At 44.8% G+C, this 247,131-nt stretch overlaps 2 protein-coding genes across 16 annotated transcripts; one reads left to right on the forward strand and one right to left on the reverse strand.

The window, feature by feature from the left end:
• Window positions 1–2,620: 2,620 nt before the first annotated feature.
• CTBP1 (C-terminal binding protein 1) lies at window positions 2,621–200,984 on the reverse strand. 10 transcript variants are annotated; one of them, XM_064151524.1, is made up of 10 exons: window positions 200,896–200,984; window positions 160,980–161,141; window positions 32,951–33,105; window positions 25,949–26,093; window positions 21,968–22,174; window positions 16,091–16,305; window positions 12,228–12,358; window positions 9,861–9,988; window positions 7,430–7,547; window positions 2,621–4,286 (listed from the first exon to the last, which is right to left on the reverse strand). In XM_064151524.1, the coding sequence occupies exons 2-10, from the start codon at window positions 161,035–161,037 to the stop codon at window positions 4,100–4,102; spliced, it is 1,344 nt and encodes a 447-aa protein (XP_064007594.1). In that variant the 5' UTR covers window positions 161,038–161,141; window positions 200,896–200,984; the 3' UTR covers window positions 2,621–4,099. The 10 variants fall into 10 exon arrangements, with proteins under 10 accessions (XP_064007594.1, XP_064007598.1, XP_064007599.1 ...); XM_064151528.1 differs by having other exon boundaries at window positions 2,621–4,283; window positions 200,668–200,970; XM_064151529.1 differs by having other exon boundaries at window positions 9,861–9,982; window positions 200,668–200,969.
• A 521-nt stretch (window positions 200,985–201,505) lies between these two features.
• Window positions 201,506–242,705, forward strand: MAEA (macrophage erythroblast attacher, E3 ubiquitin ligase). 6 transcript variants are annotated; one of them, XM_064151539.1, is made up of 10 exons: window positions 201,560–201,647; window positions 209,250–209,332; window positions 214,135–214,317; window positions 218,131–218,334; window positions 229,772–229,894; window positions 232,668–232,744; window positions 237,857–237,965; window positions 239,185–239,318; window positions 240,496–240,691; window positions 241,474–242,705. In XM_064151539.1, exons 3-10 carry the CDS (start codon window positions 214,210–214,212, stop codon window positions 241,567–241,569), a joined length of 1,047 nt encoding a protein of 348 aa, XP_064007609.1. In that variant the 5' UTR covers window positions 201,560–201,647; window positions 209,250–209,332; window positions 214,135–214,209; the 3' UTR covers window positions 241,570–242,705. The 6 variants fall into 6 exon arrangements, with proteins under 6 accessions (XP_064007604.1, XP_064007609.1, XP_064007610.1 ...); XM_064151538.1 differs by lacking the exon at window positions 201,560–201,647 and adding an exon at window positions 201,691–201,779; XM_064151534.1 differs by lacking the exon at window positions 209,250–209,332 and having other exon boundaries at window positions 201,506–201,647.
• The last annotated feature ends 4,426 nt before the right edge of the window (window positions 242,706–247,131 follow it).

Genomic DNA, 247,131 nt, shown 5'->3' on the forward strand with positions numbered 1-247,131 from the left:
GGAAACTGGAAACTTCCCTGTGAGGGCCCCAAAAGCTACTGAGAAAACAAAATAGGAGGTTGTGATGGAGATCTATAACTTAAGACACATCCAGTAGGCAAAAGAACAAGGATGTAGCTCACAGAGGACAAAATCTCCCAGTCAAGACACCAGCTTCAGAGAACACTCAGGCTCTGCTCCCTCGCTGTTTTTTAACAGCTTCTACACGTGTGCCTGTGAAATGTTTGGAGCAAGAACCGTTTTCAAGCAGTCCTGCATTGTTTATAGACACAGCACTACAAAACCTCTGTCCTGAGCAGCTCCCCGTGCTTTCAGGCGTCTGTAAGAGAATACAGGCACTAGGCCCTGACCTGCCATGAAGAGGTGAGGCACACACACAGCGGTATCCACAGCCTGCCGAGTTCCGCCACATCTGCTCCTCTCCGCTCGGGACAGAATGGAAACTCTGCTGCTGAGCTGCTCTGGGCAGGCTGCGAGCCACTGGGGCACAGGCCCGGCAGCGCCGGCAGCCAGGGCAGCCTCTCCGTGCCCGGTACCGGAGCAGCAGAGCAGAGCTCCGCCGGGCACAGCCCCTGAGGGCAGCCCAGCGCGCGGGGCGGGCGGGAAGCTCCGAGCGGCTGCTTCGCCACCTAGCGGCAGCTGCGCTTCTGTCAGCCCCGCGCCCACCGGCGCCCGCGTCCCGCGGCCGAGCGGCGACAGGACAGCAGAGAGCACAGAACACGGCCGAAGCAACCACTGCCTCCAGCCCCGCTGCACCTCTGTCACTCAGCACAGCCACCCTGTGCTGCTCCAGGGCCTGACACAGGCCTGGCTGGAGGCCAAGACCAGGGGCTTGAGACAAAGCATGAGCATACAGCAAGATGGACACGAACTAGGCAAAGGAAAGAAGGTGGAGAGCTGTGGGAGATGGGACAGAGTCTAGTTGGAGGCCTCTGTCTAGTGAAGTCCCTCAGGGGTGGTAGTGGGACCAGTACTACTGAATATATTCAATGACCTGGCTGAGGGCACAGAGTGAGCTGTCACCAGGTTTGCTGACGACACCAGAGGGGAGTATCTGACACCCCCTCAGGCTGCGCTGCCATTCACCCAGATCTGGGCTTGCTGGAGAGTTGGTCAGGGAACAGTGGAATGAAATCCAACAAGGACAAGAGTAGAGTCTTGCATCTGAGAAAGAACACCACCATGGTTTCCACAGACCAGTATAGGTCGGGGACTGACCTGTTGGAGAGCAGCACAGGGGAAAGGGACCTGGGGGTCCTGGTGGACAGAAGGGTGACCATGAGCCAGCAACTTGCCCTTGTAGCCAAGGACAATGGCATCGTGGCACAGACTAGAAGGGCCGTGGCTATTAGATCAAGAGAGGTTCTCCTGCCCCCCTACTCTGCCCTGGTGAGGTCACATCTGGTATTGTGTCCACTTCTGGGCCCCTCAATTAAGGACCTCAAGGAACTGCTTTAAAGGGGTCAGTACAGAGCCACAAAGACACTGAAGGGAGAAGAACACCTCCTTGCTGAGGGAGCTGAGGGGCTCTTCAGCATGGAAAAGACTGAGAGGTGCCCTCATTCACGTTTATGAAGATGTGAAGGGCAGTATCTGGAGGATTCTGACAGAGCCAGGCTCTGCTCAGTGATGTCCAATGACAGGACAAGGGGCAATGGCAGCAAGCTGGAGCACAGGAGGTTTCACATAAATATAAGGAAAAAATACCTAGGGGCAACAGAGCCCTGGAGAAAGCCACCCAGAGAGGCTGTGGAGTCTCCTTCTCTGGAGACATTCAAAACCCACCTGGATGTGTTCCTGTGTGACCTGGTCTAGGTGATCCTGCTCTGGCAGGAGGGCTGGACTCAATCTCTAGAAGTCCCTTCCAACCCCTAACATCCTGTGGTTCTGTGATCTTCAGCCTGATAAAAAACAAACAAACAAGGCATCTTAAAACATAAATTACCAATTAAGCATGAAATCCTCCTCCACTGCAGCAGGCTGCTGCTGGGGTTTTCCAAGCCTTTGGCCACAAAAGCTGTTACAAGTGTATCTGCTGGAACAACCTGCAGCTTCCACGGATAAAAGAGGAACGCTCTTGCCATCAAGTCAATTGCAATAGATGACATTCCTGGCACAGAAAAACCCTTCGCTCTCTCATAGAGACAAAATTTCACCATACACAGTGCTTCCTGGGCACAGACCCACGTATTTCAGAATTCCTCTATTTGCAGCCTCCCAGCACTTTGCCAAGAGGAATGGAGGCTGTTCTGCAGACCTGTGGGAAGGGAGGACAGGAGCTCTTGGATCTCACAAGAGCAGCTCACTAACCTCACATGCACAGTGATCAATTTGCAGGACCTGACTAGAGACCATAGAAGTTTCTGTCCAGGTTCACATTTGCACATCCTGGATTTTGTTCTTGCAGCAGTTAAAATTTTGCCCTTTTCAGAACCGTGTTGAGACAACGAACAGCTTACCAGGAGGCACGGTGAAGGCCAGCCCAGCTCTAGCCTGCCCTGACAACACTTCTGCTGTGCTGGAAGAAACAAACTCCTTCAGCAGAGCCAAGACAATCAACCACATCCTGCCGCACGCTTTCACCACCACAAAGCAAAGAAAACAATGGAGACTTCTAGTGTTGGACTTCGGCAAAGACATTTATTATGCTCATTGCTGGATTGCTGTGGTACCTCCTCTGCTCTGCCCACAGTGGTGGCACAAGTGCTGTTACCATTTTGCAGCTGACGATGCCGGTGTACAAATCAAAACCCATCTTAAATCTCAAACTCCATTAGAAACACAGGAGAGAAAAAAAAAAAAAAAAAAAAAAGTAAAAAGGATCAACATTTACGAAATGGAAAGGGAAAAATGGGATGGAAGGAATTATTACCTTCGTTCTCTTTATTTCTCAAGCTTCCAAGACAGGATTACAAACAACAGAGAGCAAATTAAAGCTAGAAATGAAAATACCTGACAGCATCTGTTTAAAAATTACAGCTAAAAAGAAACCTAATAAAAAAAACCAAAACCAACCTGAATAAACAGTTATACTAGAAATAAAAATTTTTTACACGTGGGATATTTGTCTGGGATTTTTATTTCTTTAAAATAATTCATACAAATGGTTACAGTCACAAACATGTTTTTAAACCCAAAAAAAAAAAAAAAAAAAAAAAAGAAAAGAAAAAAAAAGAAAGAAAAAAAAATATATTGCTAGCCTACCACATTACCAGGAAGGAATCAATGTAGGCAATGAAATGCTGCTACTTTTCAGTAGTCTAGTGCCTTTTCTGCATACCACCAATAATATATACTTTAACTGGTGACAAAAAGCACAACGCTCGTTTATACAAAACCCTTTTAATTCCTCTAAATCTCTTTGCAAGGTCTTTTTTTTTTTTTTGAAATAAGGGAATTCATGCCAAAATTAGGGGGGGGGGGGGAAGAAACAAAACAAAAACAAAACAAAACTGTTTTTGCCTTTTTTTTTTTTAATTTTATTTTTGTTTACTAAATTATTCTAAAAAATAAGACAAGCAGGTAGAAAAAACAATGCACTGTGTGGCGTAGAAAGAAAAATGGGAAAAATTCATTGTCCTGAGAAGTTTGCCAACTGCCTCGTTCTGGGGCATGGTTTTAAAATATAAAAGAAAGGATTTTTTTTTTTTAAATCTCAAAATCGGTTTGTTGAATGCCTTCCCCTTACTTTTTTTTTTTTTCCTCGTTGACAGCTAAGCAAACAAACCCTTTTTTTTTTTTAATGTTCTAAAAACTGTACACAGACAAGTACATTCATGATATAATTAACTACTAACTTCTCTTGCTTAACAAAGAACCCATAGGACACAGAAACAGTGATCAGTCCACGGGACAGGGACAAACTACAATTGATACGGAGGAAAAAAATGCTTCCAAATCTTCTTTTTTTTTTTTTTTTTTTTTTGTCTCCCACCTTTTCCTTTCACACTGTTAATTGGACCAGTTTCTAGAACAAGAATCGTCTCCTCCTGTAAGTTCATGGTTTTGCCTTGACTCAAAATCCAGGGTTTAGTTTTGTTGGTTTGTTTCCAGGCGCAGAAGCCGGAGTCTCCAGAGCTGGGAATGCTGTTCTCCTAGGCTACAATTGGTCGCTGGGGTGGTCTCTATCAGCTTCTGGTTTGACAGTTTGGCCAGGGGAAGGAGCGTGGGGCGGGTGGGCTACAGCGGGGAGGCCGTGTGATAAAGACATAGGGTTGGGGACTATTCCTTCTACCGCCGCAGGTATGCCGGTGGAGGCCACGCTTACAACGCCCGGGGGGTACCTGCTGAGAAACCAGAACATAGATGAGGACCAAGGCAAGGGTGACCAGACAGCCCTCCTGCCACTTCCTACAGCTACAGAGGTGCTGCTTTTATCTTCAGAGCTGCAAGAAGGCCACTTGGTTAAGCTCCAGAAGAGATACTACATGCAAAAGATGTATTCTACCCAAATGAGAAATGAGATTTGTTGGATTGCTCTCCAGCTTTAACAGCATGAGCGACAGCACAGCCAAGGAAACAACCTGGAAGCACTGCTCCTCTCAGTAAGAAGCAACTGAAGCTCAGCCCATACAATAGCTACCTGTTTCCCATGACTCTTCTTCAGGTTGACCTTTGGGAAGTTCTAAAATATTGTTGTTGTTAAAAATATTTAGTTTTGCAAAGCTTCCTGAGAGCTCCTCAAAGGCAGCAGTCATAGCTACATACTCAAGATGACAAATTCAAGCCTGTTGTGCCTGAGTAACTCTTTCAGTATCACACCAGCCAGAGCACTTGTCTGAAGAATGAGCACAGGTGCTATGGGCAGACTGCAGGAAAGAGATTAAACAAAACACTGCAGGGGGCTTTAAAGATTTGTTACTCCTAGATGAACACCAAAGCCTAAATATTTCACAAATTCCAAGTCACCCTCTGGATCAGTTTGGTTTCATGATGGCTCTGATGTAATCAGGCTAGCAAATCTCCAGTTTCCATCCTGGAGCTCAGCAGCAGCTGATGAGCACAGGCCCGCCAGTGCTGTGTGTACCCAGTAGCCACACATTAACATCTCTAATAAAAACTCCTCAACTATCTGCAAGCTGCCTTCCCCTTGCCACTGAACACTGGCCCTTTGCCTCTCCTCTCCATCATACACCCACCCACTCTTCCCTTGTCCTCCGTGGTTCTGCCCAAGCACGCACTGAGAAGCCTGAACACCCAAACCATCGCTTCCTGTGCCATTCAATACCTTCATCTTCACTCAAGGAACAACCCACATTTGTGTGACCTTTAGCATTGGTAAGCATCTTGCATTTCACACAGTAAATGGTTTTGTTTCCCACAGAAGAGGATGATTTTTCAGACCTAGATTATATTCTGCTGCTGAACGCTCTAAGTTCTATGCACATCATAGTATCTGATCATTTAATAGTTCTGTCCTACACCAAAACACAAGTCAATGTTGTACCCAGAATAAAACAGCCTCGATGGTTTTAGTTCACCCAAAGACCTATTTGCATTATTTAACATATAAATTACCCCAGGTCTTATCTTCTAATGCAATTACATGACTGTGATACAGTTATTAGCACATCTGAAACATTACACTGCCTGTGAAAGACTCCAGAACTCAGCTAGTTGAACATAATCTTGGAGTGGAAAGAAAAGGCAGAAAAAAGATTTGTTTGGAATAATCATTTCAAATTCTGTACTCAATCCAGGTGGGAATTAAGCATCAGCAAATTCTACTACTGAAACCAATTTCTTGAAGCCTGAGCTTCAAGTTCTGCATATTTTATACTGCACACAATAATCACTGCCTTCAGCCACACTCAAACACTGTTTTATCACTCCTCCAAAATGAAGCTTTTAATATTTGTTGTATGACTCTTGAGGTCTCCTGCAAAATTCCTCAAATGAGTTTCATTTTGATTTGAAAACAACTGAAGTCAGGATTTATTTATGATTATTTTTCTTTGTTCAAAAAAAACAGACTGAAAGGTCTAAACCAGACATTCAGCTTCGAGCCGATCCTGTTTAAATTCAATACATATGGTCTTGACCTTGTAAATCATTAACTCCCCAAACATTCCCAAGTTAAAACCCATTTCTAGCTGTGAGACCTGCTTCTGTTGGACTTGGGACCCCCACAAATGAGAACAAACAACTGTATTTTAGTTGGGCACACAATCCTGCTCCTAAGCCGTACCAGGGCTGGAGTCCTCCCCCCCCAGTACAACAGCACTGCCCCAAGTGCTCCAAGGTAAGCTCTGTGGATCCACAACATGCTGTGCGAGGAGAGCAAGTGCTGCTGCAGGCACCGCAGGTACTTCAGCCAACAACAAGCATAAGACATTGACAAACTGAAGTTACCCTTCTGCTTTGGTGCACACAGGACTACTGCTAAGAAGATTCTGGCAGAGAGTGGTGATGCTCCCCCCATTATCTGCCCATCACTCTGAGAAGACTGTTAGTAGTCACTGGGACAGAGCCTTGCCTCAGTCCTCAGCACTGCACAGCCAGGTTCCCACATGGGGTAACACAAAAAAGTCCTGCATGTGTGGAAAGCATTGGGGCAGCCCTCCTGAAGAAGGACAAAGAAAGAAGAGATTTATGAAGACGGACAGCAGAAAAATTAGGACAAAGAGTTTTAAAAGAGTAGTGGAAGGACTGCACTGTCACCTCCCTCAAAGCACTGGAGGAAGCAGTACTTCATAGCTTTCTCAGCCACTTCCACCCTACTTAGGAGTAAATTCCATCATAGATGATATAAAATTGCAGACACTTCATAAATAAAAATTGTGTGAAGCTGGCTGCCAGGGAAAATCTGCTGCTGGAAGAGCTGCCAGGGCTAAAGGGACAGAGAGACTCTCAAACGAAGTAGTTACAGACTGGACACACCAGGTGTAAAACAACTGCCCCTTTCTATCAATTATTAAAAGCTTTTCTCACAGTTGGCTGAGAACACATAGATCAAGTCCCTCAAATGCTTTTGCTTAAAAATTAAACAAATAACTTAGAAAATACTACTTGAAACATGTTCATAATGGCCCCAGGCTATTCCACTCCCTTCACCGCTGAGTTACTTGCTCTGTCTGCAGGCGATAGAACCACATAACAATGGTTTATGATAGGAATTTCGTCAGTAACCTCTTGCTGCATCATTACCTTCAGCAAAAGGAATCAACTGCCATGCCCTCACTGGAGATGGCCAGAGTGTCTTACTGGGATATACAGGAAACTCTGTTGTTCAGGTGCCACTAACCACACAAAAAAAGGTAAAGAAAGAAAGGCTACTCACACAGACTGCCAACTGGCAAAGCAAAATTACCCTCTTGAAGGCAACAATCATGAAAGCAAAATAGTTAGGCCCAATGCCACCAACGAGAAGCTCTGTTATTGCTTCTGGAACACCTGCCCTGAACTGGGGAGGCACTCCCTGCACACTTACCTGTATGCAGCACCATTAAGCTCTGGATGAACAACTCCAGGATCCATGCTGGCCCAATGTGTAGCTGCAGTCAAGTGATCTTTGTTAACACAGTTTTTCAGACTGTCTGGAATACGACCTGGGGTGAAGCAAGGGAGAGGAAAGAAGAACCCATTAAAACAGTAAGGTCTTATGCTCTTAATGCATCATGTTACAAGTAACTGCAAATACTTACATATTTAAATCAGTACATAAAACCACAATAAGCTTATGTTTGATTATCACTGCTCCTCATCTGTCTGGGACTTGGCTAACAATGATTAAATCACACTGCATCATTTGTATATCTCTGTCTTTGTCCTTTGTACACAGAGTCTCAATAAAGCCACCAACAACTGTCCTGAAAAGCTAAAATCTGAATACAGAGCATGGCTGCCACTCCTAGAATCAAACAATGGTAGGAGGTGGAAGGGACCGCTGAACAAAGCCTCCCACTCTGTCTTTAACTTCATTTTCCTTCTTTTCCCTCCACAGGTAACAGCAATGAAAATACTTCTTGAACAATGTAGGCTTCTGGGTGTTTTGCTATAAACGTTTATAGTCAAAATTTCCTGTCCTAATCTTCCTCTATCTCAATTTCTCTTCAGATTTACTTACTCTAACATATTCCTTCTCCGCCATCTCTGCCATTGCTGTTTTCAGTGGTCCTCCTTATTTAATACTTTAAATGTTTTGATGTTCAAAAACAGATTTAAGGATATTTCATTTCTGCTTATTATTTTCTACATCAGAATGTTATCAGACTTTTGGTGACAGCAGAAGCATTTAACATCTTTGTCAGCTGACAGTCATACCTTGCATTCTTCCCATGTACACCTCTTGCAAGTGAGTTTCTCTTCTCACATCCTCCGTGTTCTCACATATCCAGGTTATCTAACCTTGCCTGTATCTTCCCTACATTTGTTTCACTGAAAGCCAGTGTCATTCCCACCTCCCTAATGCTGCCCTTACTACAAAGCATGAGCAAACACTGGGTGCTGCCAGTATCCACATCAGGGATTTCAGTGGCTGAGGGAACGATCACTTGAAGGAGACACAGGTCTGTCTTCCCAGGCACATATCCGGCTACTACACAACATTTATCACAGAACTAGCTCCATACAGCTGACTTCCTCCGCTTTCAGACCTTAGCCTCTTCATGCTTATGCGCATTGATCATCAGCCCCCACACAGCAGGTGTGGGATGCGGGTTTGTGCAGTCTCCCTAGAGCTATTTGAGAGCAGGCAACAGGATACAGCAACGTAATGACTGCGCTGTTAAGAGCTCTTCTCACTCAAGGACTGACTCCAACAAAGGGATGGTCAGACTCTTCAGGTTTCCTCTAAAATAGAGAGAAAGAGTCCTGCAAAGACCATCAGAGCAGGAGTTCAGGAGGTGCCTTTAGTCACCATCCAAAGGAGACCCCTCTCTCCACAGAGGCTGAGTTGACACTCAGCTGTCAGCCTCTCTAGGCACACTGTCTGCTTTCTGTGGAGCAGAGCAGTGTGCTGGCACCGAGCTGCTCTCAAGGTGACACAGATGGCCCCTGTGTCTGCAGAGCATTCAGCCTAGATTGCCAAGGGGGAAAACAGCAAAGTCCTACTAAAGAGAGAACATTAGTGTTTAATGAATCATTTTCCAGTATGAAAATCCTTCCTTTTATTTTAAGCTACAAGGGATTCAAACCAATGCCAAATGGCTCACTCTTCTCATTTTATTTATTAGCAGTGCATGCTCAAGACTGAAGTGTTTTCTCTTATGTGCATAGCTCACAATTACATGGTAGTTATGTAACAAATGACTTTGCTCTTTAAAATGCCAGACTGCTTTAGCAACGCTTCAAAGAGAGGAGCATCTAACCCAGAATGTCCTCCCAACAGCACACTGACAACCTTGTGCTGACAGAGCTGTCGAGAGATGAGCATCACTAGAACAGCATGAAGCTCTATATGCTCTATCTCTGAACACTGCAGCTTGAAAGACACTGAAATTCCAGGCAGTCTCCTAAAACCAACCGGGATGAACCAAGGAAATTACAAAGGAGCCAAAGAGAAAAGGACACAGCACTGCTCCTGACAAGCATAAGGGAGCATCCTGTAAAATCTCTGAAAGATGTCATAAGCACCTGAAAGACCTACAGTCAAACCTATCAAATGTATAAATATTTATAAGCAGCAACACCACAAAAAGCAGGTTTGGCACATTTCTATTCCATGGCCAAAGTGCTGCTTTTGCAGTGTCTGCCTTCCTTGAGGTAATTTTGAGAACAGACTGAGTGTCTATTTACTCATTTCTATGTTCCAAATAAGTGGTAAACAAAACCTAAAGCTGGTTCTTTTCAGCATCTTTCAAGTCTGAAGACCCAAAAAGGCTGTTCTGAGCCATAAGGCAGGGAATGTGCTGGGTGCCTACCTGTGATCGCCCTCCGGATCTCTCGTGCAGCTTCCTCCCGCATCTCGATAGAGGCTTGTTCACTGTACCAGGCTGCATGCGGGGTACAGATCAGGTTTGGGGCATCCTTCAAGGGGCCCTGACTAAAGCTAAATGAAGATTTAAAACAAGATCAAATGACAAAAAACAACTGAGTGGGGGAAAATGAGAGGGAAGGAAGGGGGTGGAATCCAGATGGATTTGTGCATACACAGAATAATTTCAACAGTACAAGAACTGCATTTCTATTCCTTGTTGAGTTTGATTTTAATTCTATCAGTTAATTTAACACACTATTCAAGGCATACATAAGTCACAATCACCCTCTTACAAGCTAAAAGGGTAGAACCTAAGCATAGCGGCAACATTAGTTTCTGTCAAGTGCACTGACTGATAACTACAGCCACTGCTGCCCCAGCTGTGGGGCAGAAATGCATGAAGCAAGGCCCAGATCAGTTTAGGATGCCATTCCCTGGCTCCATTTTATCACTTTGCATTAACCAATAAACCCCTGATCTCTCAAGAGTCACTATGGGACATTAAATCATTTAAAGAAAAAAAAACCCTTGCAATTATTTCCAAATAAAATGTGTGTCCACGAGCAGCCTCAAGCCTCCTTTTTTTAATAACTCAGTTATTTTTATCTGTTATTTTTAATCACTTTTTATTTCTTTCTTCTTCCTTCATAGAAACTTCACAGAAATAAGGAAATTCACAGGTTTATTTTTGGGGAAAACAACAGATCTGTATCAAAGTGCTATTACAGATACAGGGGAAAGAAATTTGCTCCTATTTATTTCCAGATTTAAATGTCTTACAATCAATTATAAGAGCAGGGGAACAAATATTTTAGGACAAAAGTGTGCTGTAAGTGTTGGTCATAATTGATGAACTGATAGACTTCATCTGTAGTTCAGTTAATGTCAGAGTATCTGGCAAAACTCTTGAGTAAAGAGTTGCCCACTGCCATCAGACAAGCAGCATGGAGCCAAGGGAAATGGAGGCTGCAGGTGTGCCACTGAATCTCTGCAGACTGCATCTCCAGGCAGCACCTGGGGCTCCCCTGGCCTGCTAGGGCAGAGGTGAGACCTAAACTGGGGAAAACAGATGTAGCTGGAAATCCCTTTAGCTGTTACATTCTGGCTTTGCATGGCACTGCAATGACTGCATTTAGAAGTCAAGGACTGCAGGGTGGGCACAAATAACATTACATATTTGTGAGGTGGCTAGACCATGGCACCAAGTGCCCCATCCCTGGGGCAGTTCAAGGCAAGGTTGGACATGGCACTTGGTGCCATGGTCTAGCCTTGAGCTCTATGATAAAGGGTTGGACTTGATGATCTGTGAGGTCTCTTCCAACCCTGATGATACTGTGATACTGTGTTGCAGCAGCTATAACAACTAGACCTAAAAGGATGCTATTCTAGTTTTAAAAAGCTTCTATTTCCACTCCCCAAGCTGACAGTGGCAAACTGTCCCCTCTCCAGTCTTCACAGGCTGCCCCTGGAGTCCTGGATCTGCTCCTCTTCAAAAACTCATATGGATTTTTCCAGTTGCCATGAACATTTCTCCCTGTCCAGACTGAGGATGGCTTTGTGACACACAAGCACTAAGCCACGGCAGCCTCTTCTCCTAACTCCAGAGGTCAGGCTGTGGACTTAAAGGCATTTCAAACAGGCTCATTTGACTAGGGGTGCCACACAGGGCAGTGGTTCATTTCCGCCTAGCCTGGGCTGCTCAGTGTCACTCTAAAACACCAGGCTTGTGCTAGACTGATCACAGCAGAGTAACTACTGCCCTGATAAAGGGTTAATCAAAACCAAATCTACTTTCTCATCATCTTCACCTCTTTTTGGCCCTGCTGCATTTCTGAAAGCTTCTCCTGCAGAGGCCACCCAGACAGAAGTCTGTCTTTTTTCTCCAGGAAGGTGTCAAGAGGTAATTATTTTGGACACCAAATCTCAACCTCTTTGCCTTCTGAGAGTTTGTTCAGTCAATGTTAGTTGCCTCCAAAGCTGCAGAGACAAAAGGAGCACTCCCCTCAGAGCCATGACACAAAGCCATGCCCAGGACCTGAACGCAAGTCCTTGCTAGGTCTGCTAAATAAACTCAGTGGATTTCAGTTGGGGGTTTTATAAATTGGCTATAATGTCTTTTCCCTTCTGACCACATTCCCCAGCTCCACCTACATTTGCTTTAGTCCAGTGCTGCACGGATTCATGCCGCTTTACTAAAGGAGCATTTAGCTGAGGCAAAACTCAGTTTACTTGTTGCTGTCGATTGTATCATGCACTAAGACTTAAAAATAAGAAAGTGAACAAAATAAAAAGAAAAGAAAAGGAAAAGCACCTGAATGGTTCTGACTCATGTACATCTAAGGCTGCCCCTCGTATCCTTCCTTCCTTCAGGGCCTGTGCAAGTGCTTTTTCGTCTACTAACCCACCTCGAGCTGTGTTGACCAGGAAAGCCCCTTGTCTCATCTAGGGAAAGTTGAAAAACAAGAATGATGAAATAAAAATAAATTAAATAAAATCTTTGTGGCATTTTTTTTTTTTTACTCAAAAGAAGCATCCATCACACACAAAGGCTTTTCAGCTGGTTAACCTGTAACAGTTGTCACCCCTCACCATTGCAAAGCACCACCAAATGCGATGCTTCCAGCAGAAAATGCTATTTCACAGCACTTAGGAACCTTTTGTTTCTCATAAGCAGTGTCTTTTAACAGAAGCCTTGCTTCAGATACTGTGCAGGAACACGATCAAAAGATACAACTGTGCATAGGAAAGCGACAGATCATTTTATGCCTTTTGATTTCACTGTGAAATTGCATGCGACAAACTCCAGCACATCCTTAAACAAATTCATACTTTGTGGTTTGCGACTTTCACACAAATAAAAAGCCTGCACCAATTCTGCAGAAAAACCAACGCTTTTGGATTTTCAAACACTCTTCCCTTTAGTTGTCAAAACACAGTAGGATCTGTTTTATTTATTTTTGTTACTTCAAGCTTCCTGCTCCCCGTGAGACTTCCCGAAGAGAGGCCTACAGAATTCCTATATTATTCAATTAAAAGGCATGAAAACAAACGTGGTTGAGGACGCCGCGTGCCCAGGAGAGAAGCTGTGCTGTGTGCTGGGCAGATTAGCATTGCAGATGACACTGTGTGGGGAGAACCACATGGGTTTCCACCATCATGCAACCACAGCGTCAAAACAAACTGATGGTTTCAACAGGAGATGGTACAGAAAAAATTAAAAATCAATCATTCAATCCTGCTGCCAGCCACCCTAACACTTCAGTTATTACCAGGTGCCTCAAACAGCTTCTGAAGGTGAGCATACAAGGGAATTGTGGCAATGAAAATATCATTTTGTACTGACTCCATCTCTCACAGTGTGAACAAGAAACCTCCAATGTTTTAACCCCTGAGTTAACTACTTGAAGCCTACACATCAAACTAAAGCTTCTGTAATGGATCCCTGTGCTGAAAGATTGACTGGAAATGTCAAATTCAACAACAAGGAGATTTAGATGAAAGTCAGCTGAAGAATTTTTAACTGAGATCATTGGCAATATTAATCAATTAACAGCTATATGCTTGCAGTTAGCTTTTGAGAAAAAACAAACCATATTTTCCTGGCCAACTCACTGGGTTTAACATGGTCCTGCCTTTCCATCTGGAGACTCCTGGGCTTGCAAGAGAACCATCTATTGGTGTCTACAGGAAAACCAAAGTCCTCTTAGAGGAGCAGAATGAAGAGATGGTTTTAAGTTTTACATAACTTGGGAACTGAAACAGTGAAGAAACGATATAGCTTGTCTAGTAACAAGATGACATTCCTGAAGGGAACCATCACTGCAGCTCCACTACTGACATCAGTTGAAAGAAACAGACCAACTCAAGTGACACCCACATCTGCTGTGCAGACATGCCCTGTAGGCTTGAGGAGCTTATGTACCTTGACTGTTTCTGGGTTCTCGCAAGTAACTGGCTTGACTTTCAATCTAGCACTGAGTTTTAAGTGTGCTCATGCCCTCTGAAGGGTTGACCATTTTCATCAAAGCAAATCCTGCTAAAAATCCTCTGTTCAAGGTTAAGAACCTTATTTTCCAAGCTCTAAAGCTAACACTAAGACAAGTCCAAGGCAAACAGAACGTGGCTGTATAACTGCCTCCCAGGGGGAGTGATTGAGGTGACTCATGATAAACTGTGAGGGTGGATGCAGTTCGAGATGATGCTGAACAATGGGAGGAAACTTCAAAGAGCTTCACAGCTAGAACTGCTGATGCTGTTAAACTCCCGGCATCAAACCTGCAGAGCTGCTTTACAAACACACTGCATTTAAAGTGAAGTGCCTGCTTCTCAGATTGGTCAAACTAAGATGACCTCAGCTTCTCTTAAGAGCACTTGAATAAAACACATTCAATAGGCACAAGCTTGAGACAGTTCTTACAGCTAACTCTGGGACTACAGGGCCAAGCACCATGGCTAGACAAAATGCTGACTAATTAAAGGGGGAAAGCTAATGAAGGAGAAGACTGACACCAACTTTTAAAAGACATTTTGAAGTTATGTCACTGCAGATTTGAAACAAAATTCAGGATGTGACCTAGTGAAAAGAGATGCACTACATGTCTCTGTACTTGGTGTAGGAACTGGTTATTCCATGAGCATGCAATACTGGACAGAAGTGTCATGTCACACTACACATTTCAGGCTAACTAATATCTGTCAGCCTGGGGGAAAAAAAGGCTATTCTGCCTCTTTCTGATACATATTCAGAAGATATGACTGCTTAGTTTGCATTAAACAGAGGTGTTAAGTTTCACGGTTTTCACATCAGCTGTTATGATACAGACTGTTTCATCCGAAGCATCCATCTTCTAACACCTTGATCCTTGCTTTAATCAGGAAGGGTAACAACTGGCAAGATGAATGCTTACTATATCCTTTCCAGTACAGACTGTCATTTCAGGTGGTACCAGTTCTAATGATTTGTTTGTTTCTCTCATTATTGAACTAAGCCCTCCCTAGAGCTCACTGCATGTATCCCACTTCCATTCAAAAACTTCCTATGAAACACTGAGCCAGGTTTCCCAGCCCACTGCATGAGCAGTGACCACTGCTCAGCCTCCAACAGCTGCCCTTTGGGTCGGGTCTGGATGTCTGCTTGTAAAGCCACCTAACTGTCAGAATCACAAGATGTACGTGAGCGCACAGAGGGGAGCCCTCAGGGCAGTGATAGAGCTCTCTTCTCTTACAGATCTGGGCTTCAAACATCTTCATTTCTTCAAAGTTTTAAATCCAAAGCCCTGTTTTTATCTTAAGATGGATCTTCAAAACGCCTGAACTCTCAATCCAAGAACTGTGTTAGTGTAACAGATCCTGCATGATGCAGAACACTTTCAGCAATTACTTCAGTTCTCTTGAAGTTCAAGAGCAGTAGGTACAAATCACTGCTCAGAAGCCAAGCAATAATTTTACTGCAAATGAGTGATAGTGTTACTAGCACAAACATCACACATATAAAACCCAGGAAAACCAAGTGAAATATTCCAGAGTTTCTTTCCTGTAGACTATCAAAGTTCTTGTATCTCAGCTGTTGCCTACACTGAGGCTGCATTAAGAAGCCAGACCTGGTGGAGAAGCTTACTAACAAATTAGTCCAGAATAGACCAGTTCTAGAATCATCTAGATTCTGAAATTATTTTAATATTACCTAAAACTTTAGGGAGAGATTAGTACTGACTCTAAAGAGCAGTATTTTTCCAGGTAATGCAATGCTGCAGATGCAATCCATCCAGGAACAGCTCTGCAGGCGTCAGCAGCGAGCACAGGAGGGAGCCATTTAGTCACAATCCTGAAATCCCATCTAAAGAACCCCAACTGAGGAACCAGAGTGCAAGCAGAACTGCTACCTGAAAACATACCGGTGAGAAGTGGCTGCAGGAGCCAGAGAAAAGGTGCTTTTACAGAGACACAGCTTCATTCAATCTCAGCAACATTCAGAAGAGCAAATGATTTTCACGAAGTTACTGAAGAAAAAAGCCAATAAAAGCAAGAACAGGCAAGCCACAAACTATTTGCTACTCAGTTATAAGGCTGCTTGATCTCAAAGCAGCTAGAGGGAAAGAGCTCCTCTCAGATGAGAACCTGCAAACCCTAGAGCATGTCAGCCAGCAGCAGCAGGGTGCCCACAGAGCTCATTACCTGCTTGATGGTGAAGTCATTAATAAGATGATGATTGTGTTCATTCAAGTTGCAGTGCAGGGTAACACAGTCACTGTGGAACAGCAGGTCCTGCAAGGTGCTGACCCGTTGCAGTCCCAGAGCTCGCTCCATGCCATCTGAGAGGTATGGGTCATAGAAGATCACACTGAAGCCAAAGGCTTTGGCACGTAGTGCTACTGCTTGCCCAACACGCCCTGCAACAAGAAAGAGGCAATTAGGACAGAAATGGAGCAGCTGGTGCAAGGCATTCTCTTCCTGTTGCAAATGCTCCCACCAAATCATACCCTTTTGTAACAGCACCTAGAGAAGGATGCAAGAGAGCTCCCATCCCACTGGAAATCATCCCCCAGACCAGAAATGTGACCTCTGGGTTGTCACAGTGTCCAAAAGCAAGCAGGAGCTTTGCACCTTTTGCAGCCCCAGATCTGAAATGCCAGAAGATGCCACGTCATCTGCAGTGAGCTGTGTAACACCGGAGTTTGCCTGCTGGGCCTGCTGATGGCAAAACACCACAGCTTGTGAACAGATCCTGCCAAGGGCTTACTCTTACCCATGTCAGACCAGCTGGCTTTAATAAAAAGCTATAAAATTAATCCTCAGAAATGGATGCAATAAAGGTAATTTGCTTAATCTGAAACTCAACCATTCTCAATGCTTAAGACCTCTTTTCTAAACCACTATTTTCTTCTGTACTGAAAAGCATCCATTTGGCATTAAAATGCCTAAAAAATGCCCTGACACCAGAGGCTTTAAAAAAATGTATCCATCTACCTAGATGACAAATAAATGAGTCACTCACATGGCCACTGGGTAAAATGAGTGCAATGCCTTTTGGTATGCCCCCACCGATATTAGCTTTTCTCTGTTCCTCTTCCCTTACTGGCATATCTCAGAGCTGTGCCTGAAATTGCTGACAGGCACAGGCCCACGCCACAAGTCTCAAGAAGTGTTCCCCTCTGACACACCACCACTAAAACCCAGTGAAAACAGACAGTAAGCACTTCTAATAAGTAAGAGTATTCTGAAGAATAAGAACTAACAGCTTCTGGGGTTCTCAGCTGCTCACTGGATTACTCAGAGTAGTACAAAGGTTAAAGAGCTTTCCAAAGCAGCACTGGACACACCAGAACAAGCATGGCTTGTTTTGAAAACAAGTTAATAAGTTTCCTTTCCTAACAGCTGAGTTTGTTCAAAAAAGCATCACAGGGAAATCCCATCTCTTGCCAACTGTGCTTGAAGGGATTTCCCCCTGCTTTTCAGTTCCTCTTTGAATAAAACTTAAGAGGCTTCTTCACAGAAGAAAGGGTTTTTGTTGAGCACGTTAACCTGAACGTAGCAATTCTGCAGTGCTCAGTGACAGCTGTGCTTGGAATATTAAGCAATTGCAATGTGACAGGGGCTGACTGCTTTTCTCTCGGGACACCAACTTCAATCAGTCTTCAAACCCCTTCCTTCTCATACTTGCATACATCTTACTTGTTTGCTTCTCAAGATGTTTTTCTAGCAGAAAATTATCAGCAGAAACACTGCATTATTCCCAAGTTTTGGCATGTTGCCTGCTCAACCATCAGCCACAAAATTTGGTGTTTTCAAGCAAGGAGCATCACTTTTGCTCCAGCTCCACATATGCACGCTCTGTACTGCACCAGTACCTGAGGGTATTCACAAGATTGAAATCTCTTACAGCACTCTCCAGTTAAAGCTACACTTCCCATTCCCTCCAGCCAGATAACAAATCAAAGCCTCTGCAATAAGCACAGCTTCCTTTTGAGACACCTGAGATCAGCTGTGGACTTCTAGACAGAGCTGTCCTAGCACAATTCCTTCACGAGACAAAACTCCCACAACTGAGAACTCACACTTAGCCTCAGTCATTGCACAATCACCCAGGCAGGCACACGGAATCTGCCAATCCCTTTTTAAACTGCAGCCAAGAAACACAGCACAACCACAAACCTGCCAGAGCTTTTCCCTCTTCCTAAAAGCTTTTATTATTTAAAGACTCTCCTGCCCATGAGAAGCGGGCTCAAAACCTACCTCAGCCCATCAAGAACAGAACAGCACACAAAGCATCCCACCTTTAGGACAACTTTTACTTCAAGACATAACACAACTGATATGAATAGTCATAGAATCATAGAATGTTAGGGACTGGATCAAAAGATCACCTAGTCCAGACCCCCTGCCAGAGCAGGATCACCTATACATGGCTGCCTGGAAGAGAGGCAAACTCTTAAGTTCAAAATATTAGGTTACTCTTAAGTTCAAAACATTAGATAAACTTCTTGGTGAGCAGTGTAGGAAGAACACAGGGAAGGTATGTTGTATAGGACTGCAAGGCAATGGAGAAAGTGACCAAGGCCTGTTTTAGAATTCACATTTACAGACTGCTCTGGCAAAGCCCATGTATCATTTCACTGACACCAGCAGTATGGAGAGACACCCAAAGATGTCCAGACCTCCTGTTAGAGTTTGACCCATCCACTCCTTGTAAGTCTCCCAGTTTGTAGGTATCTCTGACCCTGACCTTGTCAGTGACCCAGTTTGAGTAGACAGCTGCAGTTGTCAATGCTCTTTGCCCAGCTCCTGGGCAAAGAATGTGCATCCTGTGCTGACATGACAAAGTCTGACCCTATGCCCTTGGCAGCGTGGCAGTGTCGGTGACCTGCCTGCAGACGTCCCTGAAAGGAAAAGTGCTTTCACTTCACAGCCCTTTCCTGTCCCTGCAGTAGTCACAGAGAATGTGGGTAATTTTTTCTCCCTCTCAGAGAGCTCTACAACGTGGAAAGTGCCATTTTGACATATTTCCTGCTGAGCACGTTAGGAGAGCTAGCAGGAGTACTGAGGTACATCACTCATTGCATGGTAGTGCCACCCAACTGCCAAGCCTCAGTGCTGTCTGGTAACAGATTAGTACTCGGCCAACATCTACTCACAACTATGGGACTGCGGAGAGAATGCAAGCAGGTGAGGAAAGAAAGTGAGTGATGACCTGCATCATGATGTAAAGACAAATTTATCTTGAGAAATTTCACCTCTAGAGTGAGGAAATGCATTAGCTGTTAGTCATCAGCATCTGTGACCACAGAGGAAAGGGAAGGGAGGGTGACTTCACTGCTGTAAAATTGTCATTGCAGCAGAACCAGGCCCAGCTATCTCTTCAGCCAAGAACTTACACGCTGCTGCTTGTAAACACTCTCCTTTTTAAATGCCCCTAAATGTTTAGATATAAGGTGAAAAGGTAGCTTTTTTTATATAAGGCTTCCTACTCACGCTCAAATCACTTGAAATATAGGACACTGGATAGTAATAAAGATAAGAAGTGACAAAGACAGCTGTTTAATGATGTGGTATTATTTATGTATGGCTCAAAGAAGCACACACTTCATAAAGACAGCAAGCAGCCCAGGCTCTGCCCTCAGGAGCTCAGAGGCTAACCAAACAGCAAAACAATGATGGATGGCATCCAATAGGCACACGAAGGAGACTTTACACTGTTCAGTCTCTGCTTATCTTCAAGCTCAGTACAAGCAGAGGATGAGACATGAGGTTAACTTTAGAGGGACAGCACAGAATAATAGGATTAAGCAGGACAGACCAAGTGTCAAAGCAGGAATATGTATGAGAGAAGGCAAAGAAAAGAGTGGGTGATGTAAAAAAAAAAGGCAAGTGAGTCATGAAACTTGGCTAGACCAGTGGATAAGGAAGAGAGCTGCTGAAACTTTGGAATGATGTAGTCATTCCCTAGCACAGAGATAGGCAAGAGCTAGGGTGTTTCTCTTTGGCAAAACAAGAGAAAAAGCCCAGGAACGGAAGCAAAGAATGTCTGGACTGAGTTGCTGCAGTAGGAGCAAAGCAACAAATTTAAGCAAGTCACTGCTGCAGAGACCATGAATTTAAGACAAGAACAGAGAAACATGGCTGTGGTCGAGACACAAGATGGTCCCAGACACACATTAAGGAGAAAGGACAGTAATACTACACAGGACTAGAGAAAAGGACTTGGTAACAGATGATGAGAACTGTTTGTTTTGTGTGCAGTGCACTCACTCATAGCCTATTAATGGCCCATCACATCTGACACTGACATCTCCAAACAATAATGAATTAAGGCAAAACTACAGACACAGAAGAGGCCACTAGTAGAGAAACATAACCTAAGGGCAGCAGCCTTTTGAAAGTGGTTGTAAATACACATTTCAGTCTGAAACTAGAGAAGCAAAGGCTCGTATCAGTCTAAGTGCCTGAAGGGCTCAAATGTAAAGCCTCTTTCAAGACTACATTCTTAATCCTCATTAATACATAGCTACACAGAGGTTTGTTTCACAGGTAGGAATCAAAGTGCTGTTCCTGTTTACATGCAAGCACAAAAACAAATAGTGTAAGTTTTCAAAACTGCATTTTCCTGCAAGCTGTGAATATTCTGTTGTAGAAAAAGAAATGAGAACGATAAAAGGTTAGAGAAAATGACTCATTAATGACTGTGACAGATGTTTACCTTTAAAATCATATTTTACCAGCCATTTAATCCACCACAAAAAGGCTTGCATTTTGAAACAAAAGCCAAGCCCTAGCATTCTGCATGGCTTTACACACACTGCCAATCTGACCAGCCATTTGGTTTTCTATACTATTCAGCCATGCACAACAAAAATCAGCACACACGAAAATTCACTTTAGGCATTATAAAATACTGCTTTGTTTGGGTTGGGTTTTTTTTTTGTTGGTTAGTTGATTTTTCATCTGTTCAGTGCAAAACAAAAATGCACTGCCAGATGACAGACACCTCCAGCAGGCACACAGCATGCGTGCCAAGGCCAAAGTCTCAAAAAACTAGGTAGGCATTTCCACTTCTAACCACTGCAGGTGATGGTCTCTAATTTATGCATTGGTGCTGGGCATTAAGCGCAACAAGCATGGTGGGTTTAAACGTAGTGCATAATTACACGTGCAGAGATTTGAGAAGGCAACTTCATGACTAAGTTCTTGGAAGCCATATTTTGAAGGCAGCTCTATGACAGTGAGGATTTTTGATGTCTTGCATACTCATTTAAATGAGTACTATGTAACACCAGGCTATTTTCAGCTTCTAAAAGAGTTCGTGGCTTGAGTTATTTGACAGCAATGTGTAACTGGAAGAGTCATTTAAGTATGATGTCTTGTTGTCAAAATCGTATTAATAATTCCTGTGGATGAATACCACAGCAATTACATCCACCATCTATCAGATCTTTGGTAAGACAAGCATATGACTGAATAATTTTTATATAGAAACTGACTTGCTTGTTTTTCCTCTGTAACAGACAGTAATTAATTCGTCTCAAGCAAGCCTGTCCATCTGTTGGACGCTGAAACACATTTAGGGCCAATTCAGAGAGGTAAGTAGGTGATTTTATTAGGGCTGGAAGAATTTCAAGTTTTCTTGCATATATTTTTCTTCTGATTTGAGTTGAAATACAATTTCAGATGTAGCTTGACTAAATGTATGAAATAATTGCTCTGTAGACTGATCCCACAGCAAATAATTTTCAGACACCTTCAAGAATGGTGAAACAAAACAGAGAAAGCACAAACTGAACCATCTATGACAACAGCTGAGAAATACAACAAACATCTGACACCAAGCTGAAGCAGCAGGATCCTTGTCCTGGAAAAGGAAAGTGACTGTAATCTCCTTTTTAACCAGACACATTCCTCTAGGAATGATATAGTATTGTGGGGGCAAGAGGGGAAAGGCAGAACTGAGCCTTCAGCTTTTATAGCTCAAATCTCCATGAGTTTTTACACAACTGAAAGGCTGAGGTGCACCAAAACATCCCCCTAAGGTGCACCAAAGCATTCCTCAAGCCAACATACCTAATCCAATAATGCCCAAGGTCTCCCCTCGGATCCTGGCAGCGCCAGAAGCCACCTCCCGGATCTGCTCCACACTCTGTACTCTTGTGCCTTCTCGTAGAGCCTGGTGCAGCCAGGTGGTTCTCCTGTAGAGGTTCAGAATGTGGCACATGGTAGAGTCTGCTGTTTCTTCTACTGAGGCAGCTGGCACATTACACACTGCGATCCCTGAAAGGAGTAGGGAGAGGACATTGGTTGCAAACAGTTGTGACTTCCTCCTCCTTTAGCAGCAATTCAGGAGGACAATCTCTACATTTACAGATATTGCAACATCTGTTTTATATAAACACCAAGGCTGTAATGGCAGACAAAACACTTAACAAACACCTGTAAATGTTTTTTCCCCCCCTGATTTATGACTATAAAGTGTATCTGCAAATTAAGACAGATAGTAAACAGCAGCAAAACCACGAAAGGAAAGCAGCGAAGATGTCAGGTAGCTGTGAACACAAGTTGGGGTCTTTGTGAGCATTTCCCATGCATGCCAAGCTGGGTGCTTGAACAGCAAAGAGAAACCCGCCTTGCTCTCGTGCACTGTGGTTAGTAGTAGCTGCTTAGATCTAACTACTTGACTGAGCTCTCCAGCACTGAGCAGACACCCCCCAAAAAAACACCTGTGCAGGTTACAAAAAATAGAAAATAATTTATAATGACAGCAAGCCTCACAAGGCAACTCTCTCTGTTCCAGGGATGAGTAATCACAACACAGGGAGGAACAACTCGCTTCATGCAAAGAGGTTTGTAGAGCTACAACAGAGTGCCCAAGCCCTTTCCTAGCCCCTCAAATTCAAGAGAGAGTTCCCACCAACCAGGAAATCAAGTCTGCCTTTGCCTGGCATATCAAAGTAACGCAAACCCCAGTCCATATTCCCAAGATGGAAAGTTACCAGTTGAAAAGGGCGTAACATCAAGCAGCTACATGACCTCCCAGACTTCCACAGACAGCTGTGGAAAGTGGATGAATTCGAGACTCAGAATTTTACTACAAAGGCAGATCAGGCAACAATTGACTGCAATTCCCCTGCGAGTTATCCCTTTCTGCTCTATACCTTCCAGTACAGTCCACAGTAGTTAATCAAGATGTTTACTCCACAAAGTTTGTGTGTTTTGACTTCTCTCTTTTCATTCCTTCTATTTATTACATGTTTTGTTTCTAATCATCAGCTCCCACAAATGTTTGTGTCTCAGTTCTGCCAACTGAGATCACAGCATACAGTGTAATTTCATGGTGGAGGGAAAAAAAACCACCAAGTGTTTTGTATCCTAAAAACCACCCTAATTCTGCCTTCACTGTCTAGTTGTTCAGGTTTTTACATGCATAAATATTCAGTGAGTCCTCAGCTAACACCAGTGTATTGTATGAAGGAAGAAAACCCATTCTCTTCAGTAACAGTAATAATAATCTTCAAGAGCTCATACCAGAGTTATCTATGTTTTACACTCTAGTGCCTTCACTCTGCTGCCAACACATTTTACATCTTAGACCACTAAAAACCAGCATAAGGAACCTGCAGTATTATTTTTCTTCCCTCTGCTGTGAAGATTCAATGTCTGCTGAGTCACTGCTCTTAAAAACAGACAAACAGCATCATTTGCTGCAATATTCATCCTGCCTCCTTGCTACCACCACCAGTAGGGTGAAGCTCCTTGTGTTGTTTTCTTTTACACAGAGGGAAAAGGTACGAGTAGGGGAAAGTGGAAAACTGAAAAATAACATTCCCTTAAGTGCACTGCATTGAACAGCTGCAGTTGTTTACACAAAAAGTCTTCTTCATGGAGCAAAAATGCAGGTTTCAGATGGCACAACAAGTTTAACAAGTATGTCTCCTGAGAGCTGGCATCAACAGAATAATGCTTTAAAGGGAACTTCAAAAGTTGTATCACATGTTTGGGGAGGGAAATGCAAAAATGACTCACCTTATACTTTCCTCTCTAATAGGTTTCCTTAGGAAACTTGGAGAACAAAAGTCAGAGGAGAGAAACGTCTTTTTTCCCTATTTCCCCCAACTTTAAAATCAGCTAATTGCTGAAAGGCAGACATGGTCAACCACAAAAAAAGAAGCCAGAAAGAGGCAAAGATATGAGATGAGGCATTTTACACAGAAGACAGCACACTCTAAGCTCATATCCATCCCTTGTATGCTCTCTTCCCTTTCCCACCATTTTTAGTTATATTGTACTCGGGTTCAGTGCTGAATATCACAGGAGTGAGGGGGCATCATTAACCCCCACTTCACTCACAGCTAGCCAATAATTAATAAAATGGCAAAAAAGACCATATCTTCCAAGCTTTTACGTAAGAAACAGGTCTTCATGCGTTTTTAAGAAGAGCAGAAGTGCTAATGAAAATATCAAGGGGCAAAGCCAGCAACAGCCCCTCCAGCCAGCTCTATGAAACCTAGCTCCAAAAGCTACCATGGAAGTACAGGCTATGTCACTTTACAGTCTCACTCTACATTGCACTGCAAGAGCAAATCAAAGCTTTATCCAAGGAGCTATTAATTCTTATGTTACCTCCCTGAAATGTGTATTATTTGCACCAGTTGAACAGATGGAAGGTGTAGTGGTCAGTACTGGAATCCAACCATTTCACTCTAAACTACTGAAATCAGAGATGTTACAACATTATACCTTCCAGCATTTATTGGCTTTTGACAAGTGGAGAACTGTATTTCCTGACTGCTGGAATGTCAAGTGGGACAGATTCTAACTGTGCAACAGTCTAATCCCAAACCAGGAACTGAATGGTGGAATGTGGCCATTTCATGTTTCATACCAATGACAACTTCCAACATTTGCTGGATTGCTGCTTGAAGAATTACACAGCTGCATTTAAATTAGTAATCTGGGTTACAATCCAGCACAGAGACTGACAGAAACAGCCAGCAAAACTCCAAAGCTTCTCCTCTCACCAGGGACTCTCTGCACAAAATGGACTCCTGGCTGGTCAGGGCCTTTGATCTGTATAGGCTTTGGTTTCTGATGAAGGACGTGAGCCCAGGCCAATCTCAACCAACACACACATTTTCTGGGGCTCACAGTGCACATGCCTGTGACATGAGTTCCAACACCCAGAACACTGCCTAGCACCCAGACTGAGCTGCTCCTCACAGAAACCCCCAAAGTAAGTCTCCATTTGCTGCCCAAATTACACTGCCATTGGAACAGGGGAGTATTTCACTACACTGATAAAGAGCCCATATTACAGCTCCTCACCGCACCAATGAGGTTGGTACTAGGACTAAACACTGTCAGGCTGAAATACACTTTTCCAAGCCCTTCCCAGGGCTTCATCTTAGGAAAGGAAGAAAATGTAGGGGTTTATTCTGAGTGGCAGCTTGACTTGCAGGTTATAGACAAGAGCTGGCTTACCCCAAGGAAAGGGGAGCACAAACCAGACTGCTGCCTTCTAACAGCAAAATACTGAGCACCATCTCTTCCCAGCTTCAGAGTGGGAATCTATTCTGAAGCACCAACAACTGATTCGCCTAGAAAATGGGCATTACTTTTATGGAGTGCTTTAGTGCTAAATCTCATGCATCATAAATAAGTCTCAGACAGCTGATAATGATCTCATTTTTTATTCAAACAGAAGTAGTATGCCATGCTGATGGAATTATACTTTGTGATTGGATTACAGCAGTAGTAAAATACACAATTGGCATTAAAAAAAAAAAAGAGAGATGAAAAATTAAGGCCTTACTACTTGGGTTTATATTGAACAGCCAGATTGTCACCCTGTCACAAAGATGTTAATATTATCATTTAATTAACTAATGCTACTATCTCCATAATGATTTTTAAACACTTTGATGAGGAAATTATACAGCTTACATACTATGTTAGTATAAATTATACAGAAAACATTAAGGCAAAGACTCAGATGCTATCAGATTTCTGGAGGCAAGCAGAAGATGTAACAAATGTCTTTAATGGTCATACCTAAATCTCCAGCAGATTTGATGTCAATATTATCAAAACCACTGCCAATTCGGACAATTATTCGAAGTGCTTTAAATTTCTCCAGGTCTTCTCGTGTTAAAGTGATAGTGTGATACATCAGTGCCCCCACTGCTTCATTTAGTACCTATAAATAAAAGGGAAGAAAAAAATACTTCAGTTTATTCTCTCACAGGTTCTCTACTTAAAAATGTATACATATATTCAGGCAATGAGACTGCAACAGCATTAAATCCAAGTCTTGCTTCTTCAAACGCGTTCCAGCCTCTTGTTAGTCTTCGCTGTACCCATTCTAACGTGGTGAGATGAGCTTCAGGAAAACTAAGTGACCTGTGTTTGTGTTCTTAGGCAGAGGGGAAACCCTTCTCAACCCACATAAGGTGCTCTGCACTACAGAACTCCAAGTGCAAGTATCTCTGGCCTGCAGATGAAACCGTGGGAGCAGCACCCACTCCAAACAATGAGCACTTTTGCACTTGGCAGCTCAGTTGTGAATGGAGCGACAGAGCAGCTTCTCTTCTCCACACACACAGTGGTACCGCCACTCACTGCACTACTAAACCACTTGATACCCAAACAGAAAACATTCAGGGATCATCACAACCCCCTGAGAGGGCAGAGACTGAAATCTGCCAATCCATACATGAAAACCAAGTGTTTGTTCCTCAGTTTACTGCAATCGAGCTCTTGCTGACAAAACTGGATACCATATAAATTGGTACAAATAAGATGCCAAAATAGATAGTACTGGGGAGGAACACCACACAAAGTAAAACCAGAAATGATGTGGGAGGGGGAACCAGGAAAAACTAAACCAAAATCAACAAACCATCCCCCCCCAAAAAAAACAACAAACTACCAGAAATAAGTATACCAAAGCAAAAGTGTTGCAGCAGTAATTAAAAAACACCGTGAGAGAGCTAAAGAAAAGTAAAAACAAACTGACAAAATGTGAAGTAGCTTTCAAATATGCCTGAGCCTTCCCAAGGAATTGAAGAACGGCTGAGAGGAGGAGAGCACAGCACTCCATGCCTCTAGCAATTCTGAATTCTACTACCAAACAGTGACTGCAGCCCACAGCTAATGGAACTTTATTGTTTGGAAAAAGAGAAAATGTTTCTCTCTTCCTAGGCAAACTGATCATTTCACTTTTTCCTGCACTCCTCTGTGCCCCCCTCTCCCATGCACTACCCAGCACTCTCATTGCTGCAGGGGGAAGAGCAAAATCCACAAATGCTTCTCCAGCCCAGCTAGCTCCAGTGGCTCCAACAGGTTCCCAGGACACACCTCACATCAGAGTTCTGCAGACGCTGCACATTTCTTATTCAATAGACTTCTGGGTCTGGTACACAGACAGGTTCTGTTACAGATTACTACTGCTCACACAAGCATTTCCTAGGGTACTGTAAGATCAGTAACAATAATCAACACCAATAGAAAGCATTTCAAAAACCTTTCTGCAGCAAAGCAGTCTGGCACACAGAGGATTACAGCTGCTGGAACCCAAGCTCTGCAGCAGTAAGCAGGAAAATTAAAACACACAAGTGAAAATGCTGAAGGGAAACAAAATCAAACCCTGTGAAAATGAAAGACCACCACTTCAGACTGGGTAGTTCATGAAATTATCTCTGCCCTTCCACAGGTGTTGCTGGATTTGTAACCCCAGTTCTAAGCCTGATAAAGACCAGAAACCTTTGAGCAGGATTTGGATTTATTTGTAAGAGTAAACAAAAGGGAATTAGAAGTGATACACCCTTAAAAAACACAGCTACAAGGTAATTCAAAGAACAGCTGTAGGCTCTGATCTTACAAATGATTATACACACAGAAAACTCCTTGATTGCCACGGTACAAACAAGTCCTTTAGAGATTGCATCTAACAGTCATCAATCAGGCAGGCTGCACTCATCAGAATGTGCTTCCTTGAGCTGAAACCAACAGAAGAGTTTCCTACTTTTACAGAAACATTACAGCTGGCACAGACCAAGCCAGAGCCCATGCCTGGGGCATTCTACACAAGAAATAATCCCTCCTAGAACCAGACTGCCTATCAAAAACACCCTTAAGGTTTTCTGTGTCCCATTCATTCCTAGAAGAAAACAGTTTCAAAATCTCACAGCTCCAACGATATGGAAATTCCTCCTAATTTCCAGCCTCAATTTATTCACAGCCCAGCTCCTCTCCCTTCATTCTGGCGCCAGCCTGGCCTATTAAGCTGAGCTTGCTCTCCTTGATGTTTGCAATCCAAATGTATTTATAGACAACCATCAGATCCCTCTCAGCATTTGTCTGGATGGACTTTACCCAGCCTAGTCCTTCCAGTTTTGCCTAGGATGATGCCCTTCTACCCCCTACCGCACTGTACTCGCACAAGTCTAACCTCACTTCTGGGTGACAAACGCACCAGGAGTGCTGCTGAGGTCTGTCTCTCTCCCAACACTTTACACCAACACCAGCACCTGTACGGGAAATCCCTTCCAGAGACATTTCTGCATAGCCCCTGCCACACTGCCATCTGACCTTCCTCCCTGGCTTTCTTACTCCCAAGTTCATAGTACAACTTCTTTATCCAGGTCACAGTACTTGGTACTTCAAGCCCCAAGATCCTCAAGTTCTCTACGGTAACTTGTCTGTCTCCCACCAGCTGTGTTCTCCATTCTAGGTTTTATTACACACTTGTCCACCCGCCTCTCCAGCATTGCTCTAGATGGCAGTGACACAGGAGAAGACATCCTGTGGGTAGTTATCAGAAGATCAAGACCCACCTAAGGCTTAAGTGACAGCCAGACCCTCCTCTCAGGCCATGAAGTGGCCACTGGTGTTTGTGCGAGAGCTGCCACCACTGAGGTTTGCATTAAACTGAGGCTAAGAGACAGCTTAAGTGGCTCAGACATTTGTGTTATAACATGAAGCCACTTTTTACTCCCTAATCATGCATATTTGATTAACTTGGCCAGTCAGGGCTTTAATTTGGACCCATTACACTACATTTTTGGGGCCATCTAGGATATGGTTTGGCACTAGGAGACAGAAAAGTATGGGAAAGTTTGAGAACGTGTTCAACGGAAGGAAAAGTATTCCCCATCTCTGGTTTAATGCTAACCAGCCATCTCCATGGGCAGTTATTCACCCATCCAATGGGATACAGAACAGATCACAGGATCACAGGATATTAGGGGTTGGAAGGCACCCAAGAAGATCATCAAGTCCAACCCCCTGCCAGAGCAGGACAATACTATCTAAAACAGATCACAGAGGAACACATCCAGACAGGCCTTGAAAGTCTCCAGACAAGGAGACTTCACAACATCTCTGAGGAGCCTGTTCCAGTGCTCTGTGATCCTTACAGTCAAGAAGTTCCCCCTTGTGTTGAGGCAGAACCTCTTTTGCTGCAACCCATTGCTTCTTGTCCTATCCCAGGAAGCAAGTGAGCAGAGCCTGTCCCCCGCCTTCCTGGCCAGCCTTCAGATACTTATTTATCAAATCCCCTCTCAGTCTTCTCTTCTCCAGACTAAAAATGTACGAATGAAAAATCTTTTTGAATTTCGTTCTTCAAGGACTGTGGGTCAGTTAGCACAGAAAGGCATTGCCAAAACCATAATCTTTTGTGACTGAATATTTAAGACTAATTTGTTACTATGTTATTTTACTTTTTTGCAGCTGCCTATGCGATTGAAAATTCCCCCAAAAGGCAGAAAATAACAACAGAAAGTCTGAAGTTAGAAACATGCTGCATTAAGAATTGTCAATGCTGCCACTGATGGATTAAAACAAATTAGTAGTGGAGATTTCTGTGTTTTGGAATTCTTTGACTAAGTTCTATTCTCAGTCAATACAAACACTAAATGCACACAAGGAAGTCTGACAAGCTTGTCAATGAGTAAAAACAAGACTTGAGCTAAATTCAAGTATAACACAAAACTGAATCCATCAGAAAAGTGAACAGTTCTGGAACATGAAATCATCTTCAGAGAAAAAAAGCTGTGCACAGGAGTTACTTACTGCTTCAGCAGCATACCCAGGGGTGGAGGCAGGAGCAACCAGGGAGTGGATCTGTGTTTTCATCCTGATCCATGACAGACTTGATTGATACAACATTCACCCAGTTTAATTACAAAGACATCAACTCAAGTCGGTCTGAGTGAGCTCTTCAACAGACAAGCCAGACGTTCCAGGTGAACATAAGTGTGTAACAGTCTGACAAGCAAGTGTGGCAAGGGAAGGCAACACGATGAAGAGAAGAAGCAGAAGTAGCTGCCTACCTTCAGCAGCCACTCCTGCCTTCATCACATCTGTGTTGACTATGTCATGGGTTGAGTTGGATCTGCTGCTGCTATTCAATGCCACGCTGCCATCATATCAGCATCAAACTCACAGTGCTGGCTGGAGCAAAGTATCATGAGGCTTGACGTTCAGACATAGCATCAGTGGCTTCCTGTTCCAGTTGCTGTTTCTGGTTTTGGGATGTCAGGTTCTGCCACTGGGCTGGCTGCTGTGTACTTAGGAGGGGGGAACCATTTTATCCTTGGCTTCTGTATTTTGCTGCAAACAGGCTAAGGTCATTGTGCATTGGATTATCTCTTTTGCAATAAAATTCTTGATCTCAACTATTTATCTCAACACAGGTTTCTTTTTGTGCTACTTTCCCTCCCATTTGTGTCGGGGGAGAGGGGCTTGTGAGAGCAGGCTGTTCTAACTCAGCATAGACTTGCAAAAGCTGCAGCAGGCTTGTGGCTGCTCACTGCAACACTACAAAGGATCCATGTGAAACCAGTACCATTAAAACTAGAAGCCAATCTGCTCAAATGGCATTTAGGAGATCTCCAAAACTGCCAATTCTCTTGCTTTTTTCCAAGTCCTTGCTTTCTTTTTTTAAGAGATTATCAGCTCAGTGCCAGGTTCCTGTGACACAGGGCACTGTCAGTAACACACACATTTCACAAAATGCAACCTAAATACTGATACTTAAGTTTGTACTGTATATAAACACAAATATTTCACACAAACAAATGAAACTGACTTCCAGGCTCCTGAAAATACTCTAAAACCCCACACTATAGGTGTGCACACGCAAGTGACAGGGATGGTCTTTTGCAGACTAGAAATACACTTCTGAGGAACATACACACAAAATTCACACACAGCTATAGAACCAACATGCACAGCCTATAGCAAACCTCTTTTTAAGAGCTCTTTTGAAGCTGGTCTTTCAAACTCATGTTTTCCTGACAGTAATACGCAGTTTGAGGACAGAAGTCAATTTGAGAACTCACTGAAAATACTTTCACTAAAAGGTTTTAATAAAAGATATCTTCACTGAGAGTTCTGTGTATTACCTTGTACGTTCCATTAGTAAGGCTGAAGTGTGTTCCACTTCAGCCCAAGCCTATCAGATACTGTGATGGATTAAGTATCTACATGAAAAGATCATTATGTCATAAGAGTCACTGATGACAACCCATCAATCCACACAGCTCCGTCTCAGAAATCCTATTAATAATCACCAGCAGTTTTCAAGCCCCCGTGATCCATAGTGAAACCTGGTACTGGAAAAAGAAATGAACAGCTAGCTGATATCAACTGCATGAGGCTCTGATCTGTCTGAAAGACTGATACATGCTAATGGCTGGGCACAGCAGTGTTTCCATCCTGCTTTCTAAAGGGTGTCAGACATTGGCAGTCTGCCCCTTCACCTGTAACACTGCCACTGGAAAATCTGGGAGATGTTGGCAGAGGGTCACTGAATACAAGCAGCAATTCTGTGCATAGCCTTACTGCAATAAACTGTACCTTAGCCACTTCATTGTACACGGAGGTGTAACAAAAGTTTTAGGTTGCTCTTTTGTTAACCTTTTCCAAGTCTTTCATAAGAAATTTGATGTAAGGCTCTGAGTTTCAGTAAATTTACCAGTTTGGATCCGCTCTAAGGTGATTATTTATTCCTAAGGATACATTAATGCTCAAAACAAGGTACCTTCCTCTATCTGTATTCTCTGAGAATTTCACTGTGGTGGGAAACCAAAATGCAGAAACTGTATCATTAATATAAAGAAGAACCTGAAGCTGGAAAGATTGCCTTAACCACTGACATAAGAGGAACAAATCTAAGACTCACCTAACAGCAGCACCATTCTTGATTTGTTTGTGTCAGTTTCAAAAGATCTGTTGCATTATGAGAGCTCTCCAGCTCTTCTTTGAAACAGTCTTAGATGGATGTGAAAAGGTTCCTTTGCTGTCTAGAGAGCAGCAAGGACTTGGGGTAGACATGAGGCCTTCAAGCTTAAAAGTCTCTGAAGAGAAAATGCAGGTGTATGACTGGCTGGCTCCCTGGGCCATCATCACCAAAAGTGGGTATCCCTCTAAGGAAATGAAAAAACCTCTGACAACACTCAGAACTGCTAGCTGTTTACAGCTCCCAAACCACCAGGAAGGATGTCAACTTCTAGAAGAACAGACAGACACATTCTTTAATTAATCTTCTAAACTATTTTGGGTTAGCATTTATTTGGAAACTGTTCTGCAGTGTCAGTTCTCAGTGTGCAAGGCCTCCTAATCCAGTCTGCACAACTCCTTGGCTAAACAGTGAAGTCTGAAAGCTCCTCACATGACCAATCCACTCCCGAGATCTGGCCGTGCAGCTGGAGGCTGAGCCACACTGTTTACAAGCAGCATTTCATTTAACATAACAATACTTCCCCAGAGGTAAGTCTCTCAATGGATCCAATTCAGTAGGTGAGCATATGGACAACATCTGGCCAAAACACTGCACGGAAGCATGCTTCAGCAGAGTCATTTCCAGCTTCGCTTCATCCTCATGTTTCATTGCTTACTGGGAATGCCAAATAACTGCCTCACTGGGGTGCCCAGCCACTGACTATCATGTCACAGCTGGACACATCCCCAGAGCTAAGGGCATGCTCCAGCTGCTCATCATCACAAAACTACTTGTTTCCAAACCAGTTGACTTATACCTCTTAATGTTACCTTTTCATGAATCTCTTGTGTAGACTGAGCATCACAAAATGCCACTGTGGCTACATCCTTCAGAATGGGCATTTCTACTGTACAGTCCCTGCCATCCAGCAGCGCGACCAAGGGGCGTGGGTGCATGGGCCCGTTCATGATTGGAGGTCGAATGCCTGGGAAGAAACAGAGAAGCTCTGTTAGTTAAGTCATGAAAATGGGATAGAAAAAAATTGGTTATAGCTACTGTGTTTATTCTGACGGTAGAAAAAAAGATTTCAAGGACAGAAGCTAGTAAAAGAGTAATGAGGTTACAGTCAGCAACCAACCAAAGCCAGAGGAAAAACCCTGTGGAGCTTGAGGAGGCTAAGCAATGGGAGAGGGACAAAACCACCAGGTGGATAAAAACACCACAGTGTGTCTCTTAAAAAGACATCCTCACTGCACTGTTAAGAGGTGCCTGTGTGATCTTCTCCAGGATTTACAATATGACTGGATTCCACACCTTTGTGAGCTCTAGACAGTGAGAAATACCTTGTCCAGGCTTGCAGAGAGCAGCTTATGGAGTATCATAGCAACTTAGAAAGGATTTGAGGATTCATTTTACATAGATGATGATGACCTGCTGACTAAAATGTAACTGAAAAAGCCTGCAACAGCAAAACTTAATTCACTAAAGATCCAACGCACCAGTGTAGAGGCTAACTGCTGATCTAGGTAGGTCTTAGACTTTCAAGTTTTACAAAGCAATTCTGTGCAGCTTTGTCAAACTCCATCATATTGACTCTGCCACTTACAGAATGTGAACAAAATGTCCCCCTCTAAGTCAACATCATGCTTGAAATATCAGAGAGTGACAGAGAAACACACATTAGATATCCGGGGGAATTAAAAATCAGTTGGAAGTGTAGACTTCATTTATATTCTCTTTATGGAGTCTTAAAATGAAAAGTAATCCTTATAACACAACATTTAGAGAGCATCTTTTTAACAGTATAGATGCTACAAATACACAAAGGTACTCCAGGGAATAATATCAAACCATTGCATTTAGACAAAAGCAGTTAAGCGTGGGTGGAAAAAAAAACAAACCACAAGAAAGAAAAAGGACTTCCTGAAGAGATAAGGAGAAGCAAAAAAACAAGACTGAAGTACATATTTTTTTCCTCCTAAACAGTTTTAAACACTGCCAAGTGAAGCAAGCTAGATTATTTCTTGTATGCAAATTTCAGCAACATTTTTGTCACAGGGCAAATTTAAAAGCACTGCTCATTGCTTGGTGATACAAGTTAGTCCAACGTGAAATGCTAAACACAGAGTGAAGTTCCCCAGTTAATTTCTACAAGCAAACCCTGCATCTCAAATTCCAGCCTGTGTCAGAAAGCAGGCCCTGAATGACTGTCATCTGCATCTTCAGCACACAGAAAAATCAGCAGAATCCCAGCTGTACAAGAAGATATCTAGTGAAGAAAAACAGCTGCTGGGAAAGGAGGCTTTCAGAAATCAACAGAAGCAGCACACTACTTCCCAGAGGGACCAAGCTCAGGTCTGGGGCTGAGGGAGTAAGCTAAGGAGACTGTGATCCTCAATTGCAGCTGTCCAGCTTGTGCAGATTCCATGCCCGCTCCTTACCACGGCAGGAAGACAGCCCAGCCCTACTGTAACCTGGCATTTAAGCTCTTCACCTATTCAGTTTCTGCACTTGAAGAGGACAGAACAAGAGCTGTTACACTTGGTTCTCTTCTGTTCAAGCACCAGCACCTCTCAACAGCTGCTGATGCCCACACACTGACTCTGCAGTGCTCTCACCAGCACAGACCGGCAGCCAGATGTGAAAAGTATTCACCAGCTAAGTTTTCCATGGGTATAACATCCATGAAAACTATTCTCTGGTGTAAACCTACCAATTCCTAACCTCCACTGCAATAGGCATGCTTGGAAATAGTCCTGTTAGACAGATTCCTTCAGCAATACCCAGCCACCAAAATTAACTGGAAGTCTTTTTAGCACCATTTCAAAAACTGTGCATCTTCCTAACTTAGTACTGCTACCTGAACCAGAAATGGCCACACAACAGACATACAATCACTCTTAGTCAATAAACTACACTATTAAGACTGCAATGCAGGTCACAAACACTACACAAAGTAAAGCTACATAATTATCTTGAAAATAATTCCTATCCTTAATGGGAACTTAGTTATTAAACTCCATACTAAAAACTACTTTAAAACACACCAAAATAAAGCACATTTTAGCCTTTTTCCCCCAAAAATAGTGTAGCTCATAGCATTAGTGAAGTGCAATTAAGTCTTGAAACAATATAAAAATGCCATGGCAAGTCCTGTTCATATTGCACAGAATAAATGTGCTCATTTTATGTTATAATCATTGCCTTAATTGTCAGGCCAGCAAAGCTGGGATTTTAATGACATCTGAATGCCAGATAAATCAAACCAAACCAAGACAACAGAACTTGGGACACTGATGTTACTGAAGAGGAATGAGGAAAAGTGACACAGGTGATTCTCTTAGACCTATTACTAAAAAGAGGACATAGCCTAAACAGGTAAGAGAAAATGACATGAAAAACTGTTGTTTAAGAACACAAAACACATCCCCTTCCAATAATGATTTCTTCTAACATACATAGAAGTGTGGTCTGGCTTTCCCCTCACACCAGGGGACCTATTGATTTCTCAACCCAGTAACTTATGTCCCACGCCAGTGCCAAGTGTGACATGCCAGACCGAGCCCCAGAGCATGGAAACCAAAGCCAGAAAAACAACTAGAAGGAAAAACACTCCCTGTGCAAATCTCAAGACTGTTAAAAATCCCCAGAACTCAAACATATCCAGTGACCTTGACCATGAAAACCCTGCAAACCTTTGCTTGCCAAAACCTTTTCTAAACTTGAGCAGAGACTTCCTGTTGCACAATCCTGCTGCCTGGGCTCCATATCGCTGCATCGCAGACAATAACTCAACACTTGAGTAAACTCACAGCAATTCCAGCACAGGGGCAGTCACCATTCAAAGTTTACATTTGAAAAGACATAGTCCCACTAAGAATCAGAAGCCTTTGAACAAAAAACGACTTCTTCCACCATTTAGATATATTCTGCCTGCTTCTTATCTAGAAACGTCATGCTGCACTGTGTGTTTAGCTCTGCAGCAACCCTTTGGAGAGGCAGGACAAAGCAATCTGTATTTAAGAGCAGTATTTTCCATGCCTGCATTAACAGTAAATCATGCAGCTTGGTGCCAGAGAGGATAACAGTAAACCAGGCAAAAGTGACATTCAACACCACAAACGTGAAACTGATTTAAAGAAATAGTTTCCCTTAGCTGGTTTACCCAAGTACATGGCATAGCATTGCACATAACACAGATAAGCACCGCACCATCCACCCCCCAGCCTAGACACTTTGTTATGAGAGAGCAATCTCCATTCATCCTAACTTGAGACTTTCAGGAACCCCTACCAACCTGACATCTCTTAATCTGAGCTTGATTTCCAGGGTCATGAATTCGATTTCTCAATGCTTTACAATCTTCAGCATTCTGAGGCAAAATAGCAGCCTGTCATTCCATCCTCATTTTCATGTCTTTAATTTTTCTTGCAGCCTCCTGTAATCTTGAACCAAAGCTTTTAAACTTCTTATCCACTGCAACCTCTGTAGCCTGGACGGCGTTCAAATTTTTACTAAAAATTAAACACAAACAATACATTAAAACAACATTAAGGGTCTGACTGATGCTCACAGAAGCCAGGAAACTCAAATGTAAAGCTTCTCACTGCATCTGTACCCTTCCCCTGTCGCTACTGGCTTCCCACCACACCTGCCGGGATGTCTCCAGCCAGTACCAGACCAGGAACTCTGGTGGACTGTGAAGACACAGACAAGACACCTTGGCCAGGACAGCACCCTGCAGGGATCTAACTGAGCAGTGAGCACCACACAGGCAGCACATGCTTTGCTAGGTGAGCAGGGATTTGAGGACAGTGTGTGACTCTCAACACCACCCAAGTGATCCAGACAGTACCAGCACCAGATGTGCTGCAGCGCCGAATGCTGCATGGAGTACCAGAGATGGAGTGAGAAGCCTTAACTAGGAAGTTGGTGGGTTTGCTGGGTATAAGTCAGGTCCTTAAGATCATCTGAATGTATTTAAAGTGGAAAGAAAAAAAATGAAATTTCCCACAACAGCTCTATCCCAGCCACTAGTTCATTGGGGTTTATTTCCTTTCTCCAACACAGATACGCTCTGGTGGTGAAGCCCTTGCCCCAGTAGCAGCTCCCATGCTATGCATGCTGGAGTGCCTGAGGCAGCAGCAGATGTGGGTGCCCAAAGATTGGAGAACTGTGCCCAGGCAGCATCTGCCCACCACACAGCTGCCTGCTCTGGGGCTGCAGTTTGGACTGGCTGCTCTTAGGAGGAGGATCTAAACCTTGTTCTAGTCCAGCTTTTACAGAAAACTTATTGGGGATTGAAAAAGTAGCTTCAGGGCACAACAGGTGGCCAGCCCCAGGCACAAGCACTTCATCAGACTGTGGGTCTAACATGTAAGAGACCAATGGAGCTCTCAACAAAGAGGAAAGGAAGGACCACAAATTATTACCCCCATACCCCTGGCAGGGACAAACAAACTACAAGACCAACCTTAGCACAGGAGGTACTGGTTTAAGACTGATAAGACTCAGAGCTACTTAAGCGTCCTGATCTGCTCCCTGATCCAAGCCCTACCTGCATGTCCTGCTTCTACAGAAACAAAGGTGACTGATTCTGTGTGCACCAAGGGCCAGGGCAGCTGTGGCCAGCAGCACTCACATTCACAGCTGCAAGACAAGAAACCTCCCCTTGATATGCTGTAGGCCCTTACAATTCATTTCAAGCCTTTTCTAAAACAACCTTTTATGTTAAATTGACAGTGACTGAAGTGTTCCCACTGCACAAAGTAACAGATCTCAAAGTAGCCCTTGGCTGACACTAGAAGACACACGAAAAATGCAACTAGCTAAGCGATTGCTGATGATTAATCACATCTTCTGAACCTCTCTCTGCCACTAATTCAATGTCACTAAGAATCTCTCACACAGACTACACATGCAAGAGAAAGACACTGGCAGATTTGTAGGCCCCAGGTTTGAGTTACCTTTCACATCCTTAAAGCTGTTTGCAAAGCTCATGTAAACTCTTTTCCCCTAAAAACCAAACAAAACACACTTCCATTTTTTTCCCCCTGAAAAATCCATCAATGCCAAAAAAGCACAACAATTCCCAGTGACCCTGCAATGACAAGCCAGTACGGAATGGAGGACAGCAGCCTGGCAAAGCACAGTTTCTATTCTCAACTTTATGGGAATTTACATGAGCAAAGATTAAATAAGCAGGAAAAACTCCCTCAACAACGTTCCTTTGAAAGGATTTGTCCTACAAAACTTCCTCTATGCACTGTCAAAGTGATTTAAGTTTTTAACAGAACACAAACCCATGACAACTCTAATCAATATTTACAAAAACAAGACTCCAAAACGACAGGTTGAACGTTCACCTAATTTACAGTCTCAAACACGTTACATGTGACTGATCCCATGTGGCATTTACCTTTACTTTTCATTCTCACCTAGGCTGTAAATCCGGTGAAAGCTGTCACTTATTTACGATAATTCACATGTTTCAACAATAAATGCTAATATTAATTCAAGTAAAGAACGAGCTGTCATAACAAACAAAAAATATCCTGCTCCTAAAGCGAGTGCAGAAGCTGTTATCAATTAGACTTGCCAAGAAACACTATTAAAATTCCTAGAAACACCCTGCTTCAAAAACATATTTTAAGGTTCCTGACGTATCATGCATTTTTACACTTGGGACTCTGCCTTAGCACTCACATCATTTTCCACACTGTGAGCACAAGCAGCATTTAGATTCAAGGGAGAGCAAAAGTCTAAAGCAAGCAAGTAGAAATAACCTTTAAAATGCACTGAAGGTACACGGAGCAATAAAATGGATTCCAGACAAAAGAAAAATATTGCCCAGCCCTCAATACTTAGATGCTCAGTATGTTTAGATGCTGAATATGCAGAGCAAAAGGTCTCCTGATTCTACCAAAAGTAGAGCAAATACCTTTTGCTACCATCTTTGATATGAGCAGGATGTTTGGGAGGCAATCATCTTCCACAGCTAGGGATGGGAGGTTGAGGGGAGGCAGAGGGTAAAATAAAGAACACCGAGAGGGAGTCACAAAATGGTGACAGATACCCTCAGGAGCCTGAATTAACTAACAGATTAATTTTATTCTTTGCTCATTTAATGTTTCTAGCTATGCTTCTGCAGATCTTAGGAATCTGCTGCAAGTCTTATTGACATTAACAGGAGCAATCCCAAACTGATTTTCAACCAAACAAATGTCTGGACTTCACAATGCACATCCAGGAAAAAACTAAGCCCAAGCTTCAGTTAAAGCACACAAGCAGTCCCCGACAAAGGCTCCAGAGCTCAGAGGTTAATGCCAAGCACAACAAACCTTCACTGGGAGAGTACAGTTAATGAATATGCTTTTTATTTACCCAAACGCAGTAGAAAGAAGTCATCTTCCTTCTTTTCTTTGTGATTTGCATGGAACCAAGAAAAAAACAGAAGTTGTTTCAGTTGGTGTTGACCTAGTGATGCACAGAGCAATCACACTCACTTGTATCCCTTTGCTAACTGCAAGGGCCAAAATACAACCAGCCCCTCTGCAAGGCACTCACTGCTGGTTCCTTAAAGTGTGTCACCAGAACCACTGCTACATAACCACCACCCTGGCCCACAGATTTTCATGGCACTTAGGTTTATGGATGCATCACATCACCACTCTGCTGAGAAACGTGCCTGGGTATCCATGCATTTGCTGCAGTGTGCAACACAAAGGGCTCAACACAGTGTTTTGATATGACTGTCTTACTTGATTTCCTTTTGGTACTACAGAAAAAAAATCCACTGACTTCTATTAGAAAATCTCACATTTCTCTGCTTGTCCTGGAACCTGCATGTCATGGTTTCTCATTACTGTTCCACACTTACACAGCCAGTGGACTTGTCAGTCCCAGATAGCAGCCTGGTAACTGTGAGGAGATGGGTTCTGCTGTGTTTTTAAAGTGGTCCCTAACCAGTCTTTTTTAAACATCTAGCAATTTTGCTGCTATTTGTCTAGCATCTGTCAGCATGCACACAAACTCCTAAATGCTTGTCAGGGTACAAAAAACAAAGGTCCCACAAGGCACATCTTGAAAGTCTATGATCAGAAATGAAGGTCTGTTAAGGGGAAACAAAATCATCTGGTAACATTTCCTGTTGTTACACAGGTACTTCAAAGATCCATGTGGAAACTGGATTGCACATCTGTCAAAAAACACTCCATGTGCATATTTGGAGCATGCTCTAACAATATGCCTCATCTTAACTAGTACTCCAAAACACAACTGAAAACAGAATGAATCCCACCTGTTTAATATCCAATGAACCAGCAGTAACAGCATCACGCTACTGTAAAATGCTTTCATTGTCTATCATCATTCCAAAGCAAACCAAATGACAACACTCAGTTACAGCTCCACAGAGCACCGATTATAGAAGGTATCAGCAGTAAACTACACAAAGACCACTGCAGATGTGCTGCTTTCAAGTGATAGGTATGTGGAAGCTTCAGAGAAAGGCAAAACATCTTAAAGGACTGAGTTTTGTGGCTGACACAAAAACTCTTCAGTGCCTCTCCACAACAAACACTATTGCAAGCGGGTTTTGAGCTTGACTGAGGGTAGGATGTCACTGAGTGCTGGTGGAGCTGCCCCATCTGAGCACACTCCCATCCATCTACCTACAGCTCTAAAGTCAACAGCTTTCACTACTCACCCTACCAGGCTGACAGTGTCCTGTGGGGAAGGGCACAGGCTACCCAACAACCTAGAGCTTTGAGTCATTGCAGTGAAGCTCAGGACAGGAGCCACCAACTCAGTCAGAACTTGAGCAATTGGGACACTTGAGGGACTACCCACATTTGGCCACATCTGTGGGCTGAGAATCTCTCAGTTCCCACTGGGGCACTCTCTTCTAAAGCACAGAACTGAATGCATCAATCAGTCTGCATGGAACACCTTCCCACCACGCAGCACAGGCAGGGTATCAATCAGGGCACACACTCGCTTTCATCTTCCCCAAGGACTGTGACTGGAGTGGGGGGGGGATAAAAATCCACCTTAACACACTCAAACTCGAGTTGAAAATACAACTGAGCTTGTATTCCAGCCCATAAACTTTATGGGCTGGTGGGTGTGACTTCAAAAAATCCCAGAAAGCTCCTGCTGACAGGAACTGGAGAAACAATCTGCTGCAACACTTATAATGGGAGCAGATGATTAACTGCCCCAGCCATTCCAGTAACAACAGCCGTCCTGCCAAGACCTTCCACAACACTTTCCATGGAAGAAGTGCTCCTGGAGGTTCTGAGGACAATACCTGGGATATGGAACACAAGTTTAGAAGCAGTGGGCCAAGCAGGACTGTGCTGCCACAAGAAGGGCCTCTTTACCCATGCACTCAATAGAAAGCAGCATGCAAGCAGTGCCTTTTCGGGTTAAAATCTTGTTATCAGAACTAGCATCTTGGCTGTGACTTCGATAAAAGGTGAACAGCCACATAACATTAATTCAAAACCTAACACACTCAAGAATGACTCCTGATTTGCTTGTAAAACATTATGTGAACTATGAAGAGGCAAAAAAAAAGAGGAAAGGAAATGGTCACCTTTGTGTCTCCTTCAAAAGTGCTTCTCCTACAGCAAGTCAGTTTATTCCAGCAGGTTTAGTGCTGGATGTTTGGCTTGTTTTGTTTCAAACCACTGCCTTTGTCTTGCAAATAAGTACTGCTTCTTCACCCTGTCACTACAACCCGTCTCAGAGTATTAACTGCACCTTGTATTTTGAAGATACTGCTAAAGATTTAGTAAAGAGTAGAAGCCATGGTGGCAGCCTGCCCCAATGGCTACCCTCTGTGCTTTTTCTCATGCTTTCGGTGTTGCACACTGCCTCAGAGAAACTCAGTAAGCCCAGCAGAGCCGACATCAAAGGCTTCCTTTATTCTGATCTCAAACACCACCAGCAATTCCTCCAGCAGCACGCCTGTACTTTGCCCAAGAACGTTAAACTGTTGCTCAGGGCACTCCTTATTCTCCTTATCAAAAAGTCTGAAGATAAGCAAGTGTGAGGCCTCAGATAATCAAATTTAGTTTCACAATGTTTCCTTCTGAAGTCAGCAGAACACACTCAAATGACACTAAAAATAACAGCACAGAAGTATTTTACATGCCCAGGGAGGTGGTGGAGTCATCATCTTTGGAGATGTTCAAGAAAAGCCAGGATGAGGCACTTAATGCCATGGTCTAGTTGACTGGATAGGGCTGGGTGCTAGGTCAGACTGGATGATCGTTGGAAGTCTCTTCTAACCTGGTTGATTCTATTGAACACTGACCTCTCCATATTCCTTGTAAACTTCTTAATGTTTTTGTTTTGGGAAAGCACCTAAGGTCATTCACCATCCTCTCAGATGTGCCAGACTTATCAGCAATCCTTATAGTGGAAAAATAAATCACTATGGCTCTTATTTAGGAATGGGAAGAGGGAGGAGAACTAAAAACTTCCTCTGAGAAACATGATTCGAACACTTTTTAAAGACCAAATAAACATATATGTGGCCCAAACTTTTAAGCCCAGAGTAATTAAAAAGTACCAGTTCAACACAGTACTAAGGTTTCTGGTAAAGCAGGATAATAAACCCTGACTTGAGTTACACCCTATTACATTGTTCTGAAATCCTAACCAATTCTGACAAACACTGCAACACCGAGCAAAGTGCTCCTTAAAAGTTCTTTTTTTCCTCTCTCCCTTTTTTTTGTTCCTCTCACAGTCACGGACCCCTGCTACTCTCTGTCAAGATTAAGAAAATGGTTGTTGATGATTACAAACTAGAGAACAGTTGTGTTGGAAAAACGAGAATGTCTGCAGCATACAGCAAAGTCCTGCACTCCCAACCTAGGTTCCTCTGCAGCCAAACCAAGCTTGAATAAACAGGATTTTCTGAAAAGATGTTAGTTTTGAAGGTAAGCAAACAGGAAGCACAAAAACGACAAGCTGACTGAGAGCGGGCCAGTAACAACAGCCAGCGTGCCAAACAAAACAAGCATCCCAAGGCAAAAGCTAGATTTATGTTATCATGTTACATTTAATCATAATATAATGAAAGTGCATGATGTCAGAGAGCTGTTCTACTGAGCTCTGCTTCAAGGAGACTTCTGAGTTTCAATTACAAAGGCTTTGGTCCCAATATTACAGTCAGAGCTGTACTGAAAAACACAGCTAAGACGAGAAGCTATTTCCATGACTTGATGGGAGAAGCAAAATATTTCTTCCCACACATACCACATACTAAAGAGATTTAGAGAAGGCTTTTGAACACTTTAAGTTTCCACTGAACTGGTAAAAAGTCCCAAGTGTTTAAAAGTGACCTGTATTTGCATTCTTTTCACTAGGCTTTATTATGTTTCTTATAGTCTCTGTAGTCTAACAGTTTTTAACTCGAAAAGGGCCTATTCAAGTGCATAAAAATGCTTTGTCTGAGGGCATAAGCTACGTTCTATCTCTGCAAACAAACATCTACTGCTGCTAAAACCACCAGTTGCAAGGAAGAATTCACAAAAGAGACTGCTGACTCCACTATGAGGAGCTGCAACTCAGGGCAAAAGGCTGCTCCAGTTTCTCCACCCAGGTGACATATCCAGGAGGCTCTCCCCAGCTGTGCACCCTTCAGCTAGATCCTGCACCGCACCTGGAAGGCTGCAGGCATGGACATCGCCAGTGAGCCCGCAGCACCAGAATGCCATCTCCCTCTCACAGTGGCAGTCTTCAATTTCTGCCACAACAGATCCCTGAAACCTGCGTTTCCAATAAATACAGACTGACAACAGGCTAAGAACAACCGGAAGGGAAACCAGAGCAAGGTACTCGATGCAGCAAATAATCTCCAAAAATCAGAAACCTCACTTTTTCCTCCCTACATTTTCAGAATCCCGAGCTGTCGGCAGCAGGACAAACAACAGTGAGCTGAAAGGCATGCAGAAGCATAACATTTCTAAACACATTCACAGGAAACTGATCTGAAGATCATCAAACTATCACCAGCTTCATATAAGCAAACTTAAATCACCTCTCCAAACTCATTCTGTGGCGCAGCAAACAGACACAGCACAGAGCAAAAAGCAAACTTAACTGCTGGTTGTGACAACTGAAGAGATGGGAGAGAAGGACAGCCTAGGACCTGCCCAGTGCCAGACAACAGTTACTGCTGGATCCCAGAAATCCAGAAGGCTCTGTGACTACCTTCCAGGGTGTTAGGGCAGAGCATGAAGCTCATTCCTGCCCTCCCGATGAAGACACAGCATCAGAGCAACAGCTCTTCCTAACCCATTATTGCCCCTAGTTTCTGGATGCAATGTGAATCAAATTAATGCAGGTAAACCACTGCAAAAGAAGCACAAGTCTTCACTTCTGGCCCCTAACTTTGGCTACTATCACTCTTTTTGCTTACTAGGTACATTGCCTACAGAACTATTATTTCAGAGGAATTTGCAGCTCTTAGGATACTTTCTGCAGACCAAACTTTTCACTTTTCCTGTCCCTTCTGGGTCAGGACTGTCATCCCAGTCACAAAAGGAAAAGAAATGAGTACTGAGAACAGGAGATGAACTCTGGAAAACAACACTCTGTAGTGAAAATTCTACATCCACAAGCAGCCAAGGTCATTTGCTGTGCAAACCAGACTAGGGTACAGTGAATAAACTGTGCTGCTTGAAGATCTGTTCTAGGAGGCAACTCCACCTTCCTGTTCCCATGGGGTTTGAAAAATTAATAATTAGCACTACTACTTATAAACTTCGCAGCACCACAATGCCTTGTGAGATGTGACCCTCGGGGGCTTTTTTGAGCTGTTACTCAAAGTTAAGAACACTGAGAGCATGCAGCTTCCCACTAGTATTTTCACCAGAAATCTGCTCTCCAAGTTTCAAGTGTGACTAAAAAAATTCCTTTCTGCCAAGTCGCAGCACATCAGCTTCTTCACAGAATATCATCAAGACACTTCTAACCACATCATTACCTTGCAGACAACTAACTTTGCTGTTTTCTAGCTTCATATCATGCCTACCACAACCTCACAGCAGCCAAGTGGCTTGCAAAATGACTGGAGTTACTGAAAACTGCACAGCTAACAGTTTTTGTCATTTTCTTCCTTTAAGGACACAGAATGAGTCCTCTGGAGATAATCTAGTCCAACCCACCTGCTAGAGCAGGTTCACCCAGGGCAGACCACACAAGAATATGTCCTGTTAGGTCTGGATTCTCTTCAGAGAAGGAGACTCCATGACCTCTCTGGGCAGCCTCTTCCACAGCTCCAGCGCCCTCACAGCAAAGACTTTTTTCCTGGTGTTGAGGTGGAACTCGCGCTGTTCCTGTTTGTGCCTGTTACCTCTCATACAGTACATCACTGCAAAGAGCCTGCCCCCCTCTTCTTGACACCCCTATGATACTGATAAACACTCACAAGATTCTCTCTGTTCTTCTCCAGGCTAGACACAAAAGAAGAGACCAGTCTAAGCTAGAAGAGTTCCAGTCTAGTATTTGGATTAACTAAATTACCAGTGGGGTTTTTTTTCCCCAGCACGGCTCTGGCTACTGCCCTTCCCAGAGCAGTGGTGCTATCAGGCACCTCAGGAGTAGGAGGAGAAAAATGTAGTTTATAACAGCAACAGAAGTGTCTCTTGTCTCCAGTCTCTCTGACAAGTACACACATATGATAGAAGGGTCGAATCCACTTATTTTTCTCCTCTTCTCAGTTAACAGATCCATTTGGTTATGAATGGAGGGTGGAGGGGCAGAGAGGAGCAATGGTTTTGTTCTGTGCCTGATGAGATCCTATCACACAGGAAGCTGCACGCCCAGCTCCTTTCCAGAGCTGCAACATGGTTAGCAAAAAGCAAAACCCTGATCTGCAAACTGCTTAAAGTGAGATACAGAGCCCTCATCTTCTGTACCAAGTTCCTTAACCCCCAAGAAAACCACTTGTAACTACACAAAGACTCCAAACAGTCAGTAGAAAGGCTCAGTACCATGTAAGCTATTTTTTTCCACTGAAGTTTCTTAAAGACAACATTAGAAGTGAAACTGTGGAGTTTTCAGCTATAGAGTCTGGTTTGCTTTTAAACTGTTTTTCCAACTGCCCTAAGGAAAGCAGCCACATGGCTGCTGAGCAATACCATGACATGCATAGTACAGGGCCAGCAGCACAAACAATGCATCTATTCCTCTACAGCCTATCTGGAGTTCTTCCAGGAACATGTGTCAAATCCTGTACACACTGAGGGGTTTGAAATTCAACTGCATGGGCTTTAGCTCAGGGAACAGAGAAACAGCAGCGAAGCAACACCCGTAAACAGGACAGATGAACTGTAAAGATGTAAATCAGAGTTAAGAGCAGCACCAACTTGAATTAATTTGTTTTCCCTATGAAACAGTCAGCAGCCAATGTGGTCAAAGCCTGGAATGAGATGGAGAAATGCAAGCCAAAAGAAAATTAATCCAAATCTTAATTGTTATTCTGCATATTCAATATGTATAAAGTTCTTCCAACAGTCTGCAGACGTTAGGAATTAGAACAAGATTAAATCACATCTTAGAGAATTTGAAAGGAACTATACTAAAAGCAGACAGCCTGCAAGTGCTTTTAACTTAATGTATAATTGAAGGCCTTTCTATATATACTTAAAGCAGTTGTCATTTTGATAGAGCTTTGAACCTCTACACTAGCCTTAACTATTCCTCATGGTGTGTGCCAGTGCTGCTTGGTTTTCCTCCAAGCAGCAGCGGCTACAGCATATCACATCATCATGAACTACTGCAAGCATCACCAAAGCCTACAAATTTAGCTGCATTTGGGAAACTGCAAACTCCACTGAAGTCAAAGTACCAATGAAAGAATTTCCTCACTTCCATCAGACCAAGTCTCCAGCTTTTTGCAAGCCAAATCCAGCAAATCTCTACAGGAAAACAGGGCACTCCCCAAATAAAAGTAACCACAATAAATCATTTCTTAAAAAAATTAAGTGGTGTAAAGTTGCAGTATTAAAAAGCATTACCTATCTTCTGGGCTTAAACTAAGATTTGCTCATTTAGCCTTTGGTTATTCTTTCTTTCACTCATTCTGTCAGTTTTTAATGCATCAAAATTACTTTGTTATACGAAGTCCTGCCTTCGAATCATAAACCAGGTTGTAGAGAGTCACATGGACCACCTGTGCCATACTGCAGAATGTTTTGGAGAACAGTTATATTTGAGCTTAGAATCACAGAATCAACCAGGTTGGAAGAGATCTCCAAGATCATCCAGTCCAACCTAGCACCCAGCCCTAGCCAATCAACTAGACCATGGCACTAAGTGCCTTATCCAGGCTTTTCTTGAACACCTCCAGGGACGGTGACTCCACCTCACTGGGCAGCCCATTCCAATGCCAATCACTCTCTCTGGCAAGAGCTTCCTCCTAACATCCAGCCTAGACCTCCGCCACAACTTGAGTCTGTGTCCCTTTGTTCTGTTGCTGGTTGCCTGGCAGAAGAGATCAACCCTGGCTACAGCCTTCCTTCAGGCAGTTGTAGACAGCAATGAGCTCTGCCCTGAGCCTTCTCTTCTGCAGGCTGCACACTCCCAGCTCCCTCACCCTCTCCTCATAGGGCTGCGTTCTAGGCCTCTCACCAGCTTCATCGCCCTGCTCTGGACATGTTCCAGTATTTCAACCTCTTTCTCGAATTGAGGAGCCCAGATTGTACCTGACAAATACATTATACCTGACACAGCAGAGTATTTTTCACCCATCTCTTAAAAAAAAAAACCACAGCACATTTTTCCCTCTAAGACAGAAGGAAAGGTAATTCACACTGCATCAGAAAGCACACAAGTATTAATGATGGGGGATGAGGAAGAACATAAATGGTTTCCATTTTCACATTCAAAAACACCTACCTGCAAATTAATGCTAAAAGCAAGTGGCCTATAAAGGAGTCATGTTTCCATGCCAACTGATCACAGAAGTACATGGAATTCAACCAAAAATGAGTAACCTAGAAAACAAGAAAATAAAAAGAAACCAGAAGTGCTGGAAATTTAGATCCTAGCTATGTCACACTAGCAAAGGATGGGGTTGCAGCTGTGGATAACAGGCTAGTGGCACTTCATGGTGACAGTGTTCTGAAAGCTGTCACTCTCTGGACAACAAAGGCAGGACACTGCACACCTCTAAAAGGTAACCCTGGTACAAAAACAGCAGTTCCACAGCTGGCAGACACAAAGGCAGAAGTCACTATGCAATGTACATCCTTCACCAGGATTCTGGGGTTTGTTACCACCCAAGAAGGCATTGCCTTGCTCCTGCCTGGCAGGGAGCTGCTCTGGACTGTGCAGCCAGCAGCTAAGTTGCTGCAGAGCAAGGCAGACAGGCTGCTGAGTGGCAGCTGCAGCACCAGTGTGGACAGGCATCTACACCCTAGGGGGGTCTCAGAGCCCTGTGCACACAGCTACCTGAGCGAGTTACTATGCTGGATGTCTATGGACAGCTTCAGCTTCTGGGCTGAGAAAAAGATGTTGCCACTTTCTGTCCTATAGCAGAAAAACATGACAAGTTCATAGCAAAAAAAATATTGTATGGTTCACATGAGCCTCTGTATGTAAAAGCAGCAACATATATTGAGCAAAGAAGCTTATAAATACTGAACAGAAAATAATGCCAGAGATTTACACGGAGCCAGTTCCCAGATACTGACATTGACAGGCAGTGGAAGCAGCAGTTCAACTACTTGCTCTCTAAAACCTACAGAAAGAAATAACTTCCAGCTGAAAGGCCCATAAAACCTGTGCTCTAAATGAATACAAACTGAAGACAGGACAGTAAATTTCTGACTCTTAAGATACCTTTATTTTTACTCTTCCTACTTACTCCTTGAAAACATTAAAAGCCACTAGAGATTTGAAACATGGGAAAATGTTGTCAGAGGACTCGAAGTTGGGAATTCCCCCACTGACACATTTCAGTGTCACTGGTTTGTTGCACTCTGCAGGAACAGAGAAAAGAAAATGGCAACCCATCAAGCACATGAACTGCTCAGCAACTCTGAAAGTCAAAAGCTATGAATTCTGACAGGAAGAAAAGAAGTGCTTTAACACATTCCTAACACTCTTTACTACCATAAAAACTACCCCTACTCAACAACAGCAGCAGCAACTGAAAGCTGCTAGGCAGGCAGAGAGCAGCAGACCTCACACATCCCTGACAATTTATCCCTGCTATGTTTTGGAAGGATCAGGGGTGGCAAAGCTGAGCGAGATGAAAGGTCAGCTCAGCTTCAGACCTTTGCCTCTTTTCATCTATTGTCAAAGACTCTACTGTTCTACCAACATCCTTCTACTTTTGGAAGCTTCTGAAGACTGGTTTTGTACTGGCTGTATCGTTTCACTGCCCACGTACGAGATCAGCCATTGAATGCATTGATTTTTCACACGGCAGTGCCTTGGGCAGAAGCCTGAATGGTAACAGTGCAGAAGAGCCACATTATTTCAATATATAACAGGAGAACAATCATGACATGAAAATCATTGTCAGCAGAGCCACAATGTCATGTTCAGCAACCCTTCTCTCTTAGCCCAGCCAGCACAGTGTTTATACAAATAGAAGCAAGAGCACTGCTCATTCTCCCCAGCAAAGGTCTTATGAGAATGTTCACTTTCACCTGGCTGCCTTCCAGAGGCCAGCAGGAAAAACACCCTCATCATATCTCAGCTAGCCGAAGAATACTCCACATTTCTGACATTTTCCTATTATTCCAAGTTACGTGTAAATCAAGGCAGGCTCTGAACTACATCCACATCAAATGGATGTGTTAAGGAAATGCAATACAAAGAGTCAAGAGTCCAAAGCAAACAGCCACCACCACACTGCACAAACCACCAGCTTAGGGAAAGCCAGCACACTTCCTGGACAGCAACAGTGCCTGCAGCGTCCAGAGAGCCTTGCTGGTTAAGGAAATCAGGAGCTGAGGGCAGCGCTGATGACAGCAGGGAGCTGGCACCACCTGACAAAGCTGCTGTTAGTGCCTGCACTCTGACACACAACCAAGAAGAGGTGAGTGCATCAGACTGGGCACCCAACACCTGCACGGCACCTAGGACAGGAACTGCCAGCATGGCATCATGACAGAACAGAGCTATGGAATCCTGAGGTGGGAAAAAGGCTTTAAACCATTCTGCCCAAGCATTAAGCTAACACTGCCAACCATCCCTAGGTGACACATATCTGCATCTTTTAAACACCTCCAGGGATGGGATCTCCACCACCATCCTGGGCAGCCCATTCCAGACCTTGACAGTGCTTCTGAGGAAGAAATAATACCTCATGTCCAACCTAAACCTCCTCTGGAGCAACTTGAGACCCTTTCCTCTTGTCCTATCAGTTGTTCTTTGGGAGAAGAGTCTACACTGATTCCACACACAACTGAAGGCCACTGCCTCCCAAACCAATTCCCTGTGATGTGACACAAACAAGATTTACCAAGCACCTCCTCAAGAGCATCACTAGGAAGAGAATCCCACTCTGCTACCAATTCCAGCAGCTCCCTGAGTGCCCTCATCATTACTATCTGCCCTGATCATATGCATGGTGGCACTGGAGACAGAAAAATGGATGTAAATACTCCCAGGTCACTTGCAAGTGTGAGAAAATCAAGTGTGAGTTGACCACTCCACTGTCGCTTAGGACAATTGCTAGTAGTGCAGTCTCTGCTGTCCTCTCTTGAAATTCTTTTGTCAGTATCTAGATTTGCCCTGAAAGTCTGCTGCTCTACACATCAGCACTTGCCTATGATTTGTACCAATGAGAAACTCCTTCTGTAACAAAGAAAAGGACTTGAAGAAGGTGAATCAGTTCAGCTGCGTAGGATGGAATTTCCTAACAGAGGTGCTTCGGTGCAGTACCTTTCCTAGGGGCATGAAGCCCACACAAAGAGGTTGGATTTTCACTTAAGCGTACTCAGGAACCAGACCACAAACACCCAGTATCAAATTATTGCAAAGTACCACATTTTCATTGGGTTTTGCCAATTCCTGTAGATCTTAAAACAAATGTGAAGTAAGTCCAAGAGTTCAGATAGACCTTCATGAGCCTAACTGACTCGAGTTGAAACTGCACTTCAATGTGAACATTCTACCAGGTACCATATGGCTGCTGCTTCTGTATCATGGACTGCTACTCCCACTCTGCACTGCAGTGATCAAAGAAATCTCTGATATAACACAAAAGGTTATTTACTATGTATACAAATAATCACTGCTGAATGATGGTTTTGGAATTTAGTCTTTTTAAATGGAAAATAACTTTTTACTAATTCTCTTTGAAAATGTGAGAGAGAATTAGATTATTTTTGAGATCCTTTTTATCTTGCAACAACAACAACAAAACATCCCCCTCCTGCCAATAAATCCTTAGGGTATTTCAAGAGCTACTAGAATTGTGCATTCCACACTCTGAAAAATTCAGCATTTCTGTAAGAGCATATCCTCAAAGAGGTCAAAACCCCAAAACTTCATTTTCAGTTTGGGGTTTGGTTGTTTGCTTGTTTTTTTTTACTCCTGCTTTGAGTCTTTGTGGGCATAAGAAAATATCTTCTATTAAGTATTTGTTAACCAATTTTTCGAATGTATTAAAAAAAAAACAAACCAAAACACAAAGCCATAAAGCCCAGAAAACTAATTTACACAATTTAACAGGCCTACAAATTACTCCAGAGGGAAGATGCTAACGAAGTCATGAAAACAATACCCACAGCACATCAGGTTCCACATCGCCAGCCCAATCCAATACACTGGTTTGCACTTTGTTTATTCAGGGAACTAAGAAAGAGTGATGATTTTGGAGTGACCTCATAACCCTGTTTCTCCCAACTCAATGACAGTACTTGTTTCTCACCTGCAGGCACCGAGTCAAACCAATCTTTGAACAAAAGAGTTGTCCTGTAATCACCTGGGCTTAGGATGTCAGATGCAGACAGGATCCGAGGGGATTGGCAAACCCGCTTCAGTTCCCCTTGTTATCGACTGGAAGCTGAGGAGCTCAACATCCTGCAGGATCAAAATCTGCCAGGAAAAGTTGTGCCTTACAGCTTACTGTTCTCCGAATTTCTACTTAAAATCCTGTTTTATTGCTTGCTCTGAGGGGATAGTTCTCATTGCTGAATACATAATGCTGGATTTAAATTTTAGATGGCTCCAGGGTGGTCATGAGATAAACAAGAAGAGTATTTGTATGCCTCTGTATTTAACAGTAAGAAGAAAAGTCATGGGGATTCAAGGATGCAAAACATGAAACCTTTTGAACAAAGACATGGTAAGAAAAAGCCTTGAAGAGAGAACTGCCAGATACAAACAGCATGCACAACCAAACCCGAAAGGCAATGCATTGTGAAACCCTTTCAAAAACCATACAATACTATGGGAATTAAGTAAACTTGAACCTCCCCTGCAATAGCCTCGTCATAGCTAATTTGTGATTTCCTGTATGCTCAGTGCTAACAGCACAATGGAGCCTCTATTGTGAGCCTCCTCCCACAAGCCTTCAAAAAAATGCAAGACACTCATTTTATCTACACTGGCGTGGCTAAAACATCTAGCTCTACACTGATAAAAGGTTATTTTCTCAGATGTTGCCTTTGCTTGTAAAAATAATATATATATATACACATAAAGCTGCTGTCTGATTGTGCCAAGTTCAAAGTTCACAAAGGAGTAGTGCTTTGGTGCCTCAACTGCAGACCATGAACCCTAAGCAGAGCAGATGCAGGAAGCTGCTTTAGGTTTAGAATAACAAGGAGTGGTTCCACATTAAGAAGTATCTGCAAATCCAACACAACTCAGGCTTGGGCAGCCTCGGAGGAGCTGAAAGATCAACTACAATTTGACAGAACCAAAGAATAAAGGCACTGCAGCACTAGCCACAGATCCTGACTGAGGAGGAAGGTCAGGAATCACTTCAGAGGCATTGAAAATTGATACTGCAGTTTTTTTCATCTGAAAGGAACCTCAAGTTAACTGCAAACAAACCAAAATGAACAAAACTTCCTGCACAAAAAGCTGGTAGCTGAAACAAAGGCCAGTAACGCTGGCAAAATGCAGCCTAGGAAAGGAGCACAGTAAGTAGAGGCAGACCTGCAGCATGCACAGAGAGTTTGATGAGGATGGAAAACAAACCCCAAAATGCTGCAGTGGCTCTGGTCAGTAGCTCAATGGCCTCTTTTAAACAAGAAACAGCGTATCAAGGTAGAGAAAGACACAGCATGGGAAGGAACACACGCAGCACTGGGTAACGGGAGACCACCCCTCAGTTACACTCATTACATGGATGGGAAAAGCAGCACTGGGAGAAGGGCTGTGATACATGTTCACACTGCTCAGTGAAGCTCCAGACAGGCACTAAGGTTGTTGGTAGACAACAAATGTGAAGATGCTCATTATCTGTTTGAAAATAAACAGTTTAACACATCTGGTTCAACAGATTAAAGAGAGAAAAAAGTCTAAGAGTTTGGAGACTGGCTTGTGGTTATCTCTGCTGAACAATTTTGTCCTGAATGACTCTGCAAAGACTGAAGCTACATACTCAGCAAGAGACAAAGTCGCTGAAACCACCTGATCAAATTTGACTCATCTGGGCACTGATGAAGTGCTCCACACCACTGTTTCTGCTAAGCCACACATTTTCTTTATGGCATTGAGTCTCACGATGCAAGTATGCAAACAGACAAGGATAATTTAGGGAAGTCTGGCTTGAAACAGAGGGCTAATTCTGAAAATCCATATTCAGGTAAAAATCCTGCAGAAGCAAACAGAAATTCTGCAATTATGAATTACTGATACTCGATCTGCACCAGTGGCAAAGCAATTACTGTCTGTCAGCCCCCAGCAGCACCTCCCTGACTGCAGGCATGACTAAGAGCTGCCTGGGGCAGCACTGCCTGTACATCCTGCTGCAGATCAGCCCTGTCTGACTGGAGAACACGCATCTTAGCACAGCTCCTTTCTGGATCCTTCTCCCAACTTCTGAGTCACCCAAGGGCTAAGACGACTTTCTGCAGTGATAAAATGTTTGTGTAGTAAAGGATGATGAAAATCCCCCGCAGTGCTGCTTCTCTCTTGGCTCTGCTCAGAGCCTCAACTCGCCTGTGCACTGCCCAGGCACAGGGTGTAGGCTCCTGCTGCGGAAAGGACCTCGGCTGGGTGAAATCCAGCAGGAAGAGCCTGAAGAGTCAGATGTGCTGATCCATCTGTCATCAGATGACAGCCATGGGAAATTTCTATTGATCATCCTTGGAGGGTGGGCAAGTGGAACCACCCAAAACAGCAGCAGCAATAGTAACCAGCCTGGTTTTCAGAGAACCACTCTCTCATGCTGTGCCTAGACCCCAGTTCTCCTAAACCACTGCCTGCTTTATCTGTGGATGCATCCTGCTCTGACTGTCCGGCACAGATGAGGGTCTCCACCCCTTCTGTACAAAGTTATACATGTTTAGGAAATGGTGCACAACACCAGGCTGCCTGTTGTGATTTCCCCAGCTACCAACATGTCTTGCTTCTGAAGGTTATGTTCAGCTGCCTGCAGAAGGCTTTAACAGGCAGCAAAACAAGCTCTTGTCACATTCTGCACAGCAGACTAGGACTAACTGCAACGTTTCCAGCATGCCCTGCTAAGGCAGACCTCCCACCACTCTTAGCACAGAGTGTGTCCACATATGACAGCAGAAGATGGAACCTATCAGAGCATGTCAGGGCTCTTCAGGAGGACCCTTTTAGTGCACATCCAACAGTAGGAAATCTGGACTGCACACAGGAATTGGGAATTGTAACTGAAGTCAGGTAAGAGAGGGTTTCTGCTTTCTTCCTCTGCTTGTGAGCTGGCACCAGAGCTGCCTTAACAAGGCTAGGAGAGGAGGGTGACGTGGTGGGTCCTGGCACACACAGTCAGAAAGCGTGAGCAACTTCACTGCAGACTTATATAACTTTGCTGCTGGTGACAACTCGCCGAGTGTGATTTGGGCATGAATAGGGGACATCCACAGCCTGTAAACAGAACTAATCAAATGTCCCTAAAAATACCTAACAGACAAAATTACACAATCACATTAGCTTGTGTTTTAATGCTAGAGCTACCAAGCCTTCATATGAAACAGATCTAAAAGCTTTCTGTCAAAATCTTAGCCTTACAATTACTCTGGAGAGCCATCCTCAGCCTCCAGTCAGCTTTTCCTGCCTCTGCAAAGAACCCCTCCCTGGGTACACTGCAAGGAAGGTCCTCCAAGGCAGGTATAATAAAGGTGAAAATGCAGAGATGAGCACCAGCCACCCTAACTAAACACCACTATGACACAGGCTATAGCATTAGCCGCTTCTAGTGCAAAAGACCAAAACAACAAAATGCATCAATTTTCAGGTACACTGATAAGAAACAAACTGCATAATTAGTAAACAGAATAATAATACAGGAAGCAACATTTGAGGTGGAATAACATAAGTATTTCATAAAAGAGACAACCTAATTTATAGTTTTCTTTCTCAAAGATTAAATCCTTGCCCTGCTACAGCAAACAAACACTTATGCTCTGCATATCCAAAAATAATTAACCTGTTCATCTGGCAGACATTTGGGAGACTTTCTTCCTCTGGGATTTGTGAGCTGTTTTTCAGTTACTCTCTGAAGCCCTGGGTGCTGTCAGCTCCTGCCTGGGCCTTGCTGCTGGCAGCAGGGCCCGAGGGTGCTGCTGTGGCACGAAGTGCTCCAGATGCGGCCACAGATAGCACCAGCGCAGCGCAAATGAGGCTGGCCAGGGTCTGTCTCACCCTCTTCGAGGAACTAGCTAAGCCTCTGGTCATGTTCAAAAGCAATCTCAAGTTTGTACTCCTTTCAAGCATAAAAACAAAGTGGAACATCAAAGGACAGGCTCCACAAGCACCTCAAGAAGCCTGCTGCAGGACCCACAGCACCCTGTGCACATCATAGCCCACCCCAAACACTTGTTTCCTCTGGCACTACCGCATCAGGTGTACATCAGCAACGCTGTGATCCCGCACATCCCCCAAACTCTGCTGAGCATGTTTATCACCATGCAGAGGGGCTGAGGATTACTGTGCCTCGGAAAAAATCCTGCCAGCATCACAGCTCAGAGAGCCCAAAACGCCCACCTTGGCTGGAAGCGCGGCTGCACTTCTCCAGTTCTCCCAGAGGAATACTGGTGAGGCAGCAGAGGGTTGTATCTCAGCAGGAAATGTTAGTTTAAGGTTTATCTGTAATGCACGTTTGCTATCTTTTCCCGATCAATACACAGATTAGAATGAATCACCATCTTTGCTCTCAGGGACCCAGAAACACAGCAGGAACCTCTGACTTCCCACCCTGCAAATCCACTGCTGCACTGTCTGCAGCCAGAGAGCACGTGTGGAGAGCAGCCAGGGCTAAAGGGCTCTGTACCACAACTCTTATCCTCACCTTAGATTTTAAGACATGTATTAAAAGTGTAACCTCATCTCCACTCTCCCACTAAATAAATAATTACAGGGCCAGAAGGTTAGGGAGCCTCAGACAAGGCTGTTGTGCTGCTGCACTGCCAACCGCTATGGGATTTGAAAGCTTGACACATGCTGGGGAGTATCACCTCATCAGTGGTCTCAGCTGGCCTGGGAGTTGAAAGCCTCAATATGACTCTGGAAGCCAGGTCTCTGGTAGGGCAGCAGCCAGATTCTCCAGATCAGCCCCAAGGAGCACAGCTATGACAGATGCAGGGCAGGCAGCACAGGACAGCAGTAAGCAGCTCTACCCCAAAACACGTGCATGGCTCTGAGCACTGTATTTCATATGAGTCAATTAAAGATCACATCTTTACTTAAGAGACAACTAAATCTCTGCTTTTCTGTACATCTACCACGGTTCAAACTATTTTCTTGCAAAATAAGCTGTTTTTTTGTCATTCCCGTGGTAGTAATGGAAAGAGGTGCTTTGAGACAACGGGCGGTTTTCTCCCCAGAAGGGCCTACCCAGTCCAGTCACCCCTCTGCAGTAGATGTCCTTACTTGCTAAGAAGGGATTGCCTTCCCATCTCAAAATGCTGGCAAGTGCAGCACTGCATCTGTAGGGTAACACTTCCCAGCATCCAGCCCCATCCTCACGCTCCCAGCTGAGCCCTGCGACCGCTCTGTTTGCGCTGTCAACAGCACACTAACTCTGGAGAGAGAGATTAGCAAAGCCCAGCAGAGTGCATTTCTAACAAAGGGCAGATGCCATTTATCTTTATGATACAGCAGGACGAGTGGAGAGCTAACCAAACTGACAACACAAGGGCCCTCGCTATTTGTTCTGTCACGCCACCGGCGGCTCGGCAGCGATGCTGAGCTCTTGACACAAAGCATGTCCTCTGCTCCTCAACTACACACGGCAACACTGCACCCAAAAACGCAAAGGGAACTCCAGTAGTTTCACTTCAAAACAGTGGCTTCGCTGATTAAGCTTTTCTGTTGAGCCTGACTGCAGCACCTCTCAGGGTTACAACTGCTTTATTTGCCAATTCGCCAGTGAAATTACACACTCCTTACTAGAGGGATATTGAACCTACGCCATGGTGGGGAGGGGGAAGAGGTGCCTGCAAAAGGACAGAGGACGCACCACTAACTGCACCAATTTACACTCCTGATGCCATCACACAAACACAGGGAAACTCCATTTATGTCCCAAGCATTGTTTTAGGCTAAGAATGACCAGAAGGAGGGAACAATTCGGCTCCCTCCATTTCCCTCCTCTGATTAGGAGCTGCAGCCACCTCACAAACATCTACTTCCAGTTCAGGCTGGAAAGCTGTGGGAATTTGGAGCTGTTTGGTTCATTTTGCTTTGAAACACACCAGCACATTTCAAGTGGACGCAATGTTTTGTCACTGGCACTCAGACTGACTGTCATAATAACAAATCAGAGAGGATTTTGTTTGCCAAACATTAAAGAACCCCAACACTGAAATCTTGTTGCCTTTGAAGGGTCAATAAACAGCAACATTATAAAATAAACCAAAGTTAGTAGTTTAGGCTGCTAATCTTACATGGCTGCCTCACCAAGGCACAGCTGAAAATAGATAAAACAGGATCAGAACACAAAACAAAGAGATGCACTGGACAATTATGCACAGTTTTACTTCACAGAGAGCTTTTGAGCCCTTGTTATTGATAAAAGGCAGAGATTTGTATAGCAGTACTCAACAGATTTCAATCCACAACCCAGATTATTTAAATAATTGTATTTCCCTCAGTATTTTCTTGTTCCCTTCCTAGTGGGACACAATAATGAGATTGAAAATCTTTTAGTGAGGGCATTGGGCTATCTGCCAAGGGGCTGGAATGCTAAATAAGAATATTTCCATCTTCTAAGAGCAGGGAGAGGAATCAGCGTGATGCACTTGAAGTACATCGCCACACGACAAATCTGACACTCAAGTGGAATGCCCTGGGAAATAAGAACACCTTCACTTGGCTTTATTGGGCTTCATTATTTTCAACGAGGCTAAGGGGATGATTATCTTTAGCTGCCCCCATCATGGCCTAACGGCAAACATTCTTCCTGATAAGGACAACAGTCACCAAAATGTAAGGCAACGTGAAATTGCTGAAGTTAAGGCAGGTGAAATATCGAGAACTGCCACGGATAACAATGTTTTTTACCTAATTTTTTACCCTTACTCTGTTCAGCCCAGTCCTAGGATGGAAATCTTGCCTTTTGAATTTCATTTTTTAGAGGAAAACAAAGCAGCGTAGCAGGTTGGCTCATATCTACACAGTAAACAGGCTTATTTTCTGCTTTGCAGCCTTCTTTTATTATCATTTGCTGACAAAATGATAATGTTTATAAACAGAATAGACATTCTGTCTCCTCATATGCGAGGGAAGAAGAGAAAGAATCACCCTCAGATTAACATGATAATTTATGCCAAGCGACTCTGTAACACCAGCCCATGCATGTTATTCACGTTACCCTAAAACCCAGCAACAATCCATAAATGCACTCGCTAATGCATGCTTAAGGAGATAAAATAAAAGAGGAAAAGAAGCAAAACCAATTCCCATTCCAGGAGCCTCACCTCTCAGCCACAACCCGCCTGCAGACAGCACGACCATAGCTGCGGCCAGGCCCCGAGCACTTTTCTACCCGGAGAAAAGGCAGCTTTTAAACTTCCTGTTTACGGCAACAGCAGCGCAGCACAGCCTCGCTCCGCGCTGCCACGGCTCCTCACCGGCCCTTCCCCGCCGCCAGCAGCCGGGCGCCGCGGCAAGCGGGGCCGGGGCAGGACCCCCTGAAGCACCATTCTGGAAGCAGCTCCGGCGCCGTCTCACGGGTTTATTTATGGCTGAATTACAGCCGCATCCCCCTCCCAGCCCCCGCTGCACCTCCCCCCGCACTCAGCTCCTATTTCGATTTTGTATTCTTTCTTCCCCCAAGCCCAGCCACCGCCAACAGCCACCGCGCGAAGTTGTGCTGGGAAAGCGGCCGCTGGGGGCTCTCGGTTCCCGCGGGGGGTTGCGCGGTAGGGCCGGCGGCGCCGCGGCCAGGCACACAAAGCGCGGTGGCGGCGGGGGCCGACCGTTACCCACACGCACACACACACACACACACACACAACCTCCCCCCACGCTCCCCACCGCCGCCAGCAGGCCGGCGCGGCCGCGAGGAGACACAAGCTGCTTACCTAGAGGCAAGCCCTTGTTTAGCAAGTGGGAACTTCCCATTGAAGCGCTGCGTCCGCGCCCGCCGCGGTCAAGAGGCCGGCCGGGGGGGCACCGCCGCTCGGCGACGGCGAGGCTAGCCCGGCGCGCAGCAGCCCCGGCATATGGCGGCCGCTCCGTGGGCGCCCCTGAGCCAGCCGCCGAGGCGCGCCCCCGCCGCGCGCACGCGCGCCGCCCTCCGGAGGGCTGAGGGGGAGCAGCCGCCGCGGGCGGAGCTTCCGCGCCCCGGCTCGATCTCCTGGTTCTGAGCACGTACCGCAGACGGAAAGACAGCTGGGCGGGTGAAATAGGGCCTATAGCCGCGCTCTGTTGGTTGCCGGTTTAGGCTGCAGTGTGGTTTAGGGCGCAGCGAACTCGCACTTGATGCACCCCTTTATTCTTTTCCGTTTAAACTTCAACAAAGTTAACGCTCACTGCATTCAACACCCTTCCATGCATCCCAAATCATCGGTATTTCTATTCAACACTCTTCCCGGCATCTCAAACCACTGCTGTTCCTAGGGACCCACGGTTCTTCGTGCACCGTCCGAGACCTTTCCCCCTCCTATTAACGGGGATAAGAACCCCACCCCAGGCACCGGCTTTGCTCCCGGTGAGTGCCAGCGATGCTCGGTGCTCCTCGTGTCACTGAGCGTTCTCACGGCCACGAAGTGCACACCATCCCGGGTCCCAGCCAAGGAAGCGGCAGGTCCGGGTGGGCACTGCCGCGGCTGGGGCTGCCGTTGGAGGAAAGGGAGAAAATGGGCGAGATACCTACATTCGTTCTCCATGCACAGCAAGCCCAAAGCGCTGGGTGATCGGCGCCAGGCCCCTTTCGGTCCTAGCCCTCAGCCCCTCAATGGGGAAGCTCCACGTTAATACCAAACTGTCTCCAGCCTGTCTCATTTTCCCCCTCATTGCCCCGCGGCTCCGCTGCAGCCGACCTCGGCTGTGCTGCCCCGCAGTTCCCACATCTGCTCCCGCACCGGACCCCAGCGGGAGTGTGGGACCCGCTCCTCGGGCAGCCCCACACCCCGGGCCCGTTTGGCGGCACCAGATCGGCCACGGTTTGTACCATGTGCTCCTGCGTAAGGCCGCGAACAAATAACGAAACGTGGCCCGGGGCACGGTCAGTGCTCAGCAGAGACTGTGGGGCCAACGGGCGCTTCGGGGACAAGAAGGCCGGGTCTGCATGCACCGAGGGCCGGCAGCCGTGCTAGAGCCTTGGGCCAGGATCCCCCCCGGTTATGGGCGTCGGTGTGCCCCGGCCCGCACACCCCTCCCGCTCTCCTGCCACCACTCGGGGCTGGGGGGTTAACCCCTGCTTTCACTAACACAGAAAATCATCACTTTGTCCCCACGCTGGAACCACGTCTGAGCACACTCCCAGGTGCTCTGCTCAGTGCCCAGGCACCCGCCTCCTCTGTCCCCCCTCCATGTACCCCACATTGGGGGTGCCCCCGAAGCCCCCCATTCGTAACCCTGCTCAGACAGCGCTGACAGCGGCGGCGGCCGACGCCAACCTAAGTGTAAAAGGCGCCCCCGCAGCCGACTGGGTAAGCTGACAGCGGCCCCGCCCGGCTGAAGGCAGGGTGGGCCTCGCCGCGCCGCCATCGCCCTGCCGCCGCCTCCCGCCAGGCCTCTGCCCGCCGCCGGCAGCTCCGGCCCAGCCCCTAAAGAAACTTCTGCACCTCTCTACAGCCACCACCCCCACCCCACCATCGGCCGACAGCCCACAGGGTGCTCGCTCGTTCCGCCTTCTCCCAGGCCCCATCTTTGGCTTTCCCCAGAAATAAAATGCTGGGTTCCTAGCAGCGGCTCCAGCCCTGACAAGATCGCGGTTCTTGCGCTATTCTCTGAGCTCCGAGCTGGGATCCATACAGAAAGATGATAAAGCTCTTACAGGCCTGGAGACGCGGGCAGGCGGCCCCCAGGCCGGGCCGAGGTGTGGGGTGTGTGCCGCAAGGCGCTCGGGGAGCGCTCGCTGCGGGGAGCGAGCTCGGCCTACATCTGCTCCGCCGCCGCCCCAGGCTGTGGCCGGTTCCTGCCCTAGTGTTGGTGCTGCACAGCCTCCCCACGCCTCCAGCGGGACGGTATCGGCCAGCCCGTGCTAACGGCAGCCCAAACTGCGGGCCCCTGGGCGAGTTTAGAAAGCAGCCTACAGGAAGGGAGAGCTGAACACGGAGATCGTGGAGCTTTTGGGGTTCGTTAGGATTGGTCTGCAGTGCCTGGGGTAGCCAGGGTCTCCTAGGCATCGTTCACTAGAAACTCCCTTTGCTCAGTACTAGAAACAGACCATCTTTTCTCTGATCGATGTTCACAGGCTATAGAGTTTCTTCGGCTTTTTGAGTTTGGTGTGGTTGGTTTGCTTTTGTCTGAGAAGGGAATACTTGAACCTAAAGGTTCTAAAGGGTGGTTCTAGCCTCCAAATTGTGTGGAGTTCAGAAATCCGTCCAAGGCACAAGCAAAGGATTTTAATTCCCAGGCAGCCTTTAACAACTTCGCTCCAGGTCCCTAATAACTTGCTTTTGCCCATCATGCTCCAGCTAGTGTCCATTTCATAGGGTTATCCAGCAGGATTGGGAGGTAACTCCCAGGGCAAGTTTGTGCAGCCTCTGACTTTGTTCATTTTCCCTCAATATTCCTGGGAAAGCCGTCTGTGGCTCCACACAGATGTCTCAGACATCCCTCAAACAACACAGTTTCTCACTGTGCATCGCAAGGGCAGCATCTCGCCAAGCACCTCGTGGGGGTTGTATAAATAAACAAATTTGGGTTTAATCACTTTAAAGTGGTTAACCACTTTATTACCATTTATAGATGTGAGCAAATAGAAAAAAAAATATATATACATATCAAAGCTGTAAGGAGAAAATTATTTCAGTTTTGAGCTACTTCAGCTGCCGTGTGGCAAAGCATCATCAGGAACGTGTGCTAGGGGTGGAACACACTGAAATGGCAAGTGAAGTATATGTGAATGCTAATATGGATAGGAAAGGATCTCTGGGAAAAAATACCAGTGGAAAATGAAGATTCAGAAATGAAATAGCAGTTCAGTTCTATTTTTTTACAGGGAAACATAAACAGAGGGAGGCAATGAGGCCATTTCTTCAGAGGGGGTTACATGACTGGGCAAGCATTTAGCTCCAAACTGGAACTGCTGCTTCGAGGAGGGAGGGGAGTGTGGTACAAAATATTATGACAAGGGGAGTGCTCTGAGTGAGGATAAGTTGGCATGATGAACAGATGGAGTATTCAATAACAGGAGGTTATTAATACTGCAGCTTGGTATTCTCTATGCTACTTCATGAAGGGATTCATATGCTTGCTCTTTTCCCTTTCTGACTGTACACAGACTTAGCAAACGCAGACACTGGAGGTGATGCTGGACTTGCTCCCCTCCCAGCACACACATCACAATGCCACATTTCCTGGGAAAACCTCAAAGGCTGGATCCTCAGCTGATTGTAACTACACCAACTGTGTTCTTTTCAAAGAGCAGAAAGCTGATTTGCTCCTGCTGATGGAGGGAGGCTATCTGACCCTGCTTCCCCCCAGTCAAAAGGTCTCTCCACCCTGCTCTTGACAGCTGCCACAAAGCACTGACTCTAAACTATGTGAAGATGCTCAGGAGAGAAAAGAAAGTGAAATAACGTAAGAGTCCTCCTTCAGAACACACTGCAGTGCTCCTTTTGCTGCAGAAAATCAAGCTCTCTCCCATCCCAGCGTTCAGTCCTCCTCCCCTGCATGTCTTTCCTTGGCCTAGTTCTAGGCTGGACATGAGAAAAGGCAGGGGCAGAACAGCTGACTCCAGTCAAACCTCCCACTGCCCCCATCTGTTTTACTCCCTATGTTCTCCAGCTTGCCTCTGGGTCATCAAACTTTCAGTCATCCTCACATCTCTCTGTCTATGACTTGTGCAGCAACAACAGAACTAACCCTTCCACCAAATGTGAACAATCCCCATCCTCTTCTCACATTTAGGCACTGCTGCTGTCTCTTGACTGTTTTTTTTAACAGTAACGTTACACAGCTGAGTGTCTTCTGTGTTCTGCACTAAGAATTATGGCACTTTGCAGAGCCCCCCAAACTGTTTCTTGGCTCCTTAATAGTCAGCTGGAGGAGCACATGTGCTGAAGAGTAAATACATTGATTTAAGTGTATCTGTTAACAGCCATATGTATAATTTAAGTACTAGTTTTATTCCCCTCAGAACGTCTGCTCAGAGGGGCACGACCTTGGGCTTTCACAAATTAGATACATTGGGGTAGGATATCTTTAGCAGATGTGACTTTGAAGATGCTGAAAGAGGGAGTTTTACAGTTGTACGGCCCGAGCAAGGAGCCAAGATGCATGTTGAATGCTCTCTAAAGTGAGTAATGAGGTCTGACTATATCCTCACAGCTCGATACTGTGATTGTGGACTTGCAGGTTTTCTTTGGTTTGTCAGAGCTGTGTCTGCTGCCTCTTCCACACGTGGTTTTGCCTCATTTCCAAAAACCCCTTGTGCATCACAAGAGTTTTTAAAGCCATCATTTCAAAAGCTTTGTGCATTTTTACATCAAACTGTGCAGTTACATTTCAAGGGAATATCTGAACTTTTGTGAAGGGTGAATCTTGCAGATGTGATTAGGAGATCCTAGAAAGGATTGCTGTCAGAAGAAAAGAGTGGTTGGATAAAGCAGCCCCAATGTTGAAACTTTCTTCTAAAACCAGATCTTTAAAATGTGTAATCAAAGCACATCAATGCAATTGATTTAGATTTTGGGAAGAAGACTTTGGAATGAAATATTTCCTTAATTCTTTTTGCTCAGACATGATAATAATTCGTTTGTAAAACACACACCCAGGGATCAGCCTACTTGTGTTTTGCAGTTGCATTATTTTAATTAGAGATGTATTTTAATGTACAGCTTCCTCTGTGTGAAAGTTCTCTCTGGTTGTGACAGACAAAGACTATTCTGGAGAAACATTTTCAGCAAGCTATGAGGGAAAAATCAGAAAAACAATAACTGACAAAAAGGAAATGCTTAATCTTTAAGAAATGCATGAAATAAAATAGAGGAGCTTCATCTGCTGTTAGAAACCATGTTAAGTTCCACTTAATGAACATGAAGTTCAGCTGTGTCAACCATTTAGACAGTCATTTTTTAAATGCCCAAGTGCACAGATCTTTTCTCAGAAGGGAATGGCTACACCAGCTCTGTTCTGGAAACACCAGCCCAGCAAAAGTGAAAAGGCTTGCAGTATGCTGAGTGAATGCAGGAAGAAATTCCCTTCAAACCAGTGGACACAAAACCCCTCCCTCCTCCGATGTTATCAGTAGTAAGTGACTAAGGGATTTTCTTCCTGAGTTCACCCTCTTCATACAAGTGCTAAACCCACAGGAACCAGGGTGGAACCAAACTCTCAGAGCTTTCTGGTTATTGTGAAATGAGAAATATCATTTTCTATCTAGCCAAGAGGGGTTCAGAGACCATTTCCAGGAAGCTCTGTGTTCTGCCTGAAGAGAAAAATAAGCTAGAGATAAACAGCAGAAGAAACCTATCGAGAACCATTAGTGGATGTTGGCCATTGTCCATCTGTTCATTGTGGAATAAATCCAGACCTGAAGGAACAACTGCAACCTGCCCCATATGGCTGGCCCCCTTCTGTGCTGGCAGGTCTGCTTTGGGGATTTGACATTGGATGAGCTAAAGGAGAAAAGCAGCACAAGCTGTGTTCCCAGGAACCAACAGTCAATTAGCATGAAAGAACAAAAAGTGGGTTAGTAACCCAGGGGAAGATTTTTTCCTTCTCACCTGTCTGGGATCTTGGAGCTCACTTCAGGCTGTACACACTGCAGTGATACTACGCTGAGGCTCCTACTGCTAATGATGTCCTGAAAAATTCAACTTTAGCTACTAATAAAATTATCTGGGCAGTAGACAGCCCCTCAGTCAGCCAGTGATGCAGCTGTCTCCCAAGGTGTTCAAAAAAGGCATTTGAAAAGAATCTATTACACTGAAAACTTCATTAAAAATTATAATGCACTATGCTTTCAACATAATGAAGCAGCATAACAACATTCTGCATTTACTTTTAGAGAACTGGATTGTAGCAAATTACTATTGAGCAGTAATTTGCTTCAAGTTTTAAATCAGTCTGGGCCTGGTCATGATGCAAAGTATTATTTTCTAGATGATTAAGGGCAGCAGGCTCAGACTCTGGGAGAATACTTATGACATCTGATTGTCTCTTTAAATTACAATGAAAAAGTGATACTCTTTGTGCTGCTGAATTCTGCATGCAGAGAGACAGACACAGACATTAAACCCAACTGAAGGGATCAAACCCTGCAAGCATGCAGCTGATTCAAGAACTCGTCTGGTGGCAATAATTTCACAGGTAATACAGAGAATAGCCAACCACCCTAGAGAGCACCAGTGGGTGTCCTGGGTGAACCTGCTCTGGTGGACATGTCCTCAGCCTTGGGGCAGGCAGTGGTCTCTGTGCTGCCATGTCATTTGTCCCCATCATAAGAAGGACACAGAGCTGCTGGAGTGAGTCTACAGGAGGCTACAAAGGTGATCCAAGGGTTGGAACACCTCTGCTATGAGAACAGGCTGAGGGAGCTGGGGTTGTTTAGCCTAGAGAGCAGAAGACTTCAGTGGGACCTTAAAGCTGCCTTCCCATACCTGAAGGAATACTTTGGGAAGGCTGTAGGGGGACTTCCCACAAGGGTATCTAGCAATGGGACAAGGGGGAATGGGTTGAAGCTGAGGGAGAATAGGTTTAGACTCGATTTTAGGGAGAAGTTCTTATGTACAAGGGTGGTGAGACTCTGGAACAAGCTGCCCAAGACCAAGTTGGATGAGGCCTTGAGCAGCTGAGCCTAGTTGAGAGGTGTCCCCGCCCATGGTGGGGAGGTTACAGTAGATGGCCTCTAAGGTCCCTTCCAACCTAAGCTATTCTATGATTTGCAGTCTATGATCCTGTACCTCCTCTCCAGTTCCCTTATAAAACACTTGGCAACTTATTCTTGTCCAAGTTGCACAAGTAGCCAGTAAAAACAGACGCAGTGGTATCAGAGAGGCTGCTCAAGTTCCTAGACCATTACACTGGCATTCAACAACACCACTCACCCACCAGCTGGCATAGACAGCATCAGACTGCTTTGTTGGAAATGTACACTTCAGCACTGAGGACCCCTCAGGAAAAATCAGGAGAGGTATGAAATCCAAGCAACATCTCTCTATCATTTATCTGGAGGTTTTCTCCTGAGCTAATCCGAGGTTTACCGCTCCGAAAAACTAGCACAAGATGTGAAAGCAAACCCATATCTGTCACAGGAACATGTCCACTTGCTCTTGTGGGCCTTGAGCACAGACACACCAGAGGGCTCATCTACATTCCTCAGCTCCATCCTCTTCCAAGTGAATCCTGCTTTGTACCCTAGTGAAACACTGCACCACCAGTGTCCGCTGCCACGCAACGTGGAGAGGAGAGAGTAGTGACCTCTCTGCACCACCACAGCAGCTTCCCAGACACACAGCATCTCCCTGGCAGTGCCCTTCCCTGACTGACCACACAGTTAAAATCCATCCATGCCACTCCAGAACACCATGGGCCAGGCCCAGCAGACACCCTCAGTGTCCGCACAGCAGCTCCACAAACACAAAACGTGTGCACATCACAAAACCTGCCTGCATCTGGCTGAACGTAATGAGATCTGCCTGCAGGTAACTACTAGAGAATGTAATGGCCTGCAGTAGAAAATTAAAGTTCTAACTAGATCTTTTAAAACTTCATTTAAAAAGAGGTATATCCAGAAATTTGTAAACAGAAGAAGGAAAACATCCTGATAAACATGTAAAACCAAACATAATCCCCATTGACAGAATTTGTGCCCTGAGAAACAGAAAAATCAAGAGTGGAGAAAACCAGCAGCAAGGGGACAAGCACTGAAAATCAATTGCCTAGTTACAACACATGAACAAGAGAGGCTGGGGAATCCATACAGCAAATGGTTGACAGGCTGACAGCAGCAGAGGCAAGGTTCATGCTTAAACACACACCCCACTGGCTACAGAGACACATTTGGTGTTCTGTGCCTCCATGTACCCATCAACACACAAATATTTGTACACCCAACAGGTATGAATTTCTTTTAACAATCTTTGTGTGCAGTCATTAGGTGGCACAGCTTTTCTTTTCTATTACAAACCCATAATAAATCCTCTGGTGCAACTTCTTTTGCTTGCCATTCTCAAGACTTAATAGCTGCAAAGCAACCTGCAAGCAATCCTCATTCCTGTGCCAGTCTGTTAGGGTACGTCTCAATCCTGAAGGACATCCACCTACATGCCAGTGCCCACAGCAAGATGGCAACCTTCTGCAGCTAGGAGAAGGCCCCTTTCTGTGGTTGTACCATGCAAAGAGAGGACAGTTACCCTAGCACAACTGTCTGGTCACTCTGCTTGTATCCATAACACACAATTTCCCTGCAGAAGAACATTGAGTCCAATGGATGATCATCATCATCATCAACACCACATTTACTGCTCCCTGAGTTCCCATTTACTGTCAAATACCCCAATGCACAGACCAAGGCAGCGCTGTGCATCACTTTAGGATGGTTTCTTCAGAGGTTTCTGCATACACTTTTGAAGGGCCTTACCATAATGGCAGGAGGAAAATGCTGCAGAGACAGCACATCTCACAAAGGTGTTTGCTAAACCCTCGTCTTTGGAACGGTTCAGCTCCTCTGTGCAGGAGAACACCATCTGACACAGAGGTTGTGTTGAATTTGTATCACAGCACAGCACAACTGTGGTCCTGCAAGTGTCTTTCGGGAAGCTCTCCACAGCAGTGTTCAGAGAGCTGGCACCTCTGCAATGTCTGTGGCTCAGGAGGACATGGTGGAGAGCCCACTGAGTTCATGATGAGCTACAGACAAAGGGCACTAAAATAAAAGGACTTCCATGACAGTGCAAAGAGGCAAATTTCCTCAAGCAGGCTACTGAATACAATCTGGGATATTAATCAGCTTCTGCAACTGGATGCAGTTAATGCACCACATTGCTTATCTTCCCCTTGTCAGGTTTTCTCCCTTTATTTTATCAGAACTATCCAGGCTCTAACACATGCTGCCTTTTTTATGCAGCAGGGTATCTAGTGCTGCTTTTGTGCCATGAACTAAGATTTTTCACTACCCTGATGTGCCATTTGAGCTACGGGGTTACAACAAACACAGCAACTAAAAATCTGCAACACTGATGCAATCAAAAAATCTTCACGTTTTCATATTTATCACCTAATTCTAGGAAACACGTCTAGGTATAGAGCTGCTGGGTTTTTTTTTTCCCCTTGCTTCAACTTCTCACTTTTTATTTGGACCCCATTTATCTCTATGGCCAACAGCAGAGTCAGTGATATTAGAATCGGCTTGTACTAATTTGTGTTACTTTCTGTGCCTGCAAGAATGACCAGAGCACAGGCCTGTCCATCAGCTCAGGAGGAGCAGAGTTCAGCAGGCACAACCAAGGAAGAAATGCTGCCCTGCACAGCGATTGGGTTTGTAATTACAGTGATTCCACAGCCTCCTGAGCAGCACCAGCTCCACCACCGACCTTAGGTAAAAACGCACTTCACATTAACTAGTGGAGGCTAAAGACAACTGAGCTGTAATAACAGGTAAATGCATAGAACTGATGTATAAATCATTAATTAGCTCTTCCTGAAAGACCCAGAAACAAATGAGAATACTTTGTGTATCCTTCTCCTGTGCTAAGCTTTTAAGTCAAGTGGCTTCTGAGACCCATGACCCAGAAAGGTTAAAGTTTGTGTCTTTCCCAAGGCTGCATGTACCTACATGATTAACATCACAGAGAAACCCACATCAGGAAGAACTATCACAAGAGAGGAATGAACAATAATTCATGTAGATAATAAGTAGTTGAAGAGGGGGAAAAAAAATCACCCTACCTTGGTTCAATTTGAGTAACTTGGATATGTTTTCCTTTGAGGCACCACAGCTGTAACTTCTACTAAATACTAAGTGCTGAGAGGAAAGGGATGATTCTTTGTTTCTGGAGGTTTGACAATCACAAGCAGAGTTAAGTGTTCTCCTCAGTCTATTTCTGGGTCTCTCCTGACAAGATATTTCCAACTGTGCTAAATTCAATGGATATTCTGAGATGGAAACAGATGTCTGCAAGGCTGTAGGCTAAGGTCATCAGACTCGTCTCATTTGTGACCTAAGCCTGGTCTTTTTGGTTCCCTTAGAAAGAGGAAAAACAAGGGAAAAAAGAGAAAGAAAAAAGAGGGGGGGGGGAAGAGAGAGGGGGGAAAAGAGAGGGGAGGAGGAAAAGGGGGGGGGGGGGAAGAGAGGGGGGGGAAAAAAAGAGAGGGGGAAAAAAAGAGAGGGGGGAAAAAAAGAGAGGGGGGAAAAAAAGAGAGGGGGGGAAAAAAGAGAGGGGGGAAAAAAAGAGAGGGGGGAAAAAAAGAGAGGGGGGAAAAAAAGAGAGGGGGGGGGAAAAGAGAGGGGGGAAAAAAAGAGAGGGGGAAAAAAAGAGAGGGGGGAAAAAAAGAGAGGGGGGAAAAAAAGGGAGGGGGGAAAAAAGAGAGGGGGGGAAAAAAAAGACGGGGTAAAAAAAGAGAGGGGGAAAAAAAGAGAGGGGGGAAAAAAAGAGAGGGGGGAAAAAAAGAGAGGGGGGAAAAAAAGAGAGGGGGGAAAAAAAGAGAGGGGGGAAAAAAAGAGAGGGGGGAAAAAAAGAGAGGGGGGAAAAAAAGAGAGGGGGGGAAAAAAGAGAGGGGGGAAAAAAAGAGAGGGGGGAAAAAAAGAGAGGGGGGAAAAAAAGAGAGGGGGGGGGGAAAAGAGAGGGGGGAAAAAAAGAGAGGGGGGAAAAAAAGAGAGGGGGGAAAAAAAGAGAGGGGGGAAAAAAAGAGAGGGGGGAAAAAAAGAGAGGGGGGAAAAAAAGAGAGGGGGGAAAAAAAGAGAGGGGGGAAAAAAAGAGAGGGGGGAAAAAAAGAGAGGGGGGAAAAAAAGAGAGGGGGGAAAAAAAGAGAGGGGGGAAAAAAAGAGAGGGGGGAAAAAAAGAGAGGGGGGAAAAAAAGAGAGGGGGGAAAAAAAGAGAGGGGGGAAAAAAAGAGAGGGGGGAAAAAAAGAGAGGGGGGAAAAAAAGAGAGGGGGGAAAAAAAGAGAGGGGGGAAAAAAGAGAGGGGGGAAAAAAAGAGAGGGGGGAAAAAAAGAGAGGGGGGAAAAAAAGAGAGGGGGGAAAAAAAGAGAGGGGGGAAAAAAAGAGAGGGGGGGGGGAAAAGAGAGGGGGGAAAAAAAAGAGAGGGGGGAAAAAAAGAGAGGGGGGGGAAGAAAGGAGAGGGGGGGAAAAAAGAGAGGGGGGAAAAAAAGAGAGGGGGGAAAAAAAGAGAGGGGGGAAAAAAAGAGAGGGGGGAAAAAAAGAGAGGGGGGAAAAAAAGAGAGGGGGGAAAAAAAGAGAGGGGGGAAAAAAAGAGAGGGGGGAAAAAAAGAGAGGGGGGAAAAAAAGAGAGGGGGGAAAAAAAGAGAGGGGGGAAAAAAAGAGAGGGGGGAAAAAAAGAGAGGGGGGAAAAAAGAGAGGGGGGAAAAAAAGAGAGGGGGGAAAAAAGAGAGGGGGGAAAAAAGAGAGGGGGGAAAAAAGAGAGGGGGGAAAAAAGAGAGGGGGGAAAAAAAGAGAGGGGGGAAAAAAAGAGAGGGGGGAAAAAAAGAGAGGGGGGAAAAAAAGAGAGGGGGGAAAAAAAGAGAGGGGGGAAAAAGAGAGAGGGGGGAAAAAGAGAGAGGGGGGAAAAGAGAGAGAGAGAGGGGGGAAAAGAGAGAGAGAGGGGGGAAAAGAGAGAGAGAAAGGGGGGGAAAAGAGAGAGGGGGGGAAAAGAGAGAGGGGGGGAAAAGAGAGAGGGGGGGAAAAGAGAGAGGGGGGGAAAAGAGAGAGGGGGGGAAAAGAGAGAGGGGGGGAAAAGAGAGAGGGGGGGGGAAAGAGAGAGGGGGGGAAAAGAGAGAGGGGGGGGGGAAAAGAGAGGGGGGAAAAAAAGAGAGGGGGAAAAAAAGGGAGGGGGGGAAAGAGAGAGGGGGGGAAAGAGAGAGGGGGGGAAAAGAGAGAGGGGGGGAAAAGAGAGAGGGGGGGAAAAGAGAGAGGGGGGGAAAAGAGAGAGGGGGGGAAAAGAGAGAGGGGGGGAAAAGAGAGAGGGGGGGAAAAGAGAGAGGGGGGGAAAAGAGAGAGGGGGGGAAAAGAGAGAGGGGGGGAAAAGAGAGAGGGGGGGAAAAGAGAGAGGGGGGGAAAAGAGAGAGGGGGGGAAAAGAGAGAGGGGGGGAAAAGAGAGAGGGGGGGAAAAGAGAGAGGGGGGGAAAAGAGAGAGGGGGGGAAAAGAGAGAGGGGGGGAAAAGAGAGAGGGGGGGAAAAGAGAGAGGGGGGGAAAAGAGAGAGGGGGGGAAAAGAGAGAGGGGGGGAAAAGAGAGAGGGGGGGATAAGAGAGAGGGGGGGAAAAGAGAGAGGGGGGAAAAGAGAGAGGGGGGAAAAGAGAGAGGGGGGAAAAGAGAGAGGGGGGAAAAAAGAGAGGGGGGAAAAAAAGAGAGGGGGGAAAAAAAGAGAGGGGGGGAAAGAGAGAGGGGGGGAAAAGAGAGAGGGGGGGAAAAGTGTGAGGGGGAGGAAAAAAGAGAGAGGGGAGAAAAAAAAGAGAGAGGGGGAGTTAAAAAGAGAGGGGGGAGTTAAAAAGAGAGGGGGGAGTTAAAAAGAGAGGGGGGAGTTAAAAAGAGAGGGGGGGAAAAGAGGGAGGGGGGAAAAGAGGGAGGGGGAAAAGAGAGGGGGGAGGAAAAAAGAGAGGGGGAGTTAAAAAGAGAGAGGGGAGTTAAAAAGAGAGAGGGGAGTTAAAAAGAGAGAGGGGAGGAAAAAAGAAAGAGGGGAGGAAAAAAGAGGGGAAAGGAAGGGGGTGGGGGAAAGAAGGGTATAGGAGAAGAGAGATGGAAAGGATACCAAAGAAATGGTTTACTCATTTTCCTAAAACTTCTTTCTAGGTAATTTTCAGTGCAAGAGCACTTGCATGTTCTGGTACCACAGAGCCAACATGATGCACATCGAGGAGATGGGTGTTGGTCCGCTATCATTATTACTCCTCACAATCTCATTATTGTTTCTGGCATTATTAGCAGGCAACTGCCTGTTTTTTCCTGATCATCTAACCAACCAACCAACCTTTGCTTGTTTAAATCTCATTTCATAGGCAGTTTTACTGCACTAAGTGGCTGAAATTGCTCCAGTTTATACATATTCTACATATAATTTTTATTTATCAGTGAAGGGTTCCATTTCTCAGCTTTTGAAGCATCCACAGAAAAAAAGTGTTACGCTGATGCTGACATCATTCTGCTGCTTAGGGGAGGATAAAATTGGGTCTCTCAGAGCTGCAGGCAAAATACTACAATGGCTCCCACACATTGCCTGTGTAGGCACGACCAGAGCGGCTGTGTGCGCTGGACGCTGCTGCACAGCACGGGCACAGGATGCATTCAGAAGATCTTTTTGTTAGAATCAGTTCATGTGTGCAGGCAGCGCTCAAACAGCTCATTCTGCAATCACTGCTACCTGCTCCCTGACCCCCAGAGATGCCTTCTTCCTTAAGACAACCATCAAAGCTCCAAAAGACTGCAGGACCCCACGGTGTAAATAAATAAATACATGAATGGCACAGGGGGTTCTGTTTAAAAAAACAACCCAAAGACACTGACAGTAAATTTTCTGGATCTTTTTTCCCTTTGATGCTGCAGGGCAGTCTGAATTTCTACATCAACACTGTTTCCATTCTGCTCTTAGGGAAAATAAAAAAAGGAGAAAAAGGTTTTGTACAGGAGCATTAATAGTTCCACTTGCCCTGTGGCTAATGGGGAAAATATGTCAATGTGAATTATTGTGCTGTCTCCATGGATCAAGATTTCTCTTAGTGCTTTCAAAATTCCACTAACAGAAACAATTGCTAAGAGCATTTGCTACTTAGCCTGCTACGCTGGAATCAAACAAGACCCTAGGATCAACTAATGCTAAAATATTATCTTTTATATTGATTTTCTCCCCCTGCATTAACCGAGGGAAGAAACAGCCAAATAATTTTAGCCGGAAAGAGCGGCGTATCGTTCCTGCAAGGACGTTCAGAGAATTTAAATAATCAAGATAATTGCAAGATAGAATTCTGAGCAGCTCATGCTTCCAGAAATCTAAGTGTAGCAGAGTGCAGTTTTACTTCATTCTGACCCAAACAAGTTGTACTGCCTGTTCTACTGACTGCACAGAGGTTACGCTGCGGGGGATGTAACATCTCTACTCTGTGGAAACAGAGGACACCCCCACAAACACAGCAGGAAATCATTCTGATGGTGTGGTTCTGCATATCCGAAGGAGAGAGCCAAATAGTAGTAAAGAGATTCCATTTTCTCTACTCAGAGGCTATTTTAAGAGTATTTATTAAATTCCTTTTTTATATCCCTTCCCTAGCACTAGATTAGAGTCTCAATTAATTAATAAAGTGCAGTCGTAAGGGCCACTGGGCAGACCTGGTATGAAAAATGTTCTGATCTGTCCAACAAGAATGCAGCAGAACAAGAAGGAACAACTTATGGGAGTCACACTGTGCCCTTGCACATCACTGATTATTTCCACCAACTAGCAAACTATTTTCACTAGAAAACAATCATCTTGATTCTTTGACTACATTCACCACCAGGAGTCACAAACATCTAACAAATCCATCTAAGCCAAGCACGAAGATGCAATAAATAAGCACTTTGCAGTTAGCTCCCTGATGTCCTGCTTACTAAAGGTTTGTGCTACACAAAACTGATCCAAACAAACAGATATGAAACAGATTATGAAACATTTAGCTTAAGAGACAGCTGTCAACGAACAGCTCTCAACAGAGACGTTTCTAGTGGGTGTCTGTCATCATCTTAACCAATGATGTGGACGTGGATAAAAAACCTTTGCCAAAATGCCTGTGAACATCACCAAAACACCACCAACTGTCTGCAAGAAATAACAGCACAGCACAAGCACAGAGCCATTTTGGATCCCAGACAAATGAAAAGCACAGAAGCAAAACCAAGATGGAAAGCTCTGCCATAAGGAAAGGCTGCTGCCTCGGTGGGGCAGGGGATGTGCTCCAAAACCCACACCCTGACACCAGGAGATAACATTTTCCTTGGAGAGATACCTAAACTGAAGTATGGAAGAAATTTTTGCCATGTGATAGGATGACTGAGATTGTAATCAGTTAACTATTGCTGCCAGCTCTGTCATCTCTGCTTTGGGTATCTAAAAGGGTACAAGAAAAGCTCAATGCTGGAAAAAAATGCCTTGAAGAACACAGTGTATTCAGATTGCCAACAGAAAAATGAGAGATAACACAATTAGGTTTTGTAGGGAGAAACATCAGCCACTGAGAGACTGCCTGATCTCAGAGGAAGACATAATAAGAACGAGCAGCTTAGAAGCTCATTCAACATCTGCAGCTTCCTGCTTTTTTTCAAGTGGCTGTGTACTGTCAAGGGTTATGGTGATGTCTTTATCTCCTGAAACTCCAAATGCTTTTCTGAAAGATGAGTCTAATAAAAATTTGGGGCTGAACTGATATATGTGACACAAAGAGGATCAGAGTAACCTGGAAATTCCCTTCTGATCCTACACATTGGGGAGTTAGAGCTAGAGAACCTCGAGATGACCAATTGCTGGTAACTGCTCTGCTGCCTGCAGGAACAAACAGAACAAATGACCTCTCACTGAGCCAAGACTGAAGTTTCAAGTTACAAATTTAACTATCTGCTACACAAAATAACAATTAACACCAGCTAATTTCTGCTTCCCTGAGTTCCAAAATGCCTGTGAACACGAAACAAAGATCACTGCTACTCAGAGAGTGTTTTCAGGTGGTTCAACTGAAAGGCTAGAGGGACTTCATGAAACATTTAACAGCTGCAGAGGCCAGCGGAGCTCAGTGAGCCAAGATGAACTCCTGCTCACAGCTGGATTTAACAATTGAAAGGTTTTCAATAATCTAAATCCATATTTTATTAACATGCTTGCTACAGCTGAAGGAATAACATATGCCACCATAAAATAAATGTTGGAACTGGTACCGTACACTGCCCTGGATACTGTCTGCCTTAAAATCAACTTCTCCCTACCTCACTCTGATTTTTAGTAAACTCCAGTTCAGAGAGCAATCTCTAACCACACAGCGGTCTCTTGGCTAAACCCTCTCCTGGTACAGATGAAGAATGGGCAGGGTGATAGGAAAAGCACACACCAGCTACAACCAGGTACTTTACAGAACCATGGAACCATTTGGGTTGGGAAAAGACCTTTCAGACTATCCAGTCCAACCATTCTCTAGCTTTACCAAGGCTGGTGCTGAACCATGGCCCTCAGCACCATATCTCTGCCTCACTGAAACAGCTTTGGGATTGGGGATTCAGTCACCATCCTGAGGAGCCTGTTCCAATGGTTGATATTTGCAGGAAAAGAAGTTGGCATCATTTTTGCTGCCATCAGGCAAAGCAATACACATGTCTCCGAAAGCAGAAGAGGATGGGTGTTGTGATGGAATTATCCTTTCCAGGAAAGGTCTCAGCTCCAGAGCTTGTTGTTCCTATAAACAACCTGCTGCCAGGACTCCCCCTGCACCCATGCTCAGGTGAGGGCATTGAAGCTGTGTGCACTCATGCCACCTTTTTGCAAAGGCTGAGCAGAGCCTGACACCTTGCTCACACCTCATGCTGATGATAGGTTAACGGTAGCTGGCAAATTCCCCGAGCATCAACACAGCTTCCCAGAGAAGGATGTTAGTGAGTTCCCTAGGGGGAATAAAATCTTCACTGGCTTTGTCCTACACTTTGACTTTCCTTCAGCAGAATCAATGCTAATCTCTTTTAAGTGCAGACCTATCACAGAACTAAAGGAGCAAGACTTCAGAAGTACACAGAGGTTCTGAGATCTAAAGATACTGGTTACAATCAACAGCTCCAATTGAACTCTGACATCCTTGGGTGCATCTGTTACTGTGAAACCAGCAGGGGCCTCTAACATGACAGGTGCCTGCAATGGCTGCTGCTGACTGCAAGCAAAGGAGACCCATCTCTATGAGATAGTGTAAAAGGGAAAGCAACAATCATCCCACAGAAGGTAGCATGTCCATGTCCTGCCTGGGGCACAAGAGATCTGATGATGGTACCAGGCTGGCTTCATTTGTACTGACCTTCTGTAGAAGATCAGGACAGATGTAGATCTCCATACTGATAGACAAGTCTGAACATTCTTTGGGCAGTTGCTCAAAGCACAGACAGATTTTTGCTTTTCACTTACTCTGCAATTTAATTTCTTTTTTCCAAAGTGTCAATTTATGTAACAAATTCGTGAGTCCCAGCCACAGACGTGGCGGCAGCTCTGGAAAACCCACACACGTCTCCTTGGTCTCAGCACAGGAGTGAAGACAACCACGCTCCTCTCACAAAAACACCCCTCCAGCTTTGAAGTGTACCCTAAGGATAACCAAATCCAGGCTCTGATCAGAAAGGAGTATGTTTCATTGTCCAGGACCATGTCCTCCTGCTAGCTCTTTTCTCTTCTATCCTCGGGCAGCTGCAGGTGTCACTGGGAGCTGCTTACACCAGTGTGCAGCAAACCACTGCTGATGCATTTCAAACTGAACCTCATCCGGAGAACTCAGCTTCAAATTCTTCTCTCCTCCCACCTCCTGCTTTTTAAATGCAGCCTTCACTCTGCATCATTACTCTGAGAAAATGAGGCAGAAAGGGCTTTCAGCATGGAAAAGCCCTCCCTGCACAACTGCCTGGCCCATGGGCTTTCAGGACTCTAAACCCACTCCTGGTGCCTCTCACCCCACCAGGTAATTCTGAGACTGATGCAGGGGCATCACCCAGGGCAGCAGGACATCTCCATCAACCCAGTGGAGGACAAACACATCACAGAGGGGTTACTTTCATGCTTTCCTACAGAAACCACACAGCAAGGCAAGCCCATGAGCATTGTACTCTGAGTTCTGTGGCACCAAAATGTCCCAGCAATGCACGGAGAAGCTGAAGCTCCCAGCAACCTGCTGCCTTTGGGGTTTGCACAATTTAAGCCCAAGTAACTGAAATTGATTCATCTCCTGGAAGACAGAACCATACATTTCCATTCTCCTATTTACAACATGTGCTTGGCAACACGATCTTCATCATTTCTGCTTTCACTTAGCACAAATATTTTGACACCAAAGGCTGCAAAGAAGTTGAACAGATTTCATGTCAACACAGACCAGTATGAAAACAACACAGCCCGAGGTCATCAGATTGTCTCGACTTTTCTGTCTGGCCCTGAACAAGGGGATCTCTCCCTGTGAGTGACCATTCCACGTTCAAACCAAAGGCAAGGGCAATACAGCTGTGCCACTTGGCTAAAGCAATCTGCAGGAAGTAGTTGCTCTCTGCTGAAGAACTGGCACATCTGGAGCTTACAAGGGATTTAGAGATCTGCCTAGAAGATACAACCAAGCATGTAACCATCATTTCTAGAGTGACTTATTCTTTTTTTTTGCACAAAATATAGCACTCCCTTTAAAAAATGACCAAGAAACCATTGTGCTGAGTGTTGTGGAAGGCCTATGGGGAAAGAGAGGACCTCTAAAAGCTTTGTCATTTAAGTATGAGGCAAAATAAAATGTGTTCCTCGTGCTTCAGACTTTAAGTAAACATGGAACAGCAATGGCCTAGTGATGCCTCAAACGTTCATCTGGGGAAGCAGCTTCACTTGCTGAAAATGCAATCTTGGATGATTGCACTGCAGGTGATGAGATGCTAGAGGTGCCATCCAGTGTCTAACTCCCTAGGGCAGAGCAAAGCATACTCAGAGCACGTCTGTCTGTGCACTTTTCTGTGCGGGACACAGGGTGTTTATCAGGCAGAAGCACTGCGTTTACCTGCCAGCCATGTAAGAAGATGCTTCTAATAACTGAAAGCACAGAGGTGATGATTAAAACAGAGCCAATCTCACTCAGCTGTCCTCTGGTCAAATACAGGGAAGCAATTCCTTCCCTAAATTATTTACTGCAGACATTTGCAGGAGGCGAGGCGCCTGAGCAATCACTGCTTCAATCTTTGTTTCCTTGCTTAACTTAACCAAGAGGAAACCAAGCAGCTAAACTGACAAGGTATACAAAAGGGAGAGAGCAGGGTTTGCAAAACAAATACCACACTTCTCCCTTCTGGAGTCTGACTGCATCTTAGTGCTGTCATTGGGAAAACGTGGAGAGAAGAGCTGTGGTGCATCACTCCTTGTGCCGGTGCTCTACAGAACGTAGGTGGAAAATACAAATGTAATTAAGCTGTCAAGAAATGTGATGAAATGTTTTAACACCTAAAACATTCAAACCCTGAACCAACCCAGTGAAGAATGCTGCAATCTCAACATACAAACATCGAAAAGCCCAAACTTGCAAACCCCAAAACACTGATCTGAATGTGTTGAGGGGAAAGAGAAGAAAGGAAATAAAGGTTCTGCCACAGTGAGAACACTGCAGTGAAAATGGAGGGGGAAAAGGATCAGTGGTGAAGGCTTCTCTTCATTTTCATGACCACAAGTGAGTGTTCAAGGTCAGGCTGGATGGAGTTTTGAGCAACCTGCTCAGGTGAGAGATGTCCCTGCCTATGGTGGGAGGTTGGAGTGGATGATCTTCAAGTGTCCCTTTCAGTCCAAACCTTTCTGTGACTTTAAGAACAGCCCCAAGAAAGACTTCTGATCACTGTGAGTGAAAGGTCACCCTGCCCAAGGCTGGGACACCATAATGAAGCATGACCTATAAATAATCAAAGACCATCACCGTTACAAACCTATTCTGGATGCTCTCTGCAAACAGCACAGTGTGTCCTCAGTGCTGGTGGAACATCCGCCTCCCTCCAGAGCCATTTCTCTTGACCTTGATGCCCTGTTTCCACACTGCCAACAGCCAGCATGACTCTGAACACAACCTTTACAATAAACACTGGGCAAGAAGACAGGATTTTCAACCAGTCATTTAGAGGAAAGTGCATTTCTTCAGGTGCTGTGCCACAAATGGGGTTACTACACTTCTGCACCACGTCACAAGCAGGTTTGGGGAGCAGTGGGGGGGTTCCCTTTCTAAACACTCTCTTCTGAAACTGACTTTTTTAGAAAACAATGTCAGAGCAGCTGGAATTGCTCTGATTTATTCTGAAAATAAAATTCAGTTAAAAAAAAACACAAAGCAAATGAAAACAGAATGAAAATTGGCACTTTAGGTAGCGTCTGATGCAAGTTAAGTGCAGGTTATTTTATTGAGTTAGCAGCTGCAAGAAAACAGATGACCTCTGGGTCAACCCCCAGTATGGACTATAACCTAATGAGCTTGCACAGGTTCTGGTTTAATTCCTGCTGTCTCTTCACCATCTCCCTGTAAAAAGAAATGTTTTCTCTGCCTAGGTGTGCAGCTCACATAAGGCAGCAGTCAGGCTTGCTTTTTGAGGGGGGTGATGACCAACAGCTTGGACATCCTGACAAAGGATGTCAGTGTCCTGGCTCTCACAGCTCATGGGGTTAATAAAGCAAATTACAGTGAAAAGTCAATACTGCTGCCATCCCATCTTTCTCCTCTTTTAGTTTAGCCTTCCTGGTAAGAAGAACACCCCCTAAAAGCAGAGGCTATTTTGGTTTACTTATTTAATATGAAAGGTAGAAACTGTGTGGGGGGCAACTGCTGTAAGGGTGCACAAATAGTTATTGCCTTTGCAGATGCAATGGGGCCATGAAGATGATAGAGGGCTGGAGCACCTATGGATACAGACTGAGACAGTTAGGGCTGCTCAGTCTAGAGAAGACTCTGAGGAGTCCTTATTGTGGCCCTCCAGTATCTGAAGGGAACCTACAGGAAAGCTGCTGAGGGACTTTTTAGGATGTGAGGTACAGATTGGACTGGGGAGAATGGAGCAAAACAACAGGTAAATTCAGATTGGATATTAGGAAGGAGTTCTTCACCATGAGGGTGGTTAGACACTGGAACAGGTTGCCCAGGGCCGTGGTGGAAGGCCTATCCCTGTAGGTCTTTAAGGCCAGGCTGGATGTGGCTCTCTCTGAGCAACGTGATCTAGTGTGAGGTGTCCCTGCCCATGGCAGAGGGGTTGGAACTGAATGATCCTTGAAGTCCCTTCCAGCCCTGACAATTCTATGACTTGATTAGTAACATGATTTCTGGGTCCCAGTGTTGGTCCATTATGTTTACAGTAATACAATATTAGCAAGTGCTTAATCCCAAGCTAGTGATGTGTTATTTTTACATGTTTTTATGCTAGTTAAATGCAATTTTCACATGATTCTTTTACAGCAAGCTGTTCAAGATTTACAGCTGTACAGCTATGAATCAGGGCTTGCACTCTGACAATACTGTCTTTAAAGAATTAAGGAAGGGAAAAAAAGTCTATAAAATAATTAAATATGTTTTAGAAGTTACCAGAGTGAGTTCTCATTTCAGGCCAGTATGAAGGTACAACTAAAACTTCATTGCATTTCATTTTGAGTGTAAAATGCCCAACACCACTAAAACCAGCTTTCCTTTTTGTTAAATCTTTGGAATAGTACTGAAGAGAGCAAGTTCTGTATTTATTTAGCAATGCTAAAGCTCAACAGCTTCTAGAACTCCTCCCAGTGAATGCATGCAAGACTCCACCTCTACCTTGCAAGGAGAGAAAAAAAAGAGTAGGTGTAAACTCCAGACTTCTCCACTGAAGAGACAGCAAAGGTGAACAGGCTCCAAATGAGGTCTCCTCCACAGGACATGTCACAAGCACACTGATGCATGGCATGGTTCCATTTCTGAGCCCAAGCTCATCCAATACCATTGTGCAGCTGCAGCCTTTTGGAAGGTATCTATATGTGTACAGAGCCTATATTTAAGAGAACTGAAGCTTCTGCATGTAGTGGAAGGCACTTATACTGCAATGGAACCAAAATTAACTTGGAAACCTGCATTTATTGCTGGAAAAATCAACCAGCAGAGAAATAGGGTATCTGAAACATTTCCCAGACAACCTGGTATTATCCCTATTCCATCAACATCTGAAGGTGCCAGATGAAATCACAGGCCCGCAGCAGGAAGGCAGAATGAGCAAATGTCTCTCGTTAGAGATGGACCAGATAAGACAAAGGAGGGGGAAAAAAACCCAGGCAATTGAAATGACTTGGTTGTCATCAACAAATCCATCCCTGGCCAAGCCAATAATATCCAGCCAGTCAGCTTCTGCACCAGCACGGTTAAGAATCTGCTCCCTCAAACTGGTGCTTACAGGCTGTCCTCTCTAGGCATTCCACTTGTGCACAGACCATTCTCCACACCTTCCCCCACCCCAGACCTGTGGGCAGTTGAGCAAAATCCAGGGAACAAAACTCCGCATTTGTGGGGTTGGGGCACCAGTGACAAGACTATTTCGTATGGTTTTCTCCAGGCCTTTCCCCACTCATCTGAAAATAAGAAGCACTTCTGTAACAACAAGTGGCAATAGCATTTCATCTGCTTTTCTTATCCTTAACCCTTCGGTCACCCATGCCACCATTCAGACCACCAACAGAGGCAACAGTGCTGCCAAGAGAAAAAGGCAGTGATGAGAAACTGAAAATTCTTCTAGCACAGATAATTTTAGTTTGCTTATTTCTGGCTGGGCAGTGAGCACTGGGCAGCCCCCTTATGAAACACAGCAATTCCCTTCAGCCAGGTCACATGCAGAGCCCAGAGCCCCAAAGATGCTGGGTTCCAGCAGAGCAGACTTGGACCTCCCCAAGGCATTTCAAAAGGCTCAGGAGAGGAAACAGTGCTGGTTACGGCACTGCTGCTCTAAACACCAGCTTGAGAAGGGGAGGACTGGAAGAGCATTGGCACAAGGAGGCAGTTCAGTTGGCTTCCAAGTGATCTTGCTGCAACATCAATGCATAGTTGAAAACCACACCAGAAATTCAGCCCCCTTCTTCCAGCTTAGTAAAATGAAAGCACTGCATGCTGTGGTTGGGCTCCAGAATCCTAAAGGTCTTTTCCAGCCTAAATGATTCCATGGTTCTATGCCTCTCTCTCAGCTAAGGTCCTAGACCTGGGTGTATATGTACAGGGGTAAAGCACAAAACCAAGTTGCTAAAATGTAATTTAAATCAACAACAACAAAAATCACTGTGAAATTAACAAACAAACCCAACAAAAAGTCCCCCAAACAACAACAACAAAACCCAAACCAAACAAAAATACCCAAAAGAAACCAAAAACCAAGAAAACAAAACCATCCCCTCTTTCATTAAGCACAAATTTACCCATAGCCTGCCCAAAGCAAATCAAAAAGGACGGCAGCAGACAAAGATGCACATTAAAGGGTTGGGAATTGTCTTGTGTACAAAACCCATGGATATCAGCCTGAAGCATGGCAGGGCTGCTGCCCACCAAGCAGAGCAATGGGACAGGAAAATGGGGCTGCTGTCAGATACCTCCATCTCCTGTTCCACCTTCTGTAACCTGGGAAGGCAAACCTCAGCTGGTGGGAATGGATAATGCCTCTGGAGAGCAGCATCAGCAAGGTCCAAAGAAGTAAGCCTGTGCACAGCTGCCGAGGAAACCGGAACATGTCGTGCTTCCAGCTCCAAAGAGAGACATCTCTGACTTTGAGAATGATAAACATATGACCATACCCTGTCACTTTTTTCATTGCCTTCAATTAATTCTCCTCTCTGTCACATCCAGATACAGGCTGACAATTTTCACTCCTCAAGCCTGTAAGCTGTTTCTCATTTCTGTTATTACAATGTCTATATAATACGTGAGAAAAAAACATGATTTAAGAGTAGTGCAATACTTGAAAAATGCATTAACATATAATAACTTCTCCTATTTAATCCAAGACTTTCTTAAAAATTAAAAATACAGCAAATAAAACTCTTACGAGACTCTTGCCCCAAATGACTCAAACCACACAATAAATCCATCACAAAACTATCTTCTGTGTGTGATGGAGTCATGTAATTGTACTTTTCAGCCTTTTGAAGAACAGTAAAGTATGCTGAAAATTAACTTGGTACATAATTTTTGAGACTGAGGTTATATAACTCTAGATAGTAAATGCAGCAAAATAATTGCACATAAAGACATTAAAATTAAGCATCAGGCCATTGAATGCAGAAACTAAAGCCATGAAGGCATTTAAAGGGAAGATAAATTATTTGTTAAAAACTCAGCAGCATTGAAGTAGACTCCAAAATATTTTCTAGTTGTGCTCCTTGACATGCATTTGAACACTTTGCTGCTTTCTTCTCTGGTTCCTTCCACTCCCCTTTCCCTAGAGCTGCCTGGCTTTGGCTAAAATTCAACAAAGTTCTGTCCCAGGTCAGACCAGAGCCTCATCCCAGCTTAGGCCATGGTCAAGATGAATGCCTTGGAAACCCAGGACTGCTTTCCCAAACGTGCAGGAACTTGGGACCTCCAAAGGAAGAGCTGATGGCTGTGGGTTTATCAATACCCAACAGATTTCACTTTTAATTGCCAGAATACTCAAGAGCCCCTTGTCACCACCAAGATGCAACCTCATCTACCTTAAGCCCTGCCACAGATCTTTGGTAACAATCTACACTCTGCTCTTTGAAGCAAAAGGAGGAGGAACTGGAGCTCTCCTAGCCCTCAACAAAAGCACAAGGGAAAAATGCAACACCAATTAGCTTCATTTAAAGCCAAAAAAAGTAACCTGGGTTCTCCAAGCAGAGCACTTCTTAAGCAAGTGCAACAGCTTAGTAAGGAGAAATTATCTTGGCTAGTAAGAAGTGATTAGTGCTGGAAATATGTCTGGTTAGGCCAGAAATAAGAAGTTTAAACATTATCTGGGAATCAAGAGGACAGACTGGGAGGTGCTTTAATTGCACAGATGGAGCACATTTGGGCCAGGAAATCAAGTCACAACTGATTTTTAAAAGCTGAATTATTCACCTCCTACAGGCCTCTCACTACAGTCTGCATTTCTTTTCACTATTGCACATGTGAACAAGAGGTTAAATAATGGTGAAATTAATTGAGCTGAAAACAATTTTCAGGAGCAGGGCTGTACACAGATAAAAATCACACAGCCTGAAAGGCCAACTTTAATCATTCTCTACTCTTGGGCTGAAAAGAACCACAGCATAAGACAACAAGCTCTTCACCTGGCAGTAACATGCATATAAAAACAGATGAAGACAACTCTCTTCCAAAATTTTCTGGCTAGACTACAGTAAATATCCAAAGAGAAAGAAGGTCTGCTTAGGGATGGCTGTGCAGATTGGGTAGCTGCTTATTTGCTTTTGAAAGTATTCAAAGAGATTTAACACTTCACAATGTTTAGACCCAACCATGGTTGAGAGATTATTTTTTTAACCCTGACAGAGGTCTTTGATCATTTACACCTCGAACCCTGAGTCCATTCTTCACGTAAGGCTTTGTCACCTCACCCTGCATCACGTAGCTAAGAGGACTTCATAGAAAGGCTGTTGTCCTCCTCCAGGAAACACAATGCTGGTGTCATTGGGTGTTTTACACCCAGTGCAGGGTGTAAAAATCCTACAGACCCAGTGCTAATGTCAGAGGTTCTTCAACTCTTAATGTCAAAGATGTTTAAAAGAAAGCGTGTTTCAGATTGAAGCACTGAGATGTTTTGATGAAGTGGAGAACTCCAGCACTAGCACCTCAGGCTGTGTATCTGGTGTGTGTGTGTTTGAAAGCTGACATTGGTGCTATCAGATGTTGTAAAACCTGCATACAGCAGGCTGGGACACCTTCACTTGTGCATGTACAGAAGGACTAGATTGCTGGGAGCACTGGGAATTAGGTGCATGCTCAGAAGAGGAGGGTTGGACTCGATCTATGGAGGTCACATTCTGTGACCCTGTGAAGACAGCTCACTACTCAGTGCCCTGACTCAGCACCATCCAGAGCTGCTGCACTCGGTTTCTGCTGGTCTCCCATTAGGTTGGTTAAATCTCCCCCTGCTCCTGGTGTGGAAGGATCTGCTGGAGCAGCAGCTCTGCTCAGCCACATGTTTTCTCAGACCTGTAACAAGCCTCTGTGAAATAGGAGTTCTGAGTTCTGCCCTGCCAGCTTAGAAGGCTTTTAAGAGGGACTGCTGCACACATGGACTCACAAAGCCCCACACCCCAAATGACTGCAGCTTCCTTGCCTCAAGCAAGAAGTCTCCACCCCTGAAGAATCCCACAGCAGTTTTTCCAAGCAGAGCTGCAGGCTTGCACATGACACTGGGAAGCAGCCACGATCCAAATCACACCACATCATTTCCTAGCCCAGGGAGGGAAGGATGTGTGTGGATGGCTCTCCCCAGTGTCTGTCCCCTGGTACACTGCTGGAAATGCTCCTTTGTGTGGCCAGCAGGAGAAGGGAGGTTATCCTTCCCTTGTACTCAGCACTGGGCAGGCCACACCTTGAGTACTGTGTCCAGTTCTGGGCTCCTCAATTCAAGAAAGATGTTGAGGTGCTGGAACGTGTCCAGAGGGGTCTGGAGCACAGCCCTGTGAGGGGAGACTGAGGGAGCTGGGGGCGTGCAGCCTGCAGAAGAGGAGGCTCAGGGCAGACCTCATTGCTGTCTACCACTACCTGAAGGAAGGCTGTAGCCAGGTGGGGTTGGTCTCTTCTGCCAGGCAACCAGCAACAGAACAAGGGGACACAGTCTGAAGCTGTGCCAGGGGAGGTCTAAGCTGGATGTTAGGAGGAAGTTGTTGGCAGAGAGAGAGTGATTGGCATTGGAATGGGCTGCCCAGGGAGGTGGTGGAGTCACCATCCCTGGAGGTGTTGAAGCAAAGCCTGGCTGAGGCACTTAGTGCCATGGTCTAGTTGATTGGTTAGGGCTGGGTGCTAGGTTGGACTGGATGATCTTGGAGGTCTCTTCCAACCTGGTTGATTCTATGATTCTATGAGACAGCTTAGGTATCTCCATCCCCATGAGTGATGGCTAACCATGGACTTACACATGACTTTAACCAGAGTATGACACAGTTTGCTAATTTTCAAGCTGGAATATTTTACATGGGGGCCTTTCACCACATGAGAACACAATGAAAGCCAGACAGCTGACTACCTAAGAGGTAAGAAAGCTTTTAAACTACACACAGATGTCGAGCTGCACTAAAAGGACACTTATTTGCCAAAACTACTGCCAAATCAAAGTTCCTATTTGGAAACTTTCAGGCACTTGTGTTAGGTGCAGCTGCAGCTGTTTAATTGCACATAAATTCTGCTTTCCCCTTTCCCATTGTTATTCAAATGACACTACAGAGCAATTATGGCAGGACAACAGTAACTAGTCCACTAAAAGTTCAAACTGTAGAAGATCTGTTTTAATTTAAATTCAATGAAGTATTAGAACAGTGAGATTAATGGATCTCTGAGTGCTCATAAAGGTTCCTTCCTGTGTGTCCGTGTTCAAGGTACACATCCAGCCCATGGGCACTGGGATGCCTTCAGCCCTCGGTGCCTGCAAGCCTTTGAGGGGGAGCGCTGCTCACCTGCAGATGAGCTCACCCTGAGGGAAGCTCTTTATTTGATCAGTGACTCCCAAATCAAGTGAGATGTCAGTGGCTGTGGTGTCCCCCACAGCCTACCTGAGCGCTCTGTGTGCCTCTATTAGATGGATATGCTGCAGGCACCTATAGGCACCCAGGTTGCTGCCACATGGTTTGGGAGCGTGGTTGTGCCAGAGGTATGGAGCTGGCACAACATCTTTTCCAATCTAAAATTCTATGATATCCTTTGAGTTTCTGGGAAATTTAAACTAGAACCGAGGCACCAGGACAAAAGGAAGAGGAGGGACAACATGCCATGAGCCAGCAGAGCCAGCAGCACTGTGTAGCTCAGCAGCTCTGACAAATGTGCTGCTTCTCCTCTGCTCTTCACACAAGCAAGGTTAAAAGAAAATAACAAAGCAGCATACCCAAATGTTGAGCTTCTTCAGACCAGGCAAAACAGATATTTTTAGCAATGTTGCCTAAAAGAGGACATCTCTTCCCTCAGCAAAACCAGCGCATTCCCATCTTACCTGTGAACCCCTCCCCTGGAGATCAGCCCTACGCAAACACTGGTACACTGATCACTAGCACAGCTGGACTGCTCACATCTGGCAGGGTGGCCACTGCACATCTGGCTATGCCAAACCAGGTGCCTCAGTCTCCAATCTCCACCACTGTTGAGCCCTTCATGAGATACTCACTATTTCATCTTGCTTAAAGGCAAGACAAGGAGAGCTCATAGCTGTGCTGCCAGGGCATCAGCCTGATACCCTGGCAGCACAGTTATGAGCTCTCCTTGTCTGCAGTGTGCTCCATTATACTTCCCCAGCTCACATTCAGATGAATTAGCATTTTTTAAACTGAAATGCTTTAAGAACAAATTTTTTTTTTCTTTTTTTTTTTTTTAATGTGCCTAAGTTGGGTAATATTCCAGTCCCTGAGAAACCCTCTTGAGGCCTGCAGAGAGCAATTCAGTACAATTTTGAAGCCTCAGTAAAAATGGAATGGGAAGATCTATCAGCTGAAAATTGGTCAATCCAGTCCACATCCTGGCTCTGGAAGTTGTCCAAGCACCTGATGTTTGACAAGCAAATTTTCTGCAAGTAAGGAAAAAGTACATTTATTTCTGACTCACGTTGTCAGTCCTTCTCCTACCATCACATTGGAGGGTTTTATCACTCCTAACATTTCCATCTGCATACACTGTTTAATTATTCAATTATTTAATTACAAGTTCTAGTCTGTTCTATCCTAAATGGGCACCATGCAGTAGTTGCAGTTTAAGTGCATTCCCTTCCAAGACTTGGCATCAGTGTTTGCAGCAATGCCCGTAACTACCCAGCTCAAAACCTTCTAGCCCTTAGTAATCACACACTCTCACCAAACAAATTCTGGTTCATTCTCATCCACTGCAGGATGTCTCCATCAGAGCTGCCAACTCTGTTGGGTACTGTGCTATGGACAGACAAATGTCACACATCTGCACCTGAAGGAGGAACTGCCCTTCAGGAGCTGCTCCCTACAAGCTGCTCTATAGAAGCAGGTATTCAGAAAACCAAGAATCACCTGCAAGTCCTGGGCTTCATACAAAAAGCCCTGTCTTCTAATGCCAGTTCATCTTGAGTGGATCTTAAAGGTATTAACTACCAACTGCTCTTTCCCAGGACAGCCCATAAAGGATTTAAAACCCTTCAGAAGCACTCCTTGGCCATTTCTGAAGAAAAAAAAAAAAAAAAAAGGTATTTGTTTATTTTTTTTTTTTTTTTTTTTTTTTTTTTTTTTTTTTGAGAGAGAGAGAGAGAGTACAAAAGGCAGAATGCAAAGAATTGGGGAAAGAGAAGAATATCTCAAGTCTATCAGATCCAGGAATCCTGCCTGCAGCCTTGAAAAGATGTGAGAAGAAGAGTCAAAGCAAGGAATACATTCTCTTGAGCAAACCTGCCTTTCTGGGCATTCCCTAAGCAAAGCACTGGCTCAAGATTAAAGTCTGAACATCTTTCTCTTCAGAGATTTCAGAAATGTGAGTGATACACCAAAAAGCTTTTAAGAGTCTCAGCCCAGAACAAGTCCCATCTTTCAGGATCAGCACATCCCTCCAAGAACAAAGCAAGCTCAGCTCTTTTTAATGGATTATGAAATATTATAACCTAGAAGTACCACCATAAACAGAGATCTTCCTTTGCTATTTGCTGCTGTTCCAGAGCTTGAAGGGGCACACACATCATCTCCTTTCCCTCCCACACCAGAGATGCCAATTTACCATCTCCACACAGCAAACCCAGCCAGACATTTAGCAGCATTGTTCCAGCAAAAAAAGAAGCCGATTTTACTAATGAAGTGTGGTCATTAACAACTGCAGTTTGTGAGCTAGCTTCAAGGAATGGCTGAGGACACAAGCAGAGAAGAGACTGTGTAATATGTCAAAGGCTGTGATGGGAAATCCTTGAGATTTTCCACCAAGAACTCCAGCAGCTCTCAAAAACACACCTGGTCAGAGACAGGAAGGACAGTTACATATCCATCTTGGTGCCACCAGCTAAAACAAGCATAGGTTTATGTTTCGAAGTATAATCTCCTGTAATAAGGGTGAAGAGTTTTCTTTATTAGGAAGGAGAAGAAATGATGATGTTTTACAACCATTACTGGATCTGAAAAGCAAGGACATCTCTCTCTCTTCCAGAACTCATTTACTACTCCCTTCCTTGGCTTCTCCCTCTCTACCAGAACTCACTTACTACTCCCTTCCATGGCTTCTCCAGGGTTATCATAGAGATGACTTCCGAATAGCAACGTGCCTTACATAATGCCTAGCTAAATATCTGCTACAGCCATGGCCAGCAAAGGTACCACCTAAAGAGGAGTTGCCATCTAAAGCCAGTAAGGAGGAAAGCATCACAGAGGGAATGTGGAAAATAAAATGAAGCCAGAAATTATAAGAATAAAAAACCCAATTTGATGAATGCCCCACTATCTCTCTGAGGTTACTTACAGGATTTACATATGAAAAGAGGATTGCATACAGTTTCAGAAGTTCATGTACTAAGCTCTGATGTTCACTTCATCTCCCTTAAGAGCTAATTGAGGGATGGATGCACTTGCCCTGAGGGACTGGGTGAGAGATGAAAGGAAGAGTCAAAATATGGATGGGGCCACCATGGTTGTGGGCAGCGAAAGCAACGCCAAAGTCCAGCAGACAAGGCCATCCGATATGAAGGCTCAGCTACACAGGGCAGCAATCAGTGCCAGGGCATGAAGGTACCATACCCAAGGAAGAGAAAGCTCATTTTATCAAGAGCATTTATTTTATAAATTAAATAACTGGGGTTGGGAGAGTGCTGGGAAGCAAACAGAATGGCCATTCAACCACCCTGCCATCAATGAACCATTCTTCAGAGGGCTGTGACTTTAAAATGAGAAACTTTGCTGAAATGGAACCCAGGCTAACTAAGACAGCTCTGGATAACTGATGGTTTGGACCTCCAGCATTTCTTCAGAAAATCCCACACGACCACCAGAAACCCACAACTGATTCTTTGTGTGCCTCCTGACATAAAAAAACACACTTTCTGCTAAGAAGGCTTAGCTACCACTAGCATTTGTTTCCACTCCGTCCTCTCGAGTTCTCTGCCACACTGTTCAGAGCAGAATGACACACAGCACTTTTCACAGGCTGCCACAGGCTTGCAGATCAGTGGGTTAATGTATCAGCCTTTCACCTCTGGAAACCACAGCTCAGCAGCCTGAGTTACTCCAGTAATAAATGTAGTATTGTCTCAGTTCAATACAGACTTGTGTTTGAAGAACTGCAACACAATATTTTTATAACCTCATGGAAAAGATAAGAGGTTGGCAATTCCCTTTTATGCCACAGATTTCCTCTGTAATCTCAAGAAAGCTAATTAAATCCAGCCTTTGAAAATAATTAGGTATCTGACACTCTGATTTTACCAAGTCTGGTTTAAATCAAACTATTTTTCTTTGATAAACTAAGCTATGATATGAACTAACTGCAAATTATTTCCATAAATAGGTTCACAGCAGGTAAAACAGATTATAGGTCAATAAAAACCAAATGTACACCTAGCTCAGGTAAGGAGGAAGAAAATGGGTTTATTCTAGGAGCAGAGAGAAAAGAACATAGTTAAAAACCAGATTTTCATCTTGGAACCAGTTTCCACATTTCAATAACAAAGCTGTAAAAGCCCAGAGCTTGTTAAGAAAAGCACAACAGAGCCACACTGGGACCCCTTACAGTTGGAGAAGTGAGTTAACAACCCCACACAGCTCTAGCTAGTTCCACTTGCTCACAGAGAGGTACCACAACAGACTGGCACTCCAGGCTGGCCCATGAGTGCATACACCACAAAGCACAGTGGCCAAGGCAACCTTCATAACCAGTATGTTTAAGGGATTTATAGTATCATAACAGTCAACCTTTCCCAAAAGTGGATGGATTTTTAACTTAATATTGATGTTTTCAGAGCCCTGGGCAGGACAGATTGTTGCATAAGGAAGCCAAAGCCTTCTAAAACCAAACACACAACCAGATAATTTCCTGCTTTCATACAACTAAGGACCATGGTAATTCTTTTACTGTAATAGGGATTATAGAAAACTTTATTCTATTGATTTTAATGGTGCTGTGACTGCACAGCAGAACACTACTTGTGCAGCATCGCTTTGCATTACTGCTCCCAGCCCTGATGGCAGCTGAGAAGTGCTGAATCCTAGCCAAGAGCTGAATGCGCCATTATCTCCCCTTGCACAGCTGCACGGGCATCCTCCTGCAGAGGGGTGCCCTCCACCATTTTGTTTAGAGCTTAAAAACAAAATAAACCTAAAATAATAAACTAGATCCCAGACCCTAAAGGCAATGACAACCTGAGACTCTGCTCAGGGAAGCAGGAGAGCACAGCTCCTCTGCACGGTGTCTGTAACAGCACATTGCCATGCGTGGAGTTAGCAACGGGCTGCTGAACTCCGAGACCTTGGTGGGTTTTCCCTCTGTTTGCTCCAGCCAGTTCAGCAAATTCCAGCATCAATCAAAGCATAAAGGTTGATATTAACTCCAGCTGGTTTATAATGCCATTCAATACCGCAGGGAACTGAGGCACGTAAGCCTGAAAGGGACCTTCAGAGTCACCCTCCGACTCCACTTTCCAGCCACTGCTCACAATTGGTTCATGTAAATCTTTTTGGGAAGCAGATCAGGCTCCACATGAAGGCCAGCACAGTGTCCAGCCCTGCTATGTCTGTCAGAGAGACCACTCATGGTCAGAATCCTTCCAAGCCTCCAGCCCAGAAGCAGCAACTGTCAGTTTCCATTAATTCCTTCCTACGCTAATGGCACTCAGCTGAAGTAACTCCTCACGCTCCTGCTGCTTTCATTTTTGGCTATTCCTGCAGACAGCAAACAGCCATGCTCAGCCCACGTTCCACTGTGCTGCCAGCCGCTCCACTGCCCTTCTCAGGACTCTTATGTCCACGGCCTCCTCCATCACACTAACAGCTCTTCCCCGCCCTATCCCAGGATGAATTCCTTGTTTGTGAACGTGATGACAAGAGTAACACATGGGGTTGAGAGGAGACAGAGCCTTATTCAGTGGCATTACAATTTCCCTCTCTTTGGTGGAAGTTTCTTACACAGTGCATGGTACTTGATCTCTCTCATGGCTACATATCATCAGTGGCTTGTAGTTCACTTGCAGCCATCTCCCATGGCCAGTACTTTCTCTGCCTTTGTCATTTCAAACAACGAAACACCATGAACTGGGAAGAGCATTATTCCAAATACATACTAGCAGTCTTTCAGTGCACAGGCTTGCACATCATGGTGTGAAATGTGCTAGACACCATTTGTATTTTACCCATCCTCACCATCTTCCTCCCAGATACTCAGTTCATTTACTACAGCGGTCAATGTATAATGAAGAGGTCAATTCTGTCCTCCTGTGTATTGCATGTGGCAAATTTCCCTGTAAGATAACTCAGGAAAATACTAAACAAAACCCACACCATGGCCAGTTCACGTATCACCAACAATCCCCCTTCTGCCTTATTCTTCTTTACATCAAGCCCTCTATATCACTCTCCCCATCCCTGAAGTCATTCTGTCTCCAGTTTCACTGACAGTCTCCTAAAGTGATGCACATTAAGCACTTACTGAAGCCCAGCCTCAGCAGAAGTGTCCATTACTTCTTTTCAGTAAACTCAGACTATACTTTCTGCCATTTCAGTAGCCAGTAATTTCCTCAAAACACATCCCAAAGGATGTCAGGGAGGTGGGAGCCCTTCTAACAAGCTTCTCTTCTCCTCTCACACTTTTGGTTCTATAGAAATTATTACTCAGTAATTTCTTTCTGTGTTGTGTGACAAGAGAAGAAGACGAAGTTCCCAGCCAGAGGAGCAGGTCCAGTGCTTGTCAGGACATACCCATGGAACTCCCCTGTGCACCCACATCCAGCCACTCACCTTTAACCAACTACAGCACCAGAGGCATCCCCACAAGAGCAGCAAGGAAACACTACCAGGGACCTTGTCTCTCAAGGGCTCAAGTGCATACTGCCTAAAAATTAACTCGAACAATAGGCTCAAATTACACTAAAAAATCCCAACAAGCCTCTTGTTCTTTATTCATATGTAAAGGACAGACACTTCCGTTCCCACATGCAGACACACATTTTTTTCTGATCAAACCATTTTAATCCCCTGAAAATGGTACTAGTATCTCAGTTAAATATTCCTCTCTTAATACAGTAAGTGGTTGCAGAGCTGAAAAGCTGTCAACCTCCCCCCAAACGTTTTCCACTGCCTTTGTAAAACAAAATAAAAAGGCTTTTTTTCATTAACCCTGTTAGCAGCATCCCTCTGTCCTTAGCAGCACCCACCTATCCCAGCACAATCAACTCAACAGCCTGCCTTTAAAGGTTAGTGGGTGGAACACTGAACTGGGGGCACCTCAAAGTGCACCAACCATGGCATGTTTGCATATGCAGGAGATATGCTGATGCAAATCCCCTACAGGGTGTGCATGAAGGATCCCCAGCTTGCAGCTGCCCAGGGTGGGACAGAGCTCCTCCTCTTCCAGCCTTCCCAAACTCCACAGCAGCTTTACCAGGATGTCCCTGTGTATGGCTGTGATGGTCATCCCAGAAGAGGCACCAGCAGCAAGGAATCTGGAGCTCAGCTCAGGACCTCCTGCTGCCCTCAGAGTTGTGACTTCTGGCAGCTCAATTAAAAAAAGGCAAAAGAAATCAAGATATCATGGTGATGCCATCAGCTGGCAGATTGGCAGCACAGTGTCTGCACTCCAAATGCTCTGAAAGCCAAACTCCTCTGGAAGAGGAAAGAGAATCAGGCTTTTCCCAGGGGTACTGTCACACAGAAGTGGACCTGGCAGAAAGCTAAGCTGCTCTACACACACACACAAAAAAAAAGTGAAGTCATTCTGGGTCCTTTTGGAGTGAAATGGTCATCCTGTGAAAACTTAGGGCAAGTGATGCACAGCACTCCAGGCTGGCGTGGCAGCTGGATTAGACAGATGGGAACCGTTGGCCTTGGCCAAACACTGAGCAGAAGAAGGCTGAAACCCCTTCTCCTGTGGATGAGTGCCCTCAGTGGGTTCATCCAACTCCTTCTCGTGCTCTTCTGCACCATCTGCTGGCTCTGCAGCAGCAGGCCAAGGATGCTGCACCTGCTGGCACTGCAGTGCCCACACAAGAGAAAAACAACACTAAAAAGGCATTTATCAGTCTGCTAATGGCCCTTCATCCACGTCTTCTCTTTGCACTTATGGACAGAGGTCGAGCTGTTGTGCCTTTTACTTGCATGAGGTTATCCTACCTTTTGGGGTCATTTCCTCCCCTACCTGCTGTGAGCCTACAAACCTATTTTGTCACTTCAAGCACCAGAAAAAAAAATCTTATTATGAGTATGAGGAATTTTCAGAGTTCAGACTCCTTTACTTCTCGACGCTATGACGGCAAATGAGAAGTGGAAGGATTTTCTCCCACCTCAGAAATGACAGCAAGCCTGTGTATTCAAGCAGATGATCCACACAGACTTCACATAGGTATGGGCACTTATTAAATAAGCCAAGTCCTGCCAAGGAAAAAGATCATCTTAGAGTGTTCTTATGACTGCCCTAGAGGGAATCACATTCTACTGTAGAATCAGAAAGTGGGACTGGATGGGATCTAAAAAGGTCCTTCAGACCACCCTCTATCTGCAGCAACACCAAAGTTACCCTTTCAAAAAACCTCTAAATGCTACCAGCTAACTTCACTCTCTAAATACTCTTCACTCTGCTGTGAAGGAAGGAATCAATCAATTGGCATGCTGATCACTTTTTGGCTCTTCAGAGTTAAACACATGCACAGGTAGTTTATAAGGGATTTTTACTTTTTATTTAAGGTTTGCAATTTCATTTTTCAACCACCCAAAGCACATATGAATTTGAGCAGAAAGAAGCCTGGTACAGGTTGAAAAGGCTGAGAATGAATGTAGGCAGATTCTCCCAACAAGGCTCAATTTTTCTTCTTTTCTATAGTAAGCACAAGGGGAAAAAAAAACCATGAAAAATACCCAAACTCAGAGTTTAAAATCTGTTTTGCAATAGAGTCTTAACTCAGTAGAAGTTTTATGGTGGGAAGCTCAATGTTATTCCTGAAAGTAGTTGCTTGTGGAATAAATCACTGCAGAAGTGCTGTGCTCAGTAACTGCTCCTTAAGGATCTGATCCTCCTTCGAGACAAGGAGATGAGTTAGCTTGTTTTGGCAGGGTGCTGCCATTTGTAACAGCAAGAAGCAGTTCTGATCTGGTATTCAGGTGGCACTAGTCGATGCCTTGCTCAGTGGCAGGGGAGTCTGAGGCCAGGAGTTGCCAAACAACTGATGGTGTTTTTTTGGAAAGCAAACATAAACATTCCCTGATCCAAATTACACCTTCAGCTGGCTGCACAACCCCAGTCTCAAAGGGTATGCAAACCATGTAACCTCCCATCTACCTATCTATCGACAGCTAAAATAAACCACAGGGGATGTAAGTGCAAAGGCATCAGAGCTGGGGATCTACTGGCTGCTCAGTGAGATTTCCAAACAGACAAAGAGCTCTTGAATTTTGTTGATTAAAAGCCAGTTCAGAGAAAAACACCGCCTGACCTTCACAGTTTCTTCTTCCCCTCATTTTTCTGTAACGTGTCTAAATTTACACTGTGACAACCTCGCACATGATTCGTTTTGGGTCAGGCAGGAACATTACAAACATCAGTGCTGCAGAGAACACTGAGTAACAGCCCAGAGTGAGTTGCTCAGGGAGATAACAGAGCGTGGGTGAGGCACCACAGCAGCACAAGTCACCTCCTCCAGAACCTAGCTCCATCCAGACAAGTATTCCCCTAGCCTCACAACAGTAGCTCCAAGTTCAGCATGGTTTAGAAGAAAACTTGAATCTATGGGTTTGAGTTGGCCTTTCCTTTAGAGCTCCAGGGTAGCAGAAGGCCTGCCTGCTGCATTCAGACCCCAAGCAATGCTGCCTCAGGAGAGGAAGGTGAGGAATGAGCACGACAAATGCCAACTTTACAAGTATGTATCAGCAGTGAGAGTTAAAATCTGGCCTTCATTCATCTGTTTCATGGCTGTCCTCTGGCTGCTCAGCTTCTCACGGGGTAAGGAAAAAAAAAAAGCAGCTCACAGCACTCTTTATACCTTCAGAATATAACACCATGGATGTGCTGCCTGCTAGTTATTTAATACTTTTATTTCTGCACATCCCTAGTAGACTTTCAGCATTACAGGTGTCTGTCCTGGAGACGTCAGGGAGACAGCAATTAGCTACAGGCTCAAATGAAGACTAATGTGCACAGATTCTGTATTAATTAGTTACAAGCCATTTCTACAAGTAAAGATTTTTCACTCTCCCCTGCAAATATTTATGCACTCATTTAACACCCGAGCGCAACCGTGTGATACAACCAGCCCAGAACAATACAACCAGCTCAGAATACAAAGCAACACAGAATTAATTCCTGCAGCACTGAAACCTAACACACGTTTCACAGGAAGCCAAGTGGAGCCATCAAGCACAGCTCCTTCTCCTGGGCATCAGCACTAATTGCTTCTGGACTTTGCAAGACGGTGGAAATGGCAGAAAACCAGAGAGGCTTTCCTCAGTGGAAATCATGAGAAAAATATCATTTCTTCTGACCACAACAAGAAAAGCTTTTAGACACACGAAGTCGTCAAAGGACTTTCGCAGCAGCTCAGCAGAAACCCCTGCAGACAGGATCACCACTTCTCTGGCTGCCCAGGCGTGTCACAGCCCTGCCTGGCCAGCCTGTGCCAGCCTGCTCTGGCTCCACCACAGGGCTCCTGCAGCCTGAACACATGGAGAACACCATAAACATCCTGACTCGGGAGCTGGGGTTGCCTGATGTCCTTCCCTTTTTGCCTCGTCATGACAAATCTGGACAATCCTCCTCCTTTTGTCATTAGTCCACTTTCAACTGGAGAAAGTCTCACCAAAATGAGGGAAAACTCCCTGTGACTGTGACAAGCCAGGACCCTGCAAGTGACTACATATCTGCACAGAGCTGTTCACAAATGGATATGTTGTCTTTAGGAAATCCAACCTTTCCCTTATCCATGAGAATCAGCACAGCCCAGGGAAATCTGGGATTATCCACTACAACAGCCAGGCCCTTTCTGCCCATGTCTCTAACGTGCAGACCACAGGGGAAAAGCTGTCACCCACTGAGCCACAGTCAGACATCAGTCATGGCTGGATACACCACTTACACTGGCATCACTTCTTTTACCCCAGCTGCTGACTCTTCCCACCCCCCAGGCATGGCTGCAGCACAGATGTTAGTGCAAACAAGGTCTAAAATTCTCTTGTTCCAGATGCAACTCAGCCAACTCTCCTCTGCAACTGGCCTGCACCACAAACACTCATCTGCTCAGATGTTCAGAGGGCAGCACTGACTGGCAGCCTCGAAGGACTCATCATCTACTGACTCCTTAGACAAGGACAGCCCTACCTTACCTGACTAACCTCACCTGGTCTCATGCCTCACTCCCGAGGTTTCTGGAGATGTAGATCATTTACAGAAAACATCACTGACACCATGGGTAGACTCAGTTCACAGCACACCAGGTTTTATGCTCTTCCTTCTCTTATAGTCCAGCCCAAATATGAACAAGAAGCAAAACCAGAGGTTAAACTCATGACTTAAATCAGCCATTCTTGGTTTCATCAAACAAAAAGCACATTTTTCCAACAGGGATTATCTGGTTACTTACAAATGGACATCTTGATGACTTCAAATGCCACTGCTTGCAGCCTTTAGAGGTACACAGATGCACTCACTCCTAATAAACATAGCTCAGTTTTATCCATGTATTAAGCAAAGTATGCACCCAAAGAGCATTACCAGTTACATGCCTAACTCATGTATGAAGTAACTAAAGTGAAAGAAACTTCTGGAATGTTCTTATCAGTACTTGGATAGCTTTAATAGATGAAACAATCCTGGGAAGGTACTAAGGCAAGTTTTCCCAAGTCTAGTTGCAAAGCTGAAGGCTGTGAATGTCACCTTGCAAAACTGGTGGCTCCTCCAGTGCTGGGACGTTCTGTGCAGGATCACAGTCACTTCTAAGAAAGTGGTTTGGTATTCTCAGAGACAAGGACAGTATTCCTCCAGAGTGGGCCTGGCAGTGATGATAACCCTCCCTCTGAAACACCAGATACTTTCATGGTCTCACACAAACATAAAAGGTACCAGAATCTTCCACTGAACTTGTGAAGCACTGGCCCAGGGGTGCACTTTGGAGCTCTGAATATCCCATTCCCTTCCCACCCCAAAATAGTGCTTAATTGCCTTAATAAGTAGTCTCCCTCTCCAATAATTTTGAAGTACCCTCCTGTACTTTTCAGGATTTTCAGGTTTTCTAATGAACAGTGCATTAACAAAAGATTTCTCTACCCTCCTGCTTTCTCCCTTGATTTCACTGCACATCCAACACGCCAGCCTCCCAGTCCACCCAACAACACACCTGCTGTTCCCAGCACAACCACTGCTGTGGCCAACAGGCTCTGATGCTCACATTTGCCCTTTCTCTTTATTCTGATTTCAGAAATGAAATGGGTAACTCAGGCCATTCTACGCAAAGAAATCATCGCAGCACTGCGAGCACCAACTGTCTCTCAAGAAACCACTTCCAGATTCTCCCCTATGTACACAGACACACTCAGAGAGGTTCTGAAATAGAGAAAATCCACAGCAAAATGAAGTTCAAAATCTGTTGTTTACTAGCACCCAGCTGGGTCTTTCCCAAATGACCTGCACACAACAAAGCAGATTCAAACACTCTCCATGCAAATGAGCAGCTCTGCTGGGCAGTGAAGCCTGACCAACCCCTAACCGTGCAGGATGGAGCACGTAGTGGCCTGAGTAGCCGCATTAAAAACTGAACTCATCATGAAACCTGCCTTGGAGGGTGACCTGACTGCAGCCCACCAGACCATGCCTCAGATCTCTGCGTGCCTGAGAGGAGAGAGAGATCCTGGTACAGGCAGAGTACTGCCCTGGTGATGTACTGGAACCTGCCTCTGCCCACAGAGATGTGTTGGATGCACATATTAGGTTCATCACTATGAGGTAAATTTAATTTATTTGGTATAAGGCAAATGCAGGAGGGAAAAAAAAAAAGACCATTTAAAAATTGCCTAAGGTCACTTCATGGGCAAAACAATGTATTTAAACTGCAGAGATGACAACATGCTTAATATGACTCCACAGAAATTGCTTCCTTGATGACAATACATTAAACCCCTCATTGAATATTCATAGAGTTCTTGACAAGATTGAGTGGCACACAATCCCAGCCCAGCCAGCAGCGAGGTGATGCTCTGCCTGCCTGAGGAGGGATGCCACAACAGCCAGGTTACCCCTGCTCATCCCGGGGCCAGGAGCAGCCCTACCCAACATCCCCACTCCCAGTTCTTAACGCAGAGGGAGGTCAGACCCACGAAGCTCCTCCGTGCATAGGCTCCAGCATGAGGAGTAGCCTTCAGCACAACTGCAGTGAGTGGAAGAACTGCAGCTTCCTTACAGTGTGACAGCAGAAAATTAGAGAAGCAGCCATGAAAAAGCCTCTGCCAGCCTTGCACTTGCTGAGTTCTGACCTCTGCATGACAAATGGGTGAGACAGTTTAAGCAATGAGGAATGCAGTCCCTTCAGAAGGCACTGGGATACCACTTACAGACGTGGGAAACAGTCAGACGGGCAGGTCATTCAGCAAGCCCGCACAAAGGAGCCTCCAATAAAGGCAGTGCTGGACAATGCCATGCCAACACCGTGGTCCAAAGTGCCTGTTTCTGTCAGATGTGCAGCATTGGGATAAAAAGCAGATACTGCTGAGACAAACAAGGGCAGATAATTGTAAACCGTTCAGGCTAGAGCCCTGTTCACCAGTCTGGCACGCAACGCCACTGCCCATCGCACTCCAGCCACAGAACGTGAGCAACAGCATGGTGCAGCCCCACAGCACAACTGCTCCACAACTCCATCACTGCAGAAGTGACACCACAGCGTGCTCCCTGGGCCATCATGCCCACGTCAGTGATCTTCATGACATCACCTGCTAACAGATCGAAGGCCACAGCAGCGAAGCACTTGTTGGCATCAGGACAGTTCCCTGACGGATGGTGCGTCAGGTGGTGAAGCCAGGAATGACAAAGGTGGGACCTGAAAGTATCTGAAAAGGGGCAACAAGAAAGCTAGGGAGGGACTGGATCAAAGCTTGAGAAGAGGAGATTTAGACTGGAGATTAGAAATTCTTTACTGTGAGGGTGCTGAGACACTGGAACAGGTTGCTCAGGGAGGTTGTGAATGCCCCCTCCCTACAGGTGTTCAAGGCCAGGTTGGATGAGGCCTTGAGTAACCTGGTCTAGTGGGAGGTGTCCCTGCCCATGGCAGGTGAGTGGGAACTAGAATCATAGAATCAACCAGGTTGGAAAAGACCTCCAAGATCATCCAGTCCAATCTATGATGAACTAGATGATCTTGAAGGTGCCTTCCAATCCAAACCATTCTATGAATCTATGAAACCTGTGGAACTATGTTTGTGGGGTCTGCCAGAAGCTTACAAAGAAAATTATTTATATGTGACTATCTCACAGGTGAGGTTTAAAATGATGCACTTTGGTTTGGGTTTTAAGCTTGGAAACAAATGAGCTGAAATTACAAATGCTTGCAGAAATATCAGCTGGGCATGGGGGTGGAGCCTGGGAGCCAGATGTGTGCAACACTGCACCCTGACAGCCACTGAAAATAAAATGCAGATAATTAATTTTATCTTGTTCTCTTCTGCAAGCCCCAGGCTAACATCTTTGCAGCAGCTCCAGCCACAGCTACACATGGCATGTGCACAGCACCCATTCCACATCACTGCCACTAACCACTGGTTCTCACACTGCTGACTATTCACACTAGCTTCTCAACAAAACATCCACAGCCAAAACAGGGGTGTCTGCACTAACCCAGACAGAAGAGGGTGCCCAGCAATGCTCCTGAAGCCCATCACTTCAACCAAGGATGTGGACATGACATGCAGCAATTTGGAGACTGCTCTTGAGTCTGGCTTCCCAGCCTGTCAGCCCCTTTCGCTGCCAGTCAGCCCAGTGATGTTGTGTGTGATGTTCAAGAGTATTGCATCAACACTTGGAAATAAATTAACTAACACAAGAACAACAGCTCTTTCTGCTTGGAAAATTTTAACGTTCATAGAATCACAGAGCAGTCTGGGCTGGAAGAGAATTCAATGATCATCTAGTTCCAGACCCCTGCCATAGACAGGGACACCTCCTGCTAGAGCAGCTTGCTCAAGGCTGCATCCAACCTGATTTTCAACTCTGCCAGGAATGGACCCTCCATAAATTCTCTGGGCAACCTGTTCTAGAGCCTCCCCACTGTCATGGGAAAGAACAGCTTCCCTGTTTATAATCTAAACCTATCCTCTTCCAGTTTGAAACCATTACCAGAAGACGCTCTCAAAACTGTGCCTCCTTCTGCAGCATGAGCTGGAGCTTCCACCACCATCATCCATCCTGCTGTGCATCCATCCCTTGGGCATAGGGACAGACATATTTGTAGACTGTGAGGACAGACAGCTTCATCTGAAGCAAACGCTTGGGAAAATGTGAGTAAAATCAGCCCAGGCCCTTTTTGCAGTCATTTCCACACAGCACAGGAAAAATGCAACGCTGCAACTGAAGCTGCTTGCAGAGTTCAAACGTGGCTCAGCTAGAAAGAACAAGAAGGTTGCCTTTGGTTTGCCTTACAGAAGTTGCTAGAAAGGGATGATTGCAGGTATTCTTAGACAACTGTCCTTATTCACTAACAGTTCAAATCAGCCTCTGCATGGTACTGCACAGTGCTCTGAACAGAGAGCCACCTGCCAGATAAGCAGACGGCAGCCTTTGCCAGCTCCTCCTTCAGTTCAGGCACACAGCTTGCTCCACACTTGGGGTTTCAGAACTTTCATTTCCCCTTCTTTTAGCACAGACAGCATGGGAGATCAAAACACACACTCAGGGAAGAGGTGCTGAGGGCTGGAAGCAACTCAGGAAACACTGCAACAGCAACAGAGATGAAGAAGATCTGATCATGAGTCCTGAAGTGAAGCCCCTGCCTGCAGCAGGCACTGAGGGGCTCTGGTGCACCACAACAGCACTGCTCTTCTCCTCACTCCACCCAACCTCACTGCCTCTGTGCACCGTTATGGAAGAGAGGATAAACCAAGCAGGGTGGGGAAAAGTAAGTTTACTGACTGCACACTTCCAAAATGCAATCTGTGAAACGTAAACCCTAGCTGGCAAGAGGCTCTTCAGGCATGATGAGCTCCACTGTGTTTCACACAGGCATTGTGCTCCACAGTATTCTGAGCAGCACTTTTTGTGTTCATTGGATTTTCACACACTCTATTTACCTCTAAATAAACCCTACCCAGCCATGCTAATGTTTCAGTTAATGCAGCTCTAGGTCCCACAGTTTTTCCTCTGTTTCATTTCTCAGCCTTACTTTAGCACCTATATTCTGGGTTTATGTTTACTAAATGTCCTGGTTTACCACACAAGCCAGGTTTGTACTTTACACACCACGAAAGCACATCCCCAGCAGTCAGCTGAAGCCAATGTTAACAAATGTGCACAAAGTTACTCTCCTTCAGAATGTCATTTGGAAATCTTCCTCAGAAATCACAGAGTAGTCCAGGCTGGAAGAGACCTCCAAAGGTCTTCCACTGCAACTCCCTCACGGTCAGCAGGGGCACCCTCAACTACATCAGGTTGCCCAGAGCCCTGTCCAGCCTCACCTTGAATACTTCCAGGAATAGGGCCTCAACCAACTCTCCAGGCAACCTGTTTCAGTGTTTCACCACCCTCATAGTAAAAAAACTTGTTCCTCACATGCAATCTAAATCTGCTCTTCTCTAGTTTGAAGCCATTGCCCCTTATCCTGTCACTGCAGGCCTTTGTAAATAGTCTCTCTCCATCCTTTTTGTAGCCCTCTTCAGATACTGGAAGGCTGCTATTAGATCTCCTCGGAGCCTTCTCTTCCCCAGGCTGAACCACAGCTCCCTCAGCCTGTCCTCATAGCAGAGGTGCTCCCAGTCAGAGGGCCCTCATCTGGACCCACTCCATCAGGTCCATGTCCTTCCCATATTGAGGGCTCCAGACCTGGACACAGTACCTCAGGTGAGGTCTCACCAGAACAAAGTGGCCAAACAACCTCTCTGGATCTGCTGGCAACACATCTTTTGATGCAGCCCAGGATGTGATTTGCCATCTGGCAACACACTGTCTGCTCATGTCCAGCTACTTGCCCATCAGCATCGCCAAGTCCTTTTCCATAGGGCTGCTTTCTATCACCTCACCCCCCAGGCTGTATTGAAATATTCCTTCCCCCACTCCTGAATACTCCACTGACCCCTCCCCTTCCCCAAAACCCCCCAAAAGAGGCCAGGCACCATTAGCATAGACCATTGACTTAGTTGGAAGTTGCTTCTCTAGGGAAAACATCTTCATCAGTGTCAGCTTCAGTGTTTTTTTGGTCCAAGGGTTTTGATGTAGGCAGTAACACATTTGATGCATAACAAGAAGGGAAAACAAGTTGAAAATGTATGTATTGTAACAAAAATCATAATCAAATCTGTCACTTATAGACAGAAAGGTGCCAAAACAGATCAAGCCATGAAACCAAGGCAGCCTCTAATGCCTGGCTGGCACCTACAGAGCCAACAAACCACATTTGTTTCTGGGTTTGATTGCAGCAGATAAGCTGTAGCTATAAAAAAAAAACAGGGACAACTGTGGACCCCTTATCCATGGTCCTAGGAGTATCTGCAACCCATAGGCATGAAACAAAGATGTCCAATCAAAGCTGTCAGCCTCCACTGGCTTTGTGTCATGGACACACAAGTTCATCACCCATCCACAACCTGCCACCAAACTCCTCAATCACCAGTTAAATGCATCATCCAACACCCCTATTCCAGTGTTTTCTGTGACATCATGACTTCCACGAGCATCTGCATCCTGCATCTAGAATGACTTCCCAAGCAGCAGAAGAAACCAAAATAAAATGAATGAATTTAAATTAATTGCCAATTAAGTCTAATTTAATTCACAACTCTTCCAGCTTTCTCATGAGAACTAGGAGCTGCAGGAGGGACAGCACCTGACTGACACAGCCTGGTCTACTGCTCCTGGTCCCTGGGGATCACAACTAGCTATAGATGGTCATAGCTCTAGATGGTCATCAGAAACCTCTTGGCCAAGCCCAGGATCTTCACATCTTCAACATCTGTGTAAGAAACGAGCACGTGTTTCTGAAATGGTAGCAGCCTGCTGCTGCTTAGGAAATGATTAAACCCCCAAAGACAGCATGCAGGATGGCTCATCAGAGAGGCTTCAGCTCACATGCAGAGCTGGGAACAGAAATACTCACGGACAGGAAAAAGTCTGAAGCAGCCAATAAACCAGATGAGATCTTGATTAATGAGATTTCAGAGGTGCCAAAAATATTAATTACAGGTATATAAAATGCTTTTTTCCTGATTTACACCTCTGGGAATGACTTAATGAGCCAGTCAAGGCTTTGCTTCTCCAGGAACGACCACAGGCAGGCATGTATAAGCTACAACCTTATGGATGGAGTCAGCTCCCATATCCAAAGAAGGATGGATCTACAGCAACTTGCCCTTTAGCTGAGCAGAGAGCAAGCAGGGCACCAGTTCCTGCAGATCCACACCTCCCCACAGCACTGCTGCTGGGCTCCACCCATGCTCCCACCACATAGGGACAAATAGCCCAACACTCCAAAGCACTGCTGCTGCCAGAAAATCACACACTAGGAGAACAAGAGCAACAATTACTGACCCCACATCAGTGACAAACTGTGAATTCTTTCAGCACAAGTATTCACTCCCTGGCCCTGCCCCACCGCTTGGTTCTGCTCTGGGAAGTTCAACAGCTTCTACCACCATCACTCTGCGCCTCACACCCATCCAAGGTGCCATCACCTTGAGCTAAAATCCAACTTTTAGGCTGCATTTTGTAATGCAAATTTAATAAATATTAAAATAATAGAAGTGTTTCTGCAAAACAAAAATAAGCCACTAGAGTGGTTTGCTCCTGGGCAGCAAAGGAAAATGATATGGTGTTGACCCAAGCTCTTGAGGAGCTACCTATAATAATAACACTAATAATAATCCAGAACAGTCCTTAATTTAGCTGTAACCCAGGGACCTGGCAAGCACTGGTGGGAAAGCAGGGATGTCCAAGCACATGTCAGAAATGACTGGTGAAAAAGATACTAGCCCCCACAAGAAAGGAGAATTTCAGAAAGAAAAGTTTAGCCCAGCCAAACCCAGCCACAGAGCCTCAGCAGGAGAACATTGGTCTAGGGCAGAAAGAGGTGTGAGGAAAGCTGTGGAAAATCTGCATTTCTTCACTCGTTCTGCATCCTTCTGAGGCACCTAAATTCTGCTTCCAGGGGCTGCGATAGCTGGGGAGGATGGGACAGATCCAATAGATTGCTCCCCGTGGGTTTAAAAGGAAAGCAGAGTCATTTCAGGAATAACAAGACAGCACATGTGGAACTCTGAGAATCCAAAAGTCTTAAACACAAAGCAGATTTTTCTTCCTTTTTTTTTTCTGTTATTATTTTACTTCCCCCAGCCCACTTCTATTCAAGGCACAAAAGATTTCACATGTGCAAATGCTGGGTTTAAAACAAGGTTTCCTAAAACATACAAAAGAATTACAGTACCACAAGTGGTCCCTTATGAAATACAAGTGTATGAAAAAAAAAGGCATTAAAAAAATCTTTGTAGCATCTGGAACTGCTCCACTCAGCCCCTCGAGGCTGCTCAGATATTCTTCTGATATCAACTCCCCACTCAGGGCTAATATTTCAGTAGAAAAAACGATGGAGTTGGGAAAACTCCTCATTATTCAACTATAAACTTTGCAGCAAAAAAAAAAATTAATTCAGATTTTCCCAATCATCTAAGCTGTTATTTCTCCAAGTTAGATGACTAATTGCATGAATATTCCTTGAAATGAGCTGACTAGGAACAGGAGCACTTTTAACTGTAATGAAAAAAAAAGACTCTTGAAAATACTTCAAACTCAAAGTTCACAGCTTTAAAACCTGGTCTCACACAACTTCATTGTCTCTTAAAAGGGGCTGAAGCAGCTCTGCTGTGAGGTCAGGCTGAGAGAGTTGAGGTTGTTCACCTGGAGAAGAGAAGGCTCCGGGAAGACCTTAGAGCAGCCTTCTAGGATTTGAAGGGGTCTACAGAACTGGAAAGGGATTTTGTATGAGGTCATGGACAGGACAAGGGGTGATGATTTCAAACTGGAGGAAATTGGACTGAGATGAGACATTAGGAGGAAATTCCTCCCTAGGAGGGTGGTGGGGCACTGGAACAGGCTGCTCAGAAAGGTTGTGGAGTCTCCTTCTCTGGAGATTTTCCAAGCCTGCCTGGACGTTGTCATCCTGGGCAAGCTGCTGTGTGTGACTCTGCTTTAACAGGGGAGCTGGACTGGATGATCTGCAGAGATCCCCACATGATTCTGTGACTGAAGTCAGTGGCAGGACCCGGCACCCCAGTGTCACGTTTCCATCACCAGCTGTTTAACTGAGACTCCTGCAGAAGTATTTTCCTCCACAGCCCCCGAGGCGAAGCGCAGCACATGTCCAAGTGTCAGCCCCTGTCTGAGGCACAATTAATTTTTTATAAACTCTAAGTGCTGCAGCAATGCCATCCAACTACCTTATTTTCAAATTGAATCAAACTCTGTACTATCAGCCAGAAACAGTTTCATGATCTCCACTGCCTTGCTCTCAGGAGACCGCTGAGTGAGTTCATCTGAGCTGAAATACGATGTCATGAACTTAGCAGAACAATGATTTAATATCTCTTCCTTGTGCTTTCTCCACACAGAAGCCAGGCTGGATCATTTCTTTCCTTGTGTAAACAGCCATATACAAGTCAGGCCAGATTCCCTGGACAGAAGTCGGGTCACTGAAAAGTCTTATTTGTTTCTCCATGTCTGTTCCCTAGAAGGGTCCATAAACAATGTCAACAAAGTCTTTACCAATATCCAGTGGTAAAGCTAAAAAACTCTGATTTCTCTTGCTGAACCTCTTTCCCAAAAGTGATGAGGTGAGAAAGCAGAGACTAATTGAAATTGATTTTTGTTGGAAGAGATTTTAACATCCACACATTTTCCTGTGAGGATCCAAAGGAGCCACTGGCAAACAGCTCTTGAGCAGCAGCCGGAGATAGTTGGGAATTCACAGACAGAGGGGAAAAAAAAGTTATAATGTTTTGAACAAATTATCATTTCTTTAAAAGAAACAGTCTGGGAATTAATAGTATTAAGTCAAACAGTGGCAAGCAGTCAAAAATGTCTGCCAAGTCAAGGTGGTCTAAATGCCACCACCACTGTGGCAGTGCTTACCACCCTGTCTCAAGTCCTTGAGCAGGCTGTGGGCACCCACAGGCTCGGCAGCTCTCCCCTAGCAAACCCCAACCTTGGACCACCTTGAGGCCGTGTCTAGGCAGAGATGACCCATGGAGAGCTGTGTAGATAGCTCAGCACCAAGCTGTCTGTGACTCACAGACCCAAGAGGACAGTGCTGCATCATTCAGAGCAACAAAACGTGAGCTGAGCCTTGAAATTCCTCAACAAATTATACACCCCAGGTCTCAATCCAACCCACTGCTCAGAAGCCTGAAAACAAGATAAAGAGGAGCTGGAAAGTTTCAGTGTTGGTGTCAGCCAACAACCTTCTGCATCCAGAGGGCATGGTCTTGCCCCCATCACATAAATCAGGGGATACAAGCCCTGTGATTTGAGTTAGATGCATCTGCTTTGTGTGGAAACTCTCATCTCATAGCAGATCCAAACACCTCTAGACCTAGACTGGACATGGTCACTGAGAAATGGCTGCACCTCCTTGGGCACTCCACATCTCCAGCAGTGCCTGTGTTACCCAGCGACCTGTGAAACAACAGCCAACTGGTTACGCATTCACTGCCGTTGATGTTCCACCTTTATTCATTAATTACAGTTACCACAGTCTGTATTTAATTACCTTTTATGAGCAGGAGGCTCAATTAGCCAAGTGAGGCTGCTAGGCAATAATGCTCCATTTCTGCAGAGCCTACTGTTACAAATCAGAAAAATTAAACCCAGAGATAGCACTTCTGGTTCCTGATCACCTGAGCCAACAGCAGCCAGCCCTCTGCAACCTCCATCTCCATGCAGCTCAGCACCAAGACCCTCACAGAGAATCATAGAATCAGGTTGGAAGAGACCTCCAAGATCATCCAGTCCAACCTAGCACCCAGCCCCAGCCAGTCAACTAGACCATGGCACTAAGTGCCTCAGCCAGTCTGGTCTTGAACACCTCCAGGGACGGTGCCTCCACCACCTCTCTGGGCAGCCCATTCCAATGGCAAATCACTCTCTCTGTGAAGAACTTCCTCCTAACACCCAGCCTAGACCTCCCCAGCACAATTTGAGACTATATCCCCTTGTTCTGTTGCTGGTTGCCTGGGAGAAGAGACCAACCCTACCTGGCTACAGCCTCCCTTCAAGTAGTTGTAGACAGCAGTGAGGTCAGCCCTGAGGCTCCTCTTTTCCAGGCTAAACAACCCCAGCTCCCTCAACCTCTCCTCACAGGGTTTGTGTTCCAGGCCTCTCATCAGCTTTGTCAGTCCCCAGCTCCATGTGGGTCAGTACTACTGCCCATCCCCAGATCCCAACAGGATCTGCCCCTAGCTGCACCAGTGAATTCAACCACAGCCCCAGGGGAGCACTGGAGCTGCTGCTCATCCTCCACTGGAGTGCTGGCACCATGCTGCAAAGCCAGAGCTACAGGTGAGACTTGCTCACTCTCCTCCATCCTGCAACATGGCAAGGCCCAGGAAGCTCAGGTTCAGTCTGCCCTCCAGCCAGAAAAGCCTGATTCCCATGGGTCTGGGTTCTACTTACAACTAAAGAAAATCTCATGACCTGACATTCTTTAAGACAGATCCAACTGAAAGCAAGACAGTGAAGCCAGTGCCATGACACCGAGTGCATTTGCTCACTCAAGCACTGGGCTCAATGGGCACTTTGCAGTTCTGAACTGCACTTGGCAGATTATTTCTGAATGAAAAACCCATGATATCTGCAAAGCTTTTCATTATTTTATCTGGAATGTAAAAACCCCTTCTGTTTCCAGCCCTCCTGGTAAGGCAAACAGCCACTGCTGAAGGTACAGCAAACATCCACAGCTGGGAGAAGTTATTTTCCACCCACGGAACATTCCACCTAGAATAGAAGGTCACTTATTGCCCCATTTTGGGAACACAAAAGAAACCTGCAGATGAATGGGGTCTCCAGGAGGGGAACAGATGGGCCAAGCTCTAACATAGCACTGCTGTATTGACTGGTGATGGAACCAGAATCGCATCGCCATGGCAACTCCTTTACTGCCTCCTCCCTCAAGACAACAAGGAATAGCTCACAAGAGGTATTTTAGGAAATCCATAAAAAGAGAAAAAAAATTTTTCTTGCTTTCCAATTATTTAAAAGACACCTACAAAAGGTACTTTCAGGGAATGAGTGGATGGCTTTTGTTTCCACCCAGTAACAAATAACCTGTGCCTGTGATGCAAAGACTCATGATAATCACCAGGTATCAATTGTCCTCCTGAAACAAAATCACAGAATGTCAGGAGCTGGAAGGGACCTCGAAAGCTCACCCAGTCCAACCCCTCTGCCAGAGCAGGATCACCTATAACAGACCACACAGGAATGCATCCAGGTGGATTTTTAATATCTCCAGAAAGGAGACTCCACACCTTTCCTGGGCAGCCTGTTCCAGCGTTCTTTTGCCCTCACGGGGAAAAAATTGTTCCTCGTGTTTACCTGGAACTAACTGCAAACTTGAGAGTGCTTCCACTGAAAACCCTTCTGCTGATTTTCTGACAGGCTTGCTTTGGTTTATTTCCTACTTGGACCAAGAGAGAAGGCTGAAGTGAGGGCTACAATGCTAACCAGCCCATTTCTTCCTTGCAGTTGACCTGAGCTTACCCACGGGTTACACCTACCTGTGGTGCTCACGTCATTTCTTGGACCCCTACAGCATTTAATAAATATAAATGTATTTATCTTAACTTATTTGCATTCTTTAACTGCTGAGGGCTCTTGGCTATGCAGAAATCTCTTGGACACAGAGAATGAAAACAAGCTGCAGCGGGGCCAGGCAGATAAAGCGGGTGGGTGCTAGCCAACTTCAGCTCCTTTTCAGCAGGAAATCCTCAAACTTTCAAACAATAACAAATGCTTCATTCTCAGAGTATAGTTCTCTGAAGTGCTTGTTTCCTTCCAAGTGAAATTCACTGGCTTTTCATTTGCAGTTGAAGATCCCATTTCTGCTTGCAGATGTGTTTGCAGCGACACACGTCGCAGACATCAGAACTGACAGAGAGTATTTGCAAAGTACTTATTAAAGCAAACTACTTATTAAATAGTCTGAGGGAATTTCTTCAAGGAAACTGAAGAAACCAATAAACGACTTGGATTTTTATAGCATCACCTCAAAACCCGGGGAAGACAACCCCAAAGCAGTCCCAGCTGTTCCATGTACACTTGAATGATTTTGGGAAGCTTTGATTTGTGGCGCAGCCCCGAAGGGCCCCACTTAGACTGTAAATGTTTCTGTTTTCGTTGGCAGAAGCCCCTGAACAGGCTCTGGTTTAGTATCAGCTTTAAAGCAATAATAAAAATAATCATCTCCCTCAGATGCCAAACCACCCATACTGCTGCAGGTCTTCAGGGAGGGCCTGGCTGTGGGAACCCAGCTCAGCAGCTCCCACCGCACTTTCTGGCTCTCTGAAGGCTCCGTCACGGAGCTTTGCATGCCCTGACCCTAGGGCAGTCAAATCCAGTCACCTTCTACAACTGAGTGGGCCCAGCAGTGGCTCAGCTGCAGTTCAGGGGAAGAACAGCCAAGCTACACTGACTTTGGAGATTAAAGGTTTGGGAGGAATGGTCACAAAGCTTTCCAAAGTCAGAAACATGACACAGACTGCCTGGCCACGCACTGCGTTTGTTATTTCCCGAAGCACAGTGGGCTTTCCCCCCCAGCATCTACAAAGTGCCACTGCTTCAAGTGTACATTATTTAGGTTGGCTTTTGCTTACTTCTCTTTTCTTAAAGCACCAAGCTTTCTCCTTCACAAAAAAGTCAGAATATGGCAGAAATCTCCCTGCAGGCCTCCATGCTGCCTGCACCTGAGCAGCTGTCCCAACTCCTCTTCAATCCCTTTTACAGCACACACTTCATCTTACAGTACTTCCACAACTCTCTGCCCAGAGCCCTCCAGATGCTGCTGCTGGCACCAACAATTCCTGTCCAGGGAGCTGCAGAGGAGACCTCTATTTTCTGTGGCTCAGAAACATCTGTCTCCATCCTCAAGCTCCTGCACACTCACCCCCTGCTCTGGGCTGTGGCAATCACCCTCTGCACACCCCTCAGCACTGCTGACTGAGGGTTTCATCTTGGGGTTAGCAGAGATCCCCTTACATCTAGCTAGAATTAATCTAACTTGCAGCACCTTGGACTTTTTCTTCTCTTGGAGCACCCAAGCATCTCTCTCCTCCCTCAGATGAAACGTGTCCCAGGCCTCTAAATCATTGCCAAGCATCTTCTCCAAGACTTTTCCCACCTGATAAGACTCACCTACCTCAGCTCCACCCAGTCACACTGGAGAAGCAGCTTCTTGTGCCCCTAACAGAAGCAAAACCTCCTTCTGGCCTTAGCTCTGCCAAGAAAGCTCTGGAAGCTCAGGTTCATCTGCTAACCCATACTAACTTGGAGTCACTGCTTGTCAAGATAACGCATCATCAGGTCACACAACTTCTGCTTTTGTGCATCAGACTTGATGTGAAATTAACACCAGTAAACCAAGTGATCCAGAGCCATCTGTGCCTAGGACTTCTCCAGTTGTTTTCGTCTTTGTCTTGACCACAAACGTAATCAATGATGCCCACTGATTTTTCCATATCATGGATTAAAAATGTCAACAAGGATTAAGACAAAATTATTCTCCCCAGGACAACTGCTCATTTTAAATCCACTTCATCCCTGCAGTGCTCATTTTGGATCATTCTGTTGCTCTAATTAAAATGCTGCATGGTATTGAGTCAAATGTCAGAGGGAAACCTAAACTGGTAAATCAACGTTGCTATCCTCATTAGAAATAATCCCATAACAACACCCTGCAGCTTGGTCGTTTGCACACCACAGCTGTGCAGACTAGTGAGCACTTTATTGCCACTGAGCATTCCATCTCACAGGATCACAGGATGTCAGGGGTTGGAAGGGATCCAAAGAGATCATTGAGTCCAACCCTCCTGACAGAGCAGGGCTATACACTCTAGCTCAGGTCACAGAGGAACACATCCAGACAGGCCTTGAAAGTGTCCAGAGAAGGAAACTTCACAGCCTCTCTGGGGAGCCTGTTCCAGTGCTCTGGGACCATTACAGCAAAGAAGTTCCCTCTTGTGTTGAGGTGGAACCTCCTGTGCTGTAATTTACATCCACCGCTCCTTGTCCTATCACAGGGAGCAAGTGAGCAGAGCCTGTCCCCTCCTCCTGACCTCCAGCCCTCAGATAGTTATAAACATTTAACTCTCAGTCTTCTCTTCTCCAGACTAAACAGCCCCAGGTCCCCCAGCCTCTCCTCATCAGGCAGTGCTCCAGTCCCCTAACCATCCTTGTAGCCCTCTGCTTGGACCTTCTCCAGCAGATCACTGTCCCTCTTAATCTGGGGAGTTCAAAACCGAGCACAATTTCAACCTGCACTGTTTAGTTGTGGCTTTTTTCCTTAAAGATGTACCAAGCAAACTATCAGTAGCAGCAAAAAGAAGCTGTAATCAGCAGAAAGTAGCTTATGCCAGAGAAATATAATAAATAAATAACTAAATAATCACCCTTCTGAAGGTAAACCTGAGAGTCAAACTGGGCACCGTTGTCAGCAGGCATCTGAGCTGCAGCCAGAACATCATAGAATGGTTTAGGTTGGAAGGGACCTCAAAGTTCATCCAGCCCCAACCCCCCACCATAGGCAGGGACACCTCCCACTAGAACAGGTCGCTCAAGGCCTCATCCAACCTGGCCTTAAAACACCTCCAGGGAAGGAGCAGCCACAACCTCCCTGGGAAACCTGTGCCAGTGTCTCACCACTCTCACTATAAAGAACTTCTTCCTAACATCAAGTTTAAATCTCCCCTCTGCCAGTTCAAACCCATTACTCCTCATCCTGTCATTACAAGGCCTTGTAAATTGTCCCTCCTCAGCCTTCCTGTAGGCCCCCTTCAGACACTGAAAGGCCACTCCAAGGTCTCCTCAAAGCCTTCTCTTCTCCAGGCTGAAAAGCCCCAACTCTGTAGCCTGTCCTCACAGCAGAGCTGCTGCAGCCCTCTCAGCATCTTCGTAGCCTTGTCCAGACTCACTCCAGCAGTTCCATGTCCTTCTTGTGTTGGACATCTACCTGCAGCAGTGTCCCCTCTAAATGCCCCATTCATGCCCTGCAGCCAGATAGGCAGGAACATTCCTTATCCTCACAAAATACCTTTTGGGCTCCCTATTCCCCATTGTTTTTGAACTTGGTGGAAGGAAAAGAAAGGCACAGCAATAGTCCCATTGCTATGGTGACAAAGATCCTGGTGCATTAGGAAACTTGTTCTGTCATTGCATTGCACTGTGAAAATAGGAGATATAATTAATAAGGACAAGCATGTTAATTTTGGTTCCTTTCATAACCTGGAGGCAAGGAAGGAGAAGGGAGAATGACAATATTTGGCAACAGGAAGAAAAACAGTTGCAAATGAGACATTTTTCATCCCCCTTAACTAGCTTTAGTAGCAACTGAGAATAAAAATAAACTTAGAAACACTTCTTAGAAGGCTCAGTTTAAACAGCATATTTAATTCCAGTTATATGTAAGGGTGGAACAACACTCCTTTTGCCCTCATAATGAAATTGAAACTATTAAATATGTGAAACAGTGGCTCATGCTGGAATGTCTTCAGAGTTAAATTCTCAAGATGAGAGGTTTTCATCTCTATTTTTTCTAACTTCAAGCCACAAAGACATGCCAAACTTCAGCATGAAATTCTACAGTAACTTTGGTTGGAAAGCAGCACAGGAGATCATCTGGTCCAACACAACCTCCTCCTCAAAAGAGGGCTTCAAAATGCACAACGATTTAGGAAACACAGACTGGTCAAGAAGTTCAGGCACTGCTGGCAACAGAGCAATGCTGCCATTGAAGCCACCAGAAGAGCAAATCCAGGTTGTGATCAAGGTTTAGTGATCAAAAGGGTCAGGAGAGGTGAAGCCATTTACAATGCTTAAATAAATCAGCATAGATTTATCATGGAGATGGTACTCAGAAGTGCTGGGGTTAGACACGACGAAGGTGATGCCAAACTGCTGATAAACCACCAAGTGATCTAGCTGGACCAAGACAGAAAAACAAATAAACAAGAGTTGCAAAAAGACCTAATAATTGAAATGGGCAAAAAATGCTGAGGCCTCTAGAGGGCTTGACTGCCTCACCCCCAAAAGCTAAACCAGTGCTGTAAGGAAGCTAACCAAAGCAAACATGCACTCATTTCACGGCACCTGCCTTCCCACTGCTGATAGTAACCAAGACAGAACTGCACTGTGCAGCACCTGTACAAGAACTTTCCTCTCACATGGTCAACAAAGAGCTAAAATGGAAATCCAGTTTCCTGGTTTTCCAAAGGACCAGAGGACCAGCAATGCTGAAACTGCTGGATGATGACGAAGGAGTTAGCACAGGTGGGAAGGAAGTCAAATGGAGGTTCCAAATTTAAGTGGGAGAAGCTGAGTGAAAGTAGGTTTAGAATGGCTCTTAGGAGGAAGTTCTTCACTATGAGGGTGGTGAGGCACTAGAACAGGTTGCCAGAGTGGTTGTGAATGACCCCTCCCTGGAGATGTTCAAGGTCAGGCTGGACAAGGCCTTGAGCAACACAGTCTAGTAGAGAGATCTCCATCCCTGCTCGTGCCAGGGAGGTTAGAGTAGATAATCTCTAATGTCCTTGAGCCATTCTATGGCTTATTCACCCCAATCCATCACTGCCATGCTGAAGTGATTTCCCAAGGCATCTCCTCAGCTCCCTGCATCCCTCAGAGTTTTAACTACCATTCCCTCACTGCAGCCTACCTTGCTTGGAAAAAAAACCTCTATTAGGGTTACTTAAGGCTCCTCCAAGCCATGGAAACCCAGGAGAAATTGTGTTTATTGGTATCCAAACCCCCACATAAAGCAACAACATTCAGACATTTCCTGGCAACCAGCCCCACGATTTCCCAGCCCACACCACCCTGCACATATATACCGCAAGATATTTACTGCAACCCCTCCAAAGTCTCCTGGCTGTTGGTTCAGTAGCTGCTTCCCGTGGTCCTGCTGAACGTTTACATAAGACAATTGCTTCTAATCTTTATGTATTTGCTTTAGATGTGCCCTGACAACCACTTAGCAAAGTGGCATTTTCCTGACAAAACGAATCATTTGACTTCTACCACCAAGTTGCAGATCTTTGTTACTGAAATAGAAAGGCTAGAACATGCCCTAGGAAGTCTCTTTCTCTGCTTTGAAATTATAGGGAGCAGATAGACTCAGTTTGAAAAGCTTGTGATTAAAAAAAAAAAAGTAAGGGAAAAAAAATTACAAGTGACACCATTTCCAGAAGGGCTCATAATGGGAACAACATCTTGTGATGAGTGGAGTGCAAGAGGAAAAATACAGCATGGAATTGCACAGTTCCTCTCTAACTCCAAAGTACTGACACCACGTTCTGCTGAGAAAACCTTTGTGTCCTTCTGATTTAATGACAAATTCCATGTGACTTTGCCTGGTTGGAGGAATGGAACAGGAACAAAACCAAAACACTGTCCTGACGTGTTAGCGTTCAGAATCTCTTTTAAGAAACAAATTGCATCTCTTTTGTTGTTACATAAAGTTCTATTTTCAGCCTGAAGGGGGAGGGAGAAGAAAAAAATAACCACAAACGTTCTCTAAACAAGACTCCATCAGAGGTCTAACACATCAAGGAGAAATCCTCTCTAAGGTACCACAGACTGATTTCTAGACCTGCATTCCAGTTTCCATTACCATTGCTTAAGAAAGAGGTCAGTGCTAAACCCCTTCTCAGCCCAAGTGTCTGGAACAGCCTCACCCTCCTCAAACTCCTGTCCTTTCATAGTATTAATCAGCTCTAGTTAACATTTGACCCCTGAGGTACTCTCTTCCTGTTTGGATTTCTGACATACCTCCCTTCCCCAAAACAAATCCTCCTCCTCCAGAACCACTGAGGTTCTGATGTTGACATCCTGCCTTCTCCTCTGCCCATCCTGTTCCTTGATTTGAGTAAACTCCATCCTTTTCCTGCTGGCAGCTCAAACACTGTGCTTTCCCAAGATGAAACCAAATCAGCATATTTGCAAGAGGTACACAATGTGCTCTCAGTAAGCAGAACTATCACTTGGCTCTCCATCCTCCCCTGAGCCTTCAGTGGTCTCCAATTACCCATCCCAACAGACAAAGCCATGATGCTGCCTTCACAGCATAGCAGCAGCAGGTTGTCTCTCACTGTCCCTGGGTCTTTCTGGCAGGATGTAAGTTGTGCTACTTCTCAAATTAAAAGCCTGATGAGCAGCACAATTTCAGATGACCTTAAAGTAATCTACTGTATGTTTTCCAAGTAATGGAAGCCTTTGCCAAACATGCCGGATGGGGCTCTGAGCAAGCCAGTCTAGTAGGATGAGTCCCTGCTAGTAGGATGAGTCCTTGCACACAGTAGGGGCCTGGAACTAGGTGATCTTGAAGATCCCTTCCAACCCAAACCAGCCCAGAATTCTGTGATTCTGTTGTCTTCCCTTATTCCTTTTATCATCTCTCCTCAAACACCTGCATTTAACAGCTTTTGGGATACCTGGGCACAACTCAAGATTTTTTGCCACTGCAAGCAAATATCATTGCAGCTGCTCACCTCCATTTCCTATCTGCTGGTACACAACACCTTTTGTCTACTTGCTGTACGTGGCTCCAAGCTTCCTGACTTTTATGGACAGCATTATTCCCAAAGGTGTCATCTTCTCACCCTTAACAAAGCTTCTTTGTTGTAACATCACAAATCATTATTATTAGTCAGCACCATAAATGTCCACCAAGTGACAAAGGTAGTTCTGGGTTGTTTGGGTTTTTTTTTGCTGAAAAACATTTGCTTTAGAGTAGTCTCCTACTACCAGCTTACTTCATCTGCAAGTTGAATGATAGAGTGACCTCTCCATATGACACACAGAGGAGTAAAAAAACAGATGCACAAATGTTCCATATAAAGCAGAGAGAAACCACAAAGCGTCCTTCAGCTCCAATTCATCTCCTCTGCACTGATGCTGTGATTGAGAAAAATTTAAATGTTCCTGGCTTTGTATTTGATAAAACCTGACATTTCCAAGGCACTTTTTCAGAATCTTGTTTCTGAAAGAATGGACTGTAATGCTCTGCAGCAGTAAGCAAGGTGTTTTGTGAAGGAAAATGCCACTTACTGCTGCCCATCAATCAAACGGGCCCTGTGTGACCAAAACAAGATGACTGAGCTACTGCTTTCAGAAAAACTAACCCTTTTTTTCCCCTTCCAAATTCTCCAGGAAGTTGTTTTAGTTTTTATGTACCAATAATTCCAAAATGCTGCCAACCATGTGAATAATGATTCCAGGTTCTTTAACCGGAATGCTCCATAGCAGGGGGATCACCACAGACCAAACTGCCATTTTAATTTCCATGACAAGGAGAAAGGCTCAACACCATAAAAATAGCCCTGCAGGGAGAAATGGCAGGACAGGGTTTACTATCGTGTCCCAAAACCTGATGACTTAAAAAAATCTCTCAAACATTTCAGATTGTTCTGTCTGATCCTCTACATCCAGCAGCAGGAGATGTGTGCAGCCAGCTACTTTGTGATAAGCTAGCACCCACAAGCAGCTTTTGCAGCCCTAACAGCTTTACTTTGCTCTTCCCCTGGAGGTAAACAGAAAAAGAAGTGTCATCCTAAGGTGCGGCAGTCCTGCTCCACAGCAGGGAACATCCACCCCACACACTGGCCATCCTTCACCAGCACTGCTTCCACACCCACCACAACATCTCTCCAGCAGGAGATGCAGCTCAGTAGTCTTCAAACAGCTGCCCCCGAGAGGTCCCAGCTGCATGAGGTAAATCTCTGTAAGTCTCTGCCACAGTAACAGGGAAATGCTGCTCCAATCAACTCAATTTCTGAGGAGGCTGAGTCACAGGGATGCAGAGCTTTTCTGCTCAACAAGGTGAAAGTTTGTCTTGTATTATGCTCTCCAGAAGACAAAATACAAAAAGGCACTGGTGGCAACACAAGTAGGTGATGTGGGGGGATATATCCACGCACGGAAGTTGTTGGGCATGTTAATCCTACAGGATCCACCTGCTCAAGAGAAGATGGCAAGCCAGGACTGAAGAAGGAGCACAGGGACTCAAAGAGCATCCAAAACCACAGTGCTAGCCCTGACCACGATGCAGTCTGGCTGTGTCATGGCAACCTTGCTCCATCAGGAAAGGATGAGAAACATTAAATGAAATGTAAATACCAAAGGAAAGCTGACTTGAAGAACACAGGCAGCAAGTCTTTCCATCTTCTATTACTGTATGGTTTAAGATGAATGTCCCCACTAGGAGTAAAAAGGGGGGGGCGGGAATAAAGCTTCTCCCTTCCCAGTGACACAGAAAATTGAGATGGGATCATATACTCTACACCATACAAGTGAGCATGACAGGAAAGAGGTTGGCTGGGGTTTATGTGACTTGTAGCATTCTATAGCTTGTGAAGCTTCCTGTTTCTGGGATTTTGGTGCTTCTTACCCAGTTTCTGGACTGGGCTTTGTCCCTTTCTGTTCCGGTTTCAGTCTGTGTGCAGCAGGAGCAGGTTTCTGCCTGTGTACAACACTGATACATTTTCTCTTGTTTTCTTTTGTTGGTTTGTTTTTTTCTTTCCCTTTGTCTAATCTGATATCCCTACAACAGAGTAGGAAATTCTCCTTATCTCAACAGACATTTTGGCTTTCCCAGCTCTCTTCCTCCTTGCCCACCCAGAGCATAGCAGGGAGGAAGGAGAAAACCCCTCTGTTGTCACTGCACTGCTGGAACTCAGCTGCCAGCTGAGCTAAAACCAGGACACAGACAAGCATCACTACATGGTTTATAGTGGTCACCATGTGGTTTGTAAATTTTCTTCTTGACAGGTCTACTTATTAATACAAGAGTTCCTTGGCAGAAGCACACTCCAACTGTAACAAGCTGCATGTCAGCTCCTCCTCTGTATCTTCAGATGCAAAAGCCAAGTTAGCCTCTCAGCAGAAACGCAGACTGCTGTCCTTGCAAGATGTGCACCACACCCCAAAACAGCCTCCTTCAGGCTATGTGACCATTGACCAGAGGAAACAAAGCATTGCAAGATGAAACCTGGAAGCACATGCAGGCCAAAGGAAATATTCCTTACTAGTAAAGTCAGAATTTGATGTGAAAAAATATATCCTGTTTTCTGATGTCCCTGGTCAGGATGCTTTATGGCTGTTTCCCCACAATCCTCTTCAAAGGTCTGCTCCATCATTTCCCCAATTCATCTCACAAACACACTCCCATACCAGACGGGGCAAGTCTAGATGTTCTGTACCTTACTCTCTGCTCTATTCCCATCTCAAATCCAGCCCCAAGCTGGCTGGCATAGCCCAAAAGCCCTGTGACAGAGGACACCTGGGCACAGCAAACTGGGGCTCAGCTGGGAGCTTCCCATTGAAGGACTGCCAACATTTTTGTCAACCCACTTCTTACTGTGCTCTCCATACCCACAGCAACTGAGGTCACCACTAAATTGTGCCCTTTCTCCAGACCCACTTATTGGGAAATGGCAGGACCTGGGATGGGTAAAACCAGAAAGAAAAGGAAAAAAGTCTTAAAAAGAAAGAGGAGGGAAGCTGCAGGGTTTGCTTCCTGGACAACTCCTCTTAGAAAAGCCAATTCTGTTCTGATTCTCTCTCCACCATTTTTTCTCTTTCTTCTTCAACGTCTCTTCTGTATCTTCTTGTTTCTCTCTGCAAGAAGAGGAATCAGGTTAGGAAAAAGGAAGGATGGAGACCGCTGATCTAAACTGCCTCACATCTTCAGAACTGTGGAGAGAAAATGATGGCATGTGGGAAGGTAATGGAGCCCTGTGGCCTTTCTTTTCCAGAGATGATTTTCTTTTCCTTCTGGCTCATGACTGAAGGAGATATGAGAGAGTAAAGACTGCTGGAGGTAATGGCAAATACTGAAAAAGAAGAGATGCTTGACTGAATGATTTGGAGAACGAGCAGCAAATGCTAAAAGAAAAATAAATCCCAGAGGAAAAAGACTTTATTTAGTCTGAATCAAAGCTGTTTATGTCCTGTGAATTTTCAGGTGAATTCAGATGTGGATTCCATATAAAATGCATCAGTAGGTATGTTAAACACAGCAGTGCAGACCCATTCAGATATCAGTTTTCTGCAGTAAGGAGGAAGACACAGGGTTGTTTCCTGAAGGACAAGTAAGGAACCAGAAAGAAATAAAAGCACAACCTTAATATTTTAACTAGCAGTGTCTACACATTCTGAGACACCCTCCCCATGCACTGTGTTTGCAGTGACTTTTGCAAGGACAGTAACACAGATTAACATCAAACCATGCCATGCCACACTGGTGGCTGGAATAAGGTTAACTTCTTGCTCAGAAGAGAGGTCCCTCAGAATAAAGCCAAGGTAGGTCACCCTGGCTGGGATCTGAAGCACAGGTGTTGCTCCTGCAGGACAGGAGTGGTTTTCAGGAGAGCTGAGCTGAAGGAACCAAGCTAGAGCTGCCAGCACAGATCTTCACTTTCCTCTGACACGGCCAGCAAGGCTTCTCAGCACTCTTGCAGAAACCCACCCCAGGACTCTGAAGCTGCTGACACTGAACCCAAGTACAGAAAGTATTTATTTAAACAGAAGGTGTTCTTGGGGCATTCTCTTGTGATTTGGTTTCCTTATGACCTTCAGGAAGGACAGACAACTTCCAAATCTCAGTCACTGCTGCAGTGCACCATTCATACCATAAACCCAGCACCTGATTCTTCACCTTCCTCAACCAAACACATCAATTGAAATATTCTCTGCCTGGTTAAAACTCATTTATATCACAGACATCTTTCACTGAGAGAACTTTTCCAGAGGAATGAGGTTAGCATTTAGTGACATTTCCAGAAAGACACAAGAAATAATATGAAATAACTACTATTGCTGCCTCCTGACAAGCTTGTTGGAGTGTATCAGAAGAGCTTTCTAAAATAAACCAACCTTTTTCCTGCACAGAATTGCAATCCTTAGAAGGTTTATAAGGCTACAACAAAAAAGTCCTGAAAAGCAGCACAAAATCAAGTCCATCTTTTAAACTCAGGAAACAGGGATACTGAGAGACAATGAAGTTTCTTCAGAATTGGACACAGTCAGATGCTTGAGAAAATCTTCTCAATGCTCACCCTCTTGTCCTCCTCTCCACCTAGTAAGATCCTAACTTATTACAGTTGTGAAGCTAAAGCAAAGCTTTTATATCTCCAGGCAATGTTCAGACTCTCCCTCAGAAATTTTCATACACACAGACACATGGTTACCTGTATTGCTAAAAGCACCCAAACTGCCATGGTAAAGCAGAAACTAACTGAAACAGCTCAGGCTACAAGCACAGATAAAGAACCTGCAAACTCAATCTGCACAACAATAAAGGGAAAAAACCCAAAGCAACACAGAAACAACTTGAATTTAAAACACTGGAGGATGATCTGAAGAATGCTGGGTTTACATGAACCTCAAATCATGCCTGTGCTGAGCCAACACAGAAATCAAACCATCTGAAAAGCAAATCAATATTAGGATTGATGTTCCAGCTCTCTCCAACACAGGGCAAATGAAAAAGCTGGAGAAGCCAAGGGTTTCTTCCCTTTTACACATTTCTGCTGTGCACCTTCAGCTGTGCACAGAGAAGCAGCTCGGTCTGAAGTTGAGTTGAATATCCCCTAGGGTTAAGTGCAGCTCCCGACACCGGCCACAGTGTCTGTTAGACAAAGACCACATCACCCAAACACAGCTGCTGGGACTGGCACATGGCATTGCCAACCTGTGTTGTACTCAAAGCCCAGGGAAACCTGAAAGAGTCCTGGGAGAAGAAGTTCTTTTCCTGCTCCCTTTCATTATGCCACACTGCAGGCGGAACCTCACACGAGATGTAGCTGTACCACACACCGGAGCAGCGGTGCATCAGCGAGCACTTCATTAATTAAAAGCCAGAAAAGGAAGTTTGCTAAACGAAGCAAATGTTCTTATCACTCCTATCTATAGTCATTAAAACTGACAGGAAACCAAATATCACCATCTGTCTGCCTGCAATAAAGACACTAAAAACAGCTCCGGGCTAGAGAATAAGATAAAGTATAGAACTGCAGCTCTTCAAGTTTCGGTTTTCAACGGACAAGAGAGAAACTGATGTCAGATGGGAGAGAATGAAGGATGGTGAGGAGCTGGTACATGAGACTGGCACAGAATGTACACGTTTCAGAATCTGTCCCTCTCAAATGCCTCCAAGCAAACAAGGAGCATGGAGTTTACTTGGCGCTTCTCACTCAGATCACCGAGTCCACAAAAAGCACGGTGCTGCAGAGCAGCTCATTTGCCTGTTCAGACATAACTCCTGCCAAAGCCATCCCCAAAATCTTACTGCACTATGTAAACTACAGAGTTGTAACGCTCAAGCAAGTCCCAGGAGACACTTCTGTATCTTCATCATAGACTCAGGCACTGTCTGGATATTTACAAGAGAAATTTCTTGCTTAATGTTTCCTGTATTTGTATTTTGCTTGCAAGCCAGCAGTTCTGGATAAAAGTTGAATGGGAGCTGATGGCGCAGATACCAACCTAGCTCTGGAAAAAACACTCCTGTTCAGAGGTCAGCAGAAGGTCACCAATTTAAAGTCCTTTCCAGCAGTTGTACAATTTCTACCTTCCAGTGACTTTTTTTTTTTTTTTGCAGTGCAGGAGGAAAGAAAGAACAAACAAATAGATGGTAAAAAGATGTTTAATGACAGAAAGGAAAATATCTTTCTCCCATGCCCAAGAGCACAGCTCTGTGCTGTGGATTCTGCACCACAGCCCAGCTGAATTTTGCACAGAATGAAAAGTACTTCCAGTCCCTCAGTGCTGCACAAAATAATAGCTCTGTAGCCATTTTTTAAGACCAAATAAGGTTAATGTAACTCAAGACTGTGATAAACTGAAGAAGAAAAAATTCTGTTCCCTGTTGGGCCCAGGTAGTGGAGCAGGGGCAGTTGTGGGCAGAGTCCTGTGAACCCTGCAGAGGCAGGACCAGGAAAGGAGGAACAAAGAGGTTAAAGGCCAAATCGAAAACTTGTATTTGTATATCCCTCCAGAATGTTTTGTTGGCTTTTCTGCATTTGAATTTTCTGTCCCAAAAAGAACAATTTCTACATCTAAACAGGTTCCCTTAATATTCCATAAGAAGCTACTTTAGCCTGTACATGATCACAACACAGCAATTACTGTGCTGCTGTTCATGCTTGAACAATGCCAGCAGAGCCATCAGCAGCTTAGCACCAGGGTGAGAGGCAGCTGAGAAACAGAACTGCAGAACTATTCCTGTTTACTGAAGAAACCACAACAAAATTACAGAAGGCAATGAAGTCATGAGTGTAGAAAGTTACTGCAGATCTGTGTGCCGTGTGCCAGCAGATTCCCCTTGGATTCTGAGGGATCTGCTTTGGGAAAAGTCAGTCTGTGAGGATACAAGAAAAGTGAAATTTTAAGCAGAGGTTGAAATCCAAGGGTAAATTCTTTTTTATGGTAATGAGTGTGCTTGTGCCTCTGTGTTATGTATTTACCTGTCCATGGCGGTGAAATCACTGGGATGTTTATAAAGAACTTTGGGAAGCTGAGAGGCAAACGGCGAGAAATGGATCAGAACACAGAAAATCACCCAGAAAAAAAAATCCTCTCTTAAAAATGCTGGAAAACATTTGATTGTTCTAAGCTGGCTGAATAATACCTTTTTTAAAACCACAATAAACATTGTGATGAAGCGAAAGGTTGATTTGTTGGCTTCCTAAACCTCTGCAGAAAAAGTTCCACAGCAAGAGTAAGGAGCAAACGAGCACATAGCAGATTACTGTTTTGAAACATTTGTGTTACAGACATCTCATTAGAGCTCCTGTCTTCCTACAGAGAGGAAGAGATGGAAGTTGCATTGCATTTCATTTACTAATAGGATGCTACAAAGACCAAGGAGCACAGATAATGACCTGAGAAGGTTAACTCCAGCAGAAAGAGTGAGACCGACTCACTCCTGGACTCTCAGGTCCACTGCTGCTGCAGAAACGCAGAGCTGTAAATCAAAGCACCTTCCGCAGCACACGCCTGAGAAAACAAGCTGCAGACATCAGGCTGTGAGTGCCAGGCTGGGAAGAGCCTGCTGGGGCACTGAGAAAGCATCAATTCCCTGTAATCCTCTTTAAAAGGTAAATGAAGCTCAACTTTAAACTGCGTGGTGTTTCTTGATCCCTCTCTTTAATACATGGCCAGGCTGCTCCTGCTCTGCCTTCCTTTAATTACACAAAACTTTGCTCCAGTATTACATCTACACAATATGATTTATATTCCTCTATGATCAAAATACCAATTTAATATGCATTATTTGGATCTTGTATCCACCTTGTCTATGAGCTGAAAACCCTCCTTTGTCTTGCCTCCCAACAAAACCCTGCTGTTTGGTCAATTCTTTCTGCAAGGTCACCAGAAAGCACACAATTTCTCTGGGCTTAACCAAGCACCCTTGCCCCTGGGATTACGTACATAGCATTTCAATTCAAGGTGGGTTTTGCCCCTTTTGTACCCAAATACATCATCATCTCCTCATCCTGACACACACAGTAAACCCCAAACCTGACAAGTTTAGTGCTAGCCTGGCACATAACCAATTTCAACAAGCAGATCACCATAACACCTTCTCATGGGCACTATCCCTGAATTCCCTCAAGTCAGTAACAGCTTACCACCTGACTTTGTAAAGCTCACTGGAAATCCACTTTTGAGAAGAAAACTAAAGCACCACCACCCCAGACACAATCCTCTGGTGTCTGTTATTTAAAGCACAGATCCAGTGCATCTGTACACCAGCAACATGCAGTTCATCATGCTTTTGCTCCACAGCATCAAACTTCTCACCCAAAACCAAGTTCATCCTAGATGCATCTTCTAATCTACACAAACCCAGAACTATTTATTACCATTTACATTGCTTTAAGTATTTTCAAGTTGCCATTTAGATGGGCTCAGTAAGAAGTGAAGCAAGCTGGGACAGGTTTGCCACAGAAGAGAAAACAGGGTAGCACTAAAAATAAAACCTGGGTGTCTGGAAAGCTGGGAAAAGTGTGGCAAAGCAACAAGGGATGCAGTGCAAACCTGCAGAGGATAATCCCCACACAGACAGCCCTTAGTCATTCATTTGAATGGACATTTATTTACAGAATAATCCAGAGCTTCTACAGGTTTCTTTGATGCTCTCATCACTCCCATTCCCCTTTCCCACATGTCACTTCTCTCACACTTCTTCTGTCTTCTACTATCTTTCTTGCCTTGAACCAGGCTCAGGCCAACTACTTCTCCATGTCCTGGTTATGTTCTACTCTTCCACGTGCCCATTGTTTCTCCCTGTTTTACACACTACTCATTACTTTTCAAGGGCTCTTCCTCTTTTATCTTCTTATCACTAGCACAGTCTTCAGAGAAAGCCAAGGCTGTTAAGTGTTGCAGGTAAGTCACTTCAGCATTAGCATTGGAAACACATTCTGAATATCCTGGTACCATCATAAAACTGGTAAATCTCACCTTGGATGTTATCACTTCATCACTGCTTTTGTATTCTCCCCTAGAAACCTGCTGCTGATCACCATCACAGACAGGATATTGGATCAGACATGCTTGATCTGCACCAGCACAGCTGCTCTTACAGATTTATTGCTAAAACAAGTGTTTTCATTAGACCCAAGAAAAAAATCAGCAAGAAGTAGAACTGTAGACTTGCACTTTACTACAAGCAGCTTTGTTGTGTGGTAGTCCCTCATTTAATCATTTATGGTCATTACACCACTGTGCAAAGGAAGTTAATATTGCTGGTGACCGGCTTGTATGACAAGGAATCAGGTATTTGCTTAGACAGTGGTAGGAAACCTTAGGTACAGGAAAGTAGCACAAAGTATTTTTTACCAGCTGAGAAACTGGGGTGAAAAAGCTTTGAACATGATTTTAAACTAATAGAGATTATGATACCCTTAAGAAAAACAGTTTATCGTTAGACATGCACCTGGAGGTGTTTCAAAGGGGCAGAGATGTGCTGAGAGAAGTGGTTAAGTGCCAGCCTTCAAAGAGCTAAAGAATGGTTTGGGCTGATCATCTTTAAGGTCTTTTTCAGCCAAAACCATTCTGAGCTTCTAAATGCAGAATGAGGCTCAACAGGGCCCTGGGCAACCTGATCTAGTTGAAGATGTCCCTGCTTACCACAGAGGGGGATGGACTAGGTGACCTCTGGGGGTCCTGACCAACCCAGACCGTTCTGCAATTCTCTAAGGAAGACAGGACCAGCATCCAGAAGCCCCACCAATGCCCCAGGCATAGCACCAACATCCAGGGGGCCACGCACCCGGGAGCTGGCATCCACAGCAGGGTTTATGGAGGGACACAGATGATTCAGTCAGGAACACTGGGAGGCTCTAGCACACAAACTGTAACTCAGAAATCACATTTCCTTCTCTGTGCCACAAAATAAACACCGTCTCAGAAACAGACTCTTTGGATTTTTGTCCTTTTGAAAGAATTTAGTAATTGGAGGGGAAAAGAAATAAAATCAAACTAGGATTGAAGCACACAGGTTCAACACACACAGTAAGTAGTTGTGAGAGCAGACTTCTCCTCCAGGCACACTGCAGCTGATGTTTATCACCAGCTACTGCAATAGTTAATCCAACTCCCACCAGATTAACTCTTTGGCTCTGGAAATCAGCCCTTTGCCAGGGGCAGCCTGCAGAGAAGATGGGGACCTGCCAAAGCTACTGACAACAAGCAGTTAACTGAAGGAAGGGGGGCAGAAAGCCCAATCAGCCAAACCCATGTCTGGCCCAAAAGATTCAGATGAACAGGTGTATGTGTGGGTGGGACTGGGGGGGAGGAAACAAATCAAAAAACATTTAAACAAAGCCTCCACTGACATTCTGGTCACAGAAGTGAGTACATGCAAAAACGAGCCAAACAGCTCGGCTGAACAACTCCACAAATAACAGACTTTAAAATACGGTTTTGGGAAGGTTAAGAAAGAAAATTATTGATCTTGGGTTTTCAAAGGGTGGTACCAATGTACCAGAGCACCAGCTCAGAGGTCAGTCGATCTGAAATCTGAGTGAGAATGAAAACATGAAGGTACACAACTACAATTAAAATAGAGATAATTCAATCAGCAATTCCCTAGTTTGAAACGCTGCAGCATCACAAAATAGCAAGAACTCTAAAGTCTACCCTAAGTACCCATACCTCAAATAGTGGTAGCCTGCTAGGCTATTTTTCTTTTTTAAACTAATGCAATGACAGGATGTTGATTTTTCTGTACCTACAGTACCTAGATATATAATCTGACATTTACTCCTGAAAGGCAGAAACACAGGTGGCAATTTAAAGCATCACTATTTAAAGCTGAAATCCCCATTTCTTAACAGGTGCAAATCTGATCCCTCTTTGCAACCCTTCCTGAAAGCAAGCACAGGACTAGAAGTTCCTTGTCCAGAGTAATTTCTATGCTCCTTCATTAAGAGGCACCAGCCTTTGGGATATCTTAGAACATGTATGGGTCCTGTTAAAGGAGCAAGCAGTCCACACCCTTCCACCACCCAGAAGGAGTCCAGCAAAAGAGGGAAGTGCACCATGTTGTCAGTGCTGAGCATCGCCTACGGTTTCCATGTCTCTGGGACCATGCAGCACCTGGCTGTATCAGGTGGGATCCATGCAGGACTGCTGGGAAGCAGAGCTGTTTGAGGTGCATGCACTGTTTCCCTCTGAGGGACACCCCTTCCCCTTCATGCTCAAAGCCACCCCAAAACTAGAGTCACCAATTCTGGAGATGCTGGACTGGACTTTCTCATTGCCTGAAGGAAATCTCAGCTGGTTGAGTTTTCAAGCAGAGAGAAAAAAACAAATGCCAGTCTCCACGTGTGGAGATACTCTAGAGAGGTCTTGTTAATCTAATTGCTAGGCAGAACAATGGAGCAACCAGAAGCTGCAGGAGTCCTTGTGACTCCACAGGACTTCTGCTGGTTAACAGAGAAAGTTTCTTCCTTGGCATGCTCCTTATCAACAACAGCATCAGCAAACATTGTCAGTCCTTTCATGTTTCAAGAGACTGATATTATTTCCCCTAGAAAATCTTAGACACATTCCTCTGAGTCTGAAGAGGCTGATGGCCACAACACCTGCAGAGCCTCTCCCCAGGAATGCCACTGCCATGCTAAGGCCACTGGAAGGCCACCCATTAGCCTGATGACTACAACGCAATTGTTTGCAGCCTGATTTGATTTCCCACGCATGCGCACAGAGCTAGCAAGTGCTGTAAATGCCAAGAGGAAGGGTTTGTTTTCTCAGCCTTTGGTATTCCAGAGAAACACACCGACATTACGTTCTGTGAGTCCTGCCAGCAACATCCCACGTTCACAGCTCCAGTACTGATGATAAATTTCAAGCAGTACAAAGCATGATTTAAATCAAAGCTTAAATCACAAATGCAAAAGTAATTTGAAGTAGTGAACTGGAAGCCTTGATTTAAATAATTTCACTGTGCAAATACAGGTCTCCTAAAGAACTATTTGCTCTCAATGGCTGTTAGCTGTTGCTGAGCAGGCAAATAAACTACAGGCATCTACTCAAAGGGTTATGAAGCCCACCACACTCTAGAACTTTTATTTTTAACATTTTATTAAGTAGACAATTTAGCAGGCAATTTTTTTTGACTGTGATTCCTAAGTGCCTCAGAAGTATTTAATAAGTCCTAAAGCATCTTTTATGGTGATGATTATTCCCATTTTATAGAAGGATAACTCAAAAGAAGAGATAATTAACTAGTCTGGTCTCTTTTCCCTCACCAGATTAAGCTAGCTCCAAGATAGGATGATTGATCTGCACCATGACAACTGCCTGTTGCACAGGATTTTTCACTCTGACCTATCAATCATAATAATTTGCAAATATCAGTAAGAGAACAATTAGCAGTAAAGCCTCAGGAGGCAGCAGGCTAAGTGTAAAAGAGCAGGAAGATTTTGCTGGATGGTTTCACCACAATACAACACCTGGTATTATTCCTACTCCATCTTCTAAAATTGGGCTGTAAAGGCAATACCCAGCACAGCTGGCTGCTTTTCTTCATGACAGCAAAGCTTCTTTATGGACAGCTGTGAGTATTTTGCTATGAATAACAACGGCAAAGCCAGCAGCCAACCCTTTGATCACTTCCACAGTCCACCTGAACTGTCACACCAGATCTTCCCAGTCGTACAACCTGTAGTTTAAGGGCTCATGTCTTACTGATATGCCTTAGAACCCACAGGATGTTGTGCAAAAATCACTGACCATGAATCCTTCAGAGAAACATCCACGTACTGAACACAGCACATCCCAATGTACCAGATAGATCAGACCTTGCACACGAGAACTTCTGCCCTGAGGGACAGTGCCGAACAGGAAAGCGCTCATATCTCCTATCTCAACTAGTAACAGTGAGAGAAGTTGCACAGAATTATGAAGATTTCCTCAGTCTCTCTCCATTCTGCCCATTTTTCTCTGGTAGGAAAAGCTACTTGTGTCCCAAATTGGCCCCTGCACCTTCCTTAGAAAACTCTCTGATCTTTCCCTGCATGCCATTCCCTGCCAAGGAGGGACATCACCATCTGTCCAGCTTCTCTGTCCTCATGTAAACTTGCTTTTGCTGAGATGCTTACCAAAATTTTACCATTCAGACATCACTGAGTGCCTCTGAGTGTTGCTAGGAGGGGCAAGTGACAGAACACCAAACGCTGGAGGAAAATAAACCAGCAGAAGACACAGTGCTGCATGACCATTTGCATGGCAAATTTGGTAGGTGTACCCATATAAAATGCCAGACCTTCTCTTCTCCCTGAAGCCCTCAGCTCCATTAAGAGGGTGATCACTCACAAGCATGCAGAGGAGTATTTTGAGGAGACAACCCACTTCTCTGCGACAAACCAACCCCAAACTTTGCAAGATCCAGATGGACTCATCTCACTACAAGTCCTCAGATCCAGGAAACAGACCTCTGCTCTCTTCAGAATAGCTTGTACTGGTGTGTGCCAGACCCCAAATCCTACCCTGCTGATGTGCCACACGTGCCACCATTCCACTGGCTCAGGAAGTAGGGGGACAAGGAAGAGCCACAGGGAGTGAGAGAGGATGAGCCAGTTACAGGTCAGGAACCTTGCTGCACCCAAGTAGGTCACCCTCCTAAAATTAAACTGAAAGAGGAGTTTGGACTTTAAAAAATCCACATTTCTTACACAAGCTTCTCAGCAACATCTATCAATTGAATCTGCTCACTGCCTTGGCTGCCCGTCCCCACCCCTCCCCCCTTACAATGCTTCAGACACGCTGCTGCTGGTTTGGGAAGCAGGCTGGCTCCAGCGGGAACGCCAGCCCCAAAGGCAGATGTTGTGTAAATTCATATTTCATAAACACAGTTAATTGTGACAAGAGGGCTATAAAAACCCTTGTACTGCTTAAATTATTTCTCCACTTAGAGCAACTCCACCAGCAGCCGGCGTTCCACGCTGCACTGGCAGCTCAGCGAGGACATTACAGCGCTACGGAAAACTACGGATAAAGAAATTACACATCTTTAAAAACTACACATTCGTTTATCTCCTGTCTTTCAACACAACCATTTAAAAGCAAACATGCCATGCAATTGTCATTAGGAGTTCTCCAATCTAAGGCTGCACGCATTTCAACGTGGAAATAAACATTGCTGCTATCAGGGGGAAGCGCTGCTCTAAGTCACATCTTGCAGAGCAGACACTGTTGCTAGGTCTGCAGTCCCTCACCTTTAGCAAGGAAATGTTCTCTCCATCCAACAAGGGCACAAAAAAAAGGAAAACTTAACCAACAAACTATCAACAGAACTTCTAAAGGATGCCTGTTAAAACTTGGATCAGCCACACTGGCAGGTAAAAAAACCGACAGGTAATTTAGGGATGGTTTTAATATATCCATGAGTTATGCATTCACTGATGCTGACCCAATTTATTTGGGACAAAACAGAAATGACACAGGAAAACTCCCCACGTATTTGAGTTTGACTTTTTTAGTCTGATTTCTGCTGTTATGTTTTCTATTTAGGAAAAGTATTTATGAAGAGCCTACTACCTGTTTATACTTGGAAAACATTTTTTAACACGCATCTCCCTTTGCACTTACTAATATTTACCAGTTTGAGCACAAAAACAAGAAAGCAAGAGTGGTTTTTGGCCCTCAGGGCCACTGGATCTGTAGCAAAGCAGCAACACCATGAGCACAGATGGGCCTGGCTGAGTAGGCAGACAGGCAGAGGACATGGAGGGGTAGGGCAGGTCTGCAGCACTCATACTTTTGTCACCAACATAAGCTGGCAGCACCAGCCATCCCGACTGCAGCTGCTTTACACCCATCTTCAGGCTGCAGCAGACTCCTGTGGGTATCACTCAGGCACAGACACTGCTCTGTTTCCTCAGGATGCTTTGGAAAAGTTTACGTAAAGGATGAGAATGATGTATGCTGTTATGTAATGAAATCAAAAGACAACAAAATGTTTGAAGGGAAGCTTCTGCTTATAACCCATGGTTGCTGAACTGTGGCTGGCTATGTCTGAAAAGCATGCACCACTTGTATAAAGAAACATAATTCATTTCATAATTAAGAAAATACTTCGGACGTAGCTATCTGCATTATTTTACGCAGCATGCTGCTAGACTCAGTTTAACCACTGGATATCCACCACTTCAGACATCCCAGTGACTGGGAAGACAGCCACACAGCTGCAGGCATGTAGGTTTGTCCCTGCTCCTGCAGCAGGTGACACTTCTACCCGTTGTTATTTCTTACAAAGAGGGTCAAGCTGGCAGGGTCTTCTCAGCAGCCAGGCTGCACTCACTGGAGCAAGGGCGAGGGGCAGGGACCTCGGCCCCCAGCAGCACAGTTCCTCTGGCCATCTCACTGCCCAGAGGCTGCTCCTGCTTGGTGGGGCCAGACCGAAGCTCTTCTCTCAGCTCAGACGGGCTGCTCACTGCAGCCTCAGAAACCTTTAGGCCCAGCAGTTGGCCTGGATGTAAAGCATCCCTCTGCCTTTGTGACAGCCAACAAAGAGTTAAGAGCATCACAAGAAGCCCAGATGTAGACTATAGCGAACTCGACGCGGATTTCTACCCAAGCTCCTACGGAAGGCACCACAAGGGCTCAATGTCAATTTCACTGAGAAGAAGCATCGGGGCAGTGACTGCTCCCTGCTCAAATCAGGGACCGGCACCCAAAATCTCTACTGCTCGCCTGCACCGCAGCCAGCACAGTCAGACCACAGAGTCCTGGGCCAGGGGGACAGATGCCGGCACCGGGCACACGGAGCCCGCGGTACCCAGAAACCCAGCACCGGGGAGGATTGCAGGATCTGTTGAGATGTTCTGCCGTCTTCAAACAGATCTCTCAGAAAGAACTTCGGGCGCGGAAACCACCAAGGAACTGCAGCTTAGAAGGTGGGAGCTGCTCTGACAAGGAGACACACAGAGAATAACCACAGCTGGCTGTGCAGAGCCTCGCGAAGGAGGCGAGATTTGTCACAGCTCTCACAGCAGATCCCCTCACTAGGCACCTTACGAAATCATGCAGAAACAAATTTGTCCCTAACAGGTTGACAAAACAAGGTAAAACCCGGGAGTATTCAACTTCGTGCTGTAAATTTAACACAAGCCAAGGACGATAGGAGAACAAGACGCAACCAGCCCCATCCCCGGGAGCTGCGGTCCCGGCCGCAGGGGAAGAAGCAGTTGAACACGGAGCACACCCACGGAAACCACTCCCGAGAAGGGCTCGGGATGTTCCGCAAGGATCCCGGCACAGTCTGGCCGGTCCCAGCGGCCCTTCTGTTACCCAGACCCCCGCAAACCTCAGCTCCGAGCACAGCGGCAGCCACAAGCCCTGCGCGCAGGAAGTGGCTGCAGCCCCCACAGAGGAGCGGGCACAGACCGGCCCCCGCCTTGCCGCCTGTTACCGGCTTCGGTACAGCCACGGCCTCGGACTCCGACGGGGCTACCGCTGTGTTCGGCCGGTCCCAGAGACGTTGGCCGTGCAAACTTTCGCGAAATGCGGTCCCTGCACCCCCACAGCCAGAGCCGCTACTGTCTCCCGTGCTGCACCCGAGTGCTGCGGGGTGCGCAGGGGTCGGGCACCGCCGTTGTCCCCGCGGCGCTGCCCGGTGGGGCTGCGGCTGCCCCCGGCCCGGCCCTAGAGCCCTGCCCACCGCGGAAAAAGAGCGCCGATAGCCAAACCCCGGGAAGTCGCCGGGCCGAGCCGGGCCAGGCCGCAGCAGAGCGGGCGCCGCGAGAGACTCCGGCTGCCGCTGTAAGAGCCAGGGCCAGCACCCACCTTGCATCGCCGCCGGCTCCACCGGAACCGCCGCTGCTGCCGCTGCCGAAAATACGGGGCAGGCGGGCGCGACCAATTGGGGTGGAGAGCCGCACGCACGCAGCCAATAGCGGCCGCCCGCTGCCGGCACGCAGCCAACCACAGCGCGGCTCGGTCACGGCGGCGGAGGTGGGGAGCACGGAACGTGCGGAGGCTGCGGGGGTCGGTGCGGGACTCGGTGCAGCGGGACTCGGTGCAGCGGCCCTACTCGATTCGCCCGCACCCCACTTTTTTATCTATTTCGTTTTCTATTTTCCTCTTTTTTCTTTTAATTTGTTTAACCCTCCCCTCCATCTGTTTTTTCCGGTTTTTTCCTCCCCTTTCTCCGCTTCTCCTCCCTTTATCTTTCCTCTTTCCTTACTTTTTTGGAGACTTTTTTTAACATAGCCCCCGCAGTGCTGGAGGAAGTTCCCGAAGCTGTACGTTTAGGGTCACGCTGACCAGGAGCTCGTTCTGCCAGATGTGAGAAGCTGCCCCGGGCTTGCGGAGTGAGCACCAGAAACCAAGGTTTAGAGTGTGCAGGGTGAGGCTCTGGAGCCTCCAGCAAAAGAAGAACACAGAACTGTCAGAGTGGGTCCAGAGGAGGCCACAAAGATGATCAGAGGGCTGGAGCACCTCTGCTGTGAGGACAGGATGAGAGACTTGGGGTTGTTCAGCCTGGAAAAAGCTTCAGGGGGACCTCAAAGCAGCCTTCCAGTACCCAAAACAGGGTACTGGGGAGGAAGGCATGGAGTGACAGGACAAGGAATGATGGCTTCAAAGTGGGAAGAAGGTGGACTGAGAACAGACATTAGAAGAAAATTCTTCCCCATAAAAGTGGTGAGGCACTGGAAGAAACTGCTCAGAGAAGCTGTGGCTGCTCCAAGCCTGCCAGTGTTCAAAGGCAGGTTGGATAGGGTCTAGCAGAAGCTGTCCCTGCCCATGGCTGGAGGTTGGAACAAGATGATCTTGAAGGTCCCTTCCAACCTAAATAGTCTATGATGTTGACACATACTCAGTACAGGGCTTGAAGCAGCTCCCGGGGTGCTGAACCCAGCCTTTAAAGCACCAACACAAAAGCAGTAGCCTTCTCAACCACAGCACTGCAGCAGGCAAAGCTTTGGGCTGTAACCCCACTGCCACATTATTAGCAAAGTAGATTTTGTTATAAGGTCCAGCAGTTTAGAAAATAAATATCTGCTTCACTAAGACAATAAAATATTGAAGACATAGTCTTTTACCTCAAAATCCATTAACATTTGTTCATGAAAATAAACTTTTCATACAACAGGACTCATGACTGCCTGGGTACTGCAGCAAAAAATCAACAACTGTGGAAGAAAAGATTTTAAAAAACCTGCATTTTCTTCTGTTTTTCCAGTCAAGTGCCTCTGATAATTCCTAAATTTAAAGCAAACTGAAATAGTGAGAAAATCTTTGCCCCCCTTCTCTTATTTTGTGCTCCTCCTGCTCTGATCCCCAGCATTTCACATCATGGGAGCTGCTGAAACTTCCTGCCTGACCAGGCTGTGTTAGTCATTTTTCCCCAGCCTTGGGCTCACACAGGGTGACAGAGGCCATGAAGTGACCAACTCGGTGTCAGCCCAGGTATTGACGGCAATGGCCAGGAGAAAGTTTTCCTGCTTCCAATCAAGCACAGCCTGCTTCTAAGGTGCTCTAAGAGCCAAGAGCTCTGTGGTGCTGCAGCTGCTGACAGGCAAGCAATAACTGTGACAAATCATACATGCATGGCATCTGCAGCGATCGATAAAGTGAGTCACCAAATTAATAAAACATAGATCACAAAACATACATTTTTATTAAAGAAGAATTCCACGATAACCAAGTAATGGGGATGCTCCCAAGCATAAGATTAAATTACATGCTGAGCAAACCTGGCGGCTTGTGATAAACTACAAGAACTGCGGCCCAGGAGCTGCTGACACCCTCCAAGCGCACGTTCTGGAAGCACAACAGAAGGAACAACAGAAACAAACATCCCTTGAAGTGCTGGCTGGAGAATTCCATGCCACAGTTACAATAATTACTTTCCAGCCTTCTCCTTGCTTTGTCATTTATTCCTTCAAATATGCTGCTGCTTTGGGTGTTACAAGGAATAAAATCAGATTACAAACATAGCAGGGGTGTTTGCACCAAATGAACTCCTTAACTGGTCAGACTCCAGCAGTCACCATGACTGGAGTACACAGATTTCCAGGGTGTTCAGGGTGAGGAAAAGCTACTGCACTGCACAAGGCAAGTATCCTACCCAACAGACAGACACTGCTCATTGACATGTGCTGCATATCGAGTGACTTGAAGCTGGTGAGAGGCCTGGAGCACAGCTGAGGGATCTGGGGATATTTAGCCTGGAGAAGAGGAGGCTCAGGGGGGGACCTCATTGCTGTCTACAACTACTTGAAGGGAGGCTGTAGCCAGGTGGGGGTTGGTCTCTTCTGCCAGGCAACCAGCAATAGAACAAGGGGACACAGTCTCAAATTGTGCCAGGGAAGGTGTAGGCTGGATGTTAGGAGGAAGTTGTTGCTAGAGAGAGTGATTGGCATTGGAATGGGCTGCCCAGGGAAGTGGTGGAGTCGCTGTCCCTGAAGGTATTCAAGACAAGACTGGATGAGGCACTTAGTGCCATGGTCAGGTTGATTGGATAAGGCTGGTTGATAGGTTGGACTGGAGGTCTCTTCCAACCTGGTTGATTTTATGATTTGCCTGAACTTGGGGACACAAGGAAGGCCATTGGAATGGATGCCTTGAAGCTGTAAATGTGGTCTTTTCCTGCATGGACATTTTTCACCACTGAGAAGTGCACCAAAGAGAGCTTTTCCAGCTTCCTGGGAAGGTAACAGAGCAGCCTCCCAGAGAGAGAGACGCAGCATCTCCCACAGTCATAGTGAATGATTTTGGGCACAGCCTCAGGCTGCAAGACCCTGGTGAGGTTATTGCCACATTCAGACAGGTCCCACATGAAGACTGTGCAGCACTGAGACCCCTGGTAAAGTTCACAGTTGAAGAGCTTGTGTTCCTAAATACCCCCAGCCTCGTTCTCTGCATGCTGCCTCTGCTACACCAATAGAGTTAGGAGGCTGTCCTAAACCCAGTTTTAACCTCTGTAAGGCAGCAGTGTGGAAAAACGCCCAGCAAGCTTCTTTTCCTTGCAGTGAGCGAGGAGGCTCTCGACATCCACCACATAGAGCCACCTTCTGAACTTCCTTGGATTTCCTAGCTAAACACAGGCTACAAAGTTTTGCCCATCATTTTTTTTTCTAGCTAATAAATAATGGAATCTGAACTCTGAAATACTGTCAGGGAACACAAATCAAATAGAACCCAAGTAATATGAAAACAATTTTGGTTTATGCTAGCTCCATTATGAACTGGCTTTCTCTGGTAAACAAATGACATTTAATAATACATTAAACATGTAAACAGGAACAGATTCGAAGTTGTAACTCCATCATCTCTGTCTCATGCCATTCATCTGCTTAAAGGCCATCTCCACGTTCCATCTGATCATTTATAGAACATTTTTCAGTTAATAAACTGAGGATATGGCTCTTAAAATGCCTTATTACTTAAGTAAGCTGCTGTGCCCTAACTATGGCAGCCTCGAGCAGTTTTTTATATATATATATATATATATATATATATATATATATATATATATATAACCAATTCTCTAGAATTTTATTAGCAACTAGAAAATTATTTTAAAGTGTTCTTTTCTTTCAGAAAGAAAACCCTTCACTCAGAAAATACACCCAAATGTTCCCCCTTACAAACCACCATTTATAGAATAATAGAATCAGTCAGGGCTGGAAGGGACCACAAGGATCATCTAGTTCCAACCCCCCTGCCACAGGCAGGGACATCCTACCCTAGATCAGACTGGCCAGAGCCCCATCCAGCCTGGCCTTAAACATCTCCAGGAATGGGGCCTCAACCATCTCTCTGGGCAACCCACTCCAAGCTCTCACCACTCTCATGGTGAAGAACTTCCTCTTCACATCCAGTCTGAATCTACCCACGTTTTCAGCACAGCAATCATTCCATTTCCTAAGAAAATCCCCATATTGCTGTGGACCTCTGCAGTCTCCCAAACATGCCCTGAGCTGGCAGCAGTGCCTGCTTTAGAGGAGCAACAGGTACAGCCTCAGCATCACACCCACTACCTCGAGATGAGGTGACAGCATTCCCTTCTACCAGAAATCTCCCCTCCCTCCCCTCAGCCATTTACTATTTTTCGCACTCTTTTGGGGTTTAAAAAAACCCAGACTCCCAGAGATGCTGGTTCTGCCCTTAAGAAACCCAGCACTGAGAAGATGTAGCCCCATGCAGTTGTCTTTCTCCACGCTGGTTTTCAATGGTGGCAGGACGTATTGCTACAATAAAAAGCCTCAGTACTTCTGGATTTAAAAGCACAGGAAAAAATGCCATGTTTAAAGGCAAAATGTGTTACAATGGCAGGACTGGAGTAGTTTTGGTTGGTGGGGTTGTTGGCTTGTTTCTCTGTTTTGGAAGAGTAAAGATCTACTTTTTAACTTACAGAGCAAACTCTTTGACTACTGCACATACACATGCACATGCAGAACTGTCCACATGCTTCCTCCTTTGTCTCTCCCTGCGTTGTCACTCTCCTCTGAATCTGAATGTATTTGGGTAAATGTAGCTGACTGTGCTAGTTTGAGCCTAGCTAGAATGTTTTGGTGAGAAGAACTAGATTACAGACTGTGCAAGGAAAACAGAATGATGTCTACCTCACTCATTGGCTTGCTGAGATGTATAAGAATAAGAAGCAAAACATAGATAAGGCACTCACAACTTCTGCTGCTGGGAAGCTACGAGCTGCATCTCTATCCTCACCCCTCTCTGCCATTTCTCTGATTAATGCACTTTGCTTCCTAACCCCCTGGCTGAACCTCCATTCTTCCTTGGGACTGGGGGAAGGTTGAGAGGGGTAGGGGGAAGGTGAAAGGGTGGTTGGGAGCCCTTCCTGGGGACTCAGGTTTCTGGGAGGGCTGTTGTGTTTCTGTATTACCTTTTACCTTGTATATTTCTATATATAACTGTAGATACTGTAAATATCTCCTTGTATATTGTGCTAGCTGTAAATATAAGCTTCATTCAATTTCCAGAGCTGGCTGAGTCTAGTCTGGGTGATTTCCAAAAGTGTGGGGCAGGGGGGGTGGGTAACACCCAAACCATCACGCTGATGCTTCACCAGTGTCATTCTGAGGCCACAAGGAATTTCAGAGGACAGCTGATACTGGACTAAAGACTGCAGCAGGCTTGTAAGAGCTGATCAGCCTCCTCAGGTGAGCAGCTGATCTGATAGTCATCTAGAAATGAGTACCACTGACTTTCTCCTAAATTTTTTTCCTTGAGGTTTTGTTTTGGAGCTTCTTAGCTCCTTTCAAAGCTTATTTGTACATTCTGTTGTGGTGATATCTTTCATACACTTGTTATATATGTTCTTCTCTCAACATGACATATTTAGCCTGCATATCAAGGGACCTGTACCACAGCAGCTATCACAACAGGCTTTCACTCCAGAGCTACTTATCTCAGGTAATTCCCAGGTAAAGGAAATGGTCTGAATAAAGCACTGAGCACTGCTGGTATCATAACACATCTCTTAGAAGCACAAGGCTGAAAAGAGTTTCCCTTGGGACAGAAGCTGTGTAAAATAATTCTTTACATGAACTCAAACTTTCTTAGTAAGACAATCCCTGCATTTATTTGACATCTCTCTCACTGGAAAGTTGGGGTGGGCCTTGGGTGCTCTGCCCATCAGGAATCCTCTTCCAGCACTCAGCTTCAGTTTGTTTGACATTCATTGGTACCATTTTTCCTCCTGTAGCCATTGGCTTCCAGTTCTTTCACTTCTGCTCCATTCTGTACCTCTCCAAGGACAAACATTCTCCACTCCTCACATCTCTTACATGACTTTCTCTTCACTCCACTCACTACATTGTTCAGAAATTATGAACTCGCACTGACAGAGCAGAGAATTCTGTCCTCTTGTTCATCTGCACATCACAGGGACTGCTAAAGCACACCCCATGATCACCCAAGCCCCATTTATCTATAATGAGGATCTTTGGCAAGTTCCTACTCTACGAAACTCAGCTATAACTCACTTAGAAGAGATGACCTTCGATTCTGCATTTTGAATTTGATTCCACTGCTATTAGCCCAGTTTTCAAAGTCATCTCAGTTATTTCTGTACAATATCCTGATTCTCTTCTATATTTAGGATGCCTTCCAATGCTGTCATGGCACAGCTCCTCCACTGCTGCCAGATGATCCACATTAAGCATGTCAGGCTCACTTCTCCACTGATGACCCTCCTGGCACACCACACCTTTTAGTAAAAATTCTCTTTCATTCTGAACATGACCTGCCAGTCAATGCATGCAGGAAGAAAGAATCCTTCTTCTGCTTAGTTTTCCAGCTGCAACCACTCTGCTTGCTTTGTGGACTCCTCCATAAGTGCTTTGGATCACAGGTAACACAGAGCCTATTTAGTCTCTCTAGAAGGACAAAACTGATCAATTTGGAAAATAGAAACCTATTTTTCAGTGAAAAGGATGTTTATTTTCAGAGCTGACTGAAACACAGAATACAAGCCACTAACTGAAGATAAGAAAAGGGGGTAAAATATGGAAAAATTCCCATCCTACAGTGCATTTTGCACTCACATTCTGGCTAGAATCAGGCAGCTCATATTGCAACACAAGTAAGAATAGAGCAGTTTTGATGGGTAAATCAGGAACAACGGCTTTGGCTTTATTTTGAAGACTGTTCCTATGAGCCTTTTTGGAAGGGCTTAATAGCCTTCAGAAGCTCTAAAAATGGTTCTGCCAAAAAAAAAATTAATAGGCTTAACCATTTTTAGAAGCACTGGCGATCGATACTAAGCCTTCAAGCTGGAGTGTTTGCCTGTTCTTGATGCTTCTTTCTGTGAAGACAAGCCCTCTAACTCTGCCAAAGCAGCACCTGATACTGCAGACTGAACTCTTCCACATTCTCAGGCGTCGGTTTTAGTCCTTTGCTGAAATGTACTGACACATGAACACCTTTCAGTTTACCAACACACACTGGAACTGAGTTAATTTCAATGTGAATTTCCCTTCAGCTTGCAGGAGCATTTGATGTTGAATCACATCACCTAACCTTCAGACACTGTGCAGTAAAGCATCTTCCTACCCTTGAAAAAGCAGATAAATCTCAACAGATAGCTGCATTATATTTTTCCAACATGAAACTAAAAAGAAGGTGGCAGAAGAATCTTTGATGCTGTCTGCCACAACAAGCTCCTGGCAAAGCTGGCAGCTCGTGGCTTGATACACTCTGATATGGGTCAAGAACTGGCTGGAAAGCTGGGCCCAGAGAATGGTGGTGAATGGTGCCGCAGACAGTTGGCAGCTATCACTAGTGGTGTGCTCCAGGGATCAGTGCTGGGCCCAGTCCTGTTCAATATCTTTACTGATGATCTGGACCACAGGATTGAGTCCAGCACCAGTAAGTTTGCAGATGACACCAAGCTAGGAGCAGGTGTTGATCTGTTGGAAGGTAAGAGAGCCCTGCAGAGGGACCTGGATAGGCTGGTTGGGTGGGCAGAGGCCAATGGGATGAGGTTTAACAAGGCCAAGTGCAGGGTTCTGCACTTTGGCCACAACAACCCCAAGCAGTGCTACAGGCTGGGGACAGAGTGGCTGGAGAGCAACCAGGAAGAAAGGGACCTGGGGGTGCTGGTAGATAGTAGCTGAACATGAGGCAGTAGTATGCCCAGGTGGCCAAGAGGCACTCTGGCCTGTACCAGGAACAGTGTGGCCAGTAGGACAAGGGAAGTTATTCTGCCCCTGTACTTAGCACTGGTCAGGCCACACCTTGAGTCCTGTGTCCAGTTCTGGGCCTCTCAATTCAAGAGAGATGTTGAGATACTGAAATGTGTCCAGAGGAGGGCAACAAAGCTGGTGAGGGGCCTGGAGCACAGCCCTGTGAGGAGAGGCTGAGGGAGCTGGGGGTGTGCAGCCTGGAGAAGAGGAGGCTCAGGGGGGACCTCATTGCTGTCTACAACCACCTGAAGGGAGGCTGTAGCCAGGTGGGGTTGGTCTCTTCTGCCAGGCAATCAGCAACAGCAGAAGCAGACACAGTCTCAAGTTGTTCTGGGGGAGATCTAGGCTTGATGTTAGGAGGAAGTTCTTGACAGAGAGAGTGATTAGCTGCTCAGGGAGGTGGTGGAGTCACCATCCCTGGAGGTGTTGAAGAAAAGCCTGGCTGAGGCACTTAGTGCCATGGGCTAGTTGATTGGATAGGGCTGGGTGCTAGGTTGGACCGGATGATCTTGGAGATCTCTTCCAACCTGGTTGATTCTATGATTCTAAGCTCAAATATAAATGGTCTCCAAAACATTCTGCAGTATGGCACAGGTGATCCATATGACTCTCTACAGGAGTGTATCACACAGTATCACAGTATCAACAAGGTTGGAAGAGACCTCACAGATCATCAAGTCCAACCCTTTACCACAATTCTCAAGGCTAGACCATGGCACCAAGTGCCACGTTCAATCTTGCCTTGAACAGCTCCAGGGACAGCGACTCCACCACCTCCCTGGGCAGCCCATTCCAGTAGCCAGTGACTCTCTCAGTCTCCAAGAGACAGCACTGCTAGAATCTGCTGCTTACCAAGTGCCCTGAATGTTAACTTGAAGTCATTGTCTAAATTGTGTTTTGTACCCTCTTTTGGTACCAGGGACAAAGAGGAGTGTTCTAACTCAACCCCAGCTGCAAATCCTGACACCATCTCCATGAATGAACCTACAATTGACAGATGAGGAAGAGCAGCTTCCATCATGTCCTGAAGACTTATCACTTACAACACAGATTATTTGAACAAGATTTCTTCTTATTTAATCACAGAATAAAAACTATCTTAAGTTTAATTATTATTTTTTTGAGTAGTTGAAGAAGGTAGAATTCTAAAGATCACCTTGGTGTGGCTAACACTTAACAAGGGTTGAAAAACAGCAGCAGTTTCATTTTGTTTAAACTGGAAACTCCCTACAGGCACTAAGCAAACATCCTTATCCTTTCCATAACCCTAACTCTTGAAGGCAAAGCAGTAAAACAAACAAATATATTCAAACAGTGTTTTGTCATCTGGTAGCATCTCATATCTGGGACACCCAGAATGTTCTGGGTAAGGCTAGGAGGTGTTGTTACTGCCTTGTGAAGAAGTTGGAACAGTTATTTTAGTCCACCCGACTCAGGTCCCCACACATACAAACTTCACAGGGTGCCCTATGTAGACACTAAGCAGCCATTTAATCTTCTCAGTGTCAAATGTCTTAGAAGAAGAAAGCAGGAATCATTAAAAAAAGATTTGACAACAAGGCATAAACAAAATTTTAAAGGTAAAGGACCGATTAGTGGCAAGCAGCAGGATGATGATGATGATGATGATGATGATGCATGAATAAAAATGAATCTTAATTGAAATTGCTGCATTTTGCGCAGAAAAGCCTTTGGAGAGCAAGAGAGAAGACAGAGGACTTCCAAGACTGACCTCCATGGGATCTGGATAGGAAATGTGGTCATATCTCTTCCCTTAAGTGCAGCACTAAGACTTCCTATGGTAGTAGCAGTACTAACATCAGAGATAATCAGCATTAATGTATAAAAAAAGGACTTTTATTTCTATTAATAAGTACTACAACTGCTGTGCCTAAATAATTTCCTGTACTGAGTCTAGAAAGACCAGACTTAAGCCTTCTGATTTGTTCAAAAATGCAATGAGAACATTACTGTGCCACAGTAATACTTCAGACATGAAATGTCATTATAATGACAACGTGTCATTTGATCATAGAACATCAGAGAAAGCAAACTCGAGAGAAACTGAAAGTGTCAGCTATCCCACTCGTTTTCCTCAAACTCCTTTCAATCAAGTTCTCATTGTAGAATTCTTCAGTGATTCCATCTGCTGAGCTCATATATTTTGATCCTGACACTTGTCCCGAGCCCTCCTGGAGGAAATCCCATCACCACACCACAGTGGATTTGCTGTTCCTGGAAGAACATGTAACTGCATCTTCCTGCCCTTTGTGGCAGTACACTGGGACACACTGTCTCTGTGCATGTCCACCTGCAAGGCAACCTCACCCATCAGCAGCTTTTAGCTTAAAGGTTAAGATGCATTTGCTCCCAGGCTTGTTCTCTTATGGTTTTTTTTCCCTGATGAATGTCTCACTGGCAGTAAGTTTGCACTTTTTTAGTGATATTTACTGCAGATTACAAGCATCGTGCTGAGAAGCACATATGTAATAAGGGCTACTTCTATTTTCATGCTAACTCCTTGCCAAAAAAGCAGGGTGAAACCCATCTGTTGTATTTCCTGGCTGAGGTTAGACAAGAAAAGGAGACTCTATGCAGCACTCTGTCATTTGAAGTGATACTGACTACAGCAGAGCTTGGAGATGGAATCCGAAGTGCTTACTCAGGGCAGGCATTCTGCCTCCATGATACTTGTCTGATACACCTGGATGGAAATATATGTGAAACAGAACAGAAGAAATAGTGACTAGGAGATATGCAGCTCTGGAATTTGGCCAGGCACTCCCTGAGATAAGGACTGCAGTAGAGGCTGGAGCTTCAGAGAACTGTCTGTTTTTTCATGAGTACTTCAAATACACCATTTTTTTTTTTGTACCAAGGCTTTTCATTTCTGTCACTTGCATAAATGAAGTGACCAAGACCATCCCTGAGACTGATACGCTGCTCTAGAAAGGACACAGCACCCCCTATTTTTGAAGATGCCTGCTAGTCACTTTTTGCATCACATTCCTTATTTTACCATTAGCAATTCTTCACTGGTAATGGTGTTTTTAATTTCCTCCCCCCTAGAGATAAGCCTCCCCCCAGTGGAACCACAGATCCCTTGTCTGGTGCAAATCTCTGCCTCTTTAGAAGTTCATTCTCATGCAGTACTAGATGAAGTCCAAACCTGAGCAATTCCTTCCCTGTACAGACTCTCCTGGGTAAGTCTGGTAAAGTGCCTCTTCTACCTGTCTTAGCAAAGCAGTAAAATCCAGAGGGTATTCTTACTATTTGTTTAGGAAGAGTGTGTGGCAGTTTTAGAGCACTGTAACAGTAAATGCAAATCCACTTAGATTATTTTACTTCTGCTTCAACAAAAGGAATGAAGTCCTTATTATTCTTCTGTGGAAGAATAATAAACTCCACCAGTACAGGCTGGGAGGTGATCTGCTGGAAAGCAGTCCTGTGGGGAGGGACCTGGGAGTCCTGGTTGCTAACAAGTTAACCATGGCACAGCAATGTGCCCCTGGGGCCAAGAAGGCCAATGGGATCCTGGGATGTATTAGGAGTGTGTCCAGCAGACCAAGGGAGGTTCTCCTCCCCCTCTACTCTGCCCCGGTGAGACCTCATCTTGAATACTGTGTTCAGTTTTGGACTCTCCAGTTTAAGAGGGACAGGGATCTGCTGGAGAGGGTCCAGTGGAGGGCTACCAGGATGATTAGGGGACTGGAGGGCATGGCTTACAAGGAGAGGCTGAGGGACCTGGGGCTTTTTAGTTTGGAGAAGAGAAAACTGAGAGGGGATTTGATAAATGTTCATAAGTATCTGAAGGCTGCCAGGAGGTGGGGACAGGTTCTGCTCACTGCTCCCTGGGATAGGACAAGGAGCAATGGGTGTAAATTGCAGCAAAACAGGTTCCGCCTCAACACAAGGGGGAACTTCTTGTCTGTAAGGGTCACAGAGCACTGGAACAGGCTTCCCAGAGAGGTTGTGGAGTCTCCTTCTCTGGAGCCTTTCAAGGCCTGTCTGGATGTGTTCCTGTGTGATCTGTGTTAGATAGCATTGTCCTGCTCTGGCAGGAGGGTTGGACTCAGTGATCTCCTTGGGTCCCTTCCAACCCCTAACACCCTGTGATCCCGTGAATATATATAAAGCCCCTGCCAGAAGCAGCCATAAGTCTCCCCATTTCTTGGATGCGGTTTCTGTAACTGCTGCTCTGGTGAGGGACTTGCCGGGGCAGTATGTAGGTAAAAGGACAAAAGCCCTGCTCTCATAGAACCTAGCCGGCGCCGGGAGCTTCTGCAACTGCCGCACGCTGCTAGCAGCCGTGGAATCGGTCAGAAGCGCAGCAGCGGCTTGCATGTGAAGGCTCCCAGGTAGGAAGGCACCTGCCTGTCCTTTACGCGTGATGAGATCCAGTGACACAGCGAAATATCGCTGCTGCAGTGTCCTCCAGGCGTGCCCTCCGGAGAGCCCCGCGCTGCCGCCTCGCCGCTGCTGCAACAATCCATTACCTGCCACTCACCCGCATGCACAAACCCAGCCCAGCTGCTGAATCAGGAGGTAAGGATGGGATTGCTATGTGCTGTAGCTTTTCGGCTTGATAACGACTGCTGCTATTGGCTTTCAGACTCGCTGTGTAAATATGTTGTGGTTATTCCTTAACAGAGGCAGCTGTTTGGATAGGCAAATTATTAGATACTAAGCAGCACTGCTCTGTAATAGTTTGTTGGGGAGGGGTAACTATGTAGAGGCTTCTCACCTTGCTGTAAAACCAGACATGAATTCAGCCTCGGACAGGACATTTTTAGCATCATTTCCCGGGTAAACAAACAGCTATGGTGGGGAAATCCTCCCCAAGGACTTTAAGCAGAGTTGTTTAAGCCTTGTTCTGATCTCTTGTATCTTTAATCACCTACCACATCACTTCTGGAGGTCTGCCCACTGCCTTGTCACATAAAGCATCCCCTTAGTGTGTTCTGCACGTGTCTAACAGTAAGAGGGCTACTTGTTATTTTCCTTTAGTTTTAGGTATCCTGTTCTCCGGCTTTAAACACTTAGGCCACTCAGTCAGACAAAAAGGAAAAAAAGGAGCAAACTAAAAAGTGGGGTTTAAAAGTAAATATTCCTTGCCACACCTTATAAAATGTATATCTGAAGTCATGGAGAGCATTGTGATTGATGGCACTGGCAGGCTGGATGGGAAAATGTTGGCAATACACCACAGGACATACCTGGGGTCCTGGACACTGCTGTCTGGGTCGGGACACCAATGCACTGCAAGGTGGCAGGGTTGCTTCAGGTTTTGACTCTGAGATTGGAAACCTCAAAGAATGAGAGAATGACCCTCAAAAGTTCTACTAAGTTTCATCAAGAAAACCAGAAGCCTTCTGCAAGCAAATGTGCAAGGAAAGTTTGCAATGGGTTCACACTAAAAGTGTACCCCAATAGTGGGGTTTTCCTGCTGCTAGATTCAGGAAAAGAGCAGTGAGATGAAGAATATGAAAAATCGGCAACACCAGTAACTCATCTCCAGAACCTCTCCCTGCCACCAGCAATCTGCAGCTCAGGAGGTGACTCAAGAGATTCAGCAAACCCACAAATGCACCTCCTCACTTTTCAGCCCTCTTGACCCGTGGGGAGGAGCCTCCTCCTGGCTCACCTGCTGAGCGAAGGACCACTTCCTGCACCTCCAGACAGCAGGGTCACTGATGCCCACTGGCTATCACACTGACAACAGAAACAGGCTTGCAGAGATAACAGGAGAGAGGTTTCAGAGGCATTTGCTCAAGTAGGAGTACTGCTTTCTACCTTAGGGCTGAGGAGAATATTTTAACTGCTGCTTTCATTAAAATAGGTCAAAATCTTCTTGTTTTTTCTCAGAAGGGGACTCCATGTCCTGACTATCAACAGCATTAAGTGCAATGCTGACTCAAGTAATTTCTCAAGCATAACTCATCAAGACTTTCCCAGTGAGAAATGTCATTGCTCCCTACACCACTTGCCAGCGGGATCCAAATACTATCCATGGAGATCATCAGAAACTGCAGTCAAATCCTCAGCTGCTCCTCAAGGCAGCTACTTTCAACTATCACTGAGCTTCCTGCCCTTTATACAGGATGCCACACACAGCTTGGGTACCTGCAGTAGGCAACCTTCAGATCAAATCAACACACTGATGGCAACCCCCATCTGGCTCCAACCCCCTTTCAGGGGAATTGCAGGGAACAATGAGGTCTCCTTTTCTCCAGACTCAACAACCCCAATTCCCTCAGCTGTTCCTCACTGTACCTGTTCTCCAGACCCTTCACCAGCTTCTTTACCCTTCTCCGGACACAGTCCAACACCTCAATGTCCTTCTTGTGGTGAGGAGCCAAAAACTTAATCCAGTACTCAAGGTGTGGCCTCACCAATGCCATCCAATAAACAGTTAAATATTTTTAAACTAAGTGGAAAATGATGATTTTAGGAATGTAGCTGCAGGTGCTGCCATTCATAAAGGACTAATTCAATAAAAATCAGAGCAAATGAAATAGAATTGAACATTACATTAGAAAAATTAACATGCAATGCTAATTGGTTTCCAGTGGAAGTAGACTTGCATATCACCAAGGAAAATTAATCTAGCACAAAGAATGGTTTAAGAAATATTAGGAAGCAAGGAGTGAAATAGAAATTATTTTATTTCCTCATTAGAAAAAAGAACCAGAAAAACAAGGAAATGGAGGCTCAGACATGAAGTATAAAAAGGTGGCTAAAGCCCACGGTTGATGCAGGACCATACTTTTCTCTCTCTGCCATTAGATGCGCTCTGACCTTGGCTTCGTAAAGCCTTTAGGAGTTGCTTTCAAGTTCCTTTCATCAACTGTTCCAGGATGCAGCCATGCAGTTGTTGATGACTGCAATCACAAGGAACCTATAAAGTAAGCACTGATTTATGGTTAAGAGATAAAAGGAAGCAACTAAGCAACTCTTCACTGGACGTTTTTTGCTTTGGAATGAGCTCGCTTTTATTGCCGTGCATCAATATCTTGGACATGGGGCAAAACTCATCTCCTCAGATTTTGGGAAGTTTCAAAAACTAACACTCAAAAAAATAACCAGGAAAGGATTTTGTAAACTTTAAGATAATATTAAGAAGCATTTCAGAATCCCAATGAAGGATCAGGACCTGAGAGAAGTTCAAACGAAGCTAGTGCCTATTTCACAATCACAAGCTCATTCTGTTAGGGTACAGCCCAGAGATGTTGAAAGAAAATGTGTGTCTGAAGGTATGACTGCTTGGTTTAGAAACACTTTTCAGGGCAAGTTTCTTGTCAGACAAGAGGAGAGGAGGAAGGCATGAGAACAGCCCAGTGATGGGGAGCCTCACCTCAGAGGAAAGAAAAAGGCAACAGCTTTACATCTCTGCCCACAAAACTATACCCAGAAAAGTACTAGGAAAGAGAAGCTTGAATTGCCCTCCCTGAGGTACAGCACTGCTTCCTGAGCTCAGCTATCCCTTCTTCAGACACCATGAACTGGCCTTAGCAGCAAACCAGATGGAAAGGATAACAAATGTCCCTCAGAGAAGTCACCCTCCCTGGGTGGGTGATGACCTAGAGCACCAGGTTCCCCATTCCCAGGCAGATCTGCCTGCCAAGGAGTCACTGCTGAAGAAAGTGCCACCCCTGAAACAACCTCAAGACTTCTTGGTCTAGGGAATGAACACGATTTGGGTCCAATGATAGAAGGCACTTCCTTGGGCAAGGAATGAGCATGTGGCACTTCTTGTTTCTGTGTCTAATATCTCAGCACCCTTCAGATGGATTTTCAAAGGAAATCAGGCTTAGATAATTGTGTCTGTCCATCTACCCACTGGGCCCTCCACAACGAAATCCTTAACTCACTAGCAAGTTTCACCCAGAAGCTGTCAGCAGGCTCAAGGAGGACTCAGTTCCTGTAGGTTTCATTATGGAGGAAAAAAGAAAAAAGGCATCCAGATGAGAAGACAGAGTCCATGAGAGGCCCTGCTCTGTAGAAGGCTGTGCTGGGACATCAGCAGTAACCCCTTCCATGGCACCAGGCATACATTGACACAGAGCCAGCCCAACTGTTGCCTTACATGAGATGCTGGGACTGGAGGCACTTGCATCCTTGCCTAGAGTCCATGTGCCTGCTATCCTTCTGCAGAATGGGGCAGCTGATGCATGCTGCAACTGGTCCCAGGGGGCCTGGTGCTGTGCATCTGCCTCCAAAAGACTTTGTTCTGTTGGAGGATCCTGCCCTGGTTTAAGCACAATAAACTGCCCAAACCTGGAAGAGGAATAAAAATGCTCTTAAAGCATGGAGAGTACTTAAATTTCATCCGTATGGTACAAAGAGATTTCAAGGCACTGGAGATTTCAGGTGGGTTTTGGGGTACATAGATATCTACCTTCCCTAAACTGCAAACTTTGGGTGTTCTTATCCTCTCACAAATCTGGGCTGAAGCATGTTGCTAGGCTGCCAACAACTGCCAGGCAACAGATCACAGCATGCAAACTGGAGTCATGCTTACAATGCCACACTTTGAGCATGTTCCACTGGTAAGAAATCAATAACTGGCATTGCCATAACCAAATGCAAAGTGTGATCCTAATTTTCCCAGGGGAGGAGGAAAATGAGAACAACCTCCTTGTAAATCATTCTTCTTGCCTTTACAAGGCAAACCTTCTACACTCGCTCTTTGATCAAATCATTCTTGCCTTTCCAAAGTAAAACTTCTACGCTCACTCTTCGATCTGCTATAAAATCAAATTCATTTCAATATTAATGAACAAAGCCATTCACATTGCACAACACGTCATTAAGATTCCTACTACTTGTCTCTGAGCTCCTTCTATTCACTGCCCCACCAAATTATTAAAACAAAGCAGTTACTATGGTAACTAATTCATCCTCTGCATTATGAGATAGTTTCTAAACATCAGTGTCTAGTCCTCCTGACTTACATGCCCTAAATTCCAGTTTGAAACTCTAAACTTTTGTCTGGCTTGCTAGGAAGGCCCTTTACAATCCTTGCATTCATGCAGATCAGGATAGCTGGAGTGCAGCTGCTTTTGTTCAGTGTGAGGAGGAGGAACTGTTAGCAGATTATCCGAGTTTGATAAATTGCTGGTGCCTGCCTGCGCGCAAGCACCCAGCAGCACTCGGGGAACAGGGACAGGAGTTGGTGAGCAGAGACAAACAAGCAGACAGGACCATCTGCAGGTTTGATAAACTAACACTACAGAATGCCTGGCAGATGTTGTGGATGCCAAAGAGCACTTGCCCCAGTGGTATCTGATAGCCAGGAACACCACATGGGTATGACTGATGCCATCTTCAAGAGAGTAGGGAACAGCAGGAAAGAAGAGAGAGATAAAATTGCCTGGGAAAAAGCTTTTCCAGCAGTTAATAAAACTATTTCTTCAGCTGTACACTCCTTGACAAAACCAGGCCTTTATCATGCATTTAATTAACACTTAAAATTACTCTTAATTATCTGTTAACAGGAGTCATAGTCTATTTGTATTTGAGTGTCACCGTCTAGCACAGGAGGAAGCTTTCTGAAAATACTGGTGGGATCAAAAGAATAAAGACTCTTTCCTCTTCAGCTTTTGTAGTCCTGCTGCCACTGCCTGTAATTTTTATTGTTTGTTGGGGTTTTTTTGAGTGTGTCTCCATTTAATTGGCAGAATGAGAGGCTTGAAAAAATCAGTGCCTAGGATGATACTTTGAAAAATAAGCATCAGGAAAAGGGAAACATGAGTAACGTTGAACAGCTCATTTCTAGCTTGGAAGAAAACAAAACCACATCTACTCAAAAGCACAAACAATTTGCATTTAGTTCTCACAGGAAAAGAAGGAGGAACCTTCTTATGGAAGCATCTGAGCAGTCACAAAGCACCACAGCTCTCCGGCGCTGCACTGGTACCCATGGGCACACCTGTACCTACTGCAGATGCCAGCAGCTACCACAGGTAGCAAAGCTTCGTTTCTAAAGCGATTCCAAGGGCATGACAGCAGCCTCCTGTATTTGTGTCACAAAAACTCAAAGTTTCGAGCTGACTCTCTTCTGTTAAAGGAAAACAAAAGGTGAGGAGGCAACGTTTGTTTTCTAACCTGCTGTCTGACTTGGGAAGAGCTGAAAGATAAAGCACAGATTTCTTAACTCCAATGCCCCATCTATCAGTGCAGAATGACTCTGCTAAGGAGAGATCTCTGTGAGATATTCTTCCCTTGGCAAAGCCTCTATGCAAGACTTCCTCTTTAAGGAGAATTATCCTTCAAGTCCAGTACTGACCCCAAGGAACAAGGAGACAAGGATAGTGCAGCAGATGCCTTCAGCACTGGGAGACTGTCTCCACTTTTATTTTCTTGTTTCCACTCACATAATCACACTCCAATCCTGTCTATGCTAAAGGAGGAAACAAACCCCCTTTTTGCATCTCAGACCGCACTTCCCTGAGGATGGGAACTGCCTCTGTGAAAGCTGAACACGTCTGCTTTAATTAGATGACTGCTTAAATTTTTCAGTGTGTTTACCTCGACGCTTAATCTTTGCACAGCTCAGTGTACCAGAGAGCAGAGCAATGCATAAATCCAGGGCTTCCAGAGCAGCTCCCCTAACCCCAGGCAGAAAGAAACATCTATTGCCACCAACCACTTAGACTTCCAAAGCTTTTAAAAGTTTTACCAGGCACTCATCTGCACTGTATAAAGGCAAACTCTCCAGTCTGAGAAGTCTTCTAAAAGATTACTCAGGAATTAGCTGATGAGGTGTGGTTAAGTACTGGATTCTGATTCAAACACAGAAGATAGTAGAAATAACAATTACCACAACCCTCTAAACCAGGTGCCAGGCTATGCTGTTTATTGTGTTTAACATTCTGTGACGCTAATAAGACTATTCTAGCTGTAAGATGCTCTGGGTATATCACAGCTGAAGGTAGCTGCTGGCTGTCACGAGTCAGCAGTGGATTTTATAACAAAACTCCACCAAAAATGTAACTCCAGAGATAAAACATGTAATTTTGGACACAACATTTTCCTTAACACATTTGTAATCAGTGACCTGAACCTTTCAGCACAATTTAAGAATCTCACTGAGATTCTTTGCTCTGTAGGGTTTTTTCCTCTTCTTCCCCTCAGTTTTTCTTGTTAAAATAAAGCTTTTCATTAGCAGCTTACTGTTCAGCATCATTAGAGCAAAATGGGCTTTTAAGCTAATTTTCTTTCATACAGCTTGCATTGTTACTGGTAATACCTCGGTAAGACTGGAGCAGCTTAAGTGCATGCAAATTCAAAGCTGTTTAGGTAGCACATCATAAAGATTCAAATTACAAAAGCAGGTTATTGCAGCAATCCAGCAGAAAGCCAAAACCCCCTTCTCACCACAAAAGAAAGAAAAAAACAACACACAATTAAGGATAAAATCAAAAACCCAAACCCAAACATAAACCTCTGCATAAGTATTTCAGCTGCTACTGTAATAAGACAAAGGATGTTTGTGCTCTGGGGTAAACATCCCCCCCAGTATAAAGACAACTTTCCATAAGGTGTGCTGGTGGCAAATGCTCTCATGTGGTGACTCATGGGAGCATCATTTTCACTTTATTCTTTCAAGGTCACCTTCTCTTAATCCTTAGGAGAGCCTCTCTGTTCTTGGAAGGCAACTGTTACAGAACAGATTAACTATTGTACTTAATTCTCTCTCTGTTTCACGCTCACAAAAATAGTTTCAAAGTTCTTGCAGGCAAAAGGCAGGGTAACAGTGTCGAGTGGTTCCAACACCTCTGGATGCAACACACCCGCATCTTTCTTTTAAGCCACTGGTAGCTGTAAGTAACCTGATTTACTTATAGGATGTTCGGCTTGGGTTATTCATAGAAAACTCTGCTGAAACACTTTGCTTACAGTGGAAAGGTTTGAGGGCTGTTCCTGCAGAGAGATTTGGCAGCTTTTACCACCTGATACCTAATTTAATTTATACAGGTCTGCTAGGGAGAACAGGAATATTCTCCAGTTCAAAATCCTTATTCGTTTGCTGAAGGCACTTAAGGAAAGGAAATCACATTTTGGTGAAGGTTAATCGGTGCTTTATGAAGCAGCCACTTGCGCTTCAAAAACAGCACACGGTAAAGTATCAGGAATCTTTTAGCTCCCTCTGCTGCCCTAATCCCTCAATGAGCCTTCTTCTAGAGCCTGTCAGAGACAGACCAAGCAGGAGGCAGCCCATTGCTGTCTTCGTAGCAAACACTTGGCAGTTTCCCGTGCCTAGCACTATGATCAATGTGATGAAGAAAGCTCTACAAAGCACCGTGGGATTTGGCGCCGTCTGCACCTTTTGTTCTTCGCTTGCTCTCTCTGATACCTGCAGCCAGTCGGACAGGTGTAAACGCTTCCAAACTGGGATGTCAGTTAAGCACATTGATAGAACCTTCTCCAAATCTTGACATCTGCAGTTCCTACCGATGTAAGGAAGAGCTAAGTGTGCTCACTGCCTTAAATTTCCAGCGCAGTATACACCGAACAGAACTCTAGTAAAAATTCCTTTTTATCTTCAGGGGAAGCCCAAGCACTGCTAAAGTAGGACATCTCCATCATTAACCTGCAGCTAACTTGCCCTAGCTGCCAAATTTCACAACTGCAATGGGTCAAACCACAGCTGATGCAAGGCAGACAGGCCCTATCCATCCCTGGTCATGAAACAGCACTTGGTATTTGAATCTGAGAGTTGCCACTTGTGAAGAAGCCAAGCTCTCTACTACATGCACAAGAAAAAAAAAGAGTCAGGAAAGAGAATGTGGTTTTAAAACTAAACCACTCCATGTTTCAAGATTTCTTTACAAATTTGGAAGGAAGAAACTGAATTCAACACATATATGCCTTCTTCTCTGTGTTCCTCCTGAAATCATCAGTACACTACATCAGCTGTGATCACCTCATCTTATTAAATTTCATATTACATAGCATCACAAGCAGAAGAAAAAAGCAGCTTTTAAAACACAGATGTTTTCTTACAGAGAATGAAAGCCTAGCCCATGTCCTTGAAAAAAACTCTTCCTTTATCCTGCACTTTTACTGCCCTCCAAGGATCACAGCACTTGGTATTTGCCAGTAATGGGACCTTGCCAAAGCAGTGCTGCCCTTCAGGAAAGCAAAAGATGAAAGAGGTTCTATCTGAAATTTAAGAGACCCATCCCATTAAAAAAATGCAATTTTTTTCCCCAATATATAATCCAGAACAACTCCTTTCTTAGCCAATAGAGCAGCACTGTTAAAATAGCCAGAATACATCTTGGGTTTTCAAAAGGAAGCAGCCACCTGTGCATGATAAACAACCTTAAGCTGTACACCAGCACTGCCTAAAAAGGGAAGAAGACTTGGAATGATGGTTGAGGAGTTCTGAGAGGTGCTCACATGCTTTTTCCTTTCCCAAAACCAGAACTAGATAAACATAACATCTGTCTGGGGGCAGATAGGGTCTGCACAGCCCTGTCGTACTGGCACACACTACAGCCTGTGCTGTAATACCATCTATGAGGTGTTCTCGAGAGAAACTTCTGTTTTCAAGCAGTTATCAAACTGGAAGAGTGTTGTGCTATAGCTCAACCCTTAATATTTGTGTAAACAAGAGAGAAGACACAAGAGGAGCCATCTCTTTCCTCCTCCTAGCTCCAGCCACATCCCTCAGCCCTCCCTTTGGTAGAGCTCCCTTGGAAACCCACTCCAGGCAACAGAGACTGAGCACCATGATGTGCAATGGAATGTGTTAGAGAAAATCTTCTGTGCTCAGCAAGCTCCTTCACAGACAATGGAGATAAAACAAAACGGTTTTGGTGCTGCAGCCACCTTCTGTTGCCTTCCTGCTTCATCTATCAGCTCCCAGCAAAGCACAGAGCTCAGACATCCCCATGGGAGCTTCCAGGCAGTGGTCAGTAACAGAAACACATACTCATTAATTAAAGATTTTTGGAATCTAAGCAGATACACAGCATTGTTTACAGGGTTTGGGTTTTTTTTCTAACAATATAAAGTACAATAATACCTTCATTAGAGACATTAACTTTCCAAACTGCCAAAAACATTTAGATTTTTTTCAAATTACCCACAAAATGAACATATTTTATTTCTGCACTGTGACACTTCCAACTGTTCTGCCAAATGTATACTGCTATAATTACGCTTTGCAATCACCAGCATCACCGGAGAGTGGGACAAAGAACAATATAATCAGGGACTAATTAATCTTTCACATGCCTTGATACCATTTATCTTCAAGGGAGGAATCCAAAATGTTGTTTTGTAAACTGTCAAGTGAGTTTAACATTAGCATCTCAGAATGCCTAGAATCATGTCCTTATGCACAAGCACAGCTCGCAGCTCCTGGTGGCAGTTAGAAACCAGAACTCAGTATCTGGCTTTCTTAAGGGACAGTCTTCAATTTCCATCCTCCATGTAACCTCTAGTTCATACAAACCTTATAGAGCCACACAAACCCTAGCTTGTGTAACTATCAACCTGGGATCACAGAGTCACAGAATGATTTGGGTTGGAAGGAACCTTAAAGATCATCAGGTTCTAACTGTGGTCACCTTCATGGCCTTCCTCTGGACTGGCTCTAACAGTTCATGTCCTTCTTGTGGGCAGGTCCAGAGCTGGACACAGGGCTCCAGGAGGGGTCTCATGAGAGGAGACAAAGCACATTTTACACTACCCTTTCGAGGTGATACATATAAGAACATGACAGGCCATTGAAATGTGCATGGAAATGATGGCAGACAGCTCAGGATCAAAAGCAAATATTCCATTTCCTATTTAAGGAATGACTGAAGGGCAACACTGGTACCTCAGAGACAAAATCACTTACTCAGCTACATTAAAAGAAAGCTAATTGGTCCCAAAGTAATAGAATTGGGTTTTTGCTGCACTGTCAACTCAAATGCAGCAGTACTGCTACCATACTACAGTTAGCTCACAAGGCAAGAGTGAATCCAGTGATGCCTGTCCAGTTTGTTGCTCCATATGCATGATTAGTTACTATGAGCTAGTGTGCAAACCCCCTAAGGCCACAGGTCCAGTAACACTCTGTGTGCAGTCAGCTCACTTAAAAGAGTGTTTGTGGTCATCCACACACTCCTCAGAAAGATGACTGCAGTCCTGTCCCACGTCTCCAGCATCAGCCCTTCATCTGGGGAGTCAACCCCACACCACCCATCTTCCAGAAGCTGAATTTCAACTCCTCATCCCCTCCTCAATGTGGGACACTGCCAGTAAGAGACTGCTGTTCATCACTACCAGAATGACTCCAGTGGCTCTTTATGGATGTGATGATGTGTCCATGGCCATCCAGCACAAGTCTGTATGTTAAGCCATTTATGAACAAATAGTTAGAAATAGTTCTGGTTAGTAAATCCCTGCAGCCTGGTTTTAAGTGGAACTGTCAAACTGAAAATCCATCCTTAAATGACTTCTCTGATGAAGAAAAAAGCTAAGTGAAGAAAGCTACACAACAGCTGACCAAAAAAAGCTGACAGATCAGCCACCTTTGCTAGCCCTACAGTCTATTACATGCCCTCAGGTGTGCAAAATCTTATGCATGTCTCTGTAATAGGCAGTGTTTATGTTGTGGTTTGGAAGGCACAAACTGGTACCAGAGAACAACTCAGCATACATAATGTTTACACCTGAACAGGAGCATAAGTAGGGAAAGGCTTTTTTAAGACAAGCCACCCCCTTGGGTTTTTAATCCCACTTTAGGCAGTTGCAGGGGTAGGAACTTAAAACTATCAGCTGAGGTGTGGTTGCAAACCCTGGAGAACACTGAAACATTTAACATGCAGACACTCAAGAGCACAACACAGACACTGTCAGGAGCCAAACTGGATTCCTCTAAGTGTAAACTTTCAAGCATTTTCTCATATCCATTGTTTGAGCCCCTCTCCATCACCTTTGCCTGGCCTTCCCACTCTTATTTTCCCAACCTGACTCTTTGTCTAGTAGATGGGGTTAGGAAGCAGAGGTGGTTAAGAAAACTTTTTCCAGTGTTATTCTTCAGCTGGCTCGATTCCCTATGCTGCATGGCCGCACAAATCTCACTGTGGGCTGTAGTGGATTGTGCAGGGCTGGGAAAAACATGCCAGACAAAAGGTGCTGATCAAACAGCATCACTAGATGTGAACACCAGCCCACAGGAAGCCTCTGCTGCTTTAGCCAGTCACAGTGGCCACTGGGCTGGCACCTCTGTCCCTGACAACACTCCTTGCCACATCATCACAGACTGTTTTCCTCTCCCATTGTCTTGTTTATTGCTATAACAAGCCCAAAAGGAGGCTGAAATTCCACCAAGTGTGTTGAGCTGATCCGACTACTGGCTGCCATCCAAAGGGACAGGTTTGCCTATCCTCCTCACCATTTGCCAGCTCAGCTAACGCAGGCAAGGAGAAGAGTTCATGCTCTGCATTTTTTATTGACTGGTCAGATCCAAGGATCCTGGGGTAAGGACCTGACACTGGGAAGAGAAACGAGGACCGTGCACTGAACCAGCACTCCTCTGAGTCATTCCCAGCTGATCCAGCTGCAGCACTGCCCAGGAGGAGGAAGAGCCTTTCCCAAATGTGTGTCCTCAGCAGCCAGCTCCCCTTTCTCTGGGCAGGGATTAGTGCCCATTGAGCAGATTCAAGGGGCTAGTCAGTCTAGGCAGAACACAGGAAGGGTTTGGAGCAGGCAATCTGGGGCAGGCTTGGCTAGGTTTAGAGGAGACTAACAGGGAGATAAATCATCTCCACCAAACTTGGAACTGCATCCTTTGATACTTGGATTAAAAACCTCTTTCTCTGGCTCTATCAGGATACATGGCCCCAAACCCCTTCACAGTCCCTTTCCAACTGCCCCTTCCAGGCAGCTGCTTTGTCAGCTTGTTCCAGTTCGAAGCCACGAGCTACCCAGGACTGGAGAACAGAAATGATACTTATTCCTTTCAAAGAGTACCACACAGATGAATAATGACCTGTGGAGTTCACCTAACTGGAACACAGGCCAACAAAACCCTTTATTTTCAGTATGAGTCTTCTCAGCCTAGCTCATCCCATGGTTACACTTGCACCAGCACAGGGGGGAGAACAGGCAGGACCCAGCTGTCAGGACCTATTCACACCCACAGCTGCTAGCAGAGTCTCAGGGTCAATGTGTGTAGGAGCAAATGGCCTGAAACTATGCCAGGAGAGGTTTAGGTTGGAGATTAGGAACAATTTCTTTGCTGCAGGAGTCAGGAACATTGGAACAGGCTGCCCAAGGAGGTGGTGGCATCACCTAGAGGTGTTCCAAGAAACCTGTGGACATGGCACTTTGGGACATAGTTCAATGGTCATGGTGGTGTTGGGCTGATGGCTGGACTGGATGATCTTAGAGGTCTTCTCCAACCAAAACAATTCTGTGATTCTGTGAAATGTTCCAACAGCAGCTCCCTGTTCCAGCATTAGCCATGATGCAGAGACCATGTGCCCAGGAGTCTGAACACTCTTCCATTGTATCGAAATCAGTCAGTGAAGACATTAACTATGTCCTTGCTTTCTAAAGCTACCATTTCAATACAGAAATGCATTTAGACCAAACCAGCACACTTTGTCCCTCCATCTGCTTTCACACCAACTCTAAAAGCAAATGAACAAAGACTACCAGGAATATACAACTCAATCATATGTGACTTAAGGTAAATGCCAGACCTAAAAGATTACATCCTTTAACTAGAATTCAAGCAGGTTTTATTAATAGTCATTGAAGTTTGAGGGTCTTCTGGGTTTGTTTTTTTTTTGTGTGTGTGTGTTTGGTTTTAATTTGGTTTTCTACTTTCTTCCTAGGATCAGAGACAGGCTTTGAAATCAATCTGTATGAAGCAAGTCTGTAGAGAAAAGACCCAAGAGAGCACTGTCTGATCATCTTAGCCTTTTGTGATTGTTATTTTATACAAACCTACAATCTTCCACAACATTTGGGTAGAATATTGTAAAATACTATGTCAAAAGCAAACTTAACTGTAGAGTAGCAGAGAGTTCACATAGTGCTTGCTTTTATTTGCCTAGATTTGGTTTCAGTCAGAACCAGCATTTGTGCACAGCCCATGTAAGCCCAGCAGGGACTGCAACTCCATCAAAACCACACCAAATGACCCAAAGAGGGGGAGTTCTGGTGTCCAAGACTTCAGTCATTCTCACCACTGACGCAGCTGACATTAGAAATTGGAATGTCTAACCTTCAAATATGCGATCCAGACGTTGCCGCTTCACTTTGTGTTTGTCCATGAGAGACATAAGAGTGGAAGCTCAAAGAATGTCCCCACACAGCTTGGTGATGGTCTTCTCAAGCCAGCCACCAGTCAGAAAATGCTTATTGTCTTTTAGAAACTTATTTTCACCTGTGAACAGAAAGATAAACTTCTTAAACTTCAAAACACAGGTTTTTCCCACACACACACCTCTCTCCAAACAGATGATCCAGAACACGCAGAGTTCTTAAATCACACTGGGCACCCTGGTGTCTCACAACTACCTGCCTTCCAAACACACAGAGATGCAAAGCACACAGTGCAGCTCAGACAAGCTGGTATAAGAAATGCTCCAAGACAGCTGGTTGCTGCCTTTTCACTTCCCAAAACTTGTTTGTCCCTTTACACCAGTAGCTAAAGAAGGTACCTGGGGCAGGCACAGGTACACAACTTCCATAGCACAGCAGAAACATGTCTACCTGGAACGGGACTGAAAAGCCACACTTGTGCAGTGCAACACCACCAGAAAGAGAAAACACTCTTTTTATTCTTGGTTTCTAAGCTTCCCGTGACAAAGTACAACAGAATTAGATGGTTAGAAGCTGAAGGAAGCACTTTAAAGGGGCACAGACCTGAGGAAATGCATCAGGGTGACAAGCCAGCACGCCATCATCTCTATCACTCAAATGGCATTTGCAGCAGGTTTATGCATGACTAGGCAAGCTCTTTGGCAGCAAGTACAAGTAAGCACTTCTCAGATAGCTGGGCAAGACAGCAGAAGGGCATTGCAACAAGCAGTCTGCTTTTCCAGCCAAACCACTGAGAAGCAGGAAGGGGGGATGGGGAGAGAGAGAGAAGAAAAATCCCTCAATAAGAAATTAATCAAGCAGTAGATTATAAAATGCACATGAACAAGTGGCTGGGGTAAATATGAGTGTACAGACCCTCTACAAAGCATAGGCAGAGCACCACTTTTATCTGCTTTTAAATATCTCAATAGACTTTGAGAGGCAAACTGCATTACAAGCACAGTGCGCATTAAAATGAGCCAAATAATCCACTTCCCTCTTTCCTTTCATCCCTGCCCAACAGCTTTCAACATCAGTGGACAGCATTAAAAAGCTTTTCGAGTGACTGAACCTACAACTCTGCTTGTTTCTTTCTAGAGGCTGAACATTCCTAAAGCCAAACATGGCATATTCCAGCAACATAAGATGAAGATTCACGCAGTCCCAGTGAAACGATAAAGAAAAGCACTTTGAATACCGAGAACTGCACATTTGCATTAAAATAGCTATCTCGACCAGCACCACCCTGCTTGGTGCACTTGGACTTTGTTAAAGTTCCTTTCTTTGTGTTTACTTTCATTTTTAAATGGAGTAGATGTGCAATATTCGCTGTGCTTGTAACACTTCGTTCAGCCTCATTCTCCCTTTCCCCTTCACACCTCTTTTTCTTTATCCTCAAACTCAAGATGCTTCTGCTGCTTCGCACAGCGTCTGACTCCAGCTGAATATTTCAGCCCGTCATGAAAGGGAGAAGGCAAATTGGTGAAGAATGCAGAAGCCCAACTCTTCCCCTTTACAAAACAAGAAGAGTGTTGCCATGTTACACGTTTTTCTACTACATTTCCCAGCATTGATTACTCTTGCCAAACACTTCATACTCAATGTGGCTCTAAGACTGCACAAGCATCACATCAAACCTGACACACATTTTAAAGCTTTAAAAGCTCCACAGCCACCTGCCTTTGCCTGAGCCACTACCCCAAGCCTGTGCAGAGGATCAGTCATAGAATCACAGAATCAGTCAGGGTTGGAAGGGACCACAAGGATCATCTAGTTCCAACACATCTGCCATGGGCAGGGACACCCTACCCTAGATCAGGCTGGCCAGAGCCCCATCCAGCCTGGCCTTAAAACACCTCCAGGGATGGGGCCTCAACCACCTCCCTGGGCAACCCATTCCAGGCTCTCACCACTCACACTGAACAACTTCCTCCTCATGTCCAGCCTGAACCTACCCATCTCCAGCTTCAGTCCATTCCCCCTAGTCCTGTCACTCCCTGATAGCCTGAAAAGTCCTTCCCCAGCTCTTTTGTAGGCCCCCTTCAGATACTGAAAGGCCACAATATGGTCACCTCGGAGACTCCTCTTCTCCAGGTACTAAACTAGGCTTTAATTTATCGCTTCAGTTTTATCATCTACTTCCTTCAACAGTACATAGAAGGATCTAGAGGATAAGGAAGAGAAATCACAATATCATTAACATTTTAAATACTTGTCCTGGTTTAAATTTTTATCTCTCTTTTAATTTCCTGTCTTGTAGAGACACAAATTCCTGCTGGCCTCTTGCTGCTGCTTTGGTTGTTCATTCGGCACAAGATTGTTCCACTCTAGTCACTCTATGTACAATGCTGGATGACAGCTGTAAAAAACAGACCATCTGTAACTACTGACCTACCACTGCAAGTGTCACCAGATGCTTGCTGTCTACAGCAGCTTCAAAATGTACCCTATAAATCAAGGAGGTTTCTTTAAATATTGATTTTTAAATTATGTTTATTCATAATAAGTAGTCAGAAATTGGGGTTGTGGGGCTTTTTTTTGTTTTGTTTTTTTGTTTTATTTAAGACATTTTTCTGGAGAGAAAAAAATTTGTTAGCACAGTTCTAAACTTAATCTTCACACAGCTCCATTAGACTCCATGTTCTAACAGAAGGAGATGATGATGATGACATGGAAAGCATTACCCAGCAAAACAAAGACCTTATAATTATGGGAGCATTAGTTACTGCAATTACTAAGCCACAACATGAATAATTGTATTTGAGAAATTCACTAAAAAGACAAGCACAGTGCCCAAAGAACTCAAAATCAGAGCACAGAACACCAGACAGGATCTAAGATCAGACTTCTGCATTTCAGCACTTAAAGTAAGGATCCAAGTGATTTTAGAACCCTTACTGCTGGTGATAAAATCAGTGGACAGAACCTTTCTAAGCAGCATACATTTTAGAACTCAAAATCGGAGCACAGAATACCAGACAGCATCTAAGATCAGACTTCTGCATTTCAGCACTTAAAGTGAGGATCCAAGTGATTTTAGAACCCTTACTGCTGGTGATATCATCAGTGGACAGAACCCTTCTGAGCAGCACACATTTTAGCCTGAAATGCACATTGGTAAAACACTCAGAGTTGTTTCTTTCAGTTGAGCAGATGATTCTAGTGCTCAAAATATTTGCAATGTGCCTCTGGGTGTTGCAGTCTGGAGCATCTGGCTCTTTGCTGAGAAAGGAAGAGCTTTACTATTTCTGAGACTGCAAGATAAAAGGAAGAGGGAATCTCCAGCATTTGTATAGGAGGGTGAGCAAATCATGGGGGCTCAAACAGGAAGAAGGAAATGTGGCAGCTTTTATTTCAGTTTTCAAAGCAGGTAACAGGGGCTCAAGGATAAACTACTACCTGAAGGGAGGCTGTAGCCAGGTGGAGGTTGGTTTCTTCACCCAGGCGATCAGCAACAGAACAAGGGGACACAGTCTCAAGTTGTGCTGGGGAAAGTATAGGCTGGATGTTAGGAGGAAGCTCTTCACAGAGAGAGTGATTGGCATTGGAATGGGCTGCCCAGGGAGGTGGTGGAGTCACCATCCCTGGAGGTGTTAAAAAAAAAAGCCTGGCTGAGGCACTTAATGCCATGGTGTGGTTGATTGGATAGGGCTGGATGATAGGTTGGACTGGATGATCTTGGACATCTCTTTCCAACCTGGTTGATTCTATGATTCTGTGGTGTGAGTGAGAAGAACTGAAAGAAGGTTCCTCCCAAACCCATGACCTTCTCCTCCAGAAACAGAGAATAAAAAGGAAGCAAAGACATAAAACCTTTTTTTTTAGATTACAAACTTGTGTACTATTATACACATAGGGCTAGGATGAGACAAACTGCAGCTTCCTAGGGAAGAATGTCCACCGAAACCAAAACCATAGCATGTCATGCAGGACCATTTCTCTTGCACGAGTCTAATGGCAGGATTTTGTGGGGACCAGATCTTGTTTCTGCTGACTTTCAACAGGTTGGAAAAGCCTACCAAAAATACGTCAAATACACCCTGCACAACCTCTGCTCAGTGAGCCTACTTACAAGAGGATTCAGAGTGGGAACTCTTCTGAGCACAGCTTAGGAAAGGTAAAAGGCTGGTTTCTGCCTCTGCTTCACCATCAGCTTCCTCTGTGTGTTGCTCCAAATCAGATGATAAAGCACAAGAAACCCAAACCAGAAATTAAATTCATAGAACAGACTGACAGATCATTAACATATAGAGAACAAGGTTGTGAAGCTTCACGTTACCCTCAGGAACCTCAATCTTCATTTAATTTTAGCTATTCTAATAGATGTTCCTGAAATGAAACTACATTAAATTACTGAGGGTTCTTCTTTTTTTTTATTTCTAGTATCATCTTTCAAAAGATGTAAAATAAGGCTATTGTAATAAAAACTGTAAGTAAGTTTATATTCCATTGCCATCAAGTTATCACAAATTAAATTGTTTTCCTTCCCAGTCAGATCAGTAAGATCCTGGCCTGGATCAACAACAGTGTAGCCAGCAGGACAAGGGAGGTTATTCTGCCCCTGTACTCAACACTGGTCAGGCTACACCTTGAGTCCTGAGTCCTGTGTCCAGTTCTGGGCTCCTCAGTTCAAGAGAGATGTTGAGGTGCTGGAACATGTCCAGAGAAGGGTGACAAAGCTGGTGAGGGGCCTGGAGCACAGCCCTGTGAGGAGAGGCTGAGGGAGCTGGGGGTGTGCAGCCTAAAGAGGAGGCTCAGGGCAGACCTTATTGCTGTCTACAACTACCTGAAGGGAGGCTGTAGCCAGGTAGGGTTGGTCTCTTCTGCCAGACAAGCAGCAACAGAACAAGGGGACACAGTCTCAAGTTGTGCTGGGGGAGGTCTAGGCTGGATGTTAGGAGGAAGCTCTTGACAGAGAGAGTGATTGGCATTGGAATGGGCTGCCCAGGGAGGTGGTGGAGTTGCTGTCCCTGAAGGTATTCAAGAAAAGCCTGGATGAGGCACTCAGTGCCATGGTCTAGTTGACTGGCTAGGGCTGGGTTCTAGGTTGGACTGGATGATCTTGGAGGTCTCTTCCAACCCGGTTGATTCTATGATCTTTACTTGTCAGGACACCTCATGAGCCTCGACATGTCCATTCTGCAGAGCCCTGGAAGCAATAAGTAAAGATAATGGAAAATGGAAATGTATCCAAATTTCACAGCATTTCTCTAGTACAGAACAACATTATCTTGTGTCAGGCAAAAGCAAGGATAGCTTCAAGACATTAAACAGCAGGAAGCAAAAAGCCATGTTAAAATGCTGCCAGAGGAATTAGCTTCACCTTGAAATAAAAGCCAAGATGCACTGACTTAGGAAAGAAGTCCACATGCTGAGGGCATGGCAAGAGATAGGCTCTCAGAAAGGGAAAAGAAAAGCTGATGATGTATGAAAGAAACATTCTACTTGAAAAGGCACTACACATTTGTAGCTGAGCACTTGTAGCGCCAGTTGGAGCAGCACTGGTTCTGTATAAAACCCGAATTCTGGCTCAGAGCAGTGGTGGCTCACAACAGAAGATGCTGTGCACTACACCCAAATGCTGAGTAGAACTTGAATACCTGATGATTTTTTTTTCTGTTAATTTCTCATGCACTTACCACTGGGACTTTGAGAAACATAAAGGAACCTCAAACAGAAGGATGAGAAAGAGAGGAAGTGGACAACAACTTCTGTCTGCGTATTTCTTCAGAATGCAGTCCTGGCAAGGCTGCTGCAGCAGCAGTGGAACAGCCTGTTCCTCACTTCTGCAGGACATGATCTGTTCCTACATCTCATTCCATGCTGCCACCCTTTTCTGGAGATGCTGTGACTTACACTGAGAGCTTCTGCAGCATAAAACCTCACACCACTTCCACTGTACTCAAAACTCCTCTTGCAAAGAGTTCAACTACATTTCAAAAACGAGTGTGGCCCAAGGAGCAGAACAAAAAGATTAATTGCCAGCAGGAAAAAGCTTAAGGTCAGACTTTCTGTGCAAAAATTGAAGTTATTCCATCTTGTCTTACAAAAATTAATACTGAATTAATAAGAACACATCTAATTTTATCTGCCTGTCAGGCAATTTATCTTGCCATTAAGTGTGGTTAAGCCACTTTGACTTACCATTAGATGTCAGTACAGTCTAAGAGAAACTGTACAGGGAGCTTCAAGATCCACTAAATTAATCAGAGAAGTGAAGCAATTACTGACTTAGACACCAAAAAGAATGTTAGATACTACTCAGAAAAGGGCTAGAACTCCAAACACTATTATGGCATTATCTAAATCTAAGATATATCTGTCCCCCAAAGCAATGGAGGGCTAGAAGATGCCAGGACAGGCATTAAGGAGAGTGAAAAAAAAGAACACACGGTGGTGACTCCCCAGCCTGAGCAAGATGCAGCTCTGGGAAGTACGACAAATGTGTAAAAGATGCTCTGTGTCTCAGTTCAGTGCCTCAGGAGCACAGAAGGTCATGAGCCAGCACACTGACAACAGCAGGAGACTTTGGCACCCAGTTATCAATGAAACTGCAAAATCTAGAGTCACAGGTATTGTAGATGCCAAAGCTTTAAGCGGCTTTTCAATGGAATTACAGAAGTTGATGGAAAACCCATCAGTGGTCACTGATGGTAATGGCTAAAGTGCAAAGCCAGCTTAGGAATCCATAAGCTGGTAAGAAAGATGCCAGTGCCTGCTGGCTTTGCGATCACCCAGTGATCACTGTGCTATGCTGGCCATGCAGCAGCTGCCATCAAAGGAGATGCTTCCTGAAGAGCAAGAGCAGAAGAAACACAGTGCTTTCCTCAAGCATCCACTAGCGACAGCTCCTGGAGACAATCCCAGGGCAGTTGGACCCTTCTGACACATGAGCACACTTTACATCCTTAGAGAGTCCAGAGATCTTCTATGAAATGGACTAATCCATCCGTGCAGAACGCGATGTCCACAGCTCACAGGGATGCACAAGAAACATCCCAACACAGAAGTAAAGTTAGGTCCATTACACCTAAAAGATCCTGCTGGCCTCGTCAAGCTGATACTGTCCAATACAGATCACATGAGACAGCTGGAGACATCGTGAACATCACAAACTGCCAGGGCCATAGGCTCCGCCAGAGTGGAGGGCCAGCTCCTGCAGCAACAAGTGTCATAGAATCAACCAGGTTGGAAGAGACCTTCAAGATCATCCAGTTCAACCTATCACCTGCTGGCTGGTTTTGCTCTACAGCCAGTTCAGGTTAGACTTCCAGGCATCAGATTTTCTTATAGCTTTGCCTGGCAGATTGAAGAAGTCCCTGGTGTTGTCTGCACAGGTACCACTTCAGTATCACCAAGCTACCCCTTGATCTACTTGCAGTGAGACCAAGCTCCTAGAGTCATGTGTCTGATCCTACACCGTGTCAAAACTCTGGACTTTGAAATCCAACAGCAAGTTATCTAAGTGCTAGAACAAGACCAAGCCTTGCAGGAGTACTAACATCAATGTGCAGTGCAGATGAACCTTTATTGCTCTCCAGTCTTTGGGACAGTCTGAGACTACACCTAAGATGGAAAGTCTTTCTCCTTGGTTCGATTTACTCACCCCCAGTTCAAAGCCCTCGCTCTCTAGGGCAGGGTTCCTGCCCTGTAAGCACAACCCAGTCTTACATTCTGCACTGATGACCTAAACTTGGACACAGTTTGACAGGACACAGCTTATCAAAGCAAACTTGACTGCTCTGCAGTACTTCCACCTCCTTTAATTTAGCAGCAGCAGCAGTTTTTGCTGCATTTATCAGTGAAGGGGTTTTCCTCTTAAAAACAAACAAACACACATTCAAACCAAGCCCAAGAAAGTCCCTTGTCAGCATGTCACTGACAACTAAGCTATGGGCTTCGGATCTATTGTCTGTGGATGACTCACTTGTGCTCTTCGAAGTTTTGAATCAAACTAGTACCAAATAAAACGTCCTCCAAAGTGTACACATTTGATAAACCTAAGCCTGCATCTTCTAGGGTACGAGAACACCACAGTGACGGATGCACAGCTACAACAATGCCACATTTGACTGGGCAAAATCCCAAAAGCAGGGAATAAATTTCCTATCCTTCTACATATCGGTAATGGCTTTAGTCTGTAACATGGCTAAGCAATGTTCTAGCACTGTATCTATGCAATTTCATGGAAGAAAAGGTAATAAAATAGCATGTTTCTCACTGTTGACAGTGAAGCTTCTAGTTTTCAGCCCATTCTCAGTACAACTGCTCACATGCCTTTGCCACTCTTCATTCACCTGCTCACAACTGCATCTGTATCTTGATCAGTTACTACTTTTCACCAATTAAGACAGCAAACAAAGCAAAGAGCCAATAAGATCAGTCTTTATCTTTAAAATCCTCTTAAAACAAACAGCTTAAACCAAAACCAAACAGTGGTCTACACGTAAAGCACCAACAGAGCTGAGTACATCTTAGAGCCTCACAATAAACATTAGCACCTTTGTGTTTTCATTTGTTGTACGCAAAGCAATCTTTAAACCAGGCAGAGCTGTATTTAACTTAACAATAAGACTTAAACTACTACATTAACATAACAGCGATGAAATCTACGTCCATGGAACAAGAAGGGAAATGGGGCACTCATGGCTTTCAAGGCCAGGCAGAAGTTAGCCTTGTTTTGACTGCTGCTGTTACTGCTTCAGCAATGGTTCAATGACTGCCACAGAAGATAAAGACCCTGCAACCTTTTCCTGGCTCATTTCAATGGAACTGAAGCTCACCCTACACTCAATTAGATTTGAAAATGTAAATGTTTTTGCTTGAGTAAATAACATCAGGAGCTCAACTCTTTAAGTATATTTCCAATTATACTACAGTTCAAAACAAATGAAAAACTGTCCTTTGAAGAAAAAAAACAAGTCTTGAAATAGGACCAAAAGGTCCAAGATGTGCTTTTGTAGTCTCTGAGAGTGCTGCATATCTGGGTTGAGACTGTAAGCTTTGCAGCGTCTACAGCTACATGAAAATTATCTGTTATAAAGGGACTAAAATGTCGAATTCTGAATTATCTGATAATTCTACAACAGATGGCCTAAAATATTAGTGATTCAGTTGTTGCTGGCATTGGGTCAGTTCTTTACTTGTTAATTAAGGACCTTCATTTTGAACTATTATTTTGCTATAAAATGCCCACGGCAGGGAGGGGGAAACAGCAACACTATGGCTAAAGATTTTGTAAAGGTTGCTCTCCATTTGTGTAAGAATTTCCATCCTGGTTGATTAATAAAATTCCAGTGGGGAAAAAAAAAACAACAACAACCAAAAAAACCTTCCACTGCCAGTTGTTTTCGTAAGATCTAGCTCCTGTCTGAAGTAAATATTGGCAGCATGCAAGTGTGTACTGTTTGAGGACAAGCACTGGGAGCAAGCCCTCAAGTAACCTGAAGCTAAGGTTTGCTCCCAGAAGCATCGGTTCATTATCAGGTGCTTGGGAATCTGCAAGAGCACAGGCATGTTGGCAACGACATGGTGGGGCATCGACCAACTCTACACATATTCACAGACTTTTGAATGGAAAAAAACCCTGCAGACACATAATCCCAGAAGCCCAGCACGGTAGAGGCCAGAAGGGACCTCTGGAGATCATCCTTTCCAACCTCCTTGCTGAAGCAGGGGCACCCACAGCAGCTTGTCCAGCATCACAATGTCCAAGTGGGGTTTAGCATCTCTCCACAGAAGGAGACTGTAATCTCTCTGGGCAGCCTATTCTAGGGCTCCAGCACACTCACAGCAAAGAAATTTCTCCTTAACTCCAGGGAACTCCAGGGTTCCAGTTTGTGCCCACTCTGCCCCTTGTCCTGTCACTGGGCACCACTGGGAAGAGTCTAATTCCATCCTCTTGCTGCCACCTTTTAGCTTCTGCTGAGCACTAAGAAGATGCTCTTAGGCTGCTCTTCCCCAGGCTAAACAGCCCCAGGTCTCTCAGTCTTTCCTGCTCATAGAGATGCTCCAGGCTCTCAACAGTTTCACAACTGCCACAGGACTCTCTTCAGCAGTTCCCTGCCTCTCTTAAACTGGTTAGCCCAGAGCTTCAGACTTCCATAAGATCTGCATTCCATGAAAAATAAGCACCTGGGCAGTAAATAACCTCGCTAAGGCATTTTCAAATGTAAGCTACAGTTAACTTTGTTTTAACAAAAACAAATTAGAGTTTGAATGGGTAGGAGATGGTTGACTACCAGAACAGCTGGAAACACTGACTGCTGAGCAGCTATTGAGCTGTTCATCTAAAATAACTTGATTTTTTTTTAAAATATATATATTATTTTTAAAATGAAAAAACTTGGAGGCCCTCAGTCCCAACACCTCAGTTGGCCATTTCTGCAGTGATTAGAACTTTGTCCTCTCAGAGCACAAATTCTCTTAGTGTGGAAATAAAAAGTGAGTACAGCACTGACTCTTTGCTACTGATCCGTTACAGGAGGAGGATCACTGTTCCTGAGGAGAGTGTTCCCTTGTGGAGATAAAATACTTGGAAGTCCTCTTGGAGCTGCATCTTAACTAAAGGCATAGGGTTAAAGTGTGTCCAGAGGATCACAAAGACGATCGGAGGGTTGGAGAATCTCTCCAGTGAAGACAGGCTCAGAGAGTTGGGGCTGTTAAGACTAGAGAAGAGAAGAGAAGGCTCCAAGACAACATTAGAGCAACCTTGCAAGATTTGAAGAGGGCTACAGGGATGCTGGAGAAGAACTTTGGAGCCATGGAGTGACAGGGCAAGGGATAATAGCTTCAAAGAAGCGGGATTAAGATGAGATATTAGGAGGAAATTCTTGTCCACGAGGATGGTGATACACTGGAACAGGTTGCCCAGAGAAGCTGTGGAGGATCCAAGCTTGGCAGTGTTCAAAGCCAGGCTGAATGGGGCCTTGAGCAAACTGATCCAGCAGAAGGTGTCCCTGCCCATGGCAGGAGGTTGCAACTGCTTTATGATCTTTGAGGTCTCTTCTAATCGAAAGCAGTCTGAGATGTCTGAAATGCTGCAGCTATTTGGTCACTGCACTTGTTCTGGGCAAGGCAGGTATTCATGTATTCAGGAAATGTACAGCTCAGTGCAATTAGGGAAGAGACATGAAAAAAAACCTGATTATAGCTGGGCATCATTGATAAAAACCTTAAGGGATTAATAGAGTTCATTTCAGATAAACACCGGTTTCGATGCATGAGCACAAAGCCATCCATGCTGGAGACATGTAGCTGGATACACACACCTAATCATCTACTACCAATTCAAAGATAAAACTAATTTAATCCACATGCTTCTGCTACAGGCATCAATTCTGCAAGTGTTTATTAGAGCCATTCCATTTTTCCCCCCCTCTCATAGTTAGAACACACCAAATTGTTATATTCTACAGAAAAAAAAACATCCAAAGGTGTTTCAGACACCCTTTGCATCCAGAAATTCCACCCAAGATGACTTTAGACTTGTTCTTATTGCACATAAAAGACCTGTTAAGTCATCTTAATAGAGGACTTGTCCCCAGGGTGTCTTCTGCAAGTGATTCATTTCATTGACTCTGATAGTAAAAGGGTCATAAGCAGAAGCAGCAAAGCTGGGATACAGCCCTGAATGTGCATGCTGGGTTTATTAGAGAAAATGGGGAGTGTTGCAGCACCAAACCCTCAGAGACATTAACCACAGCACAAAATCACCTCCATACCTGCCTTTTATTAGAGATTCTACAAATATTTTACATCACAACGCATTAAGCTATTTTCCTTCCAGCACCGGGTTCTGGAACTCCTACAGCAGAGCTATACCTTACTCCACCACCTCGGAACCTTCCCAGTCTGTTTTCCGCATGCAGTTTATTACAGCTTAATTTCAATAGCTGTTAAATATCTGTTAATCCTTTCACTTTGTTCCCCAAGCCATTTGGTGCTTTCACGCTGCATTCCAGAAGTACAGCACTTAGAGCCCCTGGTTTTCTGCGCACACACCTAAAACCAGAGGCTTGCAGAGACAGCAGTCGGCACACATCACTGCAACACACAATAGCAACCTGTAATAACACCACAGGTTGTGGGAAGCTTGAGGTTCAGTTTTCAGTGTGAAGAACAAAGACTGAGGTTGAAAATTTTTTTATTCCTTTTTCTTCTTCTTTTTTTTTTTTTTTTTTTTTTTTTTCCCTTTGGTAAGCTGATAGGATAAACACAGCCCTGGAACATTCCGTCCATGGCAGGAGATTTAACAAAGAAATAAATTGCCAGATGAGGAGCTCCATGCTGGCAGAGAGATTGGGGCTTGTGAGGGAAGAAAAAAAAAGCAGCCCTGACAAGCGTTAGAGACATTCAGTCAAAACCCAAACGTGTTCTTTGTGAAAAATACACCTCAGTCCTCCTCAGGTACACTCTGTTTGTCCAGGAAAAAAATGCTCAGAGAATGAAGTGAAGCTCTCTCAAGCACAGAGATGGACAAATAAAGCCGTCTTTAAACACAGCTCTGGAAACACAGGGTGAAAGGTCACCAAGGAGAGAACGGGCAAATCCTCCTAATACACCTTAGTCTGAGACCTCTGCAGAGCTTGCCAAGTAAAACCAACGAGAACTTCAAATACACATTCAGGTATTGGCTTTTCCCACATTCAATAGTGGACAAACGGCTTGGGATTCACAAATTTCACCTCCAACGGCAAATAAACAGGAGGAATACAAGCAAAATTTTAATCACTCTGCATCATCACACAAGTTTGGATGACACAAACTAGGAAGAAACAAACAAAGAACCCAACCAACAAAACCCAAAACAAACCACAAAATTAAAACAAACAAGCCCAAAACGTAGGCTGCTACTGGGCTGTTAGAACTTTCTGTGCCTAGTCTTCTCGGAGATGTTAGATTGTGTCATGACAGTAGTGCAGCATTCTTGAGTTTAAAATAGCAAAGATCGATGCATTGCAGCAGGTTTTATGAATGACTCTAAGTGCTGGAACTGAGAATTCCAGAGATGCACAACAAGAAGGACATCATGCATCTACTGCAGCATACAGGAGTCTTCACATCTCTATTTGTTGGCTGGTTGGGGCTTTTGTACTAGATACGCCTTTAGCTACACATCAGCATCTGGTTCAAAGAACCAGAGATACTCACATCACTTTGTTCTATCTTTCTGTGCTGATTCTAAAGCTAATTCTAACCACATCTAGTCTGTGATTCAGCACTCAATACATGAATCATAGAATCAACCAGGCTGGAAGAGATGTCCAAGATCATCCAGTCCAACCTAGCACCCAGCCCTGTCCAATCAAACAGACCATGGCACCAAGTGCCTCAGCCAGGCTTTTCTTGAATACCTTCAGGGACAGCGACTCCACCACCTCCCTGGGCAGCCCATTCCAATGCCAATCACTCTCTCTGGCAAAAACTTCCTCCTAGCATCCAGCCTAGACCTCCCCCAGCACAACTTGAGACTGTGTCCCCTTGTTCTGTTGCTGGTTGCCTGGCAGAAGAGACCAACCCCACCTGGCTACAGCCTCCCTTCAGGTAGTTGTAGACAGCAATGAGGTCTGCCCTGAGCCTCCCCTTCTGCAGCCTGCACATCCCCAGCTCCCTCAGCCTCTCCTCACAGGGCTGTGCTCCAGGCTCCTCACCAGCTTTGTCATCCTCCTCTGGACACCTTCCAGCACCTCAACATCTCTCTTGAATTGACGAGCCCAGAACTGGACACAGTACTCAAGGTGTGGCCTGAGCAGTGCTGAGTAGAGGGGAAGAATAACCTCCTTTGTCCTACTGGCCACATTGTTCCTGATACAAGAACATTAAGACTCTTGCTTGTGATCTAGCATTTTGCTGATGGCATTTATACAACACAAGCTAGATTACTGCCTAGTTCCTATATTGCCAATACACAGCAGGCACAGTAGAAAAAACATGCAGGGGAAAAAAAAAAAAAAAGGGCTTAAGACCAAAATTTGACAGCAATCAAAATAGGTAAACTTTGACTTTGAATCATTGAGTCCTCCCTTTCTGTTCTGAAGACAGAAATAAGGGTCACCAAAATAAGATGTGACATGCAACTGGCCCTAAAAGTAAGTGGCTGCTTATGAGGCATAAAAAATACATAGATTCAAAGAATCCTACAATGGTTTGTGTCAGAAGGGACCTTTAAGATCATGGTCACGGGCAGGGACACCTTCCACTAGAACAGGCTGCTCAAGGACTCACTCAGCCTGGCCTTGAACACCTCCAGAGAAGTGTTCTGCAACCTCCCTGGGCAACCTGTTCCACTGTCTCACCGCCTTCACTGGAATTTCTTTCTCATCTCCAGTCTAAATCTGCCCTCCTCAAGCTTTAGTCCATTCCCTCTCATCCTATCACTAGAAGCCCTTGTAAAAAGTCCCACCCTAGCTTTCTTGTAGACCTCTTTCAAGTACTGGAAAGCTGCTTCTTTCCCATGACTATGTGGGAAATACCCTCCTGACTTCTCCTGTTAGCTATTGCTACATCTCACCCTTCATAAACTCTTTGAAAGCCCTCACTAGGGCCCTACAGATCTAAGTCAATTGCCTTGATTCCTTACCAGCCACATAGACAAAAACCAAAAATAAACTCTTCTCTGAACATCCTGCAGCCCCTCTGAGAGCAGCTGTTACTGTAAACATGTTTTGCTGGAGGCAAATTCTGTTCTTCCTCTTTTCATACGATTCCTGCTCCCCTCCAATTTTCAAGGTTGCTTTAGCAGGAGGAGGACAGCAGCCAGGTCAGACAGCACTCTGACATTCCACAGAGATGCGTGACCTCATGCCATCAGCATCTCTGCTTCGGCGGGGAGGTTGCAGGAGATGTGCTACAGAGGTCACTTACACACCAGAGGTTTGTGATTCTCCTCTGTGAGAAGCAGGCTGTTACTAAGAGATACTTCCATTATTTAATTGTGGAGTTTTTCCTACTTCAGAGGCAGAGGCAGGTGCCTCTGAAGTGCACCTGGCTTACCTTCTGCACGCTTTAACCCTCTTCCTGCACGCCACCTCCCCTCTGTTATGTTGCACACAAGCTATCAGGCTGCACTCAGAAGGTTTCTGTAACATACCACACTGACAACTACTGCCTTTAACCCAATAAAAAGGAATTAATTTCTTTCTTCCTAAGCCTGTGAAGCCAGACCCCACCAACATGCCTGTGGCACTTTCAGACAAGCATCTCTGAGCCTTCTGCTGTCAGATGTCTCCCTCGCACTTGAGAAGAGCTCCCATCCTGAAATCCACTTGCCTAGGGTGGTTCATAACCTTGTACAAACACAAACGGAACCCAGAGTACCTCAGTGCCTGAATGGCTAGCAGGCACCCTCTGAGGTCAGCTACAAAACCAGATGCAGCACAAGCAGAGGCAGAGAAAGATTTAGCACCATCCACATTTTCTACACAGCATCCCCAAATACTTTATCTGAAGTATCAAAGCCTACAACTCTGACTTCCCAAAAGCACTCTGGGCAAAGCAAGCATAGAGCAGGGTATCTTCCACCCTTCCGGTTACACCTGAGGCATGGCACAGCTATGAACTCAAAGCTGAAAGGGGTGAGAGAGAATGGATTAAGATAGAGGACAGCCAGGTGAGAGGGAGACCTTAGGCTGGGTTACCTGCTTTTGAAACAATTTTAGCATGTCACAGACTGCACTCAGGATACCAAACAGTAAGCAGATGTGTCAGTTCCACTTCTAGAGCAGGTTATCCAAGGTGACTCTGCTGTTCAAGGGAAGGGAAGCAGCATTTGCTTTCCAGCTTCACACACAGACAATTGCTCCAAAGCCAGCATTCCCAGTGCCTCATTCTCAGGCTACAGAAATATTTCCCACTAAACCAGTAAACAAATACGAGTTGCCACCTGCTAGAAAGGAGAAACAACTGTTCCCAGCACACTGCAGAGACAGCAGTGTAAATCTGTTTGTGCCATGGGTGGTGGCTGTGAACCACTTTTCTGCCTTGGCAAAGGGAAGAGTGGAGAAACTTTACAAGTCTTTGTGCTTGTTTATGATGAGACATTAATTTATATCATTCCTGATTAGGACCATGCAAATACTTCTGCTCTATAAATAAGTCTCCCTGTTGAAGTGCATGACACTGATACAAAACAAGAAATTCTTTTCCTGGAATGTGAGCAGCTGTGCAGAAAATAATTGGGATTGCTGGTCAGGGACTGCTGTTTCCAAGTATTCCCCCTGTAAACATGCCTTTTGTTATTCTACTCAACCGCTCTATTGTCATGATATTTACTGTATGATATTGTAACTCCTTGATATCCAAAGAGAAGAGCTAGAGAACCTTGTTTCTCTCCCCAAAACGTCCTGTTCCCAAAGCAAGGATCAGAGCACAAAGCAATCAAGTTTCACCCACGGAACACTATTAGAGAGGTATCATCATATGGCTATGAAGAGCTTGAAAAATCAAACTCCTGAATGTGCCCAGTAGCGACCCTTGAAGCACTTCTTACTGTTTTCTCTCTCAGCCAATCTTCAGATGTACTTTATACCTAGTTTATAATCTCACTTTAATTTCCATTCCATTCCTGAAGCTCTGCCAGCTGCTATGCCTGAATTGCTAGATCAGTCTCTCTTACATTGGCTGGGGGGGCGGAATTCTGACTTTGTACAAGTCTGGGACATGAATTACAATTTCTCCAATGAATAAAGCAAAAAACAAATTTAACCTCTCAGCACGACCAAGCATACTCACTCCCAGCGTCCAGGTATCTGGGCTCTGAAAACACAGGTTTGTCTTCAGAAGGTTTTGGAAAAGCCAGCACTGAGCACCAATGTTTGCTTCCCTGGCTGTAACCCCCTCTTCAGTTGGTGTCTCTTGGTAGGTTCCAGTTACAGAGGTTGCACACTGCAGGGAGCCAAAAGCTCAGATCAATTTTACTGTATGCTTGACGTCTGCAATAGGAAACCTGCTTCATCAACTCCAAGTAGGAAGTTACAATTTTAAACTACTTATTGATAGACTTACAGTTGATCAAAACTACTCTAGGCACTTTGGCCTGACAAAAAGGTTTAAGGTTACTTTTCAAACAGCAGCTGGACTGGTAACTTGCTGAAAACTTCTGGTCTAGGAAGTATATAGAGAAGAGCTGGCAAAATGTCTGGCAGCAGTAGCTCTGAACATCTCTGCCTGCACTGGAGCCCAGGGCACGGTGCTTGCACACCAGCTTGGCCAGGAGGTGTACACATCCCAGGCAGCTGTCATGGCCATGAACAGAAATGTGGCAGAAGTGCGGGGTCTAAATGCACAAGAATCCAAAATTCCAGCAGGGGAAGAAGGAAAAACAGAGGCTAAAACAACAAGAGCAAAGACAAAAGTTGAGTGTGGCTTTAAACCCTCTCTCCTACTCAGTTTCATCATATTGTCACCAAGCACAACAACCTCTTTTTGTAAGTGATCAAAAGACAGCTCCTGGTAGTGAAACTTCTAACTGAAATCACTACTGCTTACAGCACAATATCTTAGTTATTTTAATTCTAGTTTTATATTGTTTGGGTTTTTTTCTTTTTTGAAAGCTCTCATATTTAGCACCTATGTACGAAGAAGCTCAGTGATTATTGATTCTTTAATCACCTTAAAGACACCATATTGAACCACAGAACCCGCAGTATTTTGCACAGCTCACATTAAAATGGATGTTAAACTTATTGGCCAGTAAAAATCACATGGCTAAAACATACATCCCAAATTCTGCTTTAAAGGCTTGTTCTTAGTGTGTGTCTTTTCAGTTATGGTTTATTGCACAGAAAACCTGACACAATTAAATCAGCTTAAATGAACATGATTAAGGGTGCAAAATCAGGCATGCCAAAGTCAGGAGACACTTAAAATTAGAAAGTAACATGCTGTGCATTTTTTCTAGATGCAAAGAAATATGATGGGAGAGATCCTGCCTTCTCCAGCAAGTATTTGTTTATTGTGCACTGCTCAGATCCTGCTCTGAAGAAATTCCTCCTCAGTTTTCCTCTGGCACTTCCCACCGTAACACTGGGCACTTACATGCATAAAATGGTATGGTGAACAAGGGGTATTTTCCAATCTGCAAACCAAGGAAACTAAGGCACAGGAAAGTTGACACCAAGCATATTAAAAGACTTCAGCCAGCCAGCATGAGATTCCCAGACCTGGTTTCTCAAAGGACATGACACTGAGTAGTGATTCATACAGCCAAATATTGCAGCCCTGTGTTAAAAGTACCCTGCACCATTCCAAAGGTGTGTCCAGGCAGCTAATAAATCACCCTAGGAACTCACTGCTGCTAGAAGGAGGTAAACTTTGTTTCTCTTCCTTCCACACTTTAGAAAAGGGCATCCACTCTTCACTGGTGCAGCTTGCTATTTGACTATTCAGCAAATCAATGCCTATTGGAGATCAAAATAAAGCTAAGGTAACCACAAAAAATTGTTAGCTTCTGCTGACTTAGTGAGCCAAAGTAGTTTGTGAAGCAGTCTGGCAAGCAAGAGATTGGATGCAGAGAAGAAAAGTGATATGGCTGCAGAAGGAGGAATGGGGTTTCCCCTCTGGGAGGCAATCATATTGGGTCAGGTCACACATCACACCCAGCTGAGCCCCTGGCTGCTTCACTATGCAGACTGCAGTGGCTCAAGAGCTGGCAGCCAATCCAGGGTAAAAACAGCAACTAGAAGCCTTTCTAGCATCTCACCAGCAAAAGGAAGACAAATCCATCACGTTTCCCCAGGAGACAGCTTTTCTAGTTTGAATCTAGTACCCAGCATTGCTGCATCTCTAAGGAGCTACCCATGAGAAGAGCCTGCCTGTTGGAACACTGCACACTAGGGCAGCTGCTGCAGCACAGGGGAACAGAGTTCATGAGCAATCCTTTCTTGTGCCATAGCTTTGCACTGACCCTTCCACACATCACACTGCTGGACCTCCACAAATATGCTGCACAGAAATGGAGCAGCGACACCTTCCTCTAGAGCAGCTTGCTCAAGGCTTCATCCAGCCTGGCCTTGAACAACTCCAGGGAGGAGGCAGCCACAACCTCCCTAGGCAAGCTGTTCCAGTGTCTCACTGTAAAGAATTTCTCCCTCATCTCCAGTCTCAGTCTCCCTTCTTCCAGCTCAAAGCCACTGCCCCTCATCCTCTTGCAAGCCCTTGTAAAAAGCTCCTCCTCAGCTTTACTGTAGACCTCCTTCTCACAGGTACCTTCAAATCTTGTTGAGAACAGATACAGAGATAAAAGATGTCACCCTAGTGAACAGCAGACCTAACTCAGCTCGTCAAAACTTACCTAGTTCTGAGAGCTCTCATTTGGAAAGTTCCTACCTTACTTAAATGTGCACTGCATCTGCCGACCCCCCAACACCCTTCTTTAAAATGGAGGAAGAAAACTGCTGTCACATAGCATAGCACACTGTGTGAACTTTCCTGTTTGCCACAGGAGCTGTGCCACATGGACCCTGACAACTTCAGATGGACTACAACACAAACAGATAAATTGTCTCTGGGCAACAAGGCCAGGCCTGAGGGCTTCACTCCATAAATACACCCAGCCAGGCTGCTGCAAGTGTTAGCAGGAATGCACAGGGGAACACAACACTGAATTGGTAGCCTTTCAATTAAAAGAGAAATCCAACCGAAAGGAAAAAGAACTAACCAAAAATGAACAACAAACCCACACCAGCCACCTTTTAAGGACAGTTGATTTTATATAGCAAACTTGATGCAGCTGAAAGGAATCAGATGGCAGTGGAGAGGAAGGACCATCAAAGAGCCTTCTCCCATAGGAACATTAGAGCAACACCTCACAGTCCTGCCACTGTGTGTTTCTTTCCCCTGGTCTTGATTCAGCATCTGACCTCAACGGGGATGGGAAGGAGTGGAAGATTCAATAGTTATTTGAATAACATCATCGTTGTTTTCATCTCTGTTGTTCTTATTATGACAGCAATGTTATCTTTATGGGCTACAGGTTCACAGCCAGAATATCTTTCCTGATTTTTTTTGAGGTTTCCACGTGCATGCAGTGCAGATTTTGGTAGCAATATTTGAGCCTGGGGCAAATTCAAGTAAACTAATAACCGGATGCAATTCCAAACACAACCATCCCAGGCTTGTGACAAGCACTGGGAAGTGTGAACAACTCTCCTCCTACTCTTTCAATTATGTTTCCATTCCAGGTACACTTCATTCTCTTCATCCTCTTTCTGAGATGGAGAAATAAGGGTTGGACTTGATGATCTGTGAGGTCTCGTCCAACCCTGATGATACTGTGATAATTTCTCCATGGAATTCTTGGAAATATCCATAAGCTATTTCCAAGTTCAATTTCATCTCAAGGTCCACTTTTAAGTTCCTTTAAAAAAAGAATTTAGAACAACAACACTTTTTTTTCCTCAATTTCAAGCATCCCACACTAACATAAATTTAACAGTTGGTTAACATGTTTACAATGGATTTGTCAGTCACAAACTGCTTGTTCCAACACTTTCATAGGTGACATTAATAACCAAGTTGCAAAAATTTTGAATCAAATTAAGGCTTGGGTTTTTTTAACAGCAAAATCTCTGACTGAGCTGTATTACAAACAAAAGATGTTTGTTTGAAATACTGGAAACAATTCTGCTCTGCTGCTTCCAACCCTTTGTTCAACCTTTGGTATGGTAGATGAGATCAATTCCCAATATTCGAGTCTGTACCATATTTTTGGCAGCTTACTGTCACTTTACTGGCTGTAATTAAAACACTGAGCAATCAAACAGAAACCTAAATATTGTAAATGCTGAAACACACAACTTGTTAGCCAGCTTTTTACAGACCTAGAAATCCAAGTGCTTTCCATCTACTTCAGGTACTTTGGGAAAGCAGCAAGTGCATTGCAAAGTGTAACAAGTGGGTTTGTTCTGCTCTTCGCTCCTACTTGTGTTGACTCCAAACACCAACGAGAGATCAAACCTCCTTCAGAGCTCCTTTCCAAAAAAGACTTCAAAAGCATGAAAATGTTTCACAGGCATTTTAGGACACTTGAGCTTTATTTTCTACATTCCTTTTTAGTACAAAATGTATAATCCTCACATAAAAGTGTGACCCATCTAAATATCTCAGTGAGAGAACAGTTCAAAACAAATCAAAGCATTCCCTCAGATTCCTCCCATCCCCTCCTCTTCAAAAACAACTAAGTTTTAGGGCTTCTTACTGTCAAATAATTACCCACTCCAAATGTTTACACTGCAAAAGATTTTGGGATACTGTTTAAAGTGCTCTTCATTTATTATATATATATATACACTGTATATATTCTATATATTAATATATAATTTTTTATATATATTAAAAGACATGTTCAAACTTTCATTTAAAGCACTGAGGAACTGGACAAATTTTAATCACAGAAAGGAAACTGAATAAACATTTCTGAGACTTGGTATATTTGGCCCCTCAACTTCCCTGCAGCAATACACACACAGAGAATGAGCAGCAAGGAATGAAAATTAATGAGCAAGTCTACTAATACAATGAGATCCTCATTATTTAAATTATAACATGCAGTAACACTGACAGAACAGCCTGCAAAGTCCCTTCTCCAGAACAGGACTGAAACAATATAAGCTATAATTTAAGATTCAGTTGCTATATATATATATAGCATATTAAAAGCAAACCAAGAATATACATACATATATATATATATATATAAATAAAGTGGTTCAGTTGCACCACTTAAAGTAGCATAAAAGACAAAGTGAACAACTTCTACATGAAGTAGAGGGCACTATGGCTTGAGAGCAGCTCTGGAGAAAAGAGTCTGGGTTGCATTGACTGATACAAAGTAAATGGACTGCAAAAGTATCTTTTCTAACAACTGGTTTGTAAAAATAATGAAGGGAGGCTGCAGCCAGGTGGGGTTGGTCTCTTCTCACAGGCAACCAGCAACAGAACAAGGGGGGACAGTCTCAAGTTGTGCTGAGGGAGGTCTAGGCTAGGTGTTGGGAGGAAGTTGTTGCCAGAGAGAGTGATTGGCACTGGAATGGGCTGCCCAGGGAGGTGGTGGAGTCGCCATTCCTGGAGGTGTTGAAGAAAAGACTGGATGGGGCACTTAGTGCCATGGTCTAGTTGATTGGACAGGGCTGGGTGATGGGTTGGACTGGATGATCTTGGAGGTCTTTTCCAACCTGTTGATTCTATAAGAAGCTCACCATGAGCTGGCAGTGCCCTCATGCAGCCCAGAAAGCAAACTGGTCCTGGGCTGCACCAAGTGTGGCCAGCAGGGCAAGAGAAGAGATTCTGCTCCTTAACTTTGCTCTTGTGAGACCCCACCTCAAATACTGCATCCAGTTTTGGTGTCCCCAGCATAAGAAGGACACAGAGCTGTTGGAGTGAGTCCAGAAGAGGGTCACAAAGATAACTCAAGGGCTGGAGCACCTCTGCTGTGAGGACAGGCTGAGGGAGCTGGGGGTGTTCAACCTGGATAAGAAAAGACTCCAGAGGCACCTTAGAGCTGCCTTCCAACACCTGAAGGGATCTTACAGGAAGGCTGCAGAGGGACTTTTCATAAGAATGCCTAGCAACAGGACAAGGGGGACTGTTTTAAGGGGGAATGTTTTAAGTGGAAGGAGCATAGGTTTAGACTGGATGCTAGGAAGAAGTTCTTCAATACAAGGCTGGTGAAACTCTGGAACAGGTTGCCCACGGAGGCTGTGGATATCTCCTCCCTGAGGGTGTTCAAGATCAGGCTGGATGAGGCATTGAGTCTAGCCGACAGGCATCCCTGCCCATGGCAGGGAGGCTGGAGCAGATGATCTTTAAGGTTCCTTGCAACCTGAGCCATTCCATGAAATCCCTGCACCTGCCATGCTAACAGAGCACATTCCAAGGAGCCATGCTCCGTATTTCAGAACTACATGAAGTACTGCTGTGGTTCCATGGGCCCTTTTGTCAGCAGAAAGCAAACAATTCTTCAAATCACCCAAAAGGAAGTTTTCAAGAATTTGACCCTGAGATGGACACAGACAAAAAGAACTAGGTTTGAGAGTAGAAAAGATTGTTCATTCCTATGGTAAAATGAAAAATTTAGCTGCCAGTCAGGCAGTGAAAACAGTCTGGGAAATAGCCTTGCTAAACCTTTAGATTAATGAACAGTTCAAATTATATGGGGGGGAGGAAGTATTTCCACATCAAAAGTTTGATTTATTTTTTTAAATAGTGAGCAAATGCATTTCCATTCACTTTTGAAGCAAATCTGCTGTTAAAAAAAAAAAAAGGTCCTCTGAGTATAAATTTGCAGTAGATAAAACCTTAAATAATTTTTTTAAATATACAGTCATTAGTGGCTGCCTGCTTTAATTAAATTTCATCTGACCAATTTCATCAGACTACTTTCTGCAGGTGGGCCTCTCAAGATCCAGCTTAATTAGATTTCACCAAACACTCGCTGGGGCTGTGAAGAACACAAAGCAGTGTAACTGTTTCGCCAGCATAACTTTGGGTTATCTGTCCAGACACACTATGAGATTTAAAAGAAAACTAAAATAATCCTTTAAAACAACCCAAACAAACAAACCCCCAAGTCCTAAAACTGCATCCAGATTTGTCCTTACGGGGAAGTCACTCCAATCATTCAAGACTGGGGCACAGGTTTCAGGTGGAACTGTAAATATAGGCATTCTCCTCCAGAGTCTCATTTGTGTTACTCCACGTGACTAAGACATGGACACTGGGAGGACACTAGGATTTTCTGATTATATATACCATTTGTGGGGGGAGAAGAGGGTTGGGAGTAGAGAAATCCACAAAATAATAGCCCAGGGACTGTCAAACAGTTCCTGAAGTGCACATTATGAAAGGGTGCAAGTATCCCAGTTCCCACCCACTTCTCCTGGAGGTCCCCTGTCTACAATCAGCCCAAGAAGAAGGTATGCAAATGCTCAGAAATAGTTAATTGTACAATTACATATCAACATCTTCAAAACTGAAGAAAAAAAATATATTTTAAAACCTCTATTTTCAGGGCAAACAACATAATTCATGTGGAAGCATGAACATAATGAACTCCCAAATGCTTCAGCAATACAGTCATGAGCAAACCCAGGAGGGCTGAATAAGCATTTACACAAATGCACTTAGAGTGGTCAGGAAACAGCAGCCACATCAACTTGAAAAAGCCAGAGGAGGAAAACACTCCAGAGCTGTGTCTCAAACCTAAAAAGCCAAACTGCAGAATAGGAGAAGGTGGCACCTTCTGAAGAGAGACCTCTCTAGAGTGAGGAACAACAAAACACAGGTGACACCAGCTCAGTGGCTGGCTGCTGAACAGCTGCACACTCATGTCCTTGCATGCAACAGAAAGTGGCAGAGTCCTCTTGGAAATGAACAGCCAAGGTGAACCTTGGCAAAGCAGCTGGCAGCACACACTGCTGATAGCCTCATGCTGGCAACAGCTAACCCTGCTAGTTATTGATGGCAGTGGGCTGCCCAAGAATACAGGTGCCAAACCAACAGAAACCAAAACATGTTCCCTTGGAGCTGTATCTCTTTCATAAAAGCCACAAGTCAAAAAACCAAAACAAAACAGATGTGAGAGGTACTGCAACTCTTTGTGGTTGTTCTTTTCTATTCTTAGGTTCATAGAAAAAGATCTCAAAAGGTCACCTGGCCTGCTCTTTTCCCAAGTGCAGATCGTCTGTACTCCTCTCATTCCTGACAGGAGTTTGCCAAACTGAAGCTTAAGGTCTCAGAAAACAGAGATTGTGAAGGATTTCCTGGTGGCTGACCCCAGTTTCATTACCATCACAGGCAAAATAACAGATCACAATTTTATCAGTGACTTCCCCTGACAAAATCAATGTGACAAGCCAGATGCCTTTCCTCACCACACTGGCAAGCAGCCTCTTACTTCACTGCTCACCTTTCCTTCTCCTCAAGTATTTGCACTGATGGAAAACAAATCATAGAATGCCTTGAGTTGGAAGGGACGTTAAAGATCATCCTATTCCAACCCTCCTGTCATGAGCATGGACACCTTTTACTAGACCAGCTTGTTTAATGCTTCATCCAGCCTGGTCTTAAACATTTCCAGGGATGAGGTGTCCACAGTTTCTCTGGGGAACCAATTCCAGCGTCTTACCACCCTCATAGAAAAGAACTGTAGCTAGGTGGGTCCAGCTTTGAGGCCAAAACAATAGAAGATTTCCATGGGACTTAACACCTAGGAAAAGATTTTCTTTGTCCAAAGTGGGCAGCCACCTCCACTGCTTCAGTTCCACCACCTGTGCTTGGTGTGGAGTTCACATATCCTTCTCCTTAGCCACAGCAGTCTATGTCAGTCCACTGAAGGATACTTCTTCAGTTACAAACCAGCTTCCTTAATTTTGTCTCAACATGAAACACGTTTTATTACAAAAACAACTGCCCCAAACAGAAGCTGAAGCCAGCTGTTCTTTTTAAAGATCATTATTCTACTACTCCATCACACAGAAGTAGAAGTCACAATGTTTCTTTGAAGTAAAAGCGACAGTTATTTTGTAATTTCCAAACCTTAGGTCATCAAACCCAAAATTCTGGTCTCTAAGATACAGCTCTACTCATTGCCTGTTCTAGCTGAGCAAAAGACTTTGTCAGCCAGACAGGAACTGAAAACAACTTGCTGTGACACTTCACTTGATTTCTCACCAATACTCAGTCTTATCTTTCTGGACACATCAGGAGGCCAAGAACACAAGCTATTGGTGGTTGTTTAAAAGAAGTGGATAGCACAGTTAAAGTGAGACGGAATAAAAAGGAATCCTGAAAGCATGATCTGAATCTCACTCTCATGACTGCTCAGCCATACCATGACTCACAACATCTCCAGATCCCTGAGGTTATCCCCTCCTGATTCCAGTGAAAGAAACAATGCTCAGCTGTATGAGGAATGAGCCACGACAGCACTGGCAATGTGTTCATATCAAGCAGATGCTAACAGTGTCTGATATTGCTCGGTAGCGCTTTATCAGGCTGTAAAGCTGCCTGAGACACAAGACAGAGGTAGCAGTTACTGCCTTACCTGTCAGCTATGTCAACTTTGTAGTTCATTAACTCTAATCCAAACCATTCTATAGAGAAAGGCAGAAGAACCACAGAAATGTGACCATCAAGTTGAGCAGCAACAGATACAATAGTTTTATATGATAAATAGAACTCAATGAAACCCTTCTGTCATCTTTGCATTATCCACTTTCTTACTGCTCTCTCAGCATATAAAGATCTCTACCCTTTACAAGCAGCAACCACTTCAGCCAGGTGCTCCAAGCACTTTCTGAGGTATCAGTCTTGTTCTCTTGGAACGTCTGAGGGTTTGTCTGATTTTCTTCAGTGACCAAAGAGGAATCTAAGGATCTCCAGCATCAATTGCTCAGCAAAAAAGCATTTTCTCCCTCTCTCCCAAAGTATACACCTGTCTGAAATGCATGCCCACAATCAACCATCTAATTCCAGCTCAGATCTAGGAAGAACTAAATGCAATGATTGTTTCAATATTATAAAATCAAGCAGAAACCTTACCTTCTAGAACCAGGTGTGAGAGGGAACATATTCATTTTTCCCTTTCTCCTGTTTCAGAGTTCACTCAAACACTTAAAGCAAACAGCTTCATAATTTGAATGTCACAACATGATTCTTAACACAGCCCACATCGGTACTATGACTCACAATGAAGATGTCTCCATCTGAGACATGGAGAACTGAACACTGACAACACCCTAGGTTTAGTTATTCTGCTTTTGCATGTGTAGGGTTAACAAATCTGACTAAGTTCAGCCTTCTTTCTAGCCCACTTCCCACTAAGTTAAGAAGATTAAAATAAAATGTTTGGGTCAACACTGACTTTTTTCTTTAACCCCCAACTGAGACACCTGTCAGAACATCTCCGATTAAGCGCAGCTGTGCCCAAAATGCTTTATTACATTATTGATCTCATAGCACGTACATCTCCAAACAATCTATATCAGGAAACCTTTCTTTATAAGCTTATGTTTATAGAGGAAAACTAAGCAAACACAAAAGATTAGTAGTTTATTTCAAATTTTCTTGCAATAGCAAATCCCCAGGCAAGCACAACAGAAAGGAATCACATCTAGTTCAAGAAATCGCAGCCATAAGGTGCTTTAGAGCCTTTCATACTCCCTCCTGCTCAGTCACCTAAATAAGTCTTATCACATGCTCCCCCAGGTAAGTAGCTTCCAGATATCAATGAACCAACACTTAACTAGGGAAAAGTAAGACAAAAAAATAACAGGGAAGACTTCTAACTGGGAGGACACATTGCACCAGCTCTTACTCTTCCGAAGTACAACTCTGTGTCTTGCTTGCTTAAACAGGTATTAACAAGGAACCTAGCCAGGGAAGAGAGAAAACAAAAGTTGTAGAGCCATAACAGTCAGTGAAAAGGAGCCAGATGTTTTCTGTAGAGGAGCAGAAGGATCATACAGATCATCACTACTTGCTGTAGGACACTTCTGGACCCTGAAGCAGTAGAAAAATTCCATTGAAACCTTCCTCTCTACACCACTATGGGGTACAAAGAGAGCAGAGTGAATCTTCTTTCCTACCAGTATGATGAAAAGGTAGGCAGGCATTTTTGAGCCTGTAGCTTATCATCACTGTTTTACCTGCACTCTTAGTCCAGCAAAGCTGAGTACTGTCAATCAGCTCAGCACTTCCCCTGCACATCTGCTGTGCTTCCAAGTATCACTGTAGTTCATCTGCACCATGTCAGACTTGCAGAGAACTTCATGCTCTTACTGTTCCTGAACTACTGCTTGTGAGAGTCCATCTCTCGTTTCCTGTTCTACACTTTCACACGTTCTTCAGAGATTTTTTTTTTCCCCTAGACTGCAGCACTGCCCAACAGGACAAGAGTCTGGTCCATGACAAGGTTCAGTGAGGTTCTGGAACCAGGCTTCTGGACAGATGACTCTCACAGGGTTCAGCACACAGCTGTGAAAACAGAAAACTCTCAAGACCCTTGTTAGACTGTAGCAGGACCTCTGAAAACTTCAACAATGGAAGCTTTCGGCCTGTCAGTTCCAATTCCAGACTCTTGCTGGATCTGAGGTTTGCAGTTGGCAATGTGACAAATTCTTTTCCCACACAAGAGCTGCAGCAGAAATTCCCCCTGATGCTTACTTAGCATAACCTTCTTGACTACTCAAAAGCCAGTGCTGAAGAGAGAAGCCTTCCTCACAAAGTCTGCTCCGGGACATGAGACTGCCAAGTGCCATGGCATGTTCATCTGTGACAATCTGCAATATTTGGGGTTGAATGCAATGCTATTTACTTTGGTAGCAAGACTACAGAGGGACGGACTGTTTGTTTAGACTGCTGCCAAGCTGCACCCATAAAGCTTGAGACACACACTGCATTCAACAAGAAAACGCTGCTGGAAACCACCTTCTTTGACACATCAAACCTCATCTATTCCTCATTTTGTATAGAAATCAGGTTCATTACTCATAATGTTTGGATGAAAGAACTATATTCTCCTTCAGATAATCAGCACACACATAACAGACAACTGCATTGTTACTGTACAGCAACAATTAATGTGGCAAGATTTTATTTCATTTAAAATTTACACAAACATTAGTTTTAATTTAATATCATGTTAATTATCCTGTCCAGAGGCATGTATCCAGATGCTGAACAACAAAAATGAGGTGTTGAATTATCATCTAGTGCCTTAGCCTAAATGCTCTTTTTATGAGACCTATTTTTATTGTCAGTCTTGACATCCATGTGAACACCAACCTGAAAAATACTGGATCAGGCTGCAAACTGTGTAAAAATTCCACAGTAGTGGAACTAAATAATGCATCCATTAGTATGAAGTAAAATGAATTCTTTTGACAAGTAGCTGGGCATGACACCATTTCTAAATTAAATTTTTACTGCAGTCTCAAGCTGATAAAACAGGTAACATTTTTGCTATCAAAGTGCTCCAAGTCTGAGACAGAACTCTCCAAATACCTCTTAAAAATCATACTAAAATGAACTGATCTGTGTCGTAGCTATTGTTTACATCCTGCCTTTCAGATCAAGGCTCTAAAGCACATGCAAGGACTGCCAATAGCAAAACAGCTAATTTCCAAGGTACACACATCACCACTGCTGGCTACCTCAAGATGATGGGACAAATTAATATCAGCACTGCATATTTTCAGCCAGTTTGCCATTAATAGGCTGCTCTGGATGTTTTTATTGCATATTCAATGGTTGCTATTTGCAGTGATCCTGACTGTCATTTTCAATTAGTACTGGCTAACAGCCTACTAACATAAAGAATTTCTGTACTTACCATAAATAACATTGGCTCAAAAAACCCTTCTTAGCAACTTTAGGTGTACATTGGCTTCATGGACTTCAACACACACAAACTTCCAGAACTAGATAAGCTTGATTACTGACAGCTAAGAACTATTTCACACCAATTACAGATTTCAGAAAGAATGCAGCCAGCTACTTAAAAATTAATGCTTGCACTTCTGTGAATTCATTAACAAAGACAATAAATGGTGACATGGTTTAGTAATTAAAGTTTCAGGCCAAATGATGACATTAAGACAGCACCATTCAGGACACAAAGTTATCCCAGCCTCAACATTGCAGTGAAGATGCTACATGAAACCTCTCACTTTTAATAACACAAAGCTATTAAGTGTATCATGAAGGAGAGAAATTCTAAAGAAGAGTTGAAAAGCTGAATATTAAACAAGTTACTGCTCCATGGCCAGATCATTTCCTCTCAAGCATTAATTTCTAATTATTACATTGTCAGAATTCACAGTCAATAACATTATGGGAAAGGCTGTCACTTAGAGAGGTGGCTTCCTGCAAATGGCACCAGTCCAGCTGCTCATGCTGCTTCCAGCACATAGCAGAAATGCACACTATGGTTCTGTGCACACCTCAGCCTTGCCTTTTGAGTGTCAGAATGTCACTGCCTCTTCTCAGAGCACTAGAAAAAGATCTTGGACTCTACACCCATCAAGATAATTTGAAGATCTCCAGCTAACAATACTCTACTTGATTCATAAGTGTCATGAAGGTGACAAAATGCCTACATAGCACTGAGGAAGAAAACAGGTGATAAAAAGTTGTTTCTTGAGACAGTAACAAACAAATAGTGAGCAGCTTCCAAGACTGTACTCCTAATTTGCATCAGAACATGCTGTCACATGCCAGGAAAACAGTCAGTTTCCACCTGGAAAACATCCACTCACAACTGCAGGCTTGCAAACAGACCATCAGTTATTCCCATGATGGATCTGGACAACCACAATCTGTGAGGCACCTCAAGACTTGACTTGTTGTGCCTTTCCTTACCAAAATCAGGCCTTGATCCATGTAGAAACACATCCAAATGAACAAAAATAGAATCTTATTGGCAAATCTGGGAAATTAATCTATCAGGAAAAGCTCTCTAGATCAGAAATAAATAATGATACATTTAGAACACATGACTGCAGGCCTAAACACTACCAACCAACCACAAACACTGAAAACCAGAGCTAAAGATATAGCCAAAAAATGAACAAGCTTCAAAACCAGCTTAAAATCAACGACAAGCACCCAAAAGTAAGAGTGACATCAAAGAGTGCTTACTAAAACACTTGCCATACCTCTGCACCTACTAACTGCCGCACAAACTGTTGTGAAACTTGAAATCATCTTTCCTATAACTTCTGTGCTCTCCTGCTCAGCTCTTGCCTTCTGCAGGTCTGCACTGCTGTCCCCAGCCACAGCAAGAGGAGGACACCTTTTCCATGCAAGCTTTTAGCACTTCCATAGGTTAAGCCCTTCCTCAGCTGGCAGGCAGAGATGCTTGAAGTAAAAGCAACATGGCCTGGATTTAACTGTTTGACTCAGAGTAAGTATCCACAGAGTCCAGAGACCCTTATACGCAATCCAGAGCCATGTGTTTACTTTGCTGTAGTCACAGCAGGATCGGAGAAGTTAAAACTTTGAATTGCTCCTGCAGGGACGAATACATCACTTTGGGTTTGACATCTTCACCCTGCAACAACATAGCGCTGGAAGTAACACAGTGTATCTCCAGCAGATTAAAGGATTTTATCTGCTTCACTTTTATGGTGCAATGATCCCACCACAATCTCTACTTTCTTCAAGCTGAGTTCCCGGGAGGTAAAAAGCTGAGAAATCAATTTCCTGTCCCACACTTAGTGAGCAGAATGGGAAATGGCCAATTTGCTCTCCAGAGAATCTTCTCCAGATACTTTAAGAAGGAATTACCATATGACTTCGAACACAAGCAGAAAGGTGAATTGACTTGCCCAAGACAAAGATTCCACCATTCCTAGCCATTAGGCTATACAGTGTCCTGTGCCGACACATCAGGTACAGGCTATTAAACACAGCACATTCTAATAAAGAGGATGAGAAAAGCATTTCAAAATACACTGAACAATGAAATTAATTGTCATGCACCAGTAGCCATAGCTGAATTCTCCTCTAGTTTATGGATGCTTTCTACTTCAGTTTAAAATAGCAATCTTTATATAAGTAACAAAGTGCATCTGAAGTAATCACCCATTATTACTGCACTAACAATACCCATTCCATACCAATGTCAACAAGAGGAAAAAAGGTAAAATACTGCCCACTAACAACAGCAATGGTATCCCTTTTCCTCCTCTTTCATCCAGTTAGGGCACATCATGGGTCGAGTTGAATCTGCTGCTGCTATTCAATGCCATGCTGCCCTCATGCCAGCTTCAAAACAAAAATGCTGGCTGGAGCAAAGTATCATGGGGCTTGAAGTTCAGCTGTGACATCAGTGGATTCCTGTTCCAGATGCTACCACTGCTTCAGGTTTGGGGTGCTGGGCTTTCCACTGGGTAGGCTGTGGGTCAGGGGGTGGAGGGAGGTTGCTGGCTTCTGCTGCTGCTTCTACATTTTGCTGTAGGTCATTGTGCATTGGATCATTCTCAGTAAAGCTCTTTATATCAACTCTCTATCTCAGCCCAAGGGCTTTTTTTCTGTTACTTTCCCTCCTGTCTGTGTGAGAGGAGAGGGGCTTGCAAGAGTGGGTTGTATTAACCAGGGCAGAACGCAAATAGTGAGGCTTTTAAACTTTTCAATAAATGAGATTTTAAACTCAAAACCCAAAGCATTTTGACTTGAGAATTTCTATTGTGAAAACAATTTGCAATGCATGTGAATTCCACTGCTGCTGGGTCTCTTATCTACCACTTTGCCAGAAGCCCAAGAGTTCACCATTTACAGGTTTAAACCACAGCATTGCAGACAGCACTGAACACAACCTCCTGAACAGGTATCTCTCAGAACACCTGAGAAGGGAAAGCTGGGATTATGACCCATGAAAAGCTGAAAGTGTTTGCTAGCAAATCCAACCTCTGAGAACTTTCCACACCCCATGTCTGGACTATGCTGAACTGCTAGTTGGGCTGTGGGTTCCCCCCTAGAAATGCTTTTCAACCACTGAGCTGGGCAGCAGAGCAGGCAGGAAAGGAAACTCAAAGCTTTTAAAGGTTTCATTAAAGAGGTTTTCTATTACACTGCCAAAACCCCAGCACATTTTAACTGCTCTTCCTCAAAAGCTGAACACACCTCAAATCCCTAAGGATGTGTCTGCACTGTCATTGGGGATGCACTTTTCACTATTATAATGGTTCTACATTGGAAATAAAACCTGTCCTCTCCCCTTCCTGTTTCCTAAGTATTCCCAGTAGCTAATCACTAATTAGTAACTCTGGAGGTTCTCTCAGATGATACGACTACTATGTGCAACAATGACAATCCTCCCTGTATGCCTCTGAACTAATCAGCATCATCTAGAGTTCTTCCCTGAAAAACTCAGGGTAACACTGATCCCTTTTCAGAGAAAGAAAATTAGAAGCATGATTTAAGTCTCTCTGGCTGCAGTTCAATCTCCCCCAACATTATACCAGCCAAAAAACTATCCTCTGATTTTGTTTTCCACTTCAGATGACCACCCTTTTGTAAGATGTAAAATAAATCTTAAATGCATATCTCACATGAATGCTTAAAACCAGGAATTCTCTGAGACCCTAATCAATCAACAATGCTTAATTCTGCAAGAGCCTAAACCGAGTTAATTTGTATTATTACACTTCACTTGATTTTATGCTGTCACTTGGTAATGTCAAAATGTGTGCTGGGTTCTGTTCCTGTTTTGTCGGAGTAGGATTATTAAAATATGGAAAGGATTGATTTCATTCCTGTCTGCATGAGCTGCTGCTGCTATCCCCAACCAGAAAGACTCCTTTCTAGAATTATCACCAATACATATTCCAAGAGAGTGTTTACTTCCAGCCTGCCTCTGTTCTAAAAGCCTTCTTGCTATGAATTCCCAGAGCAAGGCTACAGGTCTCCTGCTCGACATTTCTCTGTAGATTTTCTAATCCTTTTCTCCTTAATCTCCATTATACAAAAAGAAATCCACATATGCACGATCTGCGAGGAGCTAAGGAACTTTACCTCTCACCATAGTTACCACAGCTGATTTCACCACTGCCTCTGGACAGTGAATCATTGTCCTTTAACAGCTCAGATTGGATTTGTGTATGCCTCGATACATTCAACAAACATAAAATCCTAAACACAGACCAATTTTGTGTCATTAGTAGATAAATACGTGTCAATTTCTGAGGCTGTAAGATAACACTCCATCCACCTCTGCTGTTTCTGTGTTGTTTTGCCAGGATCTCAGAGGCTACAACGTTTAAATGTGTCACTGTGACTGTTATTTAAAAGATTTTCTGTCTAATTCAATTCCTTGGATGATTGTGAAAACAATTTTACATTCAGATTTTCATTAGCATGCTCAACTATTCTGTTGGACTTCTGTTTGTTTGTTTCTCATGGTAACCAATGTTATTTTACTTGATAGAGGCTGCCCAAATATTAAGAGGCAGTGGGAAGTGGCAGGAGGTGATCTATGAGCATACATCTTGTGTGACAGAGGGGAGATGGCAGGAGGTGATCCAGGAGTATACATCTCCATAGATTCGGTAATCCAGGAGTATACATCTCCATAGATTCATGGACTGGTTTGGGTTGAAGGGGACCTTAAACATCACCTAGTTCCAACGCCCCTGCCATGGGAAGGGACACCTCCCACTAGCCCAGGTTGCTCAAGGCTCCATCCAATCTAGCCTTGAACACCTCCAGGGAGGGGGCTTCCACAACCTCCCTCGGCAACCTGTTCCAGTGTCTCACCACCCTCACCATAAAGAATTTGTTCCTAATCTCCAGTCTAAATCTCCCCTCTTACGGCTTCAATCCATTCCCCTCAGCCTGTCACTACAAACCCTTGTAAAAAGTCCCTTTTATCCTGTGTGACAGAGAGGAGATGGCAGGAGTTGATCCAGGATCATACATCTTGTGCCACGCAGATTCTTTTCCTTGCTCTCCGCCGCCTTTTTTTTCCTTCCCTCACCAACACCACTCCACACACACAGCGGGCCCCCCCGCGCCCCCCCACGCCAGTAGCAAACAGGCGAGGTGTGGAGCAGCCCCAGGGTACCGTACCCCGCTCCCCACAACCCAGCTACAGTGGGCACGTCTCGGATGCAGCCCGGCAGCTCCAGCAGATGCTCCGCAGGTCCCTTCATGAGCACCGTGTGCCCCTGCCAGCTCCGGCAGCGACACAACTCTGCTGCCAACATCTGCAGCACCCATCGCTTTCCCTCCACATTCTCTCACATTTCCCCGATAACTCCGAAAGGCTCCGCGGTGTTAAAACCACAGCCCCCCAGCAGTGGAACCGAAAAGATCGGCGGGAAGGAGCCAGAGAGGGATAAACACAAACATGGCGAGTGGCCGGGGGTTGTTCGCTGTCAGAGCGGCTTCCAGCCCAACATCAAGGCTTTTGTTAACGCGCAGCGGTCATTTGCATGGAGAACCAGCAGTCTTCCCCGGTACACACAGCGCAAACCCCGCGCAAACCCCGCGCCCCGACCCGCGCCCGCGACCCCCACAGCCTCGGAGAAGGCTCCCAGCACAGAATGGTTCGCGGCGAGCCCCGATTTCGGTATAAAAACAACGGACAAACCTCGGGAGCGCTGCCCCAACCGGGGCTCCCTGCTCGGCTGGGCTGTGGCTGGCACGGTCAGGCTGAGATGGACAAGTCGGTGCCCCCCCGCGGCACCGCTGCCCGCTGCCCACACCCCCAGGGCACGGCAAACTTTGCAAAGTTACCGGGGGAGCAGTGAAAGGGCTGCGGAGCTCAATGGCAACGGAGCAAAAAGCCCTGCCCGGGCAGCTCTGGCAGCAGCAGCAGCCGGGCACTGCTTTGGAGTTTGGGCTGTGTCAGCACTTTCCTCCTAAACCCCATCAGTTTTTAGGGGGCTGGCCCTCAGAAAGCAACAAAAATTAAACGGCTCACGACTAAAACAAAGTCATAATTAAATTGCTCACGGCTAAAAAAATTGCTCCCCACGCACATTTTGTGCCTGGGGGGCATTTTTTTTTTAGCCATGAACAATCTGAAAACATCAACCATTTCAAACAATAACCTCTGCGGCTGGGGTTGGTTTAGGGGAGTTTCTATTTGCTTGTTGGGTTTTGACATTTGGTAATTTCCTCTCAGATAGAGAAACAAGAACACAAACAGCTCTAGCCTATTTACATCAGGTAGGAACACTTAGATGCTTTGCAGGTGCAAACTTAAAGTTATGATTAAAAAAAAAAGGAAAAAAAATAGTTCTACAGTTATATTATTACTTTCCTCTAAAGTAAATATGTGCCCTTAGAGTAAAAAATTGTGCAGCAGCCTAAATCTGCTGGGAAAGAAAGTCAAAGCCTAAATTTTGCTGATCTAGAACAGCTATGAAAAGAGGCAGCTCCTCTGATCCTTACAAAACTCAGCATATCAACACTTGCTCGTCAGAAGGCGCCGCTCTGGGAAATTCTGACTTGGCAGCGCTGTCACACAGCTATCACATAAACCCCAGTAGCACCCATTAAAATGGAACAATCCATCACAAATGGCCAGTTGCTGTGAATAACTTAGCAAAGCAACAAGCTCCCCAGCTGGAACGAGGAACAGCTCATCCTCATTATCTTCTAGAAGTTATACTACTCCCTGAACACCTCTCTCAAGGTATCTGGTATCAGTACAGGTCATCTCTGTTTCACAAAAGCAGCCTGCCCAAAGTTTGAAGAGAAGCTGCCTTGATAGAAACACCTCATTCTGTCAATGCTGTGCACAGTAGTCGCTAAGATAAACCCAAAGTCCTCCCATTATTCAGAAGTAAAAAATCAAGATGAAGTCCTAGGTATTTCACAAAGCATGTAACTGACCAGAACATCAGGAAGGCTTTTACTTCTTCACTCTAAGATAGACAGTGGAGCCACCACCCATCTGCTCAGGGGAAAAGCTTTTCAGGCCAGTGGAGCAAGTCATACCCCTCTCTGATCCATCACAGGGCTTTGCATCACTGCCTTGTGCCAGTCTCACCTCCTAAAATCAGAACTGACGGTGCCACATGCATTTCTGCCTCTCTGGTACCAAGGTTGTCATGCTCACAAAAAGGAAGGAGAAGTAAGTAGGAACACCTCAATATACAGCAGCTTTCTTTGGCCCTTGGGAGCATAGGACTAAAGTTTCTGCTTTGCCCCACCAAATAACACACAGAGTGTGGGTGGGTTTGGAAGACTTGAGTGCAGCACTCAGTGGCAGATGTTCTTCTCCACTCACCCACCTGCAGCAAAGCACAAATATTCTAAGATACCATCAGATGAGTAAAATTCTCCTAAAGTTTTGGAGTATTCTGTATGTACTGATTGATTTTAACTAACTGCTAATTCACATTAATAAGACTCTAAATAAGGACAAGCATCAATTGATTTTGATTCAACTGGGCAACGCCATGAAATACAAAAAAAGAAGCTAATTTTTATTATTCCTTTTTACACCAGTGGGGGACAAGGTAAAATAAACAAGATACAGCACACAAACCTTCTCAGTAAATCCAACTTTGTGTTTCTATTTAAGAATAATGCAGTAAGATTTATAAGCACTATAAAAACAAACTTGTATTGTTAATTAAACTGAATTTAATTAAATTAGCCTCAGCTTTATGACTTTGTATGGTAGGTTAAGCAAGAGACATTTATTAACCTAATATTAAAGAACACAGTACAGGCTCTGTATATGAATAACCATACCCAGGAATAATAATAACCATAAATACTTTGTTAAATTCAGCAGGAAACTACAGATTTTAGCAAGTTCAAAAGACGATTAGCTTCCTCCTTATTGCCACATTTATCACACCAACATTCATATTATAAACCAACAGCTGCATCCAGAAGTTGAAAACAGTCCAGACACACATAGGTTGTGTCAATATTTGCACATGGAGCCCAGAACATCAATTAGTTGACACTCAACACTCCAAGCTCCCTCTCTAAAGCTGCAATATTTAAAGGTTAAAGATTAGACATGCTCCCTCTTGTGTTAAACTAAGAATACACGGGATACATGCTGTTTTCTCTGACATGATGGTTGCTTGGCCATCTGTTCCATTAAGCAAACCCTTTAACTTTGGCTACCAATGCCTGACAAACCTTCACCAAGAATTCTTCAGTTTAAAGACACACTCTGAGCACACAGCCTGCATCCATAGAATATCCGTGTTACACTTGAATTAGCTACTGTGTTATCAGGTAGGACCATTAAAGGATCACATGTAAAAAAATCCACTGCAAATAAGTGGTTTGGGCAAATATAAATCTAGACTTTGTAAATACTATAAAATATCTCCCTCTTTCAGTCCCTACAAACATCACAGGCCTAAAGAGTAAAAGCATACCAAGTTCAAGCCCTGCAGTAACGTCAATGATACCAAGCACTGTGTAGCAAGTTTCCTTCTAAATATTATCTTGCAGAATGTATACAACAGACAGGAAGAACAGGAAAAGTTGACAACACCACATGATTATGTTTGTAAATACAGCAACAACAGAGCTAAGTTTCCAGACTCCCACTTGACAAGCTCAGGTGAAGCCTTCCCTGCACATAGCCCTGATGGAGTCAGAAATCCTCCCCACAAAGCCTCTTGCAGAATCCAGTCCCAGGAGCGTGTCTGGACATGAATGTTAATCCCAGGTGTAACTAAAAGATGTTTTTACTAATAAACCTCTTAAACAAAGGCCTTTGCACCTGGTGTGGGCTTGGCAAATTACACTCAGGCACACATTTGCTGATCATGGTCAGTTCCAGCGTAAGTGCCAGGGCAGCTGAGAGGAAACACAAACAGCCTGCAGTCTGAAGAGAATCTTACACTCAGCTACAGGACTTTGCACGTTCTCTTTTACTTGCCACCAGCCCTTTGTGGTGGACAGAAGATACCCTCAGTGCAACAGGGTTGCTACCCATTTGGAAATTAATGGTGTTACCAAGCATGCTAAGAAATGCACTTGTTAAATATGACCTGCTCTTTCAAGCCACGAAAGCTACATGTGTCTTACCTTTCTGGAAATATTTGTGTCTCTTTTTCTACGGCCTTCTGCAAACCACAAATAGGGCGACCAGGAAATTCAGGCAAGACAGCCAAACCCACCACAATTACTATTGGATGAAGGTTTGGGGGCGTCCTTAAGGCCTCAGAGCACAGGGGCACACCTCCCGAAACACATCTGCTGACAACGGCAAGGACCCGCACCGAGACAGAACTTTGCCACTGACTTCAACAACAGCAGTTCATGTCGCCGCACAGAGCTCTGATCGGCGTGTTCCCACTTTCTCTTGCTGTGCGACAGATTTAACAGCTCCAGGGGCTCACAAAGTGCTCCCACCGCATTCCTGAGGTGCTCAAATCACAGTGGGAAGCCTCACGTAGGGTACTAAGAGGGCACGTGTTATGGTTGACTCTCAAGACAATGCTCTCCACATACTATAAAGCAGTTCTGTGTTGAAAGCTATTGGTTTCATCACCCAGGAGCAGTTTTATTCCCTCAGATTCCTAAGTAGAGACAGCCTGCAGGATCAACTCCCTTTTCTTTTTTCTGCACGGAAGCCACCCAAGTATGTTTGACAGAGGAATTATTGCTCATTTAAGACACTGCTTTCAATGGCGATTACGGCCCAGCACCTCCCGTGGACCGTTCTCCGGGACTGAGCAGAGGTCACCAAGACATGCACGTCTGCGAGCGCTGCGTTACACAGACCCACAACTCCCCGCAGACAACTGGAGCCCGCAGATTTAATCCCCGAGCAGCGAAACGAAGAAACCGCCGGAGCTGCAGAGCACTGCCCTGAGCCGCAGAGCACTGCCCTGAGCCGCGGCTCGCGCCGCTTCACAGGGCAGTGGGCAGGGAGAGGGAGCAGCAACAGAGCCGTGCCCGGCCCGGCTGTGGGCGCCGGCAGCGACTGAAGTGGCTTCCCACCCCTGCGCACGCCCAGCCGGAGAAAGAGGGCGCTGGGCCAGCAGAAGCTGCCGGCCGTATGCAAGCTGATCAAGGACCGAACGCCAGTCAAACCCCCCTCCCCACCCCCCTGCCCCGCGGGGAAGGCGAGACCGGCGCGGCTGCTGCGGGATCTGCTCCCGCCCAGCACCACCTCTCACCGGGGAAAGTCAGCGCCTGCCCGCTCGTCAGCGGGGCCCCGCCGCGGCCTCCCCTCCACAGCTCGTTAAGCGGCTCGGGGCCGGCTCCCCTTCAACGGTAAGGGCAAGCAGCTCCGCACCGGGAAAGGCGAAGTCGCGCCGGGTGCCTCTGCCCACGCGGGCTAGGGAGGAGCGACAGGGAGTTCAGCGCGGCGCCGAGAACCGGGAGCCGAGGGGAAAGGGACTCACGCTGTCTCTGCTATTTAAACCTCTTCCCGCCGTCTCCGCCTCACTGGCTCTCCCTCGCTCTCTCCTCCCCGCGGAACTTACTAGGGACGGCCCTCCTCCCTCAGACGATATACACATAGTCGCATGCCGCGCCGCCGCTGCCCCGCCCACCCTACCTGACCGCGCCGTCCGTTCGCTCAGCTCTCTGTCCGTCAGCATGGCGGCGCGACACCGTTGGCTAGAGGCGCTGCCCATCAAAAAGCCCTCCTCACAGCCTGTCCCAGGCTCCTCCCTCCGCTCCGCCCTCCCCTCCCCGGACCCCTCGGGGGTGCTCGAACGGCCGGTTTAAGTCACCGTCGAATTTACTTTTGGGGCCCACCTACTAAGCTCTAAAAGGGATTCTGATTGGGTAACAGGAAAGCCGTCTCTATAGCTACTGGGTGGTTGAATGTCCATAACACCCCAAGCCCCGCCTACCCCGATGGCGTCACTCCATTCGGCTTGCCCGCGCGTCGGAGTGACCCCACCTATTCCCGCCACATTGCCCAATCAGGTTCGCCTCCTCAAGCGCTGAGGCGGTGCCCGTGAGTATGAAAGGAACGTGCGAAAGGACGCCCCCCATTGGCGGGTGCTTCTCACCCCACTGTTCACTCCGGCTGTACCACCGCCCCCGGCACAGGGGTGCAGGCTGGGCCCGGCGCCGGTGGTTCCGCCCGGCTCCATCAGCCATGGGGCGGAGCAGGGCCGCGGTTACCCGCCATGCCGCGCGCGCTGTAGGTAGCTGCCTCCGGCCGGGCTGGGCGAGGGCGGGGGAGGAGGTGGGAGCCTAATCCAAGATGGCGGTGCAGGAATCAGCTGCTCAGCTCTCAATGACTTTGAAGGTGCAGGAGTATCCCACTCTCAAGGTGGGTGCTGAGCCTTCTTCCCTTTCCCCCCGGCGCGGAGGAGAGGGCTGAAGCCACTCGCGTCCCACCGGAGCAGCGCTGAGAGAGAGATGAGGGCATGGCGAATCGGGTCCCTCGGTCCCCTTCCATCTAGCTCCCCACCTCAGGAACCCCGGGGGTCTCCGGGGCTGTGGGGCGGCGGTGGGGAGGGATTCCCGCTGTGCCGCTGCCTGCTTGTCTCCGTTTTCCTCCTCTTGACGTCTGGGCTTCTGCCGCCTCGGCTTCTCCTCTCCCCCTCCCCCTCCTCGGAGGGCGAGGGACGTGCCTGGAATATGCTGCTGGCCCCGGGAGCCTGCCCGGTGGTGAAGGGGAGGCCCCCGACACGTCTAGGGACACGGCGATGGTCGTGGAGAGATGGAGAAGCTGGATGAGGAGGGGAAGGGGGCGTCAGGTCCTTGTGGCAATGCGAAGCTGCGGTGTAGGGAGATGTGAAGGGCAGAGGGCTCGTCCGGGGTCAGGCTGGGGAGCAGGGTTTAGGGGCGTGGGAGGGATGGCTCAGGCCGGCCAGGGGCTGCTTTCAGCGTTCATCCCGGATGATCAGCTCAACCGACGTGGCGTTGTTAGGAGACCTGCGGAAGGGAAGGGAGTGGAGGTGGCAGCAGAATATGGTTCCTTAGCCCCCCGAAGATGGAGATGAGCTTAAAATATAGAAAAGCGACAAACTTACTAGAAGGGGCTGGAGGCCTGGAGGGACGAGTAAGCGAAATGCTTAGGTTTGGTACCAGCACCAAGTTGGTTAAGGCGCTGGGGCTGTCTGGAGGTTGGTAGTTTCCCAAAGCTGTGTGGCTGGTCTTCGGCTTTAGCTAGGTATTGTCAGGCAAATGAAGGACTCAGCACTGAGCGGTAAGGTCATCGTCTCTAAGAACTGTTGAACTGGAAGGATGATGCTCACAGCAATCAATGGAAACCTTTGTTTGAAGTCTTGTCCTGTATATACAGTAGGTCTACCACACTAATAGCCATAGCTGTGGAAGGGAGCTCGGAGAAGGTTCTTTACTGCAAAATGCTTATTTAACTGTCTCTCCTGCCAGCATGTCAGCATTCTTCTTCATTTATAGAAGGCGTTTATGCAAAGTAAACTTTGTTGTGCTGAGATTGTGCTGCACTTCCACACACTGAGGGCTCTGTGCTCTTTGCAGTGTTTTGTTTTGCAGGTTTTCTAGCCGTGTTCTTGTGTGTCTCCTCAACTCTCCTAGCTTCATTCTACTTTGGTCCAAGAAGCAGAAGGACAAAGTCTTGATTATCATTTTACATATGAAGGCTTCTTTCTATCATGATGAAGTTCTTCAGAGCTGACAGCATCAGGCTTAAATTTTCTTAGTAGCTGTAAAGAGCGCTCTAGCACTTTCCATAGCCAGGACAATGTGAAGGCATTTAAAGTTAAGAAGATCATATTTAAGCCTGCATTTTAGTTGTATTCCAGTTGTTATCACAGCTTTCCTTGTTACATTCCTGAAAAATTACTGGCAGTAAGATTCAGGGAGGTTTTGTTGTGCTGTTTATGACTTAAGATGAATTGTCAAGGTGCCAGCCATTTAAAAGGTAGAAAATATATTTACTTTGATTTTCTACCAGCATTCTTTCTGCCTGAAAAATCTTAACAAAAATACACATAAGAGAATGGAATGTTGTTTATAAAGTTAGGAAGTTAAATAGTAAAAGGGTGAGACACCCTTGTGCTGAAACTCTTAATTTCCTAGCAAAAGTGATGTTTATTGATTTATTTTTCCCTCCCAGCACACTGTCAACTTCTAGACTGTTCCTGTTGTCTGTAATGGCATTTTTCATTGTTTAAAAAAACTGCCAGAACAGTGTCTGCTCGAATCTTTTGGATGTATCCACTTAAATGTCTTTAACTGTGAGTCATGTATCAAAACATTCTAGTGCTGGAGGTGAAAAATCAACGGGGAGAAGGGAATACTAAAGCTGAAGTCTTCTCAAGTGAGTTGATATGAAATCCCATTTTGTTCTTTAGAAGACAGGTGCCTGGAAGCTTCTGTGGTGCTGAGCCTGTAATTCTTTATTGAAGCCCTGTGAAAGGAATGCTTATAACTTCTTTAACGTTGTCCACCAGTTCAGCAGCTCGGGTATTTCTTTTGCAGCTCTGGATGCTGGTGATTTTCCCTGATAGAAGTAAAATATAAAAGGTCGTAGACTTGTATTTGTATCCTTCCTGTTTCCTCCCTCTAGCTTCCTCATGCCAACATCACTAGATAATAGTTGTGTAATAGCTCCACATTCACAGTGTGTTCCACAGAGTGCCTTTCATGTGCAGGAGTGCTCAGAGCTGCAGAGGGAAATCCCTTTTCCAGAGCTAAATCGTGGTTGCTGCAGGAGTGAAGATGCTTCAGCCCTTCTTCAACGGCTTGGCTCGAGGAAGTAAATAGACTACTTGAGCTCAACCTAGGGAAGCTATTGGTGTGGACAAAATAATATGTGAATATTTCTCCCCCCCATTCCAATCCCTTCTCAAGGACAAGAAGGCTGCCAGATATTCTTTCTCCATAATGCTGTGGAATCCTTTTTTTCGTGTGTTCACTGATAGAGAATTGTGCTAGTCTCATCTGAGAGGATGAAGCAGGAAAGCTGGCAGTTTAAAAATGAATGAATGCGAACATTGTTATCACAGTTCTCTGCTGAAGCACTAATAAACAAGTGATGACAGGAAGCCAGATAATTCATCCATATCTTTGAAAGTGTGAATAATTATTGAACTGAACTAGCAAACTATATGAAGCAAGACCCTAGAACTGGAAGATGTAAGACCTGAAAGCAGGCATGATCACTTGTAAAAATATTCTTATCTGAGCTGTTTGCTGGCAACAATTTAGTTTGAGCTGGGCTGCAACTGCTTTAAAAAGCAGCTGATGGAAAGGAGAGCTGAAGCACAGAATACTTGAGCACCTTCTCAGAGCTGCTGTTTGCTTTCTGTTGTTGGCAGCTGTGGCAGGGGAAATACTGGCAGCAGATGTAGTAAGGCATTACTTTCTCATGGAAATACCATGTTTACCTGACTGCTGAGCAGGAGAACTGGTAGGAGAATAGGATTATAGGAGCTGTACATTGGTTCTGTCCCAGGTGCATGAAACTCTGGAACAGCTGAGGTTAGGAGGGACCTCTGGAGACTAATTCAACAGCCTCTCCTCAGACCACAGTCAGCTAAAGCAGGTTTCTCAGGTCCTTGCTCAGACTGTTCTTGGTTATCTTCAGAATGGGGCTTGCAGCCTCTCCAGGCAAACCTTTGACTGCCGTTAGGGTATAAAAAAAACCCATCTTTTGTTTCCATGGGTATTTCTGTGTTAGTGCCCATAGCCCTTTCACTGGACACTGCTGTGAGCAGTCTCTTCATTCCCCCCAAGAAGCATGTATACACATTGATTAGACTTCCCTTGGGCCTTTTCTTTTTGAGATTAAACAGTCCCAGCCCTCTCTGTACGTTACTCACTGCAGTATGTGCCTGCCTCTTGTACTGGAGACCCAGAACTGGGCACAGCACTTCAGATGGGTCGGACTCAGGGAGAGTAGCAAAGGAGCATCCTCTTCCTTGATCTACTGGCAGTGGTTTCCAGCCCAGAGTTCTGTTGATCTTCATTACCACAGGGACACATTTTCTCACTGGCAGCTTGTCCACCAGCACTCACAGCTTTCCAGGCTGTTGTCCTCAGCATGTGGTTCTTCCTTCCCAAGAGTAGGGATTGGCATTTCCCTGAGTTTTTTGAGCTTCTTGTTTGTCAATTTCTGCAGCTTGTTGAGATCCCTGTGAAGGGCCTCCACAAACATCTGGCACGTTAACAACTCCTCCCAGTTTTGTGTCATCTGCAGGCTTTGGAGGTGCACTTTGATCCATCGTCTGGGTCACTAGTGAAGATACCAACCAGTTTAGGGCAGCTACTTTTCCCACTGAAGTGGGAAAGGTGCAGGAAGATTTTTTTTGTTGCAAAATTGGTTGCACTGCTTCAGCTTTTCTCTGTTTGTAAGCTTTGCTGTAGTTGAGATTTTGTTATGAGAGACAGAGTGCTTCTGGCAGAACTTGAAAAGACAGCATTAGAAGTTGCTCAGCTCAGGTGGTTGAGGCAGAAGTAAGGAAACTTCACAATATCACAGGAGGGTAGGAGTTGGAAGGGATCTTTGGAGACTGACTCCAATCCCCCTCGCCAAGGCAGGTTCACCTAGAGAAGGTCACACAGGAATGCACCCAGGTGGTTTCTGAATGTCTCCAGAGATGGAGACCACCTTTCTAAGACGCCTGTTCCAGTGTTCATCACCTTTAAATTGAAGAAGATCATCCTCATGTTCAGATGGAATTTCTGATGTTCAAGTTTGTTCCTGTTACCCCTTGTCTGTCACAGGGCACCACTGAAAAAAGCCTGGTCCCAATCTTGTGCTGTCTGCTGCACTGTCAGTACATCAGCACCCAAATCCATGTGGCGCATCTGGGGAGTCATTTGTGAGGTAGCAGGTTGCCAGGATAAGCTGATGTGGATGCTGCTAACAGCCAGCTTGGAGCTAACTCTGTGTCTCGGGCTAAATCTGGCAGCGGGCCGGGCACTGTGACTCACAGTGCACACTGTCCCTCCACGCTGCTGACTAACAGGCTTCCTGTCCCCACACATCATGTGTGCATCTGGGCAAACTGGCCTGGCACCTCCTGCACGGCCTCACTGTGCTGCAGCGTGTTCAACACCCCTGGTACTGTGGGGGCTGCAGGAGGCGTTTGCTTTTGGTAAGCAGCTACGGTAGGAGTTGGCTCCAGTGGGAACTGGTCTCCTTCCACTCCTGCCCACTCCCTGTGAAACACATTTTGAAGTGATTAATGAAGGAAGGAAAAACAGCAAAAGGCAACAAGGCGGTGTGGCCAGAAGCTAGAGATGTTACTTGATTATCCACTGTGCCTGTGGAGAAATATTTCTGGGAAAACACTCTCAAACATTCTAGAGAAGATGTCTTGTTAGTATCTTTTTGGTGAGCTCTTGCCTACTGTTGAAATTCACAGTTGTAGTGCCCTTTATTTGTGGTGCTTTCAGACCATGCGTTTGGTTATGGTCTGTGAGTTTGGTTTGTGTGTGCTGCCTGGTATAGAAATGTTGTGTTTGTATGGCAGCTAATGTGCTGGGCCCTTTAACTGTTGAACAGAAACAGCTGTGAGATCTTTGGTTCTTTGCATGGTGAACCTTGGGCAAGAGCTGGGAAAGGAGTAAAGATGAGCTTCAAATGTTTGCTAGTTCCCATAACAGGAAGAAAACACAGTGTGCTGGGCCTGGAGCTCTTACTGGATAAGGTGGACCATGCAGTGTCAGGATTTTTTTCATGTGGTCTTTCAGTTCAATAGTTTCTGTATTAATCAGCATACAAGTGCCCTTTTTGGGCCCACAGTTTTGGGAAGGTGCTGTTTTGGTGGATGGGTGTTTGCTCTAAGGCTATGTTGGCAAAATCCATTAATCCTACCTGGCCTCCCTTAGCTTACACCCTGAAGATACACTATCTGGGAAGTGTTGGCTAACCAGTGTGTGAAATACACCATGTTACTTCATTACTTAGGATGCATTATTGCTGGCTTAAATAAAGCAAGTTTTTGCTAAGCTTTTATTTGGTGGTCAGTAACTTCACTGCCTCACAACCTGCAATTGATTGTTCTCAGCTCTTCGAGTGCTTTGCAAATTGCCTTGAGTTGTAAACCAGTGAGAACTGAAGTAAATCAGCTAATATATTAGGTAGGACTTTGGTCATTTATTCTGCTAAGGGTCTGCTGAATCAATCCTTAATTATTTGTCTCAGGAGCAGTGCTGCAGCTTCAGCTGGAATGGGTTATTTTGGGAGCAATCTAACTGTAAATGGGATCTCTCACTTAAAGGCTACAGCCAGGATCCTGGTGCCTGGACTGTGCAAATACAGGAGGACAACAACCTCTTTCATTTAAAGAGATGATCCTGTGATTAAAGTGGACAAATATTTGGTGAAGAAAGGAAGATCTAACAAAACAAAGGGACATAAACCCACTGTGTGACCTTAACTTAGCAACTTGACTACGTCTTTGTGCAGGCAGGGATGCGTAGGGTTTTGTTAGTACTTGGATATTTCTATTGGAAGGAGAAAAGGGAAGAAATGTTCTGAGGCATGAGTCCAAAATGGCAGCTGTAAACAAGTGTTTTGGGAAGGACTGGTCCCTGATGTCCTCCGTGTGGCTCTAGACAGGGCTCTAAAATGGCTGTCAATTGGCTTACATAAGGATGTGGGACTGCTTTACATAATGAAAGTGGCTTTGTGAAGCACTTAGTTTTGTTGTTGGAAGCCTTGTTCATAATGTATTCAGTAATAAATTACTAGCAGTTTGTGTAAAAGGATAATATTTTGAAGGATTATAATTGCTTCTGTTGAGTAAGTACGTGTGCAGCAGATGGGTAGTCAAGAATTCTCCCTGCTAATTCTCTCCGGTATTGAAGTAGCAGCTTTGAATGTTATAATGATCTCTTCTTTCTAGACACAGCTGCTCTAGAAAATGCATTTCTGTCTTCCTACATTGCCAAACTGACATGTTTTTCACTAAGGGAAGCTACTTGGCTTTAAACTTCAAAAAAGATTGAAACTTTAGAAAACCACTGTTTGAAATCCAAAGGATCTGCAACTGCATCTAGGTTTATGGAATTATTTTGTCTGGTTTGATCTGTATCTGTGCAACACTTTCATTATGCTTAATTCAAACCTAAATGGAGCCATTAATCTAAAGTCTCAGGAATGAGACATGCTGTTTGCTTTTAACTTTATGCCTTTTCTTATTTTTGCCTCAAACAATTAAAAAAAAAAAGTTAGTGTTTCAAAGGCTTGATAAGAGCTACATGCCACAAGGCTTCATTCTATGAATAAGGGGGGATATAATTCACACTTTGGATGAGTTTGGTAGCAAATAGTGATGCTGACTCAATTCTGAAATAATCCATGAAGAAAGTGTATAAAAATACAGAAGTTCAGTAATTTTAGGTGGAAATGTTCACTCCTCATTGGTTTGAGGGAATGCTTGCAGTAGTTTATTGCACCCTGCCTCATTTTCCAAATGGCATCACATGTAATAGATGTTCCCCATTTTTCTGTTGAAGGTAAGCTTGGTGAGCTAATTTCATATCAAGGGAACAGCTTAATGCTCAAAGGTGTTTCTTGCTGGGTTTACCTTTCCTCTTGGCACTGTTTATTAAAGCTGTTTTGGAGATGCTTCATTTCTTTTCTGTGATCTTTCCTCTTAGAGCTGAGTTGTCTTTGCTTCTGTCTTTTAGAAAAGGCAGTTTCATCACTGAACTTTTCCCTTTCTTTTCCCTGCATCTTTATGGCTGGCTTAATTTCATCTATGGCATTTGAAAAAGCATATTTATAGCTCAGAACGTTTTCAGCTGGATTGTCTTGGAGACCTGTAGATTCATACAAATCTCTGGTGCTTTTCAGGTGTTATAAGCTAACACAAGTGAGGAGAGGAAACCCATTGAAAGGAGAGCATAGTTCTGTAATGGTTCCCCTCACCTAATCTGGTAGGACTCTTATTTTATTTTTCTTGAAACTTTTTGTTCTTCCCACTAATTATCTGACTTTATGTGCCTGAAAAGATTTTATTTCTTATTTTTAAATCCATTTCAAATTCCCTCCTGGCTGTAATTGAGTTCATTTACAGAGATATACAACGTAGGTGTTGTGTTCAAAAAGCATTCCTCACATCTCGTGGCAAGCAGATTGAAGCTTTGAAGAAGGGGTGGTTCCCACAGACATCAGTGAAGCCAGGATGTGGAGTTAAAGCTGCCCAGTTTGAGTTGGTCTTGCTCTCAAGTGAGACCTGATGAATTTTTCTCCTGAATACAGGAAGAAATGGAATGTTCTTGTGCAGAATTGCAGGCCCCTGCAGGATGCTTGCTTCTGTTGTCTATGCTGTTTGCTGTGAAAATCTGTTTTTAGAAAATAAACTTATGAAAATTCCAGTTACCAGGAGGCTGGGGAATAATTAATGCTCTTGCTTGCCCTGCCAAATGCTTCTTCCTTCAGTTTGATGACTCTCTTGATGTATCAGTCTTGTTCTTTAATTTCCAACAACCAAATGACAGCTGTATAAACTGCATTTTGCTTTCTATTTCTGTTAAATCGGAGTAGTTTCCTGTGGGGTAGAAACTTTTTGATTAGTGTTGTGGTATGAAAGAGATGGTTTGGGATTTAGTTTCCATTTGTGCTTGGAATTCTTTAGCTTTGTACCTGCATAAGGGAAGAGGGAATCTAGTCTGTCTTGGATGTGAGCAGAGAAGAGTTGGAGGCATGGTGTGCAGAAGGTCTACTGAAAGGCTAAAGACTGCTGGGAGGATGGAGGAATGCATCTATGAACTGTCCTAGAACTTGAGTTGTGAAAGAAACACCTGCAGTTCAGGCTTGCAGCATGGCTATGTGCCAGTGAGGAAAACTCTAGGGCAGCAGCAGAATGGTAGCTGAGGTTTTGTGCAGTAACCATTGCAATTTGTCCAAACTTCCTCTACCTCTAAAGCAGCAGAAATGATAGATGTAAAACTTTTCTTCAGTAAGCTTGTGTAGATTAGGGAAAACCCCTTTCTGCCATGGCAGTGCTCTGATAAATACTGCAGTGCTTTTTTTTTGATAGCTGTGTAGAAAGGCAAAGTAGAAGACTTTGCTTCAGTGCTTCTACTTCCTTAAGTAAAATTTTAGTGAGAGTCCTAATCCAAGTAACTTTTCTCTTCCAACTAATGGCTTATTGATGCAGAAATACCATCTTGCCTAATGAAAGTTAAGCTCATGTGCAGCAATGCATGGGCCTTGAAAAGAGAAGTCATGTGGTGCAAAAATACTGTATTTGTATGTTAAAAATAGGGAGTGGTGGATTTGAATGATGGTTTATTTGTATTGCTGAATGTGTTTTGGGAGTGTCCCCTCCAAGGAACTCCCTGAAAGAGGACAGAAGCCCTTATGTGGGTAGGTAACAGGATGAGGATAAGGATAAAATCAAGATTGTGTTGCCAGCCTCAAAAGCAAGAAGATGGTGTTGGGGTTCTGCTGGCACATTTGGTGGTAGTGCTGATGTTCAGTGAGTGCTGAGATGATCTGTTTCCCTCGATGAAGTAAGGATAATAGAGATGCAGATGCAACCCGAATGTGGAACAGTAGAGAAGTCTTGGACTGAAAGTACTGAAATACAGTCAATATAGGCAAGTGTGGTACAGTTTTTAAGTAGAGTGGAAAGAAAAACAATCCTAGTCTTGGGCAATAACAGGGTTGGAAATGATCATTGCTTTGTGGGATCTTTGGGTTATAGTGAAAGTTTTCTGGGAAGGGTCAGGTTCATGTTGGCAAACCTAGGACAAAAATGTTGTGAAGGGGAAGAATGGAGAGAATCATGTAGCAATGAAAATCCACCATTTCATCTTCTTTCAAGTAATTAGTTACTCTTCTCCCTTCCCTTTTGCTGAAAAGAATGTAATCCATCTGGAAAATGTCTCCAGAAGGGCAAGAATATTTAGAGATATGGATTGACTATCTTCAAAGAGTGGTTTAGAAAGAGCTTCTTCGATCTCAAGAGACACTTGAGGCATAGGAGAGAGTGAATGGTCTTTCTTTTGCTTCCAGAAGAACAAAAAGGCTTTGAATTAGGCTGGCAGTTGATAAGTCAAAACCAATGAGCGTTTCTTCACATGTATTGGGCTGTGAAACATCTCACTACAGGATGTTGCAGTGCTGAAACCTACAGGTCAACATCAACCAGCAGAGGTTATGGCTGAGAAACACCCTGTGTTTCCATACTATAGAACTTCCACTTCTGTCTTAAGACACCCAAAGAGACTGCTTGGGATTAGTAATTTTGTTCTTGTCCTTTTTTTTTTCAAGTGCCATCCCTTTTCTGTATGTTGTCAGAGAAAGGATGGTGACAGAGGAGAGGCTTTGGCTCTTGCAAATGGAGATGAATTTGATGTCTAAATGAGCAGTGGGAATCCATGACCCAGTCTTTCTGTAGAGGAACTCATAACATTAAAGTAGGAAATAGACCTCTTCAGACAGTGTAGCTCAGGCTTCTGCTCAAATCCAAGCTAACTTAAAGCTCATTAGAGTAGCTTGGATTCCTTCCCGATTCCAGAAGCTTCCAGGTGTGGAGAATCCACCACCTTTATGGGCTGTTGCTTTAGTGTGTGCCAACTGTCCATGTTAAAGTATCTTTTGCCTTATGTCCAGCTGGAATTTTCTCTGCCAGTTGTGATCTCTGGCTTCCCTTTTTTTCTAAATTCTGAGAGCAGTCTGGCTAGCTCTTATCTGTGACCCTCACCTTTAGGCAGTGGAAGGCTGCTATCAGATTGTGCTGCTCCCGGCTCCCTGCAGCCTCCTGCAAGTGAAACAAGCCTGCCCCTCTCAGCTTCTGCTTGCATTTCTATCCTCTATCAGCTAACCATCACGGTGACAGCCTTCTGGATTCTTTCTAGTTTGTCAACATCTCCTTTGGCAGGGGAGAGGTGACCTGAAAACCAGACTCAGAATTCCAGATGAGTCTGCATGAATGGTGAGCATGAAGAACAATCGCTCCTCTTGCCTCACTGCCTTTAGTGAAGTAACTCCTGAAATGAGAGATTAGTTGGATCAGGTTATTCAGTTTCTGCCTCTCAGGTAGCTCCTATCATGGCTGTTTCTAGGTGGGACATGTGCAGAAGACTGCTGCTAAGCAGACTTCCCTTCATATCACAGTGGCAAAAACTTGCTTGTGGAAAAATATGTGATTGTTATTTCACCTCTTGTGTAGGCTGTTCTTATTTCAGTCAAATTCCTTTTCATTAGGTGTAAGCTGGTTTAGCACATGCTGAAGTTGAGTGGTGTGTCTGCAGCTGTGGAAGCTGGTAAGCAAAAGTAGCAGGCTAGAGCTTTGAGGTGCCAAGAGAACCCCATTAGACAGATCATTTGTCTTAGAGGAAGAGGATCTTTTTTATGTTTCATCTGGAGTGTCCTTATGTTGTATGTGTACTACAGATCAGAACAAGCTGGTGCAGGTCCTATGAAGTCTTAGAAAGCAAGTGCTTGGACTCTTCTTCCTTGCTCTGAAACTGGACTGTTTCTCAGTGCATCTGATTATGTAGTAACCTCTCTACCAGGGCCCAAAAGCAGAGTGGACCCTGGGGATATTTTCTTGCAAGCAGATATCAGGAGGAAGAAAAGGGATGCAATCCTGACATAATTGCTTAGAAGTGATATACTTGGGAGATTTGTAATCAAACAGATCCACGATATGTACCAAACAGAACATGGATTTGCATTTCCTGTTGTACCTTGAATGTGTGTAATGGGATTGCTGGCTAAATTAGGCCTTTGATTAATGGCAAAGCAATCAAGATTAACATCACTACCTGGAAGAGCTGATGTACTTGTTTATGATAAAAGATAGGGGTGAGTTAAGTGCATAACCCTGCAGTGTTTGTAGTTCTAAACTTCCTGTTCTTGTGAGGTGGGAGAACTCCCTGTCTGAATTGCTTATGATGTCACTGCAGTGGAAACATGATTGGAGCAGCTTAACTTCTACTGTGAGTTTTCCCCAAGTCGTCACTGCCCTAATGTTTGACCAGGCTGTAACCTATTCCCTTACATTCATCCTTCACAGCTATCAGTAGCAGTTTTGATGTTGGTGTCCTGTAAGTGCATGGGACACGTAGGATGGGGGACCTCCAAGACTGGTGAGCCTTGAAGTCAAGGGATGGAACCTCAGAGGACCTTAACCAACAGTCCTGCAGTATAGGTTGCAGATGAAGTTTCTCCTCCTACTTGTTAGTCCTATTGGAGTTAACACTAAGGAGTAGTCCTTCATGAGCGGAAGTAGGTGGGAGGCCTGCTAGATTCCCTGAACAAGCAGTGGTCTAGTCTGCAGAACTTCAGCACCAATATGCAGGACACTGCTTTCTCATAGGTAACTCCTCTCTTAACTCCTGAAGAGCTGCAGACTTAAGCCATGTTCTGAAGGGTGATCTTCACTGCAGTTCACTTGTAGCTTGCCTTTTTTAGAGTCTTTGTCTCCATTTCTCCCTCAGCTGTTTCCTTCAGTAAAAGCAAGATAGGTGAAGCTGGCATGAGAAAGGAATCTCTCAGCTCTTCTTTCCTATCAGTGCTTTTTCATCATCTCTGAAGTTAGCTCCTTGCTGAGAGGGCTTAAATAAGACGTTTGATATGAGAACTCACATTCAATCAATGAGTTAGTGTTCTGGAAGCTGCGTGTTCTTCTGACTAGAGCAGATAAAATCATCAGTGTCTTTAAACTCTAGAAGAGATGACTTTGTGGCAAACAGATTCTAATGGCTTGCCATTTCCTATGCAGGTGCCATATGAAACACTGAACAAACGGTTTCGAGCTGCACAGAAAAACATCGACCGAGAGACAAGCCACGTCACCATGGTGGTGGCAGAGCTGGAGAAGACGCTGAGCAGCTGTCCTGCTGTGGATTCAGTTGTTAGTCTCCTGGATGGAGTAGTTGAAAAGCTCAGTGTTCTGAAACGAAAGGTAAGTGGGTGCTCTACCTTGTGGTTTCTCTGTCTTTGCAAAGGTAGCAGTAGTTTTCCACAGTGCTGATGCTTGAAGTTTCTGACTGAAGATAGAGGTAGCCCTGGCCTGGGAATGCCCAGCAAACTGTCAGAGCTTGCTGGGTCTCGCTTCAGTGTGCTTGTGAAATGTGCCTTGGTGTTCCATGACTGAGTATGCTAAACCTCGGAGAGGTCATGTTAATATGTATTTACAGTCCTGAAAAGGAGCTTCTCTGCCACAGGAGGAGAAAGAGAGTAGCCAGATGAATTGATTTGTATCCTTTCTTGCCTGTCTAATGGGGAGGCTTGTGTGGTTTCATTAACTGAGCACTGAGAAGCAAACACATATAGAAATGAGGCTGAAAAATGTTTAAAACCCCAGGGAAAGTCGTATGTAGTGCTGAGGCTTCTTTGCAGAGCAAAGTGAGTTGTCCTGCATGGTTACTTAAACGTTTTATGAGCAGTCAACCTGCAGGTTGGAAGGTTCCCAGGGAACATTACTGTGAGCATTTTAAACAAAGTTTAGCCAGGGAACCTGCTTGTTCAGCCTGAATGCTTGTGTGAAATGCAGCTGAGCTTGTGGGCCTTCACCATATCATTCTAAGAATGAGTTTAAAATATACCCTCTGTAGTACAAACCATCCTTATTTTGGATGAGAGTATTACTCATCCTGAGAGTTATCAGAGCGCTTGCAGAAACATCAAACCGGCTCTGTCCCTTGGCTCTAGAGCTCTGCTTCCCCAAAAATAAACATGGTAACAGACTCATTTCATTAAAACTTAAATGGAATAACCAACAGATATACATCTTGATGCTTCACTTCTTAGAGTCTCAAAACATCTTGGAGGTTTTGGTACCATGATTTGGGGTTTTCTGCTCGGACAGATTAGCTGGGTGTTGAAAACCTGTTGTGCAAAAGACTTCATAAATATAATTTCTGGTTTCATCTTAGGTTTGGGAGACTTAAAGAGGTCTTGAAGATATACTTTCTTCACTTCTGTTACTTACAGAAAGAAATCACTGCTATTTCTGCAGGAGGTGTTAGCTTTGGCTTCTGGGTGTCTGGTAATGACGTGGAGGAGTTATTTACTTGTTAAATCTTTGCTGGCTGTGGAGGTGTCTGGGGGCACTGCTGAATGTTTTGGGTGCAAGGCTCCATTTTGCTGTAATTGCTCATTTGTTTTTGGCTGCCTAAAAGACTGTGGGCAATCTTACAGCTGCTCAGAAAAAAGGCAAAAACCCCTCTGTTCAACGGTACAAGTCTTCTGAAATACAGAGGTGTTATTTCTACTCCAAACCCTCAGCTGTAACCATTTTCTGTGTAATCTCTGCCCCAAGCAAAAAGATTTGTTTTCTTCAGGGCCTCTGGACCTATGTGGGATCTTTTCCTACTGTGTTTAGACAAGGATCTGATGATCTGCTGAGACAGCTCTAATAGTATGAGATGCTTCCTTTATTTAACACCTTACTCTTTAAAAGGGCTTTTCTACACAGCAGGTTTCCTGGGTTCTGAAAATGATCCTGCTGAAACTCAGGCTTTTGTGTTTTCCCTCTTGTATTCTGTTTAATATGCTTGTTCCCTCAAGTTCAATTAACGTCCAGCAGGGCAAGTCCAGGGCTTCAGAGGGTTTTGAGAGAATCTCTACCCTTTCTGAATGCACTAGAAGGATTAAAAAAAAAAAACATGCAAGAGCTGTCTAAGTCCAGATACAAAACGATGAAGTGAGAGGAGGCTCAACCTTTGTGCCTGGCTGCCTTGAAATCTCCTAGTTGTATTCAGAGAAATTCTGGAGGCTGCCTTCACATCTGATAATGCTGCAGACATCTAACAAGTGAAAGTGAGTTCTGGCTTCAGTTAGTGTTTGCTTTCTGAATCTTAAAAGACTCAGCTTCTAACTTAAAATACTGATCTCCAAACCATATGGTACAAGATAAAGTTCAGTACAGCAATAGAAAGAACTCAGCCTGCAGTAATAAAAATAACTCAGGCTGGAGATGTTGACGTGGATTTTAGTCAAAGACTATCTTGTGTAGTGACTGGGCTGTTAGATACTTGAGCTTGGTATCCAGGGCCAGATCAGTCAGGCTGAGTTGGGGTATGCTTGGTAGGCTTTTCCTGCACAAGCTTTCACTTATTTCACCTTGCTGTGCAAATACTGATACTGACAGAAGAAGCCTGTGGCTGAGCATGTGTGGGAAAAGCAGTTGGAACCAACCTGTGCTTCCAGAGCTGGATGCTGCTGTAACATGAATAGCTTCAGTATGAGGAAGGTGGCTGTGGCAGCTTGGAGTGCAAAGTGGGCTGGCAAAACCAGCCAGGTTCTCTGTGCTTGGCAAATCTTTGTGGCTGCAGTTGGGCAGTTTCTCAGATGCCAGCCAGTTTAGAGGTACCAGCAGTAAGACAGCCCAACCTGGAATTGCATCTCTAGTGATGGATCACATGTGGAAGTGGTGTCTTCTGTTCTGCTTTTACCTCTGCAAGCTCTCCTGTGTTCTGTGGTTTGGCCTGGCACACAGTTGTCAGCTAGCTCAGAGTGATGGTATATCTGGAGTAAATGGCCTAGTAATGTTGGAGTAGAACTTGCCATCTAACATGAAAGTTGAAAGAAAGCAAGTGTAGCTTGAGGGTTTGGGGTTAATAGAAAAAGAAAAGTCATTGCAGGTATTTTGGGGAGGTTGTTTTGCACTGGGTGAGCCAATATGTTGGTTTAAAAAGTCATTCTGCTTCCTTTGAGCAAATCTATTTCCCCTAATCTCTTGACAATAGATTCATATTTCTAAAGCAGCAGAGGTAAGTAAAGTAATACCAGTTTAACAAAACCAACTTTTGTAAGGCTACTCAAAGGTCCTTGAATGAAGGGTGCTGAGAGGCCAGATGTTTATGTAATTGTTATTATTGCATGACTGATTAAAATGGCTTCAGTGTATTAGAAGTAATGTGGGCTTACTCTGCATCACTCCTCAGCAGAACTAATGCAGCAGGACAGCTTCTGGGAGAAGCCATACATAGGTTAGAGGTGGAAATTCATGTTTTTTAAGAGCCAGATAACTGTAAACTTTCCCAAAGCTCTTTGTAGCCTTGTAGCAGTTCTTGCTATGGCAGAGATCTGGCTGCTTTTAGACTGGCTGTGCATGAAACAGGAACATGCATGTGTTCATCATGTCACAACTTGGAATTTAGTGATGTGCAGGAATATCTCAGAACTGTGCTAGCTGCACCAAGACTGGGCATTGCCACAGGAAATGCCTCTCTGAATATAAAAAACACTTTTGGGAGTTAACAAGAAGGCTGGAGCACCTGCCCATGGGGGCAGACTGAGAGTTGGGGATGTTCAGCCTGGAGAAAAGAAGCCTCTGGGGAAGACTTTAGAGCTTCCAATACCTGAGTAGGGGTAAATAAAAGCTGGGGAGGGACTTCTCACAAGGGCTTGCAGTGATAGTATGAGGGGCAATGACTTTGAGCTGGAAGAGACTGAAGGTTAGGAAGAAATTCTTGACAGTGATGGTGGTGAGACACTGGAACAGGTTTCCCAGATAGGCTGTGGATGCCCCCTCCATGGAGGTGCTCAAGCCAGGCTGGATGAGTCTTTGAGTGACCTGGACTAGTAGGTGGTGTCCCTGCCCATGGCAGGGAGTTTGAACTAGTTGATGTTTAAGGTCTGCTTAAGCCCAAACCATTCTCTGAATTTATGAATAATATGTAAAGAACATTAGCAACAATTGTGACCGTGCTTGGCTTTGAAAGCAAATTGAAAATACAGAGCTCTTATTTTTTCCTCTCTCACTTTCCAGGCAGTTGAATCGATCCAGGCTGAAGATGAAAGTGCCAAGCTCTGCAAGCGTAGGATCGAGCACCTGAAGGAGCACAGCAGTGACCAGCCAGCTGCTGCCAACATGTGGAAGAAGAAGCGTATGGACCGGATGATGGTGGAGCATCTTCTACGCTGTGGCTACTACAACACAGCTGTGAAACTAGCAAGGCAAAGTGGCATTGAGGTTAGTAGCAAGGTTCACTAACTAGCAGTGGAAGGGAGGTTGCCAAAGAAGCAATTGCTGCATCCTTGTGGCAGCTTCTCTTATCTACTAACATGTCTTCACTGCTACTATTTATCAGTGGCTTGTTTTAGGCCTCAGTTCGTTCTCCTTACTTGGCATCCATTGTGTTTTAATGTATGAAACCAAAATTGAAGGCATCATTTTTAGTCACAAATTTTAAAGCTTTTAGTTAAACACCTTGCCCTGTTAAAATGCAGAGTAATTCTGAGATGTCATACAGAAGTTCTGGTTAGACACCTTTAGGCTGCTGAGTAAGCAGTTGGTGAAGCTTCCCATCTGTCTAGCTTAGCTGTGTGTAGGTGAGTAGACCAAGCAGAACAGCATATAATGATTGCAGGAACAGCTCTTTTGTTGAATCATCCTACTGTTCAATGCAGCCAGAGGCAAGCTTACTTGTACTTTAGAAACTAAGCCTCAATAGAGTTTAGTTTTTTTAACAGCCAGTATCTCTTGCATGGTCCATAGAAACTTTTTGCTGTTTTGCTTACCTCACTGTTTACAACTCTGTGGTCATCATTTTCCTTTTTTGTGGTTATTTAGCTGGGTTTGCTTCCTTCTCATAATTGCTTATGAAGTGTTTGGCTTTGTGCACCTTGGTGCAGTCTCTTTATGCAGAGCAATGAATCCAGACTGTGCTCATCTGGCAGCCACAAGGACCAACTTTAAGCATTTGCTGTTTCTTTAGAGAAATCATGTTTTGCTAATTTTAGATAGCATCTCCTCTTTGATCCTTGGTGATCTTATGTTCTTTTAGTATTCCTGACACCACAAGGTGTGCAGTTTTTGAGGTTAAAATCTTGTCCTGTGAAGATGAAGTTGATGAGTTAGGTTGTATTCTGTGACTCCTGTACTTCCTGTCTTAGGTGACATAGCTCAACACACTTCTGAGAGCCAGGTGAGGGAACAAAAGGTTGTTGTGTCAAATTAGTGTATGTACCTGCTCTTTGTCCTGTGCAGTGAGCACACTTGCCACATGTCCCTTAACCAGTCTGCTTCTGCTCAACCAACAGTGAGTTCAGTAAATACTGAAAAAGAAGCAGCAAGCAGAGGTTGAATGAAAGGAGGAAGGGAAGTGGGTTACAAACTAGTAATACTGGGGCTCTATTGCACTGAGGTGAGCATCACCTGCAGGGGAAGGAAGGTGCTGACTGAGGCCCTCAGCACTGGAGTGCTGTATCTACTCAGGGCTTTCCAGCAGACTTCAGAGGTGTTCAAACTCAGACTGATCTGGGCACAGTCATAAGTAGATGACCCTACCTGGAGCGAGGGGGCTTCACAGAGGTCCTGATCTCAACTGTTGTGTGACTGCAGGCCAAACAGCTGCTGCTGTTTGAAAGGGCTGAAGGAAATGGTTCTTTCTCTGTCAGTTGTAGCCTGTGGATCCTAGATTAAGCATCTTCAGTAGCTGTTAGACCTGTCTGGGGAGCAAGTCTTAACATGCTTAAGTGCCTTGCGTGACTTGTGAATGCTGGGAGATGCAGAGCTGCTGGCATCTTTCATGGGTGGATGCAATTCTGAATTCATCCCATTCAGTGCCCAAAGCAAACCATGGCATTGCTCTTGAGCGTGCAGTAACACACAGCAGACAGTTTGTTCACAGCTCAACTACAGCAGTGACCAGTTCTGATAGTTACTGATGGGATGTGACTACTTTTAGTCTGCTTTCTGTTAGTCTGGAATCCTTGTGATGGAACAGTAGTGCTTAAAAGTTGTTGTGATGATAAAGGAGGAAGCAAACAGCTATGAAAATAAATGTTGGATGTGAAAAAATATGGGGAAGTTTAAATATCAGTTAGAAGTAGCTGAAGGTGGGAATAACAAGGCAGTGGAAAAAATAAACCCCAGGGATGTGACAGGTCTTTAAAGAAAACTGTTGCTGCTTGGGTAAGTAAACTAAAATGTGAATAATAGTAAAATAAGAGCTGACAGCTGAGGGCAGAGATATCACATCTGTGCCAAAGTAAATGGGAGGGGGAAGGGGATTCTGCTGGGGATTTTTCTTATTCTTGATATATTGTGGTGTCCAGTTCTGGATCCCTCAGTTCCAGACAGATCTCAGGAAACTTCTTGAAACAAGGAGTCCACTGCAGAGCCATGAAGATGCTAAAGGGAGTGGAACACCTCTCTTGTAAGGAAAGGCTGAGAGAGCTGGGGCTCTGTAGCTTGGAGGAGATGTTGAAAGATGTAAAGGGTAAGTGTCAGGGGGATGGACCCAGGCCCTGCTCAGTGATATCCAATGATAGGACAAGGTAAATGGGATGCAACCTGGAGCAGAAGAGGTTCCACATGAACATAAGGAAAAACTTTCACTGTGAGGGTGACAGAGCCCTGGAACAGGCTGCCCAGAGAGGTTGTGGAGTCTCCTTCTCTGGAGGCATTCAAAAGTCACATGGGTGCATTCCCATGTGACCTGTCCTGGGTAATCCTCCTCTGGCAGAGGGGTTGGTCTCAATCTCTAGGGGTCCCTTCCAACCTATGATTTTGGGGTTGGAATGGTGGCTGTTTCAGCAGGCAGCTGATTTCTGCTCATAGGTAGGTTTTTCAGTTGGGTTTGACATGTTGTCCTTCACTTGCTGGCCCTAGAGCTGGCTGGGTTTGAAGTTGGCTTTTTCCAATCTCTTTTAATAGGCTAGGAATTTGAAAAAAAAATGAAGTGTCTTTATAGTGGGTTTTTATTGTTGAATTCTGTGATAGCTGTAGTGATTTTTGCCTACAGGGTTGAAAACCCGGGTTCTGAAGCTGCCAGGTTCCTTATCACATGCTGAACATCCTCTTTCTGCCTTTGCTTACTTCAATTTAGTACAAGAAGAAATGCCTTTGCCCTAATGCTTGCACTGTACAGAAGTATTACAAGTGAAGAACACTGTAAATATAAACTGGCCGTGTTAGGGCAAGGAGCAAGTGATTTAGCAATCTCTGAAGCAGTGATACTTGAGCAGGGTGGATGTCCTTAAGATGTAGTTGCTTCAGTAACAAGGGGTTAGAAAAACTTGAAGTTTGAGCAAGGGAAGCCACAGAATGTACAAGTGAAAAGCTGAGTAAGTCTTCCTCTAAACAATCACTCCATTGTACCTGAGACATCTTCCTTGTTAGGGCATGTCAGTGAAGAATGGCTCGTGGGCCACAGCACAAATGCATGCTAATCCATCACAACAACTTTCTGTTCATAACACTTCCCTTTTGAACAAGTAAATAACATTCAGCACAGTCTCTTGAGTGTGTTCTTTGCTCTACTGTCATGCAGAACGTGGCCAAGCTGACTCAGTGTGGGCTGAATAGCAAAGGAGCCCTTCATTGTGGTGTTCTGCTGTGGCTTGCAGTTCACACACCAGAGATGTGTGAGAAAACTGCCGGAAAGCTCCTAAACTGGCACCACTTCTTCAGAGGTGCCAGAATGGGAACTTGTGCCTGTTCTGAGTTACTTTAAAGCACTAGGTTATAGGTGAGCAACTCAAACTCCTCTGTGTTGTTAGTGTAGGCATGGCAGCTTCCCCTAGGTTGGTATAATGAATGTCTGGGTGTGTTCATCTGAATTTCAAAGTGCTGCAGCTCCTGAGCAGCCTTGCATCTGCAGTTTGTCTCCAGCATCCTTGGGAGTTAGAATTATGTAAATGTGAAATAGTCAAGATGGATGCAGAGTAACAGACTTGCTTATTACAAATCATTTGATACTTCAAAAGCCAACAACATGAGGTGTGCTGTGATGTTGGATGTCTGGGATTTGGCAGTCCTTTTAGACAGAATGGGTTACCTGTAGTGTGGCATAACAGAGATAATTTATTACAAAATGCTTGATCTGGAAGGCTAGTGATTCAAGGAAGGTTCTTGACTTCAAATCTTACATAGAGGGAGAATGGTGCTATCACCTGTAGATTGCCTAGAGGCAGAAGAGTTTGGGCTTGTTGTGCTTCTGAAGGCTTTTCCTATCTGTACACTTTTCTTGCCATACTTCCCTTCCATGTGTAAATGTTACTGTTTCACACTTTGTCATAGTACTGTACTAGATGACAGGGGTTTTGTGACACTAGCTGTAATACAGTCTGACCCTGCTTGGACAAAAGCTGCAGGGCTCACACTTAGCTTGCAGAGGTGTAGCTGCATTTCCTCTGCTAGAAGAGACTACAACCGAAAATGGCCAAGGCAGATCTAATACCAGAGACTCTTTCTCCCTGCTCCGGAAGCACTGTTGCATTATTCTAGCACAGTCATTTATTACTGTGCTCAGCATGGTGTCATCTGCTGGATGTGGTGCAGCCTTCTGAGCTACAGAAACTGCTGAGGCAGGAGTAGAGGATGATTGGGAAAACAGCTGGATAGTGACCAAGCTGAGTGCTAGTTCCAAGTGCAGGGCTCCACCAGAATAGCTTGTGTTGCAAAAGCAGGTGGATTAAACAGTTCTGCTTGGCTCTGGAGCAGCTGGGACTAGAGTATCTGCAGTTTTAGTAACCATACCTTAGGGAAGCTGTTAGAAGAACTGGAGAGAGATGACTGGAAAATGTAAGGATGTTTTTGCTCTCACCTAGCAAAAGTTTATGGACCAGGAAACTGGTGCAGGGAGGAAGCAGTACTTGGAGTCAGAAGTCAGCAAAACTTGAGTTTGTAGTCAAGCACAAAGTTAGAAGATAATGTGATCTCTTGGCAGTCCATTCTGCCAAAGTGCCAGCATCTTGTCATGTTCAAGAGCATTCTAACAGATAACCAGGCCATACCAGTTGCTGGGGTCTGTCAGATCTAACCAGGTACAGCTTACAGGTCTGTGCTATGCAGAGGCTGTGGAAGATGCTCTCCTGTGGAATCTAGGTTGCACACTGGGATGCTCTGTTTACTGTTCAGGCAAACACTCCTCTGGTCCTTGTGTTGATGAAGCTATGCTTTGGCTGTCTTTGCTTTTTTCTGACAGCTAGTTCTGCAGCTGGCTTTGGAGTAGGACATTCCCTCAATGACTCTGTTTATTTTCTCTGTAATCCTGTTAGTGGGTAGCATTATAACACTTAATAGTAGCTTAATGAACTGCAGACAGCATTATTTTATGAGCAGAGACTAAGGAGGCCTCTTAATGTTAATTTGTACCTCATTTTAATTGATGTTCAGTAACTGATGTTGCTGTGTTGTCACCACCTATGCCATTGTGTTTCCCTTCAATCCTAGTGCAGTTTATCTGTTCTCTGCACTAGCTCTGACAGAGCTATTGTAACCAGCAGCCTTCTGCTCCTCCCCTTCTACAGGGGCAAAGAAAACTGGTTGGTGGTCTGATGCCTAATAAAAGCTCTAGAGGCATCCCAGGGCCATTCCTGAACTTTGCTGTATTTGAAGAGGTCACTTCTAGTACAGGACTAAAGGAGAACATTTGGGTGGAGCTGCTGTTGTTGAGCTTTGTCTTTGACCACTGAGGTGCTGTGAGTTTGTAGTGGAGTGAATGAGGTCTGCTTGAGGTCTCTTGGAATAAGAGAATTCTGAATTCTTGAGCATGTTGCCAGTAACTGCCCAAGACCTGCTGAATTAAAAAGGCAAACCAGTCTGGTAGGCATTTGCTGGTTTTAGTAAGAGTCTGCTGTTTCTGTGTAGTATCTGCAAATATGCAGACCTGAGACCTACTTTGTTCCAATTCACTGCTAAACTCCCATAGTTGTGCAGGACCCTGAAGTTCCTGACTTTGTGGATTAAAGGTGATCCACATTTGAGTATAAGGTGGCCAGTTTCTGACTTGGTCCCCGGCTTTGGAATTGGCAGAGCTGTGTTCAGCTTCAAATTCAGCTGAAGCTCAGTTACCTACCAGTTCAACAAATCACACATTATTCTCAGCTGTTGCTCTTCAGATGACCTTTGCTGTATTTCTGGGAATCTCTTTTGCTTCCTTTCTGCATCACAAGCCATGTGAATTCCTGAAATCCTGGGCCTTTTTTTTGTTTTCCTTAATTTTGGTGTCTGAAGCCAGTGTTTGTTTTTTCATTACACAGCAGTTATTCCATGACTCCTAGAACTCAAAGAGCCTGACTCCCTGCAGGTTTGTCCTGGAGCTGATGTAAGCTTTGTTCTGAATGCCTCCCTGGAGAAAAGCTCCAACAGATCTTGCTAGTGTTGACTCTTTGGAATTTAGCAACCAGCATATGTTTGCTGCAGCCTTGCTTTCAAGTGAAAGCATCTGCTGCAGTTCCCTGAAAATGAGGAGGGCGGCCTTGGGAAAGAGTGAGATCTGAGAGTCAACTCCTGCTCACACTGACCAGAGTCCAAAAGATGTTCCAAGGAGAGGACATGCATCTACCTGCTTGGAGTGTTCTTAGTGAGAACCCATCTTAGCAAATGAGAGCATCATACAGGGCTAGAGCTTTCATGTGGGCCAGGAGTGTGTATCTAGTAGGAATCATCCTGAAGGAATCCTTATTCTTCAGAGTTTTATTCCTTAATCATTGAAACTCTCTGCAGAACCACAGGGTTGGTAACCTCCCTCCCTGGAGGCCCTTGCAGCTTAAAAGGTAGCAGTGATATTTTAAAAGCTGTATGTATGTAAATCAGGCAGAACAGAGGGTGCTGCATGGATGGGTTCTTTGTTTAAATAAGTCTCTCTAATTTCACTTAAGTGTCTCAAGCCTTCATGTGCAGTTTTCTCTAAGAATAAATGTTTTTCTCTCAGGCTTGCCCTGTTGTAATGGAGTTAAATAGACCTTTTATGATAATGTGCAGCTGGTGCTGAAGTAGTCACTCATCTGATACCTGCTCAGTGGCTGAACAGAGGGAAAGGTTGGTTGTGTTGAGTCAAACAAGGAAGGTGACTTCACTTTAGTCAAATAGTTGGGGTTGTTTTAAGTAGAAATTATAAAATCCAGGTGGTATTTCCTTGCTTGTACTAGAAGAAGAATGCTCATGCTCTGCTCTCTCTTTGGTGTTTGGGTAACTGTCAGTGATTCTTCCAGATAGACTTCTCCCTGAGCCATTGGGAACTGATTTTCAGTGCAGTTGTAGAAGCCTCACTGAATAGAAGTTTGTTGATCAGCTTTCCTACCTCCACATCAGCCATTCTGCATTCGTGAGTTAAGGCAGTGGTAACCTAAGCCAAATGATCTTGGTGATGCCTAGGGAGCTGGGAAGTGTGGGAAGAGTTAGGGTTTGAGAACAGTCTTGTATTCAGCACAGCACCTGTGCTGCAGTCATAGAATCACACACTGGTTTGGAAGAAACCTTCAGAATCATCCAACTCCAAACCCCTGCCCTGGGCGGGGACAGGTCATACTAGACCAGCCTGCTGAAGGCCCTATCCAACCCAGACTTGAACATTTGCCAGGCTTGGAGCTTCCACAGCTGCTCTGGGCAACCCATTCCAGTACCTCGCCACCCTCACATGGCAGAATTTCCTCCTGTCTCCTCAATCCAGCTTCTTCCAGTTTGAAGCTACTGCCCCTTTGTGCCTTTGTACACAGCCCCTCTCCAGCTGCCCTGTAGCCTTCTCTTTTCCAGGCTGAACAACCCCAGCTCTCTCGGCCTGGCCTCACTGCAGAGGTGCTCCAGCCTTTGGATCATCTTTGTGACCTCCTCTGGACTGGCTTTAACAGCTCCACATCCTTCCTACTGGGGGCTCCAGAGTTAGCCCCAGCACTGCAAGTGAGGTCTCAGAATAGTGGAGCAGAGGAGCAAAATGCCCTTCCCACACCTGCTATCCATTCTGTGAGGGATCAACCTAGGACAGGGTTGGTTTCTGTGCTGTGAGTGTGCAGTGCCAGCTCCTGGTGAGCTTCTCAACACCCCTAAATCCTTCTTAGCACTGCTCTCCATTCATTCTCTGCCCAGCCTGTAGTTGTGAAAATTGTGGAAGGAAGACTTGACAGTGTTGCAAAAGATGGTAATTAAAGACTTTGGAATTGCTTTTTAATTTGTCTGCAAGTCAGAAAGCATTTGTGGTGGTGCTGACTCCTGTCAGTGGGAGGGGGTGTGCAGCAGCAGATTTCTCGTTTCAGCTTTTTCTCCACCTGCAGAACTGGTGGCAGTATTTCTGTAACACTGCATATTTGCCTTCACTCAATTTGGGGTGTAAACAAAGGAGATAAAAGGCTCTCTTTTGTAACAGCATATTAAATCTTAATGCTGTTAGGGAACCGAGAGACAATTCCTCTCCATGGCCTGCAGCCTGAGCAGCTCTGAACTGAAGGATAACTTCAGGAAGCTGTTCAGCACTGGGGCCTTAGAGGGGAGTTTCCTCACTTAACATGAGGTGCTTCTTTGAGATGGTAACTGGTTTCCAACCTGGCAAGGTGTGCCAGACAAGCAGCTCTCCAGTGCTTGAAGAACTATGATGACTTAGATAATCCCAAACCATCTTTTCATGCTCCTTCTATATCCCCTTGGTCCTGGCTAATGAAATAGGCCACAGAGGAGCTTCCAAAATAGGCATCACCACAGATGGAAGCTAGGAAAGCATGATCAGATTAAAAACTAGGGTGATATGAGCATGTGTGGAGGGTTTTGAAGGTTTACTGCCTCGTATCTTAGTATTTTTCTTCTGTCTGCATGGTTAAGGCTTCCAACTACGTTTTATCAACTGCAGAGGCTATTTCTTTCTCTACAAATGGATTTCTTAATGCTTTTTTTTATATTGCTCCTTTTCTATCTAGTCAGCAGAGAAGAAAATGCTGTTTATTGATACAATTCAAATGTGATTGTTAGTTCTGAGAGAAACTCTTTCAATTAAAAATGTTCTTCTCTCTGGATACATACTGTCTATTTAAGAGACAGCTGCCAAGCTTTGACTTCTTTTGGCAACCACACATCTAATTAGCATTTCTCTACCAAATAGAACCTTTTCTATTTTAGATTTGCAAAAGGAATGTAGGAGTTCTCTTTTCATTTAAGAGTTCTGTCTGCCTCTGCAGCAGACTACAAGCCTTTTGCTCATAGCTGAGGGTTGCTGTGCTGACACCTGATTGATAGATGCTTATATTTGGAGTTCTCCTGCTCATTGACTTTTTAAACAAGTGTTGCCTTTATGCTTCTTGAAAACATTTTTTTTCTTGATGTAGCTTAAACTATAAAAAGCTACCAAATGAGATTAAAGCAGTGATGTGTTGTCTGCCTTAACATATCCAGTCCTTTCTTTAATGCAGGAGAAAGTGCCTTTGTTCTAATTTGTTTTAATAGCAAATGCTGTTCATTAAGGGGCCACAAAGCTCAAATGAGCTTGAGGAGATGTATGGTAATGGTATTGTTTTAAACTCATACTGAATTGTCTTTCCATTCAGCAGCTATATGGGAGAATCTGCAAGCAAGCTAATGAATATGATTGTGCTAAGTATCAGATGTGCTACATGGGCAGGAGGGGTTGTGTGGTCACCTTTTCATGCACAGGGGAGTAACTCAGTTCTGTTCCTCTTGAGAGTAGTACTGAAAAAAATTGAGACCACCAAAAGGGAAGATGATTCCTGTTCTTGAAGGAAAACCTTTTGTGGAATAGGTTGGCATTCTTTTGGTCCATTTCCCAGCACATTAGTAAAACAGATTGTTAATCCTTCAGGGGATAGGAGGAGTCATGGAGAGATTGAAAATAAACAATTCCTGATACACATTTATATCTTGTTAAACTTAGAACTGGGGAGATAGAGACTGAGGCTTAAGAATTTCTTAACATTGAGAGTGGTGAGACACTGGAACAGGTTGCCCAGAGAGATTGTGGATTCCCTCTCTTTGCCAGGTGTTCAAGGCCAGGTTAGATGAGGCCTTGAGCAACCTCATCTGGTGGAAGGTGTCCCTGCCCACGGCAAGAGAGTTGGAAATAGATGATCTTGAAGGTCCCTTCCAACCCAAACCATCTCTGAGTCTGTGGTCTTAATTTTGTTCTATGAACTTTTAACCACTTGAGCTCTGATCCTACCTGGATTTAGTACCATGAGAGCTGTGTGTAGCACTGTAGTCTTCTGATGGTATAAAATGGTTTGATCATTGTCCTGAAATCCTTCAAGTGTTGCATCTCAGCTGTCCTTTACAGTTTGCTTTAAACTCACGTAGGAGTCATTAGAGAAGGTTTTAGTGAAGCTGCCCCTTGTGCTGCATTCAGAGATATGGGAGCTGTCACCTGCTGAGTGACCCTCTGACAGACTTCACATCAGCTGCCTCCTTTCTCCATCAGCATTGGACTTCTAGTGGTGCCTTAGCCAATTGCTCTGGCTACATACAAGATGTGAGTGTGAGATGCTGGCTGCTGCTGCTGTGTTTTATCTTTGTCTCGGGAAGATGCCATTTCTAGGACTGAATATATTCAGCTGTTCAAATGCCATCTATTTGTAAGAGTGGCTTTATTCACCAGAGATTTCATGTTCAATTGTATCACTTTCAGCATTTTGTTGTGAAGTCAACATTAAAATGAGTTTGCTCAAAATTAGGATGCATATTAATTGACTACCTGAGTGCTGGATTTCTTTGTGAATGGAGTTCTGCTTTCCCAGAGTGTGTTTTCTTCAGCAAAGTACAGGATGTCACAGCATGATGGGTTTATGCAGCTCTGAAAACTTCTGACAGTGCCTGTAGATTGGATTCAGTTTGTGTTGTTTAGGAACGTCTACCCAAGTTGTCTTTCCAGCAGAAACGTGTGAAAACATGCAGTTCTTTGATACCCTCCTAGATCTTCATTTGGGTTTGGTTCATTTGAGTTTGCCTTGATGGGTACAAATGTGTAAAGCTGCTGGTGAGCAGAGAGTAGTGAAGGTGGAACACAGATTTGTCCTGGGCAGTTCATTTTTCTTCAAAAACATCTGTCTGGGAAGAGCATTTGAGGAACTTCATCCTACCTGTTGCCTAACTGCTTTTTTTTTTGCTATAGTAACTGCTTTGTCAAGAGTTTGGGATGTTGTGGGACAGAACTGTTGTAAGCAATTGAAGCTCTGGAGCTTACAACATGAAGTAAGAGAGAGAAAGTATGTTAGAGACCTAAACTGTTACAGGACTTTGCCTAAAACTCAAGTGTTACAGATGGCTGGGTCAAGTAGGTTGAGATTGCTCTTTATATAGCTCTTGCCCACTTCAGCATTGTTATTGCATTGTCATGGTCCAGCTCCCATAGTAGACCAAGCTTCAAGGAAACCAAGTGGTAGAAGTGTGAATTATATAGGAGAGATATGGGATCTGGTCACTTTCTGTGCACAACTCTCCCCAGTTTAATTTCTGCTTGTCTTTTTTTTCCCCTTCCTGATTCTGTTGTATGAGCTAAAAGATCTTGTCACTATTTCACTATCAGAGTATCTCAGTGTAAAACAGACTGGAAGTATGATCCTACACAGCCAAGCTCTTGTGAGCAAAACCTTCTGTATCTCTCTAGCCTAGTCCTGTTGAGGAGTAGATTGCTGTGTCAAGCATCAGCACAACTGAACAAGGCCTGCTTTCCATTTTGTCTTTCAAGGACTTGGTAAATATTGAGATGTTTCTGACTGCTAAAGAAGTAGAAGAGTCACTGGAAAGACAAGAGACTATGACTTGCTTGGCTTGGTGTCACGACAACAAATCCAGGCTCAGAAAAATGAAGGTATGAAAATGGAATGTGGGCATGTTTTGCTGAAATTGCTCTCTGAATGTTTTCTGAATTGCTTGGCTATTTGATGTGGTCAGTCTGGTTTAAATTATAGGTCTTGACTGAGGCCTTGTATAAAAATGAGGATAGCAAGTACAAAACTCGTCCTTTTTTCCCAGAAAGTATGTAGTCTGAGCTAAACTAGCCCCTACAAATGTCAAACCTGCAACTGAACAGTGGGTCATCTTAGGGTTGCAACTGTTTTCTCAACAGTTCATGCTCAGATAAAACAATCATTTAGCTGAATTTAGTGTGGCTTACCAATGTCAGAATGCAGAGGTGTTGAGTGTTTTGTTGCATGGGAACTTCACCTTTTATAACTCTGGTGAGAATATAACTGTTTAAACATGAAAGTGTCTTAAGAGTGAGATTAATTGGCAGGTTTAACACCAAGAGGAGTTTCATACAGAGCTTTGTCTTGGATTTTCTTACAACACTTCCAGGAACTCTAACTTGAGTCAAGAACTAATATCTTGTGAGAAATGACTACTGAAATGGTTTTCATCAAAACTAAAAGCTAGGGCTAATCAAGCACTCAAGACACCAAGTCGCTCTCCAGCCACTGAGCACCTGGACCTGCATTACTTGTTCTGTGCAGGTGTCTCTCAGAATCTGCATTTCCACACCTGCTGTGATCTGTTGTAGGGCTTGCAGAAATCTGTTTAACTTGTATTAACCAAAATCCTTGCCTCCCTCAAAGATGTTTGTGTCTTTTTTTAAGTGCTTTTTTAACCACAACTGTTTGAGTGCACTAAGTGGTAAGCAGAGTGACATTATGTGTCACTCAGGGGCACCTAAACGACAGCCAGATGAAGATGGGATGCAAAAGTCAGTTGGGCAGTGATTACTCTAAAGAAAATGATGATCTTGTTATGGAAACTATTAGAGGAAAGCCAGAGTTGGTATGTAAACACTAATGCATAATTACACTGCTTTAAAAATCCCCTTTTTAATCTTAGTATGTTAAGTAACCTAAGAAATAAAATCTGAACATCTTACTCCTTTCAGCACCAACCTTCAACAAACAAATTAAAAACTACAACAACAAAAATCCATTTCTGCAAGCCCTACTCTTCTCTAAACAAGCAAACCAAAGCTATTGCTGTGAGATGAGAGTTGGAAGAAGAGAAATGCTTCTTTTTTTGAAACACAAACATTGCAGTCTCTGGTTACTGAGCTACTCATCAATGCTGTTGTTCTAAAACCCCAGCTACCCTCTTAATGCAAGCTTAATCCAGAAATGGAACTGTACTTCAGCCTGGCAGGCAGTCCTGCAGCCTCTACAGGTGTGAGCTGTCTCAACTCCTCTGACCATTGCTGTGAAGTTTGGAGGCACACTAAGTTGAAATGGATGTATCATGTCTTTGCCTCTAGCTACACTTGTCTGCTGAACTCACCCAATGCTTGCTTGTGCGTTACTTGAAGATTGACAGAAACACAAACTCAAAAGATTGTTTTGGGATGTGGGGTTTTGCTTCAGAAACATTGCAAAGTCTTAGGATTTACTACCACTAGCACTTAAAAAGCTTGATCAGTGTTGTAGTAGAAATTAACTTCGCTAACATTCTAAGTGAGGGGATTGTATGACTTGAGTAACAGGATGCTTTAAAATTGTCCTGGTTGAAATTTTCACATGAAATAATCTTTTTATCCGCTAAATATGGTCTTGAGTTAAAAATAGCTGGAAAGTAATTTTCTGTTCCTTAATCAAATGTGTCTTACTGTAGGCCAGAATGCAGCATTTTGTTCCAATAGCTTGCATTTCAAATCTCCAAACAAGCAACTGTTGCAGTATGTGCATTACTCACCCCAGGCAGCTAACCCATACAGGCTGGGAGCTGCTCACATTCCTGCTGAAGTCACTGCGGAATTTGGGTATCGCTGTGCTGATGGACAATAAACAAAAGGCAACTATTCATTGGAAGCATGGGGGAAGAGAAAACCATTTGCCAAAGGGAGCAGGGTGACTGGAGGAAAATAGCTCAGGATGCAGAGGACTTTGATTCTTTGCTTTCCTAAGGTGTTAGAGGATTTGGCTGCTTCCCTAGAAAGGAACAGTGCCTTGTTTTTTATGGGAGGAGAATCTTCTTAATTCCACACATTCAGAGTTTTCATAGATTTTTGTGAACTGGTGATGGAATTGGACTTGAAGTGCCACTGTGAAGTTAATTAGGCTTCACATGTTACTTTTTTCCAAAATGCCACCTGGTTTTCTTGTTTGAGGCTTGTTTCCAGGATGGCTTTTAGATGTTTGACAAGATAGAAGTTCAAAAGGAGGGAGGGCGTTGTCACCACTTCAACTCTGTGCTGGTTTTGGTTAATGCTGGAGACTTCAAAAATAGTGTCTTCCTTGCAGTCTTCTGGGGAGACCTCCCTTGTCTGAATTATCACATAGCCCAAATGTCTGCTGCATCTGCTGCTTTAAATTTTAAGTACAGAGAAACCACTGGACTCTCACAGCTCAGGTAACAATGCTTTCAGTCGTTAGGGAAAAGCTCACCCTGCTGAGGCTTTGACAGAGGCAGGAGGAATGGATTTGCTTGCTTTTAGGGGATTCTGTGCTGATGTCTTATCCCTCAAGTCAGCATTTCAATTGTTGTGTGACTTCCTAAAAGCAAACAAACAAGATTGCATCTTATTAACACTTTATTTTTTGTTGTACACACACAGCATTTGCCATGCTGTGCCACATGGACATCACCTAAAACTGTCTTGTCTTTAATCTCAGAGCTGTCTGGAGTTCAGCCTAAGGATTCAGGAGTTCATTGAGCTCATCCGACAGAACAAGAGACTGGATGCTGTGAGGTATGATATTGGGGGGGGGTCCACCAAAGATGGTGCTGTGTTACAGGAGGAACTGTGATGGTTACTGCAACAGCCGGAAGCCTCCCTGCTGTGACAAATCTTGCTGGCATGGTGATAAGGCTTCAGATTTAAACTGGACTTGAGGGTTCTTAAAGACAAAGTGTTCACAGATGCACCTGTCAAAGATTTCATGTTGCTGAAACTCTGTGTTGTACTCTTCAAAATCAAGGTCTAGAGGATGAATCTGTTGGATAAACAGTTGTGTGGCCTAGAGGCATAGAATGTGATGGGTGTATTTATGCTGAACTGATTCTCAGGAGCTACAGCTAAATGAGAGCATTCCAGCACATTCCCAAGTTTTAGATTAAAAGCTTTTCTTATTGCTTTTATTGAATGGGAAAGAGAATTAATTAGTGAAAAACAAGACTAAAGGACAAGGTAGAGCAAGTATGGTGGAGTGGACACCACCCTCAAAAATACTTGCCTGCAATTTTGGGGTTATTTCTAACTTCATCCAGATGCCTTGCTTGCTTTGAGTTAACTCCTAGTACTCCTACTTTGCCCCACTTGCACTTAAATCATTGTTCTTTTGGTCCCAGTTGGTGCAAATGTGCAGTCTGAACTCCCTTTATTTTTTGTTAATTGGAAAGAATCCAGCTTGTATGCTAGCTTTTAGATATGTACACTTATACTTTGGAGCTTTTAGATCCTAAGGAACTGTCAGGTGCTGAGGAAAAGTATGCAAGACACTCAGCTGCTACCTGTCTTCTGAAGCCCATGGTGCTCCTTCTAGCCAAGGAATACTGTCCCTTTAGTTTTGTTCTGTAAGTTTGCTCCTTTGCCAAATGTGCAGTCAGTCCTGCATCTTACCAATGAGTTGTCCATAGAATCAGCCAGGTTGGAAGAGACCTCCAAGATCGTCCAGTCCTACCCATCCCCCAGCCCTATCCAATCAACTAGACCATGGCACTAAGTGCCTCATCCAGGCTTTTCCTGAAGACCTCCAGGGATGGTGCCTCTACCACCTCCCTGGGCAGCCCATTCCAATAGGAAATCACACTCTCTGTGAAGAACTTCCTCCTAGCATCCAGCCTATACTTCTCCTGGCAAAACTTGAGGCTGTGTCCCCTTGTTCTATTGCTGGTTGCCTGGGAGAAGAGGCCACCCCCCACCTGACTACAGTGTCCCTTCAGGTAGTTGTAGACAGCAATGAGGTCATCCTCTAAAAGCTGTTTGATTTGAGCAGCAGCTTCCTTCTTGTAGCTTGGAAAATAGAGAGTAAAGCTGCAAGAAGGAGGTAGGCTGAGAACTGGGCCAAAGTAGATAAGGTCATTCTGGCTATGTTTCTTTTCTTGTTACTGGATGTTTGTTTCCCTCTGATTCTTTTTCCGCATGAGAACTGGCAAAATATGCAAGTTGTCAGCCCTGAAGAATACCCAGCACTCTTGGCATGGAGTTACTAGTGTTGTCAAAACTGTTGAAGTTCAGGGCTGGCACTTTGCTCGGCAGTTAGAACTTGCCAGTCATAACAGTGCTGCTTTAACTTCATACCCTCTTGTAGAGCGAAAAGGAGCTACACAAGTGCTATCTCTTTCCTCACTCCTCTTTGACAGGGTGAGTTCTGATCATTTTGTACACTGAGTTCAGTGTCTCAACACTTAAAATGTGTGGTTTAATGTTAGGTTTTATTATTTCATTCTACTTTGAAGTATGCAGTGAAGGGAATGCTTTTTGTGGAGGTGCAGCATAAATCTCATTGCTTCTAGCAAACTGTTGCAACTTGTGTTTTTCTGAGCTTGCTTCTGAGTGCCTGCAGCAGGATTCCTTCAGTGTTGTGTCCCTGGTGCAGTAAATAGGTCAGGCATCCATCAGAGGCTGTTTACCCAGGAGTTTCCTGTATGAGTGGAACTTGGAGAACTGACATTTTGTTGGAGCACAGCTGGTGTTTAAATAAGTTTGAAAGCTTTGCTTACTGCCTGCTGAGAACCTCTGAAGTGACATATTGCTTTTAGGTTTCAATTGATGTGAGCTTCAAAATAATAGATCTTATTAAATAAGTGTTTAATTTCTGTAGCTTTTTTAGGAGCACACACAGACCTGTGTCTAAGATCAGAGCAATCCAGAAAGTGCAGGCTTAAAGAATGTACAAAATCTATTTGTTGGATTCAAAGATCAAATCTCTTCCATCACAGTTTTTTGCCTAGCATCATTAGCCTTTAACTCCCAGTCTTCTAAGGCTCTTTGCAGAGCTCATACCTATTACAGTAACAGAGTGTCTGGTGACCCTAATTTCACACTTTCGGGGCTCCCAGGGATTTCACACTGGAAAATCTGACAGCATTCTGCCACTCTGTTCTTGTGGGATGCCAGAGATACACAGAGTTCGTAGCTAAAAGCTCAACAAAACATTTTGAGCACTCCTTGTTCCTGGGATATGAAGGACAAAAGGAATAAATAAAAATAGGGCTAGGAGAAAGTGACCACACTCTGTTCAGGTTAGTCAACTTCTCTCCTACAAGGGTGAATAAACAGTTTGTTCCTTTGCTTTTATTATAGGGTGGGGTTGAACAGGCTTTTAAATGAATAATAAAACTGTCGAGCACTCTTGAGTACAAGTTTGGCTGGCAGTCATAATGGTCTGTGAGATAAAAGCACTCAGGCATCTGTCAGAAAGACTGGGCAGAAAGAACAAGTCCTTTCTTGATAGCAGCTTCTGTTTGTGTGCAGTTATTGCTTCTTCCTGATGAAGATGCTCCATGCAGAGCTTCTGTACTCTTAATAAGTTAATGTTCACTTAAACTGTCAGTCTTCATTAATGGTCTTTTCATTCTTGCATTTGTCAAATACAAGATGTCTCCTGTCCCCATGTAGGCTGGAGGAACAGCTGTTCCAAACCACAGGTGATGAACTTTGTCCCCAAAATGCTGACAGAATCATTCTGGGACTTCAACAGCATCACCTCCTTTGCTCTGTCACAAGAGTTCAGTTTGTGTTTGGCTTTATAGAATCGCAGGCTGGTTTGGGTTGGAAGGGACCTTAAAGATCATCTAACTCAAATCATCTGACGTAGACAGAGACACCCACTACCAGGCCAGCTTGCTCAGAGGTCACATCCAGCCTGCCTTTGAACACTGCCAGGCTTGGAGCCACCACAGCCTCTGATGAACCTGTTTCAGTGTCTTGCTGCTCTTATAGGGAAAGAATTTCTTCCTCGTGTCTCAGCTCAATCCAGCTTCTTCCCGTTTGAAGCCATCCCCCCTGGTCTTGTCACTCCAAGTCTTTGTCAGAAGTCCCTCCCCGGCTCTCCTGGAGCACCCTTCAAACACTGGAAGGCTGTTCTGTGTTCTCTATGGAGTCTTGTCTTCTCCAGGCTGCAAAACCCCAATGCTCTGTCTTCATAGCAGAGGTGTTCCAGCCCTTGGATCACCTTGGTGTTGCTGGCAAACTTGCTGCATATGCCTCATTCCTATTGTCCATGTCACCAAAGGAGAGATTCAACAGCGCTGCCCCAGGAACTGACCCCTGAGGACCACCAGTGGTCACAAAACACAAGTGCTCGGTGACCAGCTCTTCTAAAATCATGGTTTTTTCTCTCCTCCCTCACATGCACTTGCAGGTATTTAGCTGAACTGGTAGCATTGCTTTCTCTAGCTGGCTGCAGCTCTGGAGCACAGCTCAAGGCTTCAGCCTTTTTCTAGTGTGCCCAGGCTGCTGTGTCCCTTCTGGTGGGCCATGGGCTCTGCTTGTGCTTTCATAGCAGTCATCATCTGGAGAGCAATATTTACATTCCTGGACTGCTGGCTCAAAATAGGAAGCTGAGTGGAAACAGCCTGTCCCACAGAACTTCCATTGCTTCCTGCTTTGGGTGGGAGAGGAAGCAGGAGTCTTGAAACACTTCTAGGGGCTGATCCTGTGACAGTGGTGACCTGATTCCAGGTTAGGGGAACGTGGGATTGGGGAAAAAATGCTGTAGTATTTTTAATTCAATTCATGAAATGGGCAGTTGCAAAATACTGTATGTTCCTAAGAGTGATTTGTCACCTTGGGTTTTAACAAGCTTTTTGAAATTCAACAGAGCAGGCACTCATGAGAAGACTTCAGAGAGGGCTTTGGTGTCTTGCCTGTAATAAACCCCAAGAGAATAGGGAAAGCTCTTCTGCACTCAGGTAATGCCAGATATTCAGTGTGGTGCTGGTTCTGCTCTGCCTACTGTGCACCAGCTGTGCCTGCTGAAAAGAGGAGCTTTCAGCACAAGTGCTGAGCTGATCAGCCAGTGTCAGGGCTCAAAACAGGGGATTCCTGCACACTTCAACTGATTACCCTGGGGAGACTAGATAGGAGAGGCTTTCATACAGGCATTTAGAGTAGCTGAATATCCTTTTATAATCTGATCATTAGTTTCTTCTTAATTTACTGTCTTAGTTTTTCTCTAGTTTCTTAACACTCACTTCCTGCTTTAAATATTTACATTTCTGGCAATTCTGTAGTTGCTTTCAAATCTCCAGGTTTTCAGCTTTGTCTCTGATCAGCATGCACTGAAGTACAGACACTTGTGCTGAAGTTTACTTAGGGATTTTTATTTCCCTGGCAAAAAAAAATGACCTTAACAACGTGTTTTCTACTAAGTTACCCTGCAATTTCTTGTCACCTGCCCAGAATGTGCTATACTGCTTCTACTCTGGAGCAGAGCCAAGTCAGTTATTCAACAGTAAACCTTCTCCCCAGTGTCAGGGTAAACAAGGCAGGTATTGGAACCAGTCTGGAACAACTGGTTATCAGCCTCATCTACCTCACCTGAGTGAGAGACACTCAGCTTGCATGAGCAGGGACTTTCCTTCTAACACTCATGGATCTGCCGTTTCAGATGTAGGTGAGGAAGGCTTTGAGCTCCAGCAAAGTTCTGGTTTGATAAGGAATAGGAGTACAGAATTCAGAATTGCTACTTCCTGAAGTCATTCTTGCCTTTGTGTTTGCAGGGTTTGGGTTTTCAACCCCTCTGAGTGCATCACCTTCTGGAGCTCATGTTTTGAGAGTTTCCCTGAACTCTTCCTGCGTTATGTAAATCCCCTTGCTCTAGGAAGCAGGCTATCAGAGGTGTCCATTCTCTTTCAGACATGCAAGGAAGCATTTCAGTCAGGCTGAAGGCAGCCAGCTGGACGAGGTTCGACAAGTGATGGGAATGTTGGCCTTTCCTTCAGACACTCACATCTCCCCCTACAAGGTAATGTTTGGAGCACTAACAGACACGTGAAGTCTTGCCTTCCAGGAGAATGCATTGGTGATATGGAGATCAAAGGTTGATCAAAGTTCACTTTCTCAAATCCACATTCATAGTCCTTAATTTTACATTAGTCCTTATCTGTAGGTGAATCCAGGCAGGATTTGTGTTGCTTTGGTTGGGTGCTGGTAGTTATGGATTGACACTAGGCTAAGCTAACCACAAACCAGTGCTGAGGATCCCTGAGACTAGAGGCATGACTTGGAAGTAGACAGCAAGAGACAGAAGACAGGAAACTACGAAGAGGAAAGTGAGAGAGTTTCATTAATAAACTGGACTGTGGCCTTCATGCACTGGTTCCACTGTCAAACTGCCGTCCTTGCCTCGGTTGGGATAGGAAAGGAAAGATCTGAATGATACAGAAACAGAGGTGTTGATGCTTAGAAGTGTACATTTGAGTGGATTATACAAATTCATGCAGAGTAGTGGTAATATCTGCATCTACATTTGAGTCAGGTAGAACTCATAGGTGGTTACTGCTTCTGAGGAGCTTGAGTTTGTTCCACACTCATGTGCTAACTCACTGAAAGCAGAAAGGAGACAAGAGCTGAGCTGGCAAGGCAAGAATCCTGTGAAATGCAAGTGTGTGGCATTGCCAGTGTAAATGTGGCTTTTAAACAAGTGATGATGAAATCGATGTTTTAACAGCAACAAAAACATCTAAACAGAACAAACAAGCAAAAAAAACCCCAAGAAACCAAGCAAATAAAAAAAACCCAAGCAAGATGGAGTTACTCCAACTAGGACATGCAGTAAGGTGCTAGTATGGCATCCCATCACCTGGGCTCCCAGTCATTGCCTTTTCGTAGTATTACCAGTAGTCTCTCTCTTCACTGTGGATCTGGAGAAGGCCATGTTATACCTCTCAAGCATTACCATAAGGTTAGAATGAAAGCTTCATGGTGCAACTTCTGGACCATTCTGGCCTTAGCTGAGGCAGGTGATAGGGAAAAGACATTGGATGTTATATCAGCTGTAAGTAATGTGACTTAATGTTTCTAGTGAAGTGGTGCTAAAAGGTTGTTCTCAGTCCATCCATCCTGTGCACCAGCAAATACCCTCTTGTCCTCTCATGGGCTCAGTCCAGTGAGTTTTGCACAATTGACCACTGCCAGAACAAAGATTGAAACGAATTTCCCTTGCTGTGGTATTTTTTTAACAGGATCTCTTGGACCCTGCTCGATGGAGAATGCTGATCCAACAGTTTAGATACGACAACTACAGACTACATCAGCTGGGAAACAACTCTGTTTTCACTATCACACTCCAGGCAGGCCTTTCAGCTATAAAAACACCGTATCCTTTACTGCAGCTGTGACTGTCCAGGGCCAGAGAGCATTGTGGGCACTTGGTGCTGTGGGTGCTGCTCAAAGAGGAAGTAGGATATTGGAATAGTCTTGCTGAGAAGTTGCTTAAATGAAGTATTAATTGCTCTACTAAATTAAGAGGACCTTATAATAAATGGCATTGTGGATAAAAATAAACCATAACTTTAAGGTGAGTCATAGAATTACCAACTGATTTGGGTTGAAAGAGATCCTAAAGAGTATCCAAGCACAACCCCTTGCCATAAGCAGGGACACCTCCTACTGGAGCATCTTGCTTAAGGTCCCATCCAACTTGCCTTTTGACTGCTGCCCAGCTTGGAGCCTCCACAGCTTCTCTGAGTGACCTATCCCGGTGCTCCACCACCCTCATGGGGAAGAATGACCTCCTTGAGTCTAATCTCAATCCTCCTTCTTCCAGTTTGAAGCCATCACCCGTGGTCCTGTCACTCTGTGCCTTTGTACAAAGTCCCTTTCCAGTTCTCTTGTAGCCCACTTCAAACATGGGAGGGCTGCTCTGAAGTCTCCTTGGAGCCTTCTCCTCTCCAGGCTGAACAACCCCAGTGCTTTGTCTTCATGAGAGAGGTGTTCCAGTCCTCAGATGATCTTTGTGGCCTGCTCTAGACCTGTTCAGACACCAACATGTTCTTATGTTAGATGCCCCAAATCTGCCTGCAGGACTCCAGGTGAGGCCTCAGCAGAATAGAGGGGCACAGTTCTCTCCCTCCACCTGCTGCCCACGTTGCTGGGGATGCAAGCTACCTTGCTCATGTTTGCAGACCAGGCTGCTCTTCTGTGTCTGAAGGTAGCAAATACCTGCCAGAATTCATCAGCTGGGTTGGTATTAGCATTTTTACCTTTTTCCTGTAAATATTCCAGTATATTATGTGGCTGGTTGAAGCTCATCTGAATTTCCTGCGCACTGGTGTGCTGGAGGACTGGTGCTGCTCCATTCGCTTTACCTGCAGAGGGTGCCAGATGCTCGTTGCTTACTTTGAAACGCTGCAGGCACTTGATTCCTTCATCTGCTAGTGAAGCCTGAATCCAGTGGTCTGCACGCTTCAGCCTAGGCTGGGTCTGCACAGGCTGCTCTGTTTTTCATTAGCTGCTGTCAGGGTGTGGTGGTTCCTTAACTGAGTGTTTCACAGGCAGTGTTACAAAGAGGATGGGAGCTCCAAGAACCCAGACTGCCCTGTGTGTAGCAAATCCCTGAACAAGTTGGCTCAGCCCCTGCCTATGGCACACTGTGCCAACTCACGACTAGTCTGCAAGATTTCAGGGGATGTCATGAACGAAAATAACCCTCCCATGATGCTACCAAATGGATATGTCTACGGATACAACGTAAGTAACTTGCTGCAGGTTGGCTTGGCTGCGTTGGCACACTGCTCAGGGGCACACTGAGAGCTCAGACGCTGGCAGGAAGCTAAAAGGAGAAGGTAGTGTTGGAGATTACATAATCTGCTGATGGAGGAGAAATGGCCTCCTGCAGGCAATTTTAAAGCACTGTATGGCTGTGTGATAAATTTGATTTATGAATCCATAGCATGGGTTGGAAAGGACCTTCGAGATCATGCAGTTCCAACTCCCCTGCCATGGGTACGCATACTTCCCACTAGACCAGCTTGCTGAAGGCCTCATCCAGCCTGGCCTCGAACACCTCTGGGGAGGGGGCATCCACATTCTCCCTGGGCACCCTCTTCCAGTGTCACCACCCTCACTGCAAAGAATTTCTTTCTAATCTAAATCTCCCCTCTTCCAGCTCCAAGCTGTTGCTCCTCATCCTGTCACTACAAGCTCTTGTAAAAAGTCCCTCCCCAGCTCTCCTGTGGCCTCCTTCAGGCTGAAAGGCTGCTCTGAGGTCTCCTGCAGGCAGTTTCAGAGGACTTTGTGATCAAGTTAGTCTTTAAAGAAGCTCAAGTCTGAATATATCCATTTATAACATGAAATCAGATGGCATTGGGAATCTCTGCCTCTGGAGGGTACTCATGTGGAGTAACTTGTGGGCAAAGACACTTTGACCTTAGGCTACAGTGTTTGCTTAAAATAAATGTATTTATTGAAGAGATCAATAATGTCTTGAGTGCCTGTTGTGACTGTTCCCTTCTGCTTTCACTCTCTTTCAGTCTCTGCTTTCTATTCGCCAAGATGACAAAGTAATTTGCCCAAGAACCAAAGAAGTCTTCAACTTCTCACAAGCTGAGAAAGTCTACATCATGTAGGTCAGTGGAGCAGAGGCTGAGGTGCCGCTGAGCTGACGCAGTCAGTGTGTGTTTGGCATCCCCTGGCACGGGGAGGGGGGGGCCTTCATGTGTGGCAAAGAAGCAAAACCTGCCACCTTGGATCAGACCTGTCTGTGGCATTCTTGTTTCTTGCGACCAAAGATCAATGAGCAACAATAAACACTCTTAAAAACAACAACAACAAGTTTTAAAAAAAGAGGTATTATGACTTAAGTTTGTACTTGAATAAAAACAAAAATACATTTTGATTGTTAAGGTTTTGTAATGTGAGGTCACAAATTGGACTCTCCTCAAAAGTACTCTCATCTTCTAGAGGATGACTTTTCTTTAAAGATGGACATTTGCACTGGGGGAAAGTTACAACAGATTTGGAAATGCATTTTTCTTCCCTCTTTTTCCACAATTGTCCAAGACCCTTTTGTTATCAGATTTCAGTACTACCACTGTGTTCTCCTTTGAGCTCCTCTTTGCCTTCTATCTGATCCTCTGGTGAAGTTCTCCTGAGTTACATAACTTATCTCCAGGGGAGGACATTGATGTCTGACACAGGTCTTGGCTTCTCTGGAGGATCAGCTGGGGACTGGTTTGAAGGGGTGTGAGGTCTTTTTTTCCAAACCCAACTATTTTAAGGAGGTTAATAAGTATCGAGAGGAACTGAGAACATTTCAGGCAGCGCTCAATGCTTGTTTAAATGTTCTTCCAGTCTACCATAGTGTTAAAGTCCTTCTGAAGTTCTTAGTTATGTGCATAGGGTTCAATATGAAATCATTAGTGCTACTGCCTTATTTCTTGCTTTGAGAATGTACTCACATGAAAATGAGCTGGTATTCGTACGTGTTGGGCCAAGTTTCTGAAGATGCCTTGCAGGATGATTACATAATTTTAGGGTCTCGATAGCATTCATTACTGAAACCAATAGTTCAGTTTTAACAACTGCAGAACTCATCCTTCTGACTTTTCAAAAGGAATTTAAACCATTGTAGTTTAAACAAAACCATATTGTAGAGGTTTGTATCTAGCGCTTATTTTTGCATGTTGATGTTGATTAGCTAATAAAATACTGTAAATGTAAAACATGTTAATAAAGATTGTTTTCCATTTCTTGATTATAAAAAGCCAAAGCTGCTTTCTCTTCGCATCTGAAAAACAACTCTCACAAGGGTCTGTCTTTGAAGGAGAGCGACTGCTTGGGGCTGGGCTTGACTGTTCTGCAAGGCTTGAGGCAAAAGCACTGGTTTGGGATGGGAGGAGAGCAGCTGTCCTGTCACAGCACTGCCTCTGTCTGTGGAGGGCCATGTCTCACTGTGAGGGTGTGTTCAGAGATTCACAGACACCTAGAATGGTTTGGGGTGGGGAGACCTTGAATATCATCTAGTTCTGACACCCTTTCCTTGAGTGGAAATACCTTCCACTCGACCAGGTTCCTCAAGGCCTCGTTCAACTGGGCCTTGAACTGCTCCAGCAAGGGGGCACCTGCAACCTTCCTGGGCGACCTCTTCCACTGTCTCACCTCCCTCATTGCAAAGAATTTCTTCCTCATTTCCTGTCTAAACCTGTCCTCTTCCAGCTCAAAGCTGTTGCCCCTGGTCCTAGTACTTACCAGCCCTTGTCAAAAGTCCCTCCCCAGCTCCCCTGTAGTCCCCTCCAGCTACTGGAAGGCTGCTGCTTCCCCATGACTAAGTAGGAAATGCTCTCCTGCCTCCTGTTAGCTATTGCTACATCTCCCACTCCTCAAGTGTTCATAAACTCTCTGGAAAACGGCTGCACTGCCCCAGGGGAGGCCTGTTTGAACATTAGGACCTGGGACCCTGCAGGTCTAGGTCACCAACATGCTGCATCTTTGCAGCAGAGAAGTGGAAGCCTAAGGTGCTACTGCTATTGAGTGCTGGAGTGAGACCTGTGAAGGAGCTTGGTGCTGCCATGCTGCTGCCTCTCTCGCTGGAGCTGGTCAGGGGAGAAACCACTTGTTACCAAACTAATGTGAAAAGCCAAAGTGGGGGATAACCTCTGAGGGGCTGGAACCTGCATCTCTCCCTCCTTTGGCCCTATTTCCTCTCCCATAAGATTAATTTCTGTGGTGTGCATTTCTCAAGGAAATGGTTTTATCTGCCCAACAGAGCAGAGGAGCAGTTTTTCCCAGGCAGCTCATCTGAATTCCCTGCCAGGACTTTTTCCTGGACTACTACTGACAGAGCCAGAAGGAAGACTGTGGAGAGAAAGCTGACAAAGCCTATTTAGTTCAGGACAAAAAGATTGCTAACTATTGTTAAATATTTTTCCTCACCCATGGAGATTCAGCAGGAGCATGCAGACGAATGCCCCAAAGGACATAAACAGATAATCGAACCAGGGGGTAAGTTCCTTTTCCTTCTTTGTAAGCCACAGCAAGAAAAAAAAATCACTCAGCAGAGGCAGGAACAGAGCTGTGGGAAGTCCTTTAGGGGGCATGTGCACACCCCAAGTGGAGATGTCTCTTCTGGTTAATGAAACAGCAACTTTAGGGACTCAAACCACAGAACTATTTCGTTAGGTGCTGAAGAGATCCGGGAGGAGTCTGCCTTAGGAAAGCTGGAGCTGCCTCGGATGTGCTCGTTGAGGAAAACTTCCTACAGGGCCCTGCGTTGTGAGACCTCATTGCTCTTCACCACTCCCTGAAAGGAGGCTGCAGTGAGGAGGGGGTTGGTCTCTTCTCCCTAGGAAAAAGTGACAGAACGAGAGGAAACGGCCTCGAGTTGCCCCAGGGCCGGCTTGGGTTGGACTTGAGGAACAATTTCTTCCCCCACAGGGTTGTCCAGGGCAGTGGTGGAGTCCCCGTCCATGGAAGGGTTTCAAAGCTGTGGAGACGTGGTGCTGAGGGAGATGGTTTAGTGATGACTTGGCAGCGCTGGGGTAACGCTGGCAGTTGATGATCGGAAAGGTCTTTTGCAGCCGCAGGGATGCCATGATCTTCACCGGCCACCCCTAGGGCTTGGGTGCATCGGGGGCGATGGCGTCAGCCCGCGTCGCGCCTCGGCGCAGCTCCTGCCCTGCCGCCGGGCTGCTGCTGCTGCCGCTCCTGCATTGCCCTCTGCTGGGGGCCGCCCCCAAAGGCAGCCCCGGGGCGCGCAGCCAGCACTGCACAGCCCCGAGGAAGGGCAGAGGGCTCACATCCCTCTGCAGTTCACCCTTCTTCCCCTCTCCACATGTCAGCACTTTGCATTTCTCATCCTCTGCAAGCTTCAATAACCAGCTAGGCGATGCTGTTTTCCTAAATAAGACACAAATTTAGCGTTCCAGAGCCATAGTGTTCTGGTTCTTTAGAGGAAGACTTCGATTAACAAAATAAAATAGCTTATAACCAACTCCAGAGCATCCCCTCTTCTGCAGCACCGGGGAGCTGTGGCTAGCTGGGCTCTCTGCAAAGTGGTGACAACGGCATGAGGAAGGAGTCCTGTTTGTGCAAGTGGCATTTCTGTTGCTCTCTGATTTCACAGCAGAGGGGCTTCAAGCTAGATTTGGGCTGGATTTCCTATGGCTGCAAGCTTGGGCTTCTCCTCTTCTGCATCCCCTTTTTCTACATAAAATCATTGAATGTTCTGAGTTGGAAGGGATCCTTTAAGGTCATCTGGTCTAACCCCCAACTGCAGTACATGTGGACAAGCTTCATGCTCCTCCTTTTCTGAACCGTCTGATCTGAGCCCAGACTTAAAGGCTGCTGTCCCCCAAGCCCCAAAGCCACCTACCTGTGGTGCACTGGGCTATGCCCTCATCTCCTCTGGAAGCATTCATGAAGAAATACTAACTCCTAGTGTGGGCACATTGTCTAACAGACAAACACTCAGAAGGCTCCACTTAGAGTCTGCACAGATCTTTCAACCCATTTACCACCAGCCAAAGTGTCAGCGCTGGTCTGCAGGTTCAGGAGATGCTGTGGGGTCATCTTGAAAAGTTAGCCTAGAGGTGAATATAAGCTGGCACAGGCTGCCCAGAGAGGTGGTGGAATCTTCATCTCTGGAGACATTCTAAAGCCACCTGGACGTGTTCCTATGTGACCTTCTCTAGGTAAACCTGCCTTGGCAGGGGGTTTGGACTTGATGATCTCCAGAGGTCTCTTCCAATCCCTACTATTCTGTGATTCTACATGCGGGAAGCTGCTCCTTGATTTGTGATGGTTCTGCTGCAGCCATTCTTATTCCATCCAGCTATAGATGGCTATTTAATTAATGACTTAGCCCATACAGAGCAGGTTCAGTCAACTCCTACTATGACAGAACTGTCAAATGGTAGAGCAGCTGAAGTGTTGCCAACAGTCAATATTCCACATTGTTGGAGGAGGTGGCCAAGTATCTTTGGTCTTGCATTATTAATGGTTTCATGATCAGACTATATCTCCTTTGAGAACATCTGTTTAAATATAGTCCTCAGCCCTTATGGAGCAGTTCAGAGCTTTCAAATAACTGTCATACTTCTGCTGGCCTCAAGCCAGAGGTTAAGCATCTCTCCACCTGGCACAGAAGGGCAGTGTTGTTTCCTGTGAAGCCCAACCAGCACTGAGGCAGTGACAGTTTAATAGCAGTGTTTATCGTGTTGCTGCATCTTCAGGCCTGCAACAAAAGTTCCTGTGACTCCACATCATTTCTAGGGAAGCTTTTTAGCCCATGTCCCGTTTTGGCAGGAAAAGGATCCCTCCTATTTAATTTCATGTCATTAAGCTGAGCACAGCTGTCTCAGAAGGTCAGCAGGGTTGCTTTCTGCCTGACATGCTCTTGTGCTGTCAAGTTGAAAAACAACCCTGGGCGAAGAGTCGTAGAGTGAGATGGAAGAGATGCCTCCTATCTAGGGGCTTCTTTTATTAAAAGACTACACCAGAAAATCTAGAATGGCACAGAAGTCTGAAACAGCCCTTCCTAGAGCCACAAATGGCTCTTTTTTCAGGTAAGAACCTCTGTGAGTTTACGTAAAGAACTCCAGACCCAAATCATTGGTGGCAAAGGACAAAATTCTGGGATTTGCTTTGCCTTTGTGTTTGGCCAAAGACTGCTGGGCCAACTAGAGATCATCTATGGATGGACCAAGTGGTTGTGCCTGCAGATGTCTTGTAGGAAACCACTCCCATTGCATGTGCTTCTTACCAACAATGCTAGCACTGGGTATCCTGGGGAAGTGCTGGACAGGACAGTGTTTCTGGAGACCTCACAAAGGGTAACTGCATTGCCCTTGCTGCCCTCTCAGCACAGAGGTAAGAAATGCAGCTTCTTGAATCAACAACCTGTCACAGTCCATGTGACATGAAGCAGTAGACACAGGCTTTGCTGGAATCAAGTGTGAGCCTAGAGTGGTCTCAGATGGTGCCCAGTCCTGCCTCAGCTCTCTCCAGACATGCCAGAGCAAAGGCAAGGAAGGAGAAGTGGCTGTGGCTTCTGCAGTCAAACTCATGCATTGGTGTTCTGGCCTCTTCAGCTTTTGCCAGCTGAGTCCTGGTGGAGGGAGCAGGAAATACTTGCATGGTGGATATTTACCATGTTCATTGGAAACAAGGAGGGAAAAGAAACTCAGCAACTT

Source organism: Pogoniulus pusillus, chromosome 11 (genome assembly GCF_015220805.1).
Source record: "Pogoniulus pusillus isolate bPogPus1 chromosome 11, bPogPus1.pri, whole genome shotgun sequence".
Classification (NCBI taxonomy): Eukaryota; Metazoa; Chordata; class Aves; order Piciformes; family Lybiidae; genus Pogoniulus; species Pogoniulus pusillus.

What these genes read in the sequence shown, in the direction of transcription:
- CTBP1 (XM_064151524.1), bottom strand. Translation starts at nt 161,037, where the DNA reads ATGTCTCTCATGGACAAACACAAAGTGAAGCGGCAACGTCTGGATCGC. An exon ending in CACAAGAGATTCATGAAAAG is followed by an intron (nt 26,094 to 32,950) that starts GTAACATTAAGA and finishes TTTTATTTATAG; the next exon opens with GTACTAAATGAAGCAGTGGG. An exon ending in CTTGGGCATTATTGGATTAG is followed by an intron (nt 16,306 to 21,967) that starts GTATGTTGGCTT and finishes TTCTTGTTGCAG; the next exon opens with GGCGTGTTGGGCAAGCAGTA.
- MAEA (XM_064151535.1), top strand. Translation starts at nt 201,711, where the DNA reads ATGGCGGTGCAGGAATCAGCTGCTCAGCTCTCAATGACTTTGAAGGTG. An exon ending in CCAGGCTCAGAAAAATGAAG is followed by an intron (nt 229,895 to 232,667) that starts GTATGAAAATGG and finishes CTTTAATCTCAG; the next exon opens with AGCTGTCTGGAGTTCAGCCT. An exon ending in GATATGTCTACGGATACAAC is followed by an intron (nt 240,692 to 241,473) that starts GTAAGTAACTTG and finishes ACTCTCTTTCAG; the next exon opens with TCTCTGCTTTCTATTCGCCA.